This window comes from Erpetoichthys calabaricus, chromosome 14 (assembly GCF_900747795.2).
Source record: "Erpetoichthys calabaricus chromosome 14, fErpCal1.3, whole genome shotgun sequence".
Taxonomy (NCBI): domain Eukaryota; kingdom Metazoa; phylum Chordata; class Cladistia; order Polypteriformes; family Polypteridae; genus Erpetoichthys; species Erpetoichthys calabaricus.
The window spans coordinates 96,600,055-96,857,210 of NC_041407.2; the positions used below are offsets into that span (position 1 = coordinate 96,600,055).

Consider the following 257,156-nt stretch of genomic DNA (forward strand, 5'->3'; position numbering starts at 1 on the left):
GCAATGAGCTAGAGCTCTGCCCCAGCTGGTCTTGCAGGTCAGGGATTGGCTGGGGTCTAGCCAATCGTAGTGCTCTGCTATGTAACACATATTATAAGACAGTCACATGCTAGAACAGACGGAAATAAAATGAGAGGCTTTCAGATGATGGTGCATTGCTTGAGCTTTCTATACATTTGATCTCCCCTTTTCATTTCCCTGCCTCCCCATCACATGACTCACAGATGGGCGGGGCCAAGTTCAAAAGAAAAAAACCAAAGGAGGAGCAGATGCTCAGCACCCAACTGAACCCATGCTTTTACTGAAAGTGTCACTTTGCAGGACTTTATGGCAGCCAGAAGATGTTTAATGCAACCTGCAGGTTAAAAACCCTACAAATCTGACAAGAGCACCTTCCTCCAGTATTTTTCTTGGCTCTTGTCTTTTATGACCTCCACACACATTGTGGCATCTCACGAGGTTCTGATATGCATGTGGTTGTTGGCACAAACCATGAACATCAAGTCTGCAACAGGAATAATGTGGTGTGTTTAAAACACACCTCTACTGATGACTCAGTGCTTTTAAATTGAGCACTGGCATCAAAATAAATGAATATTCACACATGCGTTTTTGTCCATTTACCATGACTGGAGATTTTTTCATCAAACTATGAGCCTCAAACCTAATTGTATTTATGACAGACATATCTAAATAGCCAAGGGGACAAGGAATTCAGAAAATTTAAGGATATGGCAGCCTAGTGCCACCTACTAAGCTCTATCTGTTCTCAGATGAGGTTCAAGCTAAATTCAGGATAACATATACATTTTAACAGTGAAAATCCGTATCATCATTTATTCATTCATCCATTTTCTACACTTGTCTTTTGCTGATCAGGACTGTGGAGACTCAATGATTATCCTGGGAACAGTGGATACATGAAGGAACCAGACCTGAATGGGAGACAGTATTACAGACAGATGCTCTTTCATTATGTGAGTCTGTTCTCAAACATTTGGAATTGCATGGTGGTTGGCACAGCTGCCTCACAGCTTCAGTGTCTTGGATCCCATTGCCACCTTGTTTATGATATCTGGTTTTACTCCTGGGGACTCTGACTTGTGGTGTGAGTGTGCCCTCTGATGAACTGGCACAATGCCCAGGGACCTGACTTGCACCCAGTGCTGCCAGGACAGGTTCTTCTTTCCTGCAACACTGTGATGGATTAAACAGATTGAAAAATGGCTGAACTGACTAATTGAATCATGTTGTTTTTTGTTTTTTTTTTGTTATGAAAGTGAATTAATGGACGGTCTCATACAGGCAAGAAATGCTCACTGGAAAAAAGGAAAATTGGTAAAATCTTCACTCAAAGAGGGTTAGTCTTGAAAGTGCATTCAGATATCAATATCTAGAAATGAGCAACTATTTTACCATTTCTGTAATTCTGCTGTTTTTTGTTCAATCACAGATAAAGCATTAATGTAACACTTATTATTGAAAGAAAATGTTGACAGGAGTTCGGTTCATTATTGTACAAACAACCAATTGATGAGAAACAGGCAAAAGAGAACATTTTATGAAGCAGCAGATAAATATCTGTGTGTGCACAGTACAGTCCTGTACTGAATATCAGCTGTAATTTATTAAATTTAGACAGTGGTCTTCTGCAACATCCTTCTCCTCCTTCATTATTTCAGTTTGAAAACATACCAGTCCTGTCCAACTCATTTAAAACACAACCAATGCAGAAAGAAAGAATTAGTGATTCTGTCAAATCCCCTCTTATCATCCATAAGTTTTAGTAGAAATAATATATAAAAACTTTATAGCTAGCATTTGTGTTTTCAAGGAAATTCAAATAATAATAATACCCAAGTGTTCCATTTGAGTTATTTTTTTAGATGTTGACATACTTGTTATACATCTACACTGTAAAATAAAATGTTTCTCTTAGGAAAAAGGGGAAAAAATCTGTGGTGCAGTTTTAATTATTCTGTATGATGACAAAATTTAATGTAAGGGGAAAAAAGACCAACAAAAGTGAATTCCACATAGAAAAGAAAAGAAAATGTAATGCTAGAAACACAATTTGGCTGTTGAGCCTTCACCAGGTGTTAAAAAGCAAAAATGTTGCTTGTTTTTTTCATTGTGGTATTAATTTAACTTTTGTTTATCCAGCTCTCCTTCGCAGATGTTCCTAGATACTCCACTAAGAAATAAAAAGTAACAACAGCTTTGCTTACTTACAAGAATTCAGCATTGTTTTGATGATTCATTGTTCATTACTTTGCTGTAAAATTACACAACAAAACAGCAGCCTCACTGATTTGTATTTCTAAATATCAGCATAGTGTCTTTACTTTTTAATTAATTGTTTTTAATTGACAGGTTCTCATCGCTATATCTAGGCCTGGACCTAAGTATGCACTTATGTTTTTAACAAGGACTGTCAGGCATGTTTCAGTCTGCTTTCAGTTTTAAAAATAATTGTGTAGTACATAGAAGTTTGTTTAAACAAAACATAAAACACAGATTAATAAAACTATAATTTACAAAATAAACTTTTAAAACAGGGTAGAGCTTTATGTGTCATTATAGATGGTATGGTGGACTGCTGATGTGTTAATGTTTGCTTTGTTAATGATGTCTGTGTCTTATCGGCAGCAAGTATTTGTGTCTTGGTGATTCCAAATGAAAGATGCATGCTTTTTTTTTCTTTGGTTAACAGGCATCAAAGATGGTGTTTCTCCTAAACATTAAGATTTATGACAAACAAAGCACTGCAGAGGCAGGCCTCAGAAACAACACATTTTAAATCCTGCTATAAGTAAATGTGTCTGAATGGTACTGGAGTATAAGCTGGACATTTAAACTCTAAAAGCATGGCTGTTTGCTACAGTAACTAGTTATATTTTCCCCTATATTAGACGTTAGTTGTACAGCATTAATAATCAAAGAAGAACAAAATGTCCAGAACCCTATCCAAAGGAAGTGTAATATGCAGAAGCTGAAGAAATTAAAGCAGTTGATGTCCCCTAAAAAACACATTCACATTGCTGACAAGCACTTACTTCCAGCTTCCCTGTTGTGGAATCAGATTAGTTATATGACTTAATTAATAAACCACATATGAAATGTTCCCTGCTACAAAAGATTCAGCTGAACATTCACTAAACAGCTGGCATCAAATAATTAAGTGAGGTAAAGTATTGCTGTCATCTTTGAGACGGATGTTGAAAGTGCTTCAACACCCTTCCCTTACATCCCCCACCCCTTTGGTGGTCTCCGCTCTGGCAATAAACATCAAGTACAGCATGAAACATTTACCTAGAAACACACTTAGACAAAGTGTTAAATACTGTATTTACAAGTATAGTGTTAAGCAAACCAGCTCTTAGGAAGGTAAACTGGTTTACAGTCAGTGGTGTCCCCACCCCACTATGGAAATCTTTATTGAAGCAGTTTTTCTACACTCATTATTTTAGAAACCTTAACCAATAATTATTTTAAGAATTTTATACTCAAACATGCTTAGCAAAAGTTGGAATTTTATATATTTTATAATAAATACACTTCTGTGGTGTTTTTAAAAGGCTACCCATATACTTCTATAGTTATGAACCTGTAATTCCATATAAAAGACACAACATTAACAGTATATTGAAAAGCTCTTAACTGTCACTTGAGGATATTTATTTTTGGTTGTATTTACATAAGCAGTAAATCTCAAATGAAAGTCATTATACTGCACAATTTAACACAGAGATATCCTGCCCTAATACTAAAAGATTGGTTTCCCAGTGCCTCTCGTCCACCCACACTAAATGTTCTCATTTAACCAGTAGATCTGTAAACATCTTGAGCAAATAACTGAAAACACATTTGCTTCATTCAGTGCAAGGGTCTCGTATAAAAGACTGATCTGAATTAGCATGGCAAGAAAGAAACACAGAATCTCTGATGCTTTCAGAAAAATATTCTAAATCTTCACAAGGTCCTGAGAGTTTATTTGCAGTTTGCCGCTATGTGGTATTCAAAGATCACAAACACAGGCAGGCATGGAATGTTATAATAATGCTAATTTCGTGGTGCTTAATTTGTTTGCTTTATTTTCATTTTAATGAATTATACCTAGGAAAAATTATGAGAAATTTAAATTTACATTATTATTTTCCCCATAGCAGAAGAATAAAGCCTTGTTGCTATATGGTTAATTTGTTCAACTTTAACTTTGGGTGCAAAAGCTGAAACAACACAAGTGTTCATTTAAACGTTACCAAGTGTATGTTTTTAGTTATCACAGTACATGTTGCTGCTCAGAATATACTGTATAATTGAAGATGGTTATTCTATAGCCTGTTATGTCCTGCATACTACCTATACTCACTAAGGATTATTTTATCTAATTCTTAATATGTAGTCCTCCCTCAGTGTTACTGCTAGTGTACCATAAATTATTAAGTTCACCATTGCCATAGAACAACATGGAAAATTATGTGCTGTAACACACTGCTTAACCAGCTAGACAATTAGCTTAGCTGAAGCATCAAAATATTTTGTTATATTTTGTAGTAATTGCTTTTTGTGGCTTTATTATTAAGGTCAACAAAGTTATTTGTAATTGTTTATACTTTAGCTGTGTATTTCATGGTGTTCACATTTGCAACAACAAAGCTGAACGAAGTCTTACCAAATACTCCCAAACAGCGACCTCAGTTTCCCGCTGCTCTACTATCACAGCAAAAAATGAAATCTAAGCAAGTGAAAAGTTATATCAAGCCATTAAATCTTGTTTTCCATATTGTAATATTTATTGGCTTATCAAGAAATGTGTACTTAAGATTATTTAACTTATTTTAAGAAATACTGTCAAGTAAATTTTGCATAATCCATTGCTGGACTTTTTGCTAAAGCAAAACAACTTGTTTCAAGTAATTTTTGCATATGCCTTTTTTGTTGTGTACTATTTCTCTAGGATCACATTTTTAAAGTAGTTTTCTTATCACCAGGCATTACTCTAATCTAGCCATTACAAATTGTTACAAAATGCTGCAACTTGTTGGTTTTTGTTTTAATTTGATAAGATTTTGTAAAGATAATCCTCTAGCGTGGTTTACAGTATTTGTAGAATATTACAAATATTCTCACAGCTTTTTACCATAACTTTTCATGTTAAGATACTGTAATGCATGTTTTGAAACAAAGTGGACTGTAAGCTTTACTTCCTTTGTATCTCTCTCCTGCTATCAAAGTGTAGTAAACCAAACCACTGCTGGAAGTACACCCAATGACCCTTTCTTGTCTCTGCCACACAATGAGTAGTGACGGACCTACTGAAAATTGGCAAACAGTAGTATCTGAGCACAGAAAAGACTCCAAATATTTTACAGATAATATTGAACAAAGCAGAAGGTCAGAACAGGAACTAGAATGAACAATGTCAGGAGTTAACTTTGGCAAAGGTGCAACACTTAAAAGGAAAACATTTGTCTTGAAAGCAAATTGTAGATAAAGAGGTGAGCGATATATTATGGACTAACAGGGCATCTAGTTTTGCTTGTCCTCTTTTTGTCAATTAGCACTCCAACAATGCATTTAGTTTGGGGTCCCAGAATATTGGAATAACTCCATTTAGAAATGCCTCATTTGTGAAAAAAAAATACTCTGCTGTGATTCCTTGAAAGTACTATATTTATTATTAGGGGCTCAAGATGGATTTCTGGTGAGGAGCAGTAGTGGGAAATAAAATCACTTTATTAAACATAAAAGGTTATTTGGGAACAAAGTTCCAAAATCTCTTAGGCAAGCAATGTGGTGCTGTGGCTAAAGAAACAGAACCACAAGGCTGCTGGTTTAATTATCAGCTCTAACCCATTGTGTGGCTTCTAACAGGTCACTCGATATCTGTGTGCTCCAGTCATTAAGCAAAAAAAATTATACATATATATATTACAGTTTTATAAAAAAAATAGGTATCTATCCTTATAAAGTGCCATGGGATAGTGTGGGCTGCAGAAGGGTACTTTATCACATACTGGTTATTTGTCTGACAGACTTCAATGACATGAATAGGTGTCCTTAGACTGATGTAAGCACCTAACCTTTTTACTTCAGACCTTGCCCACACGCATACTCTGCCCAGCTATTTAATATAAAAATTCCATACAGGTCAGTGTTCAGTTTTCAGACTATAAATATAAAAAAGACAGAACTGCCTGCCTCCTGTGCAGGCTTTGCTACATAAACAATCCTACTTGGGCCAACTATTAAGATCTATTTTCCTTAAAAGAAAAAGTGTCATATTTACAAAGGCGAAGAGTTCAAATTAATTGAAAGTTAGGAAATTGAATGGGTACTAGATTCGTTGCAGCTAGTGTGCTGGTTTCAGCATCCTACACAGTAAAATCATCCGTGTTAAACTTTAAGTATTTATAGGGGTCCACTCTGGAAAGAACAGTCTTAAATAAACACTTAAAGTGTTAATTGAACATGGATAATTTTACTGTGCAGAAATGCACTAAATATTCTGAACATGGAGATGTCTTCCTTAAATGCAGCTAAGCCTCCAGCTAAACATGCTGTAGTATAGCTTTACTACACAAACTTCAAGTGCAGAAGCTGCAGAAAAGATAAGAGAAAGCCTCACATCTTTTGGTATATGGGTTCACCACAGAGTCTGACAAATCAAAACTTCTATCTGTTGCATTCTGTTCATACCCTTCACTAAAATTAAGCTGCCCTCCCTTCAGAAACCCATTTAAAGTAATCTTAAATACCTTATAATAACCCTACCTTTTTCATCTTATGAATTATTTGTGTACTTCAGTAATTTAAATTTTCCATTTTGAAATAAAGAAGTAATGATATAGCAATGTGGTTTGTAATGTTGATATCTAGAAGTGACAAATCTGCTTCTTATCAGTGTGGAATGGGCATTTCTGATTTCTTTGGGCTTCTCTTGCTCTTGCAGCTACATAAAGTCATTTCGGGATAGTCATTTATGTTGAATCAATCAGCTTTAAAGTTAGCCTCTGACATCTTAAAGCACAAACAGTATGCTAAATGCTAAGGCACACCATTTCATATTTTTTCAGAAATATCTAAAAGCTGTACCTTAATTTAAATTAGATTTTTTTCTTCCAATCTTGTAGGATGATGGAATGAGTTTTTCCCCCTCCCTCTTCTTCCTGTCAGGGGAGATTTTGCATGAGTCTTTGAACGGTCCCCGCATTGTGATGTAAGAAGCTACCTTTAAAGATGGTTGGCTGAAGGTAAATGACTACCCTGGAATGACATCTTCAAAGATGTTCCAGAAATAATAGAAACCTGAGGAAATCTGGTCCAACAGTGTGTAAAAGATTGTGCTTTGTACAACCACATACTGATATGTGCGAGGAAAGAGATAAACACACAGAGACTGTGTATACTACAGGAGGACAATGATGTGACTGGGCATGGGATTTAAGCCTAGAATCTCTGATCCATGAAATAGCCACACTAATCACTGCACTACCATGTCTCCAGGTTTCAAAAAAAATATTCTAGCGGAAAAATTATAGATGATTAAAAATCCAAGTAACAAACATAATCTCAGTTTATGTGTCAACACAAGCCCTAGTAAGTTTTATGATGAACCCATATGTAAAAAATGGTGACTTTTCCCTTTAACATGTTCTGTGATTATGACAAGGATGATGCACCAGATGCTGCTGATCCGTGACCCCATTTTCCTCGTAAAGCATTGTGAACACAGGAATTGCGTGTCCATATACTTAGAAAATGCAGTCCATTAAATCAGTAAGTACTACTTAGACACAATATAAAATCTACTTTTTAAACTAATTATTTAAAAAATCAATCCACTGTCAAAAAGGAATATTTACCTCTACCATTAATCTTGTGTTTCATTAAAAAAGGATAAAATTATTGAAATGACTGCTTGAAAATTGTTGAGAGAAGGCAGTTATTTTCTGAAAACCAATCGGCTGACATTTTATGTAGTCCTCACCATAAAACAGCCTTCTAATTAATTAACTTTAAAGTAGACCAAGCTGTCTACTGGGCTGCAATCAATAATGCCAGAGGTATCAAACTGAACTCTTGTAGGGCCACAGTGGCTGCAGGTGCTTGTTCCAGTGAAGTGCTTAAATGAAATCAAACTAGTGCTGCTTACTTTTGATTCTGTGCCTTGCTGAGATTTCTAACCAGTAACTGACTGATTTCCAACTAAACAGCTGCATTCTGAGCCTTTAATTGCTCACCCTATTAACCAGCTGTTAAATATTGAGACACAAATAACAAGGACTATCAGCCAAACAGTTACCTGTGCAGCAGTCATCTGGCGAGAGATACTCTGAGTTAAGCGCTAGAAAAACGCCGATCTGCTCCAGTCCACAAAAGGTGTGGGTGAGCTACTGAGAAAAGGAATATTAATAACTTCAGAAATGTCTGCTGTTGCTGAATGACAGGATTACATTGACAGAAGAACTGGCTTCTGATTAAGAAATTATTTGGGGTGAAAACCTGTACCCAGTGAGGCCCACCAGGAACCAAGGCTGACACCCCTGAATTGTTGCTGGTGAAGAACTGGGTGATGGGATGTATTAAGAAAAGCAGCTGAATGCAGTATTGTCATCTTGTTTTTTTATGTGTGTAAACCTTTAAACCTTGGATTAAAGTAATTCAGTCACATCCACGTTTCATTTACATGTACACATCGATGAGATTGCTACCTATCATTTAAGGCTTCATTTTGGTAAATTTTATTGTATAATGCAAATATTCTGGCTGAAAAAAGCCAAAGAAAGCTATGTGTTTCTCAAGATGAAAGCATTTTCATCAGTTTTTTTTCATATTCTCATTTTACAGATGTCAGCCCTGTTTTAATAGAAATTAGATGATAAGGTTATCTTTATTAGACATTTAACCTAAATTGCTTTAAGATATTTTCTTGTTTTGGTGATTTCAACAAACCTAGTTTTATTATTTTTTCCCCTACTGAAAAGCAGTATCAACATATGCAGCATCATAAAAACATATATAAAGGTGCCTTAATCTTAAAACACAACTGCAGGAACATGCAGTTTTTGTTAGCTCATTGCTCAAGATTCTAAGGAGGACAAAAACAAAATCCCCTCTGTGATCTTACTCTTCATAAGTGTACATGACACAAGGAAAAAAAAAAAGCAGACATAGTTGAATTTTGAAATGGCACCTCCTGCAAGAGATGCAGAAGCAATCAAATCTTGCTGTTCTCCAGGTGAGTATCAATGTGTTTAATAAGAGCATCATCAGGGTAGGTGACTGGGAAGGTCAGCTGACAAAGCGGGCAGCTCCTAATGCCAGAGTCTTCAGTCTCCATCCACAGCTAAAGAAAAACAGCAAACTCCAGTTACACAAGTCCAAATAATGTTGTTGTCCAGATTTAAATTATTCATGATCAGAATCACAACTGTGTTACCAAATAGTCTGGGAAAATCAAGGGAGTGCTGTTCTAATTAGGGTTAATGTTATGCTGTTATTAACATTTTAATCACGTGCATTGTCTCTTATGAATAAGAGTGAAGTCTTGCCATTTGATGCTCACCTAAGTAATAAAATACCTGCTGAGATTTGTACTCAAATTTTGTAGAAGGTACTATTAATCAACACCCATACCAGACATTCCTTATGAAGAAGACTCTTTCAGTGCATGTTGCCACCTACTGGTCAAACAGTGCTGCTTATTCTGGCTCGATGTATATCGATTACCTGTACATAGTTTATAACTTTTTTTCCTTAACTGGAACGTGTCTTTCTGTATGACCCCAAGAAAAATGATTCTCTCAACTTGGTGTTGGAAGAGCTTCTCATAACTGGCCTAATAAGCCAACTTCACTTAACATGTTGACTACCAACTACAAGATATTCTACTTTATGTACCATCTATAAGTAACTTAAATATATTTTTTGACACAATACATTTTTATTTAGAGTTTTGCTGCCTTTATCTAGCATATTAAAATAACACGCAGATTTTACAGTGACGTTGGAAACAAATTTACCTATTTTCATTGTGGTAGTTGACATGTTAAGCTTATATAATGAGACATTTTGTTTTACTGCTTCTTCTTCTTTGTCATGCCGTTCATCTTTTGAGGACTTTTATCTTCTATAGAATAATGGGGAGCTGGAGCAGCATAGCAACCCACAGTCCTATCACAAGGAACAGTCCAGCACACACATGCAATTTAAACAAATTATATTGCCCAGTTAATCTAACACACATACATATGGAATGTGAGAGGAATCCACAGGATGTAGACTAGTTCCACATGGACACAAGGAAAAGGTCAAAGCTCTGCACCAGTTATCATCACAGAGCACTTGTCCTAGCACAGATAAAGGTTAGTAGTATAAAGCAAATAAATATATCATGAAATAAAACAGGCAAGCCCATGTCATCTGTTTTGAAGAATTAAAAAGTGAATATTTATGTCACACACAGTAAGTTATCTCCATATGTGATTATCTTTGCCTAAGGGCAGTATGCTGGCTACATACGCTCAGTAGCAAACACAGCTGGGCTACAACAATTGAACTAAAATAATGGTGGCTGAAAAAGGAAGAATATCAACAACAAGAACAGGTAAGTTCATGTGGAATTGACTGACATTTTTTTTATTTATATTACCAACACATTCCAATGAAATGAAATGCTAACTAATTTCTTTGAAGACAATTAATTTGGTTTAAGCAATATTAATGTTGTTATAGACAGAGCCATGCCTATGACCACACTAAATTCATCAGTGGTTTAATTGCCTTATTTTATGCATCAGTCAGTGCTATGTGACAAACTCTGCAGAGGAATGAAAGCAACAATGGAATTTCTTTTCAGGATTGATTGTTCAGAGCCATTCTGCAGTATACGTCGGGCACTCACCAAGCTCTGTCTGCTGGAAGATACATGTCTTTTTAAACACACAGAAAAGCACAATGGCCCAAGAATTTCTCCATTTGTTCAGTGACACTTCTGCCTGGTGAAAGTTTTTTTTTTCTTTCTAATATTACTACCCATCTGAATGATCCAAGGGATCTGCTGTGCATTTTGCAATGCATTGGGCAGCAAACTAACACTCAGCAATAGTTAAGATGCAGGCTGCTTCATTTTCCTCATCTTTATCAGCACAGTGAATGCAAGGACTTGGAAGCTCACACCTTAATGTAAATCTCCTTAACACAAATCAGTTCTAACTTTTCAGAGTACTGCCAATAGTTCAAGCTGTGAAAGGATATCCTCCATTTCATCAGACTACTCTCCTCTCTTTCTCCCTTCTCACATGATCAGTAGACCACCAAGGCATGTCTTCCTGTCTCTTGGATGAATGAGCACTTGCATTGGTCAAGATATCCTTTTATGTATTTCTGTAATCGGAATACTCTGAAGTAGTGCCTTCAGAAGTTTGGTCAAACATTATCCCTTAGAATGAATTAAGGAACTTCTAGCTTTTTTCCCTTTGACAATGTTTGATTTGACACACATCAGTAAGTGTGGTATCTCTACCACGAATATAATAATTTTAACAAAATAACAAACAAAATATTAAACAAGCCACTCCACCAGCATTTTCAAATTTAACTGATGACATACAAGACAAATATCCATCTGACAGATGCTGCCATTTCTCTCGCTAAATTACTATGAGTGATCAGATGACCAGTACACAATACATCATGATAAAAAAATATCTAAGCACAAAAGAAAAAGCTTGACTATTCATGTTTCACCCATCTGAGCATATACAATGGAATATAATCTTCTATGAAAAAAGGTCATTCTCGAGTTGTATTTCTTGTCAGGTGCTCAATGTTTTTTTTGTTTTGCCAATCATAAATTAGCCAGATTGACATCTGGGTTCCTTGTATTGGCCTAATTAAAGTTTGCTCAGCTGTTCAGTTTACCTGTAAGATTACATCATGTGCATGCAGTAAGGAGACTGTGGAAGATTGTGGGTTCGCTTCCCGGTTCCTCCCTGTGTGGACAGCGCTTTGAGTACTGAGAAAAGCGCTATATAAATGTAATGAATTATTATTATTATTATCTTCTTAGTGAATATTTGCCTTTTTGTAATAATATTCAAGGACCCAATTTTAAAATTGCTGTTGCATCTGTAACTTAAAAAGTGGAGCACGCATTATATTATTTTGAAAATGTATGCTTTGCATTGACAAAAGTCAGACCAGTAACAGATACAAGGCTCCTGGAGTAGCTTCTTTATTATAGGTTTTACAGTTCCAGGATTTTTGTAAACTCAAAATATTGGCAAATGATTTTCACTAACAAAATTGCTATACTTATACTTTACTATTCCAAAAGGCACAAGCAAAGGCAGAAAAGGAATCCAGATACTGGGTTGACAGCATGTGACCCTTTTCAGTACTAATTGATTGACTGTTTGCAATGTCATAAAAGGAAAATAAAGGAAGAATAGTAAATAGATAAAAATGTATTTTTGAGGTCTAAAGGTCTCATTATTCATTAATTTGAAATCATCCAACTAGCAGAAGAAGTAAAATGGGTCAAGTAAGGAAATATTCATACCTAACATATGGCTTACAGTGAAAACCTGCAGCTGCGAATACCCCCCAGTGTAGACAGTGTACTGTGATACCTATAGTGACTAATGTATAAAGAACTCTTCAATCTAAAGTGTTCACTTTTCCATATAATTCACTTTTTTCAGAATTTAAAATGATACCACTATGCCAGAGAACTTACATTAATGGAAGGCCAGGACTGAGCGTGATCTGTCAGCAAATATCCTGAAGGATGACAGCTCAGGGTAGCAGGAGGGCTGGGAATGGGAAAGACTGTGCATGGCGATGGTACTCTGAGACCAGTAGTACCCAGAGGATGTGGTGTGGCACTAGAGGGAGCATCCCAGTCTTCCTCATCTTCTGATGACTGCGCCGGTGGAGGTGGTGGAGTTGGCTTCTCAAAACACAAATGAGGCAGCTCAAGGGGAAAAGGATCTCTGAGGTGACGTGGGCTGCTGGTCACACTGCTGCTGCCATTCTGTTGTTGCTTCTTGACATAGCTGTCTCCATATTGTCGTGGTTTCGGCAGAGTAGAGACTGGGTCAATGGATAGCCTTGAAGGTCGTTGGTATGTTGCAGGGTCACTAACCTCAGAATAGCTTCTCCGACCCTGAAAAGTGGCTCTGAGATGCTGACTTGATGGTCGGGCAGCATATGAAGCAGGACCATCACTGGAATCTGGTACCAGAGATCTCTGATGGATGTCTGGGGAAAGCCGTTGTGGCACTGGAGATCTTCTCTGGGGGACAGGAGAATGGCGATGAGGGACTGGAGAATGACGCTGAGGGACAGGAGAATGGCGTTGAACTGGCAGTTAAAAAAAAAAAAAAAAAAAAAAAAAAAAGGATTACTGAGATTAAATTGTAATTTATAATACAAATTATCAGCTCTTACAGGCAGCCAATATGTTGACCTTCAATGAATGACAGCTGCCACCCGAACCAATATTATAATATTAAAAATATGAATTTATATAAATATATTCAAATGTGGGTTAAACATTCACATATTTTAAAACTGACACTTGCAGTGAGATGGTGGTGTTTTTACAATTATTTAATAGTCTCCTCATACAGACTTAGCACTATTTGGTTCTCAATTCAGGTCTTGTTCATTAATCATCAATTAGAACATACTGTAGTGATACACATAGCATGTAGAGTATATGACGCAGGAATGGTCATGACAGTGATGAATGCCTGCACATCTAGTGTGTCTGCTGTTATCTGAAGAACATGTATGAACACTGCATCTTCCAGACAAAATGTGACAAGTACATCCTAAGAATGCACTTCCTCACAAATTACTTCGGAACTGCTCAGGTTTTCCCCTCGGATAACCTCCTGGATCTGCAGCTGTACCAACTAACTCTATTGACCATCAAACAGCTATTCTTGTAATCAATTTTAAATAAATAGTTTCCATCTTACTGCATACAGCAAAAGTGAGTTAAATACTGTGTCTAACCTCTTTGTGTTTGGCCAGTCACAAGTTTTTTCAACAGGATTTTTGCTATGAAAATTTCTCATAGTTCCACTGTAAGCACTAGGCAGAACTTGGCACAAATAACAATTCTCCGATTTCCCCATGCTTGTCAGTGTGTGCCTACTGCTGACAGGCACAAACTGTGCAGAACCTGAACACTGTCTCCAAAAAGTACACGTTTCTCTTTAAGTGCTCCTATCAGCGAGAGATTATGAGTGGTAAATGCCAAGACACACCACGGAGCAGCTTACCTTTGAAAAGGCAAAGTCTGCTTTCATTGGATAGAATGTTGTTCATTATAATCATGGCAACAGAAGCCATGTTCCAAAAATTTCAGCAGGCTGATTCTAGATGATGTGCTAACCCTACCTTGCTCTGTTTTACCCATCACTTGCATGACCTCTCTCACCACATCCATAAGCCTTCCCTTAGGCCTTCCTCTTGCCTGGTAGCTTTATCCCTAGCATCCTTTTCCCAATATACCCAGCATCTCTCCTCTGCACATGTCCAAACTAACACAAACTCGCCTCTCTGACTTTGTCTCCAAACCACCCAATCTTAGCTGACTTTCTAATGTACTCGTTCCTAATCTTATCCATCCTTGTCAGGTTTTATCATAAACACTGCTAAATATAAATCAAGAGGCATTCTGCTCAAAGTCTGATTTCTTTATTGAGATGCGCTTTGAAAGACCTGGAATTTTACATGTAGTTCTGACCAGAGTGCAATAGTCACTGTGTATAAAACAGCAAGAAAATGCATTACTTTGAATCTGTTTAGCCTTGAACAGATAAGCCTGTACAGGGAGCCAATACATTACTTCAAAGTCCCTTAGGCATGAATCTGTATAATTCAGGAGAATTATATCAGTACAAAAGTCAAAAACCTGGGTGGAAAGGAAGGGAAAGCTGATTCAGGAGGAAAACATCTGCATTCTGCATACAGGGCTATGACAAGCAAATTACCACTTCAGGCATTTGAAACCCTGGTGATCTTTAAAAATAACTGGGTAAGATAATGGGCCAGTGCAGCTTTAGGCTAACTCTACAGTGTGCAAAAAATTCTTGCATTCTAACTTTACAATTATGGCCATTTTTTACCTGTCTCTTCGTTGCTTCTACTGGCAACACTTGTCATTTCAGATTAGATTAGACACACTTTATTTATCCCTAAGGGGAAATTAAAACTTTACAGAAGCTCAGGAAAAAAACAAATTATATATATATTACTAGCTGCTTCCTTTGGGAAGTGCACTTGAATTTGTGGAGAAAGAACAAAAGGAATCTTTGCATGCAGAGAACAGAAAGAGACTATGACCCTTGTGTTAAGTGAATAATGAAAGCAGCAAGAAAAAGCTTGAACCACAACAAATCACAACTATAAATGATGAAACTAAAAAGAGCAAGTGCCTCTGCACAATGTACAAGGCTACATCAGTCCTGACTGTTTAATATATTACTTCATTTACTCATGATGGTGGACGATATACAGTATGTAATTTGTTTGTATCCACTGATAGTTTTATATGCAGCAGTGAAAATCTTATATCAATTGATTTACACAGAATCAATAATGTGGGATATTTTGTACTGAAGTACTGCTGCACAAAATGAATACACTTTTGTTAGTTCTGATAGACTTCTAAACCATGGAACTGATTTGTCGCTTATGATTCACTGTAGAAGAGAAATATGAAACTGGGAGGTGGCTCATGCAGCAGTGACTCTCATAATAGGCTTTACAGACTTTCAATATTTTTACATTGCATTTCAATAAAATAATTTACAACTTCTGTTATAATAATGTTGACACTTGTATGCATTTTTAGATATTAATTTTGTAATTGGCAGCAAATCCATGAATATGGCAGTGATGAGATATCCAGCATCTCTCTTTTACAACAGTACTTTAATGTTATCCATCATGCAGTTTCTGGTAACAAATGAAGATTCACTTTAGCAGACATACTAATTTGAACAATCACAAGATTATTTTACAGTCTAAGAGTGTAAATGTAATTTAAAAATTAATAGAATCTAGAAGAAATCTTTGTCATTTGTTGATTTTTTTTGTTTTAGTATTAGCATTTTTTTTTTGAAGAAGGGTTTGGCACCTTCTCCTTTTCACTGCAAGACTGGGGCCTCTGACCTCAGGCTTCAAAGATATGTCTTTCTTACTGTGAACTGGCCTTGCATTGGTGTATCTATTTAAAAATACCTCATACTTCCTGAAGTAAGATAATAATCGCTTTTTATAAAAAGAATGGCAGTGTGTTTTAGAAGAAGCTCTTTTCCCGTCTCTGGTTTGCATCTCCTCTTACTCTTCCTGTGCTGAGGGTTTTATGACAGTGTGCATGTGCATATACAAAGTATAATTGTCTATCAATAATACAACATCTGCTACAGAACCACAAAAAATGCAAAATGACATCTATCTTAGTAATAATGTCTCCTTGAACTGCACAGACTCACTAGTAACAGGCATTAGTCGTCTAAGTGGTTAATTGCCATTGATTCACCAATATTTACTTAACTAAATTGGTAAAGACTTCTGAGAAATTATAACAGGAATAATTTGTTAAAAATCAAAATAAAGGTTAACATCACAGTGACATTAACATTGGTCCAGAAAAGATGCTAACTTGACTTCCAAGTCAGTAAAACTTTTTAACAATGCATGATGATCAGTAGCGAACACATACATAAGCCAGAGCCATTCAGAAAATATGTCCCACATAAGAAAGATTCTTTAAATTATTCACAGTAGCAGGTGGTTGTTTACCTTTTTGCTGATTGCTCTGTAGTTGTTTGAGTTGATTAGAATAATGTTTAACATTTATAAAATTCTATTTTAATAAGTAATCTGCATGGTTTGATTAATCACCAAGGACTAATTCTGTGATCTTCATCAACACTGCACATAACAGATAAAAATCTGATGTTATCATTCATCCCCTGTGGTAGCAAATCTTTTTGATATGGGATAACATGACATATAGAAAAGTATAAACAACTATACATTTATAAAGTTGATAAAGTGTTTACAAAATATAAATAATATTTTTAACATATTTATGACACTAAAACATCTATTTTAATTACCAATAAAGATACATCAAAGGAAAAAAAAACATTAGGTGTAAAAATCTAAGGGTCATCATGTGTTATGATATTCTGTTTATTACCCGAATTGCTTTGCTCCTGAGAAAGTTGTCTTAGAATCTCTGTTTGCTTTGAACTCAGACTCTGAAGTCGGCACAGTTCCTCAGTCAGCTCTGTATATGCCAAAGCCAGATTCACTCTGAAAAACAAAAGAGAAAAATACTTTGAGGTTTGTATAGTTAAACTGACTAACAGTTGCAAACATCAAGTCTGGACAAAACCGGGGCAATTTCAGAATGTAGCTACCTTAAAGCCTGTCAATACAATCTACAGAAAACAAGGTGTCAGACTGAAACACCCAATGAATCTGAAGTTCTGTGAGGTGGACAGATGTCTTTGTCCCAAAACAGATTGAACTTTACAACTCTCCACTGAATGTTCTTGGGCAAAAAAATGTCTTCATACCCTGAAACATGTGAGACAGTGCCAGTCTTGGGGGACCCCTGTGACTGCAGGTTTTTGTTCCAACCAGTTTTGCAACCAGTGAGTCATTTTACCTGAAACTGATTTCATTTGATCTCAGGCTGATTATAATTAATGGAGCAAACTCCACAAAAAATGGTAAAATAATGGGGAAATGACAAAAGAGTGTTAAGAATTTCAAAAATACAAATATTTCTAAATTTGTCAGTCATTGTCTAACCTGCCATAACCTAACACAGGGTCACGGGGGTCTGCTGGAGCCAATCCCAGCCAACACAGGGTGCAAGGCAGGAACAAACCCCAGGCAGGGCACCAGCCCACCGCAGGGCACATACACACCCACACACCAAGCACACACTATGGACAATTTAGGATCGCCAATGTACCTAACCTTCATGTCTTTGGACTGTGGGAGGAAACCGGAGCATTTCTAAATTTGTTATACATGTAAACCTCACACTACTGCCCTTTTCTAAATGCAGAATAAGAGCAGAAAAAGCCCACCTAATTAAACAATGAGATCAATTTGAGGGAAGATGTCTCACTGATTGTAAAACTGGTTGTGAAATGGTTTGAATAATAACCTGTAGCCACACGGGTCCACCAGGGTTTTTGCTTCTGTTTAGGAAATTAAAACTTGCTACTTAAAAGTAATCTTGAAAACAGAAAAACTAGAACAGTTTCTGTCATTTGACATAAAGAAGCACTTTGTCAATAACGAAAAATCATGCCAGATAAACACTGCTTGATTAAAATATGCTTGCAAAAATCAATGATAACTTTTTCTGTGAATTCTGTGAAAGCAGAAATGAAGAATTTCTTTTAAAAATTAACAAAGCATAAGATGGTTTATGCAGTTCTGCAGGAACAGATGTTTACATTACATTGTGTCTAGGCAATGTTCAGAAAAAAATTCAAAAGGCAAATAAAATCGTAGGCTATTTTCTAAAAACTGTTAAATACAGTAAAAGCAAAGGGATGTTCTGCTCAGACTCTAGGTGGCGTTAATGAGATCACATCTGAAATTCTGTGTGCAATTCTGGTCCTCACTTTACAAAAGCACAATGCTGTAGAGAGAAGAACAAAGAGTGCATCCTGGGATTAAATGGCATGTTCCACTCAGACCAACTATGAGAATTTAACCTCTTTAGTTTTAAATTATGAAGGATGCATGGGGACATAATCCATTATTTTCAGAATTCTGAACTGTAAAACAACACTGCACACAGCTAATAGCAGTAATTGACACAATAAGTTGAAGAACAAAAAGAGTTGATTGGGGTCTCACAGCTGCACCTAAGCACCTTCCTAGTATCAGATATACTGTATGTCCCCACATTACAGCATCACTTAGGCCTCAGGTTTACACCGTGGGAGTCTAAACTTCTCTGTGGACAACAGATGGCCACCTAAAACACTGTCCAATGTGGAGGTAACAGGGTTTTAACAAGCAGAGATGTAGTCTGTACAGAAACCAGAGCACAGGGCCAGGTGAAACTAAAGCGTTTAAGGAAAGACATCTTAATTTGTCTCTCATAACAACAGTAGTGTGTCTAAAGATGTGGGACTATGCCAGAACTCCATTTCCCAACCAGCAATGCATTAAAAGCCACTTTAACCCATCCATTACAGGCAATAGTACAATAAAATATATACTGGGGGCAGATGGTCTTACATAATGATTTTTTATGGTTCATTTTTTGATTTGTACTAATCTGTATTTGTGTAATAATTTATAAATATTTGATCACAAAAAAATGATTAAAAATAGTATGTATCATCAAACTATCAGCTCAAGTACTTCCTTTCTATTAATAGAGTGTCTTGGAAGATCTGGACCACATCAGTTGTAAATTAATAATTTGCGTAGATTGAAGGCCGGGATTTGATCTTTCGGGACATACAATGTTAAGTGATTACAGGGTGTCTGGTATTAAACAGGTAGCAAGTCAGCAAAGTTGTTTAAATCACTGCCTCACCTCTCCAGAATTTTGGGTTCAGAAATAATAGAATCTGAATATTCTCAAGGTACCCCACTTTCTTCTTTAATTTCAAAAGATAAGCATATTAGTTGGACTGGGACCTCTACATTGGTCTAGTAAGAGTAACCCGGCTCTGTCATGGACTGGAACCCCTTTGATATGGGTTCCTGTTTTATACTGGTGCGATATGCCCCAGTCACCCTTGATTAAGGGTAGTGTAATGCTGGATGAAAGATAACATTTTTAGCACTAAAAATAAAATAATTTAATTACAACGTTCATGAAAGTAAATATACTAAAGTTTCTAACTATGCATATTATTTCTTATCGTGTTTAGAATACAAAAACATACAACCACAGCTCTTCAGCTTACATTTAAAGAGAAGTAACTACATTAGATTTACTAATAGAGGAACAAACTCTAGCAATAAAGTTAATATTTTCACAAGTGTACCTAAAGGCTTCTAAATTCTCAAACCCCTTTAAATCAATTCAGGTTAACAGGAAGCCAGAGCTGATCCAGGTTGTAAGGCAGGAAACAACCAGGGACGCAGTGCCAATCTATCAACAAATACATACTTGCTCAACGTAGAGACGATTTAGAGTCACCAGTTAACCCAGCAGTAAGTCTTGGGAACATGGGAAGAAAACCCACACTGAAACAAGGAGAACATGCAGGGTGCACACATACAACAACCAGGTGCAGAATTTGAACCCAGAAAGATGGATCTGTGAGACCACAGTGCCACACTACCACTCAGTAGCGTCTATCTTTTAATAATTGGATTGGTGACAACCTTTACTGATCTCATCATAGTCAGACATTATGGTATGAAATAATAAACCTGCAATTGCTCAGTACAGTACACAGTACAAAGCAAATCAATGTATACCAAGGTCTGTCAATGCCTAAATATAAAGGAGTTGAACATAATAGCGATTCACCTAAAATATAAGTTTGTCAAATTCACAGTACAACCAAAAATAGTAATAGTATTTATGTGCACTCAGTATACCAGAAACTTGCTGACCAAGGACTAAATTAACCTGCCATACACTGTCCACAAATCTGTGTCCTCCCATTTTGCCTTTTCTCATCTCCACAACAAACAACATTCCCGTTGTGTTGTATTCATCACTTCGTGACATAAGAGAAAGTGTTGTGAAGGAGCAGATATATCTCTTCCAACAAATGAATGGACAGCAAATTGAAAATGCTAAAATTATATGAAAATTAAAAAAAGCAATATTTGACAAAGCTGTAAAAAAAAAATTGCAAATGCAATAGAAAGGGTTCTACAAACATTTTTCTTCCAAATTTCAGGCTTTAGTATTAAAAGAGTTTAGAAATTTAAAGAACAACATAATGACACATAAACACATGCAGTCCAAGGCCTCCTACATGACAGGGATGGGAGGAAAAAGTCAAAGCACAAAATGTCTAGCAATGGAGAAAAGCTTGAAACTAGAGATCAGGAATGGACCTGTAAAACTGAGCGTAGGAGGACTGCCAAGGTCTGCTTTAAATATCTTAATAAAAAGAGAACAAAACTGAGGTGAGTGAGGCATGGATGTCATCACTAAGCTATAATAAGGGTATGTTGCCAGTCAAAGGTACCATAACCATGACTGAGAAGTGGCACAGATCCTGACATGTATCATTTAATTCATATCTTTAAAAAATTTTTAAGTCTAAAAGATGTATTTGTCACCAACATGGTGTCCTGATTATTGATGCTCATATGTGTAACGCAACAGTTGCATTGTGAATTCCCCACTTTATGGAAAACATTTTGATACTCTGTTGAGATTAACTGTGCCTGTCTATACACTTGGAAAGGGGATTTACAAAAATGACTAATAAGAATCATGTCTTATGAACTTGACACGTCTCTGATGATCTGTATGTTTATTGGCAAGACAACACTTTTTTTTTCTTTTTAGTATTTTTGTGAAGAGTCACTCTAAAAAGGGTATCCAGTTCTAAAAAATAGACACAGAGAAATTTGACAGTTCTATAGAAGAGTGTCTTGGTCACCATGAGTCATACCTGTCCTTGTTAACTGCAGATAGACTGCTGCTTATAGCACTTACAAATTATAACTTTCTTAATGTTTTACAGTACACTCTTTCATAGTTTAACAGCCATTTTCTTTGTTCACATACACTGGGTGGCTGACCCACATGTTTTGGAGGTAGAGGAGCATAAGTTGTTATGCCCAGATGCACTTCTACTTAATGTACCACTGTTACTTCTCGTTCTCACAATAGGTTAACTTTTTAATTAAAAAAATAAGCACAACAATTAACTAATATCATCTCACATTTGTACAGGAGCTGATGGATACATTGCCATGTTAAATTAAAAGAAAATGCGGACGTTTCAAGGATTGAATGTTTCACCTTTGAAAGACAGTTCACTTCATCTCTAAACACAGGATGTGGGTTTTAGAGGACTCTATTTAAGGTCCACCCTTGGGAGAGCCCTGGGAGACCAACTTGTGTTCTGTTAACTAGAAGAGCCACATTGTGAAGTTAACTGACTATTCTGATTTTTAATCTATTATTGCTTCATGTCTGAAAAACCTACTGTTGAAGTTGATGAAGTACTCCTTTTTTTTTCTCTTTCCAAGTTTCTTTTGAAGTTGAAATAAAGCTTAAGAGTATAGCAAGTAAACCAAGTACAGTCTAAGTGTTCTAAAAACCACAGAACTCAAGTTATTCACAATATATGTGTATTGGTTGTGTACTGATCTGGAAGGAGGATGAAAAACATATGTCTTGAAATATATACTCTGAATGACCCAGAGCCTAGCAGGGAACATGGATTACCTGGGGGACACTTCAGTGTCTGCTTGATAGGGCAGAACAGTGTCATGGGATCACCAAGACAGATACACAAACTTCACAAATTGTTTCAATATATGAATGCCTGTGTGAATAAATTTTGCATTGCCTGAAAATACCTTCTTCAGTGTGATCTTCATGAAAGCATTGGTGCCCTCTGTAGTTGTTTTTTTTATCACTACTCAGTTAATCATTGAAAAAAAAATATTTTACATTCACATTATATCACAATGACCAAGTTCACGGCTGACATTATTCTTGTACAGATTCATCACAAATTAGGAGTATGACAAGCCTGCATGCAGGAACAGCATGACCAAAATGGCCAAATGCATAGCCTTAGCAACGTGGAACTAAATACTGTAAATATGTGCATAACATTCTCAAACTCACTTAGTCCAATTCAGGATCAGGGGAGCTGGAGCCTATTCCAGAAACAGAGAGCACAAGGAGAGAAATAATCCTGAACAAGGTGCCAGTCCATCACATGGCAAACACACACACTCACTCTCATGTCCAATTTGAAGTCATCAGTCGACCTAACCTGCATGTCTTTTGGGTATAAAAAATTATAACACTCCTAGAATCAAATTACACAACTTGTGACTTGAGCTTTCTTCTCATCTCCTAGGATCTGACTTCAAGAAGTTCACCTAAATGAAATTAGACAAAAGATCCACGTCAATATCTTGCTGCTGACCTGCAAAAGGCTGCATAGGAGTTTCTGTCCTAGTCTTTAAACCAGTGGCTGAAATCTAATTTTGCTTCCAACTTCCTATACCCCACTACATCAGAAATTTAAAAAAAAACCAAAACTACTATTTGTGCAACTTTCATGGAACTAAAAAAGGATCACAGGGAAGGGTTGTGAGGGAGACCCTGGAACTCATGCATTTATCTTCTTCTGTAGTTTCAGAAGATGCAGACACAGAAGACCATGGAGTCACCCTGGTACTTCAGCATTTGTTTAAAAGGCCCACAGAAGATCAGGATGGGGTTGCGCCACCACATCTAGAACATAGATACCATCAAACCTAATTACAGAAAGCGTTAAATACAAACAGGGTTTGTGCAAACCAATAATATCTACATGATTAGATGTGGTTTCTTAGGCAGGATGGCCACTATTTTCTGTGTGTTTATGAATTGTTTTCCAGGTATTATTCATGAGCAATATGATATGGAACTAACGGTCAATAAATAAAAGATCTGGTGGTGGACTTTAGATGAGACAAATGAAAACTATAATATTTATACATCAATGGCTAATTGTAGAGATCAAGAAGAAATTCAAATACTAAGACAACATTATTTCCAGCAATCAAACATGGAAGGCTTACCAGAGACTGTGCTTTCTTAGACAGTTAAAAAAGGTCAGTGTCATAGGACATCATAACCCTTTTATTTCCTTGTCACTGTGTGGTATGTCGGAGTCTCTGCCCAGGAAAAGATGTAGCTAGATGTCCTGTGTACTCTGTGAACGTACTCAATTCATCCTGACTAAAATGTAAAGAATTAAACATATCATTTAGCACATCATATCATCCCCATCCTGTGCTCATCAGGACCACCAGATTTAATTATAATAGTTACCCTCAAGCTGTTAGGCACAAATAAGTTTGCATCATGAACTTCACTTTCTTATACTCCTCAACATTGTTTTGTTAGTTATACATCTGTTTGATGGATATGGAGAATTGGAGAAATACTGGGAGTCCTGCCAAAATATTCAGGTGTTTCAAAGCACCTTACAGGTCAGCTGACGCAGAGAAGTTAGAAAAGGCCTGTCCTCACAGTAAAAATGAGATTGTGAATTTCCCCTTGGGATTAATAAAGTATCTATCTATCTATCTAAGATGTGATCACAAAGGCAATATCATGACAAAACTGAAGTCAGTGGCCAATCATATAGCAATGATATGTCAGCATTTTCAAGATGCTCCATTTTTTCCCAGCCACACTTCGATGTGAGACCCAATTGTTTTCACTTCTGTACTGTATTTTTTAAATGATTAGTTTCAGTGGTTGAAAATGTAGTTCCAGTGTGGATGATAGGCCAAAACAAATACAAAAAGATGCATTTTTTTTTACTGTGGGCGAATTTTAAGTATTTTGTTAGGTAAACTGGTTGATTAGTGATTGTTGGGGAGCAATGACTACAGTTGTCCTTAAGTTATATATTCATTTCTTCAAGCTGCACCAAATCAAACTGCAGGCAGCTGCTGGTGTTATAACAATAAGGTTAAGGAAGCAAATACAATAATAATAATTTAGCAAACTTGGACACTGCTGCTGGATGGCATATACATCCTAAATTAAATCATAAAACAAAAGAATTTGTATTGCAGTCATATTGAATTTTGCATTTTGAATGGATGAAGCTGCAGGTGTCATATTACATTCACACTTTTTTTTGCTTTTATACTTTATGAATGATTAGAAGCCTAAAGTATGAAGCTGGCTCTCGTACTCACTGTTCCCATGTTTTCTGTAAACAAGAGCATTTATTCCTTCACCAACAACTGAATCAATATTGATGTTATTTTAACAATATAAAAATGTGCCTGTGTAGTAAGATTTATGAAGTAAATGTTCTTTTGGCAGATTATTGTTAAATAACCTTACAGCTAAATGTTCCGAGTTTGAAAATGAGGTGACAGTACCTGAATTGAAATATGAAAAGTGAAAGAAAAGATCAACTTTATATTAATACTGATAAGAAGAGTCTTAACAGATTTTGAAAATATATATCAGAAAGTTGTCTTACATTTATTTTAAATCTGACTCAATACAATATCAATGAGTCAGGAAACAGAGCAGTGAAACAGTTGTAGATGAAAACAGTCGATCAGATATGAAGATCAGTAATTCGCACTGTTATATCTTATCAGTCATTTCTGCTAAATAGTGTTTTATTTCCTTTCAACTTTTTCATTTTGGAAAATGCATACAGTGTCTTTATCATAGTCACCAAATGTTGAGGACAGTTAGTATAGACTACTGAAACCTTCTATTACATTTGAAGAACCATAAAAAAGCAAAAACTCTGAGAGTTTAATGCCACAAATTAGATCAAATAGAGGCCATTCACATTGAAAAGTTACATTGTATGATGTAAACAGTAACTAGTAGAGAAGAAAACACTAGATGTGCAAAATGAAATAATATTTTACAATTTGGTAACATAAAAGTGATGAAACAAATTAAATGCAAAGTTACTAATAAATAACTTTGAGAATTTCTCCAGGCATGCACAAAACAGATTGAAATAAAAAGGCTCAGTCAGAAATAAACTGGTAATATTGTTTATTATGGGTCTTGTGATAAATACAACAGAACTGTTACCTGGCCACAAACGACAAAAGTGCTTAGCCAAACCGAACCCTGTGAACAAGCTCAACAAAAATCTTTAAAGCATCCACAAACATTCAGTAAAATAATACAAACCGTTGACACAAAGTCAGGCAGATATCAGCAAGAAAATGGGGCCTGGGAAGGGTTAGGGTTTTTCGTCAGGTTTGTGGAGACAAAATACAGGCAAAAAACAGCCAATATAGTGAGGTCTCTTGGTCTTTCTGATTGGGTGTTTAATAAAAAAGTAAGCCTTTATAATATGAATGAGAAAATTCACACCAGTTCCCTCTTATTAAGCAATAAAATAGAAAAGTCAAAATAAACCCATATTAAATAAGACACATGCTCACATAAAATTCCTCTTATATACAGAATAGGAAAGGAGGACAGGTCAGGCATTACAGAACACAGAGAAGCCCAGGGTGGGAAAAGGAAAAACAAACACAGTGGACAGGGAAGAAGCAGTCATGCAAAAGGTGCTAGGTAACAGAAACCAAACAAATTAATAATCTTCAAAACAACATAAAACAACATGTAGGATTCAGGAAAGACGATTCTTAGAATGCAGACATTGCTTAAATAGAAAAAGTATGCTCAGAGCAAGCTTTATAGAAAGCAGAATAATTCATTAAGTGCATTTTAAACAGCAAGAGCCACAGTAGTTCTGTTGTGAAACCTGAAGGCCTCTCTCCCTAATAACTGGTTGTTGTGGGGTTTAACCACTTCCTAAACAATAGATTTTCAGTTGTGAGATTATATGTGATTTGATTTTTGTTTCTTTTTTCTTCTTTAATAAAATACACAATGGTGCATTTCCTCATACTGTTAAATTTCATTTAGTGGATTGAGTAGATAAGGGTTCACTGCTGTGTATCAAGGTCAGGGAAGCGGGAGGCGGTCCTATCTGTCAATTACTATTATTACTTACTATTTGGCTGATGCTTATTCAAGGTGACTATCGCTTACAACATTTGAGATACAATTGGCTGGATTTCTCTAGTTCTTTCAGTTGGAGCACAGGCAGGTGAAGTGACTTGTTCATGGTTAAACAGTTTCAGTAGCAGGATTTGAAGTCAAAAGTCCAAAGCCTTGACCACTATGCCTCACTGCCTCAATTTTTAGCACTCTTCTGAACACAAGAAGTCATAATACTAGCTTTTGAAGAATCTATGGTTAATCAATGGGCTATGTATTTGAACCTTGTTATGGTGTACATTCTTGGTTAAAATATAAATTGCTAATCATTTGTAGTTTAAAATAGAGACATGGTGGATAGCACTACTGCCTCACACTTCCACAGTTTTGGGTTTGAATTGCAGGCCAGTCTCAGTGTGTGTGGTGTTTGCACATTTTCCCTGTGTTTGTGTGGGTTGTTTTCCCAGGTACTCTAGTTTTTCTCCCAAATCAGAAAGGAAGGTATATAAAGCTAAAGTTAAACTGATTAAAATCTAAATTAGTTCCAGCTGAGTCAATGATGGCAAGAGTGCACTTGAGGCTCTTGAAACCCACAACTGGATTAGTTAGTCTGAAAATGTATGGATAGGTTTATTATTTTTTTCTATCATAAGTGAAAAGTACTATAAAATCAACTATATTTAAAATCTTAATGCATTAGTTTGTCTGTGGACAACACAGTTTCTGGATTTGACCCTTGGCTCAGTTATTGGGTGTATGGTCTGTAGGTGTCTCTGTGTCTTTATAAAATCTCAGAGTACACAAAGTACTGCACATGTTCCAGTTGAGATGCCTGTAACCTTATGTGTCAAGTTAAAAAAATTGCCCCTGCCTTGCGGCCTGATGCTGCCAGGATAGCCTCCCAGAAATAGAATAATGAGGTTGTAATGGAGAGAATAATATCTAGCATACAGGTTTATCATATTATATTGACTAACAATATAATTGTTTAAGCCAGTACATTTATCAGATAATAAATAAAAGCAGGAAATTAATGGCTTAGGTCATGCTAGCCTGGGGTAATACAGTTGGGCTGAGATGAAAGGGCAACCAAGCTGAATGGAATGGGACTGAGCTGTGCTGAAACAAGAACCTGTATGAACTTGATGTTTCCTCATCCCATTGGTCAGGAGTTGTGGCTGAATAAGAAAGGTCACTGAATAAGGAGTGTCACTCTGCACAACGCCCCATTGGTCCCTGACATGTGACAGGAAACAAAAAGAAAGTTTGGATTCTTTGTGTCATTATCTCTCTCGCCCTGCTGTGTTTTCATTGATGGAGGAGGAGAAGACCACCCTTCTCAGTGGGAATTTTAAAGGCTATGCAGGAGCAAAAACCAAAACCAAGCCACCTGATAGTCTAAGCAAGATGAACTGAATATTACCAACACTCACATTTGAACTGCTTAGATTTTGGGCATATTATTTATAATACATAAACACAATGTGTAGCTTAATCTCTCCTGCCTGTTCAGGCACTCTATCTTGTTGCCCAAGGTCACAGATATAAAAGGTAATGTACCATATGTGGCAGGGATAACAGGAATTTGGAACATTTTGTTAAGGTCTACATAATAAAGAGTATATAGGGGAGAATAGGGTCACCCTGTGACCACAGCATGACAAAACAGAGGTTCACAAAAGAAATGACTGGGGGCTTCTGGAAAACAAAGGCCGCTTCTGTCTACATTCCTGGTTATGTTTAAAGGGTCGAGATAATTAACATGTAAATTTTGTACAATTTTTTATTTCTACATGCTATAATGTGTATTAAATGGAACCTCGTTGTCAGTCTGTAAATTGCACACATTTTCAAATAAGGAATTTGTTAAAATCTGTATGCATTTTCTATCAAGCTTTATTTTCAGTCAGTTCGGTTTACAACTTTTCTCTGTATTGTAAAATGAAACTTTCATAAAGATTGTTGATTTTCATGATTTTTTTTTCATATTTACTAATGTGATCTAACTAACCAGAATACTATGCAAAAATGTATTAGTCAAGTCAAGTAGCTTTTATTGTCATTTCAACCATGTACAGTTAATACTGTACATAGTGAAACGAAACAATGTTCCTCCAGGAACACAGGACTTCCCTTTAAACATTAAAAAGCAAAGGAAGCTTTTGTTAAACAACAATGTGTTTTTATTTCTTTTTAGCAGCTATTCTACTAGAGAAATTGGGCTATATGGCTTACCATCGCCTACAGTAAGATATCACATTAAATTATGTTTCTGTTAGGTGCCTCACTTGCAAGGCTGAGTGGAAAAAACAACACTTAAATGCAGCCTGATAAATCACCATTTACAAGTGTAAGAAACTCTTAAAAGAAGACTGACATTTGGGCTCCCACCATCTGCCAAGTGTCAATGAAAAGATTTAGAATAACTGGCTTGAAATGACACTTTTCAGGATCTGTACATGCTCTGCCTGACTTCTTGATCACTCTGGTGTCTGTCTCTCTTAGAGTAATCAATACTCTGAACACCAAGGTACTTGTAAATACAAAGTATTTTTATTAACCTTTAGCCAATAATATCTAAGACCTCCGTGGTATGATGGTATGGCTCTCTACTATTAGGTCTTATTTCAGCTAAGTGATGAATGCTTTGTTTGATATTAATTTACTTGTCAGTTTACAGACTGAGTGTTTACTGAAATAAACTGCTTGATTTGACTTTATATTACTTGAAGCTGTGAAAAGGACATGGCTTGAGTCATTTATAAAGGCCATACACACACACTCGTCCACACCCTTATCTACTGCATTTTACTTTATTTTTACTCAAGATGTCTACTTATTAAACAGGACAGCCTTCATTCACTCACTCCTTCACTCTTTGTTTCTTCTCTGAACAGTTAACTCCTGCACACGGTTACTGGGAGAGGGAACTCGCTCAATCTGTATTAATGCAGACATATTTACAGTGTGATTTCTCTTCTCACAAAACACCAAACAAAACAGTTTATATTGTAGAACAACTGCAACAGCATTTTGGTACCTTTAGTACATTTTTTTAAAATGCAATTTATATTAAAAATTACTTTTCTTTTTTGCAACAGTCAGGAGTTACTACTTTGTGAAGACAGTTTTGTATGATTTGTTGCAATGTTAGGAGCAATACATGCCCACCCACACAAACAAGTGACTAGTTTTTGTCAGGTGACTGCCAGTACCAGCTGTCGAAAAGCTGTGCTGCAAAGACTTGGAGGAAGTGTGGGGGTTGGTGGGGTAAACGAGACTCAATTTATATAATATGCATTATTATTAATTTGTAATTGATTAGGCGACTTGACTCATCAGCAGCCTGCACTCAGTGTGAGTGATTCATGATAAAACTCTTCAGGCGTGGGCAGCATGGCACTGCCCATGAACTGCAACATTCCCCACTCATACACCTCAAGATAATACAATTACTATTCACACTATGTCAGTTTATAAAGAAGTAACGCTTGAATATCAGCAACATTGTTAAACAGCTGCAAAGAATGGCTGCTATGTTCTCTATACTGTTACTGCTTTTTAATTATTTCAAGCTAGTACTGGCTTTTTCAACAAGTACGGTAACTGAATAGAACAATTGAAGAATTTAACAGAAGCGGAATCTATTCACAGGAATGGTTTCTAGATTAAAGATTCATGTTTGAGTACTCATATTTAGTAGATTTAATATCAGTTGAGGGAAGCAGAATGCCACAGTGGTTAGTGCTGCTGCCTCATGGATCCAGTGTCTTGGATTTAAATCTCTTGCCCAGTCATTGCCTGTGCAGAGTTTGCTCTCCTGTGTATGCATGGCTTTATCTCCTCAGAATCCATGTTTTTCTCCAACATCCTAAAGACATGAGTGTTAATTGATAAATTTAAAATGGACCCAGTGTGACTAAGCATGGGTGTGTGTTTGCCCCCTATGATAGACAGATGCCCTCCTTTTGTCCAGTGTTGTCTCCACCAAGACGCTGAATTGGATTGGAGTGTTTGAAAATATAAATATATCATGCCAATTTTAGATTATTCATTCTAGCTGAAACCCTGTCAACCTTTCTTTTTACTAATGTTGTATACATTCCTAGAAAAAAAATCTTAAAATTCTTTTTTATTAAATATAACTTGTTTACATTGGAGTTAGTAATTATTCATCCATCAGTTCATTTTCTAACCTGTTATCTTAGAGCACATGGTGGAAAAATTAGAAAAGACATACTCATCCATACTGGGCCAATTGGAAGCAGAAGTACTAACTACTGAGCCACTGTGACAGCCAAAAATGAATATTAATTATTTAAATAACCTAGTCCACACTGTTAAAGTGAGACAGAAAGAAACTAATCCAAGTCAGTAGTTAAAATTAAATGCACAAGGGTTTAGTCATTGTAATGGCACATCTGGGACATTAATTTCAGAAATGACCTCAACATGTACAGTATGTATGTATGCACTAACAGTGAGATTTTGAAGTAAAGAAATGCACAAAGACAGAGAACAGCAATAATAATAGGGTAATAAAAAATAAACACACACAGACATGTAACATTTCCAAAATATGCTATACCATCCTGACACTTCCATGATCAATCTATAGCTCCAAACTAAGCTGCCGGGCACAGAAGAACCTGAAGTGAGAAACCACTCTGAGGAACAGTGGCATAGATGGGAGAGAAACTGTCCATGAATCAACATCCTAGTAACTCTCAAAACCATGGCACAGTGGATGGTGATGTTGAACAAAACACACCTTCAAATATAAACCATTCAGTAATTTAGTCAACAAGTGGCAAACATGAAATATAAATATTTTTTGTTTAAATTCAAATTAGTATGCTTCACAACCAGCTGATAAGGAACAAGAGGAAAAGAGACCAAACAGCTACAGTCTGCCATAAGACATAAACCTTGAAAGAATATCCCCTACTATGTATGAAAGGAAAATAAAGTGACACTGAAATAGTCAAGAAGAAAAATCTGAATGTATAGCCAAGTCGAAATGAGGGCTTGGATCAGTGTGGGAAGATGAATGGGTCAAAGTACACCATCTTTTAAGTGCAAAATGGCACAGATTTAGCCAGGATTCAGAGCTGTAATTTGTTCTGTCAAGTACTGCATTAGAGTGAAGAGAAATACAGTCCATTTTTGATTAAATTACTATTTTTTTAAAAAGTAATCTGAACTATATACTAACTATACTTTTTCATGTCTGTTTCGGTTTCTGTGTTGCGTCATTATTTTGTCAGACACTAATTATATAAAAAGGTATCTCAAACACCCACATGACATTCCTAATTTTTTATAAACTTGTGAGACGGCCAGCAAAAAAATTGCTAATACTTCAACAGAACGAATTGGTTGAAGATCATTTTGAAGTTTAAAAATACAAAGCAGACTAAAGATGGCACACTAAGATAAGTATTTCTTTATGACAGCATATTATGGTAAGGTCCACAATGAACTGGTAATAATTGATGATTAGGGTGCTAGGGGCAAACTCTGTAAACATGGTTATAACATAGAACTTATAAATATTAAAAACAAACATTCTTCACAAAAAATATTCTAACAAGTCTTTCTCACCCACATGCTACGCTCTAAATTAAGTGGAACTTCAAAAGGATGCACAATGCCAAACACTGAATTAGCTTCTGTTGTTATTGCTTCAGAATATTTTTTCTCTCCTTTGCTATAACTATTTAGTGCATATACACACATACACATACACGCACACACACACACACACACACGCACACACACACAAATGCACTGATGTAGAAGTGCAGACTGACCTTTTCTGGTAATTGACAAACACTGTTAATTTTATCACAGCACACATCTCATGGGTGGGTTTCAACTTTTAAAACCCTTTGATCTGAAAAACACATTGTTTGGATATATATTTATATACACACATATCGGTGTTTTTTAATGTTTTTTGATTGGGACAGACTATTAGTTAAATGCAAGAGTCTGTCCAGCATGTTGTGTACTTTACCTTTTAAGTTTATTTGTGGAGTTTTTCACCTTTCATGTTTTACTGTTTTCTTTCATTTTTGATAGCTTTATTCTTTATCCTGACCTTACAATTAAAGCTGTAGGCTCCAATCATACATAATATGAGCATATCAAAGTCCTTTAATGAAAAAGATAAAGAAGAATATCTATTTGTTTAGATAAAAAAGGTCTTTGTTGAATTCCATAAGCCTATCACATATGGAAGAACAAAAATAAAATACATATAAAACAACAACCATCCACAGCTAACGACTGTGCTCTAGTCAACACACTAACTGCCTGAACAGTCAGAAACTAAAGTTTTACATTATAGTTAACTGCAGTTGTCTGCTTAAGGACATGTCACCTTAGACAACTTTTCCAACGATTTTGAATTTATTACTGAGTCGGAGCCAGTTGAAGACATGGACACATGAAGGTCAGTTGCAAAGTCTAACATATCCAGAGAATCACTCCAACTAGTTTGTGACTTGCCTCAACAAAAACCAAACAGGTTTGTTTTTGTCTTTAGTCATAGGGGTGTATGTGCATGACAGCTAACAACCAATAAATGATCATCCAGAAGTACAATGCAGCAACAAGAAAAAAGAAACCTGAGTGTTTTAGATCTCACTAACGACAGAAATGATTATCTGTCTGATGTTCAGGTTCCACAAGTCATGACAGAATGGAAAAGCGAAAAAGCACATGACATTATGCCTGAAATCATCATACCAATTAAACTTCATATAGCATCAGCTCTGTCAGGCAACATGCTTATTGGCTGTCAAAAAAAAGGGCAGGCATGAAATTCAAAACATAGTTGCTATATTTGACATGCTCAACGATTTTCATTTGTGTAGTTATCAAGGTCCGGTGATGAGATTAGCAACTGTAGTCAGCCGATATACCCTATGATTAGAAGCCGCGTAATGTGTCAGTCCAAGATGAATCTTTCAGCATCAGGTTTATCAAGAAAAAGTTGTAAAAGTGAATGAGTGGCATTTGGCAAGTTAAGGTCAGATCTGGATGGGGTGCATGCACAGGTACAGCGTGTTGCCACACCCACCACATGATGAAACAGCTCGGGATCCTGGTTGGCAACCCCCAGGCAGACAAGTGGTCCAGTCCCATCTCCCGGAAATTACCATCCATCTGCTGTAGCCAGGTGTTACATGGGTGTCCCCTTGGTCTGGTCCAGCCTCTCGGGTCCTCAACAATAAGGATCCTGCGAGCCAGATCACCCTTGGGGAATTGCGACACATGGCCGTAGTGCTGTAACTGAAACTCCCTCACAATGTGCCTCATTTGGGACTCCATGAGCAACTGCTCATTTGACAAACCAGAGGTACTCAAAGATTCTCCAAAGGGACACAGTACTGAAGGAGTCCAGTCTTTGTCTCAGGTCACTGAATAGCATCCATGTCTCACAACCATATAGCAAAACAGGAAGCACCAGGACTCTAAAGTCTTGGATCTTTGTCCCTTTGCAAAGATATCAGGACTGTCACACACTGCTTTCCAGCAACATCATGACCACCCATACTCTTCCAATCCATCTACTGACTTCATAGGATGAGTCACCAGAGACATGAATGTCAGTGCTGAGGTAAGTAAACCTCATGACAAGGTCAACAATCTCTCCGCAGACAGAGACACTGCTGATGGCTTTGCCCAAGAGGTCATCGAAGGCCTGGATCATGGTTTTAATCCAGGAGACTCGCAAACCCAGACACTCAAACTCCTCACTCAGTCTCTCGAGAGTCCTGATCAGAGTCTCCATAAACTCTGCAAAGATCACAGCATTGTTGGCAAAGTCAAGATCAGTGAATCTCTCTTCACCAACAGATGCCTCACAGCTGCTAGACCCCATGACCCTGCCCAATACCCAGCAAGTTAAACAGGCAAAATAATGTCCAAGTGTATGAAACTGAATTTTAAGTAGTACAGTGCTGCAGTAACTACTTTTCTAAAACTCCAGACAGCAAAATATGTCAATGTCAATTTATTTAAAAAGCACATATAAAACAACATCAGTAATGTTGTAGCCAAAGTGCTTTACAATAAAATATACAATAAACACAAAATAAATTGAATACAATATAATAAAACACAATGCAAACCTGCAGTAAATTGAAACAAACAAATGACTATGAAGAAGGAGCCATCAGTATCACTGAAGATCACAGAAACCTTGAGAATAGAAATGCATCTTCAATCTAGTTTTAAACAATTCAGTTGAGGGTGATTCCTTACTGTAATTAGGTTAAGTATTCCACAGAGGAGGTGCAGCAGCTGCAAAATCTCCCTTAGTTTTGCACTTAGTACGAGGGACAACAAGAGACAACTGACAGGTAGATCTAAGCTCCCTCAATGGCTGGTGTATAACACACAATTCAAATTAATAGGTAGAGGCATACCCATGTAGTGATTTAAAAAAAGGGGCAAAATTTTAAAATCAAATCTGAAACTAACAGACAGCCAGTATAAAGAGGCTACAATTGGAGATACAGAATCAAACTTTCTTACCCTGAGCAAAAAATGGACAGCAGAATTCTGAGCCAACTGTAGCCTGCGTATCAGGGATTTGCTGATCCCAGAATACAATGAGTTACAGTAATCAAGCCGAGAAAAGATAAAGGCATGAGTAACTTTCTCAAGATCCCTAACAGATAAAAAAGGCTTAACATTGGCCAATAGACAAAGCTGGAAAAATCAACTCTTGACCACAGAATTTATCTATATCTCAAAAGAGAGTATACTAACAAAAATAACCCCAAGATTCTGAACATAAAGTTTGCAAAAGTCCACAAAAGAGCCAGGGAGCTCAAAACCAATCTGAGCTTTGGCAGGAGAATCAGCTACCAGCATTTCCATTTTATTTTGATTGAGATCAAGAAAATTGTCAGCCATCCAGGATCTTAGTTCTTCCTCACAATTTAGCAGCCGATTCATTGCTGAGTTACACACAGGAATATAGATCTGCATACATCAGCATAACAATGAAAAGAAATTTTAAACTTCCTAAAAATAGCTCCTATAGCATGAATATAAAATATAATAGGACCCAAAATGGATCCCTGAGTAGCACCACATTTAACAGGACTTCTTCTTCTTTTGGCTTTAACAGGACTAGTAGATGAAAAAGAGGAACTGAAAGTTACTAAAAAGTATCTATCAGTAACATATGAATTAAGGCACTGGCCTGCAACAAATACATTAGACAACAACAATTATCACCGTCCCATATGAGGAATTAATCACCAAATCAATTTCTTTCACTTTAGGAGACAAACTTGTCTGGTGTTAGACAATGCAAAAAGCTTATTGATCAACAGCACAACAAATGACATCCTAAAGCATGAGCTCCATTTTTTAGTCTGACAGCAGACAGTTGTTCTGTAGGTCTTTTATTTTAGCATTTAATTTTAAAAAGTTGCAACTTGCTAGTCAGAAAAGTGTTTCTGACAGTTTTCTTGAATATTAAGATGTTCAGTCTTCTAATAAACTATTGTATCTGTCCTATTCAGGAAACATTGATCAATCATTTGGCTCAGAACAAATTCCTGCTAATCAGATCACCAAAGTTCCATATGAGAATACTAAAAATGTGTTTGCAGCTTCCAATACTTCTTAGGTTTTAATTAATGATGCAAGATGTGTGAGTTTCTATTTTAAGTATCATCTATTTCCTGTTTGTTGGGTGGGCATAGTTGTTTTTTGCCAAAACATCTTTTTGACAGCCTCCTTACACATATATTGAATGTGCAATAAGTTTATCAGTTGATATGTGAGCATGTCTTTGAGTTGCTTCTACATACCTTCAAGAGTACCTTTTACCAAAATTCAGTGAAATAGTATTTAAAATCTAATAAGAAGAGTATGTTCTCATTTTTGGTGAGTGCTTGTAGATAGTGAGCAAAACTAATAAACAGCCTCCCAGATTGTTCAGATTTATCTTGGGCTGGGTGATCTAATGTCACTAAAATATTTTTGGTGTGTTAGGAGTTTTTCTTGATACATGTCTGCGTTGCCTTTGCTACAAATTTATTTAGCATATATATCGGTATACATAATATTGTCAAACTCTACTTCAGGGTCATTGGGGCTGTTGTCTATCCTGGCAGCCCGGATGCAAAGCAGGAACAAACCCTGAATGGGATGCCAGACCATCTAAAGCCTGTTTATGCTGACATTCATGGGTTCAAATTAGAAATTCTAATCAAAATAATATGCTTGGATGTGGGAGAAAACAACAAAGACACAGGGAGAACATGGAAATCCAAAGTGGAATGCAATATGAACCCATCAGATTGGATCTATGAGGCAGAAGTGGTAATATGTGTATGTAGATTCAAAGAAAAATAAGTGAGAGTTATTTACACTCTGACAGAATTAACACCTTGCTGGAACAAGTGGTGGGTCTGGTGAGCACAGCAGCTGGTGAAAACTATTAAATATTAATTAGAGAACGCTGCACAAATGTGCATGAGAGTACAAATGAACAGAGTCAAAATAGTTACTGAGTCATGGCAGCCATGACCAATGATGCATAGCACACATAATAATAAAAAGAGCTAGGGATAATAATCAATCCATGCTAGGATCTGTAGCTATTAGGAATAATGTCCACTAGTGACAACGGACATCGCTTCTGTGTTTCTGAAAGCTGTAAACATCATACAACTTCACAAATCTTTCTGGAATAAGTTTGTGCAGGACAAAAATAAAAATCATAGACAATTGAGAAGTTACACAATGCAAAGCAAAGCTATTCAAGCACTTGGTGGCATGCTTACTGTATATAAAGACAAATCTCATTTTAGCCAATCTGTCTATCTCCAGCATTATCAATTCAGAGCTGGAATTAAATTCAAAGTTTCTTTGCATGTCCACACAATAAAGACAAAACAAGCTGCTGCACATTATACTGATCTGCGTGTATCTACATCTGGACAATACAATCCAGGTCAGTATGGCTCAGTTACAGGAACTGGGAATTAGAGTCCTATTTAGTGTGTTACTCTGACAATGTATCAGATGATTAATAATGGAATTCACTGTGACAGACCATATCAGAATGAAACACACTGGTGTTCTATGTCTCATAAAGTCATGAGATTTTGCTGGATTAAAATAAGTTGCATTTGGTGAATTTACAGTAGAATTTGTTATTAAAACAGCGTAACAGTTCTCACCTGCTTCACAGATACTAATGAGGAAATTCTGCCTTACACAGCAATGTTTAAAAAAATAATTCTTCACACTTAAAAAGTATCACCACATGCCTACATGGGTGAAGCTCCAGTTGCATCAATGTTACAGCCAGCATTCACAAACTGATTCTGGAATCTACAAGAGCACTTTAAAAACAAATACATGCCTGCTTGCTTGTGCTGACTTCTTCAGTATTTTTGAGGAGCAATTACTTATGAAAGAAGTCAATGATTATATAGCCTTAAAATTTTCAGAACAATGTGGAAATAAAAGCACAGATGTCATTTCCAATCCAATATTTTCTACAACATAGTAAAACTAATTGTAAATTTAAAAAAAACTAGGTACATTATACAGGTATTTGTTGAAAAGGTTGTTTTGGTCCAGCTTCAGGATCCCCACAAAAAATTCAATCTGTTTAAAAAATTTCAATCTGGTTGAAAAGGTTGTTTTGGTCCAGCTTCAGGATCCCCACAAAAAATTCAATCTGTTTGAAAAATTTCAATCTGGTTTCCGAACTTCTCATAGTACAGAGACAGCCCTGGTCAGAGTCACCAATGACCTCCTGATGGCTGCTGACCAGGGCTCTCCATCACTCCTTATCTTCCTGGACCTCACAGCCACATTTGATACGGTAGATAATGTTCTCCTTTATCGTCTTCACTATATAATTGGACTTTCTGCCATTGCTTTGGAGTGGTTCAAGTCCTATCTTACAGATAGGACTGAGTATGTTGCCTTGGGGGATGCTAAATCTCGTACCCACACTGTCACCTGTGGGGTCCCAGAAGGATCAGTCCTTGGGCAGACCCTTTATAATATATATATGCCAACCCTGGGTCACATCATCCACAAGCATAGAGTTTCATTCCATTGCTATGCCGATGATACGCAGCTCAATGTGAGACTAGATTTGTCTTCTCTTACACCTCCATCAACTCTTTCCTCTTGCTTGGATGAGATTGAGGCCTGGATGTCCAAGAATTTCAAGCTGAACAGCACTAAAACTGAAGCTCTTTTAATTGGCACCCCTTATCAACATCATTCCTCTGTAAATTGTATTTCCTTTTCTGACCGTACCATTATCCTCTCCCCTTCTGTTACAAATATGGGTGTCAAGGTAGACTCCCATCTGTCATTTGATACACGTGTCCATCACCTTTGTAAAATTGCATTCCTTCATCTCTGAAACATAGCCAAACTCCGTCCCTACCTCTCCCTCTGTGATGCTGAAAAGCTGGTTCATGCCTTTGTCTCATCCAGGTTGGATTATTGTAATGCATTCCTGATCGGGATCCCCGGCAAGAGCCTTCAAAAGCTCCAACAAATTCAAAATAGTGCTGCAAGAATCCTGATGAGGGTGAGGAAATATGAACACATTTCACAAATCCTTCGATCACTTCATTGGCTCCCTATTCACCTCCATATTGAACACAAACTCTGTTTGTTTACTCACCAGTGTATCCATGGAAATGCTCCACAATATCTTAAGGAACTCCTTATACTACAATCCACTACAAGAAACCTCCATTTTGCAAACACCTGCCGCCTTTGCCCCCCCGTGACCAAATTTCGTACAATGGATGACCAAGCCTTTGCAGCCGCTGCTCCACGGCTCTGGAATGCCCTACCAGACAGCCTGAGAACACAGCAAATTGTGGGCTGTTTTAAAAAACAGCTAAAGACTTTTCTATTCAGGAAAGCTTATTAACAAGAATGCTATAATTATTGTTGTTTTATCTCTGTTTTTATCTTGCTTTGCCTTTGTTTAAACTTTTTTATGTAGCACTTTGAGATTTACTACTAATGTAAAGTGCCCTATAAATAAAATGCATTATTATTATTATTATAACAGAACCTACATATGCTTTAAAGTCAGTTTCCATTCATCTATTGTATAATCTGCTTATCCAGTAAAGTGCCACAGCAAGATTCAGCATTGTGGAGGGTGCTAATCCATTATAGGTAACAGTCGTACATATGCCCAGGAGTCAGACACGGCTAATTTAAGGTTGTCCATCAATCTAAAGTGTATATTTGGTATATGGAAAGAACACTGGAGTATCCTGTACCTAGAAAAATCCAGGTAGTCACAAGTAGGACTCTGAAGCCATAAAGCAGTTATTCTAACCACAGTACTGAAATTCTTTGAAATGGTAAAAAAATATAGTTACTAAAATAGCATTTCTTAATTACAGTTTATGAATATTAATACAACATAGAGGTTTTCCATAATAATTTTTTCAAATTATTTATTGACTGTTAACTGGACAAATAACAATGGCACATTTTCACTCAATCCACACCTCTTCCTTCTCAATCATACTGTCATTGTTATGATTTAAATATGCAAAATATGCACTCTTTACGAATAACAAGAAATAGGCTTTAAGGAACAGACTGCAGAATCCTGCTTTAACTATGTGCATACAATTTCACACATGGTAATAGATATTTTAAAAAAGCAAAAATTAAAACAGTTGTAAATGATTTTGAGAGTATACGGTGAATGCTTATAACAAAATGAAAAAAGTCCCATAAATTTTAAAGTGAAAACACAATTTTAAAAATGAGAACATAGCTCAGCAATACTAAATATTGACTTATTTCAAAGGACTATTCAAAATTAACGTAAGTTAAAGAAAGTTAGAAAACTCGGAATAAAGGCACATTTTAGTTTAGTCTCACAGAGGCACTGAACTCGATCATTTTATTTTTTGTTTGTATTTTGCTTAAGTAACAGCCTTCATCCTGTACATTACACATTCTTTGCCATTGCTGAAAAGCACATATAGTCTGGTATTTATATATAACACCTCAAGCAAAAAAGCATAACCAGTTGTAAGAAAGGTGACAAACCACCTAGATTATAAATAGGCAAATATTCACTCAAATACACTACAAATTGGTCTGGTGATAGTTTGCAACAATCGAGACTAAATAAAACTTTAAAACTAATATAGAGGTAAAACTAATATTTCATATTTACTTTAGATGCACCACTGAATGAACTGGACAGAAAATATACACAGTTAAACATGTCAAACTAAGATCAGTGTCCTGTTGGGAGTGTACATGTTCTGGCACTTACTTGTTTTTGCAGATTTTACAGAAAAATTGTGTTCAGAAGCTGCTGCTAGTGTAAGTTCACCTTCTTCTATGAGAATTCCTGAGCATTCACAGATAAAGCAGCTAAGGAGCTAGTTTTTATTGACCTGTTGCATGAGCTTTTTCACACCTATTTTCTCACCATTTGCTCTTTGCAACACATCCTATAACATTGCATTTTAAGAGAGTGGCTTTTTCAAATATTTCCTTGCCAACCAACTAATCAAAAGATTAATTTCCCTTATGACATGCTTGAATATAAATTACGGAATGGTTAAGTTCTTTTTTTTACCATGCCGAAAGATTAAGAGGCAGTATTCTTAAAGAAATACAAGCACACAAAATATGATATGTATTGTAATGTGATGGAACTATACCTAGCACAGATCATCACAGTTTTGACTCATACCCAAGATATTGTAATTCTCCAATTTACTACTGAATGGAAAAGTAATCAAGCAATCTGCTAAGATAAAGTGTTCTTTGGTGTTGCAGTGATGACATCACCGTACCCATTTTGTAACAGGCCTTCCTTCTGTTTACACTGTTCCCCCATAGAAACCTTTTAGACTATTTTAAAGAAACATTTCTTTCCACATTTTTTTCTCCTATGTAGAAACATTTAGAATTTCAAATTACTGGGTTGAAGTCTGGCATGAGGATGACTTGAGGAGCAAGGGGCTCAATACAAGAGCATGCCTGTGCATGTGTAAAGCAATGTGCAGCTCAACCTTGAGCACTCAATACAATTTCCATGGAAATATAAAAGATCATATATGTAGCTATCAATAAACTTAGAAAAAAAGTGTGTTTAAATGATTAAAGCACTTCTTCTTTAAACACCCACCCACCCACTAAGCATGATTATACTAATCAAGATCAAGGAGAACTGCTGCTGAGGCAGACAACAAAGACAGGTTTCTTAAAGAATGCGCTCCTATTTTTTCTTCAATGCTGGCTGATTGTCCACTAAAAATAAAAGAGGATTATCATATGAGCCTACTCCCTGTCAATCTCCAGGCATCTATACTGTATTAATGAGATCCTACAATATTGTTATTACATGCATCCAAGAACCTGACAGTGATTTGTGGATTCATTATTATTAAGTATTTGGTATGGTTTTGACACAGCCCTCAAAGGAAGCAAATTAATTTGGTGCTTTACATCATCACTTAAAATATTATAGAAATGAATTTGGTGTGGCAATGTACTTCAAATGACCAACATTGCAAACGGGTAGTAATCAGGCTGAAAATTCCCATCATTGACTCTTGACAAGACATAATTCAAGATAAATATATAGAACTTTATTTGTGCACAAGTGGGAAATTAGTCTTTTACAGAAGCCACACATGAACATCTTTAGTATTCCTTCATTTCCTCACTTTTGACTTTAAACATTGAGTCTGCTATTCATTTTCAGCCTCTATTTGTTTGCCCCATTTTTTGCCTTGTCAATATTAAAAAGTGGTTAATATACACCTATCCAAACAAAGGTAATCACATGCTATAAAGCTCAAAAACAACAATCAGCATTGAACTGCTTACACATCTTGTTTACAAGGTGCTCCAAATGTGTATCAGCTCTTTATGGACTGGATTACCTTAAATATGAAACACAAATAAAGAACATTTGAATCTGAAATATACTGTGTCAAATAAACACAGTGTCTTATAGTAAATCTTACGTCATTCAACCTAAACACCCTAATTATCGCCCTCATGAAAAAATGTACGTTTTTTAGAAGTTTTCTTCAGTATTTAGTAGTCGGAACATAGTGCTATAGGAATTAAGTAAAACATACAGAAAATGAAATTGCAGATATTCAGTAATTATTTTAATATTTTCATCTGTAAAAGAAAAGAAATGAATGGTGAGTGAAATCATAAAAATTGGAAATTAGTAAACACAGTGCCATTACTGAAAAAATAAAACAATCAAGCTAATTCTGAACAATGGGCTACTTAGCTTAGCTTGTATCATGATAAAGCTGATGGAAACAATTACTAAAGACAAAGTAGAGCAATACATATCAGGTAAGGACGTATTATCAAACAGTCACTTTAGACCTGGAAGGGGGTTATAGTTTTAGGGGGAAATCATGAAAAGCATTTAATTTTTGGAGCACATACTTTTTTATTCATCTTAAATTTAAAAGATTTTAAAAAGTTCCTCATGAGAAGCCAGCAGTCAAAACTATAAGTAACAGACTCAAGATGCAATGGAAGACAGACGGATAACGAGTTTATGCACAGTAAACAACATGTTATGGTTCTAGGAATTTTAATGAATTAGGTGACAATTAAAGTGTTATTATTCAGGGACTAGCTTTGATGCAGATTTTCTTTTTAATTTCATATAAACAATCAAAATAAAAATGTAACTAGCAAGCAGGTTCAGTTTTCAGAGGATATTAAACTAGAAACTGCTGGATACCATATAGTCTATTGAATCATAACAGATAGCCATGAAAAGGATTCAGACTTCTGGCAGATTGAGTTTAAAGTAATTAAATGTAAACTGTTAAATACAGGGGTAAATATTTTACATAAAATTTACACAGTGGTGTTGGGGATCTCAAACTTGGCATAGTTGTTTACAAGAAAGATTTGAACACTCTAGGCACTGTCACATAATGTTTGGAAGTAAGAGAACTTAATAGACTAACCAAGACATTACAAGTAGTATAGCTGATGGTATTAAAATCTCAGGTTAATGATATTTTGCAGAAGTTATGTGAATAGAGATTAACAGTGGGCTGAAATATCTTTTCCTGTATCTTGCTTTTCGATTTGAACATAAGTAAAGCTGTTCTGAAACAGCTGTATTGCTCACATCAAGACATTCATGAGTTTTTTTTTTCTCACCCTGAAATGTAATGCTCTACAAGAAATAGATTGTGTTTCTGTTTAAAAGTTACTGGCCCCAGCCAAAAACAGCACCCTTCAGTCACTTCCTGATAATATGCATTTATTTCTTAACCAGTCTCTAGGGGACAGCCATATATTTTCTTTAATACCTGACCGTTTGCTATCTTCAGTCCACACATTTTATATATCCTCTTTATCCATTCACAGTCACAGAAAAGCATTAAACTATGCTAAGCAGCAACAGACAGAAAGTAGAAACTCATAGTGAATTGAATGTGAATTTACTACAGAGTCGACCTGCAAGCTAATCAAGGTTTATTTTTATATAGTATTTGTATAATGAATAAAATGTTGAGCAAGAAAACATTAAAAATAAATGGTTCATGCATCTGTGTGATACATTTACAGTCACAAATGTGACAAAATGCTGCAAGACCACATAAGAAGCCAACATGTACTGTATGCGAATATGTGAAGAGCAGGAGGCTCAACAAAAGCAAGCATCTCCAAGTTAGATTCAAGCAGTCTGAATGTACAGCAGTAGAATCTGCAGCAGAATCGTATTCTGTTACTTCATTTTAAGGAATCAGTTATAAGTTTAGTTCAATTAAATAGTAATATTTAAACTTAATATGAAATGTATAACACATGTGCTATATAACAAAAGATGCAACCACACCTCAGAAAGAAATTATAAAAATCATTCTTAGTTTATATTTTGTCCTGTTTTTTTTTCTCCACTTCTTTTTGGGCAAAATGCAATATATTTTCCAAACCCGCTTTAGGTGCAAGGCAGGAACAATCCCTAGAGATTGCATCAGTCCATCCAAGGGTGAACTCACCCACACATATACATCACCAATGTAAACCAGTTAAGAGGAAACCAGAGTACCTGGAGGAAACTAATGCAAATACATGCAAGGAGCACCTGGGATGTGAACTCCAGTTTCACTGTTGCAAGGCAGAAAGGCTAACACTGAGCCACCCAAAACGCAATGTAATTGATTTTAACTTGAGTCTCAGCAGCATTGTTATAAAAGAATAATTGCACAGACAAAATATTTCACCCCAGTCACTGTCCATACAAAATTTTCCTCAATTTTCAGGTTTTCTTCCCAAAACATGTTTGCAAAACTAATCAGTGATTACATATTGGCAAGGTGTGAGCAAGCCCTGGGATGTACTGGCTCTTCGTCCAGAGTTGGCTCTGGCCTTGCATGCAGTACTGCTGAGGTCAGCTCTGGTCCTCTATAACATTAAAATTGAAATAAATAGTTTTAGACAGTAGCCAGTTAACATGGTTTTATTCTAAATTTGTCCTCAATTTTTACAGCAATATTATCACTATGCTGTGTGCTTGGTTTTACATTTACGCTCCAGATACCAGCAGAAACATGAGACTTGCACTTGTTCTGAATTCAGGAATTCTAGTAAATCATTTAAGAAAAATTTCACTTGTATTTACAGTGAGAGAACAAAAATAGTATAAAGAACACCTGAAGATCCCACTAAAGTGAAGGAAATAAAATAGCACTGCCAGCGCTTCCTTCTAGAAATCCTAATACATCACACAGTAAAGTGTATAGCCGGCATGTAAACTCTTTTGCAGCTAGAACAATTTAGCACACTCTTATAAATAATATATTGTTTGAACTAAAAATGAAATAATTGGACTGTTGCTAACATACTTATAAACATAGGAAACTGGCCAAGAAAAATTTGGATCCATGTGTTTCTTTGGACAGAACATAAAATAATAATGGCATTAAAGGAATAAAGCTTTTGGTTTGTTCATGGTTTTTCAGATAACAGTATATTAAATAATACTAGTAACACTTCAGTTTAAGTATTGCAAAAAAACATCTATTACTATTACTCTTATGCAGCAGACCTTAACAAAGGCTTCTTTTGGACTTCATAAAATATCAGTAGACAGGTTATTCATCTCTGTGAAGAGATATTGACACGATGATAAAATTACTTGTTAATATGATGAATTGACAGGTCATATACTAAATTAGTAATGTCAAGAGAAATGTGTCTCAGCTAAGCTACCTCAGACCACTCGAAAGTGAGGTTTTGTTAGTAGGTCACATACCATAAATAAAGTGTTTATTTATCTCTGCATTGTAAGTGTTATGAAGAACCAAAGACATGTATGTTAAGGTCTAGTTCCATAATAGTAAATGTGTAATAGATGCATTTTTGAAGTACTTGAACTAAAATGTTACCATAATTCTAAAAACAATATAATATGATGTCATCAGCAATAAAATTTGCTGAAAGACAGTGATGATGTGAACAAATATGGTAAAAGACCCAGACCCACTTAATCCAGTTTAGGTTTACGGCGTGTCCTAATCCTGTCATGGCAGCACATGTTACAAGGCAGGAAACAAGCCCTGGAATGGATGCCAGTCCATCGCAGAGCCTACTTATACATTTATATGCAGGGACAATTTGGAGTCACCAATCAGTCTAACCAGCATGTTTCTGAGTAAGGGAGAAAAATGGAAAATCAGAGTATCCAGTGGAAGACCCAAGAAGAGGGAAGAGCATGCATGCTCCACATGAACAATATCAGGCACAGAATTCAAACCCAGGAGACTGTTGCCGAGAGTATATACAATAAAAACTCTTACTAATACCATGCGTACAATACCTATTGCTGCTTTACTCAGCATAATAATGTACTATAGTTAAAATTACACACCGAATCTAGAGTTGTAAAGCAAAAAGCCATTAATGTGATAGTTTCAGTTTACAATTAACATAGTGCATATTGTCCTGAATATAACATTCACATGGACTTGATATGTTAATGTAAGTTAAACTATGGAAAGTGACAGCAAAGGTCAGAAAGTGAAAGCATTCAATACTAATATAAAGTTGAAGCACATGAGCATCAAATTAGTGCTTTTGCAGTACTTGGAATCCACTATATGGTCTAACTGGAGTTCAAGCCTTTCTCAAAATGATTTCATAAAATCTAGGGAGTGATTTTTAACTGTTGGACATTATAAAATTGCACAACTACGAGAACTGCAACACTAATTTTTCTCTGCATCTGCTACTTCAGTTTTTGAGTTGTTCTGTAGCTCTCTCATTAAAAAAAGTTTTGTTAAAAAAATTCCCTTGTATTCTACTATATGCGGATAAATTTAATTTGCTCAAAAAGTATCCATCCATTCTATACAGGAATACAGAAATGCAGGAACCAACCCTAGACACGGGGTGCATACTTACTCATTTACACAGTCATATTTGCACCCTCCTTGGGAGGAAATCCATGTGATCAAACAGGGCCCAGGCAGTCTTTGACTTCAAGACTTTGTGCAGCGGTTATGCAGCAGCTATACTAATCACTGTGCAGCCTAAGCTCACAACATATAAGTTACTTTCACATGAAACCTTGTGTGCATGCATTCCCTTCCACTCAGTCAAAAAGCAAAAGCAGATGCACAAAATGTGCTTAATCTGCTTAACCATGGGGCTCTATAAGCCAGAAGTAGATCCTGTAGAAAGGTGCGGACATACAAACCTGTACAGAACATTTAAATTCCACGCATGCAACACCCAGGATGCAAACCCAGGTCTCCTTACTGCAAGACAGCAGCGCCACCACTGTGCTTCTGTGCTGTCCTATCAACTTATCTCACATGTTAATACAGCTTTACAAAAACTATAATGTGCCATTTTAACATAACCTATTCCCAGTGTTCAGTACAGAGTTTTTCTTCATGCATACTGCATATGTTTTTATATTTGTTTAAATTCAAATTAATTTGCAGCACACTTGCCTTATTTTCAGTTTTGACTAGGTAATGGTGTATTAATTATAATTCTTTTTTTCTAAATTTGCACTGTTCTATATTTAACTTCAAATGTCTATTAGATATTGATCTGAATCACGTATATCATCATTATATTTTCATGTCTAAACAGTACATTTGGATTTTTTCACACTTTTCCTTCAAGGTCAAATTGAATTGAAATAAAAATAATTGCTGCCATATCATATACCAAACAAGACATATTATAAAAAACCACAACAACATATAAAATGTTACAATAATACTTACGAAAAAGTATATTTGACAATAAAGCATTTAAAAAAAAAATTTTTTTGTTTTAAGTGAAACAAACAACTTGATTCCATTATTTAAGACTTTGTTTAAGGCTTTGGTGTGACAAGACATTAATATTAAGAAATTCAGAACATTACTGATACAAAAAAGAACTTTTGGCTGGCCTATATATTGTACATCCAACGCACAACTGGCATGTCTCCACAACATTTAGGCTGCTGAAACAGATACATGATGAAGTTAACTATTATTACCAATATTAGATTTGTAAACAGCTAGAAAAAGATAATTTATGTATTTTAAAAACAGTTCCTCTTTCTTAATATTTTACAACATATTTTTTGTAGATTTGTGGAATGTACAAACTATAAACCAGACTGCCATTTAGGGATTTCATCGCAGAGCAATACACTGTTTGGAACAGGCTACCATGAATAATACTTGATATCTGCTGAATGGACAATGTGCAGCCACAGTAACTCCTGTAGCTTCTGTCTGGTCCTGTTTTTGGGATGCAGTGTAGTGGGGAAGCATATCCATTACTGATAAATTCATGGTGCATCTAATATTCTTATTGTTGTGCATCTCTTTTCTAGTAAAGTGAAATTCTGCACTATATTGTAAGTCTGTACTTACTGTTCATCTCCAACTTTTTTAATCCACTCCACATCACACCGATCACAGGGCACTGCCAGCTTCTACAGAATACAGGTAAAACAAGTCGGTTACAATTACAGATATGTTCATTATTTGGTAGCATTTATAGAATTTTTGGCTAAGAGTGGGATTGTGATTTTATTTTGAAGGGCAAGTAGTCCTTCTTAATGATGCTCTCTGCCCCCCATTTTGTTAGACTGTCCTACACTGTTTATCTCTGCCTTCACCTACCAAATTACATTTATAAAGGGCCCCCTTATTATTTCTGACACCTTTTACCTGCTGTCTTTGCTCTTCTTGGAGGAGTCGCAGCTCTTCCCGAAGTCTATTACATTCTCCTTTCAGCTCTTCTTCACGTTGGCATGCTCCCTGAACTTCACAACGTGCTCCCTCAAGCTCTGCTTCTAAGCGTTGCAGTTTGAGGTCAGTAAGTGTGTCCAGGCTGCGTGAACTCTGTAGTGTTAAAGCTGGACAATCCAGCACTGCAGAAGAAATTAATAAATGTAAGGTCCATTTAGAGTAGAATTCACAAAATCATTTAGTATCTGTTATCAAAATAAAACCCAAGAAATAAAGATGAACATTTATGTCAATAAGAAATGCAAAAAACCTTGTTAGTTACACATGATTGTTTAAGATCTGAGTGTAGCAGAAAAACTGATCTCTTGGTGCAATGAAAAGCAGGATATAGCCAAAATCAATGTTTCTTAGATGTATACTGCCCTCATGTGGTCTAGTAGTATGTTAAGATGAGGCAGTGGTCCTTAATAACATTCCCAGATACATTCACAACAAACTTTGTAACATTATGATATGTATATCTCTAAAGCAGGAAACCCTGCCTCCTTACTGGTTTTATTAACAAATCTGAAATTAACAAGATCTCTGGTTTACTGGAGAGAAACGTTTGTCTTGAGAGAGACACAATGTCTGGGGATATATGAGTCAGTCTATTAAGAGCAATGATTCATGTAGGATTATTTGCTTTACTTTATTTTCATAAACTAAACTTCTAAACTCTCAGATATCTGACATTATACAATAAAAATTTATAGAACCTGTTTTTTTTTTTTTTACAGATTTGGATACCCTACTGTAATTTTTAATTAACTTAACTACATTGAGTCTTCATTGTTGACAATAAGTCACGTGTGAAAATGTGAATTTGGTTAGAACAAAATATTGAATTTCGAACAGAATTATTTTTATACAGAAACAAATGACTAAATTAAAATAGAAAAGACTGAATGAACCATTGTAATTTTAAATACTAAAAAGAAATTGGATATTGCTTAAAGAAACCAGCTACTGTAACTACAAGGAGCCCAGTTTTACTTGCTTACTTTAGCCAATTAAGGGTTTGTGATCAATGAACATCTGCAGTCACTGCTTCCGCCCAGGTGTTACTACTTCCTTATTAATACTGTAAATCTCAGATGGACCCAACCACTATGAACCAGGGCCACAGCCAGTTGCTGCCTACCCTATCAAAATTGGGCACATCAGACATCAACTCTATGAACTGCAAGTTTGTACTCCTTGTTCACCCATGACTGTGTGATCAGACACGGTTCCAAATCCATCATTAAATTTACTGATGACACCTCCATCATATGCCTGACTATCTGCAATGATGAAATAGCTAATAGAGAAGAGATCAACCTGCTGACTCAGTGGTGCCAGGACAACAATCTCACTTTTAATATCAGTAAAACCTAGGATCTGGTCATCAATTTCAGAAAACAAAAGGCAGGTCACATCGATATCTACAGCAGAAAGGGGATGTGTTTGAAAGGTTAAGCCCGGTTAGCAGGCCATTATGGAAGAACAGCATGGAAGAAGCTCCAACTCAGCTGGGATGGGTAGCGATATTTATCACAGTCGGGGTAAAAAGGTAATAGATGGACTGGGTAAACATCCAGGCTGGTTCCAGTTAGGACTCACACAGGGTTGAATGGGAGTTGGAGTGTAGAAGAGCAGTCCTCTCGGGGTCCTTGGGTGCTCTCTGAGGTGCTTCAGGTGAAGAACTGCCCTGGTTTCTGTATGACCTAGAAATACTCTGGATGACCACTGCTGCAGAAGCATTCCCAGGTCCGGTTTAAAAGAAGCCCGCCATATCTCCTTGGGGAGACAGAGTCGGGAAGCAGGGGGAGACACTCAACAGGAGGAGCAGAAGGAGAGAAAGCCACATTCACTTGTTTCATTCCTGGTTTATGGACACTTGGAGAAGTATTTGGTACAAATAAAAACATTTGATCCTGGAGTTGTGTTGGGCGACATTGTGCCTGTGGTGCCCCTTGTGGTCACTATATAGATATATATATGCTACCGTGGCTGTTCGTTTGTCTGTCCAGGATTTTAAGTCACCTGTAGTTCGCAAATCGTTTGACTTATTGACCTGAAATTTGGTACAAATATACTACTTGACGTCTACTATGTTCTTTCGGGGTGATGATTGACCTCCAAGGTCAGGAAGGCCAAAGTCAAAAATCAAATATCCTATAGCCTGAAATTTGGTACACATATGCTACACTGAAACTCCTCACTACAGCTTTATATTAAAAGCAAAGAGTTTTGGAATTATTACTCTTTTTACTTTTATTTTATTGCAGAATCTACTGTCGGTAGCGGGCAGCAAGGCAGCCGTGGGAAGTATGCGTACGGGCGCCGTTCTCATCCTTACCACTTTCGCCATCACTTCCCCTACTTTTTCATATCTTAAATCATTCTTGAGGCAGATTGAAGACGTAAGTGCCACCTTAAGTGAAAAATTAAGGAAAACGTACTAAGTAATTGCAACACAAAAACTGACTTAATCATTTTTAACACGAAAAGATGCCTATGAAAGAAGAGAAGAAGCTGGCTGCTACAGTGGAGAAAAGAAGAGCTGCTCAGAAAGCAGCAAGCGGATCAATCTCTGAGCAAATGAATTGTAAACGTACAGAGAAAGAAAGTCAAGTGTATTCACTGCATGTTATCGTGCAGTTCGCCATTACTGGTATATATATAAAATGTCAAGCATTCATTGAAGTATAGACTTACATTGTGAAATATCAGGGCTGGCATGTAACTGAAGGTACTGAACTTCTTTACTGCGCAGCTTTGCATTGAGTCCCTGCAGAGTGCTGTCTCTTTGTCTTACCATCTGCTCCAGACTCCGAATTCGCTCCACATGTTTCTCAGCCAGTGTAGTCTGTGGGATGAAATAAGTGTTATTGCAAGCTTTATTATAAACAAAATTTCATTTTCTCTTTTTTCCCATATATGCAAACAGTCTTATTTCAGAAGCATTGTTTTCCATGTACATATGAATATATATTCACAGCAAATACCTTCCCCCCAATGTTATGCAAAGTGCATTCAAATGAAGGCACTTCACAATAACAAGTATACACATAAGATTTTCGGTTTTGAAGAAGAAAAAAAGAAATATTTATGATCTTTATGCTAAAAAAGTGGTTCTTCATAGGATCTATAAAAAGGGCTTTGGTAATTTCACCCCTTACAGCACTAAAGTGAATGCCTTCTGGTAACAATAATATACACAAGATTTTGTTTTAGCTTGGCTTTCTCAACAGTGTGTCACTATACTGTAGTATACAAGACCTGAAGCTTACAAAAATGCGGCAACACAATTGTTTGTTTTATTGTTTTTGCTTTTGATAAAGCAATATTTTTTTCTTTCATGAGCTGAATTTAGGGCAAGGTACTGGTTTATTAGTGCTCAATGTGGTTAGGTCAGCTTGGACCTGGCTATGTATTTCATTTTAATAAAGCAGTAAAAAGAACAGATTTTAATTGCAGGCTATGATTAGAGATTGATTGTGAGAAAAGGCCATTGTAAGGAATAGCAGAATAACGCAGTGGAGTAGATGAAGAGCTTGATAGATGGTATTACAGAAATAAGATTCGTACAGCTGTTAAAGAATAATGAAATATAAGTATCACTGTAGTCAGGAAGATTTGAAATTAAGAGAGAAATCCTTTGAGTCCATCAAAAGAACTACTTGAATAGACTTACAGAGGAAGCCCAGAGAGCAACAGAGTTAAACTAGCTCTTACTGATAGTTGAAAAAATTGTCTTTGGAGTTATGAGGAATCCACCATCAGTGGATCTTATTTCTCTGGGAAATGGGTAAGATGCAAGTAAAGTTGACAGGTATCCAGTATAGCTGAGACAGATGAGGTGAGACGTCTGAATGGCATTTGGTCCATGCCAGAATGGTGAAAGTAGTATTTTGAACTTGCTTACTTTACTTTGAGCCAGAAAACAAATGAAGAGTGTAATGCAGTAATTTAGATGAGAAGTAATGAAAGCACTAGCACTTTGTTCCTCTGCACTAACCAGGATATGATTCTAATGAAAGATTAGGCATGGGAAAAATAAGCATACAGTACTTAAATAAAATAAATAACAAAATAAATGATGCATCATTAGCACACAATACAATTTATTTTAATCATTTTTAGTTTGGGACAGAAATCTGTACTTTAGCTCATACCACTGAAATTTTTTTAAAAGATGTGCATTTTGTATATGGGCTCCTAATTAGCAGTCAAAGGGTTAATAAAATGTATGCATTTTCTGATCTTCTGGTCTGACACAGGGAGCTGACACACTGCTATGAGTGTCGATTGCCCCCCAGTTAAGGTCTGCATGAGAGCACTTTCATTTTGTACTTGCTGCCCATATTCAAGTCTGTAGAAATGGCATTGGTGAAAGTACTGGAGTCTGGCAAGCAGGTTATATGGGTTAAGCCCAAAAGTTTCCTTTACTCCTTAGGGTTATTTTTCCTGGCTCTGCATGCTACACTGAAATGGAGAAGGTGCTTCAAATATATGGAAAAGGCTTTGATAAATTCCGGTTGTTAATTTTTCAATTACCACAATGTCATAGGAACTTCCTATTTTGTGATATTTAAGCCTAGAGTGCAGTACGATATGAGAAACTTGCAGAAATTAGGAAACATCTGCATAGTATTAGCTTTTTTTTAAATTATGAAGCATAAAGTGCCTTAATTTCATTGTTGCCTGGAGGAGTGGTAAACATAAGCATGGGTCTTAGTGCCACTGTTAAGATTATTAAGAACTATGAACTATTAAATATAGAGACTTCTGAGGATTGTTTGATAAAAAAAAACTTTTAAAGTGGCCTTTATAACAAAAAGGTTTTTCAAAAAAGCACATTGTCATGTTTATGACATTTGCTGTTGAGATTTATGTTGCATTTGAACATTCAGAAAGCATTAGCTGGGTAATGACTCTTGCTGAAAAGTAACATTTAATTGACAAGTCAAATCAATTCACTTTTCACATATCACAAACTACTGATATTTTATTTTCCAAATCTCTTCTAAAAAGCAGTTTAAGCCAATATTTAAGAATTTCTATAAAAATCGATCATTGGTATTTTATGTTCAAGGTATCTCTAACAAATGATTATGTTTGCTATTGCTATTGTTTATCCAGAATTATTCCAATAACAGCACTGAGCTTAATAAATTATGTTGCCCTTGAATGTACACACAATAGAAGACTCCATCTCAGTCACTCCAATACTCTTCCAAAATGTGGTGTATGTGCTTTTTTCAAATGTTAGTTGTTGTACTGACAAACACATCCCTTTTTCTTGAAAAGCCCAACAAGCACCACAAATTTATTTTTTCTAATTTGTTGTTATCAATACAGTATGCGGTTTCATCAGTCCCAATAACTGTGCATACCCGTGACTCTACATTACGGTTGAAATGTACAATTATAGCGTTTTGCCTCTAAACTCACAAGATAGCATCACAACCTGAGTTACATGAATACCTGGCCAATGAGGAAACATTGAAACAATGACTCTACAGCCATTACATTATATGTATGTGAAATGTGAATGTGAAAACTTTGTTTCCTTACCATCTTTATTTCATTCCTGTTTCCCTCATTCTACTCAACTCGACAGCATCCATAACCCTGAGATGCTACAAATTAAAAACAACTTCAAATTCCATCCACATGAGCAAATTACTGTGCTCTCGAGCATACACAAATCATTTACTTTTATTTTTCTGAACTTGCAACACAAAGAAATTAAGTTGGGAACGAGTTATCTCTTGTGAAGCTGTAATGTATTACAATAAACAATTATGACACTAGAATCTTAATTGTGTCAATGGCGAGTATCCAAAGTACTTGGCTAGACCACTGCATAGAGTATGTGCACCTACTTTTAAAGTTCCAGCTGTTGTCTTTGAATTGCCAGCCGTCAAGAGGGTTTGTGGGCAACTGTGAAGATGGTTTTAAACCGGCCAGATATTATCACATACTAGACAGTAAAACTGTCTGACTGAGAAATGTTAAAAGCCATTAAGTAAATACAGTACAATTTATCAGAACCAAGATGCTAAAACCTTAACTCAAGCTGATAAATGGAATGCTATGAGTCATTACAAAAACAACATTCATTTATATAGCATGTTTTCATACAAATGATGTAGCTCATAGTGCTTTACAAAATACAAAAAATATAAAAATAAAATTAGGCAATACTAATTAACACAGAATAAAGTAAGCTCCAATGGTCGGGAAGGACACACAAAAAAAAAACTCCAGAAGGCTGGAGAAAAAAACAAAATCTGCAGGGGATCTGAGGCCACGAGACTGCCCAGCACCCACTAGGCATTCTACCTATCATAAATTATCTAAATCAGTCCTCATGGTTTTCAGGCATCACATGGAAGAATTAGACAATGATGGTCATGTGGACCTCTGGCCTTCAATCCATCAATGTAGGGACTGCATGGTGCTTTGATCACGTGGTGGTGGTGCAGATCGTCACCACAGGAAACCGGAAAAAGAGCAGCAATCAGAACGTCTGTTCAAGGTTTTTTGCCAATGTGCAGATCAATCTTAGAGTGCCATGTCAGTATAAGAGAAGGAGGTGTGTGCCCTATGCATGAATAATAATGAGCCATATGCAGATAAAAAACAAGCCTTGAAGGAAACTGACCCCCCCCCCCCCCCAAACACAGAAGACTATGAAGTAACAACAATAATGAAAGGTTTATTCCTATTTACAACACATTTCTATCTTTTTTATAGAAGAAAAAGTGCAAAGCATCAGCACAGACAGTTTGAAGAGCCTTCAGCGCGACTTCAAAAAACACAGCGAGCCCACAGATTTAATCATGACACGCCACTTTGAATTTTCTGCCTTTGAAAGGCCTACATATTTTTTTCTGACTTTTGACTATGATTTCAGTATTTCCGCTTTGTTTTGACTAAATCTATGATAGAACGCAGTCAGAGATGCACATTCTTCTTTGATATCAGGGAGGCATGGTGGTGCAGTGGTTTGCACTGCTGTTGCACAGTTCAGGTCGCCTTTTTGGCCGCAATAATCAGTCCAGTATAGTTGGCAGACGTTTCCCTAGCCGTCAGGGACACTTTAAAGACGACTGCCCCATTATAATCCAGACAAATCTAGTTCAGTTATTCCTTCCCCATTGACTTTAATGCAGTTTGCCAAGTTCGGCAAATATCGTAAACATTTCCATGATTTTAGGGAACTCACAGCGAAGCGAACGCAGCAATGTTCACTTCTCACTACTAATTACTTTCTATGTAGTCTAGAGCCTAATGGTGTGGGGCATCCATTTGGTTTAAGACCCTCAGATGCTGCCGGTCATGGAGCTGCAGTCACTTGATGGAAAACAAAGAAAAATGCAATGCTTCAGCTCATTGGTGTGGCATTGCCTACAGCTTTTTTCTCTCCAAATAGAACCTTGGTAATTCATAAAAGAATATTTAGGTTTTTCCAGTTCTTGAAACTAATTTAAGAATTTATATAAATTAGTGAATTAGAATTAGTGTTTTCAGCCTGGGAAATGTAAAGTTTTTTCAGGTTTACCAGTTTCTTTAGATTTTGCATTTAGGATTACATTTTGGGGTTGGTTATTTAGGGATCATCTTTAGTTTTGTAATTTTCTTAGTTATTTAGTTCCCTCCCCCTTATTAGTTTGTTTATTATTCTTGTTCATATTCGTACTTCTGTACTCCTACCTCTTTAATTGATTTTGTTATGTTTAAGAGTTTTTTGGTTAATACTGAAGAAATTATAAATTGGATTTTTTCTTCTTTACACTTTGCACAAAATATTTAAATGTAATGTAATTTGTGGTTGTGTTCTTGGGAGAGAGTTTTTATGGTTTTGGCCAATACCAAATGTACTAACAAGGAAGACAGGAATACAAGGCATTTAACAGCAAGAAAAATATCAAAAAGAGGCAGGATATCCAGATTTAATCAAAAGAGCTGAGAGAGTATTTTTATCTTTCTCCTTTTTTATTCAAAAAAGGAAAATGATCACATCACCCACCAATAAATTCACGGTGAACAACAAAAGAACTATCACCACCAGATAGAGGAAAGAATGGCTTGAAAATGGAACTATGCATAAAAGTCAAGAAAAGCAAAAGAATACAAGATGTAAACAAGAGGAAATGTACATGTAATCAGCTGTGAAACCTGACATCCATAAATATTAGTGTCTGACTTGTCATTTCCACTATGAAGCCAGTCTTTTATACAATATCATATTGTTACACTTATCTCACAAATTTTTAAAAGACTACATACATCTTTACTATGTCAATGTGACAACACAGGAAAATATACCAATTCTTCACAAAATGCTTAAAGTCAATTCAAAATTCTGTTTCAATGATTGAAAGCATGTAGCAAGTTTGTGAAACAAAAAAAATGAAAAACACTGCCTGATTTAATAACAAATATACTGACGCTCACCATTTTGTCCAGATCTCTTTGGAGGTTACTCTTTTCCATATGAATTTTCTCATAGGCCTGGATCACATCTTCCAGCTGCTCCTCACGTTCTTTGCTTTTTTGCAACTAAAATGAAAGAGAGTTCTGAAAACAATGTCATATTTCATGCATATGATACATAATTAACTTAAGTCAAAGTTGTCACCCCAAACACTGAAAAAAATGATTTTTTTTTTTTTTACTATTAGCTCATCTTAAATGCTTATGAAGCCATTTTCCATGTCAATTTGCCTAATTGTACATAACCTCAGTCTTGATCATCTAGGATTCTAAAAATTTGTTATAGAAACATTTTAAAGTCTGCCATAATAAATAGGGCAACTTCTTAAAAACAATTACTGCTCTTGTGGATTCTGAAGTCTGTTGTGAAACTGATCTTCCCTCAACCCCCACAACTGACCTCATGCTTGAGTTCATTGATCTGTTGCTGTAGGTTGCTATTTTCAGATTTCAGTAGTGAGGTTTCTTTAGCTTCAAAGATAGAATTTCGGTCTTGACTAAAGTCATTGATCATTGGGAACTGCAATAGAAAATATACAAAAGATACCCAAGTTTTAGACTGAAGGACAAGAGAAGTTTAAAAACACAATAATCTCAAGCGCATTCTCCTCTGCATTTTTCACACATTGCCACATAACCCATCCTTTGTCTTGTCCCTTTCTTTAAGCTTGTTTGGGCCCAGCCAGTGCTAGGATGGGAGACCATCTAGGAAAAAGCTTAGATTACTTCTGGAAGAGGTTAGGCCAGCAGGGGGTGCTTACTCTGTGGTCTGTGTGTGGATCCCAATGTTCCAGTGTAGTGATGTGGACACTGTGCTGTAAATAAAGAACCATCCTCAGATGATACGCAAAACCCAGGTTCTAACTCTCTTTGGTCATTAAAGGTCCCTGGACATCTTTCGTAAAAGAGTGGGGTTTATCCCGATGTCTTAGGTAAATTGTCCATCACTGCCCTGTCCATTCTGGCACACTAATCATCCTCTGTCTCTAGTTGTCTATCTCTCTCACCTGTTCACCACCAAACAGCTAAAGTGTGGTGAGCCTACTGGTGCAATAATGGCTGCCATCGCATCATCCAGGTGGGTGTTACACATTGGTGGTGGTTGAAGTGATTCCCCTCTTTTGAAGCGCTTTCAGTGGTGAGAAAAGTGCTACATAAATGTAATTAATTAATTAGTTTAAAAATTATTACCCTTTCCCAAACACATCTCACTCTCTGGTACATAAAATGGAGCTCTCCACTTTGCACAATAGCTTAATTTATGCCTCTTTAATTTCACACACCACCTCCAGCAGCCACCTGCTAACACCTTTCAACTTAGTGACCCCCTTCTCTCACTGAACCTTTCCTCATCCTTACTCATAATATTCTATAATCATGTATTACCAACCATCCACTCTTTTAAGCCCATTACTCTTAAAAAAATCACATCACCTTGAGCTCATAGAGCTTGAGTTTCCTTTTGAGGCTGCAGTTTTCATGCTCCAGCCCAGATAGTCTATTCTTAATGTCATGATATGCAGTTATAAGAGCAAAGTGAGATGCAGAGTACATATCATCTGGAAGCTCAGAGCTTGTCCAGCCGACCCTGCACCCATCCACATCCAGTCCATCTGTGGTCAGCATTCCAAGCTCATTATCAAATAAGGCATCCATGAGGTTAATGCTAACCTGCACGAAGAAAAAAGAAAAGACAGAAGTATGTGAAATCGCAAATGTAGAATGTTATAACAATTCAGGTGAAGGGGCAATACAAACAATAATAATAAAAAAAAAAACCCACACACACACATTCATTGGATACTTTTAGATCCATCTACCCAGTACCAGGTATGTCCTCCAAACACCCTGAACTCAACAACAGCTTGAAATATTCCTTAGTGATTTTGGTCCACATATTACACTGTTCTCTCAGACTTATAGTTTTGACCACACATTCATGATATGACTCTTCAGTTTCACTTAATCCCAAGGATGTTCTAATGGTTTAAACTCCATTGACTGTATATACTAATAGTTGTGCTACCTGTCTAAGATGGAATGAAATTTAAGCAATGAACGTAGACCTCAGCATTAATGTTTACAGTGCACATGCAATGCGTATGTCTCTGTTATATGCCATTTGGTATGAGATTCATAAAAGCAGTGTTATAAAATAATGGGTACATTTCAGATAGATAGATAGATGTGAAAGGCACTATATGATAGATAGAATGAATGAACGAATGAACGAACGCATGCAAGCACGCACAAATTTTACTTGTCACCAGGGGAAAATTTTATTAATCTTGGGCAATTTTATAGAGGTTTCATGTTAGCATGACAGGCATGTGAAGTGTTCCTATTCCACGTTTCTCTTTGACAATGAAACTTCCATGCACAGAAAATCATGCTTTTGTGAAGGAGCATCAGTGTATGAGTCCTAAGCACTACATACTTTGCAGGCACACCACAAGCAGAAAATGCAAAAATATTAATAAAATGAAGCATACGAAGTCACATTAAATACAAACATACATATAGTAGCTTTTAATCTACATTTGAATATATTGGAATGTTTATTTATTTTTAACATGAGCTTGAACCCTAATATTTGTGCATTGTGACAGCCCTAGTACGTTCCTTCAAGTAAACTTATGTTCTACCAGGAATGAAGATCAGGCAGAGGTGTCTAGTAAAACAGACTACTGCATCACTTACACTTACTTCATCAATGTGACATTAATAATAATAAAAAAAAAGCACATGATCATGGCATAGTTAGTAAATGTGCCACAAGTCCAGTCTTACCAGAATGGACTCTGGCCCCATGCAATCCAGAATTAAAGTAAGCAAGTTTCAATGGATGGTATTTTGTTGTAAAATTGTTTTCATTAATTCCACATTTGTGCAACTAATTTTTTCTGGTTATTCCCTGTGCCATATGATCAGTTATTGTTGTGCCAAATGGGACTGAAGACAGCAGAACCAATATCAGAAAACAGCAAAATAATAAGAGTTGTATGCTTCATAGTTATGCAAGTCATAAAATCGTGTACCACATTCATACTTATTAGTGTCCAATTTAACACACCAACACGCTCATATCTTATGCCAAAAGGCGGCATTAGCTGTTAAAAGGCACAGGATGGAAGGCTGTCAGAGCTGTTCTGAATCACCCCCTATCGCCTTGTTGAAAGCTGTTAAACTGCTCAATGGGAAACAGTGATGCCTGCCAATGTTAGGCTGAAATCTCTGCTATGTCTAGGTCAGATGGTGCCTTTCCACTGGGATGCAAAGTCCCTTCTGCTATCAATTATGGTTGACTGCTTTGATTTCTCTATTAAAGAATATCAGTAAATGACACAAGATACAGTTCAGTTTATCAAAGTCTTCTTAGACTATCTTTGCCAGACTGGTGTTTTATTATATAAATGCAATCACTCTAAAGTGAATTTTCTGCATGTTTCAGCTGTTCCTACATTCATTGTAACAAGCTATTCAAAGCAGGTCAGTTATATAAAGTGTTTAGTGACTGAGATTACTAGAATAAACAATCATTACTTTATAAAGCACATTTCATTTCCATTTTGTGAGAAAAATAATTCACTTCGGCTCTGTAAATTTACTTCAGCTCCCTGAAATAGAAAGGTAATCAGCTTTGATTTATCAAAGTGTCTTTGTCAACCATTTGATTTTTTTTGTCTTTATGCACAGTTTATATGACAACAAAACTGCATGGTAATCAAAAAAAATGTAAAATTTCAGTTTTTTAGTTCTGTACTTGTGTTGCGCAAAATAAATGTGATCACTTCATAAAAATAACGTGTACTTTAAAGTACATGAGCTACATGAAATAAAATAGATGATGTTAATAATAACAATAATAAACTGGTGGCACGTGTCTATATTTCTCACACAGTGACGAGATTACATGTAATCATCTTAATATGCAATACTTTCGGGCACTTTCTATTATTTTCTGGAGGAGGAAATATGACTCAGGCTTCCACCCACAAGTGACGCAGGGAAGCAGGCTATTTACACCCTCAAAACAGTTCTGGATAAAAGGTTTAACACTATCTACACTGGGAAGTGGCAAAATGATTACTTCAATCACTGGACAAGAATGGATCTAAGCTGAAAAAAGGAATGATAAATCAGAACACTGAAGAGTTTTGTGAATTTATACATAAGCCAGCTACAGTAAACTCATGAACAGAATTTCTTGCATTACTAGGATCATCAAAGGGTGGCCATCACTGTGTGATTCAAATCTCTGGACAACATCTTTTGTTTAGGCAGGCCACAAAACACGAACAGGCCAAAAGCAAATCAAAGTGGAAGGATTTAAGCACATGTTCTAAATTAAGGAACACAACTCAGTTATTTATTTATGGAATATCTAAAAATTTGACATTTAGGTTCTTAGGTCTTGATGCCGAGCACTTTTTAGTTTTACAAGTAGTATTACAAGTCTCCCTTTCAATCCCCCCCCCCCCCCCACTTACACTTATTATTAAGAATAAAAAACTGTTTTATGATTCGTGACTCATCTTCTCCCTTTGTGGATTTCTAGTTGCATATAAATAATATATATATAAATAATATATATTATATATATATATATTATATATAAACACTTTCCCAGTTTTAAACATTGCCTTTACATTGCTTTACATGTGTTTAAAATAAAAATATCTCAAAATGTTCAGTTGTTGCAAAAAAAGTAGACCTGTGCCATATCAATAAAGTTATAGCCAAGAAATCTCATGTGACATTTGATCACACACTAACAGTCTACTAAAGGTTAGCCATTGAGGTATACAGTTATCCAAAATCAGGTGGTGCATTAAGAAAAGAAAATGTACTCTTGTGAAATAAATATGACTAGCTTACAGATAATGTGCCATCAAATTAAATATCTTTAATAAGGAATAAAACTAGATATAAAATAGTGTGTGGGAAGTCTGACAGACATTAGATCAGAAGTTGAGCCAACTGGGAATATGGCATTTGCAGATATGCCGAGTGAATTCCACCCTCTCATTTATTAATAAATCAACAACAATATTGCTTGGGTTTCTTCTGCCCCCAGCTCACAAAGCCATAATGTGTGCAGCACGGCTGTTTGTTTCTTCCTTGTTATTAATCCTTTTTACTGCAAAATATATATTAAAATATATAAATATTAAAATATATTTGTTACATAAATGAGAAAAAATTGAAACTCAAAATTAAAATGAAGTTATTTTGGGAATGTGTGGCTCCAAAATCTATTTCCATGTGAAGTAGAAATCAACGTTTACTTGCCAGGGATAGCTAAAAAAAATATATTCATATATGGTTTACGTAACTGATAAAAATAAAATTTTAATTAATCATCTGAACAAGAAAACTTTTTAACACATTTAGCTTGATTAAAAGTGCCATACTCTGGATTTTTAACTTTTTTAATGAATTATTAAGAAAACTGCAGGTCAATGGTCTCCTTGCTAATATCACATGCCTCAAAATGAAATTCATATGTAAACACTTACTCATACCCACAATCTGAATGTATTCAAACATATACATAATTCTAATATGACATATTTTTAAAAAGTCATTAGTTCAAATGAGAGTTCACGTGTAGCATATCTGATTTTCTCAGTGAATGATAATACATAGTAGAAATTAAACCACTGAACTTCAAATGGTTCACATTAAGAAAACATCTTCATAAATCTTCAAATATGGGTACGACAGTAGTTTTCAGAGTATTCACATGGTGTTTTCAAAGAAAATATGTATAATGTTTAAAAAAAATTTAACAATTTAAAAGTTTCATGTTAATTTCCCAATGGAACATTTCCTGCCCTTAATTAGCCTGAAACACGCTTGTAAATGCTGCAGCTCACAGATAAATGTGACAAATATCTCTTGACAAAATATCTTGGGAGTACTAGCTAAAGAAAAAAATAAATAAAGTCAAATAGTATTATACTGCAAGATCAGTTTATACTGTACATACACACATACAGTACATATATTGAAAAATACATACATACACACACACACACACACACACAAACTCCCTCCATTTTCCAGTCCGCTTATGTATAACAAATACGTATATCAAAAGTTAAAGCATAAGATATGAGCCACTTAGCTTAAAGTCATGTTGGAGAGCAGCTGTCGATTTTTTCACTTGACTAAAGTCAAGAGACTCTGCAATTTGCCAGCAGCAGAGAAGATAAATTCCAATTGTTTTATAGCAGCCTTAAACATTAAATGGACATTCAGAGTTAGAAACAATTGGAAAAAGCTGGTACCTCGCTAGCAGATACATGAAGGAATGACCAGGTTTGCTAGTTAGGTGAATGACAAGTGCTAACGTGTGGCTAATGTTGATGTGGAAGAGAGCTGCACTCACCTTCTAATGCCTAAAGTTCTGATCTTGAAAGTTATAAAATCAATAACAGTGCCCAGGGGAACAGGAAAGTCCATCAAAGACAATGATGTTCACCCCGCTGTTGTACTCTCTTGTTCGCTTAAGAGGATGATCATTAGAATTTCACTATGGACATTGGCTGTTCCAATGTGATTTCTTAAAGCGTTTTTGTCTGGTTGTGTAAGTCAGCATTAAATAATAAAACTAAGTGCATACTTTTTTGTAGCACTTTATTTCCTTCTCCACCTGCATTAGGGTAAGGTGTTGGTATCCTTAGAGACCTCAAATATTAAAAACTTAGGACTAAATGTAGTTGTGAGCTCATTTTGTTCTATTGTAAAATTTAGTTTTTTTATTGTTAGTGAACCTTGCTTATCACTCTCATACATTTTTATAAATCAATTAGGCTAAAGGCACTCACTAAAAACTAAAAATGAAAAATCCTTCCCTCATCTTTCAACACGATACTTAAAACACTCAAATGCTACAGTTCATATAAAAAAGGTCTAACAGTAACATTACATGTTGTAGCCCCTGTCATCACCAACAGAAGCGACTTGTGTACAACTTGTTTGACCAATCATAAGCAATTTTTCCAGATTTTTTATGTAGGTTCAGTTTTCACAGCAGAAAAAAGGAAGCATATTCCCGCTTTGTCTTTAATGACATCAGTTTGTGCGCAAGGAGAATCCAAAGCCAGATATACAGTATATTATTACAGTATATTATTATCCTTGTCAACAGAACGTTTGAGATTAGAGAGCCATACAGTGACTGGCTCTTCTAGATGAATAAAAGACTGTTTCAATAAAGACAACAGAAATGCTCCAACTAAAAATGTGAATAGGCTGTTCCTTTAAGTGATGTGTGAATAAAACGTCAATCTGTAAGACTGCACAGTGTTGCATACCAGCAAAAGGAATATCACAAAAACAATTGAAGGAATTAAGTTTTTTCAATTTGACTTTTAACATTGAAACAAATTATCAAAATGTATTTGAAACCTGGACATTCATGAATGTGACAGTGCTAGTCCCTAGGATAAAACTACTTTTTAAAAAGCATAGTGATGTATGCTCCTGTGGAATTCACATAATTCACATTTATTTTTAATCATTGGAAAATGAAGTGCATTAATCATAGACAACTACTGTGTGGTATTGCCAATGGAAGATCAGAAAAAAAGACACACAAACTCATGTTTAATATCATACATAATTTTGATTATTTGTCCTTAACAATAGATATGTTGTATAAATGAGTTACGATATTAAACAAGTTCCATCAATAACAACAGAATTCAAAGCAATAAGCTGTGGTTGAAATCAATTTCAGACTCTTCCTGTTGACTTACGTAGAATGAACAGGGAGGATTTTCCTTCATTTTTTCAAATACTAATTTTAACACAATTGTTTTGTTTTTTTTCTGCACTAATATACATGAATATATGGGGCAGGACCGTAAAACCTTTATTATACACCTTACAGAAATTTGCTTTTAGGCACTGTCAAAAAACTCCCCTTTAGATGCAATGCAATTGTGTTTTTTCCGTTCCTGTACTCATTTTTTCTCACCATGTCCTTGATTTCTGACACTTCAGTCTCAGTCTCAGTCACTTTGTCTTCCATTCAGTATCAGTTTTAATTTCGGAAACAAGAAAAAGTCACAGGGAGTAAGATCTGCCAAATATGGGAGGTGTGAAGCAACAACCACATTGTTTTTGGTCAAAAACTCTTTGACTGATAATGCGGTGAGTGAACTGTCATGATGCAGATGTGCGTGCAGGATTTGCGTGTGCCACTGCTCCAGATGATTTTTTTTGTCAATTCTTAAACTCTATTGATTCAGCAGTTCAATGTAATTTTGCTGATTAGCACTCATGGATGGGCAAACTCTTTATTAACAGTTAATGTTGAAAAACACAATTGTCATTGTTCTGGTGTTTGATGACCTTGCTGTGTTTGTTTATGTAAGATTGTAGAAAAAAATGCCAAAGTCCCCTGTAGTTTTTGAATAATTTTCTGAATAAAGAACAGGAATAAACAATTAATGAAACAATTTGAAAAGTCTATGAAGACAATCATGATAAAACAACACATGAACAAAATATTCAAACAAAGAAAAAAAAGAAAAAGAAAAATGGTTTTACATACACAATAATAATAAAGACATACAGTAAAACCAAATTAAAAGTATATTTCAATGCTGTGGTGTTCACAAAGAGCTAGTCAGGCATATTAACAGTTAGGCAACAACATTGTTAATAAACAGTTGAATGTTATAAACTCTTTATGAAGATCATTGTTTAACTTTTTATAATTGTGATGTTCACTTAAAATCACTTAACATTTTCAAGAACTTATTAGTCACGATTTACAAATTGCAACACAAAAACACTTTGCTTAATGTCTTAATGTACGAACTGGATACATAATAGGATTAAGCCAACAGTGAGCAAATCCTTTTGTTTTTTTAATTCAGACTTGAATCAATGAAACTACCAGTAACTTATTATCGTTCCTGTTGTGAAATCTTATGATCCACACGTCAAGGAGATACCTTTCGAATTCAGCTCAATTCAGAAGTACTAGGTGCAAAGTCTTAAACCACATACATTCTATCCCAAGCTGGAGACATTAACAGAATTGTAATATCGCTAGAGGCATTTCTGGCTCCAAAACTTCAATTACAGTGACTATAAAAAGTATTCACCCCCTGGACATTTTTAAATTGGGTTACAATATGGGATCTTCATTAATTTAATTGGGATTTCTATGCCATTGATAATCACAAAAATGTACAACATCAAAGTATAAAAAAATCTATATGTCCTACTAAACAAAGTATTTGCAAATGACATTCATTACTGCATTTGCTAGGACTTAAACAGGTCCTGGTGTAACCATATGAAGTCAAAAAACTTGTCGTCTGGAGTCTATGTAGTTGTAAAGATGGTATTTTCCATTAACTCAAATTAAATATACCAGTCTCTTAGAAGTCACAAATGTCAGCTAAACACAGCCCACAAAACAAAAAGCAGATTAAGTCAAAAAACAAAATAAGTGATAATTGGGAGAAAATATATAAACACTGACAATCCCTCAATTTAAAGTGAAGCCCTTAATTGACAGATGAAGAAAAAATAAGAAAAATTTGGGGAAGAAAAACAATGAGACAGGACAATTTTGATTCTCTGGAGACAGGGAATCCTCTAAAACAGAGTATTCAAGGTTAAGAACATAGCAGTCAATGGGTCAATATGTGGATAAAAGACACCAAGTAGAATATGTTGCAGTTTAATGAGGCAAAACATTTTTTGTTCAAGTAAAAAAAGCCCTTAGCTTGAAGCATGGGGCTGAATGCTCCACTATGTCTGGGCCTGTAAGACTTGCGAATAACAATGGTTTAACAGATATAACAAAGTGCACATAATTCTTGAAAATTACATGGGATTTTGTATCAAATAAAGGTTATCAAATAAGTCTTGCATTCGCCATAAAAGAGTCCTTCCAGACTGGTTTAGGCAGGTAACTTTCATTAATTATGAAATATTAATGTGGATTTCATGTGTGTCTGGCTTGCACCATCCTGTAGTAATTTTAGAATAGGCACATTTAGAACACCAACCTTTCCATATCCATAATGTTCTGCTATTGTGGATTATCTAACTATACATGTCCTAGGGAAATGATGAATGCTACCTCACACTTTCCTTAATAACCTCTGGCTAAACTAAAAAAAGCAGACTTGTGATCAAAAATGAGCACCAGCTTCACTCTTAAGTGCTCCTGCCAGAACTATTACCACATTTTACTGTTTGCTATGCAGAGAGAGATTCTAGACTGAAATTTCCCTATACTACTCAGACTGGTTAAAAACTAAGATATCCTTATTTGGGAAAATATTTTTAAGAAGTAGATATAATCAGTTAACACCCATTTATTTAAGGGAGACTTAACAGAACTGTCTGATGACCTGAAATGAGCAATTCTTCAAATCTCTCACAAACATGTGCAGTCTATGCTGAAAATGAATGCATGGTTTTATCCTGATCGTTCTTCTCAGCAGCATGTTGATAATTATACCTTAAATTCCAACTTAAACTAAAAATAGCATTCTTTGTGCCAAAATTTCTTGATCTATGCTTATATTAGAAGTAGCCTTTGCTCCTCTTATAGAAAAAATAAATACATTGGTCACAAAGATATTTCTGTTGGCACAAGAGGGAAAAGAGTTTATTACACCACCTTAAGAGAGTGGGCAAAATAACAGAAACACCTAACCTAATATATTATCAAGGACCTAACAAGGAGCAGAACCATCGTTTGACTTCAGAACAGCTCCAGCCCTTCTTAGAATGGTCTCTTACAAATCATGAGCTTTGTGTAATGGGATACTGAACCACTCTTCAAGAACTGCCTCCAGTTCTTTAAAGGATGAAGAAGGTGTCACTCTGCACTTCAAAACTTCCAATAAAGGTTTAATGATGTTTAAACCTGGTGATTGAAGAGACCATAGAAGGCATTAGAATTAATTTTGGTATTCATTAGACCACTCTGGAATTAGTTTAGCAGTGTTTATTGGGTCACAAGTAAGCTCGCGATTCGCTAGCGAATCGGAAATCCAAGAATGGCAATCAGTTTCTGTTCTGTCTGATATCTGGATGGATGACATATCATGGAGGTTGGGTGCGTCTGGGGAAATGTCATTTAATTACATAAGCATATCTGTACTAAAGCGGTTTCGTTTTGTGGAGACGTGATTCCGTTGCCTTTGCTCACACCGACTGCTGGCAGAGTGGAGCACAGCAAGTTTAGTGTACAGGTTGTGGTGTTCGTGTGCCAGCCACTGAGTCTGGGAAGCCGCTGGGTCTGTGACCGTTATGTGATCTATATTACTGGCACAGTGGATTAGAGTAAGTGTAGCTCACAGGTTGTGTTGTTTGGGCGCCACCTACTGACTCTGGGAAGCCGCTGCGTTTTGGGAAGCCGCTGCGTTTGACTCTGGGGCGGGCGCCACGGCGCATTACGTTGTGTTATTTGGGCGCCACCTACTGACTGTGGGAAGCCGCCGCGTTTTGGGAAGTCGCTGCGTTTGACTCTGGGGCGTGCGCCGCCGCGTTTTGGGACGCCGCTGCGTTTGACTCTGGACTCTGGGGCGGGCGCCAAACTGAATGACCGTTATGTGATCTACATTACTGGCACAGTGGATTACAGCAAGTCTAGTTTACAGGTGGTGTTGTTTGGGCGCTTAGAGGTTGTGTTGTTTGGGCGCCACCTACTGACTCTGGGAAGCCGCCACGTTCTGGAAAGCCGCTGCGTTTGACTCTGGACTCTGGGGCGGGCGCCAAGGCCGCAGTGCGCATGCGCCTCGGTGCGTCCACCGTGCATATATTAACTGTGGTTTAGTAAGATAGATTATCATCCTTGAATAGGGAATATGAGGAAGGAACATTGCTTACACCACTGAATACACCTAGCCTTGTAAAATGGTCTCATATTTCTTAGCCATTAAATGACTACATAGAACAATAATGAGACTCCAATAAGATGGCTGCCACACTACAGCAGATCTTCCACAATGTTTATTTATTGAGGGAATCCTTTGGCTTTCACCAAATATAAACTTATCTGGATGTCGGAAACAAGTAAAAATGACTATTTTACATCTTTCCAGAGGGCCAGGTTTTGAACTAGTTAAACCAGTATCTTTCTGTGCTGGCCCTAGATACAAGTGGTTTCCAAATGCCAGCTTTGCCATACATTCTAGGTTTGTGACGCACACAACGTCCAGTTTTTGTTAGGACTGGGCCACAGAGGCACTGATTTAGTTTTGTGTTCATTTTTGTAATTCTACTTTACTTTTATACCATTTAGCAATCATCCTGAGAAGTAGCCATCTATCCCCATCAGTCAGCTTCACTTTGCAACAACTGTGTCTTTTTTTCAAGGAAGCTTGCCTATATTTGGTTCAGGCTCTCATTATTTTAGGTAGTTCCCCTTAATGCATTGCAAAATGTTGCTGTTTTTGAGATGTACAGTACCTGCGGATCAGGAATTGACTATTTAGCATCTTACACAGTAACTCAGCTGCCTCATGTTGCTTTGAAAGCTCACATATCAAAATGCTAAGTGTCAGACCACTTCTACAGGTGACACATACTCCTAATTGGCAAACAGCTTAATATTACTACCTCTACAGTTGCATTTATAACTGTGATTTAGTTACTTCAAAGGTAAACCCTTTTTTCATGTGATATTTCCATTAGTTTGTCCAGCCATGAAGATAGTTTCATCCTCAAAGCATTTTCTTTTTTAAGTATCAATAATATATATTATGCATATAAGCTAATATAGGCTAATACTGGCATTTATTATAGCAATGATGTATTGTAAAAGGCTGCAATACTACATAATATGTCTGCCCCTGATTACATACTTTCTCTGACACAATATACGATATCTTACATATTAATTAGCAGTGATAGAGTAATACATAACAATATTATAGACCAATTGTCTTATTTCATTTTACATTAACTTAGAAGTATTATTTGCCTACAGTTCATCCTTTGAGTGTAATAAAAATTGAGGAAATGAAAGAAGCATTAAATATTTGAGGAATTCTGAAGTACTTTGTGCTTTGAAAATGTATTAAGGTTAAATGCACTGAAATTTTTGGCACAAAACTAATGACAAACTAAACAAAACCAAATTTTCAAAAGCTACACTTCATTAGAGCTGCTGCAGAAGCCCAGAAAAGAAAAGAAGATTGCCACATTCTAGAACAATGACACAAGGCATACAGCCATAGCAATACTGGTGGGGCTTAAATACATAACATTCAGTATTCAGTAGTGGACCAGGCAAAACCTAGATCTCAATTAAACTGAAAATATGTGAGAGCAGTTACTGAGATTACTAGACCCTAATAGCCCAAGTCTATCCCGACGATGTCTGCCTGTTTTTTTGCTTTATACTTTTCAAAGAAAAATTAATCAAGATATTCAGATATGCAAAGGCTGAACAGCAAGACATGTCTGTCATTTCTGCCTGTGCCAGTAGCAAATACTATTTTTTGTGTTGTAGGGTGTAGTAGGTTTATGGAAATTTTAGAAGGATATGTACACTTATCATTTTACATACAGTAGTTTAGAGTTCTAATGCTGATAAAACTGTAAAATGAATCAAATGAAATACATAAGCTTGCATACTGTAAAAACAACAAAAAAATGGCCAGAGCATTTTTTCTTTTTTAATACAGATATACAGCAGTGCCAAAAAGTTAAAAATAGATTTCTTGGAATAAGTGAAGAGTGGGGAAGTAATTGGAAGGCTTGAATACATTCATGGCTTGATTATTTAAATATTTCACCGAGTGTGGCGTTTAAATGATAATAACAGCATCAGTTGCATTTTTTAATAGAAAATAGAATCTAAAACCTACCTTCATTTTTTTCTTATTACATACATATGAGTCATAGTTGAGGATAAGCTTCAGTGTATTTTACATTCAATACCTCAAACCCGCCTGACCAAACAATCTAAACAATTAGTCTAACAATATCTTCATGTTCATCTTGTGGACTGCCAGAAACACAAAAACTCAACTCACATACAATCTTAAATCAAAGTTCAGTTGTCAGAACTTGATTTAAATGCAGGATGTCTGCATCACTGTCTCTGTTGCAAAAAAAAAGCGTTTCACTAAGCTGAATGGGACTGCAAAATTTGTGTTTAACATAACTGTTAGATTTAAATGACTATATTGTAGCTGTAAATTCTCAGGTCGTACACATCAACTCTCATCTTGTCCACATGATCATACCAGAACTAACCTTACTATCTATCTATCTATCTATCTATCTATCTATCTATCTTACTTCATTTACAGCTTTATTGCTGGTCTGGCAAACTGTCAAACTTAGATACCTTGAAATGAATCACACAACTCATAACCTACAACAGCACTGAAATCTAGCACTTCTTCTTTATATGTTCGACTCTATGCCCATATATAACTGTTGAAAAGAAAAAAAAATACTTGTTTGTTATTCGTTATGGGTTTAATATTGGTGTAATCGGTGCCTCAAGTCAAAAAATATTACTGTCAATTGTATTAACCATTTATATTAACCCTCCACCACATTAAAATTTCCATTTCTTAATAAATGGTGTTGGGTATTGGTGTCTGAGGACTACCTTGCTGGCTCTATTCAGGTATGCAGTATGTTGCTAACTGCCTTGTCTCTTTCCTCTGCCGTTAAGAGAAGAAACTGACTGACCACGCCTCATCATCTCTGCAAGCCCCACCCATTCCAGTCCAGAGCATATATTAAACCAGCTATTCCCAGATCATCTCATTTGTGATCCAAAATTCGTGTGGAATGGAGCTCCAAGCTAGATCCCTCCTTTTTGCTACAAGAAGTACTTTGTGCTTTGGCACCCCCATGAGTTTGTTTATTTTCTTGATGAAAAAACCCTCAGTTACCTTGCAATTAAAAAGGGAGGCCCGACTGGCAACACAACTATTTTTGGGACTCTGCAAATCACATTGTTTAACAATGACATGCTCACTGCATCAAAATCTTCAAAGATTTATATATTGATAATGAATCTGCATCATTTCAAACCTCTGTTCTCACGTCTTTCAAGCAAATGTCTTTCATTTATGCAAGTCAAAGACATAGCTAGAATGAACAATATCAAATCACTCCTTTTATATCTACTTACAGAGCTTGATTACCAAGTAGCACTCCTGACAAAAGAATCATCAGTGCTGTCAAAAACACATCCTAAATAATCTAAAATAGGAAAATAGGACAATTATATTTATATATAACTGCAATGAAAGGAAATCATCCTCACTGTAGACTGAATGTAATTTTTGCAAGGTATGGGCTAATTTAGTTCCAAATTATAAAATGCATACATTTCTTTCAATTTATACAATGTCAAAAAGTTTACTCAGGATTAGACCCTACCTAGAAAATAATCAATGTGTTAAAGCAGCTATTTCAATAAGCCTAAAGTATTGCCCCTGACCTCAACTTACACATTACTGAATTGCTGTTTTCACCTATTTTCATTGAGCACGTTAGGTGCAATAGTCTCCCATCATGCATCAGGTCATGTCACTGTCCCATGAGCACGCTAGCATGACAATAATTACTACACTGCCAGCTTTTTGACTGATGTTATTTACATGACTACTATATTACAATGGGAGCAAAACAAACTATTTTACTTGAAATTACAAAGAAAAAAAATATTAATGTGGAACAACTCACATTCTTCATTGTATAGTGGACCTTTATCAAATGTTTCCTTGTACCAGTTGCTTTACATATTTTCTGAGTGATGGAAGTTCAACCTTCAGTGAATTTCAGCAGGTTTCACTTACTCTGTCCAAACAAATCTCACTACAGCACGTTGTTCAACAATGGTGCAACCCTACAGTGAAGAGTCCAAGTTCTTTTGACCTTGGCTTCAACTAGACTAATGGAAGAGCACACTGCGCTGTGTTTGAACAGCCTATATACAGTACCATCCCAAACATGTATTGCATTAGCATCTATCCGTTGCGGTTACGATGTAATTTTCAAATTGCCTTTACTTTTTGATTTATCCTTGTACACACATATTTTTCCTTTTAAAGAAGCTCTTTAAAACAGCCAGACATGAAATAATAAGCAATCTAGTTGATTGAACAACATCAGTATAAAACAATAAAAGTAATTGCACTCATGTGAACTATTCATTCCACTACCATTATGTACAGCTACATAACTTAGAGGACTGCACTAGAATGAAGTAAGATGTTACACAAGCTAAATTTACAGAAACATCACTACTTTCTACTATGGTCGGCAAGTACTCTACAATTCACATGACATACTATGACTTTTCCCAAAAATATATTCAGACGTAACTTATTAAATGATTCACAAGCTTGTATGGTCACATTAAAATTTGTAATGAAATTTTACATAAAAGCAATATAAACATTGGTAATTCACAGTTTATTTTGCAAATGATTACTTTGCAAGACAAAATAAAAAATGAGTAATCTCATCAACCTCTTTGATGGAACAAGAATAATAAGATTCATGTGTAATTGATGAAAACATTAACTGTTTTGTAGAATTAATATTCAATATTTTCAAAGTAGGCTCGAAACATGGCCCATTCAGCTAAATAATATGAGATCATTTCTTCATGTGGCAGCAACTTATTCTAAACTAAGCCACACGAGGCATACTTATGAGTGGTGTTGTTTAAGTGATTCAATTCAATCTGCTCTACCACCATGTATAAAATACAGCAGCAAGAATCTTACCTAAATGTAAGGAGTATGAAATTAAAATACTTCAATGATCAGGTATGCAATATGAGGCAGGAGCGAGAGGGGGCACTGTCGCTAACTGTCTTGTCTCTTTCCTCCACAGTTCCAAGAAGACAACTCAGGAAACAAACTAACTATGCTCCTAGTTATTCCATTTTTCACATACATGTAAAGTAGTAAATAGCATCCCATCCTTCGCATTATACAAAAGTTAGCTTAAAATATCAATTAAAGAAAAAAATAGTGTAGCAGATAGAGCATACAGCTCTAGGACACCAGGATCTTCCAATTTACCTACCAATGTCAGGGAAACCATATCAGTATTCTGAAGACTGTTATTATTTTATCATGACATACCCTTATCAGAGCTGCTACAGAGGCTGTTTATTTTTCCTTCATACAATGAATTTATAATAAATGAGTATCTGATTTGTTTGCTTGATTTTCCGCATTTTCTTTCTCTTTCTGGCATCAATGGTATCACCTGATCTGCCTCTGTGTCGATGTGCTGTCAAACAGTACTGATAAATTTTCTGACATTTCTACCACTGGATTGAAATATTTCACAGTGCAGCTAACCTGGAACAGATGGAATATCACTATATTATTTATATTATATATATCTGCTTATTATTTTATTATAGCATGCTGTGTTCATAAGTGGAAGCAGTACAAATTTATATGAGACTGTATTATTTAATTGTGTGAAAGCACTAAATCTGATCAAATATATTTAGATTATTTGAGTGTATAATTGTAAACTATCAGAAATTACAAAATACTGTATAAAGCTAACAATAACCTGTTTCGTCACTGACAATATATGTAGATGTGTTCAAAATTAATTTTAGATAATGTTTTCAAAATTAACTATGCATATTTTTAATAGTGCTGTGGAGCACATCAAGTTATTTTCTTATTCTGGTTTGGTGTGTTAAGATATGCAGCTGTCAGATTGTGTAATTCCAAATATCATTGCGTCCCTCTTCACACTAGGCAACCCACTGACACTGAGACCATTTCTTCAGGGACACAATACATTACATCAATACAGGGTATAAGCATCTGAACAGTTCCGAGTTTTGGACTTGTGTGTTGGTTGCACTATGGCCTGTATTTTATATTTCAGGTTTTCCTGCAACATGCAAATTTCCTAGGGAGCAATAAAAAAAAACTTTGTATCTGGTATAACCACTTCTTCATCCAAAGTAATAGTAACATGCTAATTGTACTATTAAAATAATAAACAAACAACAAAAATAAAATAAAAAATTATAATATGATGACAAGGAACCAATTAAAAGTTAAGACACAAACAAATAATATATCATAAGAAATGCAACTTTAAGAAAAGTAGTCTGGAAAATAAGGACATAACCTACCGTAAAACATGAGAACACACATTACAAAAAACGTAAAGTGCTTCAAGGTCACTAGCTTTTCCCAGCGGTGTCAGACACAAGGCAGGAAACCTTGAAAGGGTGCCAGTCCTTCATCAGGATCCTCTACATTACACAGCCAATTCCAGACTAGAGGGGATTAAACTTTCACTCTGTTCATCTTGTCTTGGCTACAACTGGGTTTTCTGCCCAAAATATACAATGAAAAAAATGTGATTTTCACTGCTTACTGTGCAGAAACGCTATGCCATTGCAATATGTGTCACGGCATAAAATGATTCCAAATGGAACACATAAACAACATTTCATTGAATTTCACGCTACAGTTCTTATGAATAAATACATGTAGAAACACACTTCATCTCCTTTTCAGCATTTAAATCTACTAGATACTACAAAAAATTAAATAGAATCCACACAAGACCAAATATACTACGTGAATATTGCCATATAAGCTGTGAGACAAATTTACAGGACCATTTCACATCCTGGTACAGCAAAATGCTTTCAAGATCTCAAAATGAGTATCTGAAACACTTTTCTAAGCACTTGGAATACTCATACTTGTCATGTCGCCCATGCTCCACTGTAATTATGGCCATTTTGATACAGCTGTGCATGTTCTCCAAGAAGGAATTCCTAAGCTGACCATTCTAAAGTATGTACACCTCAGAGTCTGACCTGGATCACAAAAAACTCCCATAATATAGGGAGGTTTTAAAAAGGGGTACATTTAATGATAAAGAGATTTTGACTAATCTGATGAAAACACTGCGACATAAGAAATGTAAACTAAAAACAAAGCTGTGCATCTACTCAAAAAAAAAGATGTGACTCCATTCCAGTTGGTATAGCGTCTGTCACCTTATGCCTGTTTTACTGGCCACGGCATATGAGGTATAACTATTCCTGGCCAAAAATAATAAAACTGAAAAACAACAGACTAGTAGACAAGTAACTGAATTAGTGAAGTGTTAAAACAACAGGTTGCCCAAGTTAAGAAAAATAAATAAATATCCCTACATCTTCCAAACTCCCTGTGGGGAAGCTGGAGCCTGTCCCAGCAAGCACTGAGAACAAGGCAAGAACAATCCCTGGTCCGGGTGCCACTCCATCATTGGGTAAACACACAGGAATGCACAAACCCACACATTATACAATATAAAAATATAACATTCTCAAATCTCCTTAATCCACTTCAGGAGTAGAGACAGCAAGAGACTATCCCAGCAGCACTTGAGAGTAAAACAAACACCAGCTCTAGACAAGGAATCAGTAGCATTGCAGGGCCCATTTACAAATATGGCCAAACAGGATCAATTTAGAATTGCCAGTTAAGCTAACCTTCACCTCTTTATGAGTATAAAACAAAAACAAAGTATTAAACAAAGACAATGACCGGGTACTGAATTCCAACCCAAAGGGCTCAACCTGTGAGGCAACAGTCCTAACCACCGTACCTTTGTACCGTACAATAAAGGGCAATAGTGTTACAGTGATCTTGTAAGGTACCTTGTCATAGGTGCGAGATATTTCCATCATTGAAATATAATATTAGATTAAAAGCGTGGCAGTGAGAAGCCTCTTTCTTGCTACTTGGTAATCACAACCAAAAGATTCAACTAGTTGTCAATAACTTTAATATTCATGTTTAGAATAATATTTCTAGTTTTGTTAAACATATGTGGTCACCTTGGGCTATTTGGCAAGAATAACAAAAATGCATTCAAATTCATTTGACAACAAACCATACAAAAGGTAGAATCTTTAGTACAAGCTATTGAGATTTTGAAAACAAAATGTTTCATTCTATTTGTTTTCCGCAGTCCTGATTCATTTTATCAGACTGAGTGGGTGAACATATTAAAAAAAAAAAAAGTACAAAATTCAATGGTGCAGCCAGCAACTGGCTCTCTTCACGCTATTTTTAGCCGCTAGCTGGGAGAATCTGACTAGGTACAGAGTGCCACAACTGTATTAGTCACAGCAATGGAATAGATCGGCAGGTAATTCACTCTTTAAGATCTATAAAGCTACTGCAATTTGTCAGGAGCATGCTGTTCCTCATGATGGAGTGTACTGTGGAGGTGGTGACCATCTTAATCTTAGACTTAAAAAGCCTAAAAACAATTTCAGAAAACACAGATAAGGAAAAGGAATCAAGACCCTGACAACAAAGTAAACAGCCAATAAAACAAAAAGTCTAAATCAAATCATGCTGTGATGACCTAAACTAAATAGAAGAAACAACGGCCTCTGCCTGTTTTCCTTAAGTGGCAAGCTTCAAGATGCATCCTCTTGTCGTTTTTTTTTAATACAATGACATGGTTTTGCAGTAGGCAGCATGGCCTCTTCAAAGTGCCTGGGTCACATTTCTCAGGATTAGAAATTGCATGTGTCTGTATGTGTATAATGCGGACAATACAGTAAGTATGAATCATTCATCCTTTGTTTTCTCAGGCTGATAATGCCTTACTAAGAATCAGGACCTTGATGTGGAGGAGAGGCTTATGGACCTTAGTGATCTTTTGAGCTATGTTGGATCTGATGGATTGCTATCATATTAAAAAGTAATTTAACTGCTAATGTGGTGTTTAAAATTAAAGGACCTGGCAACTTTAGACAGGGATGGGGAAGTTACACTTGCAGTGCTGCACGCTTTTTTTTTTTTTTTTTTTAATTGAAAAGATACATTTTTTCTTCCACTTTACGCATTGAATCTTTCTATGCTACATACGCTGCATTTGTTGTTTTTAAGTCAAGCATCACATTTCAAATGTCACAGCTGCATCATGAATCACAAAAGAGTTTCCAAACTTAAAAAGGGCATCACAAAAGGCACAGCTTAAGGAATTCAGTGGAAAATCAAAAGTGTTATGTGCTCCATTTCCAACATCGCTTGTAGAACAAAAACGTCTTGAAATTTTGATTTTGTGCTGCTGGCTCACTCAGAGCTTTGAATGTAGTCCAATTAACAATTCACTTTAATTTTACATGGCACCTTTTACAGAGCATGCATCATAAGATGCTTTATCCTGCTATATAATCTCCACAATGATAAACTTAATCAGACAAATCTCTGTGGAGGAATTTTTCAGTTGCCAATACAAAAATTCCATCAGCCTTATTGTTTCAATCAAACCTCTTGAAGCCGGAGGTGAAGTTCTCACATAAACACACTCAAAATGCAGCTTTTCTACTTCCGTCTGGTGGCATGGAAGGGATACCTTTGAGTTTGCTGGTGTAAAATGGACAATCCTGGGATATTTGTTGCCTGGCTTTTCAAATGTCACTTTTACACAAAGACAACAGTGAATTCATTTCTATCCTCAAACTTTCATCCATTTCTGCCACATTCTCTCATAGAAGTTTTGTGTTGGCTTGGTGACCACAGGTCTTCAAATAGACATTTACTCGTACCCATCACTAAGTATTCATGTGTGATGGACAGGCTCCCTCTTTAGATATAGTCCCTTTCTTTGCAACCCAGAGTTGTGAAGCTAAAACTGTTATTTTTGCAGGTTCAGAACCAAGGATAATAAAGATTAAATATATATGTAAACTTTGATAAAAATATATACAAAAAGATCAAATTAAATGTAACCTGTATTGTGCATATTATCTTCCAATTAAAACATTAAAGCATTCATGCTAGGAAACATGCATCAAATATAAACCATTTTACAATCCCATTTTAATATACACTGCGGTGGGCTGGTGCCCTGCCCGGGATTTGTTCCTGCCTTGCGCCCTGTGTTGGCTGGGATTGGCTCCAGCAGACCCCCATGACCCTGTGTTAGGATATGGCGGGTTGGATAATGGATGGATGGATGGATTTTAATTTACAGTATGGCTACAAGATGTTTTGCTGTTGTTAGATTCACTACTACCTCTCTGTTGCTGCTGCGATAAGGATGCATTCTTCATGCCAATGTGAAGTCTGTTGGTTGAGCCTGGTCAAATGGAAGCATGAGGATTGCAGACACAATACTACAATGACATTCAATGTGTAACTCCTCCACAAAACAATACTTTTCCCATAAAATGGCAAAAATTGCACAATAAAAATATACAATATGAAAAGTATAATGTACATATTACCAGCAATGTATGAAAAGCAGGCATTGTATAGAATGCCCGGCATTTTTAAACAAAGTATGAAATATCCAAATTATTTTAATATTATATATACTTCCCCTAGGCATTGTATGTAATACTTGGGCATTATATAGAATGACAAATGCTATTTAGGCAAAGTATTAAAAGACAGTCATGAAAAGGCTTTTATTGAAAAGACATACAGTTAGGTCCATAAGTATTTGGACAGAGACAACTTTTTTCTAATTTTGGTTCTGTTCATTACCACAATGAATTTTAAATGAAACAACTCAGATGCAGTTGAAGTGCAGACTTTCAGCTTTAATTCGGTGGGGTGAACAAAACGATTGCATAAAAATGTGAGGCAACTAAAGCATTTTTTTAACTCAATCCCATCATTTCAGGGGCTCAAAAGTAATTGGACAAATGAAATAACTGGAAATAAAATGTTCATTTCTAATACTTGGTTGAAAACCCTTTGCAGGCAATGACAGCCTGAAGTCTTGAACTCCTGGACATCACCAGATGCTGGGTTTCCTCCTTTTTAATGCTCTGCCAGGCCTTTACTACAGCAGCTTTCAGTTGCTGTTTGTTTGTGGGCCTTTCTGTCTGAAGTTTAGTCTTCAAAAAGTGAAATGCATGCTCAAGTGGGTTAAGATCAGGTGACTGATTTGGCCATTCAAGAATTTTCCACTTCTTTGCTTTAATAAACCCCTGGGTTGTTTTGGCTGTATGTTTTGGGTCATTGTCCATCTGTATCATGAAACGCAGCCCAATCAATTTGACTGCATTTAGCTGGATTTGAGCAGACAGTATGTCTCTGAACACCTCAGAATTCATTCGGCTGCTTCTGTCCTGTGTCACATCATCAATAAACACTAGTGTCCCAGTGCCACTGGCAGCCATGCATGCCCAAGCCATCACACTGCCTCCACCGTGTTTTACAGATGATGTGGTATGCTTTGGATAATGAGCTGTTCCACGCCTTCTCCATACTTTTTTCTTGCCATCATTCTGGTAGAGGTTGATCTTGGTTTCATCTGTCCAAACAATGTTTTTCCAGAACTGTGCTGGCTTTTTTAGATGTTCTTTAGCCAAGTCCAATCTAACCTTTCTATTGTTGAGGCTTATGAGTGGCTTGCACCTTGCAGTGCACCCTCTGTATTTACTTTCATGCAGTTTTCTCTTTATGGTAGACTTGGATATCGATACTGGAGAGTGTTGTTCACTTGGTTGGCTGTTGTGAATTGGTTTCTCTTCACCATGGAAAGGACTCTGCGATCATCCACCACTGTTGTCTTCCGTGGACGTCCAGGTCTTTTTGCATTGCTGAGTTCACCAGTGCTTGCTTTCTTTCTCAGGATGTACCAAACTGTACATTTTGCCACTCGTAATATTGTAGCAATTTCTCTGATGTTTTTTTTCTGTTTTCGCAGCTTAAGGATGGCTTCTTTCACCTGCATGGAGAGCTCCTTTGACCGCATGTTGTCTGTTCACAGCAAAATCTTCCACATGCAAGCACCACACCTCAAATCAACTCCACGCCTTTTATCTGCTTAATTGATAATGACATAACGACGGACTTGCCCACATCTGCCCATGAAATAGCCTTTGAGTCAATTGTCCAATTACTTTTGAGCCCCTGAAATGAAGGGATTGTGTTCAAAAAATTGCTTTAGTTGCCTCACATTTTTATGCAATCGTTTTGTTCACCCCACTGAATTAAAGCTGAAAGTCTGCACTTCAACTGCATCTGAGTTGTTTCATTTAAAATTCATTGTGGTAATGTACAGAACCAAAATTAGAAAAAAGTTGTCTCTGTCCAAATATTTATGGACCTAACTGTATATGAAAAAGAAAGAAATACAAAATAAAGTATAAGACTTTCTTATTGAGGAAAACAGGAGAAAATAAAATATGAACCTACTTGTTGCAACAAGGAAGGAAAAAAAATGTATTTTAAATTGCACTGAAATGCAAATGAGGAATTCTCCATCTGAGGCAAGCGTCGAAAGTCACGTGACGTTAGAAACGTCATTAGCAGGAATATTTTATACTTTGCCTTTTGGCATTGCATAGAATGCCTAGGAAATATGTGAAATGTTAATCGTTTCATATTTTGACGTCCAATTTTCGGCATTCTATATATTGCCTAGACATCCTCATTGTGATTATGTAATCTTACTTCTATTTATTATTTATTTTATTTCTATTTATGTTATTTATGTTAATTGTATGTTTTTTCTTCTTTTATTGTAAAGCACTTTGGCCACAACATTCCTATGTTGTTTTAAATGTGCTATATAAATAAATTGACATTGACATTCTATACAATGCCTGCATTTCACACATTGTCGGTAACATATATATAGATATAGTGCAAAGTGCTCTACTGGCAGCACTTAATGGGCTGACTGAGTGCATTTATAGCTCTGGGGATGAAACTGTCTCTGACCCTCAAGTTCCATACATGAAAGGCTCTTCATCATTTGCCAGATGGGAGAAGTTCAAAAAGACAATGGCATGGGTGAGTGGAATCCATGCAGATGATGGTGGCTTTCCTGAGGCAATGTGTGCTATAGATGTTCTCCTAGAAGCTGCACCCTGACAATCCTCTGCACTCTCAACACAACCCACTGTACAGCTTTCTGATCAGCAGCTGAGCAGATGAGATACCACACACAAATACAATTGGTTAAAATGCTCTCCGTGGTGCAGCGGTAGTAGGTCAACAGCACCTGTCGAGGGAGGTCAGCTTTTTTCAACATTCTTAAGAAAAACAGCCAATGCTGTGCCTCCTTCAGCAGTGCCATGGCATTAGCTGTCCAAGAAAGGTCCCTGGTGATATATATCCCTAGGAACCTAAAACTTGATACACCCTCCACCCTGTCCCCATCGATAAAAATTAGAGCATGATTCTCATCGTGTGATCTTCTGAAATCAATGATGAGCTCCTTGGTCTTCCCTGTATTGCAGGATAGGTTGTTCACTGAGCACCATCTCACTAGATTTTTCACCTCTGCTATGCAGGATAATTTGTCATTATTGGAAATTGGTCCAATCACTGTTGTGTCATCTGCAAATTTTATGATGGTATTGGTGGTATATGCAGGTACACAATTGTGAATGAAGAGGGAGTAGAGGATGGAGCTCAGTACACAGCCTGGTGGTGTGCCCATGTTCAGGATTATGGTGGAGGAGAAATGGAGGGTCAGTCGTACCACCTGATGGTGCTCCTACAAGAAGCTAAGGATCCAATTACATAGTAGTATGCTGAGCCCCAACTGGTGCAGTTTATGATGAGCGGAAAGAGGAAAACAGTACAGAAAGCAGAGCTAGTCTACAAATAGCATTGTCAAGTATGTGCCCCGTCCCTCTAGATGAGTCAGGGCTGTGTGCAGAGCTAGAGAGATGTCATCCTCAGTAAATCTATTAGCTCTGTAAGCAAACCGATGAGTTCAGGGAGAACAGATAAAAATTCATGCCTCAGCACGTAGAGTGATGTGTTCAAAGCTAGTTTAGCAACTCAGTATTTGACGTAACACACATAATATTTTATTATATACCTGTTACAAAAAATGTAAGCTATTAAAGTGCTAACAAAAAACTTCACAATATATTTTCACCTCTAAAGATACAGAAAATCAGTCACATTTAATATTCTAAGAATTGTGCTTCGGGATTGTCCACATGACACAACCATTAACGCAGTGTGGAACAGATTTATAAATGGGAATATTGAACTTAATTGTACAATATTAAATGCTACTTTGTAATGGCACTTAGGAGGTATTACAAATGGCCCACACATCTGCTATCATGTCTATTTGGCACACATTCTCATATGGCAGCTAAGGCACTGGACACTAAAGCACAAAGCTGGCAGCTAAATTCCTGTCTGTGACCCCAAGAAAGTCACTTAAAGTGTCTGCCTTTCAACCATAAAGAAGTATCAGTAAACATCCATCCATCCATCCATTATCCAACCCGCTATATCCTAACTACAGGGTCACGGTGGTCTGCTGGAGCCAATCCCAGTCAACACAGGGTGCAAGGCAGGGAACAAACCCCTGGCGGGGTGCCAGCCCACCACAGTATCAGTAAACAAATGCTATTATATCCTGATCATGTAGGTCACATTGGGTAAACGTGTTGGACAAATATAAACTAACAATGATATCTGACACTATGTAAATGCAACTTGTCAAAAATCAGTAGTCCGTCAACTATATCTAATTTGACAAACTTGGCAATCAAGTGGTTTCTAGACTAGTTTTATGTTCACATTTTTTTCACCCTTTTTAATTATGTCATTAAAAGTATATTAATTAAATTGTAATGGCTGCATTTTAGAGCTGTAGATTCTGTCATTTCACCAGCAATTCTAAATTTGCTTTGATAGGGGTCTGCATACAGTTGTGCTGACTAACGGACTGCCATGGAATGGCAGCAGAGACTTAACTTGTATCTGTAACTGCTGGAACAAGCTCATTAACAAAAAGTGTACATATATACTTTGTTTAGAAATTGTATTATTTTTTATAATTATAATTTGCTTGTGGTTACAACATACTTTTCAATTTTTAATTTGGTTCCATTTGCCTTATAGGACAATGTATAAAACCTGTGGCATATTATACAGTTAGAGACACCTTAGAAGTAACTTTTGTACTGCAGAAATTATAAAACATTAAACGTGCTCAAATGCATAACTAAACGGTAGTTAGATTGTTCGATAAACTAAGCATGCTTTATACAGTGTATATATTTTATTACAGTAATCTCTAAACAGTGAATGAATTGTTAACTCCATATTTTCTAATCTTAGATCTACAAATGTTGTTAAAGAAAATTATCAGGCGGCACAGTGTTTACCTCAGTGGTTACCCCTCACAGCCCAAGAGACCCTGGTTTAAACCCTGGCCGAGACACTGGTTGTTTGGATTTTCCACATTTCGACCATACTCATGTGTGGACTTTCTCCAATTTACCTTGTTTTCCTACCACATGCTATAGGTGTGCAAGTTACATTAATATGAGTTTCTTAATTGGCCATCTGTGTGTGTGCCCTGCAGTGCATTGGTTCCTTGTTCAAAGCTGGTTCATACTGTTCTCTTTTGGCAACCTTGAGTCTTGCATTCACAATAACTGGGTATTTAAAAAATGCATTTTATTTATAAAAGAACATCATACTGTATATCTAAAGAGGCCCTGCAATGGCCTTGAGCCATGTGCTAACTGGGATAGGCTACAGCAGACCCCCACAACCTTGTTCAGGACTAAGTGTGTTAGAAAATGACTGATGTCTAAAGAGGGAAATTAATTATTTCACAATATAACGACTGAACTTTGTATCTTATTTAGCTGAAATCTGTCAGTTCCTAATAGCAAGCAGCATTAAGGGCTTTACTTGAAAGCTCATTAATTTTGAGTAAAAAATAATATATATTTATATTTAATGTACTGTATATAAATTTCCACAGTATTAAAGTCCAGTTTTTACCAACTGAGGCAAATTTCTAAACTAAAATCTATACACACACACACTATATATATATATATATATATATATATATATATATATATATATATATCAGAGAGAGAGAGAGAGGTCCAAAAAAATACAGAATCATATAAAGGACTAACCTGTAAAGGTTCACCAAGTGCCATAGTGTGTGGAAATCTAGAGACAAAGTTCTTAAGAAAACCAAATTCTCTCATACTTACTGTATTTCAATTGATTAATTAAATTCATTATATGTGCTACAGACAAGGAGGGTCAGCAACACCTTAACCTCCTTAGATGTTTGAGGAAAGCCTGTATGTCTCAGCCTTTGTTCACCAATTCTACAGGTGCATATTGGAATCCATCCACACTGGCTACTCAAACTTGAGCTCTGCACAAGGTGACACAGAGTATTTCTGGTACATACAGTAGCTCCTGTCTGACCAGGACATAAGACAATACTGCTACTACTGCTATTACTACTGTATAACACATACAGCCTTAGAAGGGCAAACTTTATTATGAAAATCCTTGGTTTTTCTCCAGGTATCCCAGTTTTATACCTATCTCCCAATAAGTGCTAGTTTAACTGGTGATTCTATTTTGGACCTGTGTCAGAGTGGGCATGCAATTGAGCCCTGCAATAGATTAGTGTTCCAACCAGGGTTGGTTTCCGCCTTGATGCTTTACAGACTGGCAATCCTGAATTAGACTAAGTGGGTTAGAGAATATTATGATATCAGTAAACTGGAGATATTTTCCTATTTTTTATTGAATGCCTTACATGCATACAAGAGATGTCTCAAGATAAGCAAAACATACGATTTATCATTGGCAATACCTGGTGATAAAGTTTTTAATCACACTTCTGCACTTGTGTTTAATAAGAGAATACACATCCTGGCGTGTTACAAACCACACCTCAGCAAGAAATCTCTCACTTTTAACTGACACCATGTAAAATGCCCAGAAACTAAAAAGTAAAGACAGGGTAATTCTAGCAGTTGGACTTGAAACTACAAAACCACAAGCTAACACCAAATCCTTTTGTGTTTCATATCAAGTCTCTTAACCAGTCTGTACTTTAATTATACCACTACACATATTGGCAAGATGTGTTGTCCATTGCATTTAAAGTGCTTTGTGCTTGCATTTTCATCACATAATAATATACAGACTGACCAATGGCAATGATGTGCAAGTGATTCTCACCTACTTCGTCACTGTTTAATTACAGAAGATAGAAAGGTTTCAACTGTCAGAGTTCCTACATGGCAGCACCGTCAAACACCTGGTCAAGAAGACATGCAGATTCTTCTATCCAGTGTTAAGATGCTACAGACATACAGCATAATCATCCTACTAAAAAAATTTAAAAAGTAATAATGTTCACAAAACTGACATTATACTATATTTATTACAACATTATCTTCAAGAAAAAACAACTGAAATGTAAATAAAAATTTATAAAAAAAAAAGCTAAACACAGTATTGTACAGTATATAAAATGAATCAAGTGTTTTGCTGTATCACAGGGCCACAGCGGGAAAGAGTCAGGTGTAGAAGACAAAGTTTTAGGCACATACATAAAAGGGACAATTTTCAATAAAGGATAAAAATCCTTATAAAGAGAACTAAGTGAAAGAGATTGTTCTTTTTAAAGCAGTTCCTGGAACATGTTAATTAGCATTTAATACACATAATAAAAACGTGTACAATTCTCCATAACCTCACATATGGGTATAGGTCTGCTTCTACGAAAAAGCTCACAATGGTGTGCAAAAGAATAAAATCTCACCACAGTAAATGTAGTAGTTTATGGAGGAATATTTTGGACAAAAATAAATAAACATGCAAATGAATGCGAGGTGAAATCTGACAATAAACAAAAACCAAATGATATGTGAGCATAAACAATTAAATGTGTCATGAAATACAGCATAAGCTTTTGCTGTTTTTTTATATATTTAACTGTTTCCTCATGTATTTATTTAAGTGAGATTGCACACAACATAAAATATGCCTTGAAATGAAAACTGTCATCATTACCCATCAACGTTGAGAATGTAGGCTCTAGCGAGTACTGCATTTTGATTGGTGAATCATTGGTAGAGTACAAGTAAGTCTTAAACATGAAATGCTACATTAACAGATGTCTGCTCGGATGCAGACTCCCGTAAATCTGCGGTAATCCTGGTCAACTTTTTCTGTCACTTGTGCCTCACAGATAAGCTGTGGTAAAGCGCATTTAGGGGTCTGTGGCAGTGTGTGTGTGTTTAAATAAAAACAGAGCACTCAAGCTCCTGGTAGGTGTGCGAGGCTGTGGAGCTGTGTGATTGTAGGGTATCTGCTGTGGAGGCAGGCTGATTGCTTGATTAGTTCAGCTATTCCACATCAGCACTCTGAGGGACCTAATTGAGGATGCCGTGCCTGCAGGAGTACAAATTGGGAGCCTACAGTAGGAGGAGGAGTAAGCAAAATGAAGAGAGTAAAATCAAAGAAGTGATTAAGACTGGGAGCAGGCACAGTGGAAAGGAGTCATGGTGGTTGGGAGGTGGACCCACAAGGAGCAAGATGACAGCGGTCTGGGGGCAGATTGCTCCTGCTGTGTTTCCAGGGAAAAGGACCAGCTGTCCTTCAGCATTCTGTAGGATGGCAGTGGGACAAAGGACCCAGGCGTGGGCACCTCAGTGGTGACTGGTTGTGGTAGCTGGGGCACAAACTGTTTTAGGGGTTGACCACGCATGCTACAGTCTCAGCTCCCAGCTAAGAGACCTAAAGGGTGAGCTGGGGCTGAGAGAAGGAAAGAGAGGCACCGAGGCTCAGGTTAAGAAGGACCCAGTTTTATCCTTTTGATTTCAACATAGAGTTGGGTTTATTGACTTATTTATTTGAATTTTAACTTCGCCACTGAACACTGTCTATAAAGACTTTTGCACTGCACTTAATTTTTGTTTAAACATTTTTCGGACAATAAAAGCACTTTGCATGTTTTGCTCCATCCCCTGTTGTAATGTATCATCATTCGCCCTAGTTCATCTTAATTTCATGGCTATCAATGTCCCGGTTCAAGGAAGCAATGCCAGCTCCAGGCACCCAGCCATCGCATGAACAAAGTTACAACTCTGAGCTGTAGTTTGTTTGCATTGAGACGTATGCAAAGTTGCTAGGCTGTGACATCCCTCTACTGATGATTCAAACAATCAAAACAAAGTACAGTATTCACTAGAGCCCACTCTCTCAGTCTTAATGGGTGAAAAACACAATTTTCATGTCATTGAAAGAAATAAACGAAGACCTAAGCAACAAAAGCATACGGTCATTGGGCGTGTACATCCATGCATTTATCTAATCAGCCAATCATGTGGCAGCAGCATAATGGATAAAATCATGTAGATACATATCATGAATTTCAGTTAATGTTGAAATTAAAACACCAGAATGGGGGAAATAAAATGTGACCTCAGGGATTTCAACCATGGCATGATTGTTGGTGCCTGACACATTGGTTAGAGTTGTTCTGTAACAGCGGATGTCCTGGCACTTTAAAGCACACAACAGTCTCTAGAGTTTACTCACAATGGTACGAAAACATCCAATAAGCATCAGATGTGAGGACATAAACACCTTGTTGATGAGAGGTCAGAGGAGAATGGCCAGACTGATTCAAGCTGACAGGAAGGCTACTGTAACTCAGATAACCACACAATACAACTTTGGCAAGCAGAAAAGCAACTCAGAATGCACAACATGTTGAACCTTAACGAGTGATGGGCTACAGCAGCAAAAGACCATGTTGGGTTCCACATGTCAGCCAAGAACATAAAGCTGAGGCTGGAGTGGGCACAGGATCTGCACAACTGGAAAGAGTGAACACCGGAAAAATGTAGCCTGGTCTGCTGAATCTCAGTTTCTGCAGAGGCACACATAGGTAGGGTAATATTACCAATTTCTTACCAACAGTATGAATCCATGCACCCAACCCGCCTTGTGACAGCAGTCCAGTATGGTGGTGCTGGTGGTGTAATGGTGTGGAGAATGTTTTCCTGGCACACTTTGAGCCTGTTAATACCACTCTATTGTCACTTGAATACAAATGGCTTATTTACGTGTTGTTGCAGACCATGTACTGTACTTCCTTTCATAGCCACAATTTACCCATATTCTGATGGCTACATCCAGCATGACAACACACCATGTTACAAAGCAAAAGTCGTCTCTAACCGATTTCATGACAATTAATTCAATGTTCTTCAGTACCCCTCACAGTCACTGGATCAGAATCCAACAGAACAACTTAGAGATGTGGAAGAACAGATTCTCAGTATGAATGTGCTGATAAATTTGCAGAAATTGAGTGATGCAATCAGGTCAACATGGACTAGAATCTCAAAGGAACGTGACCATCTTTTTGTGGAATCCATGCCACAAGGAACTGAGACAGTGGAGGATATTAATTAGTGTTCCTAATAATTTGTTCGGTGAGGGTATATTTCAAGATATTTATTTATGCTCATGCATCATTGTGCTTTTATTTACGTATTGTCACATTTCACAATACATTAATTTCCACTGTTTAATTTTATTTGAAATATTACTCCATAGTAGCCGAGACTACATTCTACTACTTAAATAACATCAGAGGCCTTTCTCTTCTTTCCATGTTAAGTGATAAGTGTTTTCTTATGTCTCAGTCCCCATCTCATTTGCAGTCATCTCTTCAATCTTCATGCAGTATCAACGGAGTACAAGTACTTTAAAATACATCCACTAGAGTCCTGACTCAGACCAAGCACAGTGATCACATCACACCTCAGATGGATCAAATACAGAGGCGGCCTGTCACATTGAGGATTGTCAATATGACTGTGCTGCTAACTTCAAAAGCTGTTTACACCAACGTTTTTAGACTACCTGCTTAAAACCGGGATACAACTAAGCTATTCTGACACAACTCTTTAGGAATTCTAATGATGTTCTATTAAGCTTCATATTCTCTGTCCTTAAATTCATTGTTCTAGCTTGATCATTTGTAACATTTAAGTCAAGGGAGAAGGACTCATTTCCTCCCTCAGCAGTGACGTGCACAGACCTTTGGATGGAAAGTGGTTCACAAGTAGGAGAAGGGGCAATTTACAGAACAGGATTTGTAACCTTTTAATTCCCAGAAATAAATTAGTGCCTACTTTTATTTATGCGTTTCTTTTTTTTTTTTTTTTAATTTCACTAACAAAGTGGATATAACAACGGGGGCATTATAATGTTCAAAACCTTGGCAAAAATGTCCGTGATTGCTGATTATGTCAGATTACCTGCAAACACACTATACCCCCACTTTTAAGTATATTTTACTGTAAATCTCCTAATATAACACATCTTAACCAGATGAAAGAGCAAATAAAGGGATTTCCATCTAATTAAATAAAACACCAAATGGACTTTAACAGCAAGAGTTCACATCATAGCACATCACTATACGTTAAATGCTATGCATAAACATTTCCATCATATGCTGCATTATTATTATTTTTTACTTTAAGGCAGAATGAACACAATGTTATGGAACACCATCATCGTATGATTCTACCAGTTAACACTATTTTCAGTTGCTACACTGGTGCTGCATTTCACGGAATTTCAGAACATCATACGATTAGGACACTGTGGTATGAATTTCAGCAAATGCCTCGTGTGGGGCCATCACTAATGTAGAGAGAAAACATGACAAGTAACAACAAACCTCAGCTCCATTTCTAATTCACTGCTTAATCTGAACAAGTACTGTGATGATCTTGTACATTTCCCAGAGTTTTTCATCAATTATTTTGCATCTCGCAAATCAAACACTCCTGAATGAAGCCAGCCGTATTCACATAACACACTATAGTGGTCAGCTAAATAAAAATTTGAAATGCCTGCTGTCTCATGTGCTTGCGAAAAAAAATGCTTTGACCACATCCTTGATCTCCTAAAGAAGCAACAATAAAACAATTTGTGTAGACTGTGACATGCCAGAATTCCAGGAAACCCAGATAATGACAAAGCCGGCCGTCAAGATATGAGCAGACTTTACAAAATTTACAAAACTGTTTGCAAAGTTGCTCTTTATTGACAGAATCGCCACTCTTATGTCCCCTGGTCGTTAACTCTGGGCAGCAAAGCGATTATGTTGCGTCTATTAGACACCTAACGGGAGAAAAAAGGCACTTCGGCCAAGGCGGTGGAAAGGGCAGAGGCTCGAGCCAGTGCAAGCCACCCTTTTGTGTACTTCCATGGCACTAAATCCACCTTACTGTGTTCGTTTCATTGAATGCACTCTCTTCACTGTTAATACTGCGGTTTTACATTTCTATTTTATTACTCTCATTATTCGTTCCCGATTGTACTGAAATAGCTTAGCCGGCCCGTAACGCTGAATTTACAATAAGCAGGAGTAGGAAACGGATTGATGACTTGCGCGATTTATTACAAATCATTTTGCCAGCTCCGCAGATCACCTTGGGATGGAGGGTGCTGTAATCTTCCCTACAGACAATGAATGATCCTCGTCGTGCAGAATAAGGACGGCGATAGTTTGGATCACCCCGTGGTGCTTTAGATCGTGGGGAGCAGCACCGAATAGGAACATGTGAAGAGTAAGCTCAGCGTTCGGTGGAAGGGAGCAAAGTACACAAAGAAGGGAATAATAATGAGGAGGACTGTGATGACACTTCGGAAGATCTAAACTGCATGTTGCAGGGCTTAAAAAAAGCCGTTCACTTGGTGTTCCCATTCCTGATACAGGAATCGGTTTCTAACGCTCAGGATAAACAATGAGCCGATGTTCTTCGCAGGTCCGTAGGAGACGTCCAGAGTACATCATAATAAGTCAACTGGCTGATGCTTTTGTTCATATAGTAAACATTAAATCCAACGTCTTGGTAGAACGGACGGAAAACATCCTAACGCAGATCTGTCAGTCTGATGAAAAGCCAAAACGTCAAACAACAAACCAAGCGATTGTTTGGTTGCGAAAAATATTAATAAGCCAGTAACACAAAAAAAAACTCTCTGTACTAAGTACCATAGAAACAAGCAGGTACAGGCCGCTGCCAGTGCGGTCAACCTACCCTCACAAAAAGAAAGAAAAAAAAAAGCACACGCAGGACGCCAAGGATACTCACGTTCGTCCGCTGCGCCGTCCTTCCAGCCCATCTTAGTCCCGAGGTGCGCTCCTCCGAGGAGAGGCGGCTGCACCCACGTCGCGGGGCGTGGATTGAGCCAAGAGGAGCGCGCGGGAGGAGCACCTGCGCCACGGCTCGAGAAAGGGAGAGCACCGCAGGAGTAAGGAGTGACAGTGTGCGGGAGACAAAGCGATCCTCGGCAGTCGCGAGCAGCAAACAGCGCAGCAGCAGCAGCAAAGTGACATCGAGAGAGAGAGAGAGAGAGAGAGAGTGTGCGCGCGCGCGCCTTTTAGCGAGTGGGCAGGAGAGACGCCCGCGTGCGTTACTGCGCATGCCCAAGGGCACCGTTGAATGAAGGTGAGAGGCTAGTGCGCGGACAATGAGGAGTCCACGCAACCCCAGCTCCAGATGAAAATGCTAAGGGGCACAGCTTGATAAAGATTATAAAATCCAACATGCAAAAACATACTCAACAGTGTGGTTTCGGAGTGCGACACAGTATTACGTCAATTAAATGACCCATTGGAGCCGGTCCACGCAAGTCTCTTCGTGTCAGTCTTGTGACTTGGGGGTACACCGTTTAAAGAAGCTATTCCTTACACCAAAAAAGTAAACTGTCCAGAGATCATTTTTACATAATTAAGGTAGAAGTTAAACAAAAACAAACAAAAACATAAGTTATTGATACTTTTAAGTTACAGTGATCAGATCATTGTATGTTTTCAACGATGATCTCAAATTTTACAAATTATACCAAAACGTAGACGTGATTTGAGGAAAGCAAACTTTATGGGGATGAGTAAACACCTAGAAAACATAGAATGGGAACGTTAAAACCCTGCAACTATGAACGATTTCAAATCCATGCCCAAAATAAGTACATGTCTAAACCTAACAGGAAAAAAAGAGCATAAATCATCCGAAATGGAAGAAAATCACCGCACAAAGAGAAGAGAAAAAAACAGGCCAAATAATTCAGACTTGGTGGAATAGGAACACAAGAGAAAACTTGACAACTTCTAAGAAGCATCTGGATGAGATATTAGGACAGTTTAGCTAAATAAGCTTGATGGACTAAATGGTCTCCTTTTGTTTGTCATATCTCTATTGCTGCTCGTATGTTAAATTTCCCCAGACTTGACAAGTCAACTTACTTGATATTATCCATAGAACTAAATATGCAGGGCCATTATCAGCGTGTTGTCATAATCACATGTGGTTACGTGCCTTCGAGGAGGTCCCATCTACGAAAATTATTTTAAAAGACATCACTTTAAGAGAGGCTCACCGAATCAACAAGCTAACTAAATGAAGAAGAAAAAAATAAACATATAGAGCACGGTCTAAGTTATTTGTACATCATACTGGAAAACACTTACCACAGAGTGTCTGTGGCACCAACCTCTCACTAGCAGGAACGTGAGAAATTTGAAGAGACAAAATTAAAGACTTCTGGGACTTACTTCATGAACTTCGTATGCTATTTACATAAAATGTTTCAATGAACAAATGCTAAACAAACAGCAAACTACGGCTAGATCTACCATCTGGGTGACTTGGGAGCACACCCTGGAGCTTTGCTTTTAAGGGGGCTTAAATTTGTGAGGTAAAAAAAAAAAAGGCCAATCACATTAAATGTTGAAGTTTTCACTGACAGTGCAAGCACTCAGGGCAATCCACAGTACATCGCGCATTTTGATTTTCAAGAGTACAAAATGTACCAAGTCAGACCTAAATAAAAACTTTTTAAAGAACAGGTGTCCTGACTCATTGACAGGAGTAGGTAACTAGTAGGCCACTTTATGAAATTGTATATTAGATGTTACCAAACTGAAAAACACAAAAACAGCCACATGAACGGTCATTCAAAAAAGGTGAAAATGGAGAAAGGAAAAAGAAATATGAAAAGGAGATGGGAGCAAAGCACATAATTTTGCTGAAAACTACTCTGGACTCGAGCAGCATGTTATCAACTGTCAGAATAAAAAGCAAGCTTGTGATACTTTGGACGGTGAAATGGTGCTGGGAAGATCATTACACAGTAATCTAATTTGACTTACCCTGTGATTTCTAGTTGTGTAATATTAATATCCACAGGCAACGAAATCAGCAACTGTAGTTGTCAAGTCTGACATCCCCTCCAACTAGAAGTTGTGTAAGATGTCATGGCTTAAATATCACAGAACACTAATAATGTGTTAGTATTTGGCTTTTTACAAGATATCTTAAAGATTACTAAGCAAAACAGCATCTGCATAAAGATGGATATAGCACATGAAGCATGCAAATCAAACTAAGATGTGGACAAAACTTATGCAGAACACAAATGGCTCAATGCTTTTGGTGGCCAACACTGGGGAAAGGGGCATGGAGACACAGCAGCTAGCACTGCTGCCTCATGGATCCAGCAGTAGTTTGTGTAGTGTTTGTCCATTCTCCCCATATTTGCATGTTTTCCTCAAATATCTCCAGGAGAGGCTAAATGGCGATTTTAAACTGGGTCTTTGCCCAATATCAAAAAGTTAATGGCTTCAGCAGCCAAAGTCAGTAATTAAAATCAATCATCAAGGATGCTCCTAGCAATAATAACTACTTCTAGTCTCTTCCATGTTTAGAATCACTTCAACATAATCAAGTACCTGTGTAATTGCACGTCTGTCTCTGAATGGTGCACATGTGGGCAGTTCATGAAACTGAACAACTAATAAATGAGAAAGCAATCATTTATAAAGTCGTAATACCCCCTTTTGAATTTTCTTTTATGTAATTTATCCATTGTGTACACTAAGGACCACGTTTCAACCATCAAATCTCATCTTGTCTGTCTATTCACCAATCGTGCAAAAAACAATTTTCACAAAATTTTGCCCACAGGTTGCTGTTGATTCAACTTACCATGTAGGCTGGGGGGCATTTCAAGAATTTCTTTGGAGATGCAGGCTCTTAATTTTAGGGAGCACTGGGACAACACAGACTCTATTTTATTCCAACATAACTGAGTTGAACACAATGAAATGTTCATGTGTAATAAAACTGCACCAACTTAAACTCCACTCCTAAATGGCATTCCACAAGTTTCAACAGGGTAGTTGAAATGGGAAGACCCAAAAAAATATACATCACTCCAAAACAAACAAAATTATGTTTACTTATTACTGCTCATACAGCCTAAAATATACCCTTTAAAGCCTTTCAAAAGTTCTATTGAGAAATGGTGTCGGGAGTTTGGAACACTAAACCAAAACCACACTATCATGCCAGAACAGTTCAGCTGATGATAATGAATAATTTGACAACTAGCTCTCTCACTCTGTCACACACACACATGGGAAACCGCATATGGCTTGTTGTCAGGTCAGCAGACCCAAGCATGTCTTTATGCATCGCCAACAAAAAAAAGTATTTAAGGATGTGATTGTGCGATTCCAAATATCCCAAGATTAGGAGGAATGTACTGTAACTACTATTTAAAGAACTTTGCAATGAGGAAGCATGATATAAAAATAAGGATAGGAGGTATTGGCTAGATAATTGGCTTTTTTGACACAAACCAGAACACACATTCATTTCAAGGTAAAAACTGATCTTTGTAAAGTGGTCAAAATGAATTACAAATATACAACACACCAACTAAATAAACTAAGCATCAAACCAAGTGAGTATTTAGTGGATGCCTCTCTGGTAGCAACAAGGGACTGAAGTTTGTGTGCACGTTTCCTCTTTCTTTCTCAATATCACCGTTGCACATTTAGGGCATGGCCAGTGAAAAAACATCACAATTAAGACAATGCTGTTTTTTTGGGGGGTTGGAATTACAGCAGCTGCTTCACTGTTAATATTTTTCAATACCATGGATAAAACTGTTAGTAAAACTTGCAAAGCAAAGAAAACACACAAACACCCATTAGTTTCTCAGTGTGTTTTATTCACCTGTTGTCTAAAGCTGAAGGCTCACATAAGTCAGACATAGGTGACACTGAGGAATGGTCAGAATTTCCCCATTTGCAGAACAGTCTCGCTCACTCTCCCCTCCCTCGTCCCAATTAAGTACAAAATAATAAGCATAAAAAAAACAAAAACACATTGTTTTCAAGCTTGGAGTAAGTAGCAAGTCAGATTGAGCTGGACAACACCCTTGTCACTAGCACACAGCCAGCCAGCCAAGTGCTTCCATGCTGCCTGTGTGGTTTAAATTATTCGGGACCACACACTGCATCTGAAAACCCAGCTCTAAAAGGCACATCTGAAAGCCTGCCTAGTGAGGTTCACATAGACAAAGGGCAGACAGGAGGATGCTGGAATGCACTGCCATCAAGGCAAGGAGCTTTAGGACAGCACAAGAAATTGGGGATTTAACTAACATCTGCTCCAGTCACCATGGGCGAACATTGCCATGTGGTTTTTCCAGCTTGAACCAGGCATCTAATTCTATGGACTAGTAACATGAATGCATCATCCATGGCTTAAAAAGATAATAAAAATGGCTATTAATTTGAGGGGGCTAGCTTGTGACAAAAATCCTAAACATCAATGTCAGCAAAGCCCATTGAACGGGTGCATAAAATTAATGTGTTATTGCACAGCTTAGAGGCTGCAAGAGTGTAGAATACCTGTAACGGGCAAGACAAAAATCATCAGTAACAGATAATCCTAAATTTGGCAAGCCCTCTAATTATGGAGCACTTTGCACCTCCTGTACCATTAAAGATATGCTGTGGAGTTCTTCAGAAAAAGTCTTCATTCAATAAAGGATCTTAGTTTGATACTGCAGTTACTAGGCCAGATACAAGCATGGCAACAAATTATGTACTACTAAATATACAACTGCCAGGCTGTACTAAATAAATTTGCCTAAGGAGACATTAAGCTCAAGATATGTCGTCATTTGTGGCTTTTTACAGGCTTAACTGGGGTCTGCATTCCTCCTGTACTGCCCAGGCATCATACCCCATTAAATTTCACAAGCCAAAATTTATATTAAAAATAATAATAATAAAAAAAAAAAACTTAAAGACCAATCTACAAAAGGTACAGGGGAATGTTTAATACCATTTTATTTATTTTATTTTACTTCTCTCATCGCAGTGGAAAAATATAGAACCTTTTACAAGTGCCTCTATTTCGTTTACAAGCTTTGTAAGTATAAGTGCAGCAAGAGACCAGTATCACATTTTAAAAACACAGAAAGGCCAACTTTTTTCCCAAATGGAGAGCTGGTTCCAGCCTTTTTAGACATGTCTTAATTCACAGTACATCCCAATAGGTTGCGATTTTACATAGTCTGACAAATTCTTTGGCACGCTACTTTTGTTTGGACTGATTTGAAGACAAGGCCTTTTGTTGAATGCTATCAGCCACATTTAGATCATATATGCATTTTGCTTTATTCTCTGTGCACATTTTAAATTTTTGTTTCCACACAGGCAAAAGGTGGCTTACTTTTTCATTTTCTACTTTCCTTAAGGAGGAGATTCTGGAAACCAGTTTAAACCTGAAAAGGAAGCTCTGAGCATTCATCAGTGATTCTCCTACAAAAAAAAAAAAAAAAAAAAAAAAAAAAAAAAAAAAAAGACAAGAAATGCAACTCATCTCCAATTTCTTGTTGTGCTGCCATTAGTTGAACGGACTCTTGAAATCGTTTCGGTAATGCGTTCACTAATTTATTTGCATTGAGTTTCGCTTCTATGTTGAATTTCAAAGTGAAGAAAGTGAACCCTCCTCACTCACACACACACTCAACTGGAATTAGCCCTCACGCACTTACAAGAACCCCATGCATATACAGCACAATGGTTTAAAGATAGAGATGGGCCAGGAAAAACCACTTTTAAGCTTTCTCCACCTACAGCAGCAAAACCCTTTTAAGAAATCTTGACATTTTCCAATTCAGAAGATCCACTCCACAAGTGCTTTAAAGAGCGTCCAAAACACCAGCCAAATAAGTTCTGTCCACTGTTAAGCTCTTTTTGTTTAAACACCATAGCCCACTCTCCAAATTGGCTGTTATATTTTCTAAGTTTTTCTTTTCCCGAAGGCTTCTGCTCCTGAAAGGACATCAGTTAATGCTGTCCAGTCTGTATTCTCTTCCTCACACTTCAATGAAATTCAGCAATCAGTGAGTAGACGCACTGCTGATGCGGACAGTAGCCGCAGCTGCTGCTGGAATTTGTTCTTTTTCAGAAGGTGGTGTGATTTCAAGCCTCACTCACTCATTCTCACATCCCAAACACTCACCCGTGCACACTCCTCACTTCTGCTTAGAATTGGGTTTTTTATTTTTCAAAAGATTGGAGAATTCCAGAGGGGTTTCCCAAGATGTTTTCTCAACTGTCAGATCTAGAAGACAAAAAGGAAAGGTGTTTCAAAACACTAAAAAGCAAAGAGGTAAAACAAAGAAAGGGTCAATGGCCTTTATGCATTTTGTTAACTTTAAAATTTTATAAAGAAAACTGAAACAGGGTAAGATGACAACACTTCCCTAATCCTCCCCTGGCACCCCAAGCATATCTATTGTCACTAGTAACCCATCCTACTAGAGGGCTTCTAAACCACTGCCAAAATTCTAAACTGAAATCAATTGGTTTTTATTCAATTTAAAAGATGTCAAATACCCATTTTGAACTTATACTTAATATATAAAAAACAACACATCTGGAAGATCAGAAACCAATGCAGTATAGTGTCAATTTTAGTTGCGGCATCCATGTTACAAAGTGATGTAGGATGTAACAGGACTTTTTGCATTTTTTAACTAAAGTTTCTCTATTCCAGTTGCACTCAATTTAGCGTGCCATTTAACAAGAAGGGATTGTAAATGTTAATGCTACCATGGCTGAAGAGATTCTAATACATTAGGGTCATACAGCACACAGCACTTATTTTCATTTTAGAGAGCCACCTCTTCACGAAGCTCTACCAGAATCAACTTATTTGGTAATTAAAGGATAGATAGCTTCTATTGTCATTAATGAAACCGACAGCTGTCCATCCAATAAAAGCAAGTAGTGTTTTAGCTTGAAAACTAAAAAAAAAGGGTCGTTACTGCTTAGCTAAAATCTTTGCTTTACACTACAGGGGACAGCTGCTTGACTCTGATCGCCAGCTAACCAGGAGTCTTTGATGGGCAATTTATGCCTCATGTGGACTTTATTTTCAGCTTACCCACGCACACTGATGTAATCAAAGAGAAATCAGGGGAGCATGCTTTATACTATGGGCTTCGTTCCCTCCTTTAAATGCAGGTGGGCTACAAGAGGTTGTGTAGAATGCAAAGCAGGGGAAAAAAATAAATCACTTGTTCCATATGTCTAAGAGTTACAGTTTTTATAAATATCCTGTACTTTGTTCTCCCATTCTGATCAAAGCTTTCTATGTTAAGTGTAAATTTGCCATTTCTGTAACGATGCACAGTGATCAAAAGGAAAAAAACTGGACACTGAGCAAAACAAGATGGTGGACGGCCCCGCTATATTTAATTAGAGCTTTTACCAGTATTTAGGAGCATTAACAGTTCATCACATTTTAATTATTAGTGCTATGACCTGCATCATCATATGAAAGTTTAACTGTGTGGTCTGGGAAAGTGCTGTATTCCTGACATATGGACTATTTTCACAATTAACCTTTAGTCAAATGTTTCCACTTCAGATTTATTAGCTGTAGTAAACTGACACATTTGTCAATTGAATTATTTCAACTTTAAATGAAACGGGAATAATATGCAGCAGAATCAATAGAAGTAATATATTGTGCTTTATTATATACTGTGGTTTCACTGGCAAACCCCTCTGCTTACCCACAACTTCATTTTTTTTTATATAACTAGACAATTTCCAGACAATATTCTACAAAATATAAAACATTAATATTAATATGAATGACTATGTGAAGACGCAAGGTTTACTTACCATGGCAGTGACATTCATGTCTCTGGTGACTCTTCCTATGAAGTCAGTGGACAGATTGGGAGGACATGGGGGGTGGGGGAAGAATGGGTCACGAGTTTGCTGGAAAGGAGTGTGTGGCACTCCGTATATATGCAAAAAGACAAAGGTTCAAGTCTTGAGTCCTGGTGCTTCCAGTCTTGCTATATGATTGCGAGACATGGACGCTATCCAGTGACCGGAGATGAAGACTGGACTCCTTCGGTACTGTGTCTCTTCAGAGAATCCTTGGGTACCACTGGTTTGACTGTGTCGAAGGAGCAGCTGCTCACGGAGTCCCAAATGAGGCACATTACCTGCACTGTGAGGGAGCATTAGTTATGGCACTACGGCCACGTATTGAGATTCCCCGAGGGTGATCCAGCTCGCAGGGTCCGCATTGTTGAGGACTCGACTGGCTGGACCAGGCCAAGTGGACACCCACACAACACCTGGCTGCAGCAGATACATGGTCATTTCTGGAGGGTGGGACTGGGCTGCGCGTCTGCCTGGAGGGTTGCCAACCAGGATCACAAGCTGTTTCATCATGTGGTGGCTGTGGCAACATGCTGCACCAGTGGATGCTCCCCAACCTGAACTAACCTTTAAGTTAAAATGTAGTGCCATTGGAATCTATGCACTATGACTTGTTGGAGGACTTGTGTAAATTAAATTACATAAATCATCATTTAAATAAAGAGAACTAAGCACAAAACTATTCTTTTTGACATTAAATCTGTTTACAAAAAATCTCACCAAACACTAATCATTCAAATACATAATCCAGCTGCAAGGGGATTTCAACAACTGCAATCAAGTGGCACAAAATGAAGGCAGCAATAAATTGGAATCGCTTTAAGAAATCATTCTGTTGATTAGATACATATGAACCCTTGTGAAAACAAAACTTGTAATAGCTTTCATCTCCAGAACTACACACCAAATAAACAAAACACAATGTTTTGGGGTATTGAACTTAAAAGGAGAGGAGGGCATCAAGGGGATTTACACAAAAACGGTACTGGGTATAGGGATTGCAATACTTTTTAAGGAGCCAAAAGTATGGCTGAATTAACATCTTAAATATTTTGTAATACTTTGCTCAAATCTTCTACAATCTGAAACTCTCAGACATGTCTCTGCACTGTGTTTCTTAACCTGATGTTCTGCTGGTCCTGTATTGCATCCATCTTTAATTCCCACTTATTTCAGGGGCATGTTGCCTTCAGAAACTGAAATGCATGCTCAAATGCATTAAGGTCAACTATTCAAGAATAGTTCACTTTTTGGAATTTTAATATATTGAATGGCTTTAAGGTCATTGTCCAGCTGAAGAATAACATGCTGCCGAATCAGTTTTGATACATTCTGTTGAATGTGAGCAGGTGTCTATGTACATATCAGGACTGAACCTGCATTCGCCTCATCAGTAAATACAACAGAACCATGTCCAGTGGCATCCATAAACACCCAAGCCAGAACACTACCATCTCCATCATGTTTCACTGAGGAGGTGCTATATTATTAAGAACCTAAGCTGTTCCTTTCTCCACATCTCTTTCCAGTACTGTCGTGTGGACAGATGGCACACCTTACCACGGTTCCAAAAAAGCAGTTTTTTTGATATATACTTCTTATCAAACTGTAACCTAGCATTCTGTTACATATTGTTTACATCCTGTGGTAGAACCCTCTGAATTTATGCTTGTGCAATCTTCACTTTATGGTCATCTTGTACACAGCTACACTTACAGTACATATTTGACAGTCTTTGATCTGGGCAACTTTTTTTTTTTTATTAAAAGTATTTTCCACTCATCCACTACAGCAGTCTTCCCTGGTCTACCAGGCTGTTTGGTACATTATTAGAAAAAAAAATGTACTGGTGAGCTCAGGAATATCAAACAGTTTATTCCAGAAAACAAAGTTTTGTCACATTTAGATTTCCACATTTTTTCACCCTGCTTTAGTGGCATCAACACCTCTTTGGGCCATCAAACAGAGGTGATAAAAGCAACAGATTTCAAATTAAAATACCACAATTGGAATCGCCTGGTTAACTGTGCATGATGTAACACCACACACCTGGCCAAGAACAATTAAGCAGCCAGTTTTCAAATTACTTTTGGCTCCTTAAAATGGGGGGATGGAACTACATTAGTAGTAAAATTTCTATACCATTCAATGTTTTTCAACTAAACACCACAGATTACTGAAAAGTTATACTAAACACTCGTACCCTTTGTTTAATCTCCTTATCATAATGCTCTAGTAGTGAGCCACACTAAAATTGTGCCATTATCAAAATACTAATGGACTTGTGTTTGCCCTGCTAAGTGCTGAAGTTTTCTCCTCATGGATGTCTGCTTAAGTTTTTCGATAAAATATTTTAACAAAGGTAAATTTAAAGGTTGAAATATAATTTTACATTAAGGGCCAGAAAAAGGGAGCAGGACTATGGAAAGCTGTTATACTTCTAACACACATTTATGGGCTTATGAAAAGTACAGATAACTGACGGAGAAAGGGTTACACAAAGCACAGCAAAATGCATTAAGTGCAAAAGAAAACAAAGAAAAATTAAAGTCCAAGAAATCACTTGAAAGCTTTCTAAACTGCTGGGCTCTCGCACTCTGCTTCAAAAGAATAGCAAGCTCAGAGCTCAGTGTCGCTGAAACATTTAAGCAGTTTTTTTTTTCTTTTTAAATTGAAATGAGCTTTACTTTGATCTGTACTATTTTAATGATTTGCTAAAATTACAGCATGATACTTACCAAGCTTGGTTTTTCAGTTTCCTTAGTTCCTTGGTTGCCCAAGTAGCAAGAGTTTTTGTTTTGCTCGTCTTCGATCTTCTCCCTTCAGTTAGCAGCTCATGTATCATGGGTCTAAGTTCCACTAACATCATGACATCTTTACCAAATGCTGTACATAAATCACTATAGATATAACAGGACAGAAAGACAAAAGTAAGACCGAATACACATCATTGTTTCTTATCCCAACAAATTTCAATCATGGTGACAGATAAGTCAGCCACTACCCCAGTATCAATTAACACTAGACACACCATGGTAAGGATACCAGTTTGTTACAAGTTATTCATGATCATAGCTGCATAAGCCCTAACAACCAAACAATTTCCAGCTGCTAATCATCTAAAACTGGGGTTTGGGGGATGGGAGGAACCAAAAAAAAAACCAAAAAACTACAAGACCCATTAGCAAAAACACCACAAAAATGCATCTGAACACACATTGCCAATTTCAAATTCCAAATTTAGCTCCTTGATTGTTTATAAGCTCTATATACTGTAATTTAAATTGTTAAAACAGTAGTGCCCGATAGCTATGAATTTAGAGTAATAATGATACATGTTGGCAGCAAAGATGTACTATTGCCACTACTAATTTTCGTAGGAGAAACAAAAATGAAAAGATATTAAGGTTAAATAACAGTTCTAATAACACCCAAGAGCCAGTGTTTCTAAATGAATGAGACCAGAGCTAAGTTAATTTGAAGAAGACAATTAGCATTTTGGAGCCCCTGGGAACCCTTAGCCCAAACATGAATGCTCAACTTTATACAGCCATTGTATATATCAGGCAAGGAGAGGATATTTTCAAACACAGTCTATATTAGGGAAATATCCTACCAAGGGTTTGCTCATCTTAACAGGTGAATTACTGGCGAGGGCAACAGTGATGCTGATACATCAGGAGAGTCAAATAATGGCTCAAATATTAACATACCAATATACATCAAGTCAAAATACATTTCAAAAAGAGGCACAAAACAACATGTATACCAACACAACCACTTAAACTAGTTGCTACTGTAAAAGGTGAAGTAGAAACAGTGAAATATTACCCAATAAGGCCAGCAGCATTAGCCACCACACCATCTGAATGATCCTCATCCTCTGCAATGTGGTGAATAAAAGACAGAATAAACTCTACCCGAGGCTGAACAAGCATGACATCCGCTGAACAGGGTTAGTGGAGAGGGGAAGAAAAATACAAAAACAAAACAGGGCTTTTAATACTGACCAGTCCAATAGTTTTAATTCCATATATTTCTAATGAATTATTATTATTATTATTATATTTCACCTATACTTAGGTTTAACTCTTTTCTTGTATCACATGGTTAAGAAAGCTGGACAAATTATGCATTAAAAATGTTTCACATTATTAGCACAATTTCTAACACTAATACAGCAATAAAGTAGGATATTTATATTAACTCCAAAAAATATCAAGGGAAGCATTTTGTATTATCCAACAAACAAAAGGATGGAAATGAGCTTTACCAAACTTGTGTTTTCTTGTCTGTGAAATCAACTTCATGATCATCAAAAAGAATTCTGTGGTCAGTTTGACTGAACATGTCTATTCCATGAAGGTTTCCTCCCCTAAGTTGTTCAGTGCTTACATGTACTTATGCATGTATACCAAAACAATCTGGGGTGCTTCAGGCACTCATATGTACCAGACTCCCTGGAGTCTTTAGCACTAAACACATACATACATACACACACACACACACACATACACACACACACAAAACAAAATTGCCTTCTTCCAATTTGTGTCAGGATACAAAAGCAGGTGGCTGCTACATTAGTGGGGTTGTCATGCACACATTATTAGGCACTGTTAATTCCATATGCTAATACTGGATGACAAGCTAACAATATTTAATGTAAATACAATTACTGTATAAAACCTCTCAAGCCTCTTGAGCACTTACGATGTACATTTTCTTGGTCGCCTTTAAGCCCTTGAATAATACCGGTGTATGCCTCCAGACAGCCTTCCCTCAACTCATTCAAATAATCCACCATGTCATAATCTGTCTGTATAAAGAAAACCAAATCACTCTTCAATGAGTATGAAACCTGTACCAAAAAACATGTGCATCTTACCAAAAGTTGACACATATTTCAAAGCCATTATATTATTCCATTGATACCGAAACAGTTGAAAAATGAACTTAAACACCTCAAAAACTTTTAGAAAATGTATTTAACACGTTTTTTTTTTTTTGAACTGACAAGGCAATTAAGCCGCATTTTTCACTTTACACCAAAACAAGTTAATAGAAATTTCTGAAACATCTCAAATAAATCATGTCTATTAGAAAATGTCTGGACCCGCAAATTTCGGAATAGACACTGGCAGCACCACTGCCTCAACTCCGAGTGAAGTAGTCCATGTTTGCTCTGTGATGACCTAAAATCCTACTTGCTAGGGCTCTAAGCAGGAGGAGGAACGGTCATCAGGAAAAGCAAGATGTACAACTGTGGCTTACCTTATCAACCTGGGCCTGAGAGGCCTGCTGGAGAGTATCAAGAACAATCTCAAGGTACTTCTTGAACTCTCCACCAATGGCAAGAGCGATATCACCAAATGCAGAGAGGATCTGGGGCTTCACAGACCTGTGAACGTTTTCATTCTGAAAGGGAAAAAAAAATTCCCAAAATTCCCTAATGGCAAAACCAAGAGTCAACTGAAAAATTTAAAAATGTTTTATGTATGTGCCAACTGGATTCTTACCATTGTTTCTATAGATGGCTTATAGAAATTTAAAAATATGTAATTATATGCAGACACTAGAGGATAACTGGCAAATCAAAAAGTAAGCAAAGACCAAATGGTAAGTCTACCTACCCCAAGGTTTTCCAGTAGCAGCTGCATGATTTCATCACAGTAAGGCAGAATGTTAGACATGAGGGCTCTACAAAGGTCACAGACCAGCCCCACTGCAGCCAGACAAACCTGCCAGAGAGAAATGAGGGTGAAAAAAGAAGACTGCTTAAACATGTATTCAGTCCCTCCTCAAAGATCTACAAAAACAAAACGAAGACTTGATAAAGAAGTCACCAAGAGACTAAGAATCACTTCAAAGGAGCTACAGATTCTACCAGCAAAGACTGGGATTAAGGTACACCTTTCAACAGGCCTATTTGGGTAGGTAGCACAAAACAAACCACTACTCAAAAAAGTATATCAGGTGTTTGCCAAAAAAACAGGACTGTCCCTGTTACCATGTGGGAAAAAAAAATGTGGTCAGATGACAAACAGATAAAGCATTAAGCCCATAGTTGAAAGAGGTGTGTTGTGTAAATTTAACACTGCCCAAAAACTCTAATCACGATGCTGTATTGCGACAGCATTATGCTATGGGGCTGCTTTTGACAGCGAAGACTTTGTAGGTGGTTAAAATAGAAAGTTAAAGCAAATATCTCAAAAGAATGTTTGTGTTTGATAATAAACTGAAGCACAGGCAAATGTTCCTCTTTCACTAGGACAAAGATCCCACACACAGAGCAAAATTAATACTAGTGTGGCTCCAGAACAAGATGGTGAATGTTTCTGCTGCAAAACAAGTACCTAACATAAAATGCCACATTGTAAGGAACACAAAAACCCTAAATTAGAGTTTAAGCAGTTTGAAATGAATGCATCACAGAAAATGTTCTGTTATTCAAGACACATAATTAGTCAAAGGTCTGAATATTTTTGCAGGTGACTGTATATTCATCCTAAATTATGCAGCTGCTCAGGACTTGAGTGTGCAGCTGCATGCATTTGTGCAGCACATCTGGAATCACTAGCAATTGGTAAGATTATTGTACCAGCTGGAACACCACATGCCAAATGACAGCCAGATAGCTAGAGCAGTGGTGACCTGTAACTGCAGTGCTTTCAGACCCAAAAGTGAGAGGAGAAAGTATTAAATTGACATCAAACCAGAAAAGTGGTACCAAGCTCTCAAGTCCTTGGCATATACACTAAAGTAATGTATGAAAACAACAGTATGCACTTTCTCCACTACTGAAAGGAGAAAACATTCCTCACCAAAGCCACAGAACACAGGAGATCAAAATGGTGCAGGAAAATAAATCACATCCATTATGACAGGATCCTCACCTAAAATTGCATTCATCACCACTACTCTAAATTGCAGCTTTAAAAGAGGTTGTTTGTTAGGTTCACCCTGGGTTCCTCAAGGCTCTGGATGTTGTGGGGCTGTCCTGGTTGACACGCCTCTGCAACATCGCATGGACATCGGGGGCAGCGCCTCTGGATTGGCAAACCGGGGTGGTGGTTCCCCTTTTTAAGAAGGGTGACCGGAAGATGTGCTCCAACTATAGGGGGAAATCACACTCCTCAGCCTCCCCAGTAAGGTCTATTCAGGGGTGTTGGAGAAGAGAGTTCGATCGATGGTCGAATCTCCGATTCAAGAGGAACAATGCGGATTCCGTCCCGGCCGTGGAACACTGGACCAGCTCTACACACTGGCCAGGATCCTGGAGGGGGCATGGGAGTTTGCCCAACCACTCCACATGTGTTTTGTGGATTTGAAGAAGGCATTCGACCGTGTCCCTCGAAGCATCCTGTGGGGTGTGCTCCAAGAGTACGGGGTACAAGGCTCGTTGTTACGAGCCATCCAGTCCCTGTACAGGAGGAGCAGGAGCTTGGTCTGCATTGCCGATAATAAGTTGGACTCGTTTCCTGTTGAGGTTGGACTCCGCCAGGGCTGCCATTTGTCACGGATTCTGTTCATAAGTTAAATGGACAAAATTTCTAGGCGCAGCCAAGGAGGAGAGGGGGTCTTGTTCGGTGACCTCAGAATCTCGTCTCTGCTATTTGCGGATGACGTGGTTCTGTTGGCTTCATCGGACAGTGACCTTCAGCTCTCACTGGAGCGGTTCGCAGCCGAGTGCGAAGCAGCTGGGATGAGAGTCAACACCTCTAAATCCGAGGCCATGGTTCTCAACTGGAAAAGAGTGGAATGCTTTCTCCAGATTGGGAGCACAGTACTGCCTCAAGTGGAGGAGTTCAAGTATCTCGCGGTCTTGTTCACGAGTGAGGGAAGAATGGAGCGGGAGGTTTACAGACGGACTGGTGCAGCATCCCTAGAATGCAGGCTCTGCAACGGTCAATCGTGGTGAAGAGAGAACTGAGCCAAAAGACGAGGCTGTCGATTTACCAGTCGAACTACGTTCATAACCTCACCTATGGCTACGAACTTTGGGTAGTGACCAAAAGAGCAAGATCGCGGATACAAGCGACCAAAATGAGTTTTCTCCGCAGGGTGGCTGGACTTTCCCTTAGAGAGAGAGGGTGAGGAGTTCAGTTATCTGGGAGAGACTCGGAGTAGAGTCTGCTCCTCTGCATTTAGAGGAGCCAGTTGAGGTGGTTCGGGCATCTGGTTAGGATGCCCCCTAGACGCCTCCCTGGGGGGGTGATCCGGGCATGCCCCACTGGGAGAAGGCCATGGGGCAGACCCAGGACACGCTGGAGGGATTATATTTCCCGGCTGGCCCTGGAACGCCTTGGGGTCCTCCCAGAGGAGCTGGAGGAGGTGGCCGGGGAGAGGGAGGTCTGGGCTTCCCTGCTTAGGCTGCTGCCCAAGCGACCCGACCCGACCTCGGATAAGCGGTGGATAATGGATGGATGGATGTTTGTTAGGCAGTTAAACGTCGAAAGAATATTACACATGTTCGCAGTGGTGAGCAAAATAGATAACGTGCAAACTCACATTCAAAGAGTGCCATATCACCTCTTAATTTAATTGGAATTGGTGCCAACAAAAGGGAAAAGGAGTAAAAATCATGATTAACAAATGCGACGATTGTTTATTTTAGTGGGAAGCCCATTACTAAAGAAAGAACAGGGTGTGCTGGAAATCAAATGCATCTAGCTCCCCAACAGTTGTCATGCTGGTCATATCTTTCTCGTTCATTCCTGCTACACCCAACACTTTCTTCTCTGCCATGGGATCCAAATGTCAAACAATTTTTAATCTGGAGAACTGTTATATTAACCTCTTTTCACTGAAAACAAACTGCTCCATGTTTATCAAATCAAAATTATTCTTTTGTACAAAGTAAAAAAATCAGCACTGAATTTCGTTCACTAAAGCAGAAGAAAGCACTTTTAAAAAGGCACATTTTCATTTAGTGGGTTTAAAATGTTAAAATCTACTGCATACAAGTTCTTAAAGTATTTTCAACAGCTTGTGGCCTATTTAAAATAAAACCTTTTTAAACACTATAAAATAAATTTGGCCATGTTTTATAAAAAAAAAAAAAAAAAAAAAAAAATTATATTTTTCCATTAAAGTTTAGTTTGTACTGAAGGCTAAAGAGAAGACATTTTGAAAAGTGCATTCATCTGAACAGCTTAAGAAAAGTGCCCATCTGCTTATATACTTTACAGAATCCTTTTGAATATACTTAAAAGCTACAGAGTTGTTGAAAAAAGCTTCCAACTCTAGAAATCTTAAAAAGTATAATCTGTACTGAAGATGGAGTCAGAGTCGACGTTTCTAATCATGGCTTTTATTTACAGTAATGCATATCATGACACAACCTCATCTTTTTTAGTATAAACAAATGAAGGTGTGTTAGAAGTGTACATTAGGACTGGGATCTCCAAGGGGTTGACACAAGTTATGGGTGAAGGACCTTTACACTTTCATATGGTAAAAGCTAGCAGTCAGCACTGACAAATGGACTGAAATTGCTTACAGTGGGGCTGGGGGAAACAGTAAAAAGTATACGACTTTGAATATGAACAGATACCAATATACAATGCTCGTTTACAAACTAAAAATCCTCTCATACTGACTCTGGTTCCAAGCATTTGATATTCAAAGCATATTAAGATAATGCAGCAGGCAGATGTGCAATGAGCAATCAAAGCCACAGAATAAAGCATGATATACTTATATATAAAAAAAAAAAAAAAAAATACATAAATAATGGAAGTCCAACATTTAGAGTATGTTTTCACTGGTTTGAAGAGTTTTTAAAGACATTCATGCACGAATTGAGGAAATTCTCAAATGTGCATTGTCTGGTAAAACCATATCCATAATAGAAAATACAGTAATCCCTCCTCCATCATGGGGGTTGTGTTCCAGACCCCCCCGCGAAAGGTGAAAATCTGCGAAGTAGAAACCATATGTTTTTATGGTTATTTTTATATTGTCACGCTTGGGTCACAGATTTGCACAGAAACACAGGAGGTTGTAGAGAGACAGGAACGTTATTCAAACACTGCAAACAAACATTTGTCTCTTTTTCAAAAGTTTAAATTGTGCTCCATGACAAGACAGAGATGACAGTTCCGTCTCAAAGTTAAAAGAATGCAAACATATCTTCCTCTTCAAAGGAGTGCGCGTCAGAGAGAGAGAGAGAGAGAAAAAAGCAAACAGTCAAAAATCAATAGGGCTGTTTGGCTTTTAAGTATGTGAAGCACCGCCAAACAAAGTAGCTGCAAGGAAGGGAGCAAGCATTTTTCAGCATTTTTTAGAGGAGCGTCCGTATCCTCTAGGCCAGTGTGCGAACAGCCCCTCTGCTCACACCCCCTCCCGTCAGGAGCAGAGAATGTCAGAGCGAGCGAGAGAGAGGAAAGCAAACAATCAAAAATCAACACGTGCTGTTTGATCTTTTAAGTATGCGAAGCACCATGCGGGAAGCATATCGCTTGCAAAGCAGCCACATGTAAGCCCAGCAAAGAAGGGAGCAGTGTGAAGGTAATCTTTCAGCGTTTTTTGAGGAGCGGCCATGTCCTCTAGGGGTGCAAACAGCCCCCGTGCTCACAATATATTTGAGGAGTTTTATTTAATACATAATACGCGCTGTGGTTGGGTAGCTTCTCAGTCATCTGCCAATAGCGTCCCCTGTATGAAATGAACTGGGCAAACCAACTGAGGAAGCGTGTACCAGAAATTAAAAGACCCGTTGTCCGCAGAAACCTGCGAACCAGCAAAAAATCCGCAATATATATTTAAATATGCTTACATATAAAATCCGCGATGGAGTGAAGCCGCGAAAGTCGAAGCGCGATATAGCGAGGGATTACTGTATTCACACTCGTCCAAACCTTGAAGACAGGAAAGATTTAAATGCTCACTGGGGACATGATCATTTTAATGATAACGCTGAAAATGCCCCTTCACTCAAAAATAAGATTCAAACCTTAAAAACATTACAAGAAATGTATTTACTCTTAAAACTAAGCATTCACAAACCCACACACATCCTTAAATAAACAAAATATTACCTGATATTCAGCATAATTTTTTAGTCCAATAGCTAAGAAAGGTTTAAAGGCATCCATGTATTTCAAGAAATCACTGCCAAGAACTGAAAGAATAAGGGAACATTCACCATTAAAGGGCAATTAAACAAATCCAAACCAAACATAAAACAAGATACATTTAAAGATCAGTATTTGTGAGGCACTCCTTGGAAAAACATTTTTCATCTTGAAACAAAAGAAATGTTTTGACAGCACTTCATGAGCACCCTTTCCCACATTTTTCATGTTTAACAAGAAGTAGAAGGTGAATTGGAAATTGCACGTTGTATGAAATTGTTTATTTTTATTTATGTATTTTAAAGAGTGAGATAAGTGATTTGGAAGGAACCACATTAAAACCAACACCACCAATATAATACAAGCAACTTTTAAAGGTTTACAAGAATCTAAAATGAGAACTTTGTGATCTGCACTCCAAGTTTAACTAATCAGTCCTAAAGTATAACAGTGCTACACAAGGTCTTTACTCTTGCAATTTTTCATCTTTCAATTGACAATTTGACAGTTACATAGGACAGCCAACCCTTCCGCTTGTTACACAATTAAAGAAGCTGGTTGCAGTGAGGAAGTAGGCCAAGTAAAAGTGATATTTACAAATCTCTGCCCTCACCTTCAACAAGAGTGCTGACAGCCATAAGTGCATCTTCTTGTACACCACCAGATCCCGCAGTGCTCTGAAACATCCTGAGCAGAGATGCCATCACCACATCTGATATCTGCAGGGCGTCCTGGTGCTGTACTTTACGCAAGACATTCTGTTTAAAAAAAAAAAAAAAAAAAAATCTTCACTAGAAAAGGATAATGAGTCTAAATGCAAAAAACACACACCAGCCCCAACAAGTGCTACTGAATTGCACATATCACATTTGTTAACTGTTACCAATAAATTCAGTTAGTAAATGCATCTGGTAGTACAGCTTCCAGGCCTGCTGTAATGAACTGTAAACTTATGATTAGCTCTATAAGTAACATACTACAGTTACCATTCCCAAAATTAAGCACTGCCTTGGCTGGCAAGGCAAACTGGTAAGCACAATGAGGACCAGAAGCTACACAATAAATTCTATTTCAAGTTTAGTAATTTAGTCCTCAAGTGTAAAATGTCAACATAATTTTAAACAATTATAAAAAGACAAAGGCATCTTTCGTTTTTAAACCAAGGTCATTTTTGTATTAAATGAACCCAGACCAATAATGCATTAAATATAATTTAGCAATGACAAAAATGCACTTAATTATTGGTACAGTTAAATGAATAAAAACAAGTGCTGAATCTCACCTGAAGTGTGGCACACAGCAGGGACTGCAAGTCATTGAACTGGATTCTGTCTGAAGTGCTCTGAATATGAGACTGTAAAACAAAAAAGTAAAACTACACTGTAGATAAATACAAATAAAAACAATGAAAACCACACCTTGAGTCAAGATGCACCACACACCAAGTATCAAGCAGTTTAGTTTTAAAATTCCAATTTCACACCATTTCTTACATTGTTCTAATTGTTGCACTGCATGTATTGCAGTACTTGGTACTTAACAATTGGTTGGTTAACGACTCCATAAAGTGTAAATATCATCTAAATGTACCTCCATCTGCAACACTTGCTGCAGACGTTCCATGATGACAAGAGTGGTTTTCTGTACAGCTGGGTAGCAGTCCTTAGCGCTGTTCTTTACGATTTCCATTAAGGCTTCATATGCTGCACTTCTCAAATTATTCTGGTGACCATCAGGCCTGAAATAAAAAAACAAAGGATATTTAAAAACCAAACAATACACTTCACCTATAGTCTGCATTAAAAAGGTGGAAGCAGGGCCACACCAACAGAGGTAACACAAATTGGAACTCCCAAAAAAAAAAAAATCCCTTATCTACCCTTGTTAAAATTAGTAAAGTTTTTCCACCTATAATGTGAAACCAAGCAGAGAATGTAATTTTCATCAAAGCAAAACAAACTTTTAAACACTGGCAGAAGCCGGCAAAAACAGTACATCAATCTAGCAGTTAAGATAATCTGTATTATAACAATTGAGTTTTTTGTAAGGCTACACTTTAAAGATTTTACTCTGTGCTTTAAGTTGCGAAACCAAGATACTAATATTTCCTACTATGTAATATAGCACAATACGTCCTGGAAACATACTACTTGACTTACTAGAAACAGCCAGAGTGATCCATAAGTATTTCCATTGTCTCAACCCTTTTGCCTGCCGCGTTTTAACAAAATGTTAGTTGTACACTTGTCAATTATTCTGAAGTTACAAATCTCACTTCCACCTGCTTTACACACATGACCCCAACCTTTGAGATCTGTTGCTAATTTTAGGAAATCAAACATTTTAGTAGTAGCTGTGCATTGTGCAACTATACCTGCCCTTAACCCATATTAGGTGTTAACAGATTGTGTTAAAAGGTAAACTGTGTTTTTCAATATAATAAAAAATATACAGATTTCTTAAATTAGTTTCCTCTTCAACACTTCTGACAAAAAAAGCGCACACACACGAGTGTGCAGTTTCAGGACTAATTCTGGAATGTAAAGTAGTATATACAGCGACTTTAGAAAATGTTTTCAAGATGCATATCAAATTATAACTGTCCTTTATGAAGTATTCATTAATGGCTGAATGCAGAAAGTGTTTGCTTTGAGATACCAGCTTAATTAACAATTAATCACTCAATTTCAGAACATCTTCAGTCAAACTAGATGATAACTCCGTGCACTGCAAAAAACTTTCCCATGCCAAATGCAGTATGTCTAATGGATCCAAGTTTCACCTTAGAGGGTCACTTCCGAGAATAACCAAGATGATAACATCTCCTAAAGCATTCCACCAGTGCTTCACATGAATGTGCCATTAAAACACACTTTACACTCCTCTACTCCCAGCAGCACCATGCAGTTTACATGGGTTCCATCCAGCAAAGACCTCACCATTTTCTTCCTGACATTTCGTTAAAAATAAAAAAATCCAGAATTAAGTTGCATCAGTATTGTTCCAAGCCTCTAATGTTCAGTATACTTCTTAGCCAACTGTATCCATATCTTCTTGTAAGACACTTTCACTTTAAATGAATATCGTCATTATTGTCTACTTTATTTAAAGGCACCTGCCTCTTTAAACAGCACTGCTCACATGTATGATCTTGCCACTGATGGAGGAATTTTGAAAGGATATACATTGGGGACAACCAAAAGTAACCATTTAATACATATTAATTGTTATGCTTTCAAATTTATGATTGAACAAACTTTGTAGGAAGTTGTATTATTCAAATCACAGGTCCACCTTAGGATCATATTAACACTGAAAAGAAAAAAGCTCTTAAAAAGTACCACACTATTGGACAGCATTGAAGGTCAATTCTTACCGGTCAGCAGTTTCAAGGAGTTTCTGCACAATCAGCTCAAAAGAGGATGATAAACAGTATGTTGCTGGTTCTTCCTGGTCATCTGCTACATCAGCAGCTTCATAGGCAGCTTCTGCCAGACCAGAAAAGGCCTACAATTATTCAGAAAGGGAATTAAGAAAAAACATTAAGACAATAATTTTGTAACATTAAAAGCATACATTATGGTAAAACAGACTAAAATGTGAATAAGCTTTTGAATTGAGGACCAGCCACTCCTCTCACTTGCTTGTCTTTAATGGTATACTTCTGGATTTTACTTTTCAAAAGCAGCTTGTGAAACTGCACAATTAAATTATCCTTCTGCTTACTGAAGTACTCTGGATATGCACAAATATTTTACACTTTCAGTTTCTTCAGCTTTCAATCTAGGGCTGCTCACCAATCTCAAACCTCGCTTTGTAATATTGATAAGGATGTGAAGCTAGAGGTAAACGAGTTATGAAGGTGAGGGTCTTCAAAACTGTCACCCATGTACTCAAACTGGGTATTGGAGGCCTTAAGATGGAGCCAAACACCCACCCAACATACTGCAAGGTCAAGCAGCAGAAAATTTAAAATGTAGATGGAGCATAAAATAAAAATGTTTGCAAAACTAAACTGACTGGAAGTAAAACCACCTTTTCAAACAAAAAGATGAGAAGGCAGTAGTGGAAAAAAGACAGACCATTATTTTTCACTAGAAAAATTAAGATGCAGACAGTGGGAAAGAATCCTTGTAGAACACATGGATTTTGCATAGGGCTGCAACAATTAGCTGACGTAAATCGACGATGTCGACTACAAAAAATTGTCGTAGATTTTTTTTTTTTTTATTGTCGACACGTCAAACAGAAACTTCAATAGACGCGCCAGTCACAAAGAACCACATTGGTTTTTGTAACTGCAATGCATTACATGAACTTCTGGGGGCAGTATCATTTGTTATTGTTTGTCAAGACTGCACACAGTCCTACCAACGAAGGAGAACATCTGAGGAGAAGAAGAATGTAGAGCAAAATAAACGTGATTGCAATGGCGAGTTGGATAGAGGAGGGGGAAGGAGATGGAAAAGACAAACTTTCTAAAGTGTGGGAGCACTTCACCGAAAAAGAAAAAAAAGTTGAATGCACATCTGAAACGCAAGCATCCTGAAGCTGTTTTAGTGAGTAAAGTTAGTGTCACGTGTTAACGTTGCTGTTTGTACTATAATGTGTATATCAAGGTTTCGACAATGATAGTTAACCCTTAAACCGACACATACTTGGGGGTTAATGCACCCCTGGACGCCAAATACTTTTTAGCTGCACTTTTTAAGTAAACGTCACAATTCACAAAGAAAATGTGAAATTTTAATGGAACACACTTTTTTTTTCATGCAAAGAACATCACAATTATTGCAACACTGATCATTTTACACACTGCAAATGAACTGTAAAAACTATAAAAAAAACTACTGCAACAATATATTATACAGTATGTTCAAGGTGCAACTGAAGTCATTGATGAAATTCAGTAAATCACCGAGCCAACTGCACTTGAGCTGGCTGGCCTGCACGCAAACACACACACACAGGTAAATGCTGATGATTGCAGGCTCATCTAGTGCAGTAGCTGAATCCCAGAAATAGTGGTGCTGGAGTCCTGCCGGGGCCGGCAGTGCTCATGAGCTGGCTGCTCAACGAATGTACAGCACGGACCGATCAGCTCTGGCGTGCTGCCAAATTGATCTGTGAAGCAAATATAGTCGGTTGCGGGGTTCAATGAATGTACGTCGCCGAATATACTTGCCCCCTGCGTGCTGGCAAATTGCACTGAGAAACAACTTTAGCTGGTTGCGGAGTTCAATTAATGTATGTCGCCACATATACTCGACTTTGACGTGCTTCCAAATTGCACTGGAAACCAACCCTAGCAAGTTGTGGCGGTTTAAGGGTTAAGTGAATATAATTTCAGTTATGTTTGTGAACGTGTTTGGAGCTATAGTAAACGAGTGAATAGGAGTAGCTCAGTTGTCCTAGTTTTTTTTTTTCTTCTTTTTTCGTATAATATTTGAGTTCATATGAATAGTAAACTATAACGTTAGGTAACTTGTGTTTTGGACTATATCAGTAATTAGCTTGTTACATATTTTAGTTTATTATTTTTTTTATTTTGGCATAATATACAGTACATGATGTGATAAACTACAACACTTTTCCTTCAGTGTGTGATGATTAAAACATCTGTCTACAAAATCATTCTTGCGTATTCCTGCTACCTCTACTCCTTCTGAGCCTCTTCTCGGCAGCTGGGAACATTGTCTCAAAGAAGAGAGCCAGCGGCACACCAGAGCATGTTGAAATGCTCACATTCTTGCACTGCAATCAGGAATATATGAACTGAATCTTTTGTAAACTTTAAGACACACCAGTGACCATTTTTGGTTAAGTAAATGCACTTTTTTGTTTAAAGACTATATGCACTTTAGTTTGTATTGTTTAATGTATTTTTTATTGTGATGGTCACACTAATATAAAACTATAAAGCATCTGATTATTTTCAAATTCATGTTTCACTGGTTGTTATTTTAATTTGATTATTATTAATTTTAATCGTGTTAATGCAGAGACATCAGGGTGACATTCACAGGTGGACAGACGTGAGCAGATGAGGTAAGACGTGCACTGGAGCCTAGAAAAGGGTGTGCAACCACAGGTCGCAGGCATCAAAATAGTCAGGCATGAAATAATCGTGACTAATCATTAAAAAAACTGAATGATTAGTTGACTACCAAAATAATCATTAGTTGCAGCCCTACTTTTGCATACCATTACGTAATGAGTATTTAATCCTTGTGTTCGTGCAGGGTTACTCTTGGTAGAAAGTGGATTTCTACTAGAGCTGTCACATACTAAAATGGAATTAGAATCTGAACTTACTTTACAGGCCCTTTAAAAACGTAAAATATTCAGAGCTTCCAATACCACCACCACTCGGCTCAATAATACTGCAAGTCGACACTGTTATTTGGTGGAGGACCACACTATGCATAATCAGGTTGCAGCAAAAAATTATGGAAGAGTGATCACTAATGACTAAGCAGCCACTATGTATTTAGGCTAATAAAATAAAAACATAAAAATTAGGATTAGTTACTTAAATCACAACATGCCATTAGGTCCATTCCAATTAAGAAGATACTGACAATTAGAGGGGTCTTTCTTTTTAAAATATGTATGCATTAATGTACTGCTGCTCTGAATTTTATACACATCACCACAACCTGTGGTATAACATTTGCTTGAACCACTTTTAATTCTCTGCTGGTTCCACATCAGACTTGCAGAATCTCCAAATAAATCTGGAGAGGTCTCCCCTAGACTTTCTTGCATACTCATATATGGGGATGGATATTTGAGGAGTAAACCACAAGACGTGTACACAGACTAATTCCAAAAAAATGGTATCGAGTCTAAATCGTTGAGATTCATCAAAATTTCAACATCAAATCTTTAGGCAATTACAATACTTTCCCAATACTTTGTAGCATTTAACACAGAAGACTTATCACTTCTAGATCAAGCCCCTTTGTAATGTTTTACCGGTTAGCTTGCATCATCCTTAATAACAAAGTCCTCTCAAATTACAATGCAACCAACCTTTAGTATATGCAGTTATTTCATTTGTAAAGTAAATAAAAAAAAATCAATGTCCCAATTTATAAAAAGGGCCCACCTTAGTGAAACAACTCGTTCTCAGTCTGTGTGGCCAACGCTAATGACACATGTACAATTGATACTACTAGTAATTTACTTCACCACTAAAAAAAAAAATCCTTAAGCTAGCAAAATGAGAGCAGAATGAGCTGATAATGTAGGATGAAATGTTAAAAACAGACAAGTTGTTGAAGCACTTTTCACCTGCATCTTTTAGACAAGTGCACAAGTTGTAAGAATGTAATTTCTTTGCAGACACACTGATAAAGAAAAAAAAAACCAAACAAACATTTATGTGTTTCATAGGTTCCTCATTGTGGTTACAATTCTGAGGTAGACAGTTATTTTTATGAACATGCCAATAAAAAAAATTAAACAGACCAACCTAAACCCAAAATCTTGAAACCAGACAAAGTAACATACTGATTGCTGATTCTAATCCCTTGTGTTTTTTTTTGGAAGAATCCAGGTTTCTTCCAAGTGTTCGTAGCTATTGTTGCCTAAATATTAGCAACATTTATGTTACCCTCTTTCTTAAACAAAAGCCTCACATTTTATTCATTAAGTCTTGCTAAATAAAACTATTGTTCTCAATTTCTGAAAATATGGCATCATTCTTTTCATTCTATTAATGGCAAATGCAGAGTACTGGATATGTGCTTAGAGTGCTCAGTAAGTACTTGGTATCAGTACCACCCATCGAAAATACTATCCCTCCCTACATGTCATCTCCAAGAAGAAAGCTTTCCACTGCCCTGAAACTGGGTAGCAGTTTCATTCTGTGAAGTGGTAACAAATACTTTAATTTTTTCCCCCCTCTGTAATCAAGGATTTAATGCAGTCTAGTGTACAGGACATGACCTCTAAAGAAAAACCGTAGACCATTTTTTTTTATATAAACACTTTACATACAGAGTTAAAATCAAAACTATAAAATGTACTGTTGCATTACAAATTAAAGTTGTCAGGTCTCAGAAAAAGTAGTAAAGTTGTACATCACGCAGTTCAGAGTGGTGCATGATTTCTCATCACTGACCAGACATTGAAAAAAATATATCCAGATTAATTGCCTTCAATACTACCTTTTTATTGCACAATAAAGTATATTCAAGTTAATCATCTGGATATCAAGATAAAAATTCAAGGATTTTACCATAAGACGATCTCGCAATACAACAGCTATATTCAGGTGAGTCAACAGAAATCAACATTTAAAATAAAAAAATAAAAAAATAAAAAATAAAAAAAAAAACCACACACACACACCCCCCAGACAAACGCATCAAAATGAGTGAGGACAGTCATTTGCAATTTCCTGAAAAGCAAAACACCAGCTACCTTTGCTCTAGAGGTCATCCTGCTAAAGGACTAACAATGTCCCCTTCATAAATCTGAAGATAAAAATCTAGTATTCTATCTTTCACAGGTTACCAAAAAAATCGCCACTTTCTACGTTACAAAAACCACTTTTTCTCCTACACCTAATTACTGCCTCAAGATTGAAAGTGCTTTTGCTCTTGCACTGGTAGATTCAATAAAATTTGCAATATTCCACAGGTTTCAAAAAGAAGAAATTAGGTCATTAGCAAGACAACCTTCTAGTATACTAAATGGTTGTTTATACCACATTTGCATCAATTGTGCAGTGAAGATGACATTATTCAGAAATGTTTATCTATGATACTAACACTGACACAAATGCGTGTATGAATAAACTTATGAAAGCTCAGACAGAATTTTATTTTTTTCCCCAACTACATATACACTGTCCTAAAGTACCAAGTGCAAATATGTGTTACAAAAACTCAGAAATTAACAAAAAGAATGTCATCTGATCCTGGTGTAGATTCTAGGCATTTTGCTTTCGTCACCATTCTATGTATAGTCTGCCTAGCCCAAGATCGCTCCTGTTGCACTCCTACCATTCCCAAATTAAAAGCAGTTAAAACTATGCAGTTTTGTTCTAAACACTTGAAATCCGTCACAAAAATAGACTGTTACATCATAGCTTTAAGAAAGGTTAGTTTTCTTGCCATGTGCATGACCTACAGCTTCCTGGCCATTATAACCACAAGAACTTGAGGGCTTGGATGTGGCAGAACTTTGCAATGCCCACAATGTAATTCTGCATAAATTTGTCTTGTTTAAAGCTGACACTTTTTCAGCTGCCCATTTGTTTGTATGACACATTACCGAATAAAAATTACTATAATTTTTACAATCTAGAAGTACAAAGCAAAAGCTTCAAATTTATGGGTTTATAAATAAAACTACAGCAAAAGTATGGCCCAGAAGAACAAGGGTTAAAAAAGCACATGCAAGAAAAACAAATGCTTCGAAGGCGGAGTGGTGGCTCTGAGGCTAGGGATCATTCGAATCCCGTAAATACCAATAGGGACTCTGCTCTGTTGGGCCCTTGAGCAAGGCCCTTAACCTACAATTGCTGAGCACTTTTGAGTAGTGAGAAAAGCGCTATATAAATGCAAAGATTATTAAAATAACCAACAGGCTTGCAACCAATGTCACTATGCCAGGCGTTTACCTTCAAAAAGTTATGTTATTTCAAATCAACTTGCCATAAAATTTGAAAAACGAATTGGTCATTATGTAATTTACCAAAAGATAGGACTATGGCAGGCTTACCCAACAGACATTAGATGCTACTCTTGGTTCAGCACTAAGCCCATCAATCAAACACTGCAGGAGAGGCGTCAGGTAAACTTCATTAATGGCAGCTTCAGGAAGTAGTTCACACACTCTACCTACCGTCCAAGCGGTGGTATCCCTAACAACCACACTTGGATCTTTCATCAACTCTATTAGAGTTGGCATGGCCTAAATATATAAAGTAAAAAAAGACTGCCATTAGATCACTCAAATAAATCAGCAGTTGCAATAAACATATGAACGAGTGACTATAAATAGAAGTAAAATGCATATCACCAAGATCTACCCACCTGGATAACCAATGGCTTGAGCTGGTTTAGATCAGGCCCTTCAAGAATGGAACCAAACGCCATTACTGAAGCATCTCTATACCTCCAGTCAGGATGTTTGATATTCTCTTTAATAAAAGGTAGAACATGAGGAACCACATCATCCTCACAACAGGTAGCCAGAAGCATGAGGCACACACCAGCAGCTTTGCATGGGTTCCAATCATCATCATCATCATTCTCATCCTGAAAGCACACATTACCTATATTAAAAGGTATGTTCTGTGCTTGCGTAACACACACAGTACAAACAGGTGTTCGTTGAGAAGGTGTTAAATCCTCAGCTCTTAGCAAGCAATCAGACTTTACAGAATTTTTCCTTACCTGTTTTGTCAGAGTCTGTGTGATGATGGGCACAAGATACTGAAGAGCTCCTTTGGCATAGAATTTACTAGTATGCTCTGGTGGTCTTCCCTGTTCAGCAGCCTGTAGGAGAAAGTTTACTAAGCAATTACCAACTTAAATCCCTTTCCTTGTAAAGAAATTCTATCCAAATGAGTAACCTTGTACCTAGGCATTCAGAGAAATCTATTGGCCAATTAATTACAATACATTAAAAACATTACTACATCTGTATGTCATCTTGAACTGCTGGTGTTCATACAAACATTGACCACAAATACACTGTTACCACCATACAGATAGTTACCTCTGAAGCTTCAATGGCCAGATCCATTTCTTCATCACACACATTAGACCAGAATTCAATTCCTTGCAAAGTCACTTCATCAATGTCACTTTTCATAGCCTCAATTGTTATCTTTAGACAGACAAGAAAGAAAAATAAGTTACAAGACCACATTTAACCTCCTTGGGGGTGCTACAGTATTTTTGGTGATCAAACGATTTTATTCGGGGGTTTGGGAATGTCATGAGTAGAGTACTTTCCATTCCCAATCTAACTGAAACATTCTGAACAGAGAGAAAAACTAGAACAATGCATAATTAATGAAACATTTAGTGTAAAAGTGAAAAGTACAGCCTATTTAATCTGCAGCAAACATTTTGCTGGAAATACTCAAAAAAGGAGTTACACTTAGCCTGTCTCATCATTCGGGATGCAAAACAATCTGATGTTTAGCCAAAATACTGCCATCTTGTGTCTCATGAAATGAACAACACTATATTTAAATTGACCCAATACAAATTTAAGCTAATAATGGTCTAGTGTGGTTTAAAATTTTGACAACTCAATTAAACAGTAATTAACATCTCTAGTTTGTACATGAACCTCATGACAATTGTACTAAAATGTGTATAACTTGTAGAGTGAAATAGGATGACCATTTATCTGAAGTGGGGGGTGATTACCCATTTTAACTTATGGTTCTTCATGAACCCGTTAAGCTAATATCCAGACAAAATGTCATCTTAGGGCCAGAAGCAATGTCTGCAATCATTGAATAAGTTGAGTAGTGATGAACAGAATCTTAAGAACTATTACATTAGAGTGAGTGTTTGGTAATAAGTAAGAAAGAACCCCTTCCACTTGTCTGTGCTCATTGTGATTTGACCCTTGGGTACTTGTATTGGATCCACTTTACCAAAAATTAGAACTAAATCCAAGTTCAAATGTTAGAAAAATTAAAACAGACTAGATGTAAAATCCAAAGTGTTAACAAAACTAAGCAGATGGCAGCAACTACCAACAACACTGGTTTAAAAAAGGGGAAATATAAAGGAAACCACAATGCAACCTTTAATATATTAAATTATTTCATTTGTAAAGAATGCAAAGACTAGGTCAATTTATATTTAAAAGTTAAATACAACTGCCTACTCAAGAAAATATTCTGATATTAAACTGAATGGATATGGCAGACATTATTTAAAAACACGCAGAACCCTAACCAGTGTGTCAGGGTAAACAATTTCTTGCCAGTAGAACCCCGTCTTTGATTACCCCTTTCCAGCAAAAGATTGTAATTTTTGTGAAGGGCTGTGTACTCAATATCAGCCAGCCAACAGTGTTCAGTAAGTACTCGGTATTGCCTGTCAAATATGTTCATTTCCACCATGGCTTAAGACTGTACCGTCTAATTCTTTAAGTACTTGTACCTGCACTCCATGGTAGCCTAGCATTTATTTCAAGTAGTCAGCTTCATCCATCACAAAACATTACACCAGTATACACCCAGTGGTAATTAAGCCAGGGACAAATAGAAATTAAATCTGAAGAACTTGCTAGCAGTGTAATAAGGTAAAGAAAAGGCAACTATGGTGGGAACACTAATGTACCGAGGACAGGAAGATATTCGACATACCAGTGAAGGGGGGAATTAACCACAAGCTTTGATCATGTAGTTGTCCCTTAATACCATTTGCTGCAGGATCCTTCTTGAAATATGCCAGATCTATCCATTCAAATTCCTTTTAGCATCCAAAGCATGACAAGCATGAATAAAGCCAGTATGGTTTGGGTGAACCATTTAATACTACTATGCTCTACATCAGATAGCACATTGACAAGCAACTTATTATCCAGAGATACAAACAGCTAGATCATTTTACCTCTTTTCCCATGATGATGTTAAAATTCCTTTAATAAAATGACACTGAATTTGACAGAATGTTTTACATACTGGTCTCAGCATCAAAAGGTTTATGCATCAGGCATGTATCAGCGTGGTGCATGATTTCTCATCACAGACCAGCAAGACCTAGCACTAAACCAGGCACTCCTTAAAAGATACACAGTACCTCTGAGATACTTACTGCAAACAAAGCCTGACCCATGTAGGTCTCCATGTATTGGTAATACAACGACATTATTTTCACCAGGTTCTGCAAGGCAGCTACTCGTACCTTGAAAAGGAACAGAGAGTTATTTTTTTCCCACCTAGTCTTTTAAAAAAAAAAAAAAAAAAAAAAAAAAAAAAAAAAAAAAAAAATTTGCATACCCTTGTATCAGCACACTGTGTTGCTTCACAGACAACCTGCATTATAAAATGCCTTTCACCCTGGAACAACAATAAAAAAAAGTGAAGAACTTCTTTGTCCTTTTAACAATTTAAAATGCATTTTGTTCACAAGTCTCAGAATATGTGGTTAAAAAAAATACATCACACTTCAGCGTGGTGCATGTTTTTTCATCACAGACAATACCGGTTATATAAAAAAAAAAAAAAAAAAAAAAAAAAAAACACACCATGAACCATATTTATTCTTTGGTAAACTAAATATTACCTCTTTATCAAAGTTGGCTTTTGTAAACTCTAAAGAATTGAGAAGAGCATTTGTGGCTGCAAGTTTGACATTGTTGCTGGGCTCCTCCTTTCTCATTCCCTGAACAATAGCAGTCAGAATCTGATTTGCATTGTCTTGCAACTGCTCTGGGTCCTGCAACAAAGCACACAACCTTTGTAAAAGTCAGGCTGTTAACATGCAATCAGTAAGGGTAAGTTAAGTGTCATTCTTAGAAACAATATGGAATACTGAGCTGGCAGGACCAAATCAGTCCTGTGTAAGTGACTGTGGGCAAATTCAACTCTATCCAGAATCAATTCTCAGCCTGCACCAAGTATTGAAAATACCCTAACCTTGATTTAGCATGTTTGGAGAATGGTAAAAATGCAGTATCAGCTTGTAAGTTTATAAGCATGATACTAAAATAGAGCATACAGTAGATATTTAGAATGTTACAAAGCATCTAATAAAATACAACAGATACAAAAGCAACATCAGGACAGCTTGTTTACTGTTTACCCAAATAAGCTTGGGCCAAAAAGCCGCCTCTTAAATTTTTAGAAATTCTACAGTTCCATTACAATAAAAAAGCATGCCATAATGAATGCAGATATCATGGTGGACATTTTTCTGCACTCAAATTTATAATGATCTCATCTGTATACCAACTATATAACACTGTATGCATAGAAGCAAGAACAAACAGAAGCTACAAATAAATATGGTTAAAAAAAAATAAAACTGCAACCAAAACCAAGAAAGACATTTACAATGTCCTGACAGATGTATCCAATGGCTTCCAGTGTTGACTCCCTCATGTGCTCAGTGCTATTAAGTCCAGTAACATTTGCTACAAGCTGTGGGATTAGCTCAGGCCATTGGTTAACCGGGATCTCTGCACAAGCAATGCCAGCAACACATTGTGATGCTGAACTGGGTCTGTAGGTCTCTGTACCCAATGTCTGCAAGACCTATAAAACAAGCAAATATACAATCAGTGAAAATGACATCAATACAAAATTAAACTACATGAAACATTAAATTTGAAAATAGCCATTAATGGCACAGCAATGTTAAAATGTTCAGACGTACACACACACACACACACACACACACACACATATATTATATACAAACAGTATTTCAGAAACAAAGGGAGCTGTCAAAAATCAAATAGAGAGTTGGGCAAAAGAACTGTAAACCTACTTTTGCCCACCTCTGTATGTGTGTATGGGCTTTGTCTGCTTTGAGAGGTTACTATGTTCCTGAAATCCTCTTTGAAAGGTAAACGTTTGCAATTCAAGTACATAATACAAATGAGGAAAAACAAATAAATATTCAATGGCTCATCAAAATTAGCCCCCTTTTCCCCCCTCAAACACCACCAAAATTGACAGTTTAACATTTGCCATCAAATCAAACACTAATGTGACATTATTAAACAATATGAAATAAAAACTAAAGCTGTTTACCTACACTTTAATTACTCCAAATCTCACATTCAGAAGAAAAGCCATTTTAGGCTTTTCAACTGTTAAGATATTTTTCAATCATGTTATTAAAAAAAAAAACAAACAACACATGAGCAACACACAAAAATATGACCAAATTACAGCATTCAAAAGCAACATTAGCTCCAAGAATAACCAAAGCTATGAACTCCATTCTGCACCTTGGGCTGTGGAGGATTACTTAGAATGCTTACAAAGATAATCAGGTACTAGCTCTAAAACAGTGCATCTGAAAATGATCCAAGATTTAGTCTTTGGAAGTGCAAAAATTCAGCTATATTATATTATAGTTCATAAGACGAAACTATTAAATAATTACTTTCTTTGCATACACATTTTTTTATATTTGTAATTTGGAGGAAACCTTTACTAATTAACTCAAACCTGGTACATCTTCATACTTTGTTGAAAACTTTAAGACTTGTTAAATATGGTTTACTTACATAACTTTTTATTTCCCTTCTTGCAGCAGCATCTATGGCAAGCCATCGCTGTTGATACTGTGTTTTTACATCAGGATCCTTAGACGTTAAAGAATTTTTTATCTGTAGACCAGCTGCAACTCTGGCAACCTGACTGTTTCCTGGATTTGCAAGCACTTTGGACAGTTCCACAAGAAAGGTAGGCTGTGAAAAAAGGTACACTAAAGTATTAAAAAGCAAGCATTGTTTGCTCTTTATTGAGTGAATACACAAGCTGAGAAACTATTTGCATAAATTCATAAGTCACATGACAGTTACTCAAAAAAACAAAACACAAAAAAAAAAAAAAAAAAAACACTAAACCAGTAATAGTAAAATCTGCCCACCAACAAATAACTCCTGCACAGCACAAGTCAGCTTTCGTCCCAAGACTCTTAGTCATGATGACCCAAAAAGGGCAGACTTCCATCCTTTCTGCAACAAATTCCATTCTATAGTTGGGACTTACACAACTGGTGTTGCATTATTCACATGTCCGTTATCCATTTGTATGCTTGAAACATGCAATTTTTGCTAAAATATATTGATACTTGCTTCCAGAAAACTCAGAGTACCATAAAAACATTATGATAATACTGCGTTTGAATTAGATAGGACTCTTCCAGTATTTCATTGGTCAAGACTTCGGCCTTAAATTCAAAATGCACAGTATTATGGGAATGCGTCTTTCCTGTTTATCTTGTACAATAAATTGAAAGGAAGTATTAGTAACTTAGCAAAGAATGCATGCATTTTGCAGTTCTGAGCATACGAATAACATGCGGATTATTCGATATGAGTAATAGAATTTTTTTTTTTACCCCCATGGATGTTTTTCATGTTAACCTTATCAATACATTCCATCACATCATTAAATGTTTTACTCTCGTTCTGCATAAAAACGGGATATTAAAATTTTCCTTGGTCAACACTACAAACTAAACTGGGATAACTAACATTTCTGGGTGACGTATTCATTTAATATAAAAGTCAATTCATTTGTATGTCATGTGTGCATTTTAGTAAAAATTCATTTTTAAGTGATGGCTGGCTGAAGAAAAAAAAAAAATCAAAAATCAAAATCAGGGATGCACCAATCGTTTGGCCGCTGACCTAAATCGGACAATTTTTACTAAAAGAAAGACTTGATCGGTGATTGGTAAATTGGCCGATCACAAAATATATGTTCAGCCCCTGCTTTCTTAAGCTTTATGATAATTGCATCTTTTTTGCAGCAAACTTCCTACAGTGTAAACAAAGAGTACTCAAGGCTTGTTTTATCAGAGCTGGCTTTAAGTTAAAGTTGAATAAAAAACAGAAAGAATCTGAGAAGTCATTCTATGCTTTTAGACAAATGGCAAAAAAATCCTATTTTAATGAATTCACACCTTTTTATTTTCTCCTTTAAAATTTAAAAACGCACACCACTTCACTATTTGGACAGCAAGATTGTTTTAAGTGCTGCAGCTTACATCTTTAACAGGAAAGAGAAAGAATTTGAAATTGCTGCTTAGTAAACAATAGGTATGTTAGCTTGTAAAATGTATCTTCTACCTATAAACCTATTAAGCATGTCAGTCTTATTGATAAGCAATTTCTGAACATTTGCAACCTGTGTGTGTGTCATACAGTATAAATTTTGGTAAGAAACAAGTACTACATAATTAAAACGGTATTACACTTCATTATTACACCTCAAGAATTACAAACGTCTAGCTGATGCACTGAAAAACACACTTACATTGTATATTTTAACAACAAAAAAGTCTGAGGGCAATTAATGATTAAAAATGCTTAAAATCAGTAAGTACATGTATATTTAGATTTAAGCAGTGTTTATTGCCAATATTAACTGATTTGTGAGAATGTAATAATTTTTTTGTTAGAGAATGAAAATGACGAAAACTGCTTTTTTAATTTAGCCTTGCAATTATAAAACGGATTAATTTTCTTTTATGCAATATTATGGATACATCATTTTGTACATATTTTATTAATAGGTATTTTAAGGAAATTTTATTTATTTTACTATTTTAACGGTCACAGAACGATAAGCCTTCAGAATTTTGTTAAAACAAAATGAAGTTTACAGTTATGGTCTATAGTTTAATAATAAAATACCAAAGGTGACACTAATATAGAACATAAGGCTTTTGGTTATGCAGGCGTGTTGTGTAAAAAAAGTATTAAAAGGGATAAAAGAAAGGGAAAAAAAGGTTATCGGAATCAGCTGATCAAGTAACATGAAATCGGTAACCAGTATAGGCCTTAAAAAAAACCTGATCGGAAAATCCCTAATCAAAATTTGAACCTCAATGTATCTTGTATACCTACTACAAATGTGACACTCCAGTTGGTTTGGCCAATTTTAAAGCTATAATGTAAACAAAGTTAAAGAATTACACCTTAATGTTTTCCCCATATAGTTTTATCTTGACAAAAAGTACACTGACAGATTGAAAGAATAGCCGAGGACTGAATTGTCCAGTGGACTCTAGCGCTCCACTCTTATTGAGGAGGTTGTCGCTTTATATTACACGTCAGTGATAACACCTGGTTACACTAAGGTTAAGATTTAGATTGGGGAAGGATATCTGACTCGAGTCAAGTAAAGCAACTGACAAAAACCTACATGCAAATCAACTGGCTGTCCAGCAGAACTGCTGAATCGCAGAGCTGCAGTCTGTACCTGGACCCATCTGGAATTGCGCCTAAATTGGACCAACTTAAAGGTTAATAGTTAATTTCTTTGAACAAGTCGCTTATTGTTAAAAAAACAGTAAAACCGAGTAATGTTCATTATATTGCATTTTCATTTGGTGATGTTACAATTACAATATCATTATATACTGTATTATTCGATTCATGAATAAAATGTGCGCCGAAAACCAATGGTACTTGAGTCTAAAAGAATCGTATACAGTATATCAAAAGCACGTTTTCTCCAATTTGACCTCACACGTACCCGATCCTATTGCACAGACACAAAGAAGCAGCAACTTCTTACTAGCCTAAAGTACGCTTTGTAATCCAAAGCACAGCTCTCGCTCTCTCTCTCCACTCAATACATCACTTAAAACAATCCACTTACAACCAACGCCAAAAACCTTTCCAAGACCGAAGCGTCTCCATCAGGACTGGCGCAATCCTCCCGCTTCCCACCTCCCACATGGCTGAGGAACGGCCCTGCTCACTCTCAACCTAGTCTCACGCTAGCTCCGCCTCTCAGTTGAGCAACCTCTCTGGGATTGGTCAAAATATCAAATGTCACAAAAACCCAGGCATGCAATTGAAAAGAAGCGCGTCAATCAAAAGAAAAAAGGCCCTCACGCGCCGGCGGAACCCAATGTAGGTTGCGCCGGCATGGCGGTTTTTCATTCAAGGGCCCTGCCTTCTCCGCAGGAAAAAAAGCGCTAAACGTTCGCAACTGAAATAATTTTGCAGAAAATGCCCACCTGCTCTCCCACTTTATATCATACCGATCACAAAGCAACTTAAAATGAATGATTGTTATTGGCACCTACCAAATTCTCAATGGCTGCCTGCTCCAGAAATTTCTGTGCTGCTTCCAGTTCATTGCGATCTATAAAAATACACATGTATGATGGGGTTAGAAATTCCTTAAAAGTGTCAAATACAGATTAGAAATGTCTTGAATCAATGTACAAAAGAATCCTTCGTGAAAATAAAATCAAATTTACGTAGATTACTTCTAGATTCGTATGTATAAATGACCGGCACATCCAAACGTTATCTCACATTTGTAAAACTTCACTGAATCGTGATTAGCTCTTGTTTAAAAAAAAATGTACTCGCACTACAAAAGTGCTAAAACACAACAAGTGTATCACCAAAAAACACGAAAAGTGGGAAACCCAAACAAGATACAGTATAACTTGGAGACGCGTTTCAGTATTTGGTACACAACCATTCACTTTTTTTTATTTCTACATATCTTTTTGATATTAAGTCACTTTTGGGGATCATCCATGCTTGCAAGCCATTTTATTAAATTAAAAGGTTATTTGTGAGAGTATTTAAACGGATCGAATATCAAATTCACACACTACTAACTCACCCCGCCCCAAATATTTCAAACGGTGGGAAGTGAAGACTCACAAAAAGCGCTAAAATAACACTTTAATCAAGCGGTTTAAAAAGTTCACATTTGCTCATTCAAGCATTATTTACGTCGACACCTGTACGGCCCTAATCTCGCTCAAGCCACGGTGCCTTTTGGTCAACCGTTTTGTGAAGTCTCCTCCAAAAAGACATCACGCTTCCTTTAGATGCCTAAAAAAACCTAGGCCGGATTGTAAAGAGCACAGAAAATAAAAACACTCAAGCAAGAACTCAAAAAATAAACTTGAAGGTAAATTACACAAAGAACGAACCATTTACGCCCGCAAACTAATTAGCAAGTGGATTTTTGAAACAATTAAGAATGTACTTCATCGAAAAGCCGGTCTCGTGCAGGCCGGAATCCATCCCCTCCCTTTTTTTTCAAACCAACTTTTTTTGCTTTGCGGGCGCGATTCTACCAAAACGGTGGCGACCCCACACCACTGGCGGATATCGACTGAAAAAGTTGGTCGGTACGGGTGTATAATCACCTGGAGAGACGGTTTTTTCGAGGATTGTGATGAGCTCCATTCTGTCTGGACGCCTCCACTGCAAGGAAGAGCAGCAGAACACACCAACACACTCAGCCGGATTATTTTCTTCGCCCCTCTCGCTACTTAATGTATAATGTGTCACTAACAGAATGGACAGTACATGTACAACTACTGGATGCACGCTGCTGTATTCCTGCCAGTAGACAGACGCTTACAATGTTCTAAAAAACAAAACAAAAAACAAAAAAAAGTGTGAGTGTGTAGATCTTTCGGGTTTCCTTTTTCCGGAGCGGCACTCCTGTGCGCTCTCAACCTGCAGTCGGAAGGGAAAGAGCCAATTCACTCTCGCGCGGATGAATATCACGCGTACTCCGCCGCAACGGCAAACGCAAGGACGTCACCACTGTGCGTGCGCAGCACGGAGTTTGCCGCGTGCGCAGATCGACTCGAGCTTCGGCGCGAATTGGTGACGGATTAGGCACAGGATGTAAGCTGGAGCCAATGAAACAGTGAGCTATTGCCTGTTATCACATTTAGAAATACACGATTTTGTTTTACAGTAAACACTGGATTTAAAACGCGGAGTTTGCTGCGTGCGTGGAGTTTGCGCGGTCTTTTCGCGTTCCCGCGTTGTTTTCTTTCTGTTAGGTTGTTGGGCTCCTCCAGGGGAGTGCGGCAGCAGACTGGCATGCCGGGCGATCCCGCGAGCCTGCTGATGGGACTTCACAGCCTCAGTGGATGGATAAAATACACGGCATTTTTAGTATCGTAATGTTTGCTTTTACATGTTCCTGTAAATCACATTCATTTTAGATTTTGAATTTACAGAGCGTCAAATTCGCGTGGATATGTCAAGGACCTTTGGACGCCTTTGCCAACCCATTTCTTTTTTTATAATCAGGGTTGATGTTTATTAGCGTTTTCAACCGAATTCCCGGTAGTCGCACGTATTCTATAGTTCCTATTTAAACTACTGTTAACCGTCAGTGCTGCATTTGTTTTTATTTGTATTGCTTCATTTTACCGCCCAGTCTGTATATTCGATACGGACATCTGGTACCCAAAGTGCATGGTGGTGGTGGTGCGTGTTGCTTATGATGCTTTATAAAACAAAAAATGATTGATATAATAAGATGCCTTCCTGTGTGTCTTTTATTCCTCTCTTGTCATAAGGTTGCGCAATCTCACTTTTAACAAAAGCAATAGTTTCAAGGTAACGAAATGAAAGGCACTATATAAAATACATATACAAGGGTAACAATTCTGATCATGTTAAAGGTGCTATAGGCGAGATGTGTTAGACGTTTAGAAATATTGGTATAATTGCCATAGTTTTAAGTTCTTAACTCTGTTTTGTTGTTAAGCAATCAGGTCAGTTAGAGGTCACATAATCCATTGATTGTGAAGCTGGCATGAACACAAATCTACAGCCACAAAAGACCCAGGACTGAACTTGGAAACCACTGATCTTTTGCACAATCCCCTATCTATCTATTTATTATATAGTGCCTTTCCTATCTATCTATCTATCTTGTCTTACAGGTGTCCTCACAGGTGGCGCAGTGGTAGTGCTGCTGCTTTGCAGTAAGGAGACTGTGGAAGATTGTGGGTTCGCTTCCCGGTTCCTCCCTGTGTGGATAGCGCTTTGAGTACTGAGAAAAGCGCTATATAAATGTAATGAATTATTATTATTTGTCTTAGGCTGAACCTGAATAGGGATCAGTCTATATATCATAGGAGTGTCTTGTAATTTTGTAACCCACTTATCTAGACCAGGGTCAACGGGGGACTGGAGCCCATCTCTGCCGGCATAAGGCAGGAACAAACCCTGTGCAGGGCATCAGTCCATCGCAGGGCGAACACACACTAAGGCCAGTTTCACCGTGCTAATTCACCAAACCCCAATGTCATTGGACAGTGGGAGGTAACTGAAGCAGTCAAACACTGAGATGCAAACCCCGGTCTCCTTACTTCCAGGCAGCAGCAACACCACTGTGCAATTGTGTCGTCCCCTATGTATCATAGTGCCTTTCATATATTGCTAACATTAAATTAGTTAATGGATCATTGGAATAAAGCTTGTTAATAATAACAAGTGCATATCTCTGTTTGTCAGAAATAAGGTGTCACTATGGCCCAGACCAGGCTGCACTTTAAAATATTAAACAAACTTGTATAAGAGTAATTCTGTATTGCATGTGTGTTAACTGCAGACGCTTTGCACTTTTGAGCTTCAAGCGCCAGTATCACTTATGGTTTAAGTCTTTAGCTGTACAGTAGATGTTGTAAAGTCTTTTGGGTTAGGGGCTGTTCAGCACTTGAGTTTAACAGAGGATGAATAGCATTTTAAAATGGATAAATCATACAAAATATAAAACATTAAATCATATTTGTTTCACACATACAATATATAGGTTTTCTACCCCTATAAAACTCACTAAATTATTTTTTTTTAACAGTGCACTTTTGTTCCACTGATTGTATTTGCCACTGAGCAGCTGCAGGTTAAGAAAATGGATGGTTGAATGATATATATTTGTGTAATAATTTCATACTTTCATCTGGAAGCATTGAAGTTTACAACTACTTTTGATTTTTGTTGAAGTCTCCTGTCTAGGCATTCATAATCATTTTTTGATGGTGCCCTGCACATTTTATTAAACCTGTTCATCCTTTCCATTGATAATCAATTACTTCCATAGCCTTCAAACAGTTTGCAGGAGAGCCACAAGATGGAAATCCTTTATAAACAATTCTGCATGTCATCCGTGATACATATGTAATGCTAGTTTGGGTTATTTGACACTTGTTTTGTCCTTTTAATTGAGAAGTTAATAAATTCCAAGACTGAAAGATGCTTAGCCAGTTTTGTTTACTCAACACCTGATGCTCCTTTCCGAATATGATTTTAAAGAAATTAATTGGGACATACTAGAGTCAGCTGGATGTTGTGTATTACATTGAAATGGCATTCATCCTACACCAGCATACAGAGGAGGGCAAAAATATGTTTGTTTGATTTTGTTGCATTGTATTCATTTGTAATTCACAGATATATTATTGACTGCCCATTACTGCTCTCCCTAATCCTGGATCCACTTTCAGTTTTTAGTGGGGGAGCCTTCTGTGTGGACCTCTCCTCTTGTTCCTATGGACACAACCTATTGTCCACAGCCATTGTCAGATCACCTTAAATTGCACAGGATCCTGTTATTATGATTCCTACCTTGTTGCTATGTTTCTCTATAATCCTCCAATGATAAAAGCCAGCTCATAAGATGACCAGGTGAATTTTTTGTAGCGTGTCTCATCTCCTTTTTCTATGCCACAGAGGGAGTAGACCAACAAGGCAGCCCAGACTTCTCTGACCCTAACAAGTCTCAAGCTCACCTGTGAGACATTTTGTATGTTCACAGGCTAGGTGAGAACAGTGGACCTATATAAAAACCTATATAAAACCTTGGTGGGAATAGGGAGACCAGGACGTAGGAATGGAGTCCACCTAGGGGCTGGGTGTTTCATGCCACGGTCTGTGGGATTTTCACCAGCAAGGTAAAGAGTCAGATGCAGCAGCAGTCAAGAAATAAGTGTGTGTATTCTACTAATTGAAATGGACACATATAGCATATAACCTTTGAATGCCTTTATTGCAATATTTCATACCTCAAGACTTTAAATCGATGTGGCACAGCAGTTGGCACACCTGCCCCTTAGTCTACACAATTCTGGCTTCTTCTTTACCTCCTCCATCCCAAAGATAGGTGCTTAATTATTTAGCAAATCAAATTTTTCTGGTATGAGTGAGTGTGTAATGCGATAGACTGGAATCCATTTGGTTCACTGTGACACTGAACTGGATTAAGTAGTGTTGGAAAATGACTGAACAACACACTATGATGCACAACAGCACACAAATGACAGTGAAGTATTAAAAGGTAGGGCAAAGTGCAGGCAAAAGAGGAAAACCAAAACGAGAAAGAAGAACTCGGCACCAACACTCTGCACAATGATGAATCTGCAAACTGCTGATCGTTGAATTTGTATGTTCTCAGCAAACTGAAGAACAACTGAACAGTGAAATTAGAATTCTGCATCTCTGTGAATTATGGCAGTGGCCACCACAATAATGGGCACCTCTGCTCCTTGGTAACTTATTAAGGGGGTGGAAGGCAAGCATTTGTAAAAAGCCCATTGGTTATAACACCAAATACATTGGAAGCTTCTGTCATCAATGACAAAACGATTCAATCTTTTGTTTCCACTTTCCAGTACCTACTTAGGATAGATTTCACCAGCAGAGTGTTGATCATCAGAACAAAGACTTACTCAACTATAACTGCCCATAGGTAGCTCACAGTTTTTTCCTCCAGTAAAACACTTTTGTTTTGTTGTCAAGTGGCCATATCTCAATTATAATTTTAGTGGACTTTATCAGTTCACCTGATTTAATATTAATCATTGTAATTCCTTTTTTAAAATATTTAATATAGTTAACTTGTGCCTGTATGTTAATGTAACAATTTACTGTTATTGCATTGTGAATTTCCCATTGGGATTAATAAAGTATCTATCTATCTATCTATTACAGTGCAGGCGGCACAGTGGCGCTGTGGGTAGCGCTGCTGCTTCGCAGTTAGGAGACCCGGGTTCAGGGTTCATGTTCTCCCCGTGTCTGCATGGGTTTCCTCCCACAGTCCAAAGACATGCAGGTTAGGTGCATTGGTGATCCTAAATTGTCCCTAGTGCATGCTTGGTGTGTGCCCTGTGGTGGCCTTGCACCCTGTGTTGGCTGGGATTGGCTCCAGCAGACCTCCATGACCCTGTAGTTAGGATATAGCAGGTTGGATAATGGATGGATGGATGCACTACCATGCTGTGCTAAGAAGTGCTACTGGGCCTCTACAGCTATGCCTCTTCTTATGCTGCCTGTCATCACAACCATTGGTTAAAGTATATGTAGTGACAAAGGTATTTCTTTAGAGGCACTATTCATTAAATGTGCATTCAGTTTATTCTATGTATTGTTCTGCCTCAGTAGCAGCAGTCTGTACCTGTTAAGGTGTTTAGTCTCATGGCTTGACGAACAAAAAGTCATTGTTAAAACCAAAACATGAATTCACACAGCCCTGAATCAGAAGAACAACACAAAAAATAAAAGGCACTTCTCAGCTCCAGTTAGCATTTTACAGTTTTCTACATCTGTTTATTTAAGGGAAAAGTTAACACTCGACTTTGTCTGGGTACCCAAGCAGTGATGTCTCCTTCATAGATTGTTAAATGTGGTGAAGATGAGTCAAGAAGGGGTCTAATGCCAGGAGCCACAGGCAGATGAGGACTGTCCACAACTGTGTGTGTTAAAACAACAAATGATACAGGGTTGGAGGGGGGGACAAAAAAAGAAAAACACAGGAGGTGAGATGAAATTAAAGCAAATATTCCTTTTCACATTGAATTTACGGTTTAATTTTTCCAAACAGCAACTTAAAAGAAAAAAAAAGCACAACAGAAGTTCCAGGGAAGCGTTTGGACAGCAGTGGATGGCCTATTCCAATCCGTCTCAACCCCCCCCCCCCAATAAAAATCAAATTATGGTTAAACACACCAGTCAACCACTCAATGGGCAGACCCACCTCCTTTCTTCTCAACCATTAGTATTATACTGTTGGCCTGTGTAGTCATTTGTCACTTCACAGTGTAATTATTATTGCAAATCAGCTTAACCTATTTAAGGCTTCTGAAATGATACAATTGCCATAAGAAATAAAAATAAACTAGTATTACTTGTTATGGCAAACCTGGGGCCTTAACAGACAGACAAGACATAAAATGCTTTGTATTATTATTTCGTAATTCTTTTACCTGTAAACATCTATGGAAATTCAGGGGAGAAGAACATGAAAGCACGGTCAGTCATTTCTTAAAAGTTAAAATACTGCTTTCAAGTTATCTCCCTTCAAATAACAGGAAACTAGGACAGAGTGCCAAAATTGTACTCATTTGCCTAATTTTACTGAGTGACATGGAAATGATTAAACCAAAAACAATCTATTCGATTCGTCATTGAATAAAAAGGTTCCTCAGTGAAGAAGGGTATAAAAAAAAAAAAAAAAAGAAAAGAAAAAGATGTAAAGACCACCACTTCTGAGTAACGTCTTGCATTATGAAACACTGGATAGATATCAAGTTTTATGCCAGCTTCTGCTTTTCCCAGTAAACCCCTCAGTGCTGGAACAAATTCTCCTGCTAAAGCACATTGTGTTAACCCACCCCTGCCCAGACGTACTGATAATTTGTTTTTATTAATTTATATATTTTTTCTTTGTTGCTTTCACATCCTATACGTGCTTAAATCTGCTTTCAAATTCAACTTTGCATTTGTGTGTGTGTGTGTGTGTGTGTGTGTGTGTGTGTGCACGCAAAATCAACTTGTTGCTTTTCATTCCTTTTGTTGGCATTCAGCTGAACGAACTCTCACGAGGGCAGAACGGGGTTAACTACATTCAGTCCCAACCAGTTTTCTGCTTGATTTTGGAGAAATGACTCAATTTTGTTTTCACAGCAGACCTCCCCTTTGCCTCAGCCCCCTCCCATGAGACCAGGGAAATGGGGAAGAGCAGGATCACACATTGGCTGCTGGAGGAGCCTTGCGCTGCCGCAGGTATTCATGAATGGCTTCTGAGTCTCTCTTTAGCCAGGCTGCATTCAGAAGAATATTCTCACAACATTGCTGCACGGTGCGCTCTGCTGCAGGGGCCGGGTGACTGTCAAAGAAGGCCTGAAATGAGCAAGCACACAAAAACATAAAACAATTATAAATATAAACAAGAGAAAGCAAAGGGCAATAAGTGAACAATTTGCAAAACTCATAGATTTTAAAGAAATGCACTAAAAAAGAGCACCAGTTAGATCAAAGGAATAACACGTCACACAGCCTAGACCACCCACGACATTTGATTCAACCCCACCTGATGTGTGCTCCAAAAATAAAAATGTATGCCCGGTAACTTTGAACTAATGTTGGATCAATACTAAAATTTTGACTTTGCTACAGATATTAGCTTTTGCCCTCAATCCCTATACTAAAGCAAACAACAGATGGAATATTTTCACAAAATAAATTGCCAAATTAATGTTTTTCCTCCAAACAATTATTTAGGAAACTGAACACTATGAATGTATGAAAAAGAACACTAGCGCATTTTAATCATTTTATATGTTTAGTATCTGAAATATTTCAATATAAAAAGTGTTTCAAAGAAATAAGCAAAATATAGTAGGAAAAAATCAATCAGTTGACACAGTCTAAATCAATTAAACAAATCTGGAACAAAGCACATTTTTCTCTGGTGCTAATAAATATTACTGAAGTGTGCATTAATTAAAACTGTGTGCAATACATAGAAGTTCCTAATTCCTGTAAGACCTTGCGATGAACAAAAGACAGATGCTTAGAAAGATTCAATGTGTTGTCCCCTTTAGCAAGACAAGCCTTGTAACGCCATTTGCAAACAGGCTCTGTAATATCTTCAGAGTGACCTTTATTTGCCATATCTCATTCCGATGGCCCTGTTTATCAACAAGTTGGGAATGACTAGTGTTATCAGCAGTTTTCATCTTTTTTTTTTTGTAAACGAAGTTGAGAAGTACGTATGTAACAAAACTTAGCAAGTACCATTAGTTTACTAGTTGTCACAGAGACACAGAAATGCATGCACAGAATCAGCACACCTACTTGGAGTTTTCCGGGTTTACTTTTCAATAAACGCAGCATAAAACGATTTCAGTCACATTTTTGTTTAGAAAGATTGCTGAATTTTGCATAATGCTGGTATAGTGCGGTTTTTACTTTTTTATTACTAGTATAGCATGCAACACTACTTTGTACTTCTTTAAATAAAAAAAAATAAAAAAACATAAGTCATTTCCATACATAGTTTCTTGAAAATCCAAATGGGAAGCCAAAATTTCCCTTAACATGCAAAACTTCAAGTTACTTAACCACTGCACTTCCTGAATCTCATTTTCTTGAGGATGTCAGATTACATGACTAAGAATTGAAAGGATGACATATTATACAGCTGCCTCATGGCTTCTTGTCCTTCTTTCTTTCTTCCTCTTCTTTCGGCTGCTCCCATTAGGGGTCGCCACAGCGAATCATCTTCTTCCATATCTTTCTGTCTTCTGCCTCTTGTTCTGTTACACCCATCACCTGCATGTCCTCTCTCACCACATCCATAAACCTTCTCTTAGGCCTTCCTCTTTTCCTATTCCCTGGCAGCTCTATCCCTAGCACACTTCTCCCAATATACCCAGCATCTCTCCTCTGTACATGTCCAAACCAGCGCAATCTCACCTCTCTGAGTTTGTCTCCCCAACCGTCCAACTTGTGGTGACCCTCTAACGTACTCATTTCTAATCCTGTCCATCCTCGTCACACCCAATGCAAATCTTAGCATCTTTAACTTTGCCACCTCCAGTTCTGTCTCCTGCTTTCTGGTCAGTGCCACCGTCTCCAGCCCATATAACATAGCTGGTCTCACTACCGTCCTGTAGACCTTCCCTTTCACTCTTGCTGATACCCGTCTGTCACAAATCACTCCTGACACTCTTCTCCACCCATTCCACCCTGCCTGCACTCTCTTTTTTACCTCTCTTCCACAATCCCCATTACTCTGTACTGTTGATCCCAAGTATTTAAACTCATCCACCTTCACCAACTCTACTCCCTGCATCCTCACCATTTCACTGACCTCCCTCTCATTTACACACATGTATTCTGTCTTGTTCCTACTGACCTTCATTCCTCTCCTCTCTAGAGCATATCTCCACCTCTCCAGGGTCTCCTCAACCTGCTCCCTACTATCGCTACAGATCACAATGTCATCAGTAAACATCATAGTCCATGGGGACTCCTGTCTAATCTTGTCTGTCAACCTGTCCATCACCATTGCAAATAAGAAAGGGCTCAGAGCCGATCCCTAATGTAATCCCACCTCCGTCATGCCTACCGCAGACCTCACCACGGTCACACTTCCCTTGTACATATCCTGTAGCTTCTTGTCTCAATTTCAAATTTTCTATTGTGCCACAAAAGTATTGCCAACATCATCACATTACAGTAACCGATCAGCATAGGGCACACCAGAATATAAACCAATAAGGAATCAACATGGAGAACAACCAGGTTAGTAGCTGCTGCTGCCACTGTATGGTTGTGGACAACAGGATTGTATGCCACTGGTTATGAACTCTCACATACACATACAGCCTGCTCCATGACTTTCGACAAATCGATTCTGTGGCTGGTTGTTGAGTACTATGAATGAGTTGCTAGCCATCTAAAACTCCCCAGGTACCTACAATGAGTGTCAAGATAATGTAAATAAAGGCTACAAATTAAAATAGCTGCTAAAGCTGTGCAATGTGGCAGGAGCCTAAAGAAATATTCCACCCAAAAGCGTATGCGTGTGTGTGTGTGTGTATTTTATATATAATATACACATATATACACACACACACTGTATGTACATACACACTATATATGTGACTTACCCCAAGTGTTTTATAGTGATTTGAACTGAAGACACTTGTAACCGATAAAGGAGGGGAAAAGTTGCAAATTAGTTTTCTGTTTATGCCCTGAGCTAATTTTTCTAGAAGCATATATTTAACAATAACATTTTGCACGTTGTAAGCATATGACTGGATAACGGACATGTGGATTATGCAACACAAGTAACATGAGGAATTTTTTCCATAGATGTTTTTGATATCTTTTGCATTCTATCATACACATCATTTATCTCCATTCTCCTTGAAAATATTAGATTAAAAAGTTTTCTCTGTAATCATTACAAAACACAAGGGGTAAGTAACATACAAAAATAAAATCACTTTTGGGTGGAGTAAAAATAAAGAACCTTTTTAAACTGTAGTGTCTATTCAAGCAACTGATGCAAGATGCTCACTTATAACGGGCTCACAAGAAAGAGAAGGAAAACATAAAAGGCAGATACACAAACTAAGTCACCACTTCATTCAGTCCACCTGTCTTGTATCAAGTTGTAGTTTAGTTCAGTCCGACCTCTAGCACATCAGGCCTGCCTATCAGCAACTACAGTGAAGTACTGCACTGTTTCATTAATACTATCTATCCATCTACTGTATATCTATCTATCCATCCATCCATCTTGCCCCCCCCCCATTTCCTGTCTTACCAATTTTCTTCAGTACCACAATTAAAAAGTATGCATCCTCCTGGCTTTCCTCTTTCCTTATCGTGTAGTTTTCAGAATCATATGCTATTTACTTGGAAGACCATGGCTCTGACTAGAGACATTTATTGATAACGTGAGGTTTTTGCTCTTTTCTGGAACACTCGCTATAGCTTTCTTAAAATTTAATAAATGACTTAACTTCACAGCTATTGTCATCACCTGCAGAGTTCTTTGAGCCAAAGGAAGTAAAATCTGTTACTGCCACCACCTTTTCCCCCATCATCTATTTTGCAGGAATGTGTTTCTTCTTTGTAGAAGCCTTTAGTGGCATGAATCACTTAATAGATTGACAGCCACAGTCCTCAGAACTGGTGTCTAATAACAGCAGTGTTAACTAGGACAAGATGGTCTCCCCAAGTTAGTCTGCAAGGAGAGTGTTTGAAAACTTACAGTATGCTCAGAGCTGAGCAATGAAACATATAACATATCTAATAAGTGTGTAATAAAAATAAAATGTATCTCTGTAATAAAAATAAAATGCATCTCTGATCATCTGTATCTCTTTTGATCAGAGAAGCACCAATGTCACTCTTCTGTCACCAAAAATACAGCTCTAAGGGGTGGAAGACAGCTAATGGAGTCTGGCTTCAGTGCTCCATTGACATACTTATCGTAGAAAAGTGAGAGAGGTGGTGACAGAGACCCCATATGTAAAAATAACACTTTTTAAAACAAAAACAAAAAAAAAAAAACAATTCCTCAACACACTATTGTATGCTAGAAGGAATACCAGTACAAAAAAAGGGATTAAAAAAATAAGGAAATTCGCATCTGTACAACACTACACTACCAAGCGTGTTTCAGCTGTGCTCTCTCATCCCTTGTGAATTCCTTGACTAAAAATCTAGGACAACTGTGCTTGCTGCAGGAGCATGCTGCAAAATTCTATTATTGGCAATGCAGCAGTAAAGTACATGTGTTTGACTTCAATGGTCAAAGATGGGAGAGGTATTAAGACTAAGATTAAAATAACTCCCTTTGAATGATTAATAACTTCTACTTAATATCACAGAAAGTAATGAAGGGTATGTTTTCCTGAAAAGGTTTTATTTATGCATTATACATGCAACAATATGTAACAAAAATACCTCCTTAGATAACTAAAAAGTATTTTATGCATTTTCTTCTAGGAATGTGAACATGCTTACAAGTCAGTCACACAGGTAGGCAACCAACTCCCGACAGCACCAGGATTTCAGGTATGTTCAGGTAGCCTCTTGCCACATTTAAGATATGTTATATTATTCATTGACAGGGACTTGCAGTGTATGAGAGAAACATCTGCATAGATGTTTAGATGGGGCTGAGTGAATTAGCAACCACAGTGTTTATCTACTTCCTCAGACATCAGAGGACAGCTCACATTTCTCTATCACAAACTTCCACTTCCCTCTCTCATTATGTGCATCACATCCTGGGGTGGCACTTGCTCGGCCTAAAATAGTAAATACCTGCACAGAGTGATGGAGGTAGCACAGAATACAACTGGCACCCAGCCCCCTTCTGTTCACGTCCATACACAACCCTCCTTGCCTTAGAAAGGCACACAGGATTATTAAAGACCTCAGCCATCCAGTGCAGTTGGTTTTCTAAGTCCTCTCTATTGGCAAATAGTACATTGTTACTGGCACTTGCACTAGTGGATTCGAAGACAGTGTTGACCCAATTTTTGGCTTTTAAACAACCTTAGTGTATATATTAAATGCTGCACTCTGATGCCTATTTAAATGAGCAACCTGTCATAAATTAAGACTATCTGGCATTGCAGTGCAGAAAGGCAGCTACATTTCCCAATGCATATTTAAATTAACTAAACAGTCAATAAACCTTAAACTTTTTTACACAAGTGAATCAAATAGTTACTTGCTAATTGGCCCTAATCCAGACCACTGTACTCCACATCCACTGCATTTGCAGTAAATCGAAGCACAAATGCACTGTAAACTAAAACACTTTTAAGATGAAATCCACATTCCCCATTAGCCAGTAGCTGCAAGGGTACGTTCTATGCATCGCTGAACAAATTAACACCTCTGTAGAAGCTGGACATGGTACAGCGGCAAGATTTTCAAATGAAATGTCACTGAAATATAACTTGTGATTTTTTTTCTAGCATTTTGAAGTAGTAGGTATGAAGAATGGGCCTCAGTTGCCCTGAAAGATGGCATACTGTAATTGGTTCAGTTAGGCAATAAAAGATGTCATTTTGCTCGACTTCTCATTTAGCATTTTGAGAAACTGTTACAAGGCCAAGTTAAACCATGTAAGGCACTATACTTCATCTCTATAAATTAAATTGTATTCAGAACAGTAAAGAAAATTTTAGGCTGCCTTTCTTAAAGCGTATGTGTGTCTTTTTGCAGGGCCACAACTATTTTTGGGGTGGTCATTGATTCAGTATAGAGGGGGTATATTATATAGTGCTGTGGCAGTGTTGTACACTGAAAGCAGTTACAGTGGCCATGGACAACTGGTAGGTGCTTCATCACACATGTTTGCTGTTACAGGATACACTGAATTTAATTCTGTAGCAGAAGCTCAAAGAAAACATGATGAACAACAATTCCTTCTCGTTATACTATTTGTAATTTAACACACAACTTAAAATCTGTTTGGACCTTTGAGAACTGTAAGAACATCAGAAAATATCAAAAGGATGAGACATGCTGGTTGACATCATTAAACACTTTAGGCTGGGTGGGCTGTTCATCTGATTTTTCATCAAGAGTCATCCTACCAACCATATAAAGAAATAATGTATGCATTTTCTAGGAATAATTTAGTTACTTTTTTACTCTATTTAATTGTTACAAAAAAATTGAATATGTTCATGCATTTCCAAGCTCATTCAGAAAAATATGTTTTTAAATTAATGGTGGAGCTCATTTGAAAAAAAAAAAAATATTTTTTAAAGTTGTTTAAGACAAGGCATATAAACTGTACTGATTAATTTCTTTTTTGTTTTTACTTGTTTATTTTGTATTTGGCACCATAAGTCAGGTGACTAAGTTATAAGACCATTCATAAAATCTTGCACTGCACCCCAAGAATTTCTCCCTCTCAGCTGTAGTACTAGGGTGATTACATCTTGCCTGAAGAAGGGGCCTGAGTTGCCTCGAAAGCTTGCATATTGTAATCTTTCTAGTTAGCCAATAAAAGGTGTAATTTTGCTTAGCTTTTCCCTCTCAGCTGCACTGACACTTTCACTAAACCAGGGGTCACCGACTCCTGTCCTGGAGGACCACCGTGGCTGCAGGTTTTCATTCCAACCCTTTTCTTAATGAGTGACCTGTTTTTGCTGCTAATTAACTTCTTTTGAACTAATTTTAATTGACTTACTCTTGAAGACTCAGACCCCTTAATTGTTTTTTCCTTAATTAATTTTTCCAGGGCGGAGTGGTGGCTCTGAGGCTCAGGATCTGCGCTAGTATCCCAAAGGTTGCCGGTTTAAATCCCTGTCACTGCCAAAAGAGTCCTACTCTGCTGGGCCCTTGAGCTAGGCCCTTAACCTTCAATTGCTCCAGGGGCACTGTACAATGGCTGACCCTGTTTTCTGACCCCAAGGGGTATGCGAAAACTAACAAATTCCTAATATGAGAAATTGTATAAGACGAAATAAAGAACAAAAAAAAATATTAGCAACCAATCAATAATGAGATACAAAATGAGCTAAAACAACTGGCGTCTGTCATACAATATCTAAAAATAAAGAATGATGAAGGTCTCGGGAATGTTGGTCTGCTCAAGTCCCCAAAACATTTTAACAGAGCTCTTAGAGAAAATCAACAATTTCAGAAATGTCTGCTAATGCACCAAGAGAGCAGCAACAAGCCACAGAATTAAAGAGCCGGTTTAATTACCGATAAGAATCGGCACCTCATTAAGCAGCTGGTTAGAGTTTGAGGCCCTGACTTAGCCGATATTCTGTTGGCTCCCTTACTTCACATTTCATTTCTGTTTGGGTGCCACTTAAGGAAAGAAATGAAGCAACTCAGAGCAACGATGAAGAAATTCAGGGGAACAAATCGTAAAAAAGCAAGTCAATTAAAATGAATTCACAAGAAGTTAATTAGCAGCACAAACAAAGCACTCATTAAAAAGAGAATGGAAACCTGCAGCCACATCAGTCCTCCAGGACCGGAGTTGGCAACCCCTGCATTAAACACTCACACCGGCAGTGGAATCTGCTCTGTTTTGAAGAATAAATATTGTTTTTTAAATAATAACAAAATTTCACACTAGAGACAGAAAGAAAGTTGCATTTGGTTTTAGGTTACAGTTTCATTTCTGTTTTGGACAAAAAGAAGGACAAAAAAATTTCTCCCACTAAAAATACTTATATTCAGAAGGCAAGCAAATTATTGTTTAACATTGTACAATTAATTGTACAGACATACGCAATGTAATGTTACGAATGCACAAGAATGTTTTTCAAAAAATGACAGCTGTGTTGCTAGTTAACTGTTTTTAAATGGGGGGCACTTAGTGTGAACATCATGAGCTCTAAACTGTGGTGGGACTTGCCATATGTGTTAACTCTTTGTACAGCACTGGATCCATCAGGTAGCACAATACCTGCTATCAAAATAAGGGGTCAACATGACTGTGCTGGAAGTTGGCATGCTGTCACATAACTTGGCATGTACAGCAATTTTCAGTCGTTTAAATTGACACAGTCTGGAGAAGAGATCAGTAACTGCCGTCAGCAAGTCTGACATACCCTACAACTAGAAGTTAAGTAATGTGACATTGGCTTAAGCTGTCTCAGTATCTCATCCAGCGGTTGAGGTTTATGGTTCTTTGTAGTTTGTTTCAGATTTCCACAATTATGAGTAAAAAATGCTTTCTGACTTCAGTCCTAAATGTACTTCCCCTTAATTTCCACAGGTGTTCTCATATAAGTAATTCACTGTTAAATCACAACCATGAAAAAATGGCAATGCATTTTACTGAAATGTAACATAGAAAAAAAAAATTGTGTGACATTTCATTTTAGCCTCCTGCTATACAATAATGTCTTTCAAAATGAAAGATTCATTTTATTGGCTCACTGTAACCTAGCTGTTTTTACTCTGTGATCTGATTTAAAAAGACAAAGGTCATAAAAGCTACTGTACTGTAAGTTACCTTTTAATGCCTCAGTGTATGTGATGCCATTGCAAGTTTAAGAAACTCTTACCTTGACCTCTGCCGCCATCTTATCAGCTGCAAATCCATCAACACAAAGCTGCAAGACAACGGGCACAGCCATTATGCAAAAGCAAAAAACAATTATAAAACAAATGAAATACCCAATAAACAGTACTAAATGCCATCAAATCCCCCAAAGAAGTACATGTTCTTATCAGTTAAAATCATCAGACCCAAGTCTAAACCTTAGTCTGTGCAGAGCTATTAATACAACATGCATGCTTGCATTCTCAAACCCACTTAATCTAATTCAAAGTGGTAGAAGCTGTAGCCTATCCCAGCTGCAGTGCTACAAGGTTGGACACAACCTAGGAGAGGTCCATCAGGTCCATCTCAGTACACACATACCCCCACCCCCTCTCTCAGGCCAACTGAGAGTTGCCAGTTAACCTAACTTTAATAATAATTCATTACATTTATATAGCGCTTTTCTCAGTACTCAAAGCGCTATCCACACAGGGAGGAACCGGGAAGCGAACCCACAATCTTCCACAGTCTCCTTACTGCAAAGCAGCAGCACTACCACTGTGCCACCTATTTACCTAGCATTTGGGGAAAGGAAAACCCGGAAGAAAACATGCAGAATGTATAAACTCTACACAGTCAGAGACCAGAACAGAGATTCAAACCTAGGTCCTTTAATTTATGAGACAGCCATGCTAACCACTGTTCCGTCGCAAGGACCTGTGTTTTAATACTATTAATCATCAACGTTTGATTTATTGTGCCTAAGCAATTATGTTTGTATATTAACCATTTTTATTTCAGTCAGAAAGGATCAATTAGAAATGAAACTCAAAGAAAGATAGCTACGAAGTGCAGATTAAACAATGTCATAAAACTGGTCTGTTAGTTATATCCAGCAATACCCTGACACTCCTTCCGGGGTGAACTCCTCCAGCTCTGCATCTTATGCAGCCAGAATATAGATTGGCTTTTCATGATTCTGAACTGCGGTGGGCTGGCACCCTGCTCAGGGTTTGTTTCCTGCCTTGCACCCTGTGCTGGCTGGGATTGGCTCCAGCGGACCCCCGTGACCCTGTAGTTAGTATATAGCGGGTTGGATAATGGATGGATGGAGGATTCTGAACTGGATAAGAAAGTTAGAAAATAACACGGTGAAAAGGGTGACCTGGTTGGGGTCAGGGGTGCATGTAATTACAGTACAGTGGAACCTCGGGTCACGAACGTCTCGGAACACATACAAATCGGGTTACGACCAAAAAGTTTGCCAAACTTTTGCATCTGTTCACGACCACACACTCAGGTGACGAACAAGCCAGTTTCCCTTCCGGTTCGTAGGTGTGGATGATTTCCGCACGTGTTCAGTCTCTCCCTGTGCATTCGCTGTGAACTCTTTGTGCTCTATTTCGTTTTCCTTCCAGTTTGTACGTGCCGGTGATTTACAAACGTGTTCAGTCTCTCCCTGGACAGTATAGGGTAGTCCAGATCTAATTATGCAATTTTCATTACGCTATAACTTAAGTTTATTACATAGAAAATCACCCGAAAAATCCCGGACCATCGAGAAGTGTGCGAACTGACAACATAAAGAATCATCTTCGCGCCGAACTGGAATCATCCCTGCATAAATCAAAGTCATCCAGACGATCTGGATCTGCATGATTAGATCTGGTCCGCATCGCGTAGAGGGACTTTGTAGTATAGCGGGTCCACAGCTCACGTCAAGAGGCCAGTTTTAAATAAATAATCGCCGCGCTACAGCTGCCACGTCCTCTTCATAAATAGAAGCGCGAGGCAACTAAAGGGAGGAAAAAGAAAAGAAAGACAGAGGTTGCGGAGTGAGGAAGTAAGCAGGAAGCAGTGTGGAAAGAACCGGTGTGAGCGAGCGAGCGAGCGAGCACGTGCTCGCAGGCAGGCAGCTGGACAGTGAGCCCAAGCAGGGGTGTTTGGCTGACAGTCGGTGGGGCAGAAAGAAGGAAGTGGTCGCTCCAGCTGAGCGATCAAGGAGCTGGAGTGACCAGAAGAAGGACGGCTGGCCGCGTAAGGCCGAGAAGGCAGCGGGGGTCACTAGTTAAAGAATGCACCGGGCTTGTTTTTAAAGAGACTGCTTCCTGCATTGTTTTAACCTCGTTGTATTTAATGAAGACTTTTTTCTATTGGATTTTAACCTCCACTTCACTTCTGTTTTTATGGGATTATTTATTTATTGAAGGATTCTGAAAGCACTGCACTTTATTTAATTTGGACTTTGTTTTTGATTGTTGTTTTGAATAAAAACACTTGTCACTTTTTGCACCATCCTCTTGCTCCATTGTAGTGCCTCACTGTCATGCTCATCGGTAACATTACTGACGGTGACAGGTTTAAGGGCTCCCGGAAGCGAGATGGGAGCATGCAGCGAACCCGCATTGTCACAGATTTTACCTCAAAACTGTAAATCTCCTCGCCACCCAGTTCCTCCTCACTTCCTTCATGCCAGAACTCGACTCATGCAAGGTTAGTTTTCTTGGTTGTTTATGGTTAGTTTTTGTATAAATTAAGGATTTTTCAAATGTTCGTTTTTTTCCCTTTTTTCATTTAAAAAAAAAAGTGTTTACAGCGAGCGGTTTGTAAGGTTATAGCGTGAACTCTTGCAATGTTAGTTTTCTCTGTTCAAGGTTTTCTCAGTGTTATTCAATGTTTTTACATTTAGTTTACTATTACACTGTGCATTCTATGGTATAACTATTTTGGCTTAAAAATCTTTAAAAAAAATTTATTTACATACAGTTCGTATGGTCCGGAACGAATTAATTGTATTTACGTACAATCCTATGGGGGGGGAGTTACTTCGGGTCGCGACCAAATCAGGTTGCGACCAGAGTTTTGGAACGAATTATGGTCGTGAAACTAGAATGACAATGTGGGATGCAAAACCCAGTCCAGACATACACTAATCAGTACTCAGCACCGATTTCTTGAAAAGGCTAAAAGCCCTTTCAGATCTAGTCCTATTAGAACTTAGTCTTAAGAAACATGCTTGGCAAAGCCCGACTCCCAGGAGGAGACAGACACCAGAGGTGATTCAGAGAGTTACAGGATGGGCTTTAAAGGAGTTGCTATCGTGATCTGTTAGAAATAGGTGCACATAGGTTATTGTAAAGGCCAGATGGTTTTGCGTTTTTCTTTGTTTCCCTGTAGGATATTTAATACGTGTGTGCTTTGTTTTGCAATTAACATAACCTTTTTTTCTGGTATCTGCTGGCTCCATTAGATGGGATTGGGAAAACGCTCAGGCGTTCCCCCCTAGTGACTGCAATTGATGAAACCCTTGTAAAATCTGAAAGTAGATAAGAATCTAGAGGAATCAGTGAATAGAAGTTTGCCTCCTCCTTGCTCATCATTCCAGCTCATGGAGTGTTGACCAGGCAATCAGGCCTAACTTTGAAAAATCACTTGCAGGACTGAAGCCCTGGAGACTTGCCTTGATTAACCTGGAGATGAGGAAGCCTCCCTGGTACCGGTTGTAAAGCTCCTCCCAATTATCTCGAATAAACTTCCAAGCTGCCTTTCTGCCCTGCTTACTGCTGCCTGCAACACCACCAATTACTGACACCGTATCCTGAGGACGCACTTCTTCCTATAAATGTCAAACAAAACATTAAATCCATTACTTCACATTTTATTCTCAGTTTAGACAAGGCTGTTATTATGATCATTTTCATGAGATGACATGCAGAAGGCAGTGTATGTTGGGACGATTAACATGAGGTAAAACAAAGGAATGTTTACAACCAAGATAACATTAATGAATCTGTTTGGCTTAGCCACATTACCGCAGTATCCAGTCTTGGCATTATAACACATATGGTGAGGTGTTTGCTTTAAAAATATAAATAAACATTTCATTGTGAATGTCTGCTCCCATTTGCCAAAAATAAACCTCTTCTGCAGAACACAGCCCTGCTCACTTAAAATCACTCAAACTAGAATATGATTTCCTTACGTCTCTCTCCTTCAGTCACTCACCGATAGAGCAAAGTTGAGAACCTTCTGGATGAGCTCTGGTGCTGCAATTGCCCCAAGCACTCTCTCAATGCGGTTCCTTTCTTCTTGCATGTCTGCCTGTTTGTGAAGCTGTCAGAAGATACAAAAGGCTTGTAAGATTATTTAGGACTTGAGCTGTAGACTATTTAGAGACGTTTAGCAATTTAATCCATATTTAAGGACATTTCTGTTACTTGTTTACCTTTATTGTGTACATTTTTTATTTAAGCTATTTATTTATATTTTCTTATTTATGCTTTGTAACTATTTCTTCTGAACTTCTTGTAAAGCACTTTGAGCTACACATCTAGTATGAAAATTTGCTATATAAATAAATATTCTTGTAGACAAACCCTATTCTTCAAAATTCCATCTCTTGTTTTTTTTTTGGCTTCAATTAGTTTCCATTTCCTTTTAAAGGTACTGTAAGAGCTAGCCATGTGTCCATGTCATGTCTGCACTGTAGAATATATAGGATTAGCTCCTGTTATTTCTCTTTAAGTGCCTAAATTTGAATCATTAGATTGCTGCTCGAGTCACTAATGCTCAATTACCAAGTTATCCGTTCTGTTATCCTGGTCTGTGAAATATAATCCCTTAAATAAAAAGAAATCAACTTCTTCCAAACTATGCTGCATTTTTATTCCCACCACTGTGTCAAGTTGGTGTGTACTCCACTAATGATCCTCCTATCTTTTGGCTGCTGATTCACACCAACTGACTTGATGGGCAATAGAAAAGCAGATTCCGAAATCGTTTTTGAGATCAGCTAATTTACCCAAGCTTTTTGGTAATCTAGTTGTGCCACTGTACATAGAGCATTATAGAAGTTAAGGAACTTCATTTTGCTGAAGGAACTTCCTATGAACAGGGATCTGACAGTCAAACTTTAGGAGAGAACAGAGGCAGAAATATTGGCTTTTACATTAAAAAAGTGGAGTAATAATGTCTATGTGGGTATGATAAGTTGGCTTGTGCTTAGTACAGCAGCTCACATTTTTAATTAGAAAAAGAACATATAAAGAGTAATTTGCCCACTCTGCTTGGTAGACAATAAATAGGCTTGTTAGCTTAAGAGTCAAATGTGTCAATTTTATAGTGGGGAAAATAAGTATTGAACGCATTAACATTTTGTCTCACCGGAAATTAGTATTAACTCACAAAATCCACAAATATAAAGAATTCATAACATTAAAGGCTATAAATCAAGGCCATGTGTAATAAAGTGGAAAAGGTTTGAACATACTAAGTAAAAGCCTTGAATCTTCTTGATAATCTTGATAAACTTCAACATTTTATTAGGATTGTGGCTTCTAATTAGGACACATTTTTGTTTGTTTTACAACATGTGAATTACGGATGAATATTTTGTGTACATGTTTTATTAGTTTAAAAATGTTTTAAGGGCATTTTATTTACTTTAGAATTTTTTACAATCACTGATCAGTAGGCTTAAAGAATTTAATTTGGCTAATAAAAACTGAACAAGTAACAGCTGAAGTCTGCAGTTTAACTGTAAAAATACCACTTTACCATAAAACATAAGACCTCTACAAATCTGGTTATGTAACAGCTTAGTGAAAGGAAAAAAAAAATGAAAAAGGATTAAAAAAAATTGTTATCGCTATCAGAATTGGCCAATTCTATTTAACATGAAATCAGTAATTGGTATCGGTCTTAAAAAAACTGATTGGAGCATCAGGTGTATATGTATTATTTGCTTTTCCCAGCTGTTCCAGTTTTATTAGAACATCAGAAAAACTTCCAAGAAAAAATGAGAACAGGTCATCAACAAAGCTCGCCAATCTTATCCACCCAATTCTTCCAAAATAAAATCAAGTCGAGTTTTCTCCAATAAACTCATGTGTATCAGAGTTAATTGGCATTACTAAACTGGCATGGTGTTAATGAATTCATCAACATGCCTTTTGGTGAACTCCCATCCTGTTTAGTATTAGTTTCTATCATATACACAGCAAGGCTTCAGCTCCCTGCCAACTCACAACAGAGAAAATAGGTTTGAAAATGGATCAATGGAGGGTTTACGTGATGGTAGAATTCCCTCCTGATGGCCATCACCATACAAAGGTCACATTTATAACAAAATCTGCACACAAAGTTAGTTTTCTTTGTGGCATAAGTGTCAAGGAAAGCTATTGGGGCTCCATTATATCTACAGCAATACGCCTTTGTAATGCCACACTGTGACTGCTGTTTTATCATTAGCCAGGTCAGAGGTTTTCGTCTTTTTAGTAATTCTGATGTGTATTTCAGTTGCTATGGGGTTTTGGGGGGGGGATTGGTGGTCTAGCTGTCAGTCAGTTTGTTATATTTCTTTTCCTTCTGTAAAATGGTAAATTTCCCTCATTGGGTGAACTACTGTCTCTCTCTCTCTCTCTCTCTCTCTCTCACTGTCTTTTTAATTTTACTTAAACAGTCACCAGTCTGTTGACATCTCAGGGGGTCATTGCTAGCTCGAATGTCTAATAACAAAGTGATACAAGATAGGTTCCTCACACTTCAGGTTACTTAAGGGTCACCCCTTACATGGTCTTTTTCCCCCTGTATTTATATTTGCTTAATTTTTGACCCATGTGAGCCTGCCTGATGCTTACTGGTAAAATGTCTTTAACAGTTATAAAAAAATGTACTCAATGAACATTATAAATCAGTAATGGAGTACTTTTGAAGAATAGAACGACAACTATGAGTGACACTGTACAATAGGCAGACAGACCAAATGAGGCTATTTAGGTGATTGCTTTTCTGAACGCAGAGCTGCAAGCCTCAGAAATGGATGGATGCAGACTTCTAGAAAAATCATGTCTGATGATGAAAAATAAAAAACTAAGCAAGTGGTGTGTATGGCATAGCCAATGAAAATGAATTGTTAAGGACCAAGATGAGAATGAATAGTGTCATCCCCTCCTTCTGAGAATTAAGGTCAGTACTGAATAAGATGTAAGGTGAAGAGCCAAAATAGATTGTGTGCCAAAGTGAAAAAACGTTCCGAGCATAAGGAACAAAAGTTGTAGACTGGTGATACAAAGACGTGCACTGTGATGGAGCCGGGCACAGTAGACATGATGTTGGAGTAGACAGAAGTTCAATGACAACATATTAAAAAGCATGGCTTTTGTTCTCACATTTAACAAAAAACATCTGCTCACTCCTATGTTAAGAGCAAACACTGAACAATTTTAACTACTAGTCAAATAAAATTTATAGGGATTAAAAATATAACAAGCTTTTGATATTCTGTACACATTGGTTATTTCACTCCCTATTCAAAACCTAACCTAGACGACTAAATTGATTGCTGGCTCCACCAGGGTGTGCTGTTGTCACAGAAAATGTGTTCTCCAAATAGCTGGCATTCAATAGACTTGTCAGCCCGGCAGATGGTGCTGCCACTTAGCAATCCTGGTTATCGGAGCTTGCTATTAATGCCCAGCATACATAAATCATACGTACCTTCAGCATAGTTTCCAAAGTACTACTGTCTCCATGCTTTAAAACTGTGACATACACCTAAAGCAAAATAAGAGAAAACACTATAGTCTCAATATTAAGAAAATATTATACTGAAACAATCTTACGTCAAATTCACATCAGAAAAGGGGAAAAAACCTTTGGATAAAACTAAACAGAAGGTGTACACGAGTCACATTTAAAAAGCTACTGCTTAAAAAAAAAAAAAAAAAAAAAAACATCAACCTTGTGTACAAGAGAAGCATCAGGGCATGAGCTTACCGGACTCCTCAGATCAGCAGACAGTACATGTTTGCTTTCAACGTGATCTTTAAAACGCTGACGAGCTTCTTCCAGAGTTGGCTTATGTCCAGCTTTCCCAAGTTTCCCTAGCACCAAACCCCTCAGTAAGACGTCCAAATGACCTGTTTAGGGGGAGAGGGGGTGGGTGGAGTAAAAAAAAGCTTCATTAGGTGGAAACTGACATTCGCACTCTTGTTCTATGCAAACAGAAAGGCTACAAGTGTCCCAATTTTAACTGAAAACAGTAGTAAACAGCCATTTGTCAACAGACAGACAAAGCAGCACTGTAGCACGCTGGTTAGCACTGCTGGCTTCATAGATCCAGGATCCTGGGTTAGAGTTTAAAGTCTTTTTAATTGTCTGTGCCGAGTTTGCATGTTCTCTTTGCATCTGTGTGTGTTGTCACAGACGGCCGGGACGCCTCTTCACTGTATGGACCGGGGGAGCAAGCTGGGTCAGAACAGTACCTCCCCGGGGACGCTAGATGGCAGCTGCCCTGGGTGGCAGTGGTGCCTCGGATTCCCGCGGGGCTCCATGGGAGATGGAGTTCCCTACAACCCTGTTGGGATCTAGGGGTGCTGCCAGGGGGTGCTGCAGTTGTTCCTGAGCCCATGTGGGCAGTCCTACCACCACACCCGGAAGTGCAGCCAGAAATAGGTCATCGAACACCTGGAGCATTTCCAGGTGGGCTATAAATGGAGCCAGCAGCCCACCACTCCGGAAGCCAGAATCAGGAGGAAAGGGACTAAGCTTGCCGGAGAGGAGTGGTGAAGATAGAGAGTGAAGAAGAGAAGTACAGTATTGTGATTGGGATTTGTGCTTTGGACTGTGTTGTGGGCTCATGGGGACGGGGAAGACATTCCACACGAGCGAAGAAAAATAAAAGCACTTTGTTTTAGTAGTGTGCCTTCCGTGTCCGTCTGTGTTGGGTTAAGCACTGGTATAGCGCCATCTATTGTCACAGGATCTTCTTCCCATTAACATACCCAAAGGTGTGCAGGTTAACTAAATGGAAACTCTGAACTGGCACAGTGAGAGTGTGGCTGCATGCCGGCCATGTAATGAACTGGTGCCCTATTCATTCAGAGTTTTTTTTTTTTTGTTTGCACCAATGGTGCATTTTGTTAAATATTTTCATTGATGTTAATTAGAAACAGATGACATTCCGTACAGTCAAGACAAAATTGACAAACCAAAATTCAACCCTCGCCCAAATTTTTCACATTTTGTTATGCTGGAGCCTTCAAATTCATGTTCCCCACATCAAAAAGCACTTGATATCCCAGCATGACAAAGCAAAAACAAAATTTTAGGAATTTGCAATTGAAATATCACATTGACACAAGTATCTTTGCTATGACACTAGAAATACAGCTCAGGTACCATTCTATTGATCGCTGTTGAGATGTTTCTACGCATCGTTTGCAGCCCACATGTGATCAATTCAGCTGATTGGACAGGATTAGGAAAGGTACACACCTGTCACTCTATAGAAGTGTGTATCAGATCCAAAACCAAGCCAAGATGTTGAAGGAATGCCTGGCACAGCTTAAAAACAAGATTGTTTTGAAGCCTGATTTGGGGAAGGCTGCAAAAAAGAAAGAAGCCCCAAGAGCACAATGGCCTCCATAATTCTTAAATGGAATAAGTTTGGAACAACCACAGAACTCTTCCTAGAACTGGCGGCCCAGCCAAACTGAGCAATCAGGGGGAAAGGACTTTCTTTGGGAAGACAGATGACCAAGAACCTGATGGTCACTCTAACTAAGCTCCAGAGACTCTATGTGGAGACAAGAAACTTCCAGAAGGACAAGCATCACTGCAACACTCCAATAAGCTAGACTTTATGACAGAGAGACCAGACAACACATTGATAGCCCACTTGAAGTTTGCAAATAAACAACTCTCAGACTATGAGAAATAAGATTTGCTAGTCTGATTAAACCAAGATTGAACCGTCTGAGGAAAATTCTAAGTATCACATCTGAAGGAAACCAGGCACCGCTTCTCACCTACACAATACCATTGCAACAGTGAAGCAGGGTGGTGGCAGCATCAGGAACTGAAAGACTAGTCACAGTTGAGGGAAAGCTGAACAAAGCAAAGTACAGAGATACCCTTAATGAAAACGTGCTGTAGACCTCTCTGGACCTCAGACTGGGCCAAAGGTTTACCTTCCAACTGCAGTGACCCTAAGCGCAAGCAAAGTCAACACAGGAGAAGTTTTAAGAGTCAATGCTGTGAATGTTCTTGAGTGGCTCAGCCAAAGCCCAGACTTGAACCCAATTCAACATCTCTGGAGTGACTTGAAAATAGCTGTAGACTTACAATCTCAATCAAACCCGACAGAGATTAAGAGGATCTGCACAGAAGAATATTAGAAAATTCTGAATTCCAGAAGTGCAAAACTTATATCATACCCAAGAAGACTCCAGAGGTGCTTCAATGAAGTATTGAGTAAAGGGTCTGAATACTTGTGTCACTGTGATATTTCAGTGTATTTTATTTTTAATAAATACGCAAAAAGTTCTAAAGTCCTGTTTTTTCTCTCTCATTATGGGGTACCGTGTTATCCTGAAGAGGGGAAAAAATGAATTAAAATGATTTTAGCATAAGGCTGCCATTTAACAAAATGAGTAAAAAGTCAAGTGTTTGAATACTTTCTGAAGGCACTATATAACTAAAACATAATCTGGATGCATTTCATTTTCACTCTCTGTATACTAAATTGCATACCTATATCCATTTTCTAAAATCATGTTTCTTGATTAATGTTCCATCTCATGACACATGGGCTTTATGCACATAATATGTCTGCACGTTTCTTGTTCCGGTAAATTCCACTGATTCTGTCATACACCTACACATAAAGTTACAATGCTTTCTGCCTCCATGAACCTGTGGAAATGTTCATACCAACACTTTCCATACACAAGGCCACAGAAAGAACTTAGAGCACAAGAAAAGTTTTTTTTTTTCTTCTGAGAGGGGAAAGTCAACAATTGCATGTGGATCACTTAGAAGTGGTGGTGTCACTGACTAAAGGTTTCCTGGCTAAGCACCTGATTCTGTACTCCTCGCCACAACATTGTGTTCCCTAAGGTCATGGGTACTGAAGTGGCTTTAATTCACACCCGTGTCTTCATTAGCCTCAGATATCAATGTTTAATAATATTAGCCATTTCAGCAAGTGTCATATTTAGAACTTCAAAAAGTTAAGAGTATATCTTGTTTCAGAGGCAAAATAAAATATATTCACATAGGTAGTAAAAAAATGGCAACCGTGCTCACCCTCTCCCTGCTTAGCATCCCAGCCAAGCTTCTGCCCAATGGGTGTGAAGAGGTCTCGAATGAACTCCTGGATCTCTTCATGGTGATCAGTGTGGGATAGTAAGGAAGACAGGATTCCAAGATTGCAGCTCAGATCACTCCAGACTGTGTAGTTTGGTTCATTGACGAAGGCTTCCATCACCTTGAGCACCTCCACAGTGCTGATCATGCCAGCGCGAGCCTGGGCAAAGGATTAAATAAATAATGTCTTATGACAGTCATAAACACCTCTCAGAGGAAGAGAAAATGGTTCCAAGAAAGAGACATGGAATCTTTGCAAATAACATATCATCTGTTCAATAGCTATTTTCCTGGTTTACCAAGGTTGGCAAGTTGAACCCCAACCTCCCTACAAATCTGTATCCTCCATTTCTGACACTCTGGAGCATCCTTTGGGATGAGAAACATTTTTCTCATACCATCCATAACCACCTCCAACCAAGGCTTCTTTTGGTTTCCTGCTTAGCCTGATCTTTTCCACTTCCACTGCAGGGCAGCTCTTCACCCAATCATCCTTGCCACATGCTTGACCACTTCAGTCTGTTACTTCTCAGCACACCACCCATCACACCTTCACAACATGTCCTTCACTCAACTAGTCATTAGTTTTCTACCAAATCCATGACATTTATTCATCCATCTGATCATTCTCATCTGTTCTTTCCAGCTTTCCTTCACGTTCTGCCTTCTCTTGCCACATCTCACTACAATAATACATGTTGTCCTCACAGTTTTCATAAACGTTTCCTTCAAACACCAGACAGGCTCCTTTATTAGTCACAATGGGAGGACAACTCTCAAACTTTTTTCCACGCACCAGTCACCTTTGCTATTACTGCAGTGCCTTCACGAACATCTGCACTCATCATGTCACCAGTGTAGCACAATTTCCCCAACTGTATCCAAAACAACTCCATTGCCAAGAACTTTAATTTCATGTACTATAAGGAAAGGCAAATAATTTACAAATATTTCTGAGTGCACGGCCCATTAGGTGAGTGGGTAGAACAGATGCATGAACAGCCTAAGCTCATAGAGACGTCTGTGGCTGGAGGGCTTCAGGATTCTGTGAGGTGGGAGCAAAAGTGAGATGGCATAGTTTATTGGAAGAACAACTAGGGACCAACACAATGAGTTTTGTGGCTTTTTTTTTTAAAGTAAATTAATAATTAAAATTCAGTGGTTAAGTAGGTCCAGTAGAGTAGGTAGCCTTGTTTGACTCTGCTTATTTCAGACTAGGTTTTAATGCTCCAAATCCTAATCTTACTCTGATAAATAATGAGCCACTTTGAAGGTACTCTGTTACAGTGTAAATTCCAAAGCATCATTGGTTGGGTGACAGTTAGGGGTGCGATATTGGCAAAAATTGTATCTTGTTATTTTCTGGGACTTTGACAATAACAGTAATTAGATGATATTTTGCATTCTTTAAAAACGTGTTTGTAAAAGTCTAATTGATCTAGCATGGTCTTGTTAATAGGATATTTATTGTACCTTACTAATGAGATTAATGGAAACAACAGTTAATAAAACAGGTCTTATTTATTTACTTAAAGTTCAAGTAAAATAACACAAAAACATTAAAATCACCAAAGTATGTTACTGAGATCAAACAGTGCAAGTATGCATAAACCATTTCGAAGTGGCCTACAGGATTTTCACAAAAGACTGATAAAACTATTATAATGACCGGATTTTAAATCGACACTTGCCCTTAATGTAAACAAGATATGAATCCAAAGGGAATAAAATACTAATCATTATTGAACTACAAGGCATGAACATTACAGAGTGGGTAAACAAACTGCTCTGCTGCAAGATGAATTGTGCAGCATACAAGCAAGAACAAAAACCTAACATACTGTAGTGTAAAAATCCGAAGTTCTGTCAAAAAATGCACAGAAAAAAAAACTATAGCACTTATAAACAAGTTCTGTCATATATTATGCAAAGATACAAAAAAAAAACACAAACCTATAGCATTTATAAGCAAATTACTAACTTCAGGTGCTGTCCAATATTGCACAGAGATATCAGAAAAAAATTAAACAATTGTAAAATTCTACTGAGGAAACTTCAAGTTGTGAGACAGAAACACAAGACTTTCCACAGCATCTGGCTTCAGAGCAACACGGTACATGTTACAATATTTTCTGCAGTGCTGAAAGCCCATTCAGAAGGGCTGCTTGAGGCAGGGATGCAGAGGTACTTTTTTTAAGTTTCCACAGTTTGGGAAAATGTACTTCTTGCATTTTCTACCACTCAAGTGGATTTATATCACTGCGCACCTCAGGTATCATCGAGTAGCTCTTCATCGCTTGTTCAGTGTCAGTGTGCAGAGACTCGCCTTCACTGAATTGCTTTTTTTTTTTTTTTTTTTTTTTTTTTTAATAGCTGCTAGAAGATTTTTTTCGTCCCTCCTTTGTTGCTCATCACCTGCTCCTGCTTCTGCAGCCATAGGGGCAGGATGGAGCGGGGATCTGTGCGTTTTAAATAATGAAAGAAAAAAAACGCGTTGGAATCAAGAAACCCTAACCAACACATCTTGTAAAATAAAACACACCCAATAGGCATATGCTTCTTACGGAAATAATGGTTAATGCTTTTCTTGTTGTACGGCACTTTTTTTGAAAATGATTCCACTAAAGTTTGTTGAGTGTGTTTTTGTGATTGTGATTTAGACCTGTCGTGGACAGCCGACTCCTGAAGCTTTTCACATTCTTCATATTCTGTGCGGTGGTTAGTTCGCAGATGGTGAAACAAGTCAGTCATTGAGCTGTCTTTAACGGCAACAGATCTCCGATATAGTTTGCAGATTGCTGTCTTTTGATGAAAACATCAGTGTTTTCAAAGCTAAACCACCTCCACGCAAGTGATGATAATCTATGTCTTGCAATTCAATCTAACAACACAGATTGTGAGGCTGTCTTATCCCCTGGCACAGTTTGTTCACTCATTTTTAGGCATCTATGCACTGACCGTGCGTGCCTATGCGCTTGCTCTGCACACATGCAGTAGTCTATCCCGTTACATTACAAGAGACAGTGAATGCATGGACTCTCAAGGCATGTTTTTGATTGTTTTTTGCAATGTGAGTGACATACTCTATAATTTCAGCTTGCACATTGTTAAAACAACTAAGATATTATTGTAGATGATACATATGATACACTCCTAGTGAGAGTATAAAGTTAAAAAAAATAGTCTGCCCAAAAATGATATTTATGTTACTTACACACATGTAGTTTGTAGTGCTCATCAAGAGAAATGATTAATCTCACATTTTCATGCAGAACAGAAATAACCACTTTTGTAGCAGAATTACACTTCTTTGTTGACCAATGCTAGACAACAGCAAACAATATCAAAAATGTCCATCAAAAAAATCTCACATTACTTGTGTCGCACAATTCACACGTCAGTTCATCCACTCACAACATCCAAAACACAATTTTTTTTCCCCAAAATAGTTTTGAATGAACCACTTTTGGAAAATGCTGTGGTGAATGAAAATCGAAAGCAATCAGATGCAAATAAAACATCTGAATTGTAGGCCCGCATTCCATCGTTACACTCATATACATAGAGGTGAGCCCCAACTGGAGTACCTCGAGATTATTTAGCTGTGGTCTGTGAAACTGTGCAGGTGAACTGACCCTCTGCTTGTTGAAGCATATCAGATATATGCTCAAGTCCAAGGCATACTCTCTGCCTGGTAATGTTTGTACTCACTTTTCTTTAACTTTTAATCTTTAGTTGTACATGTATCTCAGTGAGCTTTATACTGTTAATATAACGTAAATCTTAAATATTGGGCAATAGTAAAGCTGTTAATGGGCTTGACTCATCACCAGTGAGTGACGGAGTAGATGAGTGTACAATTGAAATGCTAATTCATAAAAGCATTTTCAGGAAGTTGTTTACTTAGCAATATATTAGGAGTACTGCACATGATTGAGACAATGTGAGCACAGGACTGGATGACTGGACATGTGAATGACCCAACAAAAATAAAATGAGATTTTACATGGAAATTTTTGATACTGTTAGCTGTTGTGCAAAACTGGACACCTTAGACCTCTATTCTATCAGAAACTATCTTTGCTCTGCATGATAACATAACATTAAAGTTGGTTGTGATTGTGGAGAAGAAATGTTAAAGTGCATAGTGGCATACTCTACATATTCTGTAATTTAGTAGTGGCCAGTGTGATTTTCTACGCTGTACTGTGCCTGGCCAGTAAAATCACTTTGAGAGAGGCCCTACCAAACCAACAAGCTAATTAAAAAGGCAGGCTTAGTTATATAACACACTATGGACCACCAAAAACAAAACTGAATTCCATTACGAAAAATTAGGCACAGCCACTCTCTGACACACTAGCATTGGGGATTTTCAGCCAATGAATCATTTGGCAGAAGTGTGTGAAGAAACATGACTGGGGCTCATTCAACAGTAATACACCTTTATAGTACACCTCACTGAGACTGCTCTTCTTACCTGTAACCGACTGATATTTTTTTTTCTAACTTTTTTTTTAGTTATCCTGGTGTATATCCGAGAGTGGAGATGATGTTGTCATTGCCATTATAATATTCATTTATTTACTGAGCTTCTGTGGAAGGACCAAATTTTCCCTTAAGGATAAATTAAGTGCTATCTATCTATGTAAACAACATGGAGTAACATGTAAAAAAAAATATAATTTTTTGGGTGGACTATTCCTTTAACTTCCATATTTAATATCATATTGAGACTCCTAAACAAAACTAAGGCACTGCTTTCTCACACTCAACTCTCACACGTAGGCTAATTTTCTATAACATACAGTCAAGACAGAGGCAACCTACCAATGAGAAGAGATCATTTTGTAGACCAAGTCTGTCCACAGGTAGCAGAGTGAGGTCTCGGATTCCAGGAAGAAGATTATCCAGCATTGAAGAACTGTAGTGAATACGGTAAAAGCCAACAGTCCCTGGGTTTATCTTGGGATTAAAAAAAATATCTATCAAAGTAGTTCCCATCTACATATCCTGCTCTTTGTATGCTTACCCCAAAATTAACTCAGAAAGAGAAATGTACATTACCAGTCTAGGCCTCAAGTAAATGTTATGTTCTAAATATTAACATCCAAATACATTAGAAAATGGCATTGCTGGAAACGTGTTGAAATACAAGACTCCATTCATTACCTTCACCCACTGGTCCGGCCTCACATTCTTTACTGTCACAGTGGTGCCAGAGCCATTAAGCAGCACACTCATTTGGGAGCAGGAAGGGTCGTCACTTGTGCATATATTGATGGGAACCATCCAGGTAGGGCAGTCCTCACCTTCAGTGAAAGAAATAAAGAAATCAAATCATATCATATATCAGAGCTCCATCATCCCTACACTCCTAGTTAACAGGCAAACATTTATCTTACCAGTGTGAAGACCACTAGCACAAAATTTCTTCTGCGACAGTTTCAAAATTCGGTCTTCACCTTGCTGAATAGAAGAAATGGGGGTGGTTAAATATTAAGCAACAGTATCTTTTTGTGGAAGCACTCACCAACACTCTCTGAGAGACTCGCTTACTATGGACGACAGACCTGGTCTGTCTGGCAAACCATTCTGACAATCAGTAATGCAAAGGTTTCTGATACAATTAACCTAACGTGAGACAACCCAAATAAACCACCAGAGAAAAATGCTCAGTTCACTGACATTGTGTTGTCCCAGTGACACACACTCTTGTGGCGTGAGCCTGTAAATCATAAAAACACCATCATGCCCAATATATCCCAACCTATTTTTCAACTCGTACATGTTCTACTGACAGTAGCAGTCTACATTTGTACAAGCAAGTCTTTTAGTAAAAGTTGCACATCTAACAGATGGCCACTCCATTTGATGTTCAGGAGAGATGGAGATATTTCCTTAATTAGTAAGATAAAACGCCTTTCTCTTCTGTAATGATTATTCTTGGGCCTAACTCCACTGTGTGTGAGATTCCCATGAGGCCAGCATATGCAATACTCAAGACGTATGGTCAGGAACATTACTTAAATACAGAAAATAAATGCAACATTAGAGCAATACTCAGAGATATTTCTTATGGGACACTTTGTTATGGCACCACTCTTCTGCACAATCCTACAAAAAACAGCTTTAATACATCAGTTTTTCTCTGTCTGTAATTAAAAACCTGTATGTTACATGAAGATTCTGTTCCGAAACCTGGAAAGCCTTCAAATGTATTCTCTTTTTCTAAGGTAATTGAATTTGTAATTCAGCCTTTTTACTGACCTCTTATCAAGTATTATATAAGAAATAGTGATGCTCCGATCAAATGTCTGCTGATGTAGATCAGCTGGTTTTCAACCCAAGTGATTCAATTGTGATCAGTAAATAAGCTGATTTCAAAAATCGATAGTTCAAAATCTGCTTTTCTAAGGTTTACAGTAATTTAGTGGTGGTGCTGGTTTATTTGAAGTATTACAAAACTGGCTGTAAACAGAAAGCAGACAGTCACAATTTAGGGGAGAATGTTCTCATCAAATTTTTTTTCTAACATTTATTGTAATTATATAAAATTAAGTGTAAAGGAGAGGGGACCTAAAAATTATAATTATTACACACACACACACACACACACAGTGGAACCTCGGTTCACGAACGTCTTGGTACACGTACAAATCGGTTTACGACCAAAAAGTTCACCAAACTTTTGCCTAGGTTCACGACCACACACTCGGTATACGAACAAGCCAGTTTCCCTTTCGGTTTGTACGTGTTCAGTCTCTCCCTGTGCATTTCCTGTGCAGTGAGCAAGAGAGAGAGAGCGCGACACACACACACACAGGCAGCGCGAGAGAGAGCTGGACGCATAAGGTAGGAAGGCAGTTAAAGAATGCACTGGGCTTGATTTTGTTTTCACTTCTGTTTACAGCGATCGGGTCGTAGCGTGCATTGTTGCAATGTTACTTTTCTTGGTGGTTTATTAAATTACGGATTTTTTCAAATCTTCATTTTTTTCCCTGTGCTTAAAACTCATTAAAAAAAAAAAAGTGTTTTTAGCCAGCGGTTGGTAGCGCTATAGCACGAACTATTGCAGTGTTAGCTTTCTTTGTTGTTCAAGGTTTTCTCAGTGTTATTCAATGTTTTTACATTTAGTTTACTATTACGCTGTGCATTCTATGGTTTAACTATATTTGTGCTTAAAAACTTAAAAAAAAAAAAAATATTTACATACAGTTCGTATGGTCTGGAAAGGATTAATTGTATTTACATACAATCCTATGGGGGAAATTGCTTCGGTTCATGACCAAATCAGTTTACGACCAGAGTTTTGGAACGAATTATGGTCGTGAACCGAGGTTCCACTGTATATATATTAGTGGTGGGCAACGATTAAAATTCTTAATTGTGATTAATTGCATGATTGTCTGCAATTAATCATGATTAATCACAGACAATCACAACAATCACATTGTTTTGCTCAAAATTCAATAATGAACTCAAAAGCAGTGTATTGCATGTACTTGGTTTGCAAACACTTTAAACACATAAGGTGCTTTTTAACAGCAGTATTCCCGTTACATAGCAGCAGTTAAAATATTTCTTGAAAATCTCAACTTAAACATTAATGTAATCAAATCAAATATAAAACCAAAGCTATCTGCCACTGCCAGGGCATTAACGTTTAGTTTGTTATAAAAAAAACAAGTTACCCTCAGTGTCCAGAGCCACGATCACATCATTATAACAGGCACCTTCTGAGCAACAGCAAGTTAACATTTCTAAATCTGTTTTTCTTTATCTGAACAGATACCAGCAGAAACATTTTCTTTTATCAGGGAGCAGCATAAACAGTCTATGTTCATTAGCAACTCTTTGAGGGCTAATATTTTTTCCAAAAAACTCAGTTTTCTGGAAAGTGCACAAAGCAATGGTTTCACACATAAATCAACATAAAACATCTGTTGCTGCCTGTTGTGGGTGCCTGTGGGCAGTTTGCGGCAGGCGTGCCTGCTTTGGAGGTTTAGGTCAGGCGAGTTTGCTGGCCAATCAAGCACAGTGATACCATGGTCATTAAACCAGGTATTGGTACCTTTGGCAGTGTGGGCAGCAGGTACTGCTGGAAAATGAAATCAGCATCTCCATAAAGCTTGTCAGCAGAGGGAAGCATGAAGTGCTGTAAAATTTCCTGGTAGACAGCTGCACTGACTTTGGACTTCATAAAACACAGTGGACCAACACCAGCAGATGACATGGCTCCCCAAATCATCATTGACTGGAAACTTCACACTGGACCTCAAGCAACTTGAGATTCTGTGCCTCTCCACTCTTCCTACAGACTCTGGGGCCTTAATTTCCAAATAAAATGCAAAACCTACTTTCATCCAAAAAGAGGACTTTGGACCACTGAGCAACAGTCCAGTCCGTTTTCTCCTTAGCCCAGGTAAGGTGCTTCTGACATTGTCTCTAGTTCAGGAGTGGCTTGACACAAGGAATGCGACGGTTGTAGCCCATGTCCCAGATACTTTTGCTTCACAATTCTCTCAAGGCTGCGGTTATCCCTGTTGCTTGTGAACCTTTTTCTGCCCCATTTTTTCCTTCCACTCAACTTTCCATTATTATGCTTGGATACAGCACTCAGTGAGCAGCCAACTTCTTTAGTAATGACCTTTTGTGGCTTAGCCTCCTTGTGGAAGGTGTCAATGACTGTCTTCTGGACAACTGTCAAGTCAGCAGTCTTCCCCATGATTGTGTGGCCTACTGAACCAGACTGAGAGACCATTTAAAGGCTCAGGACCCCTTTGCATGTGTTTTGGGTTAATTAGCTGAGTGGAGTAGAACAACTGGGAGTCTACAATATTGAACTTTTTCACAATATTCTAATTTTCAGAGATACTGAATTTTGTGTTTTCATTAGCTATAAACCATAATCAGCAAAATGAAAAGAAATAAATGCTTGAAATATATCACTCAGCGGGCTGATTAATCAGACAGTAGGCATAAAATATCTAACAGGATATTTGATTACTAAACCCTACTCCTGTATCATTGACAGATTCCAGTAATTTTGGGTTCTCCCTTCCATATACCATAGCACCACTTCAAAATAACACTCATTATTGCAGTTATTGATGGAATGAAGCAAAGGAAATTTTGCTGTGCAATACAAGGCAGCTTGATGAAAATTCTAATGAAACACTTGAAATTATCTTAACTTTTTTTGTACTCTGTGTGAATAATTTGCATTAAATGTATTTCTGGGGTCATATAAACTTCAGTTTATGCACAGTGCCTTTACAAAACTCACCTGCTCCTGCTCAACAAAAATAATAGGAAAACCCATCTGTCTGGTCCACGTGCTCATGACAGCAGCAATTGGCTTTCCACTGGATTGCTCTAGACAGTCCCACAAATCCTCTGGTAAAAGAAAAAGTTAAGAAAAAGCAATCAAGGAATATGACACATGTAATACAATCAACAACACTTCGAAAAAATTAAACATATATTCTCATAAATGTTTAGTTTATACTCCAATGTACTGGAATACTTTAATGGTTAAAAATTAATGCAAGTTAAACAGCCAAGGAGGGAGCAGGGAAAGGGTGAATGCCAAAGATGAGAGAGAGAGAGAAATGGAAAATTCAATAGCATTTCTTGGAATAAGACCAGTTTGCACAGTTTGGACAAACCACTTTTCTTTAATAGCCTTCTGGCAGCATGTTAGCTACTTGAAACAAACCCTGCTAGGTGTGTGAAAGAAGCACAGCTCCAAATACTTAGTTCATGTGTATTTAGGGACTCTAAGACGCCCAGTCAGCAAGGCAGTCGTAATGATTTGACTAGTAATTTATAAAAAATTGCCAGTGCACATTCATATGACACAAAACAGGAGGTCAGAATGAATCTGTTATGAAAGGTTTTAGTCAATTTAGAATCCAGACCGAGTTTAAACCTCTTGGTAGGGTCATCATTTCTTCCTTGCTTTTCATATGCTGTAAACCATTTCGATAGATAGATAGATAGATAGATAGATAGATAGATAGATAGATAGATAGATAGATAGATAGATAGATAGATAGATAGATAGATAGATAGATAGATAGATAGATAGATAGATAGATAGATAGATAGATAGATAGATAGATAGATAGATAGATAGATAGATAGATAGATAGATAGATAGATAGATAGATAGATAGATAGATAGATAGATAGATAGATAGATAGATAGATAGATAGATAGATAGATAGATAGATAGATAGATAGATAGATAGATAGATAGATAGATAGATAGATAGATAGATAGATAGATAGATAGATAGATAGATAGATAGATAGATAGATAGATAGATAGATAGATAGATAGATAGATAGATAGATAGATAGATAGATAGATAGATAGATAGATAGATAGATAGATAGATAGATAGATAGATAGATAGATAGATAGATAGATAGATAGATAGATAGATAGATAGATAGATAGATAGATAGATAGATAGATAGATAGATAGATAGATAGATAGATAGATAGATAGATAGATAGATAGATAGATAGATAGATAGATAGATAGATAGATAGATAGATAGATAGATAGATAGATAGATAGATAGATAGATAGATAGATAGATAGATAGATAGATAGATAGATAGATAGATAGATAGATAGATAGATACTTTATTAATCCCAATGGGAAATTCACATTACTCATGTTGCATAATCCCCATGCCAATTCATCCAGTCATATGCTCACCTTTCTCCTCACTCACAGGTCAAGAGCCCTGTTTTCAATTCAAAAGCACAACCTGTGTGAAGGGGCTTCCTGGTCATAGATTATTTTAATTTTTCCCTGGAGGTATTTATTTAACAATATTTTAACAACACATACCTGTGTTTTCACATTGTGAGCATACAACTGGATAATTTGCCATGTGGATTATAAAGCATGAGAAATGGGAGATTTTTTTCATGGTTGTCCATTATACAACATTGGTTCCAATCGGCTCCTGTTATTTCAGAAACTTTGTTATTTCAGTTCTCCATAAAAACATGAGAGTACAAATTTTTCTTGGCCATCACTGAACTATGTAGGGTAACAAAAAATATAATTTTTGGGTGGAGTGTTTTTTTAAGCTCTGAAGTTGAAATTGCCTGAACTTGACAGGAATTCTGCAGACATTTTCAAGAGCACGGAGGTAATAACCTTCCCATAATTAAACTTCTATATTCTTTTCTTCCTGTCTTTTTAAATCCAGCATGGCTACTTCTGAACAAATAACCCTTTGTGCACTAACAGCAGGCACTGCTAAATCAAATCTAAAATGGATTAAAACTGTCTCCACTACATCTTGATTAAATACTAACCTGAGATTAACAACGTAATGAGTAAAAAGCAGGGTACTTAAACTTCACAGAATCAAAAGCAGATTCAAAATACATTATTTTTAGCCAACAATTTCAACACAAAAGCAAATCTCCCACGACGCTGCCCCTTTATTTATTGGGCACAAAAATTTTTTTTTTACTTGTAAAAGAAAGCAAAAAAAATGCACCCATTCTTCCCTAAAACAGTTCGTGGACAAATCATTTTCATTGTTATGTGAAACCTAATTGTGGATATTTTGGCAAAATGGCAATAGTATAATACGTTTAATATGAATATGTTTTCATTGATTATATTTGACTGTAAAAGAGTATATAATGTTTGGCAGTAGGTAATAGAAAGAGACTGGTGTAGTTTTGGCACAATATAGGCCTTCACAGATGGATGTTGCTTGTATGTTTTTTCAACAGGATGAAACAGTTTGCTTAGAGTGCTGCTTGCATGCATATAGGCGGATTATTACAATTAACATTCAACCTGCTAAAGATAGTTCTGGTTTTTATTGAGATATTATATAAAGCTGCTAATTCCATTTTATAAAGCTGATAAGTCCATTTTATACTACTAGACAAAATACTGATTCAAGATTACTAAATAAAGGTTTTAAAATTAAGAGCAGAAGTCTAATCTGGATAGGTCTCTGTGAAGGAAGCTAACTGTACCTGCTTCTGAGGAAAGAATTTGTAGTTTCAGCACCGTTCACACCAAGTTACTGTATCACACATGCAGGACAACTCAGGAATTTTATAATAAATATATCAGAGCAATTTCCCAGAGTACTATACTGAAGAGTATCCCAGCTTGGTGTATGTGCATGCATGCATGCATGGATGGATGGATGGATGGATAGAGATAGACGGATATGAAAGGCACTATATATTAGAAACAAAACGACAGACAGAATAAAAAAATATGTAAAAAAACAAAACAGTCCCCCTGAAATAACCACCAGAATTACAAAAAAAAAATCTGACTTGGCTAAAAATAAAAAGCAGTTAGTGACAGTAAGGCATAGCTGTAGGTAGGTTATAAAAGTGCTATATAAATGTAATTAATTATTATGAAGAACACCCAGCAGCGTTTGAAACACTATTGTTAGATAATCCACTCTCTTAAACTCCTCAATGCATGTGTGTCATAGACATAATATACAGCATTGTTCATAATGGCGCCCACTTTTGTCTTCATTCTATCCTCTTCTACAACCTCCAACTGGTCCACAGATCATCCTAGAACTGAAACTGCCTTCTTAATCAGCTTGTTGATTTGGTGGGCCTCTCTTGACATGTTACCAGCCCAGCACATCACACTGGCCATCACAGAGTTGTATAACATGTAAAGGATGTCAATATCCACATTAAAGGAACACAGTCTACTAATTGTCTGTTCTGCCTTTTCTTGTACAGTTCCTCTGTGTTACCTGACCAGTCCAGCCTGTCCTTTATGTGCACCCCAAAATACTTGTAGCAGTACTACAACAGAGATTTTACGTATCTTGAAGGCATCTGTGTTATCAGAGAATATTGCTCAAAAGAATAATAACCTGACAGAGAAAGAATGTGGTATTGCTGTTTAACTAATGTAGAATTGTTTAGAGTAGGAAAAAGAAAAAAAACTCTGCTGTGGGAAGTCGTGGACTTCCTGCTTTTAAGATCTCTGCCTCCTTTCCTTTGATGAAATTTTCATGTGTGAATGTAATTGACCCAAGGAGGCTCTGGTATATGTGAATAAGCAAAGCCCTGTACACTCTTGAGAATGTTACTATTGACACTTTCTAGTAAATGTGCCTTCTGAGACCAGATGAAAATCTTACAACTGTCAGCAATAGTGATAGAGATCCTCAAGGCTTCCAAAAAGTATTGCAGTTTGCAACATTACAGATACAGCAGGCATATACAAAACTGCTTATAAGTTACCAAAATAATTCCCTAAATGTATTTTAAAGAAAAAGAGTCTATAAGTAACACACATGCACATATACATGCTAAGTGCAAACAACTAAACTAATGATGATGGAAAAAACTTTGGCGTTATGAGATATTCAGAATTAAAAACCAGTCTCAGTTTCCCAAAATAAATTTATTTTTCAGGATTAAGAAATATGAAAGTCACATACACTCACGCAACAAGCCCATTATATTTCTTTAAGATGGGAGCATATTTACCTGTAGAAGCATTTCTGTGCTGAAATTTTAAAAGGTAGGTATTCATTCCTTTCCTGAAGTCCTGAAGAAATCAATTAATAAAAGAAAAACTGTTAACAAAAATGTACATTGTCAAAACGTCTGTAGTGACACAAATACGATTTTGCTGGCGAGAACTAAATGTCATCATCCCCACGATACTCTAAAGAAAGTCTATTTCATGCATCTTATTTTCACTGATAAAGTAAATTGGGCTAACGGCGTTCATATTAGGATATGACCCTTTACTGCCACAGATATGGATTAGTGATTTATTTAATTAAGCCCAGGAACTGCAAGCTGGAAACATTAGCAGTTCACATGGACATATGTGTTTGACAGTGCTAATCCAAAACATTTTCTATTCTAGTATTTTTAATTAATTTGACAGTAAATGTAAAAACAATTAAAGGATAATTAGTTTTTCTCCCAACTGTGAATGTGAAGCAATAGCTAGTTCTACTGCCAGGTCATTCATTGTGTATGGTATTTATACATTCTCCATAAATTCAAGTGGTGTTTCTCCAGTTTTCTACCCACTTCATAAAATCAAGTGTGTTAGGCTGAAAGGGGAGTGTAAATTGGTCGGGCATGGCTGTGCGCAAGCATGTCCTGGAGTGGACTGGCAACCCACCCCTTCTGTTGTAATGCAATATTTCTGCAACCAGTACTAGTAAGAAAAGCTTTGGCTTTCAAGATGTTGCATGGAAAAAACTACATTTTACCTACATAAAACATATTATATATAGCATATTTAAAATATATGATAAGGTTACTTGTATACTTAGCATTTACATGCTGGTATAATTCATTTTGGTTTTTTTAATTTTCTCAGCCTCCATTTACGTCTTTTACAGTTATTGTTATTCCCAGTTAGGGTCTTTGAAGGTGAGGATTTCAAATTTCCATTTTATTTCTGTAAAGAAAATGTATGTAATAGTGTTAGATTTTTATGTCTTTCCACAACACTGTGTTAGTTTTTGTGGATGTTGCTATTTTTCCTAGTAACTATACCACCACAAGCGCGGTTTAGTGTAAAGCATGATTCGTAATGACAGATGTGACAGTATAAAGCTCAGCCCATTTACTTACATAATTATCCAAGTTTACGGATAAACATCTAAAAGACTAGTGTGCCATTTTTTGATTCGTTTTTTTTATTAGGTTTAGCGATAGGGCCACAATTTTGTGCATTTTTGATTACATCTCATTTTCTGCTCCTGCAAATTCTGTCTCACTAATTTTTTGAGTCAGTATATATGCGTATTATTTCAGGTTCATATCTGGTGTCTAGCACATGTGTATCATGGATGTTTTTGAGACTCACGTATTTGATTTTGACCAGAAAATGAAGGAACAGACCGATCCATATATCAGCGTTCATTTTGATCTTGTGTCTGTAAAAGCCATAGCTGCCCACAGAAGCATTGCCTTGCTAAAGGAGCTTAGTGCTATTTTTTTTTTTCCCCCATGTCTCAAACTGTATTGCATCGATGCTATTAAACAGGGCGCAACCCTTATAATGTTTCCGTTTGTCTGCTCTCTTTTTACATTAGATATAGTTTAGCTAGGTTATATTTACACCTAATGTTAAAATATGTCCCCATGCAAAACTTTAATCAGCTTCCACTTATGGATTGTTGTATGAGGAAATAAAATACACTTGCACTTTACCTTTATATTAAATGTGTCAGTCATTTCTGAGAACCTCCAGATGTGGATGAAATGATATGATCACAAGTGCATTTACATCTGGTTTTTAATGTACAGGTGCATCTCAATAAATTAGAACATCATCGAAAAGTTTATTTCAGTAATTCAATTCAAAGCGTGAAACTCGTATATTATATAGATTCATTACACACAGAGACTCTGGGACCTTGATTTCCAAATGAAATGCAAAATTGACTTTCATATGAAAAGAGGACTTTGGACCACTGAGCAAAAGTCCAGTCCGTTTTCTCCTGGTTCAGGAGTGGCCTGACAAGGAATTTTGTGACAGTTGTAGCCCATGTCCCGGATACTTTTGCTTCACAATTCTCTCAAGGCTGCGGTTATCCCTGTTGCTTGTGAACCTTTTTCTGTCCCATTTTTTCTTCTACTCAACTATCCATTAATATGCTTGGATACAGCACACTGTGAACAGCCAGCCTCTTTAGCAATGACCTTTTGTGGCTTACCCTCCTTGTGGAGGGTGTCAATGACTCTTCTGGACAACTGTCAAGTCGGCAGTCTTCCCCATGATTGTGTGGCCTCCTGAACCAGACTGAGAAACCATTTAAAAGCTCAGGACCCCTTTACAGGTGTTTTGGGTTAATTAGCTGAGTGGAGTGGGGCACCATGAGTCTACAATATTGAACTTTTTCACAATATTCTAATTTTCTGAGATACTGAATTTTGAGTTTTCATTACCTGTAGGCCATAATCAGCAAAACGAAAAGAAATAAACGCTTGAAATACACCATTCTGTGTGTAATGAATTTATATAATATACGAGTTTCACTTTTTGAATTGAATTACTGAAATAAATTCACTTTTCGATGATATTTAATTTTTTGAGACGCACCTGTAGTCAAAAGTTACCTGATCATGATTGGATTACCAAACAAGCTTGTTAATGCTAATTGTAACAAGGACTTAATCTTTATATTATGCATAGAGAGAGGGAGACAGAAAGATGTTAAATACAGTATATAACTTAACATAAGTCAAATGGAAACTGAAATGATAATGGCTACTAAAGTTTACACAAAGCCAAGACCCTGCACTCAGTTTCTCACATAGTATAAAACTAGCAAGACTGGTTGAAAGTACTAAAAGTAGTAAAATAAGGACAGTGAAATAAGTCTAAAAGCACCTACACAAATGTCTCCCCTCAAAAAAAGTGTCACTGTGCATAACACAAGTCAACTCAAACCACCAAAAGGTGGTATTACACTTGAATCACATAAACCCACTGAATCGCTGCCATTATCAAAGGAAAGTGTTAGGCAGCCACACCCTTAATGTTAAAAGGGGCACATACTTGGTTTTTCAACCAATACACTCCTTTTCAAAATGCTTAATGGAAACATTCAAACTCTGTTTGGCCCCGTACCCATTAATTTCCTAAAATTGCACTGACACACTACACCAATGCAATAAAATGTTTCTGCAGAAACGCTCCTCTAAATACTGCATTGTCAATGTTTTGTGAATTTTATCAAGTATAATTAAAAGGCACTAATTTAACAGACTAATATTTTAATAAAAGCAAAGACAGGCACACATTTGGAAATAAATCAATGAAGTAGAGACTAACCAAAGCTTTGTAGAATCATCATGTACTTGAGCCACAGCTTATATTATTGTCATGGAGACCACTTCTGAAAGCTATCGAAGAGGCATAAGCACACTCTTAAGTGCAGAATGTTCAGGCAGTATGCAGTGACGGCTTATATGCAGCTTACTCACTCTCGGGCTCTAAGGTATAAATCTGTATGCAAAACAACAACCTTCTTTGTTGATGAGGTGTACACTGGTTAAGAAGGCACTTAAGGTGGCATGTCACCCATCTTGGAACACACCTCATTCATCATCATCATTCTGTCTCTTCTTCCGCTTCTACTGAGTGTCTGTTTTAACACTTCAGCTACTAAATTATAAATTCTTTTGTGTCTTTACAATACAGCAGTTAACACCACCAGTTAGAGAAATTAAAGTAATAAAGGCTGCTGACTGCACCTTTCCACCAGCTGTTAAACACAAAAATGCCAGACAGTATTTACTTCTGAGTGTGAAAGTGCCTGGTGGCTTGTTCGGGGCTGGTCCTGGCATGGTGCTGCCACATGAGACTCCAGTCCCCTCAAACCAGAACTGGATTAAGACAACACTCCACCAAAAATATAGATTTTTTTAATGTTACTTAACCCATGTAGTTTGTAGTGATGGCTAGTAAAACAATTTAGCCTCATCTTTTCATGTACGACTGAGATAAAAACCTTCCATTAGAATAGGCATCTATGGACCACAGCAAACCACATAAAAATGCCCATGTAAACATGTTACTCATGTCATCCCGATTGCAAACATCAAGTCATCTAGTCGTATGGTCACAACATGCAAAACATATACACTTTTTGCTAAAAGACTGTTATATAAATACCTCCAGAAAATGAAGGTAGTCCACAAACAGGAAGTCCTTTCACACAGGGTCACACTTTTGAATCGAGGACATCCATCCATTTTCCAACCCGCTGAATCCGAACACAGGGTCACGGGGGTCTGCTGGAGCCAATCCCAGCCAACACAGGGCACAAGGCAGGAACCAATCCCGGGCAGGGTGCCAACCCACCACAGGACGAACTGAGGACAGTACTTGACCAATGAATGAGTGGGGAGGCAGGTCTACAATTCAAATGCTCATTCACATTTAGGTGCGTTTCACTTTAGTTCACGAAAGCCTTTTCCAAAAGTGGGTTATTTAACAACATATCTACAAAAATGTGTGTGTCTGAGGAAGCTCCGTCTCCCGTGAGTATGTTTCTATGCATTGCTTAATCTAATTTTCCAGAGTATTTATCTAATAATATTTTAGCAAAAAAAAAAATGCATGCATTTTGATTGTTGTGGGCACACAACTGGATGATCTGGCTGGTGAATTACAGGACATGAGTAACATTTTTTACATTTATATTTTTATAGGTTTACTAAGGGCCAGCGTTGGTCACCATAAATGCCCATTCCATCAGAAAGTTTCATGAGATGAAAATTTTTTCTCAGCCATCACTAAAAACTACATGGGGTAAGTAACATATGAAAACAATCCATCACTTTTGGATGGTGTATTCCTTTAATCAGGTTTGAAAAATTGTTGTGAAAAAGTGCCTGAGTATCCTAAATGTTTATCTAACTAGTCAGAACAATAAAAAAAGATGCAATGGCTGCAACAAAAGTTTGAGCGGTGCAAGCCTAAAAAGTGACACTGTCGGCACAGAGAACTACTAATGTCAACAGCTATGAAGACAACTAATTGTTTGGCAATGAATAACAAACCAAATTTAGAATTACAATCTCACTTTATCCCAGTGAAATACGAGAATGTGCAAAAGGATGGCAATAATTGACTTTCACAAAGAACGAATTAACCCCAGCTAGCAAACTTATTAGCATATTGATTCCCAAAATGAAAACAAGGTACGATTGTTTCTGATGCCAATGTAGAATCAGGGTATTATTTTAATATACTAACTTAATGTGTTGTAAACGTGTGTGCAAAACTCACAGTATTTTTTTTTCTCCCCACCCCAAAAAAAGAAAGAAAAAGAAAAAAAAAAAAAAAAAACTATTCAAGTTACCTCAAAGTTAATGCAAATTATTTGTACACGCTAGATGAGAGATAACTTGGCCGGGTCTAACAAGTTAGTTCTTGCACAGTTCATTGCAATTGAATGTTGAAGTTTACAATTAAATTTCATATTAGGGAGACTCTAAGAGATATTCAGGTGGTTGTGGTTCTGTATATTTAAGTTATTTTTGTGAAGAATAAACTATCAAAAATACAGCTAATAAGAAAAAGCTGAAACTGAAATATTCAGTTCTGTGACACTAGTCTAACTTTCCATTCTTGTCTCAGATGGCAACTATCCTCTGTTCACGTGTGTTCCCCATGAATGTGCTTGATTTGGCCCTATAGCGCTGAAGATGGATTATGAGAGGCGACATCTGTCTTTAGATTGCCCACTACGAGTTAACTCATATTTAATGGTCAATGTATTAATGAATATTTGTAGGCTGTTTTAAGCATTATTAGCTACTTATTGTGATGGATTCATTTTTAAGGATTGACCAATGAATAGTTTAAGTAACTAAAGCTTTAAGGACTAAATAATCACTAGCAATACTGAATATTAAAATAACTGGACTCTCCTTGCTAGTTACAACTAAAGTACTGCTTACCTCATCACCTATGTAGTCGTGCAGCATACGGATGACTGACGCTCCTTTGCTGTACGAAATGGCATCAAATATCTCATCAACTTCTGAGGGATGTCCAACACTGACCTAAAATAACCAAACAAAAAACAATCAAGGAAAAAAATTCTTTAAGTAAATATCACATTTAAATCATCTCTTTAAATAAAAATAGACTGGGTTACCCATATAGATTTGGTCACTCAGCTAAATAAATAAAAACGCAATTCTGAGTTATGAATTAGGCATAGACGTACTTCAATGGGGTGACTGTTATCCAGAGCATCGAGGTCGAGAGCACGTGTGTAATCAGCAGACACAAACTGGGTCCATATATCATATTCAGGAAAGCAGTGATCTACACAAAGATACTCAATCCAGGAGGCAAATCCCTCATTTAACCACAGATGAGTCCACCATTCCTGCAAGAACCAAAACAACATGAGCTTTGATTGTTTTTGTGATGCTGCCCCCATCAGCCATGTGAAGCGCAATCACTGCACTTAAACGAATGAGAATCGGAACACTGGATACTCTCCCATTATCTCATGGGAACATCTCATCATCAAAAGCCTAAGGAAAACAGTAAAACACACTGCTAAAAGACTGAGAACTCACCATTGTTACTAGATTTCCAAACCACTGATGTGCCAATTCATGTCCAACCACGAGGGCCACCCACTGCCGAGATGACGAGCAGGAGTTCTTGGGATCAATCAGTAGAGCGGTCTCCCTGTAGAAACACAAATATCATTCAGAGGTGTAATCCTCAACGCCCTTGTTTATATTGACGTACGAGCAATAAGGACATAACACATAGATAGCACACTTACAGAGGAGTCTGCATCATATTTTATTGCTGCATCATATTTTATTTTTTATCTTCTCATATTTATCTTTTGTACTCTAAGTTGTCCTTGTATGTTGCATCAATATTATCAAGACAAATTCCTAGTACAAATTAGTGTACCTGGCCAATAAAGTGAATTCTGATTCTGTAACCATAAACAGTTTAATTCTTCAGTTTTACTGTTTATGTGCTCCAGGGAAATATAGGGTGGCCATGAAAAAGTTGGGCAGGTTCATTCACATTTTAAAAATACACTCTATGCAATTACTCTACAGCACAAATTCAAATATATATATTTTTTTAAATATCAACTCCACTATAAAATCTTCTTATATAATACGCTACCGTGGCTGTCCGTTTGTCCAGGATTTTAAATCACCTGTAGCTCGTAAACCATTTGAACTATTGACCTGAAATTTGGTACACATATACTACGTGACATCAACTATCCGCTTTTGGGGTTACGATTGACCTCCAAGGTTATTTCTCTTTTTATTTTATTGTAGAATCAACTCTCAGCAACGGCCAGCAGGGCGGCCATGCAGCACGTGCATACAGGCGCAGTTCTCATTCCCTACCAGCCTTCGCCATCACTTCCCCTACCTCTTCATATCTTAAATTATTCTTGAGGCAGATTGAAGACTTAAGTGGCAGCTTAAGCGAAAAATAAATGAAAACATACTAAGTACAGTCTACCCTTGATATACGACCGGCTTGACATGCGAACAACTTGATTTACGACCAAAATTTTTATTTTGATTTACGACCAACATCTTGCGTTACGACCTGAATGCGGTCACGTGTATCCGCTTGCGCGATTGTAAACAAACAGAAACATTCCTATTAATGCGGCACTCATTCAATAAAATGTCAGGTTTGTAAACTCTCTTGGGACCTCCCCCAACTAGAAGACATGCCAAAGTCCAAACTCCGTATGGAAGACTGTTTATCTGTTGCTGGGGCAAAAGCCGGCTTAAAGCTGTGCTGAGTCTCTCAGCCAAAGCAAACAGAAAAGATATCGATGGGTGATATGCATGTGATATCCCTGCCCGGCAATGGACAAGCAAGCTTCCACAGTCGCGGCAATCGTGCTTCAGGACGCACTTCAGCATGTCGTTCCCATTGAGTGGGGAGTGGGGGTCTCAGAACAGTTCAGAAACAGTTCCTTGTATCATCGCAAGGAAATGCTGAGAAAAATTCTCGTCAGAATAACTTGTAGGCAGGAGGAGATTAAAATTAATGCAAAAGAAGCAATTGAAATGATTGCAAATGCCTGAGCGCAAGTTAAAGAAAGCCTTTAAAAAGCCTTCAGTTTCATTATCATCCTCCTCCCTTCCTGCAGCCCAAAGATGTCAAATTAAATGGTGAGTACAGTATGAAATTGTTGTTTCTGGTAGGCTAGGCACTTATTATTACTTTTTGGTTAGTACATTAGAAAAATTATTGGTGTTTTGGTAAATTATGCACATTATACAACCCTTTTTTATTATGAAAAGGTTAAGTAAGTGTTGCAGTGGGAGGTTCGGAACGCATTATGGGTATTTCCATTATTTCTTATGGGAAAAATAGTCTTGACTTACAACCAACTTGAGTTACAACCAGCCCTCGCGAACGAATTGAGTTCGTAAGTCAAGGGTCCACTTTAATTGCAACACAAACACTGACTTAATCAGTTTTAACGCGAAAAGATGCTGACAAAAGAAGAGAAGAAACGGGCTGCTAAGGTGGAGAAAAGAACAGTTGCTCAGGAAGCAGCAAGCGCATCAACCTCTGAGCAAACGAATGCAAAACATATCGAGAAAAAGTCTGAAAACTAGGAATGTTCAAGTCAAGTGTTTTCACTGCACGTGCAGTGCGCCATTACTGGTCTATATAAATTTCCAACACTACAGCAACAGTTACAAAGGGTTTATCACAAAATTCTGAGAAAAAAGTGGATGTGATAGCAAATACCCAACATATGAGGCCACCTTAAGTTCTTCTAATGGAACCCATGATCACAAATGGTAAATTAGGAATAATAAGTTTATAAATCAAACACAAGTCAGGTAAGTTTGATGTGAAACAGGCCTCCAAGCAAGCACTGACAGGCCTGGGTAAAAAACATGAAAGGTGAACTGCAAATGATAACCGTTACAGGCAGAGATTTATTTCCAATTGTCCTTTTCCATTTATAAATATTTAATAGCTACTCATATTAGAACATTTTTAAGATATAGTCTTGCAAAATCTAGGCTGCTGTTTGCTTCAATAAAGTATTTGCTTATGCATGTTTGTCCGACTCCCTGAATTCTGGTACTGTGATCCATGCACATTTAGTTGAGATGCTTTCTTGCCATACACTCAGAAAAACACTGGTAGTAAAATGGTACTTTATTGGATTTTGTGGTTTCTAAAAGACCCACTATGTGATGAAAAATCATTTCATTCTGGGAAGAGTTCTGTACATATGGAACTGGTACTGTGTGTTCTGAAAAGGTCCCCAACTTGTGAACCAAAGAGAAATCTTTAAAGTATAGTAGGCAACTTATAAGGATGTAACAGATCAATAAAACCTGATCTTGGCCTGTGGTATGGCGTGTACAAGGAGTCCCTTTAAAATCAAGAACTACTCACAGTTCATAACTCTTATCATCTGTTCATGGTTATTTATGGAGACTGTAAGAGATCAAAATAAAAGGTTCTTTCTAGAGCCTTCTTGAGGATGGTTCTTTTGGCTACCAAAAATGGTTCCCCTATGGCACTGGTCTAAAAAACACTTTGGCAGCTTTATTTTTAAGTGTGCATGGCACAAGGAAAACTGAACTTTTAATTGTACTTTTCCTGAGCAAAGCAAGTAACCATATAGCCACTTTCAAAATTTTAAATATAATCTAAATAACAGAATACAGTCATCCAGCAGTCTTAAAATATTGAGTTCAAAGTTACAACCAGTCACAGTCCCGCAGGAGAGCACATTTTCACATTTGACAGCTCGGTCCCAGGATCAGTCAGTCATCTCTGCCAGTGAAGATCGTCACATTGTCCACAAAGACCCAAAAGAAATTAACACCGAGTTTTTTAGGCCAGTTGTCAAAGCAATGTAAGGGAAAAGGCAATGGAGGAATACAGAGCCAGACACAGGCTAAACTCAGGGATCACCATAAGTAGACCTTTATTTTTTCTTTTCTTTCTTCTTTTGGTCCCTAGCTGGCGTCTGACCGAAGGCATCCTCAGAGCCAGTATGCTGCTGTGGGTGCCAATGGAACTCGGATTTTGGACACAAGTCACTTCCATGCCAGGCGGTCCTCGGCAATGTTTCTGACTTTGTCAATGTTTAGTCTTGAGTTCTTCAGGTCTTCCTTGATTTGTTTGGACCATGTTTTCTTGGGAGCTGTATGTTGGATTTTCCAACGGCTGGGTTTTTGCAGCCAGATGATTTCGTATGGTAAACGTCTGCCACTCATTTGACAAACATGACCAAACCATTGTAAGAGACGTTGTTGGATTTGCTCTTCTTCGTCAAGATATTTGTTCGTTTCCACAGGCACCATTTGTGTAAGGCAAACGCTGCAGTTGCTTGTCCAATCTGGCTGTGGAAGCTACCTTCTTTTCTTGAACTAGCAGTCCTAGGGGACCTGACTATGGAGGTAGACTTACACATTATTACAGTTTACTGACTAAACCCTTTTCCCCACAACAAAATCTGAACACTTAGAGTCCATCTTATTTGATCCTGCCTAATGTTTCTGTTAAATATCTGAAAATTAAAAGGAACATTGGTCCTTACTGATTCACATCATGGTATGTCTCCATCTTTCTCGATACTCACACCAAGACCTTCATTTGATGACATTTAGGGACAAAGTGTGAGAAGTAAAGACTCCCCAGTTAGTTTAAAGTACACAGAAGCCAACTTTCTGAATAACATCAGTAAGGCCATTTAAATGCTCTACAGCAGCTACATTTTAGTCATTAACATTAGAACTAACATACAAACTAAAAACAAGCACTGATAACACATGGATGGAGGAACCAGGACTTCAGTTCAAAAATTAAATCTATTTAAGCACTCTTCACTGTTGTGCATGAGAGGATTTCCCAGAAATTTTTTTGATTTTATTATTTACCAATATTTTAGCAAAAATATTTGGGACATTATGAAAATATGCCTAAAAATCTGATTTTGGATGATGAGAATGAGAAATCTGAGATTTTCTTTATGTGATATACTTTATCAATTCCCAAGGGGAAACCGTTTTTTCACATGACCATTGCGGGGTTAGAGCATAGTGTCAGCCTCGGTGAAGCCCGCAATATTAGTAGCTTTGTTATCTCTGTTCTCCATGAAAACGTAACATTAAACGTTTTTCTCAGCCAGCATTATAAACAATGCAGGATAAGCAACAGATACAAAAATTATCATTATTTGGTGTAGAATTCCTTTAAACCACACAACATTGCTATACATGAACATTTTTTTCCTAGCTAACTTGGTTCATAGGGAAAAATAACATCTTTACATAAAAAAAAGATATGCTGTCAATGGTATTTGACGAGACATCTTGGATTGCATCACCAGTGCTCTCAGAAACTTCAAGAAGAATGAATGCATGAATGAAGAATGAATGGCAACCATATTGAAAGAGGGTATCAAGTATACTTGCATAGTTACTAAAAATTCGCAGATGACACTAAATTTGGAAGAATGGCAGACACTGATAAGGCAACAGTTCAAAAAGATCTGGATATGTTGGAGGACTGAGAGAACTTTCAGAAAATGCAATTTAATGTAGAAAAGTACAATTTGCTACATGTGAGCAGCATGAACATTAATTATAAACAGAAGATGGGGGACACTGAGCTAAAGGAACCAACCTCTGAAAAGGTTTATACTAAAAACAACACTGTCATCATCTAATCAATGTGCAAAAACAATTAAAAACTCAAAATATTAGGTTATATCATAAAAACTGCTGAATTTAAGTCAAGGGATGTTATGCTCAGTCTATATAATGCACTAGTGAGACCACATCTGGAGTATCATGTGCAGTTCCGGTCACCACACTAAAAGAAGGACATATCCTGCAATTGAAGCTGGGCAGAGGAGATTAATCAGGTGCATCCCAGGACTTAAGGACATGTCCTACGGCGACAGACTCCGAGAATTAAACCTGGTTAGTGTCAAGCAAGGGAGACTGCATGGGCAGTCTTCAACATTTTCAAGGAATTCAAGATTGCTTTGTTATCCAGAAAAATTCTTTCTACTAAACAATGAATCATGTACTCAAGAACTCCTCTAGCACAGATCACCTCTATTTTAGCCTCATTACATTGACTGCCAGTTATTTACAGGATCCAGTTTAAAGATCCTAGTTTTAACTTCTAAAGCTCCGAATGGTCTGGACTCCAATACAGATATGTTGAACTTTTACCATCCAGGCACATCTCTTATATTATCTGACCAGTGTTTGATTGTTATTCCATGCACTAGAATAAAAACAAAAGAACCTTCTCTGTTATGACCCCCAAACTGGAACGGCCTCCCTCTTGATATTAGAGCATCTCATTTTGTAAATACATTTAAATCTCGATTAAAATACTATTATTTTAGACAAGCATTTCTTTCTAGTTTGTTTATTATTGTATCTTTTATTGTATGTTTATCTGTTTTTATGATGGCTAGCTGTTTTTTATACCCTTTTCATTTGATTATATAATTTTATATGAAATATTGTAATGGTTGGTCAGCATTTTGTTAATTTTGCTTGAAAAGTGCTCTATAAATAATGTAATAATAGTAATAATAAAAAGAACACCAGTGGAAATTAAGGGGAAGTGCATTTAGCACTGAAGTGAGGAAGCACTTCTTTATGGAAAGAGTTATGGGAACCTGGAACAAATTACCAAGTCACGTAGTTGAAGCTGAATCCTGGACAACCTTTAAGAAGTATCTGGATGATGTTTTGGTACAGCCTAGCTATTAGCTAAATAAATTAACCTGATGAACTGCTGTACGCTTCTTTATCTTTCAGACAAAGAAAAAAAAAAAGATAAAAATACCTGTAAGTTACTAGGCCCCAGTTTTCCATGGCACCTGTGTAATAAAAGTAAAAAAAAAAATAAAATAAAAATGGCACATTAGTATAATGTTTCGAAATTTTGCTTGAAGGTTAGGGTTAGAGTTAGGCGTTAGGGTTACCTCAAAAGTCCAGCACTCACCAGCTGCAAAGTCAGCAATTGCAATGAGATCAATTTTAGGGAGAGGGTATGGAACATTGAAGTAGACTTTGTAAAATGGTAAGGTCTTTGTTGCCACCTGAAATAGTAAATGAAAGAATGAGGATGATCCTTTGCAACTCAACCCTCTTTAATGTCAAAATGTCCTTGGGAAGCAAGTTCTCACCTCTAATGCAAACTTTCCTTGCTCTGCTTTCCCAACAGGTGTGTAGACACGTACTAAGACTCCATCGGATGACTTCCCTTCAACAAAGTCGTATTCGCCAACTACAAAAGCCACCAGGTAAGTGGACATTATAGGTGTCCTGGCAAACTTTACTTCTACAAGGCTGTCATCTTCAACATATGGCTTCCGATCAATGACGTTCTGGAAGAAGGATAGAATTCTATTGTCAAACAACCTAAAAGAGGGCATAAACAATGAGTCTTGTTGAACTTTGGTTAGTTAAGTTTGATTTGACTGTATGGACTGTTACTTGGTTTAAATTAAAATCAATTAAAAAAAATTTAAAAAGAAGGGGAATAGGTAATGAAATTGATTATAAAAATGTATCACTGTGACTACTGTATAGGGCATGAGTGAAGCAAATGAGAATTAACATTGGGCTCTCTGAGGAAATAATGAATTTTGACATTTTCGCTCAGTATTGATTTTTATGTGGGGCACTTTCATTTGTTACATATGGTACCTTTCACCACATTTTGTAATTGTGTGTTTCTTTTCTGATATTTTATTTTACTGTAATCATACTACCTTATGCTGTAATCCTTTTACTTTCTTCGAGAATATTCATATTGTGCTTAAATTTTTAAAAATAGAAAAAAAAATATATATACACACACACACACACACACACACAGTGGAACCTCGGTTCACGAATGTCTCTGAACAAGTTCAACAAACTATTGCATCTGTTCACGACCACACAGTCTGTATACGAACAAGCCAGTTTCCCTTTCAGTTTGTGCGCGCCAATGATTTCCGCAAGTGTTCAGTCTCTCCCTGTGCAGCCAGCAACAGGGAGAGAGAGCGAGACACACACACACAGGCGCACGAGAGAGACACACACACACATACAGGCGCGCGAGAGAGACACACACACAGGTGCACAAGAGAGATACACACACAGGCGCACAAGAGAGACACATGCACAGGCGCACAAGAGACAGACAGACACACACACACACACAGGTGCGCGAGAGAGAGAGAGCGAGCGAGAGAGAGGGGGCTGGACGCATAAGGCAGAGAAGGCAGTTAAAGAATGCACCAGGCTTGTTTTTGTTTTCACTTCTGTTTACAGTGATCGGTTCGTAGCATGCATTTTTGCAATGTTACTTTTCTTGGTGGTTTGTTAAAATACAGATTTTTCAAATGTTCATTTTTTTCCCTGTGCTTAAAACTCATTAAAAAAGTGTTTTTAGTGAGCGGTTTGTAGCGCTATAGCGCGAACTCTTGCAGTGTTAGTTTTCTCTGTTGTTCAAGGTTTTCTCAGTGTTATTCAATGTTTTTACATTTAGTTTACTATTACGCTGTGCATTCTATGGTATTATTAACTATATTTGTGCTTAAAAACTTACAAAAATATATATTTACATACAGTTCGTACGGTCTGGAATGGATTAATTGTATTTACATACAATCCTATGGGGGGAAATTGCTTTGGTTCACGACCAAATCGGGTTACGACTATAGTTTTGGAACAAATTATGATCGTGAACAGAGGTTCCACCGTATTATATAGTTGGTATAGGAAAAATGAATTAAGAGGAGATAAGAGTGTGAAAGAAGACTGACAGCCTGAGCAGAACTAGCAAAGGATGCAATGTTAACAGCCGTGCTGGGGATGAGCAGGAGCATAGCGTCTGTTGAATGGCTTTAGGGAACAGCAGACATCTCAGGTTCATAAGGTTCTCAGGTGAACCAATGGATTGTTACATTGGTAACCCCATGTCCAGCCCAAAAATTGTTGAGGTAATAGCTTAAACAACAAAGAATTTCCAATGTATATACTTATCAAATACCGTGACTGCATGCCGGAAGGAAACATGCACACCAAGTTACATCTTACCATGTTAGACAAAGCTACTCTGTCTTTAGGCACAATGAGTACAATGTCAAATGTTGCTTTGATGGCTGGCTCATCCCAGCAAGGGAAGGCTCGCCGAGCATCTGTAGCCTGCAGATTCAAAGTGTGACAATAAGAACAGTGAGAAGCAGACAGACATTTTGCCAAAATCTTCAAAAGTCCGAAGGCATTCAAAAACCTGTAGGTTTGCAAAGACCCCAGAGATCAGAAAGACATACCTCAAACTGGGTGACAGCAGCATAGCGAATTTCTCCGGATGGAAGTGTGTATTTGCTCCTGTAAAATCCTTTCATTTTGTCATTAAGCTCTCCAACATAATCTATTTTTAGTGTGCCTGAACCTGAAAGTGAGTAAACAAAGACATTTCACACTGATGTTGCTGCCAGCCTCACACACTGCTGCTAAACATTAAAAAACTGCAACAATAAATATTCACAAATTCAAAAGAATTTATTTTTTAATAACATTTCACTTTGAAGTCTAAAACCAAGAAACTTGTGTCACATCTTCCTTTTCCAAGTGTGTACTCACGCACACACACACACAAAAAAGCCATTACCTTTCTGAAGGACACTAGGGAATGACAGTGTGACTTTCTCATCTTCATTCTGGTAATTGAACCCAGTGGCATTAATCTCTGAAACGAGAATAAATAAATAAATAAATAAATAAATAAATAAATAAATAATGGTGACACCTGGATACTAAAACAGATCTTGAAAATGACAACATCCTCTGCTAAACCTAGAATGAACGCCAAGGAGGCAAACAGTGTCTTCGTAATAAAACCACACAAAGGGAAAAAGGAGCATAAAGAGTAAAAACAGTCTCAAAATAAAGAAAAAGCAGCATATGCCAATTCTTCTGCATCGAGTATCACTCCTTAAACTATATGTTGTAACCCAAAGTGGGTTGTGAACAAGTTTAAGATGGGTTGCCACACAAATTTGCCATTAATCCAAACGTGACTAGTAATATATCCCTCGCTATGTAGCATACTATTTATTCAGTATTATGTGATCTGAGATGTAGTCTATAAACAGCGCTGTTGAGGCATCACAGAGAACATTTGTTTTTATGGCACGGAAATATAATAAATACTCCATACAACAGCACCACTCCTCTCACACCCTGAAAAACAATCAAACTGAGATGACCAAAAGCAAAGACGTGTAAGAACGGGGAATAAGGGAGAATTCAGTGAGTTGGAGAGTTTCTTGTCTCCATCCCCTTACTTGTGCATTGCACGGAGTTGCTTGGTGTGGTCTTTTTGTCTTCATTGTGTAAGTTAGCCCACCGTATTGAGTCACCACAAGTTGGCCCTTCCACAGACATGACTATTTAGACAACAATCATTGGAAACCAAAGACAGGGGGGTGAATATTTACAAGATTAATTGTTTTGTGTTTTATATTTGTAATTAATTAAAATACCTACCTACCTACCACACATGAGATAGATGGGAGTCAGACAGGAGGTCACACCCTGACAAGGCTTCCCTAATGGAGGGACGGACAATCCAGCCAGAGAAGAAGATGGTTTCTTACCCGGATGGGAAGCCCCAGACAAATGGACAGGTGTCCCAACTGGACACATAATGACCGAGATAAAAGAAGAAGACAGGGAAGGACCATCTCTGAGGGGTGTTTATTCCCCCAGACGCTAGATGGCAGAAACCCTCCATATCAGTGCCCATTTGGGAACCAACTGAGAATGCTGGGAGTTGTAGTCTGGCAGCATGCTGCAGGGAGATGTACTCCCTATTATATGGGATTTTCGTGTAACCCGATAGTACTTCCAACAGGAAATAGCCCTGGCACCGAAAGTACTCCTGGGACCTCAATCAAAGCGACCACACTCCCTTGTCCAAGTGAGTCGGAGCTGGGGGGAAAGGAAGGCACCACATGACTGGAGCAGGGCAGTGCGGTGGTGAAAGGAAAGAAAACCTGTACTTTATGCTTGTTCTTATACTGAATTATTTCTGTATAATGAACAGCCCTTTATTTGAACTCAGGACTGTATTTGTGTGTTCATGTTGGAGTTTGGGGCTCACTGGCAGCCCCCCAGTTCTATCACTATATACACATATACATGTGCGCCCTTAGAAGACAGGCTAAGGGCTTAAAGTGCACTAACCTTTCTTCTCCCTCTTCTGCAGATCACCCAAAGAGAAACCAGCCTAAACAAACTTCCTCCCATTCCTGTTTCTCTTTCCTAGCCACATCTCCCATCGATGTGGGTCCAGGATCAAAGAGCTGGAAGTGACCTCTTCCTACCCGGCATCTATAAGAACCCAGCACCTTCCCTCCTTAGTTTGCCCTTGTTTGGACATGGAACCAGAGAGTGCTCTGGAGCCATTATTCTCTGTATTGTGTTATACAATATATGGGGTGGATCCCCAGATCTTTTTCTATTCTCCCTTTGTGTTTGGACAACATATATATACACACACACACACACACACATATTAATATTATATATATATACACATATTAATATTATATATATATATATATATATATATATTATATATATAAACATACACACACACACACGCAGCAAATTTAAGTCCACTTTCCAAATGTCTCAGGTTCACCCCCTCCTGCTCAGTTCTTAGACAAACAAAGACAATCTAATTTGGTTAGAAAACATCTATAAAACAGATCCATCACATGTGACAGTGCATCCATTCCTGGTCAGACCAAACATAACCGCAGACACAGAGAAGATGAAGACAATACGAAACACTTGCTAATGGCATAACACAAAGAATTATTGAAAAAGCAATACAACTGAGTAATATGAGACAACCTAAAGAGCATCTCCAATAGTTTCATTCACCTTTGATTGAAGCACTGAGACTGGTTGGGTTTCTGTCATATTGCCAGGGAGATTAAATACCCTGTTGTTAATGGCCTGGCCTCCTTATGTTTGACTGCATGCACATGTACACTATTAGTCTATTATCTTTAACATTATAAATAATAATTATACTTAAAACATTCAAATAATTATAAATAAAAGTACAAATTAAATAACATATAAGATTATAGGGGGCTGGACCCAATCCTGGCAGCACTGGGTACAAGGTAAGGATCAGTTCTGGAGAAGGAACAAACCTGTTGAAAGGACCACTCACATTCTCACACACACATTCACTGCAGGGCCAAGTTCAGAGTCACTAATTCACCTCGCCTCTATTTCTTTGAGAATCTGGGAGGAAAACCGTAGTATCCAGAGGAAATTCCACACGAACATGGGGAGAACAAGCAAAGTCCACACAGGCAGCATCCCAGTACTCAGAATACTCCATGTGTGAAGCAGCACTCCTATCCCCACTGTGCACCCCATTACTTTTTATTAAATTTAATGTAATAGGAGATAACAGACTAAAATTATTCTAATAAGAGTGGCCAAATCATTTAGGAGTTCCTGAACTAGCATTTCAAATCAAGGCAGACTTCAGCAGAAGCAAACAGTGGACCACTTTTGACAGCAGCAGCAGGTCCAAGTCCACTAAAACTTGCACAGCATGAAAACAGAATAATTCTAGCATCTACTAGATCAAAGTAATACCGCATGCTTAAATTGTTTGAAATGGACTTATAAAATAAATGGCCAGCTCTGTCCCTGTGAAAATCAAAAGCAGACAAGTGTTGGCTCTCATCACTTGGCATTCAAAGCCCGCTGTGGCAAAAACTTATACCAACCCCCCCCCCCAATACAGTCTGTGCTACGCATTGGCATCCCCATTTTTTTTGCCATTTACTGCTATGTGCCTCTACCAGAAAAACAACTTCTATGTGGTTAACTTTTTTAAAAAGCCAAGATCCCAAGTATGGCCTAGCAATTTTTTCTAACAGTGGCAGTAAAATGCATGCGTATTATTAGCAAAGTTTGTATCATTTCTCCACTTTGTCTTTATTTTACCATTGATAATATTCTGTTCTGTGTAGGCTGACAGACATTTATCTTCTCTAATAACCGCCCTTGGCCTGTGCTTTCTATTGCTTCTCAGTTCAATTATTTTTGTATTTCGCTCCTCACTGACTGCAGGCACAGAGCGTTGTGACGAGTTCTCAGGTAAAATGGAAGTATAGATTTTTCAAATGACTGAATACAGAATTTATACACATAAAGACACTGATTTGTTTAAACACACAGGAAAACAAAGTAGTTTCAAACTGATGAATAGAAACAGAAACCAACAATATCAATCCATTAAGTAGTTTCTGAGGTATGACCAGTTGACAACAGAGAAAAGGAGAACAAAAACTCCACTCAAGGGTACTCTGGGAAAAAATAAACCTCTGGAGCTCCACGACCAGATAGAACAGAAAATCAGGCACAATTGCAGTCCTGGAGACCTCGGCCAACTGGCCGACCACCACCTTCTAATCAGAAGCCAGTTGTGCTTCTCCTCATTTTGTTTCCTTATCTCATAGACTGTTTGAATTATCTGGTTTGCTTCAATCATACGCCACAGCATCTTTATTGGATGGTGCTATGTGTTTGTAGCGTCGGTCTCTCCTCCCAGAACTACATACAGGAACCGACATAAGAGATAAGCTCACCCAGGAAATGACTGCTAGGCTGCAGAGGAACTGTGGCACTGTTTGCTCCACCATGACCCACATAGCAAGTTGTCTTTCTTTTACTTTTATTTTTTTTTCTGTTTATGTTGGTTGGCATCACACAAGAAAATAACCAAATGTGGTTAACAGAGGCCTTTGGCCAAAATTGTCAAGTTCCTCTGACATTCTTGTAGCTGAAATCCAGCACTCCCCCCTGTCTTGTGCTGCATGCCACATATTGATAATAGTTGGACTGAAAAGAGCTGAGCAAGCAGGAGTTAAGTAAACCTGGAGAGACATTTTCCAGCTTCCATTTGTGAAGTTATATCTGCTGATGAAGGTATATACATGTCTGCCTGCCCAAATGCTCAAGGCAGAGGAAGCTGGCATTTACAGTTCTCTGCCCGGTGGGTACATCCTGTGTTAACATGGTCAGGTCCACGAAAATATACAAGAAGAAAATATTTCCAAATCTGCCATCATGCATTCACATCACAGGGATACTGTCAGAACTCATTCAAGGTGTGTAATAGCCCACCAGGGTGACAGGGGGAGCTACCCTCAACCCACTCCTTCCACCAGGACAGCTATAAAAGCCTGACACTACCAAAGGAGGGCATCTCATTTGGACACCTGGACAAACCTATACAGTACAGAGTTCTGAGACCCTCACTTGCACATGAGAACCTTTGCTTTGAGGGCTGAGATGGCTGCTTTATGTTCTATTTTGCGCCCTTTTGCTGTTCATTGCCATAGAACTAAATATGGTGACCCTACTGGCATTCCGACACTTCCTGCAGGTTCCAGTATTTCTCCCACCCATTCACACTGCTTAATCACATTCAGAGTCGTGGGGGGTGAGCAGAGCTTATCCTGGCAGCACTGCCCACAAATCAGGAACCAATCGTGGACATGGTGCCACTCTAATGCACACAGAGGGTCACAATCCAGAATTGATAATTAACACATTTATCTTTTGGGGATGCAGAACAAAAACCCAGGTAGACACGGGAAGAGCCTGCAAACACCACACAGACAATGACCAGGCCTAGAAGCTGAAGCCAAAATGCTGGATCCATGCGGTGACAACGCCATTCACTGTTCTGCAATGCTGAGAACAGGAAGCAACTGTAGAGGAAACGCAGCTTGGGATGGTGAAAGTAGCCAACAGAATTTGAAAATGCAGCGGCTCTGATTGGTCTTCTGCTGAGGGTGCTGGGGCTTTTGGGGTCAAAGAATGTCAGTGCGTTTTTTAAAAAGGGGGCCGGTTACCAAAAGCAAAAGAAAAAGTTTTTGTAATTTGTGTTTCAAGTTCCTGTCTGTCTGCCTTCTGTTGGGTTACCTGTACTAATTTGTGTTGTCCTGGATCATTTCGTGATTGGTGTCTGAATTGCCTGCCGTCTGCCTGTGTACATGAGGACTGTAAGTGGATTCATGGCCACCCTGCAAAGAAAGGAGTGCTCCTGAACCCGTCCACACCATTTCACGAACTAGTGGTAGGACTATCTTTACATTCCCATTCAATGTGTGGATCTCTGGACTATCTATTTTCATCATTACATTTAATCCATTGCTGTTTTTCATGAACTTTTTTCATGATTTACTGTGTGTGTTTTCTTTGTGCTGTTGTTGTATTTAATGTGTGATCGCCGTAAGGGGAAAAAGGGTGGTATTGTCGTTTTCATTACATTCTTTATTTGCTGTTTGATTACCGGTTTGCTTTGTTTTAGTCTCTGTTTGTGAGTGCGTGCAGGTTGGGCCAAGGCTGGGTGTGTCCCTGGAATCTCCACCATAAAAATAAATCACCATCTTCTTGACGGTGTGAATCTTAGCGGTACTGGACCGCTACAGCATTATTCATCTCTCCTTGCTGCTGATTGACTGTGATGCATCTCCAGCTGAGTGTTCTTGTGTTTTCCGTTTTGTTCCTCTGAACCCTTAAACCACCACAACTGGCTATAGTCGTTTCCCAGTGCCATTTGTGAGTATGCAGGAGCTGATCAGTCAGTGTCATACATTCGTTGAGCAGCCAGCTCATGACCACTGCCAGCTCCTTGTGAGCAGGGGGACTGAACGCATCCCTAGAAGACATGGACACTCTTCAAAAAAACCCTCTTTAAAAACATTGATAAGACTACCTTCACATTGCTCCCTTACTTGCTGGGCTTACTTGTGGCTGCTCTGTCGCGTGATATGCTTCTCGCATGATGCTACGCTTACTTAAAAGCCTGAATAGCACCTGTCCTTTTTGGCTGATTGCTTTGTTTCTCTCTCCTCCCCCAGACATCATCTGCTCCTGTTGGGGGTCCCGCTCCCGTTGTGCTCCCCTATGATGTTTGCCTATTCTTTTAAACGAGAACTAACTGCATACTCAGCTCGTTTTACTTCTGAAAGAGACAAGTTTGTTTGAAGTGTTTGAATAAAGTTCCTGTCTCTACAATCTCCTGTGTTTCTGTGCAATTCTGTGACCCAAGCGTGACACCCTGCAGCACTGCAGCCTCACTGTCTCTGGGAATGAGCCGCTGCACTATAGCCAGCCAGCATCAGCGCTTACCTCTGTGTGCTTGCGTGCAGCCAGTTCAGGCGCAGTTGGCTCTGTGATTTCATCCATGGCGTCAGTTACACCTTGTACATATTGTTCCATCCATCCATCCATCCATTGTCTCCCGCTTATCCGAGGTCGGGTCGCGGGGGCAGCAGCTTGAGCAGAGATGCCCAGACTTCCCTCTCCCCGGCCACTTCTTCTAGCTCTTCCGGGAGAATCCCAAGGCGTTCCCAGGCCAGTCGAGAGACATAGTCCCTCCAACGTGTCCTGGGTCTTCCCCGGGGCCTCCTCCCGGTTAGACGTGCCCGGAACACCTCACCAGGGAGGCGTCCAGGAGGCATCCTGATCAGATGCCCGAGCCACCTCATCTGACTCCTCACGATGCGGAGGAGCAGCGGCTCTACTCTGAGCCCCTCCCGGATGACTGAGCTTCTCACCCTATCTTTAAGGGAAAGCCCAGACACCCTGCGGAGGAAACTCATTTCAGCCGCTTGTATTCGCGATCTCATTCTTTCGGTCACTACCCATAGTTCATGACCATAGGTGAGGGTAGGAACATAGATCGACTGGTAAATTGAGAGCTTCGCCTTGCGGCTCAGCTCCTTTTTCAGAACGACAGACCGATGCAGAGCCCGCATTACTGCGGATGCCGCACCGATCTGCCTGTCGATCTCACACTCCGTTCTTCCCTCACTCGTGAACAAGACCCCGAGATACTTGAACTCCTCCACTTGGGGCAGTTTTTAAATAGTTTTTACAGTTCATTAGCAGTGTGTAAAATTATCAGAAGGGAAGTGAAAGGAAAGGCGGGGTTATGGCAGTCCTGGTGCAATGCTAGAGAAAAGTCGCAAAGATAAAAATTATGCTTTTTTTTTTTTTTTAATTTCAGGGTTCTGCAAGAAGGTCAAACCCATGTCATACCTCCTAAGTGCAAAATAAGTTATTTTTGAGAGGCACTAAAACCAACCAAAGTATTTAACTTGTCAGTCTGTCAGGTCGCTTGCAGTACTGACTGCCCTAATATAATGACAACTTCCTACAAAACAGAAGTACAATGATTATCCATATCCATTATTCCAGTTTGCAGTATCTTCACTAATTTATGGAAACAATGAAACATAACCACCCAAATAATGCACGGTGTCAGTTTTTAGGCGACACGGAAGCTATGGAGAACTTTTTGCGTGCCAGACAGCATACAGCAGTGTTTTCCAACCTTTTCTCTGGGGTGGTACACTTTATGTAACCCAAAAAATCTCAAGGCACACTGCGATTGTACCAACTACAAAAATATTAATGACATACACGTGCTAAACTGTCCAAAGGGTCTTGATTACCGGAGATGCAATAAAAAAAATTAGTTTGGAGATTGGCGCCATCAGACAGCACAAAAACTAGACAAAGAAAACTTTAAATGGGAATTCTTTTGCTTTAATTTAGCAAAAATATCTGCCAATGGGGTAAGCAAAATTTACGTGATAAGATTTAAGTAAGCTAAAAAAATTGTAAATGCAAATTTAATAGGTCAATAATTCTTAAAATATGAAAAACAAGATTTAATGTCTTGATATAAGTACTTTTCACTTACTTAGATTTCATTTTTTTGCAGTGTACTTGTATGTCCACTGTCCCTCGGCTCTGCGAGAGTCACTGGTGAAGACGCACCGTGGTGGCTGGACCTCCAACGCGTCTTCCTGGCTGCTACAGTGCACTCAAAGTGCTGTGTCTGCAAAACAAGGATCGCGGTGCTGCTTTTATGTCGGCTTCGCCAGGTACTTCTGTCTTTCTCAGACAGGTTTCAACCATGAGAAGAGTGTGCTTCTCTCAGATCAGGGCCCAGGGGCACTACACTGTTACTTACACGGCACACCAGTTGAATTATATGTTGAGTATAATTATCAAGTCGTTGAAGATGATGAACAATTGAGGATAGCATTTGCACAGTTTTAACACAATTTTAATGTATGCCCATACATTAGGAGAAGCTTATACTTTCAGTTATATCAGTCTTTAGCAGTGCAGTCAAAATCTATAGTCGTTTCGATCATTTAGTTTTACCTTGACACATCTGTGTTTTATAAACTATGCCAATTTGATAATTAACACAAGATTTTTTTTTTTTTTGTTATTTTTGTAGGTGCTTATAATACAGCCCAGGGTCCTAGAAACTATTGAAATCAGAAAAAAAAAATTGAAATGTAGAGATGTCTGGTAATTGAAAGGAACTACTCAGGGAGTCTCTCTCCTAGGAGGTTTCATTTTGCCAACATGCTTGCATCGCTTGTTTATTAGCAGCTAATAGAGTGACTCTCTTTTCGGATGTTTCGTTTTACCGACGTGCTGGCCTCACTTGTATATCCTTAGAGGTGAAGCCCTTAGCCCGACTCCACCTCTCACTTCCAGGCCGGACAGACACGCACACTTCCACGCGTAAACGTTTATATATAAGACTGGCCTCGTTTTCTTATTGGCTTTTTTCAACTTACCTTTTAGGAAGGCATTCAAATTCAGGTTGTACTTGCTCAAGTAGGATTTTGTTAAAAGTTCGGGTTTATGGTAATTGTTTAAGTTCAAGCTATGACATTATTCATTTATTTAATTTTTTTAATTCCTTTGTGTTGATTCTACATTATTTTTATGATTCAATGTGTGTTTACTTCATTACTTAAGTACTTATTTTATGATTACATTTTAATGTTAGATGTGATTAATTACATACAGTGATGCGGTTGATTACTTTTTTTTAAAATCAATTCTTAGCCCTAGTTAATTCCAAACAAAACAATAATAAGATGTAAAACGCAAGATCTATAGACACAAGAGCAACAGCAGTTCTCTTGATCATTTAAGTGTCCATTGTAATTCATCTCTGCCGTGTCTGACACAGAAGCTTTTACATTTCTGCTCTCCTTCTTTTATCCTATCAAAGCCTATTCACGAGTTGCAGGAGACAGCCAACTTTGCTAAACTTCCTAACTGCTCACTTGGCACACTAAAGTACTTAGCAGTCCCATTACCGCTGCAGAAAAATAACTAAAGCCATTGTGCTGTTTACTCGAGCTGGCAGCAGTTTAGAGTAAGCTGAGTGCTTTGTAAACATGACAGCTATGTAACAAACTGAACGAGGCAGGCAACCGCAAGAAACTTAACAGCCTTTGGGAATCTGATAGGACTGCAAGTACCTTCTAGTAGAAAATAGCAAAGAATAAGAGTCAAGGTGGAAAAGATATATGGTATCAAAAAAAAAAAAGGAAAAAAATACAGAAATGCATGAAGTAATCTGTCCAGCAGTAATCTGACTGTAACGCAGCCTGAGAAAACAACAACTCAAATAATATACTAATGTGCTGCTATTAGGAGACCAGTTCTGAATATATCACTCCTCAGGATCACCCCAGTGTAAGTGTCTGCACGTATAAATGACCGACTCCCTGTCCAGGGCTGGTTCCTGCTTTTTGCCCACTTATTCTAGGAAATGTTTTTGTCCCCAGCAACCGTGAACTGGATTTGGCCAAGATGGCAGTTTATGTCTACATATATTCACAATCAATAAGTCATTCTAGGGAAAAGAAAACTCTAAACCAATATATGAAAAATGACAAAACAGTCAAGTGGAGAAGCCAAGTCAGACAGAGCAGACTTGGTAGTTTTAAAAACGGTTTTAGGAATTGGCCAGAGAGGATGATTTAGATCTGCCAATAACAGATCAAGTGCAAATAAACCCTGTACCCTAACTTCCACATTTTTGCAAGGACAATGTCATAGAATTATACAGAACAGCAGTGGTAGTTTGGGTCACATGTTAGGAAGGCAAAAGCAAAAAGATTTCATTTCCTAGGATCCCGGTCTCTTCACGCTGTTCTAGACATGTGCTGCTGCATCTCATCTTTAATGAACTGCTTTCATAAGGAAATCATTCCATCTTCCAGGAACCCCAATTATCAGCATACTAGGTTTGATTTTTGTATCTTACCCCATGTAAAAATCTTGCAATAGTCACTTCTGTTCCTTAAATGCCCCTGAACCCATTCTCTTCATGCTCTGGAACTGCTCCACTGTTACTCCCTATTGGCTTGCTGTTTTACATTCCCTCTTTTCAATGCTCTCTGCCCAGATCCCTCTTCTCAACTCAGTTTTCTTCTCCTCTACCATTCCACACTATCCCTTTTAGCCCAGTCCCAGCAGAGGCTGGTCTCTCTCTGGATACCATTGCAGCCAAACTCACTCTGGCCTCTCAGTGCAAATCCCCCTGTTCTGTCCCGGTTTATTCTTAGAGATCTTCTCTCTATAACCTAACTTATGTGGAACTCTCAGGATTGAGGACTGGTGAAACATCTGGCTCCAATATCAGGGAGCAGCTTTTAGTCACCAACGCTTGTCGGTGAATATCCATCTGGTGGCCAGTGGTGACAGCAACCTGTCCTCCTTGCTGCCTTTCATTATCAGTCTGGCTGTGGACAGCTGCCCTTTCGGATTAGTCATGCAGACACTGCTTTAATCAATTTGTCTTTTTATGTTGTTCATCACAGGGATAGGGTGGGGAGGTTTTTTTTATCTCATTATTTTGTAATTTCATACATCCTGCTTCTTTTTGTATTTTACTTATTGTTTCATAAAAAAAATTTTCACAAAAAAGAATCGCTTCAATGAATCTACCTGTGATGCATATTAAGCTTTAGCTTACTGGCCTAAATGTACTTGGATCAGGCCTTTTTATAAAACAGGATCAAATTTGCTTGCCTGCAGTCTTAACAAATTTCCCAGATTTTTGAAAAATATGTGCACTCACTAACTTCCTTAAGGACTTGATGATAAATGTTACCTGTTAAATTTCTGTCTACTCAATCCAAGCAGTCACCTCCTTAGTAGTCCCTGTTACTTTTGAGTAATACTTAGCGATTGATAAATAGGAACTTGGACTTAAACTTAAGATATTAAACATGCCTGAAATATACAATAAAAAAAAACAAGTGTGACGCACCAACTCAAACGCTTTTCTTATTAGTGGTTATGAATTTAAACATGAGGGGACATTGTGATGTAGCGTTTAGAGCTGTGGCATCACAGTTTTAGTGTCCTAGGTTTGAATCTTATCTTGGTCATTTTCTGTAAGTTTGTTTTCTGCAAGCACTCTGGATTCCTTCCCGGGAACAGGCTGCCTGCATTAGTCTAATGTTCTTCTGAATGGTTCAACCAAGATTGTCATGGCATCTCACAGGAAGATAAACTGAACAACGGCAGGACCCAGCTGCAGAAAGGACCTATATGACACAAGAAAACTACTGAAAGGTTCAGTAAAAGAAACCAACAGTATGTGTAAAGGTAAGTGCAGACAAAAGAGAGAGTAAGATATTTCAAAACCATAACCGTCACTTGATGGGGAACTAAATGCTGAATTTTGGAATTAGTTCAAATGAGCATGGAGAAGAGCCAGCTGAGGTGGTTCAGGCATCTGACCCTGGATGCCATCCTACAGATGTTACAAAGGCACAACAAGCTGGGAGGAGAAAACCCAGAACTCACTGGGAGGATTATACCTCCCAGATGGCCTAAGAACACCTTGGGATTCTATAGTATGAGTTGGCAAGTGTGGCTGTGGAAAGAGAATTATGGGCCTCACTGCTAAGACTGTTGCCCCTACAACCCGGCTTTAGATAAGTGGTGGAAAATGAATGAATGGATGAGTGTATAGTACAGTACCTATAGAATTATTTGCTTTTGTCACATTAAACCACTATTACCAGCTGTAAGTAAGCATTGCAACTCTCAATACCTAAGTGTAAATAGAATTCTTACATTTTGATTAATGAAATACCCAGTTTGGATAAGTGATCATCCCCTTAGAGTAGCCATTATCAACTTAGTCAGGTACAATAATCGCCTTTCATATTACATCGGCTAATTGGCCCCCCACCAGACAACTGTAGTTACCCTGGTGAGGTCAGAGTAAACCAGTCTGTTCCTTGGGGATTCCACTGCTAGAAGTGCTTGGAAATGCACACAATTCCCCCTGGTTGGAAAGGCGCTTTCAAAGGGGCTCTGGGATCAAGTTATGGAAAGGAACAAGTTAGGAGGAAAACACAAAAAGACCTCTAAGGCTTTAACTAACCATCTGTATACCGTTCAGACCATTATAATGAAGTGGAAAATGTGTGTCAACACATTGCCTGAACTGGCTAACTGAGCCAGGTGGATGTTGATCACGGAAGCTATCAAGATGCCAATAGCAACTTTGAAGGATCTATAAGTCTTCATGGCTGAAACTGGTTGGTCTGTGCAGGTTGATAACAATCTAGCTAGCTTTATGCAAAGCTGCCCTGTATGGCATGCTGGCAAGAAAGAAGCCTCCCCTGAAAAAGGACCATGCCAAGTCTCATTTGTGCACTGTAAAAAAACACTGATTCCGATGACATTGACAAAAGGTTTGATGTCAGATGAGATCAAAACTGAACTCCAAATGCTGTGTGGCGAAAACCACACCACATAACCCAAAACAATATACCAACTGTGAAGCAGAATTATTTTAGGGTTGGCAGAATTATTTTAGGGTTTTGGTATGGGGGGGAATGGGCGGCTTCCTCTTTAGCAGGGACTGGATGATTGGTCAGGATTGAGAAAAAAAAACGAATGCTGCCAAATACACTCAAATTCTTGAAGAGGCTCTCCAGCCCTTTGCCAGACAGCTGAAGATAGACAGGTAATTCACATTTCAGCAAAATAACCATAATACACCGCAATCGCAATGGCTTAAGGATGAATGTCCTGGAGTGGCCAAGTCAGAGCCCTGACTTAAATCTGATAGAGGATCAGTGGATGGATGTGAAGAGAGGGGCCCATGACTGAACACAAACAATTCTGCAAGGAACATTGGGCAAGTATTCCCCAGTTTAGGTCTGCAAAGCTGGTAGAGACATACCCAAACAGGCTAATTGCTTTCATTAAAGCAAAACTTGGCACTATGAAAAAGAAAATCATAGGGCCGATCACTTCCAACCCTCTTTTTCCAGTCTCTTTATTGATTTTCATAACCGCTGCTTATTTACAAAATGTGTAAATAAAGCTGGAAAAAGATCTTGTACAATAGGTTTTGGTTTCAGGCTCTGTCACAAAAGAAGTGGCCATTTCAAAGGGATACAATGAGTTTCTATAACCACTGTATTTATTTGGAGTAATAGATGAAACAAAATTAAAGCACCATTTTCTCTTAAATTTAGACATGTCTTAACATTATGTGGTTAGAGTAAAATTTTTAGAAGATTCACTGTGATAAAAAAAAAAAAATACAATAAAGTCTCTTTGGTTAGTCTGCTAAAGATTAGCAAATTTCCTAAGATGGTGATAATGGATTGCATCAAGTTCAAAGTAAACGCCACACCTCCTTCCTAGAAGATCAACTCCCTGGTGTTGCTGCTGGTTTCTATGGCCTAAGTCACCCAGCTGACTCGCATCACATGTGCGGCAGCAGAGAGAGAGAAAAAAAAAAAAGTTGCTATGGAAGAAAGGAACAAAACAAAAAGGCAAACAAAACCAAGTCTGTGGCACTTTTGCTTTTGCTTCTTTGTTTACTTGAATTGACTCTTTGGCACCAAGACTCCATTAAAAGAAAAAAAAAGTAAAAACAACGTAGTGCATGCTGCTTCATATATACAAAGGTTATAACAAGTATGCTACAGTATGCCCCCAGCCAGGTATTGTCTGCCTCTCTGTAAACGCACTGCTTCAACTTTTACTGGAGTCCTTACTAAAGTTTTAACACAAAATACAAATTTTTCAAAGTAATCAGACCCCCCCTCGCTTTTTGCACATTTTGTTATGTTGCAACCTTGTGTCAAAATCTTTTAAATTCTTATTTCCTCATCAACACCCCAGAATGACAAAGTGAAAACAGGATTTTAGACATTTTTGCAAATGTATTAAAAATTTAAAAACTGAAATAATCCACTGACAGAAGTATTCAGATCCTTTACATAGCACTTAGTTAAAGCCCCTCTGGCAGCCGTTCCAATCTTTTGGGTTCTGATGCAACACCTGGATTTGGGGCTTTTCTGCCATTCTTTTCCAGCTCTGCCAGGTCGGATGGAGACCCTCTGTGGACATTATCAGGTCTCTCCAGAGAAGTCTGAGTGGATTCAAGTCTGGCCGTTGACTGGGACACTCAAAATTCAGCTGCCCCCTAAGCCACTCCTGTGTTCTCTTTGCTTTGTGCTTAGAGTCACTGTACTGTTGGGTGACCCTTCAAGCTCACAGAACTTTGAGCAGATTTGTATTAAGGATGATTCTGTATTCTGCTCCATTGTGCTTTCACTCATCCCAGACTTATCTGGCAGTCCCTACCGCTGATAAACAAATCCACACCATGATGCTGCTACCTACATGCTTCACCATTGTAATGGTATTGCACAGGTGACAAGTGGTGTCTGGTCTCCTACATATGTGTTGCATAGAATTGAGGCCAAACGTTTTAATCTTGGTTTTATTAGACTAGAGAATCTTCTTTCTCACAGTCTAAGAGTCCTTCAGGTGCCTTTTTGCGAACTCTATGTGGAGTTGTTTCACGTGTTGTCTAGGCTCTCTGCCATAAGGCCCAGATTAGTGGAGTTTCTCCCATCTCCACACAGGTTCTCTAGAGCTCAGCCTGAGGGACCCTTGGGTTCTTAGTCACTTCTCTTCCCATAACCCCGACTGCATAGTTTGGCCAGCTCTAAGAAGAATCATAGTGTTCTGTATTTAGTGAGTGATATAATCTATTCCTTGCTTTTTTGAATTATATTTCTAAGGTGGCCATGATAGACTGGCCATCTGGCTCTGTTCTGTTTTGTGTATTGGATTTACCCCATTTTTTGATACCCATTGCACACTCAACCTACCTCTCTCTCAATTGCTTTTCCCAGGATTTCTTCTATTCAACACAAGGATATTTTTTGGGAGTTTTTTTTTTGTTTTCTTAGGGAGTCAACTGGGGGGGGGGGGGGGGTTCGGGGGGGGGTGCTGTGGCATTTGTATGTGTTGTCAAAAAACAAGGCCTGTTAAAACCCACTCAGGCACTCCTTGTGGGACTTTGGGCTATACAAAAAATAAATTGTTGCTGTTGTTGTTCAAAACTTCTTCCACTTAAGAACTCTGGAAGCCACTGTGCTCTTGGGAAACCTTCAGAGTTGCAGAATCATTTTTGTAGCCTTCCGCAGATCTGTGCTACAACACAATCCTGTCTCTGCGCTCGGCAGGCAATGCCTTTGACCTCTTGGTTTGGTTTTTGCACCAATCATGTCCAATCAACTGAACTGATGACAAGTGGATTCTAATCAAGGGGTAGAAACATCTCAATGATGACCAACAGAATGGGGGGAACCTGAGACAAATGTCAAGTGTTGTAGCAAAGGGGCTGAACACTTGTGTCAATGTGGGAATTCAGTTTTTATTTTTAAAATTTTGTAAATATTCCTAAAATCCCGTTTTTGCTTTGTCATTCTGGGATACGGAGTATTTAAAATGATTTTAGCACAAGGCTGCAACATAACAAAAGTGTGTAAAAAAAAAAAAAAAAAAAAAAAAAAAAAAGTTTCAGGGGCCGAGTACTTTCTGAAGGCACTGTATATACTGTTACTACAATATCTCACAATTCTGAAGTGAAAACAGGTCAATGGGGGTCACCATTTGTGACGCCTGAATGCACTTGACATGATAACGCATATGACTGATGTCAACTTAAAATCAAGGACAAGCTAGTTGTAGGACATGTTTTTTAATGTGTGGAAACCCAACACTGTGCATTGTTCTGAAAACAGCTGCGTGGCCAGGCAGCCTGCCTAGAGCGGGAGGACAGATACATGAGCTATGTCACTGGTCCTTACCTTCGGCGCCTTCAGGTGCAAATGTTGCTGTTATTATGTCAATGTCGGCACAGTTCATAACAATCTGATTAGTGGGTTGTGTAACCTGAAAAAAAGAAAGAAAATCATTCTAGACAGAAACAACAGTGTAACAAACTAAAAAGCAGGAGTGCTGTCCCCTCAACTTTTTCGTATACTCAGATATGGGGATGGATATTTGAAGAGTAAACCACAAGACAATGATTATATTTTTATATTATGTAATTTAAAGAACCATCAACATCAAGTCAAATTAATAATATATTGAACAATTATTATAAAAGTTAAATAAATCGGACTCTGCTGCTACATGAATAAAAGGTAATGTACCACTTCCGGTTAACAGAAATGTACAAAAGTTGATCGAAATCTAAATATTGTACCTAATACTAATAATAGTATGCAAAATTTGGTTGATCTAAGTGAAAGCATACTCAGGTTATCGTGTTTTTATATTATATATATATATATATATATATATATATATATATATATATAATATATATATATTTATATAATACATACATACATACATACATACACACACACACACATACATACATACACATACATACATATACGCACGCGCACACACAGACAGACAATTCCAAAAATGGTATTTTCGGACTCGGGAACGTTGAGATTCATCACAATATCAAAATTGAATTTTTGGAGGATTCCAAAACTTTCCCTATACTTAGTGTACGAGAAAGTCAGGGAGATCAAAAACTTTGAGATTTATTTAAAAAGCGTACTCCGCAAAAGTAATGCGACACGATAATATAAAAACTTCAGCTACCGAACAGCTAACTAGAGCAGGACCTCAGGAAATTAAGACTTGAGGGCTAAAATGGACTAAAATTAAAGTATTATTTCACATGGGGATGTTGGCAAGTGGATAAGTGGATTTACTTTAAAGGAATACTCCACACAAAAATGTTTTTTTATGTTGCTTACTCCAAGTGGTTTGTCATCACAGTCAAGTTTTTCATCTTACATCTTCATGGAGAATGGAGGCGAGAATGTTTTTAATAGAATGGGAATAATAGAATCGCAAAAACATTCATGAAAAAATTCTTACTATCATTCATATTAATATAAGCATCAAGTCATCCAATCATATACTCACAGTGTAAAAAGCATGTATTTTTTGCTAAAGTATTGCTAAATTAAAACTTCCAGAAAATTAAAAAGTAGTCCTCAAACATGAAGCTCCTTCAAACAGGATGACCCTTCTGAATTGAAGACGGGAGTATTGACCAGTGAATGAGAGGGGAGAGGAGGGTCATCAATTCAAATGTATAATCCTGTGTGAACGACTCCTATTTGTAGACTACTTTCATTTTCCAGAGGTGGTTTATTTAATATTTTAGCTTAAAAAAAAAAAGCACATTGTGATATGACTGGATGACTTGAAACGTGGATTATACATTATTATTATTTTTTCGCAGACACTTTTTATATTCTTTGTAGTGGTCCAACATTGGTCTCTGTAGACACGATCAGTCCTGTCAGAAAGTTTTTGATATCTGGTCTCTTTTTTTTTTTTCCGTGGCCATCACAACAAACGTCATGGCTTATGTAACCTGTAAAGGGTGGAGTATTACTGTCTTATGTCTGATACACTCTCTAACACTGAGCATGTCACCTAACCTCTGAAACATCTAACTGAAAGCAAAAGTTTCAAAAACGTAATGAAAAACATTCATAAATGAAATGTCTGTGCCAACATGGACAGTGCATACCCTGTGGCAGTGCTGAATGACTGGCAAAAAAGCAGCGTCTTCAAGAAGTCTGCACCTCTTCAGACATTATGAGAGAGTGTGTCCTCCACCCAATGCAACACCCACTAAATAAACAGAAATGAACACAATCAGCATTCCTCTTAAATGCCATCAGCTTGTAACCCTGCCCTTCCTTACTCCTTTAATTAGTATTATTAAACCCCTGGCATCTTTTCGAAAACAAATTACACACACACCTCATGACACATTTTAACACGTATTTAAAAGAAAAATGAAGGAAACCAAAGATGGAAACAAAAATAGAGTACAAAAAAAAATGCTGACTGATTACAGTTGTGTTCTGTAGATTATTAAGGAAATCAATGTGTTTATCTTACAAGACCATCTTTTTTTCCTGACAAGTAAAATACTATTCTGTCCCACAACAAAAGAAGAAGATCCAACGATATACTGAATAATCTATGTATCTCCATTTTGTGTATATACCAGACCACAAATCACTTACATAAATAAGTGCGTTTCAAAATGTAAAGTGATAAGTCGTCTCACTTTAGTTTGTGTCACTTGTCCCAACAGGCTTAGCTGTTATTAGGTTATGTGTGGTTATGGTGCAGGACCTCACGTCATTGAGTAAATGTCATAAAACATGTTCAAACATGGAGGTACACAGAATGACACAAGTCCAGCCAAGTCTAATCACCAACGGGTACAGCAGTCACCTAGTTGTGACAGTAAAGCTGGGCCACACACCGTCAACACCACTCATGTGCAGTGGAAGCGGCTGGACCATCCACATCTCACGGCCCACATCTCACACCTCAGCCCTTAGGTGGCAAGTGAATTGCAAGTGATGGTGAAATACAGAATGCTGCAGGCAATGGAACATCCAAAGAAACCAGAAGGACTCGTTTTAATATTTGGTTCTCAACCTTTTTGGTGTCAGTTTTATCAATTTTTGGTTGATGACCACACTAGGAAACATTTTTCCCTGTAACATTTAAAAACAGTTTACACAAATGAACTACGATCCTCTGTTCACTGTACAATCTTGGGGGGTTCCCCTCTGAAGTTTTGTGTGCATTGGTATAATCATAAGGTTTCAGTTGAGAGAAGTGTGATGATAAACTTGTTAATGTACGTTCATAGAAGTACACAGCATCAAAGGGCTCCCTCCTTGGTGTTGCTTGCATAATTATATAAAACTAGCTGTCCCCAGCGGTTCCGACCATGTAGAAGTGAAACTGGACAAACTTTAAAAATCAATAAAAAAAATAATAATTCTGGCCAAGCGAAAGGTAGGTACGCTTCAACGTCAAACATTGGCACTGTATCTGATTGAGATCAGCTCTGACAGGACAGCATCCCCCGTGTGGGGAGAAAAGCACGTGGCCGTGATATCTCTGGCAATTGGCAGCTACCCTCTAAAACACACGTGGCTCTGATCTCTCAAAAAAGTCAAACATTACTCCTTAACAATCTGTAGATGATAATGTCTGTTGAACAAACCGGTATCGCTAGCTAAGAGGAGGCAAGGTACGCTCCAACCCGTGGTGAGAGGTAAACCAACTCGAATGGAGGCTGGCGAGTGAATGAGGAGGGCCACACCCCCCTCCCCTTGGCCCAAAGCCTCTCTCTCGGATTTGCGCAAATAAGTCTGTACCGCAAGCAAACTAGTGCGATGAGACAAGTCACAAAATCATCCGGGATATTCAAGCAAATTATAGATAAAAACCTGATCTAAATCCGTTAAGTAGTTCTCTTGTGAAAAGCAGACAGACAGACATTGCAGGTATAATTAGGGCTCCCTATTGGTGTTAGAATATCAAAATGATATTCAGAAGGGAAGAGAGCCCACTTGGTGTGGTACGTGAGGTACTCTGCCACTGAAATGGCTATTTTATTTATTTAGCAACTCACACTACAAGTGTAAAAACACTGCGGTGTGCGGGAGTTCAATAATTACCCTCTTTGATACACCACCTACATAAATAAGTATGACACGCACACTTACATAAAAATGTTTTCATTCAGTGCAACATAATATACAGAATTATATACAATGTATTAATACAAGAATAGCCATACCATTTGTATTATCATGTCTGCCTAATATAATAATATAAGCTGTGACATCTATTGATGTGAGTGCCAGTGGCCATGTAGCACTGCAAGAAGGGAGGAGAAACAACTGAAGCAGCTAGGAGGAATAGAAGCTGCATGGTGTAGTGGTTAAGGCTTTGGACTTCAAACCCGGAGGCTGTGGGTTCAAATCCCGTTACTGACACCACTGTGTGACCCTGAGCAAGTCACTTCACCTGCCTGTGCTGCAATTGAAAAAACCAAAAGAAATGTACGCAATTGTATCATAAATGTTGTTATTTGCCTTGGATAAAGGTGTCAGCCAAATAAGAAAATGTGAAGAGTGGTGGATGTTTAATACTACTGTTTGTAAGGAAGCCTGTGTTTGCTTGTTTGTTGATAGATAGGTACATATGAAAGGCACTATATGACAGACAGACTACAATATGTCGTGAGCAGAAGGCAGTAAGTTGCCAGGAATATTCCGTGCCCGTACACTAGGACCCTCGTAACGGGCCAATACAGTGTCACCGATTAGATAGATAGATAGATCTTTATTGTCATTGTCACTTTTACAAAGGAACAACGAAATTGAAGGTGCCAAACGACTCAGTGTGAGGAATAAGAGTTAAAAAGACAAAAAGACAAGAAGAGAGAAAATAATAACAAACCGAATAGTAATAAATATACAAATTGCACTTGTTGACTTAAGGTCTATATTGCACATTGGTAGAATAATATGGAGCAGTTTTATTCTGAGTTCAGGGCCATGATTGCTTTCGGATAAAAGCTGTTTTTAAGGCGGTTTGTCCTAGTTTTCATAGCTCTGTATCTCTTGCCCGATGGCAAAAGCTGGAAGAGGCAATGACCGGGATGTGATGAATCTTGTGAAATGTCTATTGCTTTTTTGCGGCTTCGGGATGTGTAGATTTGTTCCAGAGTGGGGAGGGTATGACCAATTGTTCTCTCCGCTATCCTGACGACCCTGTGGAGCGCTTTCTTTTCTGAGGAAGTGCAGCTGCCGTACCACACACACAGTCCGTAAGTGAGCACACTCTCGATGGAACAATGATAAAAAGCAAGGAGCAGATTTTTTGGGAGGTGGTTCTTTCTGAGAATACTCAGAAAATACAGTCTCTGCTGTATTACACGAACACACAAATACTTCTTGTGCAAACCCAAACCAAAATATGCACAGAAAACAAGCAGTCTCTTTATAGACAGGGTCTGGACTGGGATGTTGGAGCTGTGAGGCAGTCACAATAACCACTGCACCTCCATCAAAATTAGCAAGAATAAAGAGGATAATTACCATTCTTTTACAGCACTGGAGTTCAACTTCAGGTCTATTAGCAGTGAGCTTCTTGCTAAACGTGAGATCTCTTATCAAAAATCAGCACAAAAAGATGGAGGCCAGACAAATGGGAAGCTTAACATGCTTTGTCTTTACTTCATTTGCAAGTAAATCTGAGCTTAGCCGCAGGGAGCTTTTAACAGAACGCACACAGCACTGCAACACCTCCTCTACTTGGGAAAGGTGAGGATAGAAAACGTCAGAGTTTTAACACATTCTAATATAAACACAAACACTGTCACATGTTACAATTTCAGATATTAGACACTAGTATAATTGTCATCTTGTTCAAGGCTCCTATTGTTATATTACAGATAGGATTTACTTCCTGCCTGGGATTTTTTTCATGATTTTTTGTTTGGTTGACTTGGATTTATTATTTATTTCAAGTATTTCGTTGTTATTTCTGTTAGTTTTGCTTATTACTTATTATCTGTGTAACGAGTTGTTCTGTTCTTGTACTTTGTGGGTGGAGACCCAAGAGACGGGGCCACTGATGTCACTAATGAAGGACCGCACCCAGCCTTTACATTCCAATGCTCAGGGTAGATCTTTGTCTTAATATGTCTTTAAATGTTTTATTGGTGTTTTGTGATTTCTGTTTATTTTGTTTATTACTAGCTAATTGTGTTAAAGAAAGTGGGCTTACAAAATGGATGGTTTGATATACTGCTGCGAGAACCAATGACGACAACGGTGGGTGAGGCAACTGCAACAAGTTCCACGACAGAACCACTGTATGCATTTGTTTTGACAGACTGATAATAATAATAATAATAATACTAATAATTCATTACATTTATATAGCGCTTTTCTCAGTACTCAAAGCACTATCCACACAGGGAGAAACCGGGAAGCGAACCCACAATCTTCCACAGTCTCCTTGCTGCTGACAAGGTGGTCTTAAGTTCAGCTACTTAACTCTCAAATATTCAGCCAAGTGTGATGTATGTTCATGAGAAATTACACGTACTGCAGCGCGGTGGTAGCCGGGTACACCCAAGTTCACATGGGTTTCATCTGGCACAGTCCAAGGATTTGCAGGTTAGTTAGAGAGGCGATGTGGAAACTGGCTGAAGTGAACCGCTGAAATGACGATGTGGCACAGGCACCGTCCAGACATTACCAGACATCAGGAATCTGAGCACACCAGACCAGCAGTGTGACACAGAACGCATGTATAATTAATATAAGTATGCATATGCGTGTAAAAATGTGAACTGTCAGTAGCACAAGCTTCCAAACAAAGCACAAAAAGCAAACAAAACAAATACATTAAAATAAAGTTCAAAGTGATCACAGCAGGAATGAGAGTACATAAACAATGGCAGGCATTCTATGCATATTAGCAGCTTCTTTCATTTAACACATTGTAAGGCCAGCAGGCCACAATAAGGACAGATGACTTATTTAAATAACTAAACTGAAGAGAGGGATGAATAAAAGGAGTAAACAGAACAGCACAAGAAAGGACAGCAAAACCAATGGCTGCTCAGGACCTTGAAGCCCTCACTAAATGGGACGGCTGCCCATATACACTACAAACCACACCAGATCTTCTCTACCAACTCTCGTCCTGCTTCCCCTGCGCCGTCTCCCAACTTCTAGCTCAGTGAATCTATGGTTGTGAAGAAGCCTTGAACCCCATCTTGCTTTTTTTTGGGGTGGAAGAGATGCATCTCTCTGGTGGCCACTGGGGTCCCCACTCTCCATATATTAGTTCCTTTATGAATGGCACATTTTCTGGGGTTCTGCTCTAAGAGCCTTAGACGACATGTTGCCCTTTGTCAGCCTGAAGGTCTCTTAACTTTCATGGAGTTTTCATGACCTGCTCTCTCTTTCTGTGTGATATGGCAGGAATTCCAGGCAACTGTCGATTCACCTGCCCCATATGTGGCATCTCATTTTAACTTCAAGAAAGAAAGCTGTAGAAAGCCCGGGCTCCTAGGCTTCCGGTCTTTACCCCCTCGGTGGCATCCTGCCGCGAGTCCCGTTTTCCCTCCTGTCACACAGCGTCTCTGACAGCACACGCTTTGCTCTCGCGCTTCAGCCACGTACCACTCATTCCAGCCTGCAATCCCCCAGGTGACCAGTCAAAGCCATCAGCACACTTATATGACATAACATCTTTGTTTACAATTAATATTTCATGGTTCCCATCTTGTGAGCATCACTTCCAGCACAGACTCTGGACTCTGCACTTTAAGGAAAAGAGCAGTCATAATGCAAATGGAGTGAGAGAGATGGGATATTTATTTATAGAATGTCGGCATTTAAAAAATCAAGCCATTTGAAAAATATTTTCATTTTGGTTTCAGTTTCACTTCAGTTCATTCATTTCAGGTCAATTTTTCATATTCGGCGTTCAGTCTATAAAAGCGTCCACAGCTGACGAGTACAAAACCTCAATACAAATGCCCTGGTTTAGTAAACAGCATGACTTAAACAATCCATCCATTCATTTTCGAAGAGTTTAGGGTAGTGGGGAGGTAGAGCCCATCTAGGCAGTAGGGTTGTCAAAAGTACTGAAATCTCAATTAATATTGATTTTAACATTTGAAAATGGCGTCAATACTCATTTTTCATGGTCTCGATTCCACCGCATGCACTTCTGGTTCACCACAGCTCAAGTTGCACTCACTTTTTTGCCCACTCACAGGTTTTAATATGGCGACTTCAGTGGCTTCACAGCCTTCACCGGCATGCTTAATTGATAAAGAGGGCAGCCAGGGTGGCATCTGGAATTACTTTGTTTGCTGTCCCCAGTTACCACAAAGCCAAACAATAACACGCAAGTCTGTCTGCAAGATTTGCTACTGCACAACGCTAACTAGAAGTGGCTAACAAAACCAATTTAGTCAAATACCTAAAGACAGTGGCGGTCAAAGTTCGTATGAAGCTCTAGGCAGGGGGTGCCCCCCTTTGTGTCTGGGAAATGCATGCCTTAACTTACCTAAACTGCGCCCCTGGGGTGTGCCCTTAAAATTTACCTAAACTGCGCCCCTCAGATGACAGCACCCCAGGCAGCCACCTATATGTCGCCTAATGGGTTCACCAGCTCTGCTTGAAGGACCGTCACGCAAATCAATACAAATAATTTCAAGGAGTATCTTGTTTGTGAAATTTCAGAAACAATAATATGTATAAAGCAACTGTTGGATTTGAGTTTGGATGTGACAAATTTTTTGTGTTTAAGTTAAAACTTTTTTTTGTAGTTAGTAAAACATTTAGCATAGTAACTCTTCCAGGGTAGATGTCGACTTTTGTCAACAGGAGGAGCTGAGGGCGGTAATTAACTGTAAACGGTGACAAACCCTGCTGTTAAATTTTTGTTTGACTCTCTTTGCTAGAAGGAAAGTCAGCTTTGTTGGTTTGAACAAGATTGCCTGCGCTCGTGTGAGTAGTGAAGAGCAAAAATGGCATCAAACATCTGGAGAAAGTAAACACACAAAGCAATAAACTCTGTAGACAACGGTTTGCATATTATCGGTGAATTGGACTCTAACTTGTTTGGACTGCGATTTTGATACAAGTGATCTGGAGATCAACATCGAAAACGAAAGTGAGGTACCAGCATCAGCTGATCAATCTGCAACTGATCCTGGTGTTGAACACGTTCATGTACCTGATGCACCTACGGCAACATTCATCTGGACGACAAGAGGTACAAACCAGACTGTGTCGCGCTGCGACTGCCAACCCCGCCCACCTGTCACACAGAGACAGCTAGGCAGCCGGCCCGCCATGCCACGCATTCCTGCTGGCCATGAAGCCACCCCCAAACAGCTGCTGCCGAAGGAGAAGGGGAACAGGTGCCGACGGCAACCATAGCACACAGCAATAGCCGTTTTATGTTATGTGCTGTTTATATCCATTGCTTTGTGTGCTTTTTGGAAAAAATATTCAGTCCTCAAAGAGTTAAGACAGAGGTCTTTAATTACTTTTATCCTACAGGTCATTTTTATTTTGTGTTGTTCATTCTGGGACAACAGTCTTTAGCACTAAGGTTCTGAAGGTCCTTCAATCTCAAAAAAGTCCCTGCGAAGCATCCTGCCATAGCGCGTTACTGTTTAAAATTATTATGTACGATTTTAAAATTCCATTTCATCACATTTATTATAGAACTAGCTGTGTAAGCTCGGGCTCCTTGAGACTACTGAAATTGTCAGGAAAAATTATTGAAATGCAGAGTCTGCGGTTTTGTTTTGCGCACGTGCTCACCCCCCCCCCCCCCCCCCCCCCCCCCCCCCTTGTCTATCAGCAGCTAAGCAAGTTTCTCTCTCCTCGGAGGTTTCATTTTGCCGACGTGCTCTCCTCGCTTGTGTATTAGCGACTAAGTGAGTTTATCTTTCACTTTGGCGACATAGTTGCTTTCTTTCAGCTTCATGCTATAGCCTCGTACTTCCAGGCCAAACAGACACACACACACACACACACACACACACATCTCCACATGTAGACGTTTATATACAAGATGTAAGGTGCTATTACTTCTCTGTGCCCAACTGCATAAACAGTGGCGCAACTCCTACATGTGTTCATAAACTTCCAGCTGTGCTTCAGAACATTATTTAGTATGTCAGGGCTCATCTGCAGCCCAGCAAAAGCGTGCCGCGGCCTCATGGAGGAGCACATGGACATGACAGCCTGTCTTACAAAAATGTGGAAGTTACAAAGGTGATTTAATTTATTTACAGAAAAAATTTTTTACATTTTTCATTTACGCAAAGGATTTAAACAAGACCATAATTGCATTAATTACTCAATTTACATTTAATGACACTTTACTTCCTCAGTAACAGAATTTGTTTTCATTGATGCAACTGCCATCTGCTGGGCCCTTGAGCAAGACCCTTAACCTGTAATTGCTCCAGGGGCGCTGTACAATGGCTGACCCTGCGCTGTGACCCCAAGGGGTATGCGAAAACTAACAAATTCCTAATACAAGAAATTGTATAAGGCGAAATAAAGAAAAAAAAAAATGCTTTGTGTTATAGGAGGTAAACGAAGATGTCAGGAGCTCCGCCCACAGCCCCTCCCACTTGATCCCTCCCAGGAGCAGATTAGCATCGGCATTTTCAAAACTCTCCGTTTTCATCCATCCACACTGCAACACCAAGCTGGCGTTCTCAGAAATATACAGCTCTGGAGAGCATTTTCCAAAAACTCCATTATCTGGAGTTAAAACCACCGGAGTATTCGTGAAGGAAAAGGCAAAAATTGAGACTTAATGACTCAAACACAAATGTAACAGAGAGGATGTGGCCTAACATAGGTCATAGCACTAGAGATAAAATCTAAGGTGACTAAAGGCCATCAAACTACCTGATGTTTCCAGCGATTTTACATAATCTTAGCAGTCAGAGGCAGTCGCTCCAGCTTCTGTGATTCCTCCAATCATATAGTCTGACACCCCCAGCAAGTCAGTCTGACTGTCTACAACTCGCCCCGACAAATTCAAACAGCTTTCATTCTGTCTTAAGTTGTAGGGGCAGGCTAAGTGTGTGTATCCGAGACCTGACAATTAATTATCTCTCGGCCCAAAAAACAACACATGGAACAGGAATGTTTCGGACCTAGAAAACAAAACAGAGGCTTATCTGTCAAGTTTTCTATGGATTTAGGTCTCATGCAATCCTCAACACGGGCTGGCCAATTAACACTAGGATGTGAATCCATGGATGCGAATGTCGCCATTTTTACTTTCCCTACTTATACCATTTGTGGCTTTGACGTCAATTGATTTACACATTTAGGCATCTCTGAACACCATTTGGCCACTTTCAGAATGATGGGTGGGTGGGTGTGTCTGTGGGAACAAAAGATCAAAATAAGCTTGCTCAATTTGAATAAAATTTGAACCAGCTATTATCAATGCAAAATGCTAGAAGTATTCTGTCCATCCATTCATTTTCTACCACTTACCCATGTCGTGGGGGACCACAATCTAGGCAAAGATGCCTAGACGTCCCCTTTCCTTGCTCCCTTCTTCACCCCCTGCAGATGATTACCAAGGTGACCCCAATCCAGCTGGTGAGATATAAACCCTCCAGCATGTTCTAGGTCTGCCCTGAGGTTTCCTCCCGGCTGGATATGCCCAAAACACCTCCACAGGGAGACAAGTGCCCGAACCACTTCAACTGGCTCCTTTCAATATAAAGCCCAAACAAGGCCAACATGGGATGGGCCTGCCATCTGCCAGATGACCCATAAAGGTCTAGTGCGTAGTGTTATGGGCAGCGAACTGATCTCCGACGCTAGAGGAGCCCAATTTTGAGGAAACTGTCCAGCATATTTTGATCCACAGCATAAACAAGAATATCAATCATTTTCAACACAATGACTCTTTCATGATATTCCACGTAATATAATATTCAAGTTTATTGCTAACAATCACTACTTAATATTTACATTTACTTATTTGGCAGACACCATTATCCAAGGCGACTTACAACATTTATGATACAATTGCTTACAATTCTTTCAGTTTTTCCAATTGGAGCACAGGCAGGTGAAGTGACCTGCTCAGGGTCACACAGTGTCAGTAGCAGGATTTGAACTCTCAACCTCAGAGTTCGAAGTCCAAAGCCTTAACCACTACACCACACTGCCTTAACGTCGTCACACGTCTCTCTTTTTTTTTTTTTTTTTTTTTCTCCATTGAACACACTTAGAAATGCAGGCCTGGACAGTCACAATTAAACCCACACCACCTGCAAATGAACAAGTCGACAAAATCTGCCCAGAGCTCCGCACTTGCCAAGGAATTCTGGCAGATTTAAAGACAAAATGTCGGCATCTCTGCAGATGACTTCACCATGAGCTGTCACGACCCAGCAGTTTAATGATGGCACTGCGCAGATCATTACAAAGACCCTGCTCTCTGCTTCATGTCATGTCCAAATGTCAGACAACAGCCACAGAAAAGGAAGATTCATTCAACGCTATGACCAACAACATGCCAGGCGTATCCAAAGTCTCGCTGTGAGCAATTTGCCTCATCTAGATGACATGACAAAGGCTTGACGGCACAGCTAATCTCCTTGGAGGTATTTCATACTTGTCATTTGAAATCTTTCACATGCTCTCAACACTTTCATTAGATAAGTGATGCGATTTTGTTGCAGCACAACTAAACCCTTCAGTGACTTTCATGATATTCGTGAACGCTGCAGTTGGCTCAGATGTCAAGGGACTGGCATCAGAAGGGTCAGACCCGCACGACTCGCATGTCAGGGCAATGGCAGTGCACGACACAAGCACAGAACAGTAGTGGAATGGAAGGGTAAGGAAGGTCCAGCTCTGTGATTCAGAAAGGATTATCCATCAAACCAAGGGATGGAAGTCATCAGTCAGAGGATTGTATTAAAGGAGCACATCCCCCAAAGAGTTTTTTTTGTACTTTACAGTAATCCCTCGCTATATCTCTCTCTATCTCTCTCTCCCTGCTCCTGACGGAGGGGGTGTGAGCTGCCGCCTTCAACAGCTTTGTGCCGCGGTGCTTCGCATACTTAAAAGCCAAACAGCCCTATTGATTTGTTTGCTTTTCTCTATCTCTGTGACATGCTCTGCTCCTGACGCGCACTCCTTTGAAGAGGAAGATATGTTTGCATTCTTTTAATTGTGAGACGGAACTGTCATCTCTGTCTTGTCATGGAGCACAGTTTAAACTTTTGAAAAAGAGACAAATGTTTGTTTGCAGTGTTTGAATAACGTTCCTGTCTCTCTACAACCTCCTGTGTTTCTGCGCAAATCTGTGACCCAAGCATGACAATATAAAAATAACCATATAAACATATGATTTCTACTTCGCGGATTTTCTTATTTCGCGGGTGGCTCTGGAACGCAACCCCCGCGATGGAGGAGGGATTACTGTATATCACGAAATCTCTGAACAGGGGAAAAAAATTATGGTATAACCCTTACGCCATACGTTCGTTAAAGTATCTCATACATACGGGATACCCGCACGACGAGCGTAAAGGATAGGGATTATCTCATCATTTTTTCCATTGTGTGGTTCAAAGCTTCTGTATTGTAGTGGTGGCTGACAATTTTTTTTTTTTGTGTTATGTCTTCATGCAGAATGGAGAAAAAAAATATATAAAGAAGTTAATAGTGACCAATGCTGCACAACACTAAATGGTGCAAAAAAAGTCCACAGTAAAAAAAAAAAAAAAAAATCACATAATAAGTGTCACATCATCCACATGTCAGCTATCCAGGTATATGCTACAAACATGTAAAGCTCATGCTTTTTTTTTAATAAAATATTGTTAAATAAAGTAGTCCCCCAACTATCCAACATAATATGGGCAGATGCTACCCCAGATAGCTGAAAACTCAGCTAAAATAGATGGTAGTTGCAGTGGAGATGCCGTGCTGAGAAGGTGGGGGGCCAACAGAGAGAGAGAGAGAGATCAGCTGACGTCACCGGGGAAGCGCACCGCTCACAGCGATCAGCGACAAGTTCTGCAGGGGCTGGCGAGTGCAGGTTTCTATTTAGCTCACCCCTGAGCCGGAGACCATGGGTTCGCACCTCAGCATATCTTCCAACTGAGATTAGATTAGAAAAACTTTATTAATCCCATGGGGAATTTCAGAGACACCTGAACCTGCACACAACGAATAGCGAAACAACTGGGCCAAAATCTGCCTGCCTAATTAACTCTGAACTTTCTACCTTGGAATCTGTGAAATTTCATTATCACTTTCCATGCGAAAACTGCTGAACGGGATACAAATTAAAACCTCGAGCTGCCAGTGAGATCAGAAGGAGACAAAATGAAGTATGCTTACATCACTGCAAAACTGCTGCCTGCCTGCCTCTTTAGGTGTGCCGTGGCAAACAGTCAAGTGTTAATAATTAGCGGGAGAGAGAGAGAGAGAGAGAGAGAGAGAGGAGAGAGAGAGAGAGAGAGAGAGAGAGAGAGAGGAACTGCAACCCATCTCCAGCTTCATGCTCAACACTTTCCACAAACACCCTGAGCCTGCAGCTTCTTGAACTATTTAGCAAGCTTCATGATTTGCATGTGGCTAGCAGCTGCTTTTGTGAAAATGCAGTAAAAGGTTAATGGAGTGGACCGGTTAAGCAGGTAGCACATTGGAACAGAACGTGAGGAGTTTGAAATCACCACAACCTCAACTTGCACTCGGGGGCTTTTTTTACTCTTCCTGTTCCCCTGAAGTACTGTAGCTGCTGATTGGTACATGTGTTCTGGTTACTCCGTAGCAAAACCAGAATCACAAAGAAGAGCGAATGTAACCAGCTGTAGATAAAGGCGGCCTAATTTACAGGACTTCCGGCATAGAAGACAACGGGTTTAACTCCAAAAGTCCACGTTTTGTAATATTCTGTGACAATCTATAAACCATCAGCTGTTGACTTTACTAAAGTGAGCAATTGACTAACAGTTAGGACCACCCTGCTTTCCATTTAAACAACTTTGATTCTCCAACAATACGAGGATCAGCATTTGAACGGGCTAGTGCTGGCCTTGGAGCCGACATAACATTTATGCTACCGGTCAAAAGTTTTAGAACACCACAACTTTTCCAGTTGTTCTTCAGATTTAATCAGTTGAAATGCAGCGAATGACCTAAAATGGTAAAAAGGCAAGCAGTAAACTGCCAGACATTTAAATTTAAAGTTTAGTTAGCAAAAACTGAGAAAATAGGATATTTCACAATATTACAAATGGGCCTTCTTCGGCAATTAAAGTAAATGAAGCTTTGCAAGTTGAAGCACTCAATTTGCACAGGTGTCCCAACTTTTGTTGATTACTTCAAAACCCCCTGTCTGTCTTAAAGCAGATTTGGAACAGACTGGGCTGCTACACCAATATTACACTGTCGAAAGTTGCCAATCCCAGTTATAATGGCAAGAAAATGAAATGAAAAGAGCATTTACACCCTTAGATGTGTAGGCCTTTCATTTAGAGCAGGGGTGTCCAAACTGAGTCCTGGAGACCACTTGTGGCTGCAGGTTTTTGTCCCAACTAACTTCCGTTTTTAATTGGACTCCTAACCTAAGTGAGTGAGCTATTATTTCCCAGTTCTGTGTGTTGGGATCAATGAAGAAATTACCAAAGTGTTTTAATATATTTTAACAAAAACTCAGCAGTTACAGTATATGTGGAAAATGTTTTTTTTTTTCTTTTTATTCATCATCCCGATTTCCATTATTGTCTAATTAGCAGGTCTGACACTGAAGCAGTTGCAGCCTTTCATCATTTAATGTTGTTCACCCGGGTCTTGAAATAACAGTTGTGGAGAACTGCAGTCTGGAGAAAGACCAGAGTGCTTTTCTTGTTTTTAATTGTCACTATTAGGATACAATGAAGAGAGCAGGCTACACAGAATAAGGAAAAAATAGGAAAGAGAGAGACAAGCATTTAAAGCTATAGCAAAAATTAGAAATATTTCCAAATATCTTACAAAGTAAAAATCATACTGTTGTGCTTTTCTGAATGCAGAATAAGAGAAGAGGGAAGACCGGCTAACTAAATGAGATCAATTATTATCACTTATTATGAATCTCAATGGAACAAAAACCTACAGCCACAGGGGGTCCTCAGGACCAAGTTTAGGAACCACTGATTAAGAGAAATAGCCAAAAAAAAAAAATCAGTGTCGGTGAGTCCAGTGGTGTCCTCCACAATCCAAAGGCAACTGGAAACTGTGAGAAAATCTGATAGGAAGAGATCTGGAAGAGTCAAAGTCACAAGCCAATCAAAAGACAAGTTTCTAAGGGTTACCAGGTCATGTGATCATAGGCACCTCACAGCACAACAGCTTCAAGCACAGCTTAACAGTGCAGGTCGACAAAAGCAAGTGTCCGTTTCTACTATAAAGAGGAGACTTTGTGCTGCATGTGTGACAGGGTGAGTGACAGCAAGAAAGCCATTCCTTAAATTACAAAATCGGGAGGAGGAGGAAATGAGACAGTCTGGGTTTTTTTTCCCGTAGGCAGAGTTGGTGACTGGCACAGAGTGACTGGCATTCTGAATCAAAAGGGTTACCACAGCCATTTTGCAGTACCTTACCTTCTGGTCTGCGTCGAGTAGGTCAGAGGTTAATCCTACAGCAAGACAATCACCCAAACTACACCTCCAGGCTATGTCAGAGCTATGTTAAAAGAACAGAAAGGGACACTTCAAAGCATGGACTAGCCAGCACAGTCTCTAGACGTAAACCTCAATGAGTTAGTTTGGGATGAACTGGACAGAAGGGTGAAAGCAAAGTAACCTACAAAGTGCAATACATTTGTGAGAACCTCTGCAACAGTGTTGGGATGATCTTTCTGACCAATATTTGATTTCCCTTATAGAAAGAATGCCACGTGTGTGTTTGGCTGTTTCATCAGCAAAAGGTGGCTACTTGGATGAATCAAACATTTGAATACAATTCCTTGACCTATTTTTTTTTATTTGCCATTGTTTTTTTATTCTATGCCCCAATTTCATGAAGTACTAAGACATTAAACTGCATGGATTTCCATAAAAACTGAAAAAAACTGAGGTGTTCCAAAACTTCTGACCAGCAGTGTAAATGTGCTTTAATAACCCAGTGAATCACTGAAACTCAATTTGTAAAATGTCAGGTTACAGAAACCAGGTTAATACACATTCATTTCTCAGCGAGTAACAACTATAGTATGTGGCCATGTAAACCCTCGACCGGGTTACACTTAAAAGATTTTGTAGTCTGCGCATGTCCGCTGCACTCTGCACATTTATCGACACCACACCATTACAAAACACTTACGCTGATTTTCTTTATCGTAGACTAGCTGTACCCCATGGTGCCGACTGCATAGTATTGAAACAGGACAAACTTAAAAAATAATAAACAAATGGGTATCGCTAGCTAAGCGTGAGAGATGGGCCCTGCCCAGCTCCCCACTCCAGACTTCACACTTTCCCCTCCCCTCGGCCCACAGCCTCTGTCTCGGATTAGCGCGAATATATCACTCCTGCAAGCGAACTAGGATTCTTAGCGCAATGAGAGAAGTCGCAAAATCAGCCAGAATGTTCAAGCAAATTATAGAAAAAAAAAAACCCATCTAAACCCACTATATCTATCTATCTATCTATCTATCTCTCTCTCTATATATATATATATATATATATATATACACACATACATACATACATACATACATATACATACACACACATACATACAGTACTGTGGAAAAGTTTTGGGCAGGTGTGAAAAAATGCTGTAAACAATGAATGCTTTCAGAAATATAAATAATGATTGTTTATTGTTATCAATTTACAAAATGCAAAGTGAGCGAACAAAAGAAAAATCTAAATCACATCAATATTTGGTGTTACTACCTTTTGCCTTCAAACCAGCATCAATTCTTATAGGTACGTTTGCACAAAGTCAGGGATTTTGTAGGATTCTAGTCTGTGTCTGATCAACCAATTATACCAAACAGGTGCTAATGATCATCAATGTCACACGTAGGTTGAAACACAGTCATTAACTGAAACAGAAACAGCTGTGTAGGAGGCTTAAAACTGGGTGAGGAACAGCCAAACTCTGCTACCAAGGTGAGGTTGTGGAAGACAGTTTCCTGTCATGGTAAGATTGAGCACAGCAACAAGACACAAGGTAATAATAAAATAATAATACTGCATCAGCAAGATCTCTCCCAGACAAAGACTTCAAAGCAGACTGGGGTTTAAGATGTGCTGTTCAAGCTCTTTTGAACAAGCACAAAGAAACGGGCAACGTTGAGGATCGTAGACGCAGTGGTCAGCCAAGAAAATTTAGTGCAGCAGATGAAAGACACATCAAGCTTATTACCCTTCGAAATCGGAAGATGTCCAGCAGTTCCATCAGCTCAGAACTGGCAGAAACCAGTGGGACCCAGGTACACCCATCTACTGTCCGGAAAAGTCTGGCCAGAAGTGGTCTTCATGGAAGAGTTACAGCCAAAAAGCCATACCTCCGATGTGGAAACAAGGCCAAGCGACTCAAGTATGTACAAAAACATAGGAACTGGGGTGCAGAAAAATCGCAGCAGGTGCTCTGGACTGAGGAGTCAAAATTTGAAATATATGGATGTAGTAGAAGACAGTTTGTTCATCGAAGGGCTGGAGAGCGGTACAATAATGAGTGTCTGCAGGCAACAGTGAAGCATGGTGGAGGTTCCTTGAACGTTTGGGGCTGCATTTCTGCAAATGGAGTTGGAGATTTGGTCAAGATTGATGGTGTTCTCAATGCTGAGAAATACAGGCAGATACTTATCCATCATGCAATACCATCAGGGAGGCATATGATTGGCCCCAAATTTATTCTGCAGCAGGACAACGACCCCAAACATACAGCCAAAGTCATTAAGGACTATCTTCAGTGTAAAGAAGAACAAGTAGTCCTGGAAGTGATGGTATGGCCCCCACAGAGCCCTGATTTCAACATCATCGAGTGTGTCTGGGATTACATGAAGAGACACAAGGATGTGAGGAAGCCTACATCCACAGAAGATCTGTGGTTAGTTCTCCAAGATGTTTAGAACAACCTACCAGCCGAGTTCCTTCAAAAACTGTGTGCAAATGTACCTAGAAGAAATGATGCTGTTTTGAAGGCAAAGGGTGGTCACACCAAATATTGATTTGATTTAGATTTCTCTTTTGTTCATTCATCTGCATTTTGTTGATTGATGATAATAAATGATTAACACTTCCATTTTTGAAAGCATTCTTTGTTTACAGCATTTTTTCACACCTGCCTAAAACTTCTGCACAGTACTGTATATTATAGATAGATAGATAGATAGATATATGACAAAAGGGGCACTTCCCATTCTCTTAGGCTTTAGTGGCAACCCAGGCCTGTCGAGACAGCAGATTTAACAGGGACGTGGACAGCCAGCTGCACCAAACCTCCAGTTACATACCAAGCTAAGGGGCTGAACTCTGCATTTGAGGACCAGCCTGTGCTTCATCTCATAACAAAGGTGTACATCAGAGCTGCACTGACATTTTTGCAGAGACTCTTTCAGGTTAGAAGGCACAAAGGAAAAACCCAAAAGGACAAAGAGCAATAATTCAAGGAATGACAGCCGTGACAGACAGAATATGTTGCCTATGAGAAGTTCAACGCTTCTTCATAAACTAGTTACACTAACCCCATCTAGAGATTATCTTGGGGGCACTCACTCAGACACACTCACATAGCTCTCAGGAGAACTCCGTGGGCACTCTGCTCTCTCAACCTCCAAAATGGCCACCCTCAAGAGCCGTTCCCTCCTTCTGGGGAGCTGAAAGCTGACGATCTCTCCTCTGTGTGCACCAGAAAGCTGAGATCCAGTCTGCCAAGCCAAGCACTTTGCCCAGTCTGAAGACTGAGAAGCAGGTATCACTTCACGAAGGGAACTTCAGCATCTCAGCTCTTGTGCCAGAAGGAGTCGCGCTTTTCCCTGTGAAGCTGCAGACAACACAGCAAAGATCTTAACTGAAGGGAAAAAACAGAAACACAGAACACAACGGTTGAAGTACCACACTGCGATAACAAGAAGATCCTCCAGTTGAACCTGGGGCAATAACTACTCCACTGGACACCATCGTCAAAGACTTGGTAACATCAGACTGTGTGTCTGTGCCAAGATATATAAATCGGGAGTGCTCTCCCCTCACTTTTCTTGTATGCTCAGATATAGGGATGGATATTTTAGGAGTAAATCGCAAGACAATGATTTTTATATTATGTACATTAAAAAACAAACAACAAATCAAATATGCTGAACAATTATTGTAAAAGTTAAATAAATTAGACTCTACTGCTGCATGATAGCTGAAAAGATGATAGAAATCTACATTTTGTACCTAATACTTGTATGCAAAATTTGGTTGACCTAAGTGAAAGCGTACTCAAGTTATAATCTTTACACTTACACACACACAAACACACACAGACATAATTCCAAAAGTGGTATTTTCAGACTCATGAGGCCTAAAATGTCGAGATTCAGCAAACTCTTGAAATGGAGTTTTTGGACGATTTCATTACTTTCCTAATACTTAGTATATGAGAAAGTAATGAGAACTCTAAATAGCTAGTAGACAGGCAGCCTCTTCTATGTTGCATGTCTGTCTGTCTAGTCTGCCCACATCCAGTCTTGTATGTTGACATTTGTGCAGTTATCTTATTTCTATAATTATTTAATTTATCAATAAACTGCGTTATTCTATTTCTTATAACATGTGGGCTTCTATTACCTTGATAGATGTCTAACGGCTCAAGTCTACCTAACACAACAGAGAAAGGTATTGAAAATAAAGCAGAAAACTTACCAAATTACTTAATTCTTTACCAGCCTGGACAAACTGGTGAGGAAGGCAGGCTCTATTGTAGGCATGGAGCTGGACAGTTTTATACCCGTGGCAAAGCGACGGGCACTGAGCAGACTCCTGTCAATTATGGAGAATCCACTGCATCCACTGAACAGGATCATCTCCAGACAGAGGAGCAGCTTCAGCAACAGACTACTGTCACCGTCCTGCTCCACTGACAGACTGAGGAGATCGTTCCTCCCCCACACTATGCGACTCTTCAATTTCACCCGTGGGGGTAAACGTTAACATTATACAAAGTTATTGTCTGTTATACTGCATTTTTTAATCACTCTTTAATTTAAATTGTTTTTTATCAGTATGCTGCTGCTGGAGTTTGTGAATTTCCCCTTGGGATTAATAAAGCATCTATCTATCTAGCATCACCGAAGGCAGCACAGATAATTAGTTAACGGAGTTAAATCTCCTCACATTCCAACACCAAAACTACCCAGTCTATAATGAGCAATGGTGACTCGCATTTCTCAAGGTTTAGAGGTTCATATGCGGTCAGTGGATGTGGGCTCATCACAGTCATGAACTGGGAGTCCCAAAACAAGTCCCAACAGCTCCAAAAGCACTTCCAATAATACCAATGGGATTGTGGGGGGGAGTGGTGGGGATAGGTTATGGGGGAGACACAGACTGGACATTAAAAGGACCTTGAAGAATCTTTATTACAGATTTATTGTTCACTAAACATTATTCCAATAGCAATGAAGCTCTGTGGGGCGCAAAGGCAAAATGGGATTTCTTCTAACAAGAAAGGCAATCCTATGCAAACAAGTCCCAAAAACAGAAATTCAAAGAATGGCCAAAAATTGAAGAAAAGTAACATTACCCTAAAAGTGAACAAAAAAAATTACAAAAAATAGGAATGTGAACCCCAGCTGGGGATAATCGCATTGCTCAACCTGCCACGTAATTTTACCAACACACGTCTCGATGTCCTTATGTTTTCCCTCAAGTTACTGTTAGTAAAACTTTTTAAAGCAACTCCGTCCCACCAGACATTACTTCACACAGGTAGAGAGAGGCTGAAGTGTCCACAAAGAGAAACATTTTGATCTCACTATTCCTTCTCCTGGTTAAAATAATCCATCTTGCTATTTCAGAAAAATCGCTCAATTTATGTTGACAAGCTGAAAGCATCGAGCTAAACTCAGCAATACAATCTCTGGAGACACAGGCCTCACGCTCGTTTTCAGATTCACGTTGAATTTTTTTTTTTTTTTTTGGGCGCAATTTAATGATGTCGGAGCATTTGGCCAAAGGAGAACTTGATATGTGGACTCACACAAGCAAAATGGGGCTTCATAAGAGACCAGGATACTCACCTTAACTCAGTTTCAGGCATGTAAGTAAAATGCACTCATCGGTAGGAGCAGCTGTAGCCCCGACCCTATGAGACCCTATAGGCCTACCTGAACAATTCTCATCCTGCTGGCGAGTCTACCTCTAATGTAACACTCCTTAGATGTCAGTTTGGCTCGTGAGAAACACAAGGCAGCAATGACAGAATTGGAAAGCTCCAGTTAATTAAATTCACTTTTCCATTTCAAGACTGTGGGTGACATGAGCCTACCCTGGCATCACTACAGTCCTCCTCTTCGTCCTTCCATCTTTGCCTTTGCAGCATCAGGATGGCCCTATGGCTTTAACAAGCAGGATGCACAAACTGACAGGGGGCAGCTTGCCAGCCCATTGCACGGCACACCCTACTCCTTCAGATCACAGTGGCATTTCTCCACACCCTCCCCTTTTATCTGTTTAGTTACACTCAGTCAACATGTCAGCCCTACTGTCGAGGGTGCAACACTTCAGAGTTGTGGAAGAAACACATTTCACTCTTAGTATGGGTGGGAGAATGAATGCCAAGCCATTTTATAAAAACACAAATTATGACAAAAACAAAATCCTATTTTGCAAATGTCACGGGATGTTTTTTTTTTTTTAAGAGCACAGCCCAAGTTGCACTATGACATGTCTACATAAGACCATTCAGGGAAATTCAATGGGTACAGGCGTGGACAAATTTGTTGGTACCACTCAGGGGAAGGGAAAAAAAAAAAAAACCCATAATTGTTTTTGAAATAATCTGAAACTGACAAAAGTAATTGGCGCCGAGCATCGTTTATTCCGTATTTACCAAAAATCTGACTCTGCTATAGAGTTTCGATTCAAAAGAATATTTCAAATCATAAGACAAATGAAAACAGCATGGGCACAAATGATGGGACCCTTAACCCAATACGTTTCTTGCACAACCTTTAGAGTTTGCAGTCAGTATAAACAAGCGATTCCTGGAGCTCTCGATGAGAATTTCTGCACCTGCCCTCAGGTTGTTTGGCCCACTCTTCTGCTCCAGCCGAGTCAGGTTTGAAGGGGTCTTCTCCAAACTGCATGTTTCAGTTCTTTCCATAGATGTTCCATAGGATTCAAATCAGGGCTCATAGAAGGCCACTTCAGAATAGTCCAATGTTTTGTTCTTAGCCATTCTTGGGCACTTTAGTGGTCTGTTTTGGCATATTATCCTGTTGGAGGGTCCATGACCTGCGACTGCGGCAGAGTTTTCTGACACCGGACAGTATGTTTCGCACCAGAATGTCTTGACAGTCTTGATATTTCATTGTTCCCTGCACAGACTCAAAAGACACCCCATGCCAGATGCAGCCCCCAAACATAAGTGAGCCTCCTCCATGTTTCACAGTAATTGTGTTTTGTGTTTTTTTTTGTTTCACGTTTGCATCTGTGCACACAGAGCTGATGCGACTTGCCAACAACCTCCAGTCTTATCTCACCAATCCAAAGGACATTCTGCAAGAAGCATTGTGGCTTGTCAATGTGCATTTTAGAAAATTCCAGTCTGGCATTTTTATGTAGAGTCCTCTTGGCTCTTCTTCCAATGAGCCCACTGCCACTCAAAAAAAGTGATGCCTGATGCAATCAGACACTGATGGTCCTCAACAATGGAGTTCAACTTGTACGAGGGACGTTCAAAAAAGTTTCCGCACTTTTATATTTTCATTGGAAACGCTGAAGGCGGGAGTAGTAGTGATTGGTCATGTCTGAAAGTGTCATGTGACTAGTTCTGTCTGACAAGCCAGCTGCCCTTGCAGTTTAGTATCAGAGTTGTCACCCTGTGGTGAAGATGGCTGCGAAGTGCACCAAAGAGGAACAATTCTGTCAAATGCTTTTTGTGCGCAGAAGTTGTGCCGGGAGCACAAATTCATCTCCACATGTGTGCTCGGTAAGGGGATGAAGCTCTCTCTCATAGAGTCGTCCATGAGTGAATTGAAATGTTCGAAAATTGCTGTACTAGTGTGATGGATGCAGAGAGCTCCGGACATCCAGATACAGCCATGAATACGAGGAACGAAGAACGAACCCTGGAACAGTGGCTACACCATCAACCAAAAACATTTTTTGTGGATGGCATTAAAAAGTTGGTATGATGCTGGGAAAATTTCATCACAAAGGAAGGGGCCTATGAAGAAAAGTGATGTCATTTATTTTTGAAATTCTTAATAAATAGAGTTAAAAAAAAAAAAAAGCACGGAAACTTTTTGAACATCCCTCGCATCTCTTTCGAAGTTTTCCTTGGCTTTTTGTCTACCATTCTCACTGTCTTTCAGTATATTCTGGGGTCACTTTTAAACATTTTAATAATATTTGTCACAGGAGCATCAAGCTGCTTGTTGATGGCCTTCTAGCCGTTGCCTTTCACATGCTCATCTATCATTTTCTTTCTGATCCCCTCTCTCCTTTGCTTTCTCTGGTCCATGTTTAGTGTGGGAAACATGATGACACCAAACAGCACAGTCATGACTTTTCTCCATTTAAACTACTGACTGCATGACTGGAGAAAACGATGAGTTTAAAATATCACTCAAATCCAACTATTTAAGATCTTTTCTAGGGGTCCCAACAAACATGTCCAGGCCATTTTAGAATCTCTTTGTAGAATAAGCAACACATGATCTCTTGTCACACTTGCTTTGCTTTACTAGATGATGACATGTCAAAGACAGGCAGGCATGCAGGGGACACCTGCTTTGTATTTATTCACTTTTCAGGCCATCATCACAGTGAGCGAGGCAGGAACTAAAACACCCACACAAGTCCACGTTAGAGCCACCATATAACCCACCAAGCAAATAGCTGCTGATGTGTGAAAGAAAAACCCTAGGGGACATGGGAACAACATGTCAGCTACATGGAGACAACAGCCCTGGTGTGAGATTCCATTGCCAACCCTGCCACTACACTCTCCACCACGAGATGTCTAAGCTCACAGGACTGAACTCCTTCAATCTTGCCTTGTGGTTCATAACCCACCGAACACAGATACATTTTAGCAGTTTTTTCCTCTGCACATCACCTGTGTGCAACAAGAATTAATGGATGCTAGTGTTTTATTAACTCACTACCAAGTCTGACCATTCTCTACTACTTCCTAAATTTCTGGAAAATAAAAGCTTCATAATTTGGCTGGCCGATTCCTCTTTGACGCCCTTCAGATACATCTGGTCAACTACAAAAACCAAACTGGCGATGGAGGGGGCACATGCAGGCCATACAAGGAAACGCCACAACTGAACCATAAAACATACGCAACCTCGGTAATAAACACACATTAGTCCACACCAGCCTGTCGACAGATCATGAAAGAGCAACTCAGTTTTTAAAGTGTTCTGAAAATGACCGAGACGGTGACAACAGAGGACATCTGTGAATGCTACAACCAACCTATGTTAAAAAAAATCATGAGTGGTGTTCCCTCAATTTTCTCGTATACTTAGATATGGGGATGGATATTTGAGACGTAAACCACAAGACAATGATTATATTTTTAAATTATGTACATTAAAGAAACATCAACAACAAATCAAATTACCGTATATACTCACGTATAAGTTGGGTCTTGAAACCCAAAAAATCAATTATAAAAACCAGACCCCAACTTACTGTATATGCCCGTTCAAAAATGTGACACTTAAAATTCTTGCCTCCTCCAATCTCACATCAGTTTCTCAGACGGATCAAACTTTGTTGCAGCAGTGCAGTTACCTATTTCTTTCGCCACTTCAACGACGTTTAATTTAAAACTAGCTTCATATTTCTTTCTGATGGAACGCTTCATCATAGATAAAGGATGCTGTTACAATAAAGGTGTATGAGGGTGTGAGATACAAAAACACAAAACAGTGAAAACGTTGCTTCAGAATAGTTCGTGTGGGTATTACCGTGTGGTCACATAGGTACAATACATAGGAAAAAAAAAAGGCCGTGTGCTCCGTGGTTACCCTCTCAGGTGGGCATTAGCTTAACATAATCTCTTGGACCAATAGTGTGAGTTTTCTGCATTCCACTTATACGACCGACACTATAAAAATACCAGAAACTATATGGTAAAATCAAGGTCCGACTTATTCCATGGGAGAATGTATCCTCGAATATATACGGTAATTATATATTGAACAATTATTACAAAGTTGAAAAAAAAAAAAAAAAAAATTGGACTGTGCAGCTGCACTTCCGGTTAGCAGAAATATCCCAAAAGTTGACAGAAATGTTTTCTACCTAATACTTGTATGCAAAATTAGGTTGACCTAAGTGAAAGTGTAGTCAAGTTATCGTGCTTACATACACACACACACCCCTCCAAAAATGGTATTTTCAGACTCAGGGAGATCTAAAACAATGAGATTCATCAAAATGTCAAACTGGAGTTTTTGTAGGATTCCAATACTCTCCCTATACGAGAAAGTAAAAAGTTGCACTTAACCCCATGGACTTTGCTTCTTTCTGACCTCAGTGTGTACACATAATCCAAGGACAGCACCTGTGTCACATGACAGCAAGTAGGGCTGCACGATAAATCTTTTTTTTTCTCATGATAACAATATTTATGATCCACGATCAGTTAATAAATATCGTCGCGATTTTACAGTATAAAGACCAAACTGTTTTTTATGGGCTGAGTTTACGGATTGGACTGCGTCACTATGACGTTACTGCGTCTAGATTGCAAGCGCTTTCTGAAGCAGTAGAAGTCAATAGCAGCAATAACAGTCAGTCAGAATAAACATATGATGGCGGAGCAACGTGAGGAAGGTGCAGAAGTGCTATCGTTAGTTCCTAAAAAGGGGTCATACTCAGTTGTCTGGAACTATTTCGATTTCAAGGAATGTGATGTTGATCAGGTACGAGTCTTGTGCAAACTTTGCTCCTGTTCCGTCCAAACGTCCCAAGGTAACACAACAAACCTCATCAACCACCTTAAAAGCCACCACAAAGTATTTCAACGACTGAAGGCACAAACAGCAACAACAAAAAATTACCAGCCATCCACAACACAGACAACAATATCAGGGACATTGTTCAACACAATACCATATCTGCCTAGCTCGCAAAGACACCGGGAAATAACAGAGACGATCATGTACCATATAGCCAAGGATATGTGTCCAATAACCACCGTGAGCAGTGAGGGGTTTAACAAAATGATCGCAACACTTGATAAAAGATATAGCATTCCCTCACGCAACCATTTTTGCAATGTTGCGCTGCCCTCGCTGTATGCGAAATGCCGAAAAGAAATAGAAAGAGAAATTCTCAGGCTCAGCCTTGAATATTTTGCTGCCACGACCGACTTATGGTCAAGCAGAACTGCGGAACCGTATTTGAGCTTGACAGTTCATTTTATTGACAGCGAGTTTGAGATGAAAAGCAAGCTTTTGCAAACTTCATTTTTCCCACAAGACCATACAGCGGAGTTTATTGCAGTGGGCCTCAAAGAAGCGATGTCCGCTTGGGGCTTGGTGGAAGAAAGACTTGTGTGCATCACAACGGACAACGCAGCTAATATGATTAGGGCAGCATCTGTGAATAACTGGCCGAGGCTACACTGCTTTGGTCACAGACTTCATTTACCAAAGGAATAATCGTCATTATTAATCGTGATAAAAATTTTGAGCAAAATAATCGTGATAATCATTTTTTCTGTTATCGTGCAACCCTAACAGCAAGCAGAGGGGTGATGCGGTGGTGTCCTGCCCCAGAGATGGCTCTGCCTCCCGAGCGATGCCACAGAGACAGCCAGAGCCATCTTTGTTACAACACCCGCGCTATTCTTACACAGATCCCCCCTGCACCTTTTCTCTTTGTCAGCACACAGCTTCACTACTTTTTGTGTGTCATCTCCGCACAGAAACATCTGACTTCTCTCATCTCTAAATCTTTTTGCGCCTCACACTTCTCTGATCAGATGCAAGTGAGCAGGTTGTGACTGTACCTTCTACTGGTGTGCTTCTCACCACTGAGGTGTGACCAAGAAAAAAAAAAAAAAAAAAAAAACAACAACAAAACAGGAGTTAGCCAAGGCCCAGGATGTCAGCCGAGCTCACGGATCAGGCATCTGTGACAAATGAGGCACGCTGGCAGTTTACTATTCCAGGACATCTTCATCAATTGCATTTCATCAATGAACTATGACCTACCTTGGGTCAGAATTTGAATCATTGCAGTTTTGAAATTGGTTAGAAAATGTAATAAGAATTAGTGTGACTTGCTCATCAAGATTACTAATTAATTAATAAAATAAGTCCTACTCCTAAAAACCGGATTAGCAGGGTTGAAGAAAATGGAACGCCCGTAAATCGCTGCATTTGCTTTTTAAAGACACATTTTTAAAATTTTAAAACACTTATTCTTTACTACCACATTTTTCCCCCCAAAGTGTGATTCTCATGTGTTATTTTGTTTCTATGAAGTTCCTAACTGTCCGTTAGCCGTTAACATTTAAAAATTGCACCAATATGGTGGATTTGTCCTTTCTGATTTACTGCCGCTTACTCCCTCCTTCTCTAACTAAATTTTGACTTTTTACTTTTCCTTATTGCATGCGTACAACTGCCTTAAATAATGGTCTGTGTCAATCTGTCTATCCGTCACTCGGTTTGTCAGGTCTCTGATTTCTAAAAGTTGGCGCATCTCAAACATTAGCACTTCCTCTTTGAACCCTGTACCACAAGGTATGTAACAGAGATGGAGGCATCAGTCAGACACACTGCACTGCAAACGTCAACTGCAAAGGCCTACAGTGCTTACCGAGGATCTACTCACACTAGGCATGTCTTTTATGTACCATGCCCAAGCACGAACAAGAGGGGGTGGGGGGTGGGGGGAGGGGGGTATTGTGCTGGTCGGATGGGGTCTCCAGAGTGACATCCATTTGTATGTCTGGAACCCCACTTTAAACAAAACCCCTCAATAAAGAAAGATAAATCAGTTATGTAGAGCACTAGGAATAAAAGACTCACTCCAGCATGTATTGGATTTTGTTTTGCCTGCATACGCACTACGTGTACCGATACAAAGTGAAAGTATTCCACTGGAAAGATTTTGCAATCGCAGGTTTATGTAGAAAGTCACGAGCTGCACGTAGAGATAAAAAGTGACTAAAGTCGTCCCCATTCTTGTTATCCCATCATAAGCACACTTAAACACAATTGCAGTCAAACGGAAGACATTTCACGTCAGGCTCTACTGTAAAGCAGCATGTCTGTGTTTGCATTGCACAAATCGTCACATAACTGGGGTCTGCTCTTGCTGTGATGTGCTTGGAAACCTGCAGCTACGAGGTTACCCCTCGCCTGCCGTTTTTAACTTCATTTCCTTTCTTCTTCTTTCATGGGCAGCACCTGGCAGCAGTCTGGCCTTTCACCAATACAACTAGATGCTTGTGTTTTTTGTTGTTCCCCCCCCCCCCCCCCCCCCCCCGTGTACCCTTGATACCACTAATGAATTAATTAATCACATTTATATAACACTTTTCTAACTACTCAGAGCACTTTACATAGAGTGGGGAGCCACTTCAACCACCATCATCCACCTGGAAGATGTGATGGCAGCCCTGAAAGTGCCAGTCTGCTCACCACACATTAGCTACTAGGTGGTGAAGGGGTGAGAATGATAGTTAGCCAATAAGGGAGAGCGGAGGGTCAGGGCCAGAATGACCAGGCTGTGGTAGGCAATTTAGACATCAGGAAACACCCAACTTTAAGATGCTCAGGGATTTTTGATGACCACAGAGAATGAGGACACCACATTTACATCACATCTGAAGGGTGGCACTGATTTTAACAGCATCATTGCACTGGACCATTGAGATCCACACATAGGCCCCCTGTTGGCCTCACCAACACCCCGCCATCAGCAGCCCTAGCTTCTCCTAGATGGTCTCCAATCCAAGTACTGGCCAGACTCAAACATGTTTATCTTCAGGTGGATCCCCCATTCTGTCATGCAGGTGGTGTGGCTGCTACTCCAAATCTCACATCAGGGTCTTGTTGAGAATATCTGGAATCACGAAGTTCAGCTACACTATCACTCCAAAGTTTTACAACACCTCAGTGTTTCCAGTTTTTCTTCAGATTGAATGAGCTGAAATGCAGTGAATGACCTAAAATGGTGATAAGGTAAGCAATAAACTACAAGAGGTTTAAAAGTAACACAGTCTGTCTATTTCAACTCAGCTTTAAGACAGACGGAGGGTTTTGAAGTAATCAACAGAAGTTGGGACACCTATGCAAATTGTGCACTTCAACTTACAAGGCTTCATTGACTTTAATTTCTGCAGAATATCTGTAAGTTGTCACCTATTAGTTGTTCCCTGAAGAAGGCCCATTTGTAATATTCTAAAATTTCCCTGTTTTTCAGTTTTTGCTAACCTAAACTTTACATTTAAACCTCTCGCATTTCTACTGCTTACCTTTACACCATTTTAGGTCATTCATTGCATTCAACTGATTAAACCTGAAGAAAAAACTGAGGTGTTCTAAACCTTCTGGCCGGTAGTGCAGCTGAACTTGCATTTTCACAAACCTAAACAGAATTGCATTACCTGGTAATCTGTTGCAGTTGCCATTGCACTGTCACCGCCATTCGTACGGCAGTATGTGTCATTTGTCTTGAACTTCACTCACACTTCTTCATCCAGCAAACGTGGAAATGGACACAAGGAGTCCCCGCTGCTACTGCTCACATCTCATTCTAGAAATCGCCTGTGACCAGCATGTCGGCCTCCACTTGCTACTGGCATGCGGTTTTGTTAAAATGCTCAACCCCTCTTCTAGTGCCGCATTCTTCTCCACATCTGACTCTCATCTGAGTGCAGCTGCTGCCAAGACTCCATTCTCCCTCTTAACGGAGCTGCACAAGTTGTTCACGCAGCCGACTGCGCTGTTCTGACTCTTGGATGCCAAGGCAGTTCCCTTTCTGCCCCTGCACCATAGTGTGCAGCAACTTCCTAAAAACGTGTCGAGGGTTTATTTAGCGCTCTACAGGGAGTGACACCACTACAGCAGATCTCAAGTCAGCGAGTGTCTTGTTTAGAACACCAGACTTCATTCAGTTCAGTGGCTGAACTTCAACCATCTTGTCATCGTTTTTTTCCAAAACTAATACCAACAGTGGTTTTGCCTGGAACTTGTTGCAGTTTCCTCACATACGTTCACCACCAGTTCCTACAGTAGTATGTCCATCTGCCCATCCAACCCACTCCATCCCGAGTTGTCACAGGGAAGCTACGGTCTAACCCAGCAAAAATGTGGGCTAAGGTTGGACTAAACCCTGGACAGGGAAAACGTCCATTAGAGGGTGAACATGTACAACACACACATACACAGAGACAAGTTCAGCATCACCCATCCAACTAACCTGCACACCTTTGGACTGTGGAAGGAAACCAAAGTACCCAAAGAAACCCCCGTGGTCTGCTTGCTGCGAGGCAGCAAAGCTACCTCCGGGCTGCAGTACATCCAGTATTTCATGAACTTGTTACACACTTAACTCAGTGATACCAGTTATTCAGTCAAGTAGCTGAAATTAAGACCACCTTGTCATCATTTTGTTAACCACTAATACAAACAGCAGTTCTGTCGTGTAAGTTGTTGCAGTTTCCTCACACACACTCAACAACATTTAATTCTACGGCACATTTTCATACAAATGGTGTATCTCAAAGAGCTTTACAAGATGAAGAAAGAAAAAAATATAAAAATAAGATTAGGCAACACTAAGTACAAAGGAATAAAGTAAGGTCAGAGGACCAGGAGGACAGAAAACACAAAAATAAAACTCCAGAGGGCTGAAGAAAAAGAAAAAAATATCTGCAGGGATTCCGAGACCACGAGACCCCCCCAGCCCCCACAGGGCAGTCACCATTAGTTCTCACAGCAGTATATCCATCCATTTCCTAAACCCACTTCCTCCTGAGCAGGGTCACAGAGAAACTGGAGCTTATCCCAGCCAGTCCATCACAGGGTGAATGAAAACAAGCACACACACACACACACAGATGGACCAATCCGTAACACTCCTTAAAAATATTCTCCACGTTTGTTTCCATGCCTAATTTAGATGCCTCCAAATAGTTTCTCTGGCACAAACATCATCAGTGTGATCTGCAGGATGATCCTTCAGAATGACGTACACCTTTAGTGGACCACTGCCAGTGATCTGTGTTTAAAGCTGCTTTAAAGTGTGCCATGCTTGGACCATTAAGAGGGTCCTCGTGTTCAGTAATGATGTAGCCTAGCAAGCCAGATATATGTTATGCACATCTGGAGACAACCAGGAGTGATTTTTCTTTCATAAAACTGAGTGAGAACAACTGGACGGCTCACCGAGTGTCCCATCACTAAACCAATCCGACGTCTCATGAAGGCAGCGGGGATTTAAACTGCAAAGATCAGAGTAGTACATCTGGTTTTCCATAAACTTGGCTTAATATCTTGGATCATTGAGTTAAGTAGCTGAACTTAAGACCATCTGGTCATCATTTTGTCAACACCCATAAAAACAGCGGTTTAGTCCGGTAATTTCTTGTAGTTGCTTCACACACAGCCACTGTCAGTTCTTACAGCAGTAAATCCATCCATCCATTAATTTTCTGAATTCACTTCATCCTGAGCAGGGTCACAGGGAACCTGCAGCTAATCGCAGCCAGGCCATCGCAGGGTGAATATACACACATGGTCCAATTTCAGCATCACCAACCCAACTAACCTGCACATCTCTGGACTGTGGGAGGGAACCGAAGTACCCAAAAGAAACCCCCATGAATAGGGATGGGAATTGATAAGATTTTCACGATTCCGATTCCATTTTCGATTCTGTTTAACAATTCGATTCTTTATCGATTCTTATTTTTAAAAAAGGAGAACACACAGGTTGATTAGCTTAGAACTTTGTTTTATATCTTATCTTTGAACAAGATAGAAATTTAGGAGTAGCATGACCTTACAAACCCAACAGTGAAATCTTAAGAGATCCACAGCCTACGGCTCCTCGATGGGGTGCCACGGGGTCCCCAGAAAAAAATTTGTAAATGTAAAATAATAATAAAATAAATATTCTTCTGTAGCAATAACAAAGTATAACATAAATTATTCTGTGGCAATTACACAAGAATGTCCAGTAACATTTACACTCTCCTTTTTAAAAGTATATATGAGCTGAGCACTCAAAAATAAAACTACATCAGCCAGCAACAAATACAATCAACTCAAGTCCAATGGAACTGTGCAATTCTGCAACCATCAACTATTTTGACAGCTACATCCATGTTGGCCGCAATATCAACAGTGGCTGCCACAACCTTGTCTTTGATACCATACTCCTCCAAGATCTCATCAATCTCCTCTGCTACAGCTATCCCTGTCTGTGCCTGGTACACTGGTTTGGTTTTGAGGACTTTTTCTTGAGCCTGGCCATTCCTGACATAATGCAGCATTACTGTGAGGTAATGATCTTGACTAAAACTTGATCATCCATCTGCAGTGACGGCTGCCTTCAACACATGTTTCAGCTCAGAAATCAGATTTGCCTTTTCGACCGCATACCAAACAGGGATCAAGTGGTTGGTTAAACTGTCTCTGTTTGGGGCTTTGTACTTAGGGTTCAGAGTCTTTGTCATTTCTCTAAAAGATATATAAATGGAAACAGATGAAACATCTGGTAAGAGGAGAACATGCAACTTTGACATTCCCTGACTTAGCCTACAATTAAACACATTCACTTACCGAAAATCGGGGGCATCTACTGTGGCAAATTGGTGCAAGCCTTTTACCACAAACTTAAGTCACTGCTCGGTGACATTCGTCTATCCTGGCCTGTGTCATTTTACTTTTCCCCGCCTCTGTGAAAGGAGAAGCTACCGGTAGACTGCAGCGAGAACTGCCAGCATCTGAGACAGCCAGACTCTGTCTCTCTCGTCATGGTCATCTAAATGCAATGCACAGTAATAGCAGGTTTTGCAATAAGGCAAATCGCGCTAACATAATATGCAATGTTAGCTGATTAGTTACCTGCCGTATTAACGGGAGAGGACGTGCAAACGTTACCGCTGCTGCTGGGTTGAGATTCACTAGTCCGGAGCGGATCAAAAATACTACATTCATTTAAGGTTATCGCGTGTTTTGTGAGCAAATGCTTTTGCATATTCGTAGTGTTTCCTCCCTTTGATGAAATATCTACTTTGCAAGTATTGCAAGTTGCCCTGTTGTCATCTTTTTCTCGTAAAGTATAACCAAACTTTTGACCGTTTGTGCCGCTTAGGCGCCATGTTTCCTGCTGGGTAAATGACGCTACGCAACGTGGTGACGTCATTCGAGGCGACTGGAATCGATAGGGGAATCGTTTGCAAAAATGGCAAACGATTCCAAGGAATTGAAACAGTGGGAACCGGTTCTCAACAAGAACCGGTTTTCGATTCCCATCCCTACCCATGAACCCTGGTCTCCTAACTGCAAGTTAGCCAAACTGCCACCGTATATCCAGTGTCCCATGAGTGCACTGTGCACTCCTCCATCCAGTAAACAAAGAGTTGGATACAAGAAAAGTCACCAGTGCTGCTGCTCACATTTCATTATAAAAACTGCCTTGACTGCAAGTGACATGTCAGCGTCACCCCAAGCTAGTGACATGGGCTTCTGCAATGTGTTGATAAAAAGCTCAGCCCCATGTTCAGTGCAGCAGCACCACCCGAACAATCAGGTCCACTTCTAACCCTAAACTCTGAGCAGCTTCTGCCAACACTCAGTTCTCCCTCCTAATGGAGCTGTATGCTGTTCATGTAGTTTTGTCTAAGCCTTTCTCTTGTCCACCGAGGTGGGTCCCCCCTCCACACCTGCACCAAAGTGGACTGTGACTTTATAACAGTATGTGTCAAGGGATTACATGGTGGTCCTTGATAACACTACTTTACACTAAATCTCAAGTCAGTGTCGTGTTTAGAACATCAGGAATCAATGAGTTAAGTAGGTGAACTTTGACCATCATTTCATCATTTTTTAAACTCGTAGAAACAGATTTTTGAGTTACTTTTTGCAGTTGCTTCACACATGTTCATCACGGATGCTTACAGCGGTAGATCCTGTTTCTCATGAACGCAGTTAGTTCACTCTTCTCCATGAAGTTGGATACAAGAAGATTCACTCCTGCTACTGTTCACATTTCACCAAATAAATGGCGTGAGCGATGCGTCAGCCTCCACACGTTGGGTTGATAAAAAGCACAGCCCCTCATTTACCGCAGCATTCATCTCCACTTGTAACCCTGAACTTATACCACCTTCTGCCAACACTCTGTTCTACCTCTCAATGGAACTGCAGCAGTTGTTCATGCAGTTGCCTTCACCTTTTTAATTCTTGTTCGCTAAGGTAGGTCCCCCTCTGCAACTACACCACAGTGGATTGTAACTTTATAACAATGTGTTTAGGGTTTATATGGCGTTCCATAGCGTGTTCTGTTGTACTCCATGATAACGCTACACCATCTCTCAAGTTAGTGTATCGCTTAGAACATTAGGAATCACCGAGTTAATTAAGTAGCCATTATGTCATCATTTTTTAAACTAATAGAAACAGATTTTCGGGATACTTTTTGCAGTTGCCTCACACATGTTCTCCACCCATGCTTACAGCAGTAGATCCAGTTTCTCATGAACTTTGTTAACTCTTTTCCATCCTGTAAGCATGGAGTGGATTACAAGATGAGTCACCACTGCTACTTATTCAAATGGCCTAAACTGTGAGCAGAGTGTCAGCCTCCTCACGCGGTTTTGATAAAAAGTTTTGTCCCATGTTTACTAACCCTGATCTTCTAGTACCTTCTGCTAAGACCCACCTCTTCCTCGTAATGGAGCTGAGACAGTTGTGTGCACCTTTTCAAATCTTGTACGCCAGGCCAGCTCCCCCTCTGTACCTGTACCAGTGTGCTGTGACTTTCTACAAACTCGTATCAAGGGGTTTATTTAGTGCTCTATAGTTGCACACCTTGACACCACTACAACAGGTCTTAAGTCAGTGTCTTGTTTAGAACATCTGAGATCATTCAGTTCAGGAGGTGAACTTCGATCACCTTGTCATCGTTTTTTGTTCCCCAAAACTAATACAAATCGCGCTTCTGTCTGGTAACTTGTTGCAGTTGCCTCACATATGTTCTTACAGTAGTAGATCCAGTTTCTCGATAACGAAGTTTTTAAACTTGTCCATCCAGTAACCGTAGAGTTGGACGCAAGCAGTGTCTCCACTGCTACTGGTCACGTTTCACGACATAAATGGCCTTAACTGCGCGCAGTGTCCGCCTCCTCCTCATGCTGCCGGCACACTGGTTTAATAAAAAGCTCAGCTCTTAGTTTAGTCCCGCATTCGTCTCCACTTCTAATCCTGATGTTATAGCAGCTTCTGCCAAGGTTCGTTCTACCTCCGAATGAAGCTGCGGCAGTTATTCAGGAGTTCAAAGGCTCCAAACTTGTCTGCGCCTTTTTAAACACTCTTGTTCGCCGAGGCGGGGGTCTCCGCCCCCCCCCCCCCCCCCCGTCTGCACCTGCTGCTCCGACTCCGGCCCAGATCCTGCACCTGACCTCCTCGGCTCCTCTCCGTTCTGATCGCTACCCCTCCGTCCCTGGCCTCCCATTGTGTTGCTCTCCTACCCCGGCTGCAGTGAGCCACCCCCGCCCCCTCGAGCCGTGCTAAATCACACTGGCAGGCCTTCCTCCCCTCTCTCTGTCTAGGTGCATGTCTGCCTCAGTCTCTCTCTGTCGAGATCTCTCTCTTTCTTTCTTTTTAACCCCTCGGGCAGCCACAGACAACCCGACAACTCGACCCCCCGAAGGAAACCCCAAACCCTTCCAGCCCCGGGTTCTCCTCACCTCCACGATGGCTTCCAGTTTGCCCTCGAAGGTGAAGTCGATGAGGTCAGGCTTGAGACTGAGTCCGTAATTAACGGGGCGAACGTCGCTGGGTAGCCGTTCGAAGGGCCTCTTCTCCGGCATGGCGCTGTACAGGCGGTTGGCGGTGCGGGGAAAAGATAATCGCAGGAGGCAACTGTGCACGGAGCAGGCGGGCAAACTGGACTGGACTCTCGGGAGGGTCTCAGCGAGCGATGACAGCAGAATCCGGCAGCTCTGAGGCAGCAGCAGCATAGAAATCAGCAAATCAGCGCTGCACGACCGTCTTCTTCCGAGCTCCGCAGAAACACGGCGACGGATAGCACGTGCGCGACCCCGCCTAGACGTAACGCAACTGGAGCGCGCGCGTACACAGAAAAGAAAAATTGGCCGGCCTGCATCGCTGCGATGAGTCGTAGTGAGACAGCTGTTAATATTGGGGGTGATAAGTAAATCATTTAAATTTATATTTTAAAAAGATAAATTAATTATTTTTATTTTTTTTTATTTAAAGATTTTAGGGAGGTGTTTTTAATTGTCTGCTTAGCTACCCTGTTTTATTAAATTCATTAGGCACTGTCTCAGCGCGCTTTAACAGATCCACAGCTAAATAGTGACAGCAGCAGATTCCCAATCAATACACATTATGTTAAACTCAGTAAAACCTCTGTATTCATTTTAAATTTAATAAAAAAAACAATATATTTTAGAGCTGGGGTTGCCATATTTCCCCAGCCATATAGAAAAGAGAACACAAAAATAAAAAAGACTGCGAAGAAGGGGGATCACCCTTGGAGTTTTCCACCGTGTCAAAGCGTTCTGGTACAATGGTGTCCCTCTTCGGGTTTCTGCCCTTGTAAGTGGGGCAGGGAGGTGTTTGTAATTACAGCACATTCATATTGTGTGAGGCGCACCTTTTGAGAACCACACGTATATGCTTAAATAAATGTGTATTTTATGTATCTAACTTAAGGTTATTTTATTCATGTTGTATTACATTGACAAACCCCTCTTAAGCCAATGTCACATTGAGCGACGTTTTATCATTGCCTATTTCAGATTTGCTGCACCATATCAAATTACACGCCTGAAAATCACAGCCCATGTCACATTTAAGCCGATGCCACATTACGCAACTTTTTGTCGCGGTGAGTTATGTCACGTTTGCTGATTATAGTTGCTAATCTCGTCGTTACACCATGTCAAATTACACGCCTGACAGTAGCAGCCCATGTCACATTTACCCTGAGCGCCGATCTTCCAGATCTTCCACCGCAGTCTTGCTTGCCCGACGGGGGCGCTTCACGAAGTATTAACAACTGTAGAAAGCCCAGCCGCACATTTGTCCGTTCTCTTACGATATTTAACATGAGATGAGAAGAAGGAGCTTTACTTCTATTTGTCAGGTTCACAACGTTCCTCGTTGCAACATTCTATGCATTGTAAATCGGGTGCACATTCATTTGCTCATTTGGTTGTCAGTTCTTCTGGACCTCCAACTAACAAGAAAAACAAATCTGTTTAACATTATTGTAGCCAGCCGCAGACCAGCTGGTCTTAGTCGTTGGGTTTATCACATTAGACGACTAAGTTCTCGGGAACACACAGCTGACTGCCTCCGGCTGGCTATGATTATGTAATTGAGGGCTATGACTAAAAATCGTCAGAAAAGTCCTCTATATAAGACTTTAGATGTCGCAATAACACGATTACTTGATGCTGAAACAAAGCTGTTAAATTATGTTCTTTTAACAGAAGCGTAATCAGCCTCAGGGACCTTTGTCATTACTCATCTGTTGTTCATCTTAATCAAAATGAACCACTTTGTCATCGTTATAAAACGGTATTCTTGTTTTCCTGATACACAAATGAATTCAGCTGATTTAACTTAAAATAAATACGTTTTATGTACATTGTGATCCAAGGGACCCACCCTGCCACACCTTTGTACAGTTTTAAAGAAAGCTGAAGACTGAACAATAATTAGAAAATAAACAGAAATAATGCACTTCAATGTGCCTTTAACAATAAGGTAGTCCTCTCTCTGGGATGTCACAAGATCGTTTTCTGGCTTGGGTCAACATAGAAATGTGAGGCCACCTTCTGGAAGGATTCTCCATTTATACTGTGTGGACCAGAAGGGGCGGGGCTTCCTTCACTCCGATGTCCTCAAGGGACAGTTTCTGGAGCTATTAGGGGAGAAGGAGATAAGACTGCTGCGGTGGGTTGGCACCCTGCCCAGGATTGGTTCCCTGCCTTGTGCCCTGTGTTGGCTGGGATTGGCTCCGGCGGACCCCCGTGACCCTGTGTTCGGGTTCGGCGGGTTGGAAAATGGATGGATGGATGGAGATAAGACTGTTAGTTATAGCACCATCTCTGGTCTCGGGGTGGTACTACTTACTTTAGATGAACCTGGAAGGTGACCTTCCGGCGTGCATGCATGACAATATATCAAAAACTATTTTATAACTAATTAAAACTTCACTAGTAACAACAAATTGAAACAATTCCACTACAACTTACACTGTCTTGCTACTTACCAGCGTACCTTCTCACAAACCTCAGTTCAGCTGGGCAGGAGAAGAATTTGGGCAATGCAGCAGTGGCACCAGATGTCACAGTAGGATACCAAGAAGAGGAACAGCTCCTAACAATTGTCATGGCTGTATTTTTGTGCAAACGTCCAACAAGCAGAGTTGCCATAGGAACAGCTAATCAGCAGCTGTATTCAGGGGATGCCAGACTAAAGTAATGGGTCTTCAGACGGAGACCACCAGAGCAGCCATGTCATCCCACAGCTTGGTAACTAAAAGCTCAATATCCCACTTTTGTTTTATTAGTCATTAGAATGTTTAGTTGACTGGCACATTGAGATCATAATGTTCACTCCAATATAACCACATGGATTATCGAGGGATGAGTGAGACTTGACATGTTCATTGCTAGGTGGATCTACTGTCACGCTTTAAGATTAACACACATACACACACAATTGTGTGAGTGAATACTTACTGCCAGTCACTCTGTAACATCCCACATAGGAATCCATCCACATAAGTACATAAGAGTGATGCCTGTCACTCCTAAGAAGTGTCTCTGGCGCTAACAGTGTTTTCCGGTGTCTCCGAGACACATGGAAAGCTCACCCCTGTTTTGGTTATATGCCACTTACCAACCAATGGTGTCTTACTTCAACAGCATTTGTTCTTCTTATTGAGATCCAACCTCTCAGCCTTGATATGGATGAGCAAAGGGCAGACTTCCACTGCACCAGGTGCCCTAAAATCTCTTCATTCACTCTAGATATAAAGACAAAATATGGAAATTTAAAAGCAGCATGTACAGGTATTTGTTCAAGTATAGTAATGCCAAAAGAGGAAAGTATAATAGAAAATAAAACAGATATCAAAGTCTAGATATAGATATATAGTTTTAGAAAGCTTACTAAAAAACAGAAATGTCAAGGGTGGATGTGGTAATTTGGTTCAGCAGTCAGCGTGATGCGTAAGTAAAGGTCTTCAACGTCCAGATAAAATGGTTCTCTCTCTCTCTTTCTCTGTTTCTGAAGTCACTTCCTATGTTGTTCTTTTCTTGGTCCCTCGGACAAATGAACACATGAGCACTCCAAAACAATACACACATTTGATTGGCTAGCTATCCAGGTGATGGACGGCTCTGCTCAAAAGCTTTGATTCTGTGTGTATCTGTTGTAACAACTCTAGGGGGCGTGCCAGCCACCCAACCCGACACACACAGACGCACACTGATTAAACAAAGATACTTTTATTTTTCTTCTCCATGTGGGAAATGCCTTCCCCGTTTCCCACAGGCACAACTCAGTCCCACAAGCACAATAGTAATACTTCCTTTTCTTCTCTCTTTACTCCTCCACTCCTCCTTTGCAAGCTTCGTCCACCTTCCACCCGACTCTGGCTCCCTGAGTACTATCCGCTGGCCCCTTATATAAGACACCCGGAAGTGCTTCAAGTGCTCGTTGCCCTATTTCCGGCAGCACTTCCAGGTGTGGCAGAACAACTGCCCACACAGGCTCAGGAACAGCTGCAGCGCCCCCTGGTGGCACCCAGGGGGACTGTCATCTAGTGTTCTGTCTACACTGGCTCCCCCAGTCCTTCCATAACAGAGGTGTCTCAGCAGGGCAAAGGTCCTGGCCATCTATGACACTGTACAACCTCTTACTGTGTTCGACCATTAATCTGTCTGTTTTAAACATAAGACAAAAAATTCCTTGGATAAAAAAAGACTATGGCCTACAGGTAATGAAAACTCAAAATTCAGTATCTCAGAAAATTAGAATATTACATAAGACCAATAAAAAATAATGATTTTTAATGCAGAAATGTTGGCCTACTGAAAAATCTGTCCATGTACGCACTCGATACTTGGTTGGGGTTCCTTTTGTATGAATTACTGCATCAATGTACTGTGGCATGGAGGCGATCAGCCTGTGGCACTGCTGAGGTGTTATGGACGCCCAGGATGCTTTGATCGCGGCCTTCAGCTCGTCTGCATTGTTGGCTCTGGTGTCTCTCATCTTCCTCTTGACATCACGTTTAGGTCAGGCGAGTTTGCTGGCCAATCAAGCACAGGGATACCATAGTCATTAAACCAGGTATTGGTACTGTTGGCAGTGTGGGCAAGTGCCAAGTCCTGCTGAAAACTGCACTAACACTGGAGCCCAAGTAGGCCAACTGTTTTCACATGCAGGTGCAAGAAAAGGAAAAATATGTGAGATCTTTGAAATTCCCTGGATGTCTGTACTGAATCCTAATAAAATGTGGTGTGACCTTCGTCCAAGTCACAGTTCTAGTGTTTTGTTTCGGTCAGGATTTTCAAGCCTTTGTTTTATGTCCTTTTTGTCTGTTGTTGATCCTTTTGTTTACCTAAGTATTGCTTGAGATTTTTATTTGTATTCTTTGTTTTTTTATTTACTTTGTTTATATATCAATGCCTTGTTTTTGTACCATGTGTTTTGTGGGTGGAGCCAACTGCCAATCACCTGCCCATAAATCCAGAGGGTCTCCCACAGTACCTGGTGGTTCATTTGAATGTGTTTGGAAGTTTTGGTGAGTTTCTGGGTTTCTACTCTGCTTTTTGATAGTTCTAGATTTGTGATTGTTGACACCATGTTTGCTTTGAGATGGCCTTATTGTCTTGGCAAATCCTTTTTGCCTTTTGTGCTCTATGGAGCTTCACTGTTTGACAGAGTATTTTTGTGGAAATTAAACATTGTATTTTTATAAAATTATGAAGTTCATTGTTAATGTGCTCTGGGAGTTTGAGTTCTTCTTCTGTGTCTGCCCTTGTTACTAGCCAGGTTTGATGGTTTTCCCCTCTAGCAGGCATTATTGGAACTGTGGCATAGCTAGGAGGTTGCAGTCTGCCCCGGGTGGCACATTTTTGGGGGCGGCATTATTGGCCAAAAGGCTCAGTACAATTTGTGTGTAAGCAGCAGGGTTTGGAAAAATATCACTCATGAATAAAAAAAGTAAAATTCTGATTTTTATTCCAAATGCTTCAAAAATAATGTTCAGACTGTCCTTCTGTGATGGCATCAGACACAGCAGTTGACATTTATGAGGTGTCACAAGCTTGACCAAGAGCCATAGCAAGGTTTGGGGCAGCCACCTGTATATTGTTTCCTGGTTGCAAATTTGCAAAAATGATTCAGAGTCCAAAATAGAACTGAAGGGGTAGGGGAAAAGTGGGGGCTTTTAAAGGCCAATACAGGAAATGACATCGGGGGGTTGGAACCAGAAGGGTCTTCCTCCATAGGCTCGAGACCAGAAAGTGACATCAAAGGGGTCGGAAGCAAGCTTAACGTCATCAGGACCAGGCGGGATTTCCCGTGAACGGTCTGTAGATAAGCGAGAAGAAGAGTCAGTGCACTCTGCTACATCCTGGTCTGGCTCGGAATTACCCTCTGTGGCAGATGACTGGGGGTTATGCCCGGCCAGAATGCCTAGAAGGACCAGGAGAGGGCAGCTGCTCTGGTCTGTATGGAGGCTACGGGAACTGAGCATGGAAGCTCAACCATACTGGGGCCTGTGGCCACCACAGGGGGGCGCCCGGAGGATTGTGGAGCTCTGGATGTCAGCACTTCCGCTGCTGCCAGAAGGAATTCCAGGGACGCACGGAGTGCTTCCAGGTGCTCATGCGGCACTTCCGCCACACCAGGAAGTGCCGCTGGAAGACCATCACAGAGCACCTGGAGCACATCCGGGTGGCTATAAAAGAGGTCGCCTCCCTCGAGTAGACAAGCCGGAGTCGGGAGGAAGAAGGCAACACTTGGGAGGACAGGAGGAAGACGGCAGGAGACATCCAGAAGGGAGAGAGACGAGTTGAACAAAGGTGTTTGCTGTATGGGCACTGTGTTGTGTGCTGGACTTTGTAAATAAAGGTGTGTGATTACGGGACATTCTGTGTCTGCCTGTTTGTGTCCAGGCTAACCTACCACACCTCATTCAAGCCCTTTAGCTGCCTCCCATGTTCACGTGTGTGACATAGGCAATAACAAAAATAAACACAAACATTACACCGATAATAATTTTTAGGAAGATAAACAACTAATTTACAATTTATAATTTAGTTTTGTTGTCAATCCCAATGCGTTCATGCTCTGCGCAGAAAACATCCCCACCTATCACTTGTACAACCACTGGTTCTGGTTTTTGCAGCGTAATTATATTAAACTAATAATTAGAACACGGCTTATCAGTGCGTCTATACTATATTCTTGTCTAGTTGATGCTTATAAATAATTATATGTGAAAAATTATTGCTATTTCTCTATATATGAATAAATCAATGCAAAATGTATCTTAATTTCTCGCTATACGTCATTTTAATTTTCTATTTAAATAGGTTAACATATTCTGATATCTTGGAGGGTAGCAAATTGAAGCATCAGAGCGGCATGAACTCGAGCTACGCCACTGTATTGGAAGTGTTTGGACTAAGTGCTTTGGAACATTTTGGGATTGATGTGTTTTGGGACTCCTAGTTCACAACATCTAGACTAACAAAATCCGACTAAACTAATAGAATACAAACAGTTGGAGTTTCATGTCTTTATTGAGTACATTGAGTCACCATTCACAGTGCAGAAAATAAGTGACCATCCGTGTTAAGGATTTCTCCAAAAGGTAACTGGAGAAGGGGGTTCATTGAAGGAGATGAGATTGGAAGAGTGGGTTGCACACTAAAGGCACACAAAGCCTGAGCACTGACAGTTCTATTTTATTCAAGAAGACTGGCTAGTGTGAACCATGCCTTTTTCCAAACAACTGTCATTGGACCATAGAAGTGATGCCTGAAGCTGGAAGCGGCTACAAAAGCTCATTAATCCACAGGAAGACAAATTGTCCAGCAGGCAGTGTGGCACGGTGGTTAAGGTTTTGGACGTCAAACCCTGAGGTTGTGGGCTCAGATCCTACAACTGACACCGTGTGACCCTGAGCAAGTCAGCAGTTCACCAGCTTGCACTCCAATTGGAAAAACAAAAGAAATGTAACCAATTGTATCTCAAATGTTCTAAGTACCTTTGGATAAAAGCATTGGCTATATCTCTCTATTAAAAAAAAAAAAATTGGGACGAGAGTGCGATGAGATGTGATCTTTTGAAGAACGATATTTGAGTGACAGAGACACTTTCACGTCCTGCGAGACGGACAAGTCACGTCATACTTACAACCTTTGGAAGCAAGTCCCGTGATGCACATGCAGAACAGGTTAGAGATACTGGAAATAGAAAAATTCAAGTCTCAAGAAAATGAGAGTAAAGATCACATTAGCGCAAACAAACTGAAAATATTACTCAGTGAAATAACGGAACAGTGAAAAGAGATCGAATAGTGTTTGAGGATGTCTGGGGGAGAAGAGAGACAAGGCAGCGAGTTTAAAACGTTCGAAGCGCTGCTCAAAATGCAGATCACGCCGCACAGGAGCAGCAGCAAGCCAGCAGCTGATCGAGCAAAAAGGAGGTAAAAAAATCAACTGTTATTTGCTTCCCATTGTATCACTGTTAAAGAGGGGTTTCTGAGGAGCGGCTGCGTCTCCTTGGGGTGCGTTCAGCATGTAGCAAAGTGAGCAGGGGCGAAGCCCCCTAGTAAACAAATGTAATTGTCTGAAAATGGATAAAAACAGGACTGTAGGTGAAGGAGTCCTGTAAAGATCATGGTAGGGGGGCCATTTCATGTGGTCTGTTGATTTGTTTCTATTTTATGTTTGGTCTGTTTTGGTTTTTTTTTTAACAATTTTCCGAATTGCTGTTGCTGGGTCCTCACCCTCTGCTCCATTCACTTCAATTCAGTCAGCCCCCCATTGTGTTCTCTTCAGCACCATCTACTGGTCAGCTTTGGAAGTTCGCTCATTTTTTTCCGGACTTCCCACTAGTATTGTTGCTAATCGATTAAAAACTTCACTTTCACCACTCAGTCGGCCACCTTAAAAAGATAAGTTTGGTATTTATCAAGTCGAAGTTATTTCTTCACAATCAATATTAATTTACCACATAAAGTTGTGTTCTGAAGTGAAGCATTTTTTTTTTATAAATTTTTAAAGTACCTTGTCTGTTCATGCTGCTTTCAATGGATGCACAGGTCCATAGGTGAATGAGAACGCCTTCAAATTTAACAAGTATATACACTTTGAAGAGCAAATGTTTCGATTTAAGAAAATAAGTCTTTTGTGTTTATGAGGAGTCCTTGTGATAATAAAAGGAAATCAGAAATAATTATTTTATCACACATTCTTGGAGCTGTTTTCCTTGAGGTAATACTTTCCCATTTCACTTGTCTGTTCACAGCTGCCATCATCAGTGCAGTTATGACATCTCTGTTCTGCTTTTTATCCAACTTTTCCCTCTGCAGAAGTTGGCATAAAAGAAGCTCCGCCAGCAGTGGCAGTGCACAGGACTGGGGGGGGGGTTTGAAGGTGTAGACCCCAGTTACAGCACTAGCAGAGCCTGTCAACTGTCACCTTGTTGGGATGCTCTGTTAGCCAAACCTCACATGGCAGTTTGTATGTTTGGCAAAAATGCCCACGTGATGGGTGTCCACCCACATGTGCTAAGGGAAACAGTGGTGTACAAGTTGCCTGTGAGACGGGAGTGCATGTCGTTGCATTGTGGAAGCAGCCGATGAAATAATAAAATAAGCTTCTGCATAGTGAAAGAATAAAACCGACTGTAAGTGGCCCTTACTCAGTTATTATCCTAGTTGTGTACAGCAAACAGACATCAATTCATATCAGGGCACCAACATTCAGTGCCAACAGCAACACTTGGTGATGACTTTCCAAGGTGAATCCAGGCTTCTGGCCCTGAAAGAAGACATGCGGCGGAGTCAAGTGCACACAGTTTCCTTTTAAAATGGATGAACATCACAACAACATGCATATATTACTTTGAAATATGTGTGCAGTTTCAAGATGCAGATCAAAAATGGACAAGGACATTTTAAAATTTATAAAAGACACTTCACTTTAGAACAAATTTTATGTGGAAGATTAATATAAACCAGTGTTTCTCAACCACTAGGTGGGTCAAGCGTTGCTATTGTTTATATTGGTAGTGGGCCGCCACTCTGTCAATTGCTTTTGATCCCCTTCCCATCCTAGAAATTGCACATGATTCACCAGGGGGGGGCTTTATCTGGGCTTGTATGGACCCATTTAAAACTGACAGATCCACTTAACACCTACATCTTTGGGTTATGGGGTAAAAGCAGGAACACCAGGACAAAAATCAGCAGGGAGAACAAGCAAAACCCACTCAGACAGAATTTGAACCCATGGCTCCGTAATCTCTTTCAAAACACTGCATCCCCATGTCACCCCAAGATCTCCCTGTGGCTAACTACCATTCAAAAGAAAGCTCATGAAGTTAAGGTTGGACGAGACTTCAAGACACCTGTTGCTCTAATTTTCCATTTGATCAGACACAGCAGTTCCTTCTAATAACTCCCCTCACCTTGGTGGGTTGCAAAGACACTTACATGGAAAAAAGTGGGCAACGACACCAACAGGCCTGAGAAGCACTGATATACAGTATACCGTGATAGTAAAGAAATAACTTCAACCTGAAAAATAACAAACTAATCCTTTAAACTCCTTGCCATGGACTCCACTTCCATAAAGGGGCTGACCAAAATGACCTCGACTGGTGTAAGAATTTGGTAGATAAATATGAAGGACACTATATGATAGATAGATAGACAGATAGATGTGAAAGGCACTATATGATAGATAGATAGATAGATAGATAGATAGATAGATAGATAGATAGATAGATAGATAGATAGATAGATAGATAGATAGATAGATAGATAGATAGATAGATAGATAGATCTCATTTACTGACTTACTGAATTTGTTACCCAGGTTAAACTTGACTTTCTACAGAAGGTCTTTAAATCTACAGACTGCATATCTCCAAAGAGCTTTGAACGAACTCTGGTATGTTGGGATGGCTGGCTCTGCTGTGAGGGACAATATAATTGTAACAGGATTAGGATAAGGACGCCAAAGTGCACCTTATGTAAATCGAGTCATGGAGGTGTTGAGTTTGTAGGATGGAGTATAAGACAGGCATGTTTGTGAATCCATTTCCTGCCTGGGAAGTAGACCAGTGTGACACAGTATCACTCAGCCTAGGCCAGGGGGTGCGAAACTTAAATCCTGAAGGGCCTCGGTGGCTGCAGGTTTCTGTTACCGCCACTTTCTACTGCTGTCTCACTGAACATGCTTCCTTTGCTTCAATTTTAATGGACTCGCCTTTTAAAGATGCAAATCCCTTGTTCCTTTTTTGCTTAACTAGCTGTCAAACAATAATGAGATGTGACGTGAGCCAGCTAACTTGATCACATTTGCATCTACGTGTTTACCTTACGCCGTCTATCCTTAGCCACGAAACATTATGATGTCGCTTTCAAAAAGAATGAAAATCGATGCTTTTCTAAAAGTGTGGTGTGGCAGAATGAGAGCACTATGAAGCCATATTATTAAATATTATATTTCATTGACAGTGAATGGCTTCTAATTAAAAAGTTGGATAGAGAACAAATTGGTGGCCCTACAGCAGGGGTAGGCACAGTCGGTCCTGGAGGGCTATACTATCTGCAGGTTTTGCTTCCAACCTGACTGCTGAAGTAGAAACTAATCCTCCCCAATAATACTTACTTCATTTTATGGGTTGTTCTACCATGTCAGAGGAAAATATGACGCTGGTTTTAAATTAAAAGTTGTTGAAGTGGTGAAAGAAATTGGTAACTGCGCTGCTGCAACAAAATTCGATGTGTCTGAGAAACCAAGGGAGATTGGAGGAGGCAAGAAGATGTAAAAAAAAATGTGTCGTATTTTTGAACGGGCGTATAAGTCGGGGTCTAATTTTATGATCGATTTTTTGGGTTTCAAGACCTGACTTATACGCGAGTATATAAAGTAATTAGAAAGTAATAAACACAGCACGTATTGTTCCATTATTACATTGTTTTCTTATGTACTCACTAATAAAAAGGTTGTTTGGTGCTTATAAATGTACATCTTTTTAAACACCCACCCATTTAGTTCTTTTGAACCTGGTGACTGGTTGGTGCCTATTCCACTTAAGAAAATAACCAGCCCTGCACTGGATGCTTGTCAGTCGCATGGCACTCCAACTCACACACCCTCAGTGGGCCACTTTACAGACATCAGCCTAACTTAATGTCTGTCTTTGGATTCTGAACTCACCAGCTCAAGGACACCTCAGGAAGAAATAAAGTCTGTCCATTAGGTGACAGTGCTTAATCAATCAATCAATATTTTATGTACAGAATCTGTCACAGCAGCCACTACAATTATATACCATCAGTATTTTCTAGTGATAAAAACTGACATCAGATTACAAGTGCAAAACAACACCAACACAAGACTCTCCCGTTGCGAATGAGATGAATGCCTCACTTCCCGTAAGCCAGAGTGAACAGCAAAGTGATGGGTTGACCTTTTCAGAGCTCAGTACCGCAGGATCGTGCATTCAACAACATCCTGAGCCTCGCTAACTGCACGGGCCCTTCAAGTACTGTATTTACATTTTTATAAACATGCTTCATGCACATGTTGTGAAAAACAATCACCTCTGGGAACTTTCAGTTCATCACAAAGACCTGCAGTACATGACAGCTGGCGATGTGCTTCTGTTCGGACACAGAGCACTCCTATAGGAGAATGTCATTTGCACCCAGGATAGGCAGATCACAGGGTCTGGCTAGTAGTAGGCAGGCATTTGGAAACAGAGTTGAGTGAGGGTTTTAAAGGTCCTTAAAATGAAAGCACACACTCATGCCACTTTACAGCCTGTAAAATTCAAATTGGGATTAAAAAGCCATTCATTGTGTCTGCATTGTAGAGCAGGCCGTATACGTGTCGGAATAGTTGGACAGTTGCCGGCCATCTGGCTCAATGTGATGCACTCTGGGGCAGCAATGATAGCATTTAAATCCAACGATGGGCCTGTGAGTATTAAAATACAAGTAATGGTCGTGGCTTTCCAAAAGACCTCAGGAATTCTTTTTTTCATCTGACATGTTTATAAACATAACAGCTGACGCAAACCAGGAGTTGTTGAACCAGAGACTAGTAGAAGGCAAAAACTTAAAAGTTAGCCTCCCTGATATCCGTCTTAATGGTTGCCCTCATGTTCTCATACGCTCTACGATTCACTTTGCAGTCATTAGTCTTATATGCCTATGTTTTTTCCTTTGCAACTTTTTAAAAATTTTTATTAATCCACTGTGGAGTTTTTTTAAAATTTCCTATTAATTCCAAATTTAGGTATGTATCTGTCCTGCATTACATGGAAAACATGTTTAAACTTGTTCCACTGCTCTTCGACTGTCTCGACACTTAAAAGCTTATCCCAGTGTATCCTCCTTAGACTTTGACGCATCTGGTCAAAATTAACCCTACCAAAGTTCATCTTAACAATTTTAGTCTTTACATCTGCACTCTTACAAAATACTGAGAATTATATTATATCATGGTCACTTGACCCTAGTGGTTCAAGTACTTCTACACCCTCGATTCTATCTTGATTATTACAAAATACTAAATCCAGACAGGCTTCACCCCGTGTTGGTGCTTTAACATGCTGTGTTAAAAAACAGTCACTGATTACTTCTAAAAACTCCCAGTTAATCCCAGTTAATATTTGGATAATTAAAGTCCCCCATGACTATAATATGTCCCTGTAAACTTGCCTTTTTGATATTACTAAAAAGATGTGTGTTGAAATTACTGTCTGAATTGGGTGGTCTATAACACACTCCTAAAATAAAACCTTTTTCCCTAATATTTTCCAGGTGAAGCCACATGTCCTCACTAAGATGGGGCTCATCATCCAACTGAAGAGGACTTACATTTAAATCCTGTTTGGCATAAACAGCAACCCCACCTCCTTTTCTGTTCTGTCTATCCTTCCTTCCTAAAAATGTGTATCCCTCTATGTTACACTCATCCCCATCTTTGTTATTTAGCCAGGTTTCCATTATTGCTATAATATCATAATTATGCTCTGCTACATACAACTCCAACTCACTTACCTTATTTTTGATACTTCTAGCATTAAGGAAAGCTATTTTTAATGATCTAAACCTGGCCTGTCCTAAACTCCCTGCAATCCCCTAAACCCCCCCCCCCCCCCCCCCCCCCATTCCCTAGTTTAAACAATCCTCGACTAGCCTACACATACGCCTCCCCAATACATTGGTGCCCCTCCAGTTCAGATGTAACCCGTCACGGCGGAACAGGTCCCATCTGTTCCAAAAGGACTCCCAATGCCCCATAAACCTATACCATTCTACCCTGCACCAAGATTTGAGCCACACGTTAAGCCTTCTAATCTCCTCAATCGTACCTGGACAGGCACGTGGCACAGGCAGAACTTCGGAGAAGACTACCTTGTCAGTTCTGCTCCTCAGCTTGGCACCTAACTCTTTGAATTTGGAACACAGAACTGACAGACTATCCTAATGTATGTCATTTGTTCCAACATGGACAATGACAACTGGATCCACCCCCGCTCTGGCCAAGAGCCTATCCACCCTTCCAGGGAGGTCTCCCACCTGTGCTCCCGGAAGGCAACACACTATGCAAGACTCTCTTTCTCTGAAGCACACCTGTGCTTCAATCCCCTTAATGATTGAGTCCCCAACTATCACTACCTCTCTCTTTTTGGGAATTGGTTTTGAGGTGGCCCGTTGGGGCTCCTCATCCCTGCCTACCACCTCAGAATTATCAGAGACACCATCCAGCTCTGCAAGGACATGAAAACGGATTGAAAATTCTAATTCTGGGGTTGATGCCCCCGGACAGTGTGCACCCTTTACCTAACGCCTTGTGACCGTGACCCACCTATTTCTACCTGTCTGGTCTGGAATCTCTTCCCGCGCCACCTTGGGGGTGCACATTATCTCTCTAAAGGACACCTGGGCAAAGTCCGCCAATTCTCTATTACAACTCAGGTCAGCCAAGTCCTCCTCCAGTTCAGTGACCCTGAGCTTGAGGTGCTGGATCAGCTGGCATCTCTTGCAGATGTAGCCCTCATAGACAATTGGCTCTTCCAAACCATCATCTAAAAAGTCCAACATCCAACAGGACTTGCATTGCACTGGCCTCATTATTAAAATTTGATGTGAGATTAGTAAAAACTGCCTTAAATTTTTTTTTTCTTACAATTAAATAATTTAACTTAAATGGTAACACTAAGATCTGCTACGGCTATTTTACACCTTTTCCCCTTAAGCTCCTGTACTGTTCTCCCTTTCAACAGCCTGCTATTTGTCTTTCTATGAGGTTAACTTTACTTTTCTCCCTCACTTCTCCTAACTTTGTGCTCCTCTTATTTATAAGTTCTCCACTCGCACTGTTTGTATTCCCCCGTATTAATGAACCCGCTTAACTGTTCTACCTCTGGACTGCTAAGTATTATTCAATCTAAAATAAACAAATAAATAAAACTTTACTACCTGGGGGGTATTTTCCGTACGTTGCTTAAATCATCCGAGATCAGATGCCTCATCTTGGATGAGTTAATGCCAGTGAAACTCATCCGGGATAAGTCGGTTTTTCAAACGCAGCTGTGTAGTAGATTAGTTTAGCTGGATCTAATCATCCCAGATGAATGCGCGCGCCCACGCTGACTGAAAAGCCCATATATATTGAGTCTAGAAAACATGATCAGCAAGTCTTTAATAGGCTGCAACAAAATGATGAAAGAACAGGCTCATTTTTTCACACTAGCGGAGCAGGACCTTTTACTCGAAGGATATGAAGAATTTCAAGATTTAATATGCACAAGGGGTAACACTGCAAAAGCAGCCCAAACCAGAAAAGACAGCTGGCAAAAAGTGGCCGACAAATTAAACGTGTAAGTAGTGTGCATTGTACTTACTGAATGCAGCGTTTCATTTCCTATGTGTCAGATTAATTATAATTTAATGTCATAATTCCAGATCAAACATGAGCACAAGGAGAACATGGGAACAGGTTAAAGTGTAGTACAAGAATATACTTCAAACTGGTAAATATTGGTATATAACTATTTAAAGAATTGTTGACATAAAGAATCATATATAATATAAAAAACATTAATTTTAAAGCTAATAAGAAGAAGGCAGACAAGCATAAAACAGGTGGAGGGCCACATGGTTCAGACCTAACCCCTGCAGAAGAGTTGGCTCTCCAGCAAAATGCCCATCGCCCTGTTTCTGAGGGCATTCCATGGGGAAGCTCCTCCTCAGAACCAGTGGCAGGATGCATTGGTCACTTCATTTCAGGGTTGTCCTCAATGTGTGCCATAGGTATGTTCCATATAGCCCTCTTTTTTTGTTGAGTCAGTTGCAGGGAATGTCATATCCCTAGAACCTATGTCTGACCAACGAGATACTGACGAAGGTCAAATATTTGAAGACACTGTGTCTGATTATTCATCAGGAGGAGAGGTACATTTTCCAAATAATGTTTGATCAAACTCCACTCTGATCAGTCCCATGTGCCCCAATCACATTTGGAAATCCTGGGTAATGAGAATGTTAGGCTGATTGTGAGATTCTTTATGGAACTGTGGGTGTTTTTGCCTGTGTATTACCTACCTGCAATGGCATGAAATGCCTCTTTTATTGTCTGCACATGCAGGTGTCCAGGAAACACTATGAAAACCCGAAGGAAATATTTCAGAGCCAAACAGACTTTACGAATTTCCTGGCAAACTGCACTTTTAGATAGATTTTCCGCATCGCCTACGGTATATAAAAAAATTGCAAAAAACTTCAAAGCAATGCATACTGTCTGTGTGGTTGTGAGAGCCTGACTTTGCCGAGTTTAACTTCGAATATAAGGTGGTAATAAATTTTTGAGATACAATATTCCCCCTCGGCTAAAGCGGTATCTTTCGAAAAGAATTTCCTCCAGGAGCAATAAAGGATCTTGCCGATCGCGCAAAACCCTTCTCTATATGAAATTCTCTTCTTATAATTTGCGCACCGATATCAATTGGTTGCTCATTCATGAACGGTGAAGCCATGACTGAATGAATTCCATGCACGGACACTGATTACGTGTGTGAGCTAATCCTTGTTTACATCGAACAAACCTGCTCCGAGCAGGTTTGAGGATTTGGATGTGCTGCTATTGTTGTGCATCCAGCAAGAGTTTTGAAAAACTGACAGATCCAGGATCATGCCAAATCGTCAACAATTACATCCGGCTAAATGAGTAATCCACATACGAAAAATACCCCCCAGACCAAAAACTCTCAACAGC

The 257,156-nt window shown here is 38.6% G+C and overlaps 3 protein-coding genes and 1 non-coding gene across 5 annotated transcripts; all 4 read right to left on the minus strand.

Moving 5' to 3' along the window:
* Window positions 1–2,605: 2,605 nt before the first annotated feature.
* tbkbp1 (TBK1 binding protein 1) lies at window positions 2,606–92,918 on the minus strand. Its single transcript, XM_028818707.2, has 10 exons — window positions 92,450–92,918; window positions 58,960–59,196; window positions 57,926–58,045; window positions 57,487–57,591; window positions 51,736–51,886; window positions 48,973–49,175; window positions 48,673–48,734; window positions 17,234–17,349; window positions 12,746–13,371; window positions 2,606–9,352 (listed from the first exon to the last, which is right to left on the minus strand). The coding sequence occupies exons 1-10, from the start codon at window positions 92,780–92,782 to the stop codon at window positions 9,224–9,226; spliced, it is 2,082 nt and encodes a 693-aa protein (XP_028674540.1). The 5' UTR covers window positions 92,783–92,918; the 3' UTR covers window positions 2,606–9,223.
* Window positions 92,919–96,353: 3,435 nt separating this feature from the next.
* Window positions 96,354–131,693, minus strand: kpnb1 (karyopherin (importin) beta 1). Of its 2 annotated transcripts, XM_028818405.2 has the most exons (22): window positions 131,345–131,693; window positions 130,256–130,314; window positions 126,714–126,896; window positions 125,530–125,730; window positions 124,760–124,912; window positions 124,474–124,533; window positions 124,289–124,378; window positions 122,223–122,333; window positions 121,898–121,999; window positions 121,535–121,759; window positions 121,221–121,412; window positions 114,862–114,992; window positions 113,076–113,223; window positions 112,768–112,839; window positions 112,099–112,243; window positions 111,450–111,532; window positions 106,041–106,148; window positions 105,682–105,825; window positions 105,121–105,226; window positions 104,239–104,353; window positions 103,146–103,307; window positions 96,354–98,785 (listed from the first exon to the last, which is right to left on the minus strand). In XM_028818405.2, coding segments are annotated over exons 1-22 (2,631 nt in total). In that variant the 5' UTR covers window positions 131,385–131,693; the 3' UTR covers window positions 96,354–98,784. The 2 variants fall into 2 exon arrangements, with proteins under 2 accessions (XP_028674238.1, XP_051792184.1); XM_051936224.1 differs by lacking the exons at window positions 130,256–130,314; window positions 131,345–131,693 and adding an exon at window positions 129,823–129,890.
* On the minus strand, window positions 105,512–105,651 carry LOC114665499 (small nucleolar RNA SNORA79). Its single transcript, XR_003718424.1, has one exon. It is a non-coding gene; the product is annotated as a small nucleolar RNA SNORA79 (small nucleolar RNA).
* Window positions 131,694–136,910: 5,217 nt separating the features above from the next.
* On the minus strand, window positions 136,911–240,685 carry npepps (aminopeptidase puromycin sensitive). Its single transcript, XM_028818404.2, has 23 exons — window positions 240,321–240,685; window positions 203,559–203,643; window positions 187,148–187,225; window positions 186,807–186,928; window positions 186,571–186,678; window positions 184,668–184,868; window positions 184,484–184,580; window positions 184,325–184,358; window positions 178,051–178,165; window positions 177,690–177,854; window positions 177,418–177,522; window positions 171,463–171,523; window positions 167,219–167,328; window positions 163,335–163,398; window positions 163,102–163,241; window positions 162,760–162,894; window positions 157,870–158,089; window positions 154,558–154,700; window positions 154,279–154,335; window positions 150,787–150,894; window positions 150,242–150,397; window positions 146,804–146,851; window positions 136,911–138,122 (listed from the first exon to the last, which is right to left on the minus strand). The coding sequence occupies exons 1-23, from the start codon at window positions 240,591–240,593 to the stop codon at window positions 137,967–137,969; spliced, it is 2,781 nt and encodes a 926-aa protein (XP_028674237.1). The 5' UTR covers window positions 240,594–240,685; the 3' UTR covers window positions 136,911–137,966.
* Between the last annotated feature and the right edge of the window lie 16,471 nt (window positions 240,686–257,156).

Bases quoted from the DNA above. Each gene is read 5' to 3' on its own strand.
- tbkbp1 (XM_028818707.2), bottom strand. From the start codon at position 92,782: ATGCGCAGTAACGCACGCGGGCGTCTCTCCTGCCCACTCGCTAAAAGG. The intron at 58,046-58,959 runs GTGATGTGATTT...TTTCTATTGCAG, and splicing joins TCAAGCTCTATGAGCTCAAG to TTCCCAATGATCAATGACTT. The intron at 9,353-12,745 runs GTAAGTTCTCTG...GTTTTTCTTTAG, and splicing joins AGTCCTGGCCTTCCATTAAT to CTGTGGATGGAGACTGAAGA.
- npepps (XM_028818404.2), bottom strand. From the start codon at position 240,593: ATGCTGCTGCTGCCTCAGAGCTGCCGGATTCTGCTGTCATCGCTCGCT. The intron at 171,524-177,417 runs GTAAGCAGTACT...TGATTTCTTCAG, and splicing joins ACGACTACATAGGTGATGAG to GACTTCAGGAAAGGAATGAA. The intron at 163,242-163,334 runs GTAAGATAAATG...CTTTCACTGAAG, and splicing joins TGCTAGTGGTCTTCACACTG to GTGAGGACTGCCCTACCTGG.
- kpnb1 (XM_028818405.2), bottom strand. From the start codon at position 131,384: ATGGAGCTCATCACAATCCTCGAAAAAACCGTCTCTCCAG. The intron at 126,897-130,255 runs GTAGGTGCCAAT...CTTTTTTCACAG, and splicing joins AGGCAGCCATTGAGAATTTG to CCTACCTTTCTTGTGGAACT. The intron at 124,379-124,473 runs GTATGCAAATTT...TTCCTTTTCAAG, and splicing joins CACAGTGTGCTGATACAAGG to GTACGAGTAGCTGCCTTGCA.